Source organism: Rhododendron vialii, chromosome 6a, assembly GCF_030253575.1.
Source record: "Rhododendron vialii isolate Sample 1 chromosome 6a, ASM3025357v1".
NCBI classification, from domain to species: Eukaryota; Viridiplantae; Streptophyta; class Magnoliopsida; order Ericales; family Ericaceae; genus Rhododendron; species Rhododendron vialii.
This window is the reverse complement of record NC_080562.1, coordinates 1,048,899-1,320,507: the sequence shown is the minus strand read 5'-3', so window position 1 is coordinate 1,320,507 and position 271,609 is coordinate 1,048,899. Positions and strand designations below refer to the sequence as shown.

General features: G+C 38.2%; 30 protein-coding genes, 3 long non-coding RNA genes and 2 pseudogenes across 52 annotated transcripts in view; 12 read left to right on the top strand and 23 right to left on the bottom strand.

Moving 5' to 3' along the window:
* Positions 1–4,604: 4,604 nt before the first annotated feature.
* Positions 4,605–6,218, bottom strand: LOC131330312 (uncharacterized). The gene is made up of 4 exons (XM_058363851.1): positions 6,108–6,218; positions 5,773–5,850; positions 5,579–5,704; positions 4,605–5,498 (listed from the first exon to the last, which is right to left on the bottom strand). The coding sequence occupies exons 1-4, from the start codon at positions 6,216–6,218 to the stop codon at positions 4,605–4,607; spliced, it is 1,209 nt and encodes a 402-aa protein (XP_058219834.1).
* A 9,587-nt stretch (positions 6,219–15,805) lies between these two features.
* LOC131330883 (uncharacterized) lies at positions 15,806–17,670 on the top strand. The gene is made up of 3 exons (XM_058364624.1): positions 15,806–16,102; positions 16,190–16,454; positions 16,930–17,670. The coding sequence occupies exons 1-3, from the start codon at positions 15,958–15,960 to the stop codon at positions 17,153–17,155; spliced, it is 636 nt and encodes a 211-aa protein (XP_058220607.1). The 5' UTR covers positions 15,806–15,957; the 3' UTR covers positions 17,156–17,670.
* Positions 17,671–17,700: 30 nt separating this feature from the next.
* Positions 17,701–19,050, bottom strand: LOC131330308 (uncharacterized). Its single transcript, XM_058363847.1, has 2 exons — positions 18,355–19,050; positions 17,701–17,838 (listed from the first exon to the last, which is right to left on the bottom strand). The coding sequence occupies exons 1-2, from the start codon at positions 19,048–19,050 to the stop codon at positions 17,701–17,703; spliced, it is 834 nt and encodes a 277-aa protein (XP_058219830.1).
* Positions 19,051–25,595: 6,545 nt separating this feature from the next.
* Positions 25,596–28,175, bottom strand: LOC131330882 (putative F-box protein At5g55150). Its single transcript, XM_058364623.1, has 3 exons — positions 27,817–28,175; positions 26,587–27,582; positions 25,596–26,011 (listed from the first exon to the last, which is right to left on the bottom strand). Exons 1-2 carry the CDS (start codon positions 28,100–28,102, stop codon positions 26,591–26,593), a joined length of 1,278 nt encoding a protein of 425 aa, XP_058220606.1. The 5' UTR covers positions 28,103–28,175; the 3' UTR covers positions 25,596–26,011; positions 26,587–26,590.
* A 1,197-nt stretch (positions 28,176–29,372) lies between these two features.
* LOC131330881 (probable alpha-amylase 2) lies at positions 29,373–35,775 on the top strand. Its single transcript, XM_058364622.1, has 13 exons — positions 29,373–29,717; positions 30,958–31,035; positions 31,193–31,226; positions 31,370–31,407; positions 31,690–31,816; positions 31,905–32,131; positions 32,425–32,570; positions 32,912–33,024; positions 33,374–33,462; positions 33,578–33,700; positions 34,099–34,134; positions 35,293–35,391; positions 35,470–35,775. The coding sequence occupies exons 2-13, from the start codon at positions 31,018–31,020 to the stop codon at positions 35,659–35,661; spliced, it is 1,242 nt and encodes a 413-aa protein (XP_058220605.1). The 5' UTR covers positions 29,373–29,717; positions 30,958–31,017; the 3' UTR covers positions 35,662–35,775.
* An 11,407-nt stretch (positions 35,776–47,182) lies between these two features.
* Positions 47,183–49,411, top strand: LOC131330880 (uncharacterized). Its single transcript, XR_009201277.1, has 3 exons — positions 47,183–48,812; positions 49,036–49,117; positions 49,310–49,411. It is a non-coding gene; the product is annotated as an uncharacterized LOC131330880 (long non-coding RNA).
* A 4,399-nt stretch (positions 49,412–53,810) lies between these two features.
* LOC131330879 (enoyl-CoA hydratase 2, peroxisomal) lies at positions 53,811–60,081 on the bottom strand. Of its 2 annotated transcripts, XR_009201276.1 has the most exons (13): positions 59,905–60,081; positions 59,667–59,746; positions 58,588–58,610; positions 58,303–58,408; positions 57,637–57,707; positions 57,210–57,282; positions 56,618–56,657; positions 56,044–56,116; positions 55,813–55,963; positions 54,895–54,965; positions 54,174–54,347; positions 53,914–54,068; positions 53,811–53,877 (listed from the first exon to the last, which is right to left on the bottom strand). XR_009201276.1 is itself a non-coding variant. In XM_058364621.1 (12 exons), the coding sequence occupies exons 2-12, from the start codon at positions 59,727–59,729 to the stop codon at positions 53,981–53,983; spliced, it is 933 nt and encodes a 310-aa protein (XP_058220604.1). In that variant the 5' UTR covers positions 59,730–59,746; positions 59,905–60,081; the 3' UTR covers positions 53,893–53,980. The 2 variants fall into 2 exon arrangements, 1 of the variants encoding a protein (XP_058220604.1); XM_058364621.1 differs by lacking the exon at positions 53,811–53,877 and having other exon boundaries at positions 53,893–54,068.
* Positions 60,082–61,877: 1,796 nt separating this feature from the next.
* LOC131330877 (L-ascorbate oxidase homolog) lies at positions 61,878–71,880 on the bottom strand. The gene is made up of 8 exons (XM_058364619.1): positions 71,580–71,880; positions 71,363–71,472; positions 68,611–68,881; positions 64,162–64,264; positions 63,704–64,049; positions 62,783–63,148; positions 62,613–62,691; positions 61,878–62,399 (listed from the first exon to the last, which is right to left on the bottom strand). Exons 1-8 carry the CDS (start codon positions 71,718–71,720, stop codon positions 62,187–62,189), a joined length of 1,629 nt encoding a protein of 542 aa, XP_058220602.1. The 5' UTR covers positions 71,721–71,880; the 3' UTR covers positions 61,878–62,186.
* A 3,219-nt stretch (positions 71,881–75,099) lies between these two features.
* Positions 75,100–80,655, bottom strand: LOC131330878 (cytoplasmic tRNA 2-thiolation protein 1). Its single transcript, XM_058364620.1, has 10 exons — positions 80,339–80,655; positions 80,129–80,243; positions 79,162–79,304; positions 78,014–78,133; positions 77,405–77,517; positions 77,238–77,330; positions 77,081–77,121; positions 76,291–76,357; positions 76,066–76,177; positions 75,100–75,431 (listed from the first exon to the last, which is right to left on the bottom strand). Exons 1-10 carry the CDS (start codon positions 80,447–80,449, stop codon positions 75,267–75,269), a joined length of 1,080 nt encoding a protein of 359 aa, XP_058220603.1. The 5' UTR covers positions 80,450–80,655; the 3' UTR covers positions 75,100–75,266.
* Positions 80,656–82,232: 1,577 nt separating this feature from the next.
* Positions 82,233–96,626, bottom strand: LOC131330876 (ubiquitin-like domain-containing protein CIP73). 4 transcript variants are annotated; one of them, XM_058364615.1, is made up of 18 exons: positions 96,241–96,626; positions 94,814–94,959; positions 94,441–94,558; positions 93,684–93,791; positions 93,468–93,586; positions 93,278–93,361; positions 92,892–93,071; positions 92,734–92,803; positions 92,493–92,647; positions 88,333–88,497; positions 88,181–88,252; positions 87,221–87,344; positions 86,841–87,125; positions 86,634–86,758; positions 86,332–86,547; positions 84,452–85,090; positions 82,696–82,848; positions 82,233–82,562 (listed from the first exon to the last, which is right to left on the bottom strand). In XM_058364615.1, the coding sequence occupies exons 2-18, from the start codon at positions 94,922–94,924 to the stop codon at positions 82,488–82,490; spliced, it is 2,799 nt and encodes a 932-aa protein (XP_058220598.1). In that variant the 5' UTR covers positions 94,925–94,959; positions 96,241–96,626; the 3' UTR covers positions 82,233–82,487. The 4 variants fall into 4 exon arrangements, with proteins under 4 accessions (XP_058220598.1, XP_058220599.1, XP_058220600.1 ...); XM_058364616.1 differs by having other exon boundaries at positions 94,814–94,952; positions 96,311–96,589; XM_058364617.1 differs by having other exon boundaries at positions 94,814–94,945; positions 96,311–96,589.
* A 3,316-nt stretch (positions 96,627–99,942) lies between these two features.
* On the top strand, positions 99,943–105,355 carry LOC131330873 (alcohol dehydrogenase-like 7; annotated as a pseudogene).
* A 7,031-nt stretch (positions 105,356–112,386) lies between these two features.
* LOC131330875 (uncharacterized) lies at positions 112,387–114,739 on the bottom strand. 2 transcript variants are annotated; one of them, XR_009201275.1, is made up of 3 exons: positions 114,645–114,739; positions 113,310–114,012; positions 112,387–112,635 (listed from the first exon to the last, which is right to left on the bottom strand). It is a non-coding gene; the product is annotated as an uncharacterized LOC131330875 (long non-coding RNA). The 2 variants fall into 2 exon arrangements; XR_009201274.1 differs by having other exon boundaries at positions 113,310–114,710.
* A 2,888-nt stretch (positions 114,740–117,627) lies between these two features.
* On the top strand, positions 117,628–125,284 carry LOC131330874 (alcohol dehydrogenase-like 7). The gene is made up of 11 exons (XM_058364614.1): positions 117,628–117,790; positions 117,978–118,114; positions 118,361–118,407; positions 119,614–119,939; positions 120,706–120,788; positions 120,966–121,041; positions 121,217–121,281; positions 121,829–121,924; positions 122,335–122,499; positions 122,722–122,838; positions 124,949–125,284. The coding sequence occupies exons 1-10, from the start codon at positions 117,739–117,741 to the stop codon at positions 122,836–122,838; spliced, it is 1,164 nt and encodes a 387-aa protein (XP_058220597.1). The 5' UTR covers positions 117,628–117,738; the 3' UTR covers positions 124,949–125,284.
* LOC131330303 (uncharacterized) lies at positions 122,845–125,227 on the bottom strand (annotated as a pseudogene).
* A 1,566-nt stretch (positions 125,285–126,850) lies between the features above and the next one.
* Positions 126,851–130,852, top strand: LOC131330872 (uncharacterized). Of its 5 annotated transcripts, none has more exons than XM_058364610.1 (4): positions 126,851–127,110; positions 128,519–128,806; positions 129,473–129,517; positions 130,669–130,852. In XM_058364610.1, the coding sequence occupies exons 2-3, from the start codon at positions 128,551–128,553 to the stop codon at positions 129,505–129,507; spliced, it is 291 nt and encodes a 96-aa protein (XP_058220593.1). In that variant the 5' UTR covers positions 126,851–127,110; positions 128,519–128,550; the 3' UTR covers positions 129,508–129,517; positions 130,669–130,852. The 5 variants fall into 5 exon arrangements, with proteins under 5 accessions (XP_058220593.1, XP_058220594.1, XP_058220595.1 ...); XM_058364611.1 differs by having other exon boundaries at positions 130,364–130,749; XM_058364612.1 differs by having other exon boundaries at positions 130,315–130,749.
* A 2,288-nt stretch (positions 130,853–133,140) lies between these two features.
* On the bottom strand, positions 133,141–134,591 carry LOC131330871 (phosphoprotein ECPP44). The gene is made up of 2 exons (XM_058364607.1): positions 134,088–134,591; positions 133,141–133,809 (listed from the first exon to the last, which is right to left on the bottom strand). Exons 1-2 carry the CDS (start codon positions 134,391–134,393, stop codon positions 133,396–133,398), a joined length of 720 nt encoding a protein of 239 aa, XP_058220590.1. The 5' UTR covers positions 134,394–134,591; the 3' UTR covers positions 133,141–133,395.
* Positions 134,592–140,533: 5,942 nt separating this feature from the next.
* On the bottom strand, positions 140,534–142,377 carry LOC131330870 (2-methylpropanoate--CoA ligase CCL4-like). Its single transcript, XM_058364606.1, has one exon. It carries the CDS (start codon positions 142,261–142,263, stop codon positions 140,590–140,592), a length of 1,674 nt encoding a protein of 557 aa, XP_058220589.1. The 5' UTR covers positions 142,264–142,377; the 3' UTR covers positions 140,534–140,589.
* Positions 142,378–143,081: 704 nt separating this feature from the next.
* LOC131330868 (uncharacterized) lies at positions 143,082–146,738 on the bottom strand. 2 transcript variants are annotated; one of them, XM_058364605.1, is made up of 4 exons: positions 145,736–146,738; positions 145,009–145,216; positions 143,660–143,716; positions 143,082–143,527 (listed from the first exon to the last, which is right to left on the bottom strand). In XM_058364605.1, exons 2-4 carry the CDS (start codon positions 145,014–145,016, stop codon positions 143,284–143,286), a joined length of 309 nt encoding a protein of 102 aa, XP_058220588.1. In that variant the 5' UTR covers positions 145,017–145,216; positions 145,736–146,738; the 3' UTR covers positions 143,082–143,283. The 2 variants fall into 2 exon arrangements, 1 of the variants encoding a protein (XP_058220588.1); XR_009201273.1 differs by lacking the exon at positions 143,660–143,716 and having other exon boundaries at positions 146,411–146,738.
* A 1,403-nt stretch (positions 146,739–148,141) lies between these two features.
* LOC131330867 (uncharacterized) lies at positions 148,142–150,320 on the top strand. The gene is made up of 2 exons (XM_058364604.1): positions 148,142–148,468; positions 149,937–150,320. Exons 1-2 carry the CDS (start codon positions 148,356–148,358, stop codon positions 150,142–150,144), a joined length of 321 nt encoding a protein of 106 aa, XP_058220587.1. The 5' UTR covers positions 148,142–148,355; the 3' UTR covers positions 150,145–150,320.
* An 823-nt stretch (positions 150,321–151,143) lies between these two features.
* LOC131330866 (lysine histidine transporter-like 8) lies at positions 151,144–155,624 on the bottom strand. The gene is made up of 5 exons (XM_058364603.1): positions 155,143–155,624; positions 153,703–153,839; positions 152,514–152,947; positions 151,988–152,119; positions 151,144–151,881 (listed from the first exon to the last, which is right to left on the bottom strand). The coding sequence occupies exons 1-5, from the start codon at positions 155,502–155,504 to the stop codon at positions 151,393–151,395; spliced, it is 1,554 nt and encodes a 517-aa protein (XP_058220586.1). The 5' UTR covers positions 155,505–155,624; the 3' UTR covers positions 151,144–151,392.
* A 5,069-nt stretch (positions 155,625–160,693) lies between these two features.
* LOC131330865 (probable CoA ligase CCL5) lies at positions 160,694–167,035 on the bottom strand. The gene is made up of 6 exons (XM_058364602.1): positions 166,258–167,035; positions 165,180–165,890; positions 162,071–162,216; positions 161,332–161,399; positions 161,010–161,112; positions 160,694–160,945 (listed from the first exon to the last, which is right to left on the bottom strand). Exons 1-6 carry the CDS (start codon positions 166,751–166,753, stop codon positions 160,832–160,834), a joined length of 1,638 nt encoding a protein of 545 aa, XP_058220585.1. The 5' UTR covers positions 166,754–167,035; the 3' UTR covers positions 160,694–160,831.
* A 1,763-nt stretch (positions 167,036–168,798) lies between these two features.
* Positions 168,799–173,422, bottom strand: LOC131330864 (probable CoA ligase CCL5). Its single transcript, XM_058364601.1, has 6 exons — positions 172,775–173,422; positions 170,720–171,436; positions 169,640–169,785; positions 169,439–169,506; positions 169,150–169,252; positions 168,799–169,052 (listed from the first exon to the last, which is right to left on the bottom strand). Exons 1-6 carry the CDS (start codon positions 173,271–173,273, stop codon positions 168,939–168,941), a joined length of 1,647 nt encoding a protein of 548 aa, XP_058220584.1. The 5' UTR covers positions 173,274–173,422; the 3' UTR covers positions 168,799–168,938.
* A 3,080-nt stretch (positions 173,423–176,502) lies between these two features.
* On the top strand, positions 176,503–180,565 carry LOC131330862 (ATP-dependent zinc metalloprotease FTSH, chloroplastic). The gene is made up of 5 exons (XM_058364599.1): positions 176,503–177,937; positions 178,988–179,234; positions 179,340–179,523; positions 179,946–180,117; positions 180,226–180,565. Exons 1-5 carry the CDS (start codon positions 176,642–176,644, stop codon positions 180,445–180,447), a joined length of 2,121 nt encoding a protein of 706 aa, XP_058220582.1. The 5' UTR covers positions 176,503–176,641; the 3' UTR covers positions 180,448–180,565.
* Positions 180,566–181,180: 615 nt separating this feature from the next.
* Positions 181,181–188,133, bottom strand: LOC131330863 (serine/threonine-protein kinase BSK1-like). The gene is made up of 9 exons (XM_058364600.1): positions 187,813–188,133; positions 186,998–187,133; positions 186,277–186,410; positions 186,009–186,114; positions 185,753–185,838; positions 183,526–183,714; positions 182,743–182,907; positions 182,545–182,658; positions 181,181–181,653 (listed from the first exon to the last, which is right to left on the bottom strand). The coding sequence occupies exons 1-9, from the start codon at positions 188,131–188,133 to the stop codon at positions 181,405–181,407; spliced, it is 1,500 nt and encodes a 499-aa protein (XP_058220583.1). The 3' UTR covers positions 181,181–181,404.
* A 7,695-nt stretch (positions 188,134–195,828) lies between these two features.
* Positions 195,829–197,277, top strand: LOC131330290 (uncharacterized). The gene is made up of 2 exons (XM_058363830.1): positions 195,829–195,864; positions 196,990–197,277. Exons 1-2 carry the CDS (start codon positions 195,829–195,831, stop codon positions 197,275–197,277), a joined length of 324 nt encoding a protein of 107 aa, XP_058219813.1.
* Positions 197,278–198,843: 1,566 nt separating this feature from the next.
* LOC131330859 (uncharacterized) lies at positions 198,844–204,426 on the bottom strand. The gene is made up of 2 exons (XM_058364596.1): positions 203,570–204,426; positions 198,844–199,776 (listed from the first exon to the last, which is right to left on the bottom strand). The coding sequence occupies exons 1-2, from the start codon at positions 204,122–204,124 to the stop codon at positions 199,006–199,008; spliced, it is 1,326 nt and encodes a 441-aa protein (XP_058220579.1). The 5' UTR covers positions 204,125–204,426; the 3' UTR covers positions 198,844–199,005.
* Positions 204,427–213,490: 9,064 nt separating this feature from the next.
* LOC131330861 (uncharacterized) lies at positions 213,491–213,966 on the top strand. Its single transcript, XM_058364598.1, has one exon. The coding sequence runs from the start codon at positions 213,550–213,552 to the stop codon at positions 213,844–213,846; it is 297 nt and encodes a 98-aa protein (XP_058220581.1). The 5' UTR covers positions 213,491–213,549; the 3' UTR covers positions 213,847–213,966.
* A 1,002-nt stretch (positions 213,967–214,968) lies between these two features.
* On the bottom strand, positions 214,969–221,915 carry LOC131330860 (uncharacterized). The gene is made up of 2 exons (XM_058364597.1): positions 221,106–221,915; positions 214,969–215,882 (listed from the first exon to the last, which is right to left on the bottom strand). The coding sequence occupies exons 1-2, from the start codon at positions 221,658–221,660 to the stop codon at positions 215,136–215,138; spliced, it is 1,302 nt and encodes a 433-aa protein (XP_058220580.1). The 5' UTR covers positions 221,661–221,915; the 3' UTR covers positions 214,969–215,135.
* A 2,781-nt stretch (positions 221,916–224,696) lies between these two features.
* On the bottom strand, positions 224,697–230,699 carry LOC131330857 (uncharacterized). The gene is made up of 2 exons (XM_058364595.1): positions 229,797–230,699; positions 224,697–225,703 (listed from the first exon to the last, which is right to left on the bottom strand). The coding sequence occupies exons 1-2, from the start codon at positions 230,310–230,312 to the stop codon at positions 224,957–224,959; spliced, it is 1,263 nt and encodes a 420-aa protein (XP_058220578.1). The 5' UTR covers positions 230,313–230,699; the 3' UTR covers positions 224,697–224,956.
* A 1,414-nt stretch (positions 230,700–232,113) lies between these two features.
* LOC131330287 (uncharacterized) lies at positions 232,114–233,648 on the top strand. Its single transcript, XM_058363822.1, has 3 exons — positions 232,114–232,207; positions 232,322–232,985; positions 233,523–233,648. The coding sequence occupies exons 2-3, from the start codon at positions 232,413–232,415 to the stop codon at positions 233,646–233,648; spliced, it is 699 nt and encodes a 232-aa protein (XP_058219805.1). The 5' UTR covers positions 232,114–232,207; positions 232,322–232,412.
* Positions 233,649–241,582: 7,934 nt separating this feature from the next.
* LOC131330856 (uncharacterized) lies at positions 241,583–242,850 on the bottom strand. The gene is made up of 2 exons (XR_009201272.1): positions 242,533–242,850; positions 241,583–241,866 (listed from the first exon to the last, which is right to left on the bottom strand). It is a non-coding gene; the product is annotated as an uncharacterized LOC131330856 (long non-coding RNA).
* Positions 242,851–247,263: 4,413 nt separating this feature from the next.
* LOC131330855 (protein EARLY STARVATION 1, chloroplastic-like) lies at positions 247,264–255,606 on the bottom strand. 2 transcript variants are annotated; one of them, XM_058364594.1, is made up of 12 exons: positions 254,995–255,606; positions 253,701–253,792; positions 253,304–253,497; positions 251,906–251,945; positions 251,564–251,645; positions 251,332–251,406; positions 251,090–251,215; positions 250,756–250,877; positions 248,539–248,578; positions 248,334–248,408; positions 247,479–247,636; positions 247,264–247,421 (listed from the first exon to the last, which is right to left on the bottom strand). In XM_058364594.1, exons 1-11 carry the CDS (start codon positions 255,252–255,254, stop codon positions 247,486–247,488), a joined length of 1,257 nt encoding a protein of 418 aa, XP_058220577.1. In that variant the 5' UTR covers positions 255,255–255,606; the 3' UTR covers positions 247,264–247,421; positions 247,479–247,485. The 2 variants fall into 2 exon arrangements, with proteins under 2 accessions (XP_058220577.1, XP_058220576.1); XM_058364593.1 differs by having other exon boundaries at positions 247,264–247,636.
* A 1,525-nt stretch (positions 255,607–257,131) lies between these two features.
* On the bottom strand, positions 257,132–264,471 carry LOC131330854 (WD repeat-containing protein DWA2-like). 6 transcript variants are annotated; one of them, XR_009201269.1, is made up of 15 exons: positions 264,188–264,471; positions 264,026–264,109; positions 263,804–263,936; positions 263,247–263,358; positions 262,345–262,444; positions 261,147–261,274; positions 260,423–260,492; positions 259,549–259,670; positions 259,289–259,334; positions 258,859–258,932; positions 258,680–258,753; positions 258,502–258,560; positions 257,750–257,811; positions 257,532–257,570; positions 257,132–257,420 (listed from the first exon to the last, which is right to left on the bottom strand). XR_009201269.1 is itself a non-coding variant. In XM_058364591.1 (14 exons), the coding sequence occupies exons 1-13, from the start codon at positions 264,230–264,232 to the stop codon at positions 257,770–257,772; spliced, it is 1,089 nt and encodes a 362-aa protein (XP_058220574.1). In that variant the 5' UTR covers positions 264,233–264,471; the 3' UTR covers positions 257,132–257,671; positions 257,750–257,769. The 6 variants fall into 6 exon arrangements, 3 of the variants coding, with proteins under 3 accessions (XP_058220574.1, XP_058220573.1, XP_058220575.1); XR_009201271.1 differs by having other exon boundaries at positions 257,532–257,671; positions 259,549–259,637; XR_009201270.1 differs by having other exon boundaries at positions 259,549–259,637.
* Positions 264,472–265,878: 1,407 nt separating this feature from the next.
* On the top strand, positions 265,879–270,954 carry LOC131330853 (uncharacterized). Of its 4 annotated transcripts, XM_058364588.1 has the most exons (8): positions 265,879–266,005; positions 266,114–266,252; positions 267,326–267,412; positions 267,532–267,612; positions 267,773–267,904; positions 269,447–269,665; positions 269,932–270,024; positions 270,508–270,954. In XM_058364588.1, exons 3-8 carry the CDS (start codon positions 267,380–267,382, stop codon positions 270,667–270,669), a joined length of 720 nt encoding a protein of 239 aa, XP_058220571.1. In that variant the 5' UTR covers positions 265,879–266,005; positions 266,114–266,252; positions 267,326–267,379; the 3' UTR covers positions 270,670–270,954. The 4 variants fall into 4 exon arrangements, 3 of the variants coding, with proteins under 3 accessions (XP_058220571.1, XP_058220570.1, XP_058220569.1); XM_058364587.1 differs by having other exon boundaries at positions 265,885–266,252; XM_058364586.1 differs by having other exon boundaries at positions 265,894–266,252; positions 267,323–267,412.
* A 451-nt stretch (positions 270,955–271,405) lies between these two features.
* Positions 271,406–271,609, bottom strand: part of LOC131330851 (pentatricopeptide repeat-containing protein At1g76280) — an 8,016-nt gene continuing 7,812 nt past the window's right edge. The window contains exon 14 of the mRNA XM_058364585.1: positions 271,406–271,609. This exon is cut by the window's right edge and continues 749 nt beyond it. The gene's annotated coding sequence lies outside the window, so the exon portion shown is untranslated.

The following is a 271,609-nucleotide window of genomic DNA, read 5'->3' as shown; positions in this document are numbered from 1 at the left end:
AGGACAATACTCCAACAGCCATGGAGGGAGATGTTGTAGAGATGGGGCAGACAGCGGAGATCTTAAATGAGTCCTTCTCTGTAGGACTGAATGGGCCTTCAGTGATCGTGCTGAAGGATGAGGCCGAAGAGAAGAATGAAGATCGTGCGGCTAGCGTGATCTTTGAGAGGCCGAGTCCTACAATGAACAAACACATCAAGCCCTTGTACATTGCTGGTTGCCTTGATGGGATGCCAGTGAACCGTATCCTGGTAGACAATGGTTCAGCAGCCAATCTCATTCCTAAGACCATGATGCAGAGGCTCGGGAAGACTGATCAAGACCTGGTTTCATGCAACGCCACCTTGACTGACTTCACTGGGAAGGAGACAGCATGCCAAGGTATTTTTATCATGAACTTAACGATAGGGTCCAAGACCTTAACAACACCTTTCTTTGTTGTCAATTCACACTCTTCCTTCAATGTTCTACTCGGGAGAGATTGGATTCATTCTTGTCTAGCGGTCCCCTCAACCCTTCACCAATGTCTTATTTTTTGAAATCAAGACGATGTGGAGGTAATATGGGCTGACCGTAGACCATTCCAGGCCTCTACTAACCATGCCGAGGCCCACCTATATGATGAAGGGGTTGGTCCAATGAAGGTGGCTGGCCTTGACAAGTATGGCCGCCACAAAATAGCCCCCATTCATAACAAGAAGTCAGCTGAAGAAGTGAAGGCACTTTTTCAAGAATTAATCGGTCCAATGATTACGGAGTCAAGTAGGCCGATTATAGCTTCATCCAGACACCCTTTCCAATGTCAGTAAGCCCTTTAGAAGAGGAGAAACATGTGGCCCTTCAGACCACATTGTCAAAATTTGAAGCCTATCTACTAGAGAAGAGGTTGATGGGAAGTCAAGAGTCTAAGGAAGATTTTTCGGCCTGTGCGGCCGAAGTAATCAACGAAGACGAAAACTTGGTTGAAGATCTTGATGAAATCCGCCTGGAAGACCTTGAAGCAGCCCCAGCCAAGTTGGATGATTTAAAGGCTGATGTGCAAGATCCTTTAGAAGAAGTTAATTTGGGAGATTCAGAGAATCCCAAACCTGTATATATTAGTCAACTTCTGCCAGAGGACGTGAAGGAAAAGTTCATCCAGCTCTTAAGGGAATTCAAGTCCTGTTTTGCTTGGACTTACGAAGAGCTGCCAGGTCTGTCCAGAGACCTAGTGGAGCATAAGTTGCCTATACAACCAGAATTCAGACCTTTCAAACAACCGCCAAGGAGGATGTCCAATGAGGTTTACTTATAGGTCAAAGATGAGATTGAACGCCTTTTTAAAGCTGGATTCATTCGCACAGCCAGGTATGTTACTTGGCTCTCTAATATTGTGCCAGTCCTTAAGAAGAACGGCAAGGTCAGAGTGTGTGTAGACTTTAGAAACTTGAACTTGGCTTCCCCAAAGGACGAGTATCCGATGCCAGTTGTAGATCAGTTGGTAGATGGAGCTTCTGGTCACAAGGTCTTGTCCTTCATGGATGGGCATTCTGGTTACAATCAGATCTTTATCGACGAGGCCGATACGGCTAAGACCGCTTTTAGGTGTCCTGGAGCCCTGGGAACCTTTGAGTGGGTCGTAATGCCCTTCGGCCTAAAGAATGCTGGTGCTTCATTCCAGCGAGCAATGAACGCCATATTTCATGATTTCATTGGCCATTTTATGGAGATCTACATTGATGATATCGTGGTCAAGTCTCAGTCCTATGATGAACATTTGGAACACTTGAGGAAGTCTTTCTTGAGAATGCAACAGTTTGATTTGAAAGTAAACCCCTTGAAATGTGCCTTCGGCGTCTCCGCAGGCAAGTTCCTTGGATTTTTGGTCCACAACAGAGGGATCGAGGTTGACAAGAACAAGGCCAAAGCAATCATGGAAGCAAAGCCTCCTACCACAAAGAAGGAGTTGCAGAAGCTCTTGGGTTCGTTCAACTTCTTGAGAAGGTTTATCTCAAACCTAGCTGGAAGGGTTCAGGTCTTTTCTCCACTCTTGAAGCTGAAGGACCATGACGTTTTTGTTTGGGAGGCAAATCATCAAAAGGCCTTTAATGAGATCAAAGGCTATTTAGCAACGGCTCCAGTCCTTATGCCTCCCATCAAGAACAGGCCGTTGAAGCTCTACATCTCAGCAGCTGAGGGCTCTATTGGAGGTCTCTTGGCTCAAGATAACGCTCAAGGAAAGGAACAGGCGGTTTATTACTTGAGTAGGTTGCTGACTCCTTGTGAAAGGAGATACACTCCTATTGAAAAGATTTGTCTTGCCTTGTACTTTTCAGCAATAAAATTGAGGCACTACATGCTTCCTGTTTTGGTTTACATTATGAGTAAAACAGACCTAGTTAAATACTTGCTTTCTCGGCCAATCATGAGAGGCCGAATCGGCAAATGGTCTTTAGCTCTAATGGAGTTTAGTTTTCAATAAGTTCCTCAAAATGCTGTAAAGGGTCAGGCCTTAGCGGATTTCCTTGCTGATCATCCGTGCGTGGATATCGGCGATGAGTCCGAGTTAAGTCTTAACGCCCTTGAGATATCACTCACTCCTTGGACACTGCTCTTTGACGGATCAAGGACTCAGCAGGCCTCAAGCTGCGGAGTAATTGTTATTTCTCCTCAAGGCCTGAGGACTGAATTGTCTTTTCAATTTGATTTTCCATTTACAAATAACCAAGCCGAATACGAAGCAGTTCTTATAGGCCTTAAGATCCTAAGAGATTTAGAGGCCAGAGAAGTAAAGATTATTGGGGATTCAAACCTTGTAATCAATCACTTGGCGGGAACGTTCAAATGTTATAGTGAGGACTTGGCTCCTTATTATATGGCAGCAGTGCAATTAATCCAAGATTTTTATAATGTCACGGTCAAACACGTCTCAAGGAGTATGAATACTGAAGCCAACAGCTTGGCTCAGGCCTCTACAGGTCTAAAGCTAGCTCTAGAAACAATCCACAAGATCATCACAGTCCAAAAAAGGTTGTTACCTTCTGTTAGAAGGAGAGGTCTAGGACTGGAGGTATTTACTTCTGACTTCACAGGTGAAAAATCAGATGATGAACCAGAGAACGATTGGCGTACACCTATTATTTCCTTCCTAAAGAGGCCTCATCACAGAACTTCTAGGAAAGTAAGGAGAAGGGCTATGAGCTATATCTTCGTGGACGATGAATTATACAAGAAAAGCTTTGAGGACGATTTACTTTTAAGGTGTTTAGGGCACCCCAAGGCCATGAGGGTCATGAGTGAAGTCCATGAAGGGATCTAGGGCGCCCATCAATCTGGAATAAAGATGAGATGGCTAATCAGAAGGTATGGATACTATTGGCCAACCATCTTAGAGGATTGTATTCGTTTTTCTAGAGGATGTCAACCTTGCCAAGCACATGGCCCAATTCAGCGTGTTCCTGCAGCTGATTATCATGTTGTGGTCAAACCTTGGCCATTTAGAGGTTGGGTCCTTGACATAATTGGGAAAATTTATCCGCCCTCTTCAGGAAATCATACTTACATCTTGGTAGCCACGGATTACTTCACCAAATGGGCGGAAGCGGTGCCATTTAAGTCTGTGGATCAACAAGAGGTAATCAAGATGATCAAGGAAAGAATCATCCATAGGTTTGGATTGCCTGAACACTTGGTTGCAGATAGAGGTACGATATTTATGGGAGAACAGGTGGTTAACTTTGCAGCACAGCAAAATATTATTATCTCCAATTCTACTGCTTATTACGCACAAGGAAATGGCCAAGCTGAATCCACCAACAGGACTCTTGTCAACATTATCGAAAAAATGGTGGAAGATAATCCAAGGGCCTGGCACGAATTGCTTTCTGAGGCCTTATGGGCCTACAGAACCTCAAAGAAGGAAGCCACCAATATAACTCCTTATATGTTGGTATATGGACATGATCTAGTCCTACCAATGAAAGTAGCAGTAAAATCAGCAAGAATAGCATATCAAAATGGTCTCACTCCTGCAGATTATACTCAGGCCATGCTGATGGAGCTGGAGGACTTGGACGAGCTTAGGCTGGCAGCCCTTGATCATATGTTGGTTCAGAAAAGAAGAGTCGGTAGGTCTTATGACAAACGTGTAAGGAGAAAGAGCTTTACTGAGGGTGATTTGGTTTGGAAGGCAGTCTTCCCCTTAGGGGAAAAGAACCCAAGATATGGCAAGTGGTCTCCAACCTGGGAAGGACCTTACCAGATTGCTCAAGTCCTTAGAGGTAATGTCTATCTTCTTATGGACCTAAATAGCGATTTGTTTAAGCATTTAACAAATGGAAAGTACCTAAAGCATCACTATCCTACTATGTGGGAGATGAGAGACTTTGGGGAAATTTAATCTAACAAACCATAGTGAGATTTTATGGCAAGCCCTGAACAGAGGCCGTAATACCTATTATGCAAAATTCATAAAGACCTCAAGTTCAGGCCGCCTATCATCAAACCAAACTGGTGCCTTCGGCCATTTAAAGGAAAGTTCCAGGCCAGGCACAAAAAAGAGAACAAATTTAAAGTTATTACAGGCCCAAGTCAAAAGAAGGAAGTTAGTTCTTAGAAATCAAGACCTACAGAAGGCCTCCAAGACTGTTTTTGAGACTCTCCCAAGAAGTGTCAAGGCTAGCCAGTTGAGTTTCAAGTGTGTCCCGTTGTCCACGGAGGCTTGGCATTTCTTCAACCAACAGGTTCAATTTCATCTTCTGGCTTTTGGATCCAGCTTTCAAATCATTATGGTGTTGGGCCAGAGTTTTGGATTCCGTCCGAAGGCAGTCCAGATGACCTTCAGCTTGTGCCAATTTGCCTTTGAGGTCTTGGATTTCCGTGGAGGTAGTAGTGATGTTTGCTTCGTTGGTCTTAATATCCTCCTTCAGCTGGATCCATTTAGTGCTGAACCTGGTAAGCTCCGCGTCAACAGCTTCTAGCTCTAACAGCTTGGAATTTATCTTGCTAAGCTCATGGGTAGAGGAATCGTAGGACTTGACCATGCTAGGAAACTCTTTTTGAAAGTGTGGGAGTGAAACCTCTTCTATCCCTAAGGCTTGGGACTTTACCAGCACGTCTATGGCCTTCTTAACATTGGAGGCTCGGGCGGGATGAGCTACTGCTTTAAAATTCTGAAGTAAGGCCATTCTGAGGGCTGTTTTGGCCTCAGAAACTTCCTCCGAGGAGAATTGGGATTGAGAGGTCGAACCAAGCCCACTGCCTGAGGTGCCAGAGGTAGCTGCTTTCAACAGATCTTGGGCAGATTTGAACAGAGAATCCTGGTCTTCATCCTTATCTTCCTCTACCACATTGACAAGCTCAGGCTCAACAGGAGGGATGATTGATGGAACGGACTGGATGATTGGAGATCTAGGCTTCTCTGAAGTCCTCGAGGATGTTTCATGCTCAGGTTCTTGGTCGGACAGGTCGAGTTTCTTCTCTTCTGCCTCTACTTCTTCTTCAAAGTAGTCATTAAGTTCCTGGGGATCGAAAACAAGGGAAGTTGATGATAATACGGAGCCATAAACATTGGGGATTTCATGTCACAGTACATCCTTACGATTGGGTTATGTTCAGTGGCAGATTCAGTGTTCTCAGAATCGATTGGTGTCGAAACTTTCTTTCTCAACCTTTTCTTCTTGAAGGGAGCTGATTCTGCTTGCCCTTCTTCACCAATGGAGGTGGCCTGTAAGAGAGAAGGTTAGAAGAACATTTAAACAGAGGATAAAAGGAAGAGCCAAAGAAAGCTCAGACCTTGCCCGAAGGATTGGTTTCGGGAGAACTGGTCTTAGCACTACTTCTTGTCCTGCCAGCAACTACTGTTTCAGAGGCCTACAAAAGAGATGAAGGCATGATTGCCTTATTCTGAAGGACCAGTCGAGGGGCTAAAGAGTTTATACCTTTGGCCATTGTCTCTTGGCTGTGGTCTTCACCCTTTTTGACCTTTGAGCAGGAGGTTCACAGAGGCTTCTTTTGGTTCATCTTCTGAGCCTGTCAGCAAGGGAGGAAATTAATTCAGATCTTGGGAGGCTTAGAGAAATTAACGTGTAAGTAGACTTAATGTTACCTTTTCTATTGACGCTTGAGACCAGAGCAGGACGAAATTGTTGCAAAGGGACAGTTATGCCAGGTTCAGGGATTCCAGTTGGGTGCGGCAAAATATTCATGAGAACATCTAGATATGGAGTGGAAAAGTGCATCTTGGTATAACCTCCCCACCAACTATCAAATTTTGCTCCCTTATCGGTACGCTCAACATAGCGATGGAAGGCAAAGGTCTTTCTGAGCTCAGGAAGGGCGTTTCTAACTTTTTCCAGGTCCCTGGGCTGGATCACGGGCCTATCAGTGAAGTCCTCATTTCAGGACTGGTAAGGAGGCACAGGGGTGAGTTGACATAGTCCAAACTGTCTGGCGAATTGGGCTGCATTGTAATACTCGACTCCACATTTATAATTTGTTGGGGCAAAAGCCATTCCATACATAAGGTCTCTGGAGATCAAAAAGCTGGTCCAGATCTCCATGTGGTCATCAAAGTCGTCCCCCGGGTCTGACGCACCTCTTTTTAACCACCAAGGCACGGTGTCTCTCACAAAAGGCATCCAATTTTTTCCCATACTCACAAGTTCGTGATAGAAAAACTTAAAGTAGACACTGAAGGCATGTCTAGGGCCACGAGCATCAACATAGTGAAGTCCGTAGCAGGTGTTTTTTGAGTTCTTGTTCATGGGCGGGGCGAGTTTGGGAAAATAGGACCATAACCACAGGGTGATGATCCACAATGGACCGGGGGCAAAAATAAACTTGTTATTTATTAACTCTTTCATTCCATGATAAAGATGTGCCAAGACTAGAGGGCCTAGTGCCAGTTTCTGCCCTAAAGCTAGGGCACAGGCCAGATCAATGAAGTCCTTGGTAATCCTATTGGCCGAGACACAAAACAAAAATTTGTTCAACCAGTAAAGAAGGAAAGCGACATGTTCACTATCTTCAACAGAACCCTTTTGGGCATAATGATTGATGAAGGGGGAGAACGACAGGGGCTCCTTGTACTCAAAGTAGGGGGTTTTTGGGACAGAAAGTAGTTGGCCTCAACTCCGTGAGGATGGAGGCCTGTTAGAAAAGCAATGTCCTGAAGCGTAGGACTCATAAGCCCTACCTTGAAGTGAAAGGAATTGGTGGTTACTGACCAAAATTGAGAAGCAGCAAGAAACAGGTTCTTGTCCATGTCGATCAAGGATTTACTGAGAAGAATAGCGTCTCTGATTCCTTTTGGCCTCCATAGATCTCCCTTAGCTTCCATCACTCGATCAAGCCACTCCACGTATTTGGTATCAGGTATGTGCCAGAGTCGGTTGGGAATATCGGTAGAAAAGAGAGTCCAATCGAGACATGGAGACTCGAATGGTAGGGTTTCCTCTGCCAGAGGATACATTGGGGCAAGTTGAGAAGGAAATCCTAGTTGGATGGCTGGGCCAAGACAGACTCGATCAGCATTAGCAATTACCAAAGTGTCGTTAGTGATCGCTATGTGTTTGTCGGCCAAGATCTTGCGGATATGTACGGCAAGGCTGTTAGGGTTTGGAGGCGGTGTGTGAGCTTTATGGGTAGCCATTCCTGTAAAGAGTCAGAGGCGAAATCAGAGGCTATGGAAAACTAGGGTTTTTCTGGATTTCTCTCGAGCGAACAGGAAGAAGACAGAGAAGATGTAGAGAGGGAATGAAAAGAAAGAATGGAGCTTTGGGGATGGCGGCACAATTGATGCCGTTGTTTTTCCTTTCTATCTCTATCTCTTTGATCGAGATTGAAGAAGCAACTCAAGGGTTGGACTCTTGATTGACGCAAAGAGTCCTGACGGTTTGAAAAGCTGCATGGTAGCCAATGCACGGCCTGGGGTGATGACATGTGTCCCTCAGGCCTAAAATGGTGATAGTTGTTGCTGTCAACAGGACTCCTTAGGGGGTTGTTTATCTCGGAAACTGTTGAGATTCAAATTGGAGAATTCAAACCCAATTAAGAAACGTGCTTTAGAACTTAAAAAGTTGTTAGGCCTAAATATGACTTGATTATCTGTTTTAGTGTAAACATTTGAACTTTTGAAAAATTCTTAGGCTAAATAAGCCTGATTATTTTTCAAATCTAGCGATAAGGACTCGTTTGGTTATGCCAAAAACCGTACTTTGTCCTAGTTTACAAGCCTAGATCTTGAACAAGATCAAGGCCTGGGGCGGCATTGTTTACACCCGTTTTTGGCACTCAGTCCTGGGCAAGCGTTGGAAGGCTATTTAATGATCTTTTAATTAAATTGGGCCAAAGAATCAAGATGAATTGGGTTAAAATTAATGGGTCAAACCCATGTTGACTGGGCCCAATTAATTTTAATTTGGTTCGGGCTCGAGTTTGGAGGTTTTGGGCCAATTTGTAAAAGAATTCGACTGGCCCAAATGTTGGTATGGGCTAAATATGTTAGTAGGCCATTTAATTTAATTAAATTGCCCATTGCCCAAATGGCCCATGACAAGTGGAAAGAAATAAGGAAGTTGTTGCCTGGTGAGAGCCATTTGACCGAGTCAAATGGCTGGGAGTTTTACTACCCACGGAAGAAGGGATGATGTGGCCCATTATTTATCAACTGCCCATGGAAATAGGAAGTGGAGGAGAAGATCATGGCCCATTTCTCTCTTAACCGCCCATGATCAAGAGTTTGCACATGGGTAAATTGGTATTCACTCCTCTCAACCGCCCATGATCCCATGATGAGAAGAATCATGAGACACTTGTCATTACGAGAAGAAAGGGCGGGAAATCTATTTTCATGCCAAATCCGTGGAGCACATTGCCTATAAATACTAGAAGACAAGAAGAAAAAAGGGTTCACACACCAATCAAGCTCAACGCTTAAAATCAAAGCTTTCCCAGTGAAGCAACTATCTCTATTTCCTCACCTTCACTCAATTACTTCACCAAGTAATTCGGGTTTCTATCTCTCTTGTATCCCAACTTTATTATTACGAAACATAATAAAGTTATTCATATCTCTCTTTATCCCATACTTTATTATTACGATATAGTAAAGTAATTCTACGCTGTTACTTTCTTTCCTATACGGTTAGGAAATTATTAAGTCCTCGCACGAAGAGGCAAAACCACGGACCTTCACTGCAATCCAGCCCTTAGGTTGTAGCACTATCGCCCTCTCAGATCTAGAAGTCAGAAAAGGGACGCTCAGCCCTTTACGTTAGACACGACAAGTCTTGGCACGCCCGCTCAGTCCTTGAGCCACATTTCGGAGCCGAACACGTACCAATGTGTTCGACACAACTTATGCTTCGGCTTTCTGGTTAAAGATAAATTTGCAACACTGCTTAAGAGTTGTTTATGAGAAGCATCAACTTTGATGCGTTTGGATCCAGCTTTTCAGAATCAAGTTATTCAAAACTAGAAGTTTTAACGATCGAGCACCAATGACAGTTGTGGTGTACGTTGCTCTCTCCCTCTCACACACACGCGTGCATGCAAGCACACAAAGCAAAGCAAAGAGAGCAAAAAGCAGTTGTTAAGATTGCTTCGTTCACTCCGATATATGGAATAACGCCCCAAGCGTAGGGTTTAATACGTCAGTTGAAGCATGATAATCCGGAAGACCGGGATCGTACCCACGGAAATAATTAATACGGCTTTGCTGGACTTGTAAATGTAAGCTCGGGTTTTCGGCTTTTAGACAGCCAACTTGGTTTTACGTGTGTAATGGAAAGTAAAAGGGGCTAAATTGAAAAGTGAATAAACTAAGATAAAAAGCAGGTTAGGTCCAGGAATTATCAACACTCACGACTCAAATTAAACTGCATTTCTCACCCAATTACGCGGTTCAGGATACACAATTAAGGTTCCCAAATCGGAAAATAGAATGGTTCGAATACGAAGCTAGCTCTAGAATTTATTTAGCAAATGCCTCGTACGTCAGAGTTCCAAGCATCATGTGTGGTAAGTAGGCGATGCTCTTACCTACATATGATCAAGGAGATTAACACTTTAGCGATTTGACAAATAAACCCGAACCCCACATCGATTCTCGAATCAAAGGTTTAAACTTTATGGTGAAAAACGCAATTCTACTTAAGCCATGAGGTGCTAATCACTCCATGACCTAACCTTGGAAAACTACTCACACATATCTATTAAGATAAGAGTAAGCAAAAATCTACTTAGCATAATTGAATTAACAACACTAGAAGAAAATTAGATTAAACGATAGATCAAGTAAATTGCTACAACTTTAATGAAGACAACAATATCAAAAACTAACTAATTAAGATAGAAAATTGAAAATTCAAAGCTGGAAAATGAAGAACAGCCAAGAACAATTCAAAATCTAGATCTAGATCTAAAAATGATGCAATCAAATCTATCTACTTGTTTGTACAAAATGACATCATGGCTTTTATACTCCAAGGTACGCACACGGAATATTCTTAAGAGATGCTCTGAAAATCCCCTAATAAGTCTTCGGTATCGATGGCAAAGGACTTAGGTTGCTTTGATGGAGGCCTCGGTACCGATTGAATGTAGGGTCTTCCATCGATAACGAAATGGATAAGCTTCTGTGCCTCGAATTACCTCGTACCGATGGAGAAAATGGGTTCCCATCGATGCCGAGATGGATAAGTCCAATCCCCAGTAATCCCTCGCTACCGATGCATAATTTCATTTTCTATCGATGCCGATTCATATATTTATCACCACCACTTGGTCTCGTTTTCTGCCTTGGCCATGCCTTGCCTTGGCGAGCCGTCGGGTTGCCATCGGGTCTTAAAACTTTGTTATTAGGTGATTTCCTACAAAACAAAATCAATACACCTCGCGAGCAGAAAGCAATCAAAACAACTAAATTTAAGCGATAAAATAAACTAAAACTAAATAACTAGCGCACCCTCTCTTGCATAATCAGGTGCTTATCAAGGATCTTACCACAATAAGGCTTGCAGAGCCTGCAATCTACCTCACACAATCTAGGACAAGCAGCTGGGCAGTTGTACGGAATTCCATACAACTCCCAAACATTGGGTCATGACAAGCAGCTTTCCCAGTCCACACGTTTGACGGGATAAAACAAAAGCATATGATCACAAGAGTAATCCATGCACTTCCCATTTCTGTTCCTTCTCCTCCTTCAGTTTGCAACTTAAGAGAACTTATGGTTTGGGGTTTGAATTCTTGTATTCTTTTTTCACTTGGTTTCTGAAGCTACTCCTACTATGAAGTTAAACAAAAATAGTTAGGTGATTGCTTGCGCGAGAAGGGTAATAATTATGAACAAGGTCAACACTTCGTCTTGAGCAGAGTTTGGAGAAACCTTTGAAATCGGGTTAGGAAAATGATAGATAGATACATACTTACCAATCACGCCCCTCTCACAAAAGTATGGGCCCACAAATAAAATTGTGGAACTCCCACAAGATGGGGCCCCACACATAGAATTGCGGGACCGACACAGGATGGGCCCACACAACCCTCTCACAAACGACCTCGTTTTGGTGCCAAATGGGGATGCCACTCTTGTGGGGGGTGAGATCCTTTGAGCCAAAATTTTGTACCCATCCTCCGCTGCGAACCCCCTCATCTCGACACGTATCCACACCAAATCTCATTCGTTGAATCAAATCCACGCTCTCTCCTCTTCCCTTCTCCAGCGAAAGACTCCCTTCACCCCTTCTTCGCCGGCAACTAATCCATGGCCGGCGCCACCATCCTCACACTCTCTCTTTCCCACCTCATGAAAAGCATGAGTATAGCGCCCCTAGGTCCGAGAACCATAGATTATTTGCATATTTCAACCCTTTCTAAACTTTTGAATCATGTATACCTGCAAATCAAAACATATTTCCAGTTTTTTTCAAGATTCATGTAACTATACCAAGAGTCACAATCCAACATGGCAAACTGCATCTCAAGTGTGTATTAACAAGTTTCAGATTTCTGTGAAAGGAAAGAAAGAGTTTAAAAAACATGGAATGTAAAGGGTCCACATGATACAGCAAAAGACTCCATTTGCATCAACGGCTCATTTCACCAAAGAATTAGTGCATTCGGTCACTCCCTTCGCTGTAATTGTGATCTTCCATATTCCAAATTATGGAGCAATCGGCACTGCAATAAGACGTTCAAAAATCAGGTATTAAGTTAATTGATTCCTATAACAAAAGCATAAACAACAAAGATTGCCAGCATCGATACGAAAAAAAATTGATGATGACTACTTTTTCATTCTATATGAAATCCTCAACGAGAAATTTGATCAGAGATCCAAATTTTTCAATGAAATCTTCATGGATGAAACTCTTGAAATCCGTTCATATGGGCTTCTTGTGCCTCTCTTATGCTTGAACAATCCTTATCTAATGTTTTAAAGGATTGTCTTTGGTAGTGTCCAGCCAATTAGGACCCAAAAAAAGAAAGAACTCAGCCAATTAGGCGCATCTGAATTGCGCCCCGGGCGCAGCTGTAATGCGCCTTGGGCGCATTTAAGTTGCCCTCCGGGCGCACCAAGATTTTCTCTTCTTAATTGTAATGCAATTTAGGCGCATCTGAATTGCGCCCTGGGCGCACCTGTAATGCGCCTCAGGCGCATTTAAGATGCTCCCCGGGCGCACCCTGATTCTCTCTTTTTATTTGTAATGCGCCTCAGGCGCATCCATTGGACTCTGTTTTTGAAGTTACAACATCCGTTCTACTGATTTCCTTGACCCTTGTTTGTGTTTTGCTCAGGGGATTTATCTAAAAACAGTTACGATCGATGCACTTACTCTTGATTGTTTCTTGTGATGTTTCAGGGGATTGTTCTGCTTGTAATTTTAAAATACTCTGGTCTTTGCTGTATGGCGGGTATTGACACTCCGACTAGGCTTGAAACTCCCCAGGATTCTTGATCTTTTGTTTGCGGAAGATATACTTGAATTGTGTGTTTCTGGGGATACAAGAAGTCACATGTGATGTAGTAATTTGATTAGCCAGATGAAACCTTCTGATGTCATGGAAGGTTTGCTTGATGGATTGTGCTGTTCAATGGTACAGTGGTCTCATAAATAAATTGTTTCGAATCTGTTTTCATAAATACTATATTATTTTTAAGTTTGAAAATTACAAATAAATACTTATTTTTTAAGAACCCTTAGCGGAACAGGACGTCAGTTATGTGATTGTCCTCGTCGCAACCTGCTCATCTTCATTTATGTGACTGGATGATATGTTCTTTACTTTCTAGAATAATCATGATATCGAAAAACTTGGAGGCAAAAATGACAACGTTTTGCCTTATAGTGCGGACTGCAATACATGATCCCCAATCCGTGTATGTAGCATTGCTCCTCTGGTTATTACCAAGACAGAAAAATAAGGGGGTCTGTCTCTTACTCCAATCTTCCCTTTAAAATGTTTGTCTTCCCCTCTGGGTGCAAAAGTCTCCCATTTTCCTGTCCTAATTTTGAGGTTAAGATGTTCTAGAGTCGAATCCCACAGTACTGCCAGGAAAAAGAGAGTCAAAACTTGAATCTTTTTTAGGAGTTTTCACAGACAAAGAGGCATATATATTATATTGGACAGATCATACCTAATGAAAGCTGTCACAATTATTAATAAGTAGATTACAGAGGACCGAGCATGACTAGCCAAAGCCAGCCCAAACCACAAGAATGAGGGGATCTCCAATGGAAGAATTATATTTCTATTCCTTCTCAAATTCTTAACACCTACACCATTGGCCATTGGGAACTATAACTTCAGCTGTCTGGCTAGATAATACAACAGTATAGGTAGATCTCCACCGACAGAATTACGTTACAAGGCCCATAGGGCAAGCGTAAATCTGGGAGTACAATTTTAGAACACTACTCTGTATACATTGGCGTCGAAAACTTATCGATCTGTAATTCATCCTTACAAAATGAAGAGAAGACCCATTGAAAGATAGTATTGGTTTAAACTTGAATTCAATGAAGGGGGGAGTATTAAGCTTTGGGATGGATAAAAGGGCTATTAACAACAGAAAAATAGCGCTATACAAAGTTCCTTCAATTTCTTACTCAATTCAACTTTTGATAAATCATTGACAAAAAAAAAATAGATAGGATTCCTTCCTTTGGAGTAGGCACCGCCATTCGATTCAACCACCTCGTGCATTGATATTCGAAGACTATATGCACCGTCACATTCAAAAAGCACACGCACCGGCCTGCGAGTACTTTGTATAATGCTTTACTGGCACGTACTTTGCATTGAGCATTCACAAGCACAACATTAAAGCACCTCATGATTTGCATTTGAACTTCTATTTGCAACAACGCGCTCCGGTGCCCCTTCTTCTTAGTAGACGTGTATTGTTTGCTACATTCCACTAATATGAGTACCACTCCCTCCTCAATATGCCACCTTAGCTACTGCGCCTTCACATGGTTCATATGCATCGAGCGGTTGTGTCCGATAAATTTATTTAAAATTATTTTCCAAGCATTGCTCTGCAAGTAATGATAAGAAACATGACATTATCTTGGAAAACAAAAAGTCTAGGTAGTTGTTTGGCTTCAGCTCATGGTTATCTGTGATAGCCTTTTGGTTTGCAGAATTGCGTAATTTATTGCCTCTTCGAATATATGAATTATGGTCATGGAACACATCCACTTCCTAGGGCCCATTGTTGGAACCGGGTCCAAGCCTTCTCTCTCAACAATGTACCTTTCAAATCTGTAAAGCCAAGATGAAATCTAAATCATTAATTATTAAGACGGACAATTCGGATCACACCCCGAAGTACCCCATAGGTGACCAAATATTTTTTAGATTTAATATACTACATTTTTTTTTGTAACTATGCAGTATGCAAATAGATGTTTGAAAAAAGTGATCCAATTGACAGATTAAGCAGAGTAAGGTTATCCGAAATAAACACATATATAATGGGTCCCTGGGACCAGAGATCGATGGACGGTCTAAAACACCAGAAAGTCTACGTCCACTGCTCCCCCACTGCTCTTAATCTCACCGTCCAAAAGTGTTTTAGACGTTCTGAATTTTAAAAAACCCATATGTGGAAGAGTTAAACTTTTTCACGAAAGAGTTTTTTAAGAACCGGACCATAGTGAGATGTTGAGTGGTGGGTGTAGGACGCTAATGAGAGGCAGATAGGGCCAAATGTGGCTCAGACGTGGCTGCAGTCACAGTAGTTTGTTTGAGTCAGGGACTCATCAAACTCGGCTCATCTCTCAGTCCAAAAAATATGGAAGATGCTTCAGAATATTCCCTTTTGAGTTTCTGTCGAATACCCATCCCTTCAATTATCAAACCCAATCTCAAAATGGATTTCAGTAACTAGCAGCAAGGTCCCACTCCCCAACCCATGCCAACCGTTTCCCCATAACTCCTCTTAATTATGAAAAAAAATTCAGTGCCGAGCGGATACCACGTGATGCCCGCTCGTGCATTCGAGTCGTTCATTTCATTTTTGAACTAATAAGCACCAAAAAATACTAGAGTACACAAATATGTTTGGAATCATTCGAGGTATATGAACTCCACATGAATAGCGTGGGGCTTGCATATTGCATCGGATATGTTTTTTAGCAAGCGGCCCATGTCATATATAATTTCAAACACATCTATATTGGAATCTGCACACTCCTATGTATGGATGTCGCATTGCTGAAGGGGAGTGACTGGGAGTGCGAAATCAATATATTGTTGATTTCGCACTCCCCAAAATCCAAATTGTTAACTTTTTGGGAGTGAAAATCAGAATGAGTTGATAGGAAGTGCAGTTAACAAATTGAAATTTGAGGAGTGTGAAAACCACTCCCTGCCTATGTATACACTAACTCTCCCTACTTATGCCCCTATGCACATTGGTTGTGTCCTTATAACACAAACTTGAGCAGAAGAACTTAAGCCAAAAAAATGATCATGAATGCTACTACTGATACTGCGAAACTCTCTCAATCCGAGCAAGAAAAACTCCTCGACAAACTTGGAGTATTCAAGATTCAAGGCAGAGACAAACGTGGCCGGAAACTTCTCCTGATAATTGGAAAACTCCTTCCCGGTAAACCTCTCTCTCGAGTTTTCTATCATCCGGTGCTTTATCTCTCTTCCTAACTCTTGTTCTGACCATTTTCCGTTTGATGATCAGCAAAACGTGTGACCGTTGAGGCATTGAAAAAGTACTTGGAGGAGAAGATTATGCCTGGTTTGGATGAGCAGCCGTTCTCCGTGGTGTACGTCCACACCGGTGTTCGGAGGAGCGAGAACTTTCCTGGCATCTCGGCCCTCCGATTGATCTCCGATGCTATTCCGATTGACGTCAAAGATCGTCTCGAGGCTGTTTATTTCTTGCACCCGCGCCTGCAGTCCCGCCTTTTCCTCGCCACCTTTGGTCGTCTCATATTCAGCGGAGGGTAATGATTTCATCTCTGGCCCGGACTGAGCAAAATTGTTAAGTCACTTAGAAAAGTTTATTCACCTTCAATATTAATTTGAACGGATATCGATAGTTATATAAACAAATCATACCGAAGAGGGTAAAACTATATTTTCTACACAAATGAAAGATGTCCCATTGTAGAGATATTTTTGGCCAAGTCGGCTACAAGATGAATGATCCCAGGCGAGCAATTATGGTCGGAAAGATTCGAACTCCTGACCCTCTAGCGAGGTGCAAGAGCCCTGACAAATGTTCGAATAACTAATTTTTGGCATCTATGTAAGTTAGAGATAGATAAACAAAATAATATCTTCAATCCATGGGGTACGTATGAAGAACTGGAGAGAGACCAATGAATTGTTGTCAATCTCGACTCATATATGCTTATGAGTTTGGACATAACTATACGGTGGTAATGACTTTTGTCAATTATTGTTAATGTGGCCCAGGTTATACCGGAAGGTGAAGTATGTGAGCAGGTTGGAGTTTCTGTGGGAGCACTTGAGGAGGAAAGAGATGGAGTTACCGGAGTTTGTTTATGATCATAATGAGGAGTTGGAGTACCATCCGATGATGGACTATGGGTTGGAAAGTGATCACCCTAGATCGGTCTGTTCTGCGCTGGCCATGGTGGACTCTCCATTTTCCGTTTACTCCATGAGATGCATTGCCTAGCTAGAAAAAAGAGCAGATTTGTTTTGCTTTTTGTTTGAGTTATTTTTGGTTTTGAGTTCTCAAGATAAGTCTTCATACTATACTGACAGAAATGCTTGGGAAACATATGCTGATATGCCTCGGCACTGTGTTCAAAGTCATCTGGTATTTGTAGGTATTACATGCATGGAACTCGTGTACGTCTGTCTGTGTTCGAATCTGTATCCAAAAATTTGTATCCTTAGCACTAGTCAGCGTATGCAAGAGCTTGTGTGCTTGGTAGCAACAGCCTGTGTCTCAAAATTATGGTATAATGTACCGAGAAGATACTCTGTTAAATTCTGTATACGAAACAATGTTGTTTTCGTTAATCTTACTTACTACAATCTAAGTCTAATCCCTGCTCGATAACCAAAATGCTTACAATCAAGAAGAGTTGGGTGTTTGGATAGCAACTTGTTCTACCAAAAATAGCACTTCTTCTTCCTCATCTTTTGCATACTTCTTTTTATCTTTTTGTTGTACTTGCACGGGTGGATCGTTTGCCACGTCTACCTCTCCGTCACTCAAAAACCTGTAACTGTGCTCGATACACCAACCGCTAAAGCATGCTTATCTAATCCATTAGGGATTACTGGATGGATAGTTTCACAAGGAACCTTCAATTCACAAACAGACTGTTTAGTAATCTCCTTTGACAAGTTCTGCAACATTACTTTGACAAGTCAAAACATCATTCACGCGTCCCTCCAATCAATACATTTTTCACGGAATCACGGTCAATATTTACTTACTACTCTAGTAAGTGTTCGCAAAAAGTAGAAGGTAGTCATATCACAATACCAAGTTTTAGCATTCTCAAGCAGACAAGCATGATTTGTGAACAAACCAGACACGCATTTCCTTAAGCGACATAATGTTCTTGATTAGTTGATCAAGTGATTTACAAGTCGAATTATCCTTACAAGGAAGCCATGCCATCATAAACTCATGATCGATTCAATTCTTTACAGATAAGTTTGTCATCGGAACAATGAAACAGTGAATCAACACAATTTTTCATCCCAAGATAATAAAACACACACTTAACCCACATCGCTAAAATTTGTCATACGTATCAGAAGACTGCAGAGACGAGAGCACGGGTACAAGAACATAGAAAATCATACATATAAACGGGTTCAAGGCCCGGAAACCACCCAAACCCACAAGAAGAAAACCATATTTATCGCCCCAATCACCAATAGATGAGCAAAAACCAGCCACGCGGCCGTTGGGTTCCAAGCCTTCAACAAGTCCATCGCAGCGAACCCGTAAACGGGTTCAAGCCCTGAAACCACGCCAGCCAAGTGGCACAAGGACGCATCATCAGCACGATTCAGAGATAAAGTCACAAACCCGGCGGAAACCAGCAGAGGCGTGTTATGGGTACCGATTCCGACCAAGACGAGGGCGAAAGACCCGATGAATACGACGCTGTAAACGGCCAGAACGAGAGAAACCCAGAGGTAGGTGATGAAGAGGCGCTTGCAGACGCTGCTGCGAATCGCAAAGGAGACGACGGCGGGCTTGGAGGCGGTGCAGAGAGAGGCGGCGGCGAAGACGGAGGCGGCGGAGAGGAGAGGGAACAAGGCGAAGTGGAAGATGAGGCAGCAGAATTGGAAGAAGAGGAGTTTGGTCCATTGGGAAGAGATGTTGTGAGAAGAAGCAGATGGGGAGGTGTCGATTTGGGGGAGAGCGTAGACGGACATTGACATTGCGAAGGTGAGAGATGGGAACGGTGTGAGGTTTCTGCAGTACCAGGTTCGGGAGGAAGGGTTTGGGATTGAGGTTGATTCGTTTAGGATGGCTGTTATGGTTGGGAAATATTGGAGCTCTTCTGCTGGTAGATCCATGGCTGTTTGGTACAGAGTCATCGGTTGTAGTTATATGGAAGCAGAAATTAGGGAGAGAGAGAGAGAGAGATTGCAAAATATGTGAGTTTGAGAAAACCTAATGGAGTAGAAGTCCAACAAAATATCCTGGAGATTATCAGAAAAAAAACAAAATATCCTGGAAAAAATTAAAAACTGATACAGAGGCCTATAGCAAAATAAGGGGTTTGGATGTGAGATAAGAATTTGGAGTATTATTTACGAAGAGAGATAAAATAATATGGAGTATTGATTAATAAGGAATGATCTTAAATAAGAGTTCGACTCCTCTTCAATCCTCCTAAAATTGAAAGATCCTCCAATCTAGATTTAACGACCGGATTTAATACTACACCTAAAAAACCATAGAAGTGAGCACACGAAATAACAATCCTCTCACTGTCCCTCAAAATCGGCCTGTCAAAACAGGAATTTCGTTACTGGATTGTTTAGTCGCGGCCGAACTCCATTACTTAGTTGGTTCTTTAATCACGTTTGATAAAACAACTTCAAATCCCAGCAATTAAAGTTGGATTAGGGATTGGTTAGGTTTTGGAGAGGAAAAGAGAAATAGAAGAAGTTGAAGGAGATGGAGAAGGCAACAAACCTCTCCTCCAGTATTTCAAAAATTCAAGAGACGTTCATAGCAAATTTGATGGGTTTGACTTATCGGAATTCTTCTTCTTTTTTACGGGTCTAATGGTGGGTTTGGGTTTTTTCATATTAGTCTGGGTCTGTAGAAGGAGACAAATTAGATGAGCTACAAGAATGGGTAAGAGGGTTTAAGTTGTAAGAATGGTTGGCTGACGGACGTGCTACTGAAAAGGAATTTATGAATTTCTAGCAGATTACCATTTGGAATTCCTAATCCTAATGAAAAAAGAGTAGATGTTTGATCACTATGATAGTCCTAATTGCAGGTGATGGATAAGCATTTGAGCATATTAGCAAAGCAGCATAGAGAGACGTGATTTTGTAAAGAGATTTGGGGCAGGAGAGATTTGGTGGGTTTAGACTTTAGAGGGCAGCTGACATTTTACGTTTTTACAGATTGGGGGGAAACGAATTGGGGATTTAGGTTTTTAGGATTTTTAGTTGTACAGGTGGGGGATGACGTGTAAAAGAGGGTCCCACAAGCACCAAACCGTTAGCCTCGTAGGCATTTTCCATTCAAGTTTAACGGAAAGGGTAACATTGAAATCGGGTTACGAACTGTAAGGATAAAATTGAAACCAAAAATTTTGTGAGGACAAAATTGAAACCGAGTCTATTTTTTAACGATAAAAAAAAGTAGATAAGCCTTTTCTTTTCTTTGGTTTTGCTGGTGTCCAAACACGACAAACAAAACTACAATCTAAAACGAACACACAAAATAATTAAGCTGGAACTGACCATTTTTAACAAGAGAAACTTTTTCACGGAGGCTTCGTGAACAACTGAGCTACGCAATCACAGCCATCCGTTTCGGCACTGAACAGTCCAAATTTTAAAAAAAACTATTCGCGGGAAGAGTTTAACTCTTCGCGCTAATCTTCATGGTTCTCGCGCAAACGAACTTACGCACAGAGGAATTTACGTGTTCATTGTTCAACATTGCTGAATTCAAAACATATAGCCAAGACTAATTTCTCGGGCCCCACAAGAAAATGAGCTAAAGCTAGTAGTATTAGAACTGCATTTTCCCGATTCTAGATTAGAGAATTTGCCGTTGTAATCTTTGTTTCCTTGGGTCTCAGCTCATGGTTATTGGGTTAGCGATTTTAGGTGTTCCCTTAGGAGGGGTGGCTCGAACTCTGCCCTCATGCATGAGAGTATAAAGGAGGTGCCAATTGTCCTCCACTCCACTTGCATTGCCGTGTTGATACTTCAAACTGACAAATAGGGTTTATTTTCTTTTCTTTGGTTTTGCTGGTGTCTAAACACGATGAAACTACAATCTAAAAGGAACACACAAAATAATTAAGTTGGAACTGAACATTTTAACAAGAGATAAACTTTTTCATAGAGCCTCCGTGAACAAGTTGTTCACGGAGCTGCGCAAACACAGTCGTCCATTTCGGCATGGGACGGTCCAGATTTTAAAGAAACTATTCGCTGGAAGAGTTTAACTCGTCGCGCGAATAATTTTTTTAAAATCCATACCGTCCAATTCACTTTGGACGCACGTGATTTGGCTCCGTAAACGCGAATACACGGAGAGGTCAGTAAATAAGTTTTTCTGTTTGAACAATCTAAAAGAACAAAACGGTTGAATAAACTAAGAACTGCTACATATGCTTATGAACCAACAACAAACTTCTAAATTTAAGACAATTAACAGATACCCTCTGTACCAAATGAATCACTCAGAGGTGAGCACTGGCAACTACAAGAACATAGAAAATCATCAAAAGGTTCTAAACTCAAGACATTATTTCCATTTGTGAGCATAACACAAACCACGCCGCCTAAAATCTAATGGCGGAAGTCGGAAGAGAAAAGCATGCATCGCACCATCAAACCCACTAAAATCACAACCACCAAGTACCCACCAACCATATACCTCAGAGTCACTCCACAATCCAATCCCCCATGAACCACTAAAGACCCAAAAACGCTACCAATCGACCCACAAACCAACAGATAAGTGAAAACAAGCCACGAATCCTTCAACAACACGTAGCACTTCTTCATCGCAGCGAATCCTTAAACGGGTTCAAGCCCTGAAACTAAGGGTGTCAAATGGGCGGGTTTGGATCAAAATGGGTAATTTGCAAGTGGGTTGGGTCTAAGAGCATCTCCAGCCTTGACCTATTTTAAGACTCAAATTTAAAAATGGGGCAAAAACCACAAAAATCTCTCTCCAATCTTTGACCCAAGCTCTTCCCCATTTTGGGTTTTATCCATTTTTTTGCCCAAATCTGAGACAACTTTTGCCTTGACCCATTTCTCCAACGGCTAGTTAGAGAGAGAGAAAAAAAAAGGGAGATGTGTAAAATTTGGGTTTGATGGTTGGAGATGTGTCTACCCAAAATGAGTTTTTACCCAAAATTTGACTCAAATTTGAAGAAAAATACTGGTGAAGGCTGGAGATGCTCTTAATGGGTCATTGACCCATTTAGACCCATTAATTATAAATCTAATTACCCATATCCAACACAACTCATTTATTTAAAAGCAAACCCGACCCTTCCATTAACCCAATTACATACTATATACTAAAATGACTAAAATATATATGTACACTAAAATTACCATACTATCTCTCTACTACAAAAATAACCAAATTACCCTTGTATACTTAATTGCCATATTGGTCACTCTTAATTGCCGAATCGCAACGTATCCAAGTGGCTTATTTTTTTGTCTTTATTCAAATATTTTTCGCATTTGTTAGGCTTTTGTCAAATTCTTGAGGATTATTGCTTTGTCATGACGAGAAAAATCTAAAAAGTAAAAAATTAAGATCGAAATTCATATTTTTTTGAATAAAGATGAAAAAATTGGCTTATTTTTGTCTTCATTCAAAAAATTTAGGTTTCGATCATAATTTTTTACTTTTTAGATTCCTCCTGTCATGTCGAAACAATAATCCACAAAACATTAACAAAAACAAACAAATGTGAAAAAAATTGAATAAGAACAAAAAAAATAAGCCACGAACAAGCCAGTTTTCCATTCATAAGTCGAATTTTCCATTCGATCATAATCAAAACTAGCCCGTTGCGAAATGTATATATCTTTTTTTTGGTCTTTATTTAATTTTTTTTCATATTTGATAGTTTTGCGTCAAACTTTTGTGAATTAGTGATTCGTCTCGTCGAGAAAAATCGGAAAAGTAAAAAATTATAATCGAAACTCATAAATTTTTTCAAAAAGACAAGAATAAGTAAATTTTTTGTCTTATTGACTTATTTTTGTCTTTATTCAAAAAATTATAAGTTTCGATCAAATTTTTTTACTTTTTCGATTCCTCTCATCGAAACGAATCAATAAGTCACAAAAGTTTAATGCAAAACAAAAAAATGCAAAAAAAATTAAATAAGAAAAAAAAAAAAGTCACTTAGCTTTTCAATCCAAACCCTATGCGAGACTACCATGAGAGAAACTTATTCACGACGGAGAGCAATTTCACTAGTCCATTCGCGCAATCGATGGATGAGATGTGTTTTCAATTTTGACTGGTCAAAATAATTATTATTGGTTACACTTGATTTTTAATCCGGACCATTCAAAATATTTTTGGACGTGTGTAATTTAGCACGTAAGAATTGAATGAAAGAGAGAATTGAATAAAAGAGAGAGAGAAAGAGAGGAGAGCAGTCATAGGGGAGGTTGATTTACCGGTAGAAATGGGTCCTTACACGTTCGAGAAGAAATTGATCCCAACCCAGCGCCCATCAATGATCCCAACCCCTTTTCCTTTTGAAATCTGGTAAAGTGACGGGAATTTTGGTAGGTTACTTTCATGACCCATTGGGTCATTTAAGTTGACCCAATAGATGCCCAATTAAGACCCAACTAATAATGGGTTAGCTGGGTTTGAACCTATTCTTATCTAACTAATAAATGGGTTGGGTTGGGTTTATTTTTTAGTTGATGGGTCTGGGTTTGTTAATGGGTCTGAGTTCAATTTGCCACCCCTACCTGAAACCACGCTAGCCAACTGGCACAACGACACAGCATCGGCACGAATCAGGCAGATTGGAACAAACAAGGCTACCAGCAGAGCCTCCGCGCTGTGGGTAACCTCTACAACCCTGTAGAGGACAAAAGACGCGAGAAATACGTAGTTGTAAATGACCATAATGAGAGATACCCAGAGGTAGGTGATGAAGAGACGCTTGAAAACGCTCCAGGGAATGGAGGAGACGGGCTTGGAGGTGTAGTAAGAGGCGACGGTGAATATGAGGGCGGCGTAGAGGAGAGGGAAAGCGAAGAGGAAGATGAGGTAGTGGAATCGGATGGTGGACGAGCATTGGGAACATGATAAGGAACATGAGGAGGTTTCTGCAGTGGGAGGTTTGGGGGGATCATTCTGGGACTGAGGTTGATTCATTTAGGATGGCTGTTATGGTTCGGACCATGGCTGTCTGTGTACAGAGTTATGGGTTGTAGTAATCTGTATCACTACCTCAGGTGAGCCGGGAATCTGTATGTATATGGAAGCAGAAATTGGAGAGAGGGAGAGAGAGAGAGTGCAAAATGCATGTGACTTTGAGAAAACCTGATGTAGATGTCCAATACCCTAATGCAAAAGCCAACAAAATATCCTAAAAATAACAAATAAAACTGATGCAGAGGCCCTATAGCAAAATATAAACCAGAGAGCTTAATGTGAGGTCTCTGACATAGAAACACTTTGTGCCCATAATTATGTGAGTCACCGAATTACCACGGCTGCCAATTATCTCTGGTACAAAAATGAAATGCTCAGTGGCATATTAAGGTTCAACCTTCAGCTCATATTTCGGCAAGGAATCCCTCCTATTTCACATCTATGTTGGAAGAATTTGTTTTGTAACACATTACCACACCACACCAGTGTCCCAACAGGCAACCAGAACGACATATGCAAGCTCCCTTGCATGTGGTTCTTTTGCAGGCTCAGCCTGTGAGCATGGGAGAATGGGGTGATCCAGAGACTTCCAATATACCTTTTTTTGTGCAATGGGATACGGAAAGAGAAATCGATTCATGTTGTACACGTGTTTGTTCATTGGATTTAGTTTGTGCAAGATGCTTTTGACCAAATCGCACAACTCTTGGGGTTGTGAAGCGATTAATACTGGATTCTATGAGTACCTGGGTATAACGTCAATTCTTTGTTTGTGTACCCTAACATATATACTGGCTACCTAGCTATGGTTATTCAAGAATATCGTGAAATTTTGCATGTACTGAGGATGTCGGCATTCTTGCCAAACCACGACTTCATTTGTGCACTATGCGTTCTTACTTCTTACCGTATCTGCATGCTTATTCTCCATGATAGTGGGATGTGAGTTTGGTTCATGCCGTACAAAATCCAAATGCCAGACAACGGATTGCCTAGTCATAAACTGGAAACAACTAAACTAAGTATGATTTAGTTAGTTCATTTCGGTTTACCAAGTTTTGAATTTCATCCCTTCCATGGGATGGTTTGTCGCAGCTTTGTGTATGTCCAACTATCATTGCAGCATGAGATGGAATAAGCAAAAGATGTAAATGCCTACGATTCTTGATCTTGAAGAAGATACTAATCAACAAGGAAAATCAACTCCCAACCCTGTATTGATTCATCCAGGCTTCAAGAAAATCTAAAAAAGAGATCAAGAACTATGTTTCCAAACTAGAGCATGGATGATAGATTTTTGATGCAATCCTGTAGACTATGAGATAGAACTAGACCACCTTAAGCTCAAACTCCTAGTATTACCCAACACAATCAGATATAGCCAACAAACACTCCATTAACGTCCCCCAAGATCATCATTTAGATAGTACAAGCATAAAAGTTATCATCTTTATATACATACAGAGATGATGTTTTTTCATCTACAGAAAAGGGAGAAAAAAAAAAGACGTGACGCCCTCAGAAAGTTGTTTAAGAATCCTTGGGAATTACGATCTGAAGTCCAAGAAGCAAATGAAACATTTGAAACAAATAAAGGGACACAACAAGAAGATTGTGATGGTATCCAACAAAGCTCACACAATACATTCAAATCGTTCACTGACCAATTTTTAACCAGCAATAAGGTATCAAGACGGATATAATCCACATCATTATTACATACATTCATATACAGGGAAGAATTCATAGTTCAAAGTAAGAGCAAATTGAAAAGGGCACTTGCATGCTTAACATGGATTAGGAGTGACCCAAATCGGTGGCCATCGCATCCAGGGAAGCGAATAACAACAATGTAGAGGATAGTTTTTTATGATCATCCCTGAGAAGGGATGGTTCAGTATTTTGCAGCTGTGTGTTCAACCGTTACTGCAGCAAGAGATAAAATCAGCTAAAGATCCTTTTTGATAACTAAAATCAGCTAAAGATCTTATGTCCATTATTCTTGAATCTTGAAAGAAACAATAAGCATTAAGGAAAATCAAGTCAGAAGCCTGTATTCATTAATACAGACTTCAAGACGAAATTCAAAAAAAAAAAGAACTCGGCTTTCAAATAAGAGCATGGATGAAATAATTTCAGTAATCTATTTTAGAATCTAGACTACGAGATAAAATGTTTGAAGGCAGTGTGGAGCTTAAAGTGTGATCAATTCTAAACAACTTCAGAATCATTGTGGTGAATTTGAGTGATTTCTTGGAAATACTGATTTGAATCTGACCAAGCAAATGAAAATTTTGACACATCAACAATTGGTTACAAGATTGTGGTGGCATCCGGCAAAGATCACACAATACAGAAAAATTGCTCATAGACCAATTATTAAACAGCTTTGAGATGTCTAGACAGCTATAATCATTATCATCACTTAACCACTACAAATATTCAGCTACAGGGAAGCATGCATAATTCAAAGTAAGCAGCAAACTGAAAAGGGCACTTACATGCTTAACAAGGATTGGGAGTGACCCAAATCGGTGGCCATCGCATCTGGGGAACCGAATAACAACAAGGTAAAGGATCAATGCTACCATCTTCCAAATTATAAACACCCAAATCATGATTCCCAGCCATTCCATCGTAATTCAACTCAGAATAATCATCCGTATAGTATATGCAGTTACCTTTACACCCCGGGAAATCAAACGCTGATAACGCCACCGAAGAATTTTCCCCCAAGAACAACATCTGATCCCCTAAACTTGTCACCCTCTCCCACTTTGGCCCACTCAAATCCAGCCTATACACTCTGAATTCCCTAGTCCCATAATCCAAGATTTCTAAATCCAAGTACCGCGTAACCAACAACAGCTCTTCTGATGATAAACTAACCAAGTACAGTAAATCACCACCAATCTGTGGCGGCGTACGAATAAATGAAACCCTAGGAAACTCCTCGGTAACATCACAAACCGCGATTTGACCCAATTTATTCACGGCGTAGAATAATCCATTACAATATATAGCATCCTCACAATAAGATTGGGCATCCTCTATAAATAGCCACGACCGATATCCATTTTTACAGAAAGCGAGATCACCAGTTTGATTTAATATCGCAAACACAATAAAATTAAAATCAACAGAAGGACTCGAGGAGAGAACCACCTTCTTGATGAACAAGTCGCGCATTTCGGACAAGCTACGGGTGGAGACGTCCCCGTTGGGAGCTCGCAGGGTGTACTCGCGGCCGACATCGGAGAAATCGAAGGCGACGACGTTGGGGAAGGAGGAGAGTGGGGGAAGGTGGAATTTGGCGCGGGTGAGGGGATTGAGGAGGAAGAAATCGGGCGACTCGTCGAGGAAGGCGAGGTAGCCGTGGGAGGAGCCGCGGTGGCGGCGGCGGTGGGGGGAGGATTCCGGGAGGTGGAGGGAGTGGGATTTGTTGGCGGAGAGGCTGAAGAAGGGGCGGCTTGTGCTGGTGATTTTCTTGCGTTGACCTGCCCATATTTTTAACCAGAAGAAAGAATTTTATTAATCTTTGAAAACATATCACAAAGATTAAAAAGAACCTAAACATGTGGCAACAAGTCGGAGCAAGAGCATACCCACAAAAGGCACATCTTACACCGACAATCATATGCCGCCAATCATACGCCGCCAAGATCGAAAGGGAAAGAATAACGATTCGAGGAGGTCAAGAAACCAACTAGGAACAAAACCCATGACATTACCTAGCCCGTCGACGAGAACGTGCCGCGTCGCGCCTTGGGTAGAACGGCGGGTCTGGTTGAAGGGAAGCATTAGCCAGGGGAGTTGGGTGGGGAGGTGGAGAGGGGCGGTGGGGGTGGAGAGTCTCCAGGTGGTGGACACGGCTCGGAAGCGGAGGTAGTCGGTGTGGGTGATGAGTTTCTCGGCGATGGTTTGGAGCAATTCCGGTGGGAGTTCAGACCAGCCAACCGCCTCGGGATTTGGCTCGGCCTTGGTGGTCAGCGCTTTCTCCGTCGCAGAAAGAACCATCTAATCTAGGAGACGACAAACTGGAAAACGGTTGATGTGGCGCTAAACCGGTTCTTTTCCCGGGGTTTTGCACGAGCCTTGTATAATGAAGAATTACTATCATTTAATGGATTTTTTTTTTAAGTTAATGACCGAACAAACTTTGAGATTATGTTCGTTTTGGATCTTTAAATCTAAATTTTTTTCTCTATGCATGATTTTTAATAAAAAAATTAATTATTATTCTCATTTCTCTGTCTATTTATCTTCATTCATTACTCTAAAAAACTTTCCTTGAGTCTCAAAACAACATGACCTGAGTGACTCTAAGATTTAAAATATTTTATCTTCATAAGATTCAATTTTGCGATCTCATAGAGAGCAAGCACTTGAACAACCCATTAAGGTTGCCACCGACTGTTTTTTTTAAAGACACAATGTGGGAGACTCTAGAAAAAATATTTGAATCAATCACTATATATGGTGGAAAGGGGTTGCGGACACTGCATCTCACGGATCACTGAATATTCTCTGATATATGATAGGTAAAAATTCGTTGGAACATGATTCTCGCACCTTTTTTTTTCTCCAATCGTACACTTTAATTTTTTTAATTAGGTGAAGTAATAAACCCTTCTACGCTATTTTAAGTGATTTGAACAAGTTGAAGAAGAAAGAATGACTAGAAGGGAATTCTACAAACTCAGCTGATAAAGACAGAAAAAGGATATTTCAACGAGTATTAGGGGTCCAAGATTTATAACATAAGATGACCAAGTGGATATGAGGATTTAATTATATGAAAGTTTCTTTGATTTTAAACTTTAATACTTCTTTCGTCCCAAAATAAATATTTGGTCAGTAAAATGACAACTTAAAAATAATACAAGAAAAATTCAAACAATTTTTTTTTCAACAATTTATTAGATATCTATGAGTTTTTTTTCATTTATGAAAAAAGTTGAAAATTTTTCTTGTGGAAAATGCCTTATTTTTAAGTCATCGTTTTATGAACAGAACATTTATTTTGAACGGAGGTAGTAATATGATCACATGGGTAAGCTTTAATAAATTATCTAGATATGTTTGTTATCTTGATCGGTAATGGTTAATTTTACAAGTCATAATAATTAACATATCTGAGTCATTAATTATCAAGATAAACGGTCCGAATACCACGAAAATTCTCGTACGATTCTCAGAGTCACAGGAACGGTCGAGACGAGTCGATTTGACTTAATTTTTCGCACACTCTGAGGACAGACACGTGGCCTTCGCTCGCACCCTTCGATACGAACGCTTTTATGCATTCCCTCCGAAAAACCAGAAAGGGGGAATCCGAAAAAAGCGATTTTTCACTCTCCGTTTGCGCAACAACTCGAATCTCTTCTCCATTTTGTGAACGAACCATTTGCAAAATTTCATAGCCGTGTGTGTGGTTTTCGTGGCCATCGAATACAATTCCGTCTCTCTGATCAGTCGCTTTTTTCCTTCCCTTTTCTTTATGGACCGAATTCGTGGTTCCACTTCAGTGGAATCAATAATCGGATTCACGCCTTCTCCTTCTCTATATAAGCGCTCTGGGCACGACAGGGATTATCACTCTGAGATCGCCTGCGCAAGAACCGGATTATTGGTTAGTATCTTTCATCACAAACTGAAATATTTAGATGGTTTGTTTCTATCATTTGTTTTGGTTTCATTTTCTCGTTTTCTGTTTCCACTTTGCTTGATTCAAACGGGAAACCTCCCATTTGCTGCGATACGGAAGGATTTGGGCTTACTAAATCTGAGTGAACATTTAGCCCGAGACAGAACATGTAGCCGACGCTCAATTGATTGGGACACATGGCTCGGTTTGGTTTGGTTTATGTACTTGTGTTGTGAAATTAGTTTTTAAAAAAAATGTCGCTTTTGAAATAAGAGCTGATAAACAAATCAAGTTACTCGAGTTTGAGCTGATGTTCATTTGTTAAAAGCTCGTTCGAGATCGGCTTGTAACATAAGCAAAAAAGCTTGAAACTTTTTTTGCAGCTCATTAAGCTTTTAAACGATGCTCGAACAAGCTACAGATAGGCTCGCTATGATGTATAACAAGTTCAAGGTGCTCGAGAATCGAGATCTCCATTAAAGCCCGTTCGAGAGTGGCTCGTCTCATAAACGAGCTAGGCTTGAACATGTTTGGAAGTTTGTTAAGTTTTCAAACAAAGCTTGAACAACTAAGTACTAGGCTCGTTCGGCTCATTTTTCACCCCTGCATATTTCCCCAGTTATTCAGATGTGTTGAGAATAGCAATGCAAGATTGAGATGAAACGGAAGTAATTAATAGGGGGTTAATGACTTAATGTGTCACAGGGAAATTCGTCTACTGTCTGTAGTAGAACAGCATGAAGGGAAAAAATTGTTTGCTTTGTAGTTTTTGGTTCTTTGTTTTTCTGAGGAGAGTATCTGGGCTTCGCTTCGAGTCTTTAACTAATTCTTGTAGTTCTTCCTTCCCAGATATATTACTACTTACAACTTACAAGCCTAAGTCGTGGAGTATAGTAATTTTAAGAGACCGTGAGGAATGAATTGTGGATTGGTCCATCCGTTACAGGTTTTTGTATGGAATTATAGATGCAAATAACATTTGTTACTTTCTTTGCTATGAAAATTTGAACTTGTTAAGATGGTCAGGATGCCTTAGTTCTGATGTCGAACAGACGGTATTTAAGCTTGTTTTAAGTCTTAATTTCTAACCTACTAAACTGAGAGACAACTGATCTGCAATATGGTATTATTCCTATTATAGTCAGATAACTTGGAGTTGTTCAGTGCACTGTAGTTTGACAGTATATGGAAAACATCAATATGAGTTGATTATATGTGGATGCAGGACTTTTGCTTATCTTTTTCGATTCAGTGTCGAAGTTTCTACAACCACCTTTGATCCAAGATGGGTTACCTGAGCAAGGTATGATCCTACTTCAGTTCTTCTTTTCCAGTTTAGTGTTTTCAGATCAGTGATCTTTCTGAGGACTATTTTTTATTCATTTCTATTGTAAGTAGAATATGTTGTGAGCTAAACTACTTGTTTAGTTACTTGACCTGATCACATCTTGCAAATGCAGAACCAAGTTGAAAGTATTCAGGAGACTGATGTTGGTATGCTTTTCTCCCCCGAATCCTTTAACACATAATCATCTATATCAGCTGTCAGATTAACATTTCAAGTTTTCCTTTTCTGTGAGAGGAAAGACATCGGTTTTAGGATTGCTGGATAACGTTCAGAGTTTATTCATTTGCAGGAGCAGTAGTACGCAGTGGTAGAGAAATTCTATTGCAGGTAAATTCCAATGATGGCCTACTTATTTTTACTAGAAATAGGTATAAATTCAGCTAGTTCGACATTTCAATCCTGTCTCCAACTCATATCGAGTGGGACTCGATGGTACTATGTAATATAGTTTAATAAGTTTAGTAGTAAAACTGGAAAAAGAAGATGAAGTTATGGATTCTGCGAGCTCTCTGAGGGTCGTGGTTAGATTATGTTACCTCTAGTGTATTTTACTTCTCAATTCTTAAAGCCTCTTAAGTTTGGACAACTGACTAACAATTTACTTGACAGGCTTTCAACTGGGAGTCTCATAAACATGATTGGTGGAGAAATTTAGAGAGCAAGGTTCCTGATATTGCAAAATCCGGGTTTACATCAGCATGGTTACCTCCAGCAACTAATTCCTTCGCACTTGAAGGTTGGAAAAAATCACCTTAGAACTCCAACTAATTTTTCTTTTGTGTATACACTTTAACCAATGGGTCTTCCTTTTCTACTGTTTGCAGGATACCTTCCTCAAAATTTATATTCTCTCAATTCATCATATGGCTCTGAACATCTCTTGAAAGCTTTACTTTACAAGATGAAGCAATACAAAGTTAGACCAATGGCTGACATAGTCATCAATCACCGTGTTGGGACTACCACAGGACATGGAGGAAGGTATAATCGTTACGATGGAATTCCATTATCATGGGATGAACGTGCTGTTACGAGCTGTACTGGTGGTTTGGTAAGGGTAGTTATTGTAGTTAATTTAATTTCAGTCCTGCCAAACGGAAACTGGGATGTTACTGTCTTGGTTTGCATGGTTGCTTTGTAGCTTCAAAAAATGCTAGTATGTGAAATCAATTATGATGAAGACTTCTTGTATAAATAGCTTTAAATTAGACTAGAAATGATTGCTCCATATGATCCAGTCTGCAATTATTACCGTATTGACAAATCTCCTAGGGATGCATGACTTTGCCATAAAATCTCGTTTCCATCGTCATTGCTTTTATACATGTTAATCTCTGCTTCCAGGGTAATCAAAGCACTGGGGACAATTTTCATGGTGTTCCGAATATTGATCATACCCAGCTGTTTGTTCGGAAAGACATTATTGGGTGGCTAAAATGGCTTCGAGATACAGTTGGCTTCCAAGATTTCCGATTTGATTTTGCAAGAGGGTAATGTTATTATGCATTGCATTTCCCCTTCTGTTCCTTCCTCTTTTTGAGTTCTGGAGGGTAGTTTGGAATGAAGGGAAAAGTGGGGGGTGGAGCCCTTTGGCCCCTGGTGCTTTGGATAATCCAGGTGATTCTAGGTGGAAAGGCTAAATATTGAGTATAGCCATAAGTTTTGGCAATATTCTTATGAAGCAGCCGTCTTAGATGTTAATCGTGTTATCATAGCTGGCATTCTCTGCTTCTACCATAGCACTAAGACACTGCCCCTTTTCTGTGTATTTACTACTACTCTCCTCTTAAGGTTTTCATTTGCAACTTTTTCTTGTCAAATCTTCTTTTAGTTATTCAGCACAATATGTGAAGGAATACATTGAGGGTGCAAAGCCTCTTTTTTCTGTTGGAGAATGGTGGGATTCTTGCAATTACAATGGTCACCACTTGGAGTACAACCAAGGTATTTTATTCTATTATGGTCAATCCAATGGATAGCAAAAGTGTCACTAAATATTAAGCTGAACTTGAGACATTTGTTTCGCTTTGCCTCTAGTAATTAATTCCCAATATCTCCCTTACCCCTGTTGATTAGGAGCATCCTCAGTGTCTTTTAATCGGAAAGAATTGATATACTTTTCGCTAAGTTCATTTTTGTTTGTGTTTTCCTGTAGTGAATTTGTTGAGTTGAGTAGTCCTATTTTATTTCCAAGGCAGAATATTAATTGTTTCATGAAACATTTCACCTGGAAGAAACTTTCGTTCGTAAAAAAAATAATCTCTTCTTTCGTTGTCTTTTAATCTACATGCAGATAGTCATAGGCAACGGATTATCAATTGGATTAATGGCACAGGGCAGCTTTCTACTGCATTTGACTTCACAACTAAGGGAATTCTTCAGGTATATTCCTGAGGCAGTTTGTACACACAGGGACTTTTTTCTTTTCAGGAGGAATTGATTTTCTTGAACTGAAATCCATCCTATTTCTGTCATTTATGACTATGTAACTACTCAGGAAGCTGTAAAGGGAGAGCTCTGGCGTCTTCGTGACGCTCAAGGGAATCCACCGGGAGTGATGGGTTGGTGGCCTTCAAGGGCTGTCACTTTCTTAGATAACCATGATACAGGCTCAACACAGGTAATAATTCTTCCATATTATTCATAAAAAAAATATGGCATAAATGCTTCCAAGGCTGTTCTTCTTTGTTCTGATATCCATACACTGCATTAACACATGTACGAATTTTCGTCCCTCTTGTTTACTGGTGCGACCTTATTTATCTCCTCAGGAGCATTATTTAACTGTTACTAGCTTGTCTGTTATTGACTTCAGATGGAAAGAGGTCTCCCCGTTAAATTTATTGACTTTTTTTTGTATTATGTTTGATGTATTCGTATCAATGACATCTGTCTAGAAAACTTTTCATGATAACTTGGAGTTGCGTCATATGTTTTCTCATATGTTAATGTTCTAGAAGCAAACTTATGATCCTTAAAGCGAGTTGGTGCTTACTCATGGTTGTTCCACTCTTGCAGGCTCATTGGCCTTTTCCTTCATACCATGTTATGGAGGTATTCTAATTTTTGTATTTGCCAGATTCCTTGCCACCTGTAATACTTGAGTTTTTTTTATGGAGCTAGACTTATAAGCTGGTTCAAAAAGAAAAAAAAAGAAGAAGCTAGAGTTAGGGGAGAAAAAGTGGAAGATCTGCATTGGAAAGTTCTTGAAATGATATGCCTTAGAGCTTTTTGACCGTCTCTTGATCCTCTCAATATGTCGTCCATGTCCAACTTTACAACCTTGGGCTCGTTTGGATGCCACATTATGAAGGGGTATTGTCCAATCCCCCCTTCTAATCCGTGGGGCCGGTTCTATGGCGTGGTTTAAGAAGACAAAAACCGGGGGATTTGATAATACCCCCTCCTCCATAACCCCCCCTAATGCCCCCTGAGGGGGGCTAACATATGGCTAGGGTTTGAACCGGCATTGTGGAATCCCCCCTCCTAATACCCCTCTCTCTTCCATTTCAACTACAAAACAACCTTATCCTTTCATTTTATCCCTCATCCAAACCAAGTATTATTTAATCCCCCCGTCACATCAATGTGGGCCCACCCTTCTTACATAATACCCCCTACTATTCAATCCCCCCTTCTTACATAATACCTCCAAATCTAATCCCACATCCAATTGAGCCCTTTAGATTATATTCTTCATGTTGAACTTAATATCACTAACATAGTACCATTAGAAGGAACAAAAAATTTAAATTATCTTAGGTTGATTACATACCAAATCAATATGATTTTCTGGTTAATGATCTTAAATTGTGGCCTACCATTCAACTGGCACTAGCTAATAGTGAACAAGGAGGTATTGTGAGCTTATGTGCTAGTTTAGTAGTAACTTGATTATGAAAAAATTGCCACTTTTGGAACAAATATCTTCATTGACTTAATCTAGGGTACTGAAAGATCTGGCTATTTCCTTTTTTCTGGATGCATGAGCTAAGGCTTCTTTTGCTGTATAGTTTTCCGGTTTCGAGAAGGGAACTTGAATTTGTATGGCCACATCTCCCAGCGATTGAACAATCATCATGCCAATCCAGTTGGACACCACTTCTTTCACTACTACTAAATGCACAGCTACACCATATCTATTTCCTTTTCCTCTTTACTGGTTCTTCATTTACTCAAATTTGGATTGCTGGCATTGCCTTCACCATCCAGGGCTATGCATATATACTCACACATCCAGGGATACCAACAGTTTTTTACGATCATTTCTACGATTGGGGTAACTCCATTCACGACCAAATAGTGAAGCTGGTACGCTTACTGACTTTATTCTACCATTTGGATTGGTCTTTCTTGAGCTGCTCTAAGATTCTCCGAGTAAATGTGCAGATGAACATTCGAAAAGGTCAAGACATTCACAGCCGATCGTCTATCAGGATTTTTGAAGCCCAGCCGAATCTCTACTCTGCTGTCATTGGGGATAAAGTTTGCATGAAGATCGGTGATGGTTCCTGGTGCCCCGCCGGCAGGGAGTGGACTCTAGCGTCTTGCGGCCACAGATACGCAGTTTGGCACAAATAGTTTTGCTGAGAAATCACTTAGTTGTAGTATAAGAGCACATGTTATTTCCTCCTTGTTCGGGTGGTTTGGTTGAGTGCTTACTTTGATATAAGAATAAACATTTGTTTCGAATGAGGCTTCCGATCTTAAATTTTACTGAGGATGTCTTTTTGCGGCCTCTGGTTGAGTGCTTACCTGGAGGTAACGGATTCGAGTCGCGAAAACAGTCTCTTTTTTTGTAAGGATATGGCTGCGTACATCAACCCTTTAATGGTAGCTGTGTGGATCTCTAGCTTTGTATGGTGAATTCATCATGGGTGCATGCATTCGTCATTGGAAAGAGGCCAACACCCACAGGCCACATCACATCACATCATGAACCGTGTGGTCTTCAACCTAATGATTCATGTCTTGAAGAGTATAAAGTACTGCAACAAAATCCACACCACGTTCCTCTCTCTTTCTTCTTCCCTTTCCCTTCAATCAAACAACGAAATCCATTTGCTACCATTATTCTCTCTCTCTCTCTCGTGACTCTACTGTTCCAGGATTCACTATCCATCATTGAGAAGCACTTCACTCCATATCCTATTTTCCACCTCAGCTAATCAACCTGTGTAATTATTCTCTATCTTCACTTGTTAATTAGTTTCCACTCAGCTAATCAACCAGTTTTTCCTTTTGTAAGGCTCCGTTTTGTTATGGTTCTTTTTTTTTTTTAAAGGTAACGTATTGTGAGAAAATGACATATCTCATAAAGCAAAAAATAAGTACTATTTTAGTATTGAAACACACCCTAAGTCCTACATTCATTCCAAGAGCGTGCACTCTCTCTCTCTGGGCTTAAAAAGTCAACAAGAAAGGTCATTTCCTGGTTTCATTTTGTCTATCGAAACATATCTTCCCGGCCCCTTTTTAGAGAACCCATTGGTGGGTGAAATTATTACTTGCTTTTGGAGCATGTGGTGCTTTAGAAACCTTTGTCATCACATTTGTGTGGGCTTCACCATTAAGTGTGTAGTTCTCACACAAATGTATGATGAAAGATTCGTATGGAGCACCATGTGGCGATGATCCAAGAGCATTGAATAATCGCTCAATTTTTTTGGATCTTTTCTATCATCGAAACTACTGTATATATTTTTCAAATTTGATGACGAGATCATTAAAAATGTCAAAAATCCATATTTACCCAATGTCCTTCAATACATGATTGTCAGAAATTTATCATAAAAGAAATTAAATATCACAAGAAATCAAACGCTGATAAATGTATTGCGATCATCTGTTGAATGATGTAAGATCAACGCCAATTCCAGCACAATTGTAATTTTCAAGAGCTGTTAAGAAATAAATCCGATCATCTTGCGGGGCCCACAATTGGAGCAGCAAAATCTTTCATCATCAACATGAGTAAACATTATATTTTTCTACGGAATCAATTAAAATCATGAAATTCTCTGCTCTAAGTGAGATTTATTACCCACCTGTTCTGACTAATTAATCACATTTGAAGAAGGGTAGGGTAATCTCTTTGACTCTTTTGTGGACTCTGGGCGTTGAAGCTTAGTCCCTCATGAGTGGGTTTCTAAAATGCAAATGATTAAAGATGGTAAAATGGCGCTATTTGTGTCAACCATTTTACTCTGCCTGCCATGCATACCACTCCTCTCCATTATTATTATTTTTGACTATTAATGATGTCCGGGCCAACTTACTTGTAGCTCGACTAATCCCTTTTCTGTCAAGTCAAAGCCAGATCATTCACTCCTCTCCATTCTCGTGTAGTTTTCCTACTATATGCTAATAATCTTTTCTACTACTAGTATATGATAATCTTGATTGGATTAACTGATTGATCAGTTTGTTTGATATTAAACTTACTCATTTATTCCTACAGTAAAAACATGTTTTTTCCCCCCTCTGGGTATTGCAGCTTGCAAGGTTACATAGAACTACTAGTGGTACTAGAATACGCACTCCGGTCATATTGAATACGTACAGTTTATCAGTTATCTACGTTAAATCTATTTTTAATTCAAAATATTCGTACATAAATTCATTACAATGTTGGCCCAAAAATTGGTCAAACAAACGTGATATCCGATATTAGATATGAATTTTTACGTGCAAATATTATGAATTTTTATACAACTAGTATAAATTCAAAATGAATTCAAGGTGTGCATATCGTAATTGCGCAAGGGTGGGTAGATGTAATAGTATTAGCCCAAATGATACCGTGCAATTGACGATCACTTTAGGGAGGCAAATATAGCAATTTAGTCCTAATTAAAACTACAGTAGTATTTTGATATGGGAATCTAAAGTGAGTTTATATTTCTAAACTATACTTACTATGATTAACTCTAATCAAAAGGGACATAGTACTATGATTATGTATTGAACCCATGCTTAATTATAGTAAAGTTATTAATTAATTAGTAGCATGGCTCTTATTTTGAAAGACCAACTGATGCAATTAGCAAGCTCGCAATCATGAAAAGGTGGGATTAATTACATGCATGACATGATGATACCAGATGTATGCATTATGCATGCATTGAGAAGTGTGAGATGCATGCTAAAATTTTCAAATAATCTAGTTGGTGGGAAGTTTTTGGGTGCCGAGCGAATACCACACACGTGGTATTCCGTTGGCGATCCGAGTTGTCCAAACTTATTTTGGACGGTCCAAATTTTATAAAGAGAAAAAAAGGAGTGAGAGTGGTGGGGTGAGGGAATAAAATATGGGCCGTCCAAAAACACGTTTGGACGGTTGGGATCATCGACGGGTACTGCTCGGCACCCAAAAATTTCTCCTCATTGGTCAACCAGTTAAAGTCACTTGAATTTGATTACGTCTTAAGCCTGTCATTATTACCAACCTTGGCGGATACTTAAAGGGAAATGATTTTGCCACTCTTTTTTTGTTAACGACACTCCCCTGCAAGTGTGTTTTTGCACCAAAAATATATTTGTAAGGGAGTGACGTTAACAAAAAGGAAAATGTCAAAATCAGCAGCCTACTTAAAAACATTATTGTAGTTTATTTCAAAAGGAAAACCTAGATTGTATTCATACTAGATTAGCATGTGATGGAAATAGAAAAATAGAAGGATAAAAAGGTCGTGTGATCGATGTCAATGGTTAAATTAACTTAAAATTCCAACTACATTGAAGGTAATTAAAAATTGAGTTCATCTTTAATGAGAATTAAGTACACTGTTTTTATCCTTAGAGATAATTTTCTCTTTAAAAAAAGGTGAAAAGAAATTACTCTAAACTCGTGCCAATCTTAAGTTAGAATTTCCAGATCCCATCTCTTCAATGGAAGCTAGGGCTTGTAGTGCCACTAAATAGGCCTCGTCCGGACGTGTGTCAACAAAAGCCAATTGGATAGATATCAATCGAACCAGATTATCTTGAAAGTGTATTTCTAAAATAATGTAATTCTTTTCGTTTATTTATTCAAGGCATATGTGATGTGACTCATTGATGAGTTACCCTCGTCTACCCAACTTGAATTTTTTCCATAATTATTATGCGTTGAGTCTATAAGATGAAAAATTCAAATTACGTGCTGAAGATGAGTTTGAAGCCCAATATTCAGAGGTCCCAACAGCCTGCTGTGGCTGGGTGCCGGCTCCCCACCTGCATCATTGCATGCACCACAACCCAAGAAGCCCTCTCTTTTCTTCATAAAGGAAGATTATGCAGAAGAATGAAGAAGAAGAAGAACAAAAGGTGAGATTAGTTCAAGAAGTTATAAAGTGATGCATATGAACTTTTGCAAAGCGTAGACCCAATGTATATAATGCTAAATAATGGGACCAAAACCTAAAGTTACATCCTAAAGTAAAAATGGTTCTAACCCTGAGGGGTAGGGATGGTGGTCAAGTGGTTTGCTCCCTACTATAGACAATTCTTACAAAAAAAAATTCTTTGACTTTGAATGTAACCCCCGTTGGCGGACGGTGTGATTAGTATCGTGAGATTAGTAAAAATGTGCATTGACCCGGACACCTAATTATCAAAAAAGAGTTACATCGTTCCGAAAGAGATTTCATGCCTTTGAGCCTTTAAACGTGGGGACTCTGTAGTGATAATCCGGATCATCCGTTTCCCCAATCGATGGTTTAGATTCCTTGTTAATTTTTACCGGCCATAGTTTATCTTTTATTTGTAAAAGATAATAAATACTCATATATTTGAACCATTGATTGTCAAGATAAACGATTTAGATTGCGGATTACAAAGAATGCTACAGACTTGCTCATTATAGGATCCCTGCTCCGCCTTTAAAACCCCAAAAGAGAAGAAGAAGAAGAATTTCACCACTTTGTTAATTAATCCTCTTTGGGAACAGAATAAAGCTCGTAAAACAGAATGGTTTTTTTCAGTCAAATGAATGATGAAACAGAAGACCCGCTTAAAGAGGCCGGCGGACTCAATAAAAGGACAAGGAGCTAGCCAGGAGGAGTACGTAGCTGCGCTCCCCAATTCTGACTAGTAATTAGACTTCTATATACGTAGACTATGTTTCTATTTGGCAAAAAATAATGTCTTCGAAGAACTGTTCGCGATTCGGTTTTAAGCGGATTGGTTCGGTTCTTAGGCAGATTTGCATTAACCAAATTGTTGTTTTCTCCATCCGCAACCGTCCGTGAGTGTTTCATGGTTCGGTCGGTTTAGTTTGCAGTTTAGGCGGTTGGGATTAGTCGGTTTGGGCGGATTTGAAACAGCCTAAACACTTCGGAAAAAATTAAAAAGCTTCCAAAACTTTGCATCCGTAAAAATGTTATATTACTTAAGTAACATTTTTTAAAATAAAACACGTTCATATCTACTCTAAAAAACTCTTTGAAACCCAAAAATCAGATAGCAAAACACACACATTCATATTTACCTCATCCACCACCCGACCGTGAGCGTTGATCGGTCGGATCGGTTTGGATATGGTTTGAGCAGATTTAAGCTTGTAATCTATTTTTTATATAAATACCAGAAATTTAAAAAGTATAGTAGCACAATAAAACATTAAAGAACTTCGTGTTGCCTCAAGACTAGCCAATAATTTTTCGTATTGAAATAACGTTGAAATTTCTATGTCAATAACAAGTAGCATGGTAATGGCGTACTGTCGAATTTATGAGTACTATTTTGGTGGGGTAATAGTTTATTGTGAAGGGTTTAACTCTTTCTTATATTTTTTTATTTTTTACTTTGGGCGGATTGGGCAAATCCAATCCGCATCTCATCCACTCGTGGCGAATTGTTATTTTTTTCATCCACATTCATCCATCACATACCTCAATTTGGTTCACGAACGGATCAATTTGGACGAATTAGTCTATTTTGGCTGTTCGATTGATCCGCTGGATAGCCCTACTTCGAATTATAAATTTACCCATTCAAAATCTTTATAACCCCTTGGTTCATGGTAAACAAGTCATACGGCATTTACAGATTAACACCGAGTATAGATCAGTAGGCCATATGATAATTACAGATTCTCATCCGAATACAGATATATAGACCAAGCCCTAAAACTAATGATAAGAGACGAAACTGATATCCAGTGCCTGAGCAAGAACTATCGCTCATTCTATACCGTAATCAACAAAGATCGGCTTAAGTGGAACTAGTACCCAGACACCAGACGTCTCAGGACGGTGGAGCTTCATATCAAAGACAACATAAACCTGATGAAAATTAGGTATCGGATCTAGAGAAACCAGACCGGAACAAAACCCTGGGGGAAACCTGCTTGGACATAAACCGGACCCAATATCCGAATAGAAACTGGCTTAAACATCCGAACGAAACAAAACTAAAGAAAAAACAGAAAAGAGACCTTCGGTCTTGGAGATGTTGCCAGACAAGCGCCGCCATGTAAACTAAAGACTTATTTGTTGGAGGGAGTTGAGTCACCCTAACTACATCTCATCGTCAGATCTAGCCCAAGACAAACGGGGGGGGGGGGGGGAGGGGGTGGGGGAATGGTAGTGGAGCGGTGGAGAGGGAGGAGGAGGCGGTAGAGGAGCGACGAAGGAAAAGCGGTGGAGGTGATGAGAAGGAGGCGGTGGAGAGTGGATCTGATTGGAGATGGATAACGAAGGATGGAGAGTTGAAAGAGTGTGGCCGGCGAGGAGGAGGGGGTGGAGCAAGGGGGCGGCAGCCCCACCCCCAGGAAAACCTAGATCTAGAGTCGCCTCTTTTTTCTAGAGACTTTGTAGTACTCCCTCCGTCCCATAATATTTGTCCAGTCCGTAAAACGGAAACGTAAAAATAATACAATTTTTGTAAGAAAAGATGGAAAAAAATTCAACAATTTACTAGATCTTGATGAGTTCTTTTAACTTATGAAAAAAATTTGAATTTTTTCTTGAAAGAAATATACTCCCTCCGTCCCTTTTTAAGTGTTTTGCTTCGTAACTCCAACTTATTAAAAAGTCATCATCATTACACCTTTCACATCAACTTTTTCCTCCACTTTCCTTACTTACCCATCATCATTACACTTTTACTCACTAACTTTTCAAAATAAAATCTACTTTTAGGGACAAAATAGACAATACATTAACTTTTACCCCCCTAACTTTACAAAATGAACACTTATTAAGGGACAACCCAAAATGGAATACTGGACACAAAAAAGAGACGGAGGGAGTATTATTTTATAGTCCTCGTTTTACGGACCGGATAAATATTATGGGACAGAAGGAGTATTGTTTTGCTGGTTAATTAATTGCCATGGGCAGCAGTTATTGCCAAGTAAATTTCCCAATGAATGAATGAACCTTACCCTTGTGAATTAAAAAAAAAAATTGCATTGTCCCAATGATTCAATCATGGCTCTGTCTGACATAACTCCAGTAGAGACAACTGGCCTAGGAGGTGTAAAGATGGCAGTGTGTCTTATTTCCGGTTGTGCTGTAAACAGTATATTTACAATATTAATCAATCAAAGCCGTTTATTTGCGCAATCGATGGCTGAAATTCATTTTTAATTATAATCGGTCGCAATTAATTCTTATCCGAAAAAATTTCATTAACATCTTAACCGACCAAATCACTTTTGAACGGTCATAATTAAGTATTGTAAACAAGTGTTTACTGCACAGCTGAAAATAAGATTCGTAAAGATGTTTAGATAAAGAGAACAAACCAACGTACGTCCATCTTCAGTCCCAAAAGATATGCCTATGATTCTTCTTCCGATTTTGTTTCTTTTCATGGTTGATACTTGATACTACTCCCTCCGTCCCGATTTATTTGTTTTCTTTTTGACTTTTTGAAAGTGTTTGATCTCTCAAAAAATTGGCTATAATTTTCAATTCGTAATATTTTTAATATGCAATATGAATCTTGTTTGATAAATCTCAATTAATTTTATTATACAAAATCTTTAAAATCATAAAAAATATTATAAAATATAAAATATAAATATATTTTTGAAGGACACGTATTTCGACAATTGGATAAACAAATTGGGACGGATGGAGTAGTAATTGTAGTAGTAGTAGTGATTACTCTATAGTAGTAAATGGATATGGTTGGGGGTAGATTTGAATCTTCAATAGGATCAAAAAAAAAAAAAAGAAGATTTGAATCTTCAATTACTCTATAAAATTGACCACCATGTGGGTTTACTGCGGTACATGCAAAAGGTCAAAAACTGTTCGACGCTCATGTGAATTCTTCTTTTGAGAGGGGTTGTTTGGGTAATGTATTGAGGGAGAATTTTTTGAAGTAATAAGTGAAGAGATAGATTCAAATATTACACTAGTGATTAACTTATGCATAATAATTTTTTGGTTCAAACTTGTTTAATTTTTTTTGGCATTTGTTAGTTTTACACTAAACTTTTATGTGATATGGGTGAGTAAAGTCGAGAGGAATCGAAAAAGTAAAAAATTATGACTTTTACATAAGTGTTTTGGGAAATATCCAAAGAAAAACTCAAAAAGTGACCTTACTCACCCATATTTCTCAAAAATTTAGAGTAAAACTGACAAATGAAAAAATAAAAATAAAATAATTGAATACAGACAAAAGCATAAAAATGTGTTGCATAAATTAATCACTAGCATGAACGCTCCCGGCTCGAAAACTTATTAAAGTCGTACTCATGGTGCATTCTTCTTGACTTTTTTGTCTAAAAATTTTCCTAGCGTTTTTTACTTTTCACCACTTTTTGTTGAGCTTTTTTCATAATTTTTAGAGTTAATCATTCATCTCAATGAGAGAAATTAGAAAAATATAGAACTGTGGACTGATATTGAAAAAAAAATTATATAAGATTACACTTTAGAAAAAAAAAAAAAAACCACAGTTTTGTTTGATATATTTTCCTCCAATGCGAATTTAACAACAATTCAGAAAAGACGAACAAAACACACAAAAGATAAAAATAAAAATAAAAAGAAGTTAAAAAGAATAGAGCCGAGAGATTAAAGGTTCTGAGAACCCAAGTGAACAAATCCCATTCGGACTACTTGCGTGTATTTTGATTACCTTTTAAAGAAGTAAATCTATCGTTAACTAGGAGACCCAATTAAACTCAAGATAAAGTCTCGTTTGAACCGATTCTACAAGAGTTGATAGTCCATGGAACTATGGAAGTTACTCTTCTTTTTAAAAAAATAGACTTTTAAACGATTTTGTAGTTAATACTTTAATATGGTATCAAAGCATGAAGACAATAGATCGTGCATTCTAATTTCATCGCCTACTTGATATGTTAGGTGAAGTAATCTTTAGAATATATTAATCAAGTTTGGATGGCTTAATTAATGAGCAATGTGGGACAAGTCTAACACTCTCCCTCATGTGCAACCCGGATGCACGTGGAGGTGACAGACCAGGAGACCAGGAGCTAAGCGATTGACTCGAGCGACAGAAGTGACAGAAACTTTCCCACGAGAGTTGAGGCTACCCAAGACCTAACTATGATACCATGTTAGATCTCTTGGAGGGTTTCAACCTAAAACCAATTGGCAATAGGTGAAGTAACCTCTCGAATATATTAGTGGCTTAAATGAGCGATGTGGAACAAGTTAAACATTAAATCAAAATTTGTACCAAATCATTCATCCTAACATGTGTTAGCCCTTGTATATATGTAGAAGAGAGCTTGACCACACATGATGGGATGCATATAATAAATTACCCTCTTTCTTAATTACAACTTGAGGTTAAAATGTAACAAACACATTTTAATTTTACTACACATGACACAGCAACAATTTCAGTGGGAGAATAGTTTGCAGACTTTGAATTCCATTTTCAAGCGCTTATAATATGCTTTGAGACACCTATTCCGTTGGAGTTTTTATTTTCCGTTTTATGGTACATGTCATTTTCTCACAATACATCACATTTAATTCAAAAAATAAGTATTTATTTAAAAAATAAATACTTACTTTTCTTAGCGGAACGGGACTGATTATATATGTGAAACATGAGATTATAGGTATAAGAAATTAATCGAATAGTCAAAATAGAAGATCTTTTATCCTTTCAAACAAAACATATACTCCTATGTTATAATTTTTTAAAAGTCTTTTATACCAATGAAAAGAGGTCAATAACAATTTTAAACGAATTAAAAAATTCAATAACATCTCAACAAACTTTTATATTGCTTATTTGAGAAATGCACGTTTTCTCCTAAAAGGCAACTAAAAAGAGATGGATGGAGTGGTATTATTTTTAGAACCCCTTCCGCTTTTGGTCCTTAAAAAATAAATATTTATTTACAATTTTCAAACTTAAAAATAATAGGTTTGCTGAAATAAAAATAAAAAATATGCAATATATATATTATTTGATAGATTTCAATGAGATCTATTAAACCCTACAAAAAAAAATTAAAAAAATTATTTCCGTAAACCCATTATTTTTAAGTTTGAAAATAGGTGCTTATTTTTTAAGTATTTACTATATATTTGAGAAAGCGGATTATGGAAGTTTGGCATTGCTAGTTCATGGAGTAATTATTCAGCATGTTCGGAGTACCATGCGGTGTTGTCTACGTAATGCTCCTAATCATTTGTGTAGCGACAAATCATTTTTTATCGGCAAAAAGATTTTTAGTAAAACTCAAAAAGCTACAAATCATACGACAAGGACATTATCACATGTTGTTCCAAATTATTATTAATTTTTTTTATGGGTGAGCTGCTGACTGCTGGTAATGTGAACTGTACGTATTTATGAGAGAGGGAGAGGGAGAGAGAGAGAGAGGGGAGGAGGAGGAAGGAGCGTGGGCTCTAGGAATGATGAGTGCGACGTATCACTCGACAAAAAGGAAGGATTTTTTTTTCAGCCCTTTTTCCTCTTATCTTTCTTCTCTCTTGGAAAAGATGAGAAGAGAGAAGCTGGTTATATAATTGGTTTAATGCTTTAATACTAGTAAGATTGAGAGTAGTAGCTAGCTATATAGGGTCAAAACTAGTATTGGGATTTTGGACTTCGCCGCTTCAGCCTCTTGGGTGGGATTAATTTCGGCTCAATGGTGTTCTTATTTTGGCCTCTTGCCACGTATAGGTTTCGGTTTCGGATTGGGCAAATTGTTTTTTTGAGCATGATGTCATCTCTTTATTTCTATTAGGCTCTGTTCCAAAAATTTTCTTAAAAAATAAGCAGCTTATTTCACATTTTCAAACTCAAAAATAATGTAAATGAAAAATATATTTTCAATTTTTTTTGCATCGTATAAAAGATCTCGATGAGTTCTTTCAAACAAGATCCAAATTTCATATTTTTAGATTTCAATAAGTCCATCATATTTGAGCTTGAAATTGTCTTCTTAAAAAATAAGGATTTTTTTTCGCGTTCTGGAACGGGCTCTTAATCTTGTACCAATTTCAAGATTAATGAAACTATTTTGATATTAAAAAAAAGGTCAAAACTATGTTCTTTGATCAAGTTGTTCTACCGAAGGAGCGTCCCTTGGATGCCACATTTTAGAAGGTGGACCCACATTAGCACACACAAAAAATCGGGACCCACGTTTTACAGCATCTTCACTGTAGGGGTGTTATTCTGTGTTTTAGCAGTGTGGGTTAAGAATTCAATAGAGGAGTGTTATTAATGAGTGCATTAACGTCTAGACCAACTTATACACATCAACTAATAATATGAGAATTTACTAAGTAACTTCTTGTAATAAAAATACAAAAAAGGGTTTGGAGATGGTTGAGGCTCGTGTCAGTAATTACACCCACTTGAATAAGTTTATTGGTGATGTGGTGGGCCTCACCTGATCGCCCGACAGTGGCGTAGCCAGAAGTTTGAACATGTGGAGCATCAATTTAACACATACGACAATAAAAATGTCTATCTCCTTTTTAAGAATCTAACACATCTTTAAGTTTCTTTTGAACTATTTCTTCTAGATCCTTACTAGAAAATGTATTTCCAAACAATAATATTTTCTTCAAGTAGCTATGAAGAGAAAATACAAAAAAAAAATAATAATAATAATTTTTACTTTTAGACGAATCATCTTCAATACGAGGTGAGAGGAGTTATTGATAGAATTAACAAATAGAGAGAGGAACAAGGGAGGTGAAAAAGATTCTGACTTGACATGCATTTTGTGACGAGATAGAGATTTTTATCTAGTGTTTATGTGGAAGCTTGGATGCAAAAGTTTAGTCAATGGAGGCGTATTTAATTAATAATTTAGTGGTTACCAGGCATTGTCACATGGTGTCCCGTACCCTTCTCTATTACATATGTAGGGAAGACTCGTATATTACGTCTTGAGATCCAAACTAATATGTTCAGGAAAAGAGTATTGGAACAACGTATAACGCGTCTTGAGATCCAAACTAATATGTTCAGGAAAAGAGTATTGGAACAACGTATAACAGTGCCCTAATAACATTTAATAATCTTTTCTTATTTGAAGATATAATACTAACATTTCTAGCACATACTTCCTCCGTCCTAATTTAATTATTTTTTTAGAAGTTCGGTCATTTTTTAATTAATTATACCTTATAATTTATAATGTTTTAAGTGATTTCAAAAACATTGTATTATAGACCAAATTGAAGTCTATCAAACAAAATCCATATGAGATATAAAATTCATTATCAATTTAAAAATATAACTATTTTTTTGAACAAGATCCATATTTGATATAAAATTCATTACCAATTTAAAGATATAACTAATTTTTTTGTCAAATTAAAATAGAACTGAGACAAGTAAATTAGGACGAAATGAGTAATTTACAAGTATGAAAATCCAATTTGTCCTGTGCCCCCCATAAATCCGCCATTGGCGGCCGGATAAACAATCCGGGTGCAAAAGGAGGAATCAAACACCAGATAAAAACGGGAATGGGCATGGCAACACCCTCAAAGCGGTGCGGAGAGGTCAATCCGACCACTCATCTCAGCAACGGACGCTTTAGATTTGAATGTGCAGATTCGATCCGAGTCATCCATGCTAATATGAACGGTTGGATTAGTAGCTCTGCACCCACTCGACAACGTAAAAATGAGTTGGGATTAGTTTATACCCAACGCCCTTATTCACCTGCCAAACGGGACGTTAGGGTGCCTATACATATATATGGACTATGATCATGAGAAAGAGGGAGGGAGAGGAGGAGAATAATCTGATGAGTCTTTTGATCTTCTTTCCTTCCTTTTGTATGCCTCTATAGAATGATCCATCCCATCCCGTCTGATTATTAGTACTCATTATCTCTCTTGTCTTGAAACCAAACCACCCTCCCCCTTTATTACTCTCTCTCTCATCATTTACTGTTGTAGCTAACCTCATCCCACCATAAATAGAACCCACCAGCCTCTCTCCCATCTCTCATCCCTTCTCTCTCTCTCTCTTCCTTGATCTCACTTTATATATACAAGGAAGAAGAACTGATGATGTTGTTGGGGCTTTAGCTTCATTTCATGGTTGGTTTAACAAAGGGTTTCTTATATAGAGTTCATTGGCATTCTGTCCACCTCCCTCCTCTCTCTCTCTCTCTGTCTCCTCTTTTTCTCTCCTGACGAATATGTGGAGGAGGTGGAGGTGGGCATACTGCCAACTGAGCTTTGTAGGTACCGCTTTGTTAAAACCCTCTCATGATTATCTCCAACCCACACTTTTCATATTTCTCTCCTCTCTTGTAAAGGACAATTATGGTGAAGATACCACTCTCTCTATTAAATATTTCTTTTTTCCTTCTAGTTGTTATTTTCCCTTTGTTATGATGATTATGATCCCTGACCCTTTTGGGACTTTTATTTTCTGGCATCTACTTGAGTTCACCACCAAAACTTCTTTTTTTTTTTTTTTTGGTTATTCGTTTTCTTGAAATAAATAACATCTCTATAAGCTAAAATCATTAATTTTTTCTACTTTCAGCTATGTTATCAGGGTCTGTTGTGCGTTGATGTATCAAATCCATATTTGGAGCCTATGGGAAGTTGATTTCAGGAACGCAAAGGTGGAACTTTTTTGGGAACCCTAGTTTCTCTTTTTCTTTTTCGGAAACCCTAGTTTTAAAGGGGGAAAAAAAAACTAACTTTTTCACCCTCAGAAAAACTTTCTATCCATGTCTTTTTTTCTGGTTTCAGTGTCCTAATATCTCTCTCTCTCTCCCTCTCTCTCCCCAAGGTTTTTGTTTTTTGGGTAGAAGTCTCTCTCACAGGTTGTATTATTACATCTAAAGATGAGGCAAAGCCCAAGATCTGATGGACTTTCTCCATGGGAAAAGGCTGGGAAATCACTGGAGTTGTTGAAATTTTTGCATCTTACTGGGAGTATTTTCTTATGCCTTGGATGATATTTTGAAAAATTTTGAGTTTAATTTTTAGGTAATAAGTGGATAAGAAAAATAGAGTAATAATTGAAAGAAATGTGCTACTGATACAGCAAGAGCTGTACAGACAGTGTGTATAGTGGGTTTTTGGACCCGTCTCAGGTCCAACAAAAATAATCGAAGTTGCTCATTTTGTTCAAAATATTTTTTTTAAGATTTTTGTAAAAAATCAGCTCCATCTGATATCGTGTAGGGCGTTTATGAAATGTCCATATTTGATAAATTGCTAGCCTAAATTTTGAACCAAAAAAAATGCGGTTTCAATTATCTTTATTGGACTTGAGACGGGTCCAAAAGTGTACTATATGCATTGTCTGTACAACACTTGCTGTATTGGTGCTATTTTTGTGATTGAAAATAAAGGTAATAAATGAAAAGAGTGGAGAGAAGAACGAAAATAATAATTGAAAAAAAAAAGGTGGTTGAAAATAGGGATAACAAAATGTTTTTTGAGTTTGAATTGTTTTTTTTTTAAATGTCATCTAAACAAGACATTTATGCTTTGTTTGAATTGGAGTTTGAATTTTTTTTTGAAAAATAGTAAGGGTAATAAGTGAAGAAAGATAAAAAAAAATGTTAAACATAAAAAAAATTTAGAAAGAATTTTTAATTTTTTTTTTTTAAATTGTGAAGAGAACAAAGCAAAATAATCCAAAGCTTGAATCCATGTAGCAGTAGAGTAGTACTTGTCTGGCCATCTGATTTGTGTAGTACTCCCTAATTATGCTTACGTTGATGAATACATTATTTGTGGAGGAGGAAAGGCTTGAAGGAAATAATGCAGTAGTACGTACTGTTCATAATGTCCCATCTCAGAGAGTACTGCAGCGAGCTTTTCTGTTCTCTCTAATCTAATGCCTACCAAATGACATATGCCACTCTCTTTTTTTTTAACGTTACTTTTTTTGCTATTGTACTTTTGTTGTAAAAATATATTTATAAAGAAGTGACGTCAAAAAAAAAAAGTGACAAAATTATTTTTCATGATATATATATATATATATATATAGACGCACACACTCTTTATTTTTTTTCTCCAGCTAGGGAAGAGCAAGAAAGCCATATGTACCAAAGTTGTCAAATCCGTTCCGTACCGGTGTATAAACGGAACCCAAAAAGTCATGTTCCGTTCCGGTTAAAATACCGGCCTATTCCGGCCAATACCGGGTGTACCGGACAATACTAGCCTGTTCCGGATATTTTCCGGCGTTCTGACCGGTACAAAATTACCCTCTCTCTTTTTTTCTTTTTTTTTTACATTTTATTTATGTTTATACTTAAAATATGGTAGATATTTACTAAATATATATATAAAATATTAATTGCGGTAAATTCAGAACGGTACCGGGATACAGCCCGGTATCGATACGTAACATTCCAGTAGTGAAAATGGTACGCTGGCCGGTACGGTATTGACAACTTTGATACGTACGTAACAATAAAGGATACAAAGAGTGTACAAGAGATTAGCGAGAGGCCGTTGAGAGATTAGTCAAACCATAGAACACACGAGTGGGGAAAAAAAACATTTAAGTAAAAAACGCTAACAGAAAGCACGAGTAAATTTTCTTGTGGTTTTTCAACCATATAGTTGAGTACGTTATTGCCCACATCGGTTTTCACTTTATATCGAATGAGTTTCGTTTGAAAGAGAAAATGAGAGTGATAATGGATGGTTTTCGTATAACAAATTTCATTATTATAATGTAAAAGAGGCTTAATTTTGCTTTAACTAAATTATGAGCTGGCTTAACTTAATAATCTTAATGGATATTTTTTCCTATCATTCAAATTCTTCTCGTCTTTTTTTAATTTTACTTCAATTTTTTTTTGGATTTTAATATGTCTTGATGAGAATTGAATCTAAATTGTAAAAATTATAATCAAAGCCTTAAAAAAGTTCTCTCTGAGGACAAAAATAATCCGACAGATAGAAAATTTGAATTATTTGTCTTTATTAAATAGTAGTAATAGTTTATAGGCTAATGGTAATGCCAAAACTGTTCATGTTAATACCAAAAAATTTAGTACTTCCTCTGTTCCTAAATAAGTGTTCGACGCGCAAACCTAGGCCTTTAAAAAAATACATTCATTTTGTTAAAAAATTAATTTTTTTCACAAATCATTAGATGTCAATGGGTTCTATTAGATTGTGGAAAGAAATTAGATATTTTAACGAAAAACATGTATCTTTTGGAAAGATATAGGTTTGCGCGCCGAACACTTATTTAGGGACGGAGGGAGTACATAAAAAACTTGTACCATGCATAGAGTACAACACTCTTGCACATTAAAATTTTGAAATTAACAAAAATAATTTCAGCATAATTATCTGTCAAGATTGTTGGTGTGTTTGGGAGCCTACTTTTTGGCTTTTCATTTTCAACTTTTTGGCTTTTTGGATTATGGTCAGAATGAGTTTTTGAATTTGGTAGAGTGTTTGAATGATATGTGCAGAATGCATTTTGCAACAGGAGTAGTGTTTGGAAGATATGTGATGAAAATGATTTATAACCTGATTTTTTTACCATGTTGCCCTTGTTTATTTATTATGGGATATACAATGTATAAATAATGGTTTAATCAATTTTTTAAATTTTTTTTGTTTTTAATTGTATCACAGCACACACAACTTTTTAACCTTTCTCCTAAAAAAAAAAACTTGTTACACCCTTTATATATTAGTAAAAAATTTGATTAAAAAATTAATTGCTCTAATTTTCAATTCGTTTTAACCGATGTGAAGATTTTATTTTTTTGATCATTTTAATCTAAATGGTCATAATAAATTGACTCTAAAGCCTTTCAATAAGCACCTTAAGAGAGTCCTAAAACCAAATATAGAGGATAATTTGGTCTTTTCTCCTCTTTGCTCATCAAAAGTGGAAAATTAGAAGTGGAAAAGGACCTCCAACCTTGTTTTTGACTTCTGCTCTGCATCTTCAAAAATGGAAAACTCATTTTCTCAAAACTCATTTTTTTACCCACCAGCCAAACGCCCAAAATTGAAAAAGTAGAAGTTAAAAATGTGAAAATGCAGCGCCCAATCAGGCACTTAGTCAAGAGTCACAAGCCTTGCCTACAAATTGATGCCATCTCCTTCCAACATGAGGTTGGCTCGGTCTTAATCAAGTGAGCATCATATGACAAAAATGTGATAGCTAAAGAGTAATTTTCAATAAATTGGGACCCATTTTTTGGGTTATAAATGTATTAAATGAAATAAAAATATTCAAAAACACATCATGTGAGAAGTTCCTATCTTTTTCTCTCTCCCCCTCCATCTCTCTTCTCTCTCTCTCTCTACAAGTGAATGGCCAAACTTACAGTCACATAGTGATAGGTTTATAGACCGCTTTATCTAGTCCATTGGAGAGGATTTTGGACATATATACTTGCTAGGAATTCCTGTGTTGGATCAGACCGCTTTATCCAGTCCATTAGAACATCTCCATCAGCCACACTATTTTTCTAGCCATTTTGGTGAGGAAAAGCTCGTTAGCTAGCTACTAAATCTGTGGGCTCTCGAACAGTCTCCTCCACACCCTAGCCATTTAAAAAAACAGAAATGCTAGAGACACATCAGTGTGCCACATCTAAGGCACACCCCTCTCACATACAAGAGGGCCCATTAGAACGGGTCCTACCTGTATGTGAGAGATGTGTCTGAGGTGTGACACAATTGATGTGCCCCTAGCACCTCTCTTAAAAAAATACAGTAATAATAAATCACCAATAAATCCAATAAATCACCTTGGCGGGTCCCTCCACTAACCTCAAACAAAAATAACTCACTTTCCTCTCTCACCACCCCTGCATCCACCGCCATTTTCTCTCTCTCCCTCACACACACAAACCCACCGAGGCCTCTCCCTCTCTCACACACACGCATCTCTTCTCTCCAATTTCCAGATTTCACCCCTCTATACACCGGCAATCGGAAAACCCACAACTGCAAAACCCACCAATCCAGCTTCCGGCGACGAGGATAAAGCGGGGGCAGAGAGAGAGAGAGAGAGAGAGAGAGAGAGAGAGAACTGACGCAAGCGAGCCTCCAAAATCTCGCCAGAACCAGCGAGGAACAAAAGCTCAGGTTAAACTGGCAACGCCCAAAGAGAGGCTGCTGGGTGTGACTTTCCCACCTTTTTCTCGCCATCTAGCCGGAAATTGTGTTTTGGCGTGTCTCCTGGAGATGCTCTAGAGAGGATTTTGTACATATCTGCTTGCTAGGAATTCCTGTGTTGGATCAGTCCTCGCGGGATTTGCCACAACTTTTAATTGGCTGTCCCGCTAGAAGATGAGGGGATTACTCCCCAGATTGTTCAAAATGATACTGTGGGATATCGCATACACAACATATAAACCACAATCAAAATGAGCAAATTGAGACGTATTGGAAATGAAATCAAAATGAGCAAATTCTCTCAACCGTGCAAAGGAGAAAACCATATCCTGTTTAACCTTATTCATTTGCTAGGTAGTAGCATTTTACAGGGATGAAGTTAAATGACTGATTTCTACGAACCCAGAAAGCACTGCCTTGTTTCGCTCCTTCACCTTTACTTGGTATACAACCCTGCACAATTTTAACGTTTCTAAGTTTCCTAAACATGTAAACAGGAACAAAAGCTTCCTAAGTTCTATTCTATGTAGCACAAACACGAAGAAAAGAGAGAAAAACCTCAAGCCTTCAAGCCACATCTCTGTGATCAGGGTTTCACCAGGGTAGAAATGTAAAAGAAATCTTCCAGAGATGGTTTTGATCATGTTGGGGTCTCCCTTGCACACGCATCTGATAATAGCCCTTACCGCAAAGCCGAGAGTGCATAAGCCATGCAGTATCGGACGAGAAAACCTATTACAGCAAAGTAAAACAAGATAGAGCAGAATGAGGGAAGACACATGACCAATAAAAGATAACATGAAAGCAACTTGTTAGTTATATAGAATACGAATGATATAGCTAAAAAAAAAATTCACAATCAACTCTATTATACAATCCTTGACGTGTTACATAAACTCCTCTTGAAAGTGAGTGAAAACAAAAACCTATGTATGAGACGAAAACAGAGAGTAAAGTTTCACTGTCCCAGGAATTTAAGATTGAACAGAAAACATATACAGGAAATACCTACTCAGTACTCACTGAGAAGCTGTAAAGATATATATGAGTATTTTTATTTTTTCGCAAAGAATGTACTTTGTTCTCGAATGTTTTAGTCTTTTAGATACTGAAAGTGCTTTTATCCCTCTACTTTCGGTAATGAAATGGATTTGCGGTTCTTAGTTGTCATAAGGTCCTGGAGTTTATTCAGAGCATCTGTGATAGCTGATAAATGGTTTATTCCATTCAATCACGCGACTAACAAAATGTAAGTGCTTCAATTAGTTAACTCACTTACCCGGCAATTTCTGCAACCATAGGATCTGAGTGCAATGGGTTATAGTCACCGGATAGCCTATATAGTAATGCCTACATAACATCAAGGAAAGATTTAGAATCTTGTCTCACAAACACCTGTGAAGAGAGAGAGAGAGAGAGAGAGAGAGAGAGAGAGAGAGAGAGAGAGAGAGGATCATTCAAAGACTGGTATATCAAACAGAAATCATCGAACACTCCTCTCCGTCTCAAAATGGGTCTTTCCAAAAAGCTCACGTTTATCGACAGAAGCGCGATTAGCCTCCTAAGATCCATTTTCCCATGTTAACCTTTCATTGTTTGCAAAGAAAAGAAAATTTTCATTGTTTCATGGTTAGGCAAGAAACATTTCCTTGTTTGATTGTTAAATTTGCTGGAATTTTACAAGACTTTAGTTCTTTGATATGTATGAAGCTCTTAAACTTGAGTGGTGAAGGAAATACCGGCAAAACAGACAACAACATTTCAACATGCATCAGGATAAATTTCACGGACTTTAAGGTTTAAGAAGGAGCCTGGTTGAACGTAACCTATATGTAAATAAAGCCACAGGTTTTCACTTTTTGCAGTTATCTGAAAAGCGGCGCTGAGAAACTTAAGTCTACTAAGATAAGTTGCTGGAAACCTTCTATTAATTTCTTTTTACAACTAAAGCTGGAAATAATGAATGTGAATGAACCAATGAACTCTAGACTTAGTAATATCAAAAGTGTTCTCTTCAGAAATGCAGACATTGTTAAAAAAGTGAGAACGATTTCTTACTCCTTGGTTAACCCAAGGGATGTGCACCACGCACATCGACATATGGATCATGGCAGCATGTGTAAAGCAACGATAAAGCACATCCCGGAGAAAACAAAGATCATTATAGCATTTTCAGCACAGTAAATAGGCTACATGCCTGCGATGGTTGGGTGCATTCCTCAAAAACTGCAAATGGTTGACTTTTTGGAATTTTAGCAGCTACATTCTGGCTGGCTGGATTCTTACTGTAGGAGTATGGGTGAGATGATTTGGAGAAGCCACCAATACCCCTGAGATAAATAGTCATCCTGCATTGCATAATACCTGACACTTAATTACTAACTGACTACTAAAAGATAGAACATCTTCCTTGACAAATATAACTTACCGGTTCATGCAGAGCGGTTCACCAGACTGTTTATCGTAACTTTTGACTTCTACCTCCAAGATAGTTGCTTTACCTGCACAAGAAAGGGGGCGAAAACAAACAAAAGTAATGCCAATGCCAAAACTACAATACAAATAATATGCATCTCCAAAGAGATCAAGGAATACCTAACATACATAGTTTACTCTAGTACTATAATCTTTAGCATCAAATATGTTAAAATTGAAGTGGATACAGTATGGTAGCCCTTTTTGAAAAACTGTGCCATCCCAGTCCATTTGAAATAGATCTTCAGCACAAATTGTACAAGTTATCTGGCTTGAAAGCAAGTATCTTACGTCAAGATAAAGTAATTTACCATCACTTTCACAACAAGAGTATACATTCTCAAATTCTCAAACATAGTTACTTTATTCTATATTTTCCTTTTGTTTCTATTCTTTTCTTTTCCCCTCTTATCTTTTAGTACTTCTTTTTCTGTTAAATTCCCTTTTCCGCTGGAAAACTTCACGTACATGGATATGAAATACGGTAATAGTTAAAAAGCTCTCATATTTCACTTTTGTAAACACACCTTTGTCATGCAAGCCAGAGATACTTGCTTTATTTTGGATCTGCATCGACAATATTGAGACAAAGAAAATTAGGAGACAAGTTTATGTTCATAGAAGACAAAAGAAATCATAGCTATTACTTCGACACTTATACTGCCGGTTGAGAAAAATAAAACAAAATGACTCGGACATTATTCCATTTGTGTCTTATATGGAGAGAGTTGTGTAATATTCCTTTAGTCTCTTATTTCTACTTCTACTTCTACTTCATCTGGCCTCTACTCTTCCATTCTATACATTCATAAGGTCAGATGCAGTTGCTGAAGCATTTTGCTACATAGAAGTAGCCATGGCTGACAAGGGCTCTAACAGGAAGGTACCCCATCTTTCGTCTCAATGCAGAAATAGAAACAGGTACAAGTCATATGACCCCATAGAATGTACGCTAACATTAACATTTCACCTGAACTAGTCAATAAATCAGGTTAAAGCTTTACAGAATTTCTAAGGTTCATAGAAAAAAATTACAATGCTTTCTGATAACCACGGCATATGTACACATTTCTGGCATCTATCAGATTACCAGCAGGAGCTTCTGGTCAGGATGCTTACACAGCCACTAGATGGAAATGGCTTGTAGATTTCTATGTATTGTTGTCCATGCAAAAGAAGGCGTGGGTCATATCTGGAGAGAGAAACAATCCGAATTTCTGTTAGTTTAATAAAAATAGGCAACACACATAAAGGTAAGGACAAGTTCCAAATTTAGGATCAGTATTTGCCAAAGGGCCTGTTGCCTGGACATGAAGGAGGGATTACACATCTTTTATGGACATGTGGAATATACAATACCTTCAGAGATGTGGTATCCTAATCTCCAAACTATTAATCCAGTGGGAGTACTTGTCCTGAGGTTATACATACCTCAAAACTAGTCCAACCAATCAACAACGCCATAGAGTATTAAAAAGGGTCCAGAAAACAAGGCGATTAAGATAAAAGATGAAAGAAAACCAGTGTCAGATTCATAAGCACTTACTGCAACCCAGGTAGGTTAGTAAGTTCTGACAAAGATCCAAAAGACAACAGAGCAGCAAAAGTTGGCAGGACCTAGAAAGCGCAAAAATTGAGAGAGAGAGAGAGAGAGAGAGAGAGAGAGAGAGAGAGAGAGAGAGAGAGAGAGAGAGAGAGAGAGAGTTTAATTCTGCAGTCAATGCCATCACCAAAATATCTACAAGATCACACTTCATGATGCAACAATCATTGTACGCCATAACCAATGTTCTAAAAATCGCTAGGCGCTAGTCGGGCAACATAGGGTCTCCTAGCGCCTAGTCAGGGACTAGGCGCCCGACTAGTCGACTGTCTAATCTAGGCGTCGGACCACCGCCTAGCGCCTAGGCAGGGACTAATAGGCCTAGGCGGCCACCTTTTAGAACACTAACCATAACAATATATGGGCTGTCAGAAGGAAAATAACGTTGAAGGTTGCTTAAAATCCATAAAGCAAAAGGAAAGGGAAATCATCTACGGTTTTAGATAAATTACATTACTGTTAACAAATGAGAACCTGAATAGATGCTATTTAGAGTTTGAGAGCACTGAATGAGCATTAAAATAGAAATGAATATATTTCATACATGTCATCTTTACTTCCTATAAATAACAATTCCATGTAAACAAAACTTTAACCATTTTGCAATACCTGGATGGACTGCCGTCCATGTTGGTGGTAAACATTTTTGAGCTCCTTTCCATCCAAGGCATCCCTTGCACATGCTCCAACGCCAAGAGCATAGAGTGCTGCATCTCTATTCATACGACGCAAACGTCAGCCTGAAGCAAATAGCATACTCATAGGCATAATGAAAATTTTAGATACATAGAAGCTACTAACAACTAAATTGAACAGGAGAGATACAAATTTTCACTATCAGCAGTTCTATCTAGCAAGATAGGTTATGGAAACTAGAAATATAATTGGATGTACCTTTCAGTATATGTGTACGTCGTCTGCATTCCGTCCCATATCCAACACCAAGAAGAAAACAAATTATAACCGCCATCAGAAAACGGGAAATAAAAGTTCAACCTTATAAGCAGGGTCACCTCTTGATAATCCACATTCCACAACAGGTCCATTAGCAATGGGAAAAGAGGTTTTTAAGTTCACGTTATGCACAAAATCCATTTGATTCCATAAAGATATCAAGGAATTGTTGCCAATAGCTTGGAGGTGATTTTATATTCTAGAACCTCAAAAGCAGGTTCAGTATCTTTGCCACAACTTTTGCTTATGCTTTTAGGGCAAAAATAGCTTTAAGCTGCTTAAAAGTTGATTTTATTACCATAATGTTTTGTGCTTTTGAATCCTGATTTCCAAATATCAGCTTGTGTAAAATCTGATGGTTTGACAAACACCCCCATAACCCGTAGTACTTTGCTTAGCACCCAATGTGCCAAGGGGATTGCAATCGACTTAATGGGAAGAGACGAGACGAAATTCCAAGAAGAAAGAAAGGTCGAGCCTTTTTCTCTCTACTTCTTTCGAGTCTGAAGCAAATCCCTCTTTCAAGGCACTGTAACACTAAATATCCGCTGATGTATATTATCGATAGATATGAGAGCCTGATCCATGCTTTACATTATATCACACATGTTGCATCATGTGTTGGGAGTGCTCCATAAGCAGCACGGGTTATGAGGATCAATTCATTTGAACAATTAGGGGGTTTTTTGAGTAGCAGCACAAGGAGAGTCGCATGCCACTCTCCCAAGCTTTCTCAATGCATTTCTTTTCCTATATTATTGTAATGATTTCATCTTTTGATCTTTATGATTAATGAATTTTTTCTTTGCCGATTGGGGGAAAATAAAAAAGAGCAATTAGAGAGTTTTTCACCTTACAAAAGGGTAACCGTCTCGCATGTGAAAATGAGATTGCAAATCACAATTACTTAGTAAAATCGTAGCTAGTGAAACAAATTGGCATGGTTAACACCATTTCCAATCCCGACAACAGTAGATAACTGAAATTTCGAATTTTCAAGTGATCGCGTTAAGGAGTACCTCGGGGAAGTTGTGAGAGAGGATAAGCTGAGGGTCGATGACTGAACTAGCGTCGTCGGCCATGAAATCTGTTTCAAGATCTGCGAGAAAAACAGGCAACTGATAGTCTGATACTCTACTGGAGTACAAAAATTGCGAAGAAATGGAAGAGAGATTGTTATCGTTATGTGAAAGAGAAAATGGAAGAGAGAGAGATTATTCCAAGAGAAGAAGATGATGAGGATGCTAGTAAATTCACCTTTGGGGATAGGATTGAAGATTGTTGAACGCCACGCTATCTTCCTTCTGACTTTGGGGGGGAGTTAGGTTCTTCAATTCAATAAATACGCAGGTCGTCGTCGTCGATGTGCGTGCAAGAAGAGTCAGCAACTCTTATCAAGGAGTGATTTTTCCAGAAATGATTCGTGCACAGCAAGCTGTGCACAGCAGACTTTTTCTCCCGCTTTGGGTCGCAAAAAGATGATCGGAGCCGCTCATTTTGTTCAAAATATATCATTTAAGATCTCTGTAAAAAATGAGCTTCGTTCGATATCGTTTGAGGCGTTAACAAAACATCCAAAATCACTTCAAAATTTAGCTGATCGGAGAAAAAGGCTGCTGTGCACAGCAGTCTGTGCACGTAGCAAAGCTCTGATTTTTTAGTGACGAGGGGTATATCCGGTACCGAAATGCTATTAGTACATACAATCTGTGCACAGATTTTGTGGTGGGGCCCACCATGGATTCTACTTAAATGATCCGAGCCGTTCATTAAATGTAAAATATTTTTTCAAGGGTTCCTGTAAAAAATTAGCTCCATTCAATACCTATAAGTACTTGATCTAATCATCTAACTTTTTATTACCCGGAAATCTGAATGAAAATTTAGATGATTGGATCGAACACTTATAAATGTTACATTGAGCTGATTTTTTGCGGAGACTCTTGAAAAAATATTTTACATTTAATGAACGGTTCGGATCATTTGTATGGGTCCCGTGGTGGGCCCCACTACAAAATCTGTGCACAATCTTTGCACATATTGTATGTACTAGTAGTATGATTCTATCCGGTACCCCCTCGACGCATTTGAGACGTCGGATACATTTTTAAACGGCATGAGAGAGATTCAGGAAAAAAAATTCCCCGGGGACAAAAAAAATTAAAAAATTTCCTTCTATTGTTTGATTAAAAAAGAAAGAGAGAAAATAAAATTTTCAAATTTAGTGAGTAGTTAATTCTTCCTCCTATTTTCCGTCCATTTTCTTTTCTTTAGGTTCCAAACAGAGGCTAAAGGTTTCGTTTGGGCACCATCACGTTTATTTTCAAACAATTTTTTTTTGTTTTACTACGATCATCAATTGGCATAGACATTGAGGCTCCGTTTATTTCAATGTAAAATATTTTCGGACGTAAAAAAAATTTCATGTAAAATGATTTTGCAAAAATAAAAATTTTGTCTTTATTTTCCGGTGTTTGATTGATAGTTTGTTCCACGCAAAAATTTATCTAGAATAAATCCTATAAGTCAAAGTTCTGGTTCAAATTAATTCAAAAAGAAATATATTTTAAATTAGCTCGATTCTATCTCTCTCAACACATATATACATGCATGTATGTATGTATATATCACATACAAAATTTTATCATCTTTGATGAGAAAGCACAAGGTTAGGTCATAGGTGAATGTCCCATTTTACTAAAATTCTTATTTTTTAAGTATTTATTTTCTGCTTTATGAGACATGTCATTCTCTCACACTACATTAATTCAAAAATATTTTAAATAAGTACTTATATCTCTTAGTGGAGACTTGAGATTGAGGCTATGGGAGAGCTCACTAAAGTAACATATGGAGTAATTATTAATCGAGTAGCGAAGCCAAAACTCAGAAAATAACTTACAATTTTTTCAACCTAAAAACATTTTCAACCATACGAAGTTAAATGTTTTACTCCTATATGGTAAAATATTTTCCTGTCTTTTGCACAACCAAACACCAAAAAAAAATAAGTAAAACATTTTCCAAGAAAATATTTTATGTCCAAACAAACACCAAAAAATAAGTAAAATAATTTTGAAAAAAATATCCTATGCCCAAACAAACGGAACCTAAAATTTTAATCAAATTCCTAGTACGTGGTCACTGCATAGTCCAAGCCAATGTTTACATCCCATCAAACAATCACGCCTAAAAAAACAAACGAGGACAGTGTTGAAAACCATTTCCGATTCAGCAGGTTCAACATTTCTTCTTTAGCAGGGAACTTATATAACAAGAGTACGTAATACAATAGTAAGTAATCAATCAGAACTGAAAGAATATGACCTCGAGTTAAGGTCATTTACAATATTGATCTACTGATACATGTTCCTCATATTGCACCAGTGCTTCATACAGCACCTAAGAATAACAGTTCAAACTTCTTAACAGTTCAAACAAACAAGCAAACAAACAAAAACCGTGGTCTCAAATGCCCCACATTAGGCAGGCAGACAAGCTCTCCGTAGCCTAGCTAATGGATCACCACATAGGGGGTTTCATAGGGGCCGCGTATGGCGGCCGCTGGCCCTGCCGCAGAGAAGTGCATTTTTCGGAATGGGGTATTCGTCTCTTAGAGACGTTGATGCCGTAAATACACGGAGATAGAGCTGCTGCCCAAGATACTGTCGCGCCCAAAACTCCGATCTCAAATTCCACATACCCACATTGTCGAGTGGAACATAGATAGCAGTCCATGAACTTGGGTACACCTGCATTTATTTCTCACGTAAATCGCTATGCAACGTGATAGTACAAAATTTTACATAAGTAGTCCTAGAACAAAATGATGCGACGGAGTTGTGAACTTTTGATAGCTACAATCAATATTGATTGATTTAAATTAAGATACATCACTACTTGGATGGCATTACTCCTTCAGTTAAGCATCTAAATTAAGAGGATTGGACTTTTTCGTATCTCACCTGAACGGTGCATCGTGCGACTCCATCACGGAGATTATATTGATTCCTACTAGCGGACGACCACAACCCTCCATCCATTCTGCATTTCGAGATTCCAAGATAAACTATTTTCAGTTTTTTTGCAGCCACAATAAATGCAAATAAACTGCATGTGCAGATTCTGTGCTTACCCCACTACAAAGAAAGAGTACCCATTGAGATGCCAACTTTGAATGATGTTCTCTGTATTTTCAAACACAATTTCGACAAATGCTCTGTAGTCAGCACCCAAAACAGAAGTATCAAGGTACATTCCTCCACCGGTAGGGTTATCGGAGATACTCCCAACACGAAAAACTCCTCCAATTTGGAAGTAATCGGCAAGCTTCAGAGGGGTATCTGCTGGCACAAAGGACACGCTGTTTACAGCGTATCTTTGCTTGCCATTTATAAGACCCGCAGAGTTTGAAAGCCTTATTGTTTTGGTGGTGTTTATCATACCATAGTGATATGAACCTTGTGGATTTGGCCTCGGTCCACTTGCTGTCAGATTAGTCCTAAAGAACAGAGTGTGACTTAGAGTAAAATACAATGTCATTGTAAAACCAACACAGCAAGGGAACCAGAAATCGGTGCAAATGCATTCTCATAGATCTAAATGAAAGGCTCATTTTCTGAGACCATGCAGTTACGGCTGTAAAACTTCCCACCAGTTCCTAAAAGAACACGATGCATCCATTCTAGTCTTGTGGGCCCACCACGGGGTCCATTTCAATGATATTCGTTCATGTTCTAAGTCTCTCTGTGTTAGTTTGTACATTAATCATTCACAAAAAGGTTTAGATTGACATGGTATCATGTTTGTTGTAATGAATTGAACATGTATTAGTCCAAATCTGAGAGTACGTTGGACACTTCTTGAAAACAAGAACAACAATTTTTTTCTCCAATAACCATGCCAAAATGAACACAATGAACATAATTGATCATCGAGGTGGACTCGTGATGGGTTCACTTGACCAAACTGCATGGCCTAATCTATTTTGAAGAGTTGGAGACAGTTCAAACCCAAACAAAAGTGAGTCATTTCTGATGAGTGAATCAAGAAGTACCTGATAGAACGTGCCTGGTTTAATGACCAATCAACTTGAATAGTGGGGCCGCCAGGAGGTGGGCCAGAGACCGGCCCAGCAGAGTTGCTGTACCGAAGCACGCCGGTGGTGGTGAGGACCGGATTAGTAAAACGGGTGGACACAACAACGTAGTAGTCCTGAGCGGGCTGATCAGCCGTCACAAGGACGGAATATGATTGGCCGAGATGAACGTCTAACGATGAGTAGGTTGTTTGGAGAGTGTGTGTTCCCTCCACCTCCACCAATTTCATCTTGTGACCCTGAATGCGGAAGTTGAGTGAATTTTGCAGTCCAACGTTAGATATTCTAAGCCTGTATGTTTTTCCTGTTATAGCACAAAGCAAACCTCTATCAAACCCCTCTTCGAATTGAAAGAGAAATAAGAAAAAATCTAAGTGCCATTTTCAGAAAGATAAATTAAGATGGTGCTCATTCACCTTGTTCAACATTGAAAGAGACCCCATTAGGCCCGCGACCATTAATAAGTATTCCGTCAGCAAAATGCAACTTCTTGCCTCGATCTAGAATTGCCTTCAAATCCTACGCAAAAGCAAAGGTATTTACCATTAGTGTATGATTTACATGGTCATGGAGCGCTGGATGTAGTCAATGAGATTGGTATTTAGTACAACTACCATTTAATTTGTATATATTTGGTCCAAAATGCAACCTTTAATAAAACAGGAACAAGTGCATGGGCCATGTATCGAGTTGGGTGGATCACGTAAGTATTTAGTGTTTTAATGTCGTAGCCTATGTTACCAAAAAACACTAATATGTTGGCAAATACACTAATACGTTTTGAAACACACTTTCCGAATTGTGATATATCTACGTCCAAATGCAGTGAATTTAGTGATTAAAAGTGATTCCCAATTTTTTCTTTTCGCAACTAGAGAGGTTGGAGGTGCACACCAACTAACCAGTATACCCACAGATATAAGAAAGACACTAAGAAAGGTTTGGAGCTTTAGCATGACAAATCATTAGGAAATTTGATCATAATGCTTCCAAGAATTGTGTGTTACTTGAATGGTAAGACAAACAATACTGCAAAGTATATATTATTTACGGAAGATTACCTCATAGAATAAGTACCATCTTAAATTTTAATCTATAGAAACCTACCTCTATCAAACCACAGTCAAGGGCATTTGGTGTCTCACATTCCCATACCCATTTCTCGTAATGAAGCGATCTGCATCTAAGGTAACATTGATCCTAGCATTAGTGAAATTCTACTCTGCTACAAACTTTCTTATACCAACTTTTCTTTCAAAAGGTATTTGAAAGTTCCACAGAGCCACCAAATCTATCGAACAATGGCCCAAGAGGGTGCCAATTATCAAGTCGTTCGTCTGGGAAAATCACTTCATTATATTGTATTTATTATTTTAACTGGACTGGTGAAATAGTTTCATGCTCTACAATTTACGACCTCGTTCAGCAATTTTGTAGTAATCACTTTTGTCGTCGTTATTTAGTACTTGAAACTGGATGTCATAGTAGTTAGCACTTAGTGACATAATCCTTCAAATAGCCTTCGCTCCCACACTCAATCTTTGTTCTGCGCTCGCGCTTTCAATCCTAGCATTCACGAATTCTAGTTGTTTGAGAGGCTTTTAAATAATATTTTTACGCTTGCGCTTCCGCACCTACACGCGCATTATGTGACTTAGTTAGCCCTAAATGCTGCATGACGTGCAAATTGCAAGACAAAGGTTAAAATTGTGTCAAAATATGGCCTATGGCGCCCTTCTTTATTGCTGGAATCCACTCACCAACAAAAGTAGTCATTGCGAATTTATTCCTCTTTTGGATCGATTAGTAAAGTGGGGTCAAGTATCCAGCTGTGAATTTCCCAAGGCTTTGACTGCCAATCGTCTACCATCAAGTCCTACAACTATTAGTTGCCGACACAAACAAAGTTTTTTCCAGTACTATATCAAATAATAAAAAAGAATAATCAGAAAGTTGGTTTTTTATTCTGATTTTTAATTTTTTGGGTACTGACCAAGGGCGCATCAATGGTGAACTCCACTTTCAGGTCTCATATAAATGATCTGAGCTATTTATTAGTCTTTTTTTTTTTTTTTGAGGGGCCTCAAAAAATATTAGCCCAATCAGACAACTGTAAGTATTTAATTCAATGTACTAATATTTTATTTAGAATGTAGGATTCATAATTCTGAATGAAAAATTGACCCATTAGAAGGCATAATTTCTTAAAGGGGAGTGATTTTGCCACTCCCTTTTTTGTTAATGTCACTTTCCTTTATGTCTTTATTAGATGATTTATTTTATGAAAGAAGAGGAGTGACACAACAAAAAGAGAAGTAACAAAATCAATTCCCTTCTCAAAAGTGCAAAAAACTAAAAAGTACTAAATAAGTCTTTTTTTCTTCACAAAATACAAAGGAAAAAAGGCCCTTTCGTCCTTTTAACACTTTTGATAAATTAAGCCTTACAATTATCCCATTGCACTGATTTTTCACGAGGCTAATCAAAAAATTATTTTAAAATTAATGAACAGCTCGAATCATTATTTTTTTTGGCAGGGATGAAGCCCGGGTTTTACCGTAGTGGTGGCGAACTTTTGTACTCAAAATGAAAAGATTAATGATGATATGAATATTACTAATAGACTTTAGATAAAACTAAAAATAATATTAAAACAAAACTTAGAGAACGAATGACTTTCTCGTAAAATAAGTAATGGAAAAAATATACTGGGGGCGAGCATATACTTTAAAGATAATTTTTTTAATTTTATGTATAATTACAGCATTTTTAAAAATTCTTGCGATGGCAACCGTGACAACTTGTCCCTTGCCAGTTGCCTCCATCCTTTTCGTGAGACCCAAAGGTGGGCTCTCTGCACCCTCGTCGGGTAGCTATACTGGGTTGAGAATGAAATCCTTTTTTTTTTTTTTTTATATCCGAAATCATAAAGTTGATTTTTTATTTATTTTTAGGAACACAAACATATCACGTTCTTCTTAAAGTTGTTAAACCCCGCCAAATGCTACTTTTAACGTCCAGTGATTGATATCAAGGACACTTGCGAGTAGCGACAGGTGCCATCCTTCCACCAACTTTCAAGCGGACCTTTTCTTTTGGCAGTACTGGAGTAGGATTTAACAAAATAAAATGAATCAGGTTAATAATTGTGTGCAAGCAATGTATCCGTTCGATGTACAAAACAAAAAAATAATTTGTATAGGCTCATTATTTTATAGTGAGAACAATATAAATATGTGATGGAGAGATGAGTTAGACCACCACCTGAAAATGTCACTGGGATATTAGAAATTTTTTTCTTAATTCCCCTAAAATCTCTCTTCCCCTTCACTCACCCCTCTCCCCACGTGTTCTCTCTCTCCCCCTCCCACTCACGTCTTCCCTCTCCTTCTCTTTCTTTCTCCCATTTTTGTAAATTAAGAGAAAATCAAAACTCTAGAAAATTAGGGATAAAGATTTAGAGGATTGATAAGCCTAAACACATTCGCATGAGATATTAAATAAATAGAATAGATAGATAGATAGATTGGGCTTTAGATAAGCGTAGTGATTTTTACACTCATTTTTTTATAACTACACTCTCATTTTTGTTTTCTTGTGATGGGAATTTGTATTGTTGTCCTTTCATTGTGGAAGAATATACAAATGAAAGGTTAATTTAGTAAATTCACATCACAAAATGACAAAAAAAAAAAAAAGAGTGATTGTAAAAGAGAAGAGTGAGAATCAGCTTTGTCATAGATAAAATCAGTTTATAGTAAAAAAATCAGGATATAAAGAAATTTAAATGCACATCACCTAAACAAGCGTCAATTATTGCAAGAAATGTAAACATGTAGGAGCTGTGAACGAGTAAAATTTTGTTCACCTTCCTTAGAGCAAGTTTATCAGTGTAAAGGTAAACTACCATGTGAACAGTTTTCAATTTTATTTTAACTATCAACTTTTTCTTTCACAACTATACCAACACAATCTATTTTATCTATCATCTATCATCTATTAAAATATTATTATTTTTCTTTTTCCAATATTAAAAATAAAGAGAGAAGAAAGGAGGAAGAAGAGAGAGAAGGAACAATAAAAAGAAAAAAGAGTATGAACAGTTCTTAGGTAAAAATGACTAAGAACTATTCACAAATGGGTTTTACCTCTTCTTTTACCTAATTTGGTGCAAACATGTTTATGTGATTTTTCTCTCCAAAATAGAGAAAAAGGCATTTTACATTATTTGATGTCCTTGCTCTTAAAAGAGAGTAGAAAAAAGTATTTTACATTATTTGATGTCCTTGCTTTTAAAAGAGAGTACTTTATCCTCCCTATTATTTGTTGAAATGATGTAAGTCTCACCCGTGCAATACACTTTTTGGTAAGCATGACATCACTTCATGGTGAGATTCACACACTTTGTGGTAGAATCCACACCATTTCAACCAATAGAAAGAAAGGATAATGTTCACCTCTTAAATGAATGAAGAGTGAACAAAACTCAACTCGCTGTGAACGGGATTGATAGTGTCTTGTCGAAGCTTAATTTAAAAAAGATTAACCCTCCAAAACTTTCACATTTAGTTGTTTTATCGGTCTAGCTAATCTCCGTCAAGTTTTAATCGTGCAATCACTACCAAATCTAGCCGATCGCAGCAAAGTTTTACTTGAGCTATCATTACCCATTATAATTTGATCTCAAAAACTAATCTAAATTAACTACTCGAAATAAGGGTTCAAGCTTATTTAATGTGTTTATGAAACACGTAGATGTTAAAGATATTTCAATGAGTCAAAACGAGTTGAATTGAAATAGCTTGAATAATCATCTAAAGCATGTGGATGAAAATTGAAGAGACTATATAGAAGAGAAGTAATACCGTGTGATTAGATTTGTACCAATCCCCAATCAAGACGGTGTAGTCGCCGGCGGGATCTGGGAACGGGACTGGAATTCTAGGTCGACTGAGGATCCTGATACCTCCGAAACCACCGGCAGCTTTGTGGAATGCAAGCGAAGGGAAATAGTAAAAGCTTCCAATCTGATCCTTCACTTGGAGTATGTATGTGAAGTTCTTCCCAGGAGGAATGGGGCATGTTGTTCCATAAACTCCATCTTCAAATGAGTTCCTCCTCTGTTGAATCCCGTTCCTGTATGCCCAAATAAAGGAGATTAAATGTAAAGGGTAGTCTACAGTCTACTAACTATCCCAATAGTCACTTACCAAAAAAAATAAAATTACTATCTCAAGAGTCACTAACTTTACATTGTTGATTATTGCTGAAATCATCCTACTAACAAAAACAAGAGTAAAAAAACAAAAAACAAAAAATGTCTGGTGGGGTTGTCTTTGTTTTCATTTTTTTTTATCAACAGGCAATGGATATCATTCCAAAGCTCGAAAGCGAGGATTACATCATAATAAACAGTAATGAACCAAAACTACCAAAATCTAAGACACGGTCTTCTGCACAAAGCTTTACAAGCTAACAGGGCTCTATGATGCGTACTACTCAGAGGAAAATAATATTTGAAGATCATATAGTAGTCTTTGTTGTATACATAATTACCATGTCTAAACCTTGAAATAGTCTATCATTGGTCTAAAGAATTGAAATACTTGGACACTGTAAGCCCCAGATATACATTTAAACCTGTTTGTATGTTTGTGGATATGTATCAAGTATCATTTAAATTGCTGCAATATACTTTATAGATTAGCAAAAAACTGAAAAGGTGCTATTGAACTTTTTCGCTACTATGGAGGACCAATTTCTAACACAAAATAAAGACAAAAAAGAACAAAGACCAAGAAGACAAAAAAGATTCCAAACAGAATACATCCCACAGTTTCCCGTGAATTGAAAACCTGCAAAAACCTGGATATATCAGTAGATCCTGCTATCAATATTCTGCAGAAAAAAGCCAATTAATCGAAGGGGATTAATGGTGTTTTTCAATTAGAGAGATCATTTAACGCCGAAATCCACCATTAAAGTTTGGTACTATTATGAAGGAATAGTTTTCCAGCCTTTTTCGTGCCATTTGTCCAGATTCAAAGGCAAAACTCAAAACCACGGGGAGGAGGAGGGAGGCACTAGAATCTAGATTGCCCGCCAACTGTTAAAAAATCACGTGTAGTTATTACGACCCACCGCCCAACTAAATAAGTAGTATTAAATGGAATGTCTTTGGGAAAATAATCTGCTAACTTAGAAAGGAATGTTTTGGAGCACATTGGAAACTATTGGGATCAATTAAAGTGTACATGAACGGTTCAGATTTACTATGCAGTGCATCTGAGCCGTTCATATACATTTTAGTATTTTCTTTGCACCTAGCATTTTTCATTTTCGAACATGAGTGTTTTCTCCAATTTTTAGTTAGCAAAGTTCAACTAATTTTTGGATTTTTTTAATAATCGGATGTCTGAGTCAGCTTATTCGCACCTCAATTAATTCCAAAGCCCTAAAATTAACAACCGGACAAACCTTCTAATGACCCAAGGTCTGAAATATTTGACCTCTGTGTGATATATTACAAAATAGCTTCAAACAACTTAAACTTACTCATGAACTGACCTGAACATTGACTTATTAAAGAACATTTTAAGTCAATCTTACTCGTAAGTAGCTGACCCGAACTATCCAAATCATTTTAATTTGTTTTACTTAGTCTACGCCATCAAATCATGAAGTTGAAAAACAGACAACCTGCCATTCATCAAGCCATCAAGGACACAAGTGAGATTCTGAATTTATAAGCTGCTACAAACATTAACTACTCACTGGAAAGAATACCTTTGGGAGCTTAAGAAGTACTGTACTTACTTTATCGGGGTATAGATGACATTTAAATAAGGACTAGCACATTGCATATTGAATGGCTTCCGAGTAATTAGATTATGTTCTGGCTTGTTCTCAATTAACTAAACATTCGAATAAATTATTGGAGACCAATGATCCCTATACAGAATGCCACCTGAATTAATTAACGATTAGTCCCATTAAAGCAACACTAATATCATCTCCTACTAATCATAGGGTTCATACTTTCCTTTGCTTACACGTTAGTAGATGCATGTCTAGTCCCCATCATGGTCCAAGTCTAGCCTCAGTATGGGACAGCCATGCACATGCTCCTTGCTTTACTCATTAACACTCTTAAACACCTGAATTTGGATTATGAGCTAATTAACTTGAACCTAATAGGCATTGCTAGATCTAAATTATGTACCACAAATTCACCGATGATCTCATCAATTCCACCCCCTTTCTTCAGACCCTGGGGCAAGTAATCGAGATTAAACCGTCTTTTTTGTTTGTTCAACGGTAAGAATGTCCGGGCTTGCTTACGCATGCCTCCACTAATCTCTTTATGGTCCGGTTAAAGGCAGATCAACACTCTGTTACTCGGTGTACTGTTAATAATTCGAATCTCTGTTTTTTTCCTTAATTTCCATTCTCCTGATTGCAAAAATAATGTACTTAAACCACCATTTTCAGGATCAATATCGTGATCGCTTTCGTGCGTAAGTGGATATTACAGAACCAGCGCAGTCCTAAATTATACTAGTGCGAGAGCCGTTTTCGAGAGAGACAAGGAAAGGATCGGGTGTTGTAAGTTCATACCAGGAGAGTAGAAAAGGCTCATCCAAGCTGTTAAACACATTGATAATGAGGTTATCGTTTGTGACCGAGTGTATATCAGGGCCTGGGAATTGGCCGTTAATCAGAATCCCCTGCAACAACAAAAATGGAAACAGATCAAATCCTTCATCAGATCAAATGAAATTATATATACATCCAATTAAATATAGCAAAATGCATGAAGATAATTGGTACTAACACGTTGGCGAACGCCGAGGGGATAAATGTCGCCGTAAGTGACATTCCAATCGAAGAAGCGGTAGGGGTCGTCGGCGCCAACAATGGCAGAGAGAGTGATGACCGAAATGCAGCACCAGGCGGCCGCCAAATTTAGCGGCATTTCTCAGCCGCACACAAGAATTAGTTAGTGGAAGTGACTATTAATTTGGAGAAGTGGAGGGGAAGGGAGGAGGATTTAAAAGAGGAGAGAGAGAGAGAGAGAGAGAGGTGGTGTGGAGTGTGAATGGGGGTAGGAGGAAAGTGAATGATGAGGGATGGCATATTTAAAGTGCGGTACAGACCATTACACTTCTATAGAGAGACAGAGAGAGAGAGAGAGAGTGAGTCAATCAAGGCAGTGATAGATACACGCAAACCGGGGGCGTGTTGTGCAACTCCTAGTGCACAGTACGGTGCTATGCGATTTCAACCGTTCAAAAGTGTTATGGATAGTCCAGATTTTAACTCTTCCTCGAAAAAGTTTCATTTTAATCCAGATCATTGATTACAGAGACGAATGGTCCAAATGGTGCACAGCACACGCTGCACAGCACAGTCTCCGCTTCCCGCGTGTAGCCTCTCTTCTTCTTTTTTTAAACGAAATAGACATATGGTTATTATATATATAAATACAAAGAGGGGAGAAAAAAACGAGAGAGAAAAGTTAAACCGGAGATAATAAGAAAAAAAGAGAGGGAAACTGGACAGCGGGAAAAAAAAGGAGTAATTGAAGTGTCGGTGGAGGCAATTATCATTTGAATAAGGACTTTCCTCCTTCACCGAATCACCGGCCAGCACGAGTAATTATTTAGTGTTCCCGGACTACTCTATGTTGTTGCCTGTACAACAAATCATCGGGTGAAAGACGTACGAGTAGTTGAGAGATACAGAGCGACTCATATTGTCTGGTAACGATTTTTTATTTACGAGAAGTATCACATGTCAATGTCACGTGGGACTTTGGAGAGTGCCTAATAATTGGGCCACGTAGCACCCACATGGTTGTGTTTTGCTAGTAGTAGTTGTTGGGGCTTGTGGTGTGTACTGTGTAGTGGGTTTTGGCGCCATGTACCCATGGAGAAGAGAGTGCATGTGTCCTCGGTTAAACAGGAATTCGGTCCCACGTACTCTCCTTCCTCCCAGCCGGTTACGTGATTACGGTTAATTCAGTCACACTTCCTCACTTTTTCCATATAGAAGGAAAATGAGGATTCAAATCTTTTTCAAAATACGAGTGTTTAGTGTGGTGGTTAATGCTCATTAATTTGTCCCACCATTATGCCGCTTAGCAATACCCGAGAAATTATTCGGACATGCCATATATATTGGAACCAAGTTTTCTACTAGTACTAGATTGGAAGGTCGATGAGGACAGCAGATTTATTAAAGACGGATTAGGACCACAGATAGGGATTGGGAGGGATAGCTGTCCAGATTAGCTATTTCAGTGGATACGATGGCTGCGCAATTGACACCATATGAACTCATTCAGTCTCTAATTTATCTAACACCTTGTATTTTTAAATAAACGGATGTTCGGATCAGGTTGCGCGCACCTCATTTAATTTTGAAACCGTGAAATTAAAGACCGAATAAACCCTCCCAAAGATTTAAAATGTTTGAATTCTATGAGATTCAAACATGCTGCTTCATAAACCTCATGGAGAATAAGCGCTTATTTACTTTTTGCAAATTTGTTCGATAACCACACGACAACAAAAAGTACTAAAATATGCTGTTGGAAGCGGCGGCAAAATTAAGAAAATAGAATAAAATTTGTTAGCATGTTGAGTTTTGTGGGGGGAAAATAGACAGTAGTAGTAATTCCTTTCACGTGCGTGGGGCCTAGTCGTATTGAAAACTACCGACGGTGATAGGCACATGCTAGGAATTTGCATGACGTCGGCAGGCATTCTCGTCTCGTCTCGTCTTACTATTAAAAAGAGTACACAATTGACTGATGCGCAAGAGGGTTCGCAGCACGGACAACTAGTAGAAAGAAAGGGGAAAAATGGTGACAAAGCTTGGCTAGTTATTCGAGATTTTCGATTATTTCATTTTCTGATGTTACCAATGTACAGTGATCAAATATGATCATTTTCTTCTTGCGACTTTTTACTCTTTTTCATCATGTAAGAGTTAGAATTAATTTCCGTTTATTTACTTCTATCCATGAGGGATGGCATTTAGAAAATTTGGAAAATTTGGATTTCATTGAGATCTATGGAATCGTACACTATTTTTTTCATTGTTAAAGACAGACAATCTTCGGGCGAATATGAAGCGCCTAAATACAGGTTATATCTTTGGAATGAAAGAGAATTTCAAATCCGCTAGATTGAAGTCGCTTCCCCAAGGGTCTACACACTTCGAACCTCTCTCTTTTTCCCCAAATCATACGTGGTTCGAACGTGATTGTTTCAAATTGGAAGATACCAGCAATGCATATATGACGCTGTGGGACGCTGTACTGGTGGGGAGCAAAAAACAAAGGGCAAATTTTCGTAGTCGTCCTTCTAGCTTTATGGTTGTCTCAATTTCGTCAATCTAATTTCAATTGTCTTAATTTCGTCCCTGTAGTTTGTTTTATGTTTCAAATTGGTAAAATCATTAACACCGTTTATAAAACTAACGGAAAAAATATAATTAAAAAATTAAATGCTCCAATTTTCAATCCGGTTGAACCGGTGCGAAGATCTTATTTTTTTGATCATTTTATCCTAGATAATCGTAATGAATTTTTGCCTCTAAAACCTTTCAACGAGCACCCAAAGACTCATTATTTAGTTTCGGGGCTCTCTTAGGGTGCTTATTGAAAGGCCTTAGAGTCAAAAATCTATTATGACCATTTAAGATAAAATGATCAGAAAAATAAGATATTCACACTGGTTCAACCAGATTGAAAATTGGAGCACTAAATTTTTTAATCATATTTTTTCCGTTAGTTTCATTAATGGTGTTAACGATTTTACCAATTTGGAACGTAAAACAAACTACAGAGACGAAATTGAGACAATTGAAACTAGATGGACGAAATTAAGACAACCTTAAAACTAGAGGGACGACTACAAAAATTTGCCCAAAAACAAATGAAGCACAGGCCACAACCATTTGCTATGATGTTGCCTGTTGGCCCCATTGACTGCAATCGGTGGATACATTTAATCCCTAAATTGATTACCAATCCACAGATCGTCCCCAAAACGTGAACCATATAAAGGGGGGAAAACTCCAGTAAATCACAACAAAGAAAAGAAGGGAATTGAGAAAGGGCTACGGTGACCGTCATGGACCATGAATGTTCGGCGAGTGAGGACAATAAAAATTTGAAGAGTTGGGTGTGAATGATTCAATAAAACTGAGTGGGGAACATGCCCCCACTAGGCATAAGTTACGTCCGTCACTGATGTTCAGAGTTCGAGTCTTACCACTGAGCTGCACCATCTACCTCCGTACGTCCCTCCTACCGTTTGTTGGAAACAAGTACTGCATACTATGGATAACATAACCTCAAATCAGTTCTCATAAGCATGATCGAGCAACAAATTATTCTACTAATCCCAAGAATTCTGAAGTCCCTGACAATCGTAATCTCCCGTCTCTTGAGAGTCAAAAAATGAAAGCCCAATTTTAAGAGGAACCAAGTTGAAGTTGCCACACGACATCCTCAGAAGTCTAATGTTCCACATTGTTTGCTCTGAATATTTCTGGTTCCATTACTCTGTTTCATTTCCCTTTGATGATCACCATTGGGACCTCTACTTCGGCCAATACCCAGCTTAGGCAAACCACGGTTCAATCCGTCCAGCAAGACACAGGCTTTACACCATTTCTGCACATATATGAACACATAGGGTAAGTATTCCCATTGACATATATGCAAGTGCGTCATCAACAAAGAATCTTTCCCCTGGAATCATTGAGAATAAATGCTATATGTCAACCATTGTGATTGCTCAATAATCTGTTTCAAGGAGTTTCTCGATTATCTTGAAGTTTGTCAATAGAAAAGCATGATAGAAAAACGTTATACATGACTAAACAGACATTGAAGGGTACATTGAGTAGCCAGTCCTTAAATCTCATTCACTGGAGAATAAAAGGGTACTGGACTGGGAACATAGGTGGAATGGTCACAAAATTCAATAACAAAAAGTAGAAACTTTGTCCAAAAACAAGGGAAAAACAAGCAATCTTCAAGCCAATAGCTCATGTCATGTCATGGATATATAGCAATTATGCTATGACACATGGTCCAAAAACAAGTTAGAAACTTCTAACCTCTTATTCGCTACAGAAAGACAACAATAACATATTTATGTAAACTGGACAAGGTCCCATAAAGGTTGGCAAACCACCAAGTCTACAATTGAAATGCTAAACCCAAGAGATAAGCGACTCCAGAATCAACATCTTGCATTAACCAAAATTCGTGATGTTTTGGATTGAAGTAAAAAATACTTAACCTGGCTAGAAATATAACCACAGCGTTCACAGGTTCCCTGCTCCGGCATTTTTGTAGAAGTGGAGATCCTGAAATCCTCACCCGATTTAATGATGTCAAGTATGGCTCTTGGTCTGCAGTTATGAACCATCAAGTCGTTAAACCAAAATACTCCATGTACAACAACTTCTTTCCAAAAAGACATGCCACTTGCTCCTGGGAAAAAAACAATTAACAACATAACAACCTGAGTCTCTCTAAATCTTTAATGAACTCACGTGCAAAACCACGATAAGCATTCGGGGAATAAATGCCTGTAATTTCAGAAGCAGACAAAATATCATTCAATAAAGCATTACAGGGAAAGGTGGATAGATAACATACATCATAGCATCCAACTGAAAAAATATTCAAGCAAAAAGAAAAATGATCCAAGAAATAAGCCCCCAAAAGTACGACCACACTTGACAATAGATATATTGCATGTAGAGTTAAATCTCATAAATTCCATTCAACGGGGAGAGCATGGCAATGAAACTAAGTAAATGCACCATTCTAGAAAACCTACATTCAACCAAACTAAATTTCCGAAATATGGCCAGATTCCAGAAAACACCATTTAATTAAAAAGTGAAATGACATGAATAATGGTATAGATAAATAAGCTCAATTAAGAATACCATTAAAGTTTATATTCTTCTATACACAAACCCCTAAGATGTATAGGTTGTTGAGAAACTCAGTTCAGGTATTTCATCTAAGAAAGGCGGCAAAAGTTCTTGTCAAATGAATATGGAGAGAAGCAGAAATGAAAAGGTTCCAAGTTGGGAGCAACAATAGTGTCCAAAGTTAAAAGGCATTCATCAACCTCCAGATTCATTAGTGTAGGTGTCTTCCTCCGCCCGCAAAAATAGGGACGAGAACAAATTACCAAAACTCATGTCGTAAGAGAAAGAAAACCCCACCTAGCATACACCTAATCTATAGACCTGATCATAGAACCAATAACTTAAAAGGAAACAGGTTTGAAGAATTACATTCAGTTGAGAAGTAGTCCAGCCTCTTGAAATAAGCATACGTGAACAGCTGGTCAAGGTTTGACAACTAATTGGATTCATAAAAGTTGAAAATTAGTAATAATTAATGTGCAAATGCCACCTTTGGCAAAAATGAGCAACCACATGGAAAGGATATATAACAATCTCCTTTTCATAGGTGTACTTGAATGGCTTGCATCTTGGTATTGGTCCTTCTTCTCCAGTGGTTATCGAGGTGCATCGACTCAACCTACAACATAGCATCACTTCGATTCACCAAATAAAAAGGTGAAAGAAAACAGAACAAACTTGGATGATAATTACCTAGCAATATCACCTCGTAATATGTTTAAAAGAACTGTTTCAGCAATATCATCTGCATTATGCCCAGTAACTAGCTTGTCTACTTTTAGTAATGCAGCACCACGATCAAGGGCCTAGTGGGTAAAGCATTCCATAATCACAGTCAAAATCAATACAAACTTTAAAAAATGTAAGTTTCCAATGATGGGGGGAGTGGGCAGTTGGGGAACCAGGTCCCAAACTAGATCGCATATGAACACAAGCACATAATCTGAAGACATTTCATAAAAACCGTGGCATCTAATTATGTAATTCTACAGGTTTGCATTAATAAAAATTATGTTACCAATCATAGTATGAATGTGTTGACATTAAAAAAACATCAAATCTACTATTAGGATTGTACATGAAAATTAGCAAAAAATTTGATTTCAGAATTTATCAAACTAAAAACTGTTGGACCTTGTCACGCATAATTTAAAGGCCCCACATCTTTTTCAATCTCTTCGTAACAGGAATAAGAAACTGGGCCTGCTCGGTAATGTTCATTTACAAGCCCTGAACGTACTAGTCATACATAAAGTGAATAAAAGATTGAGCTTGTCAATTTGAAAGAGCATACTAGTTTACCTGGCGACGAAACACACCACAAAATGTGCAGTTGTTTTTCAAACCAATAATCTTCACTATCTCATCCATTGTCCATCCATACAGGTCCTTGTAAGACACCACTTTTAGCGGCAGTCCATACTAAAAAACATGCAAGTACAGGAGTCGTTAATTAGGAACACAGCAGACTAAGAGAAATATTATTAGCCAGAAAAACAAAGAACTTCAAACAGAAAGAAAGCATTTTAAAAAAGATAGAATAGATCCTATATATTATAATGAATTCAATTTATGATTTGTATCCCGCCTACAATATACTACGAAAGACTAGAGGAGCAAAAAGTACAAGTATTTTCCTGCAAGGGAAGAACTTAACGCACCAATTACAAATAAGCAAAAATGTCGCCATTAGAGCTTCTCTGACATGGATCCGACATGGTTGTGATATGGGAAAATATTAGGATTCATGTAATAAAGATCTAATAGGGCTTTTACGTGCTGGCTGTCAGCTACCTAATACACACACCTCCTCCATTATCCGGGCTTGGGACCGGTTGTAAAAAAAATAAGACTCTAAACATGGCACATGCGGAGTTGCACTAGAGCTGCTCTGATAAATCAAAACACATAAAGGACTTCATATAAATTGTGAACTTAAGTCCCACTTGTGCATTGAGACTATTATTCCAGCAAAATCACACTTAAGCCAAGTGGGTGGTAATGTGAGTGAGTGTCCTAAATAAGATCAGCTCATATTGCAAGACTGCTAGAAATCGTACAAGCTTATTATCACTTTTCCAAGAATTAAAGGCACATCACGTCATAAACTACCTGAACTACTCTACCACTTGACCTTACATTTGCCAACTCTTCAAATTAGCTCACTTTTTTTATCATGTTCGAATTAGATCACTGACTAATTAAATTTTATACAAACACAAATTTAAAAAACAAAAAATGGAGAATAGTAGCGGTTGACTTTCAATGCAACGGAGTTCGGTAGCGTGGCTTCCCTCTTAAAGATTGATAAGATGCTCTGTATCCAAAATATAAGGGCCAAGGCAAGGGTGCCAACTCAATAAAATTATCAAAATGGAAAACTGCACTAGATTCACGAAAATATGAATTCAAATGTCAAAACTCATTGCCATTTGGCCAAGTTCACTTACCTGGATTTCATTTCTCTTGACAGTTTCTAAAGAATCATCCCTATACCCCATGATGCCTTCATCGACTGACAAGAGAAAAAGATCAAGGCCGTAATTGTGACGACGATTCAGCTCCGACATCACATAAGCAAGAACTGTGGAATCTGCACAGCACAAAGGAAGAAGAATATGAGGACGAAAAAAAATCATGTTCATGAATCAAAAAACATGTTCTCAGGCGGACAGAGCTGACTAAAAATGCATCCATCAAAGAAAAGGGGGACAAAAAGCAAATTGAGATGGAGAAAGAAGACATGTAATCAAATTTGAACGGGAATAAGGTACAAATGTCGGCCACTTTTTTTATTCTAGACTCTAGAGTGCAATATCTCTGCTGCCCTGCAGTGAGACCCTAACGACCATATACATGCATCTCTGCAGCACTTAAAATTTGAAGCTCAAATGAATTGAAAATTATAAACAAAGAAAACAAACGAAAATTAGAAAGTGTAATTTTCATTTATCTTCAATATTCAATAAAAACTAACTTCCCACTCCCCACTTTCCATGAATCTCTCCCTCAAAATTCCCCTCCCTTCCCACGTTCTCTCTCTAAATCCACACCCCCTCCACCACGTTTCTCTTTTTTCAATTTCAAAAAGAAGAAGAAGAAGAAGAAAATTCTAAAAATTTAGGATTACACAATTGAAGGGTTCTGGAGGCTCAACAAATTTGTATAGAGTGCTGATAGATAGATGCTAATGAACTACTTCAGTATCTAAACTGCAGTGCCTCATCTACAAGATTCAAGTACACCAGCAATTCGTTAGAAATTCTACTGTAACTAAACCAAAGCAACAAGTATATAGCAAGAAACCATAAGCCGACCAATAAGCTGCAACCCTCAGCAGTCTCCGCCAATCAAAATCCAACAAAATCGCACATGACTACATCCACAAAACAGAAGCAAAATCAAAATCAAAATTACCTTTCCCACCAGAAGCGCCAATAGCAATACGTTCCCCAGGCTTGAACAGCTGTTTATCAACGATCACCCTGTGGATCTCCTCCTCGAACACAGTGTAGAAACACTCCTTGCAAATCTTGGCACGCCAAAATTGCATAAATTCGCATGCATTGTGTAAAATAAAATAAGAGTAGAATTTGAGGAAAGGAAGACGAAAAAGTATTGAGGTACCTGTTCTAGGGTTTTGGGTCTCTTGAGGGCGGGCCTTCGCTGGTTGCATAGGGAGCAGAGTCGGCCGCCGCCGTTCTTCTTCGGCTTAACCACCCCCGCTTCTTCTTCCATTTTACTATCAAACGCTCTGAATCACCACAAAGCGCGCCTATCGAGAGGCCCTTTTCGCGGGAGCTTATGAAACGAAATTCGTTTTCAGTAAACAGGGCCGGCCGGAGTTTTTGGGCTTCGGTGAATTATCATCATAATGATCCTTAATGTCATGACCTTCCGGTCTCAATCCTTGCCCTTGCCCTCGCCCTCGTTCACTCAATTTTCGCTTTTACAAATTTTAATTGTTTTGAGATGTGATTCTAAGAGCTGATCCAAAAAAAAAAAAAAGATGCGATTCCAAGACACTTGTACTCTCACGCACACACGTATTATATGTTAGGATACGTCGAATGAAGAGTTGATTTGAATGGTGGAAGCTACGACTTAATTGGGCAAGGCCCTGTTTTCAAAAAAAAATGAAAAAATTGGGCAAGGCCCAGGTTTAGTTTAAATATATACTCCTAAACAGTTCCCTTAGCTCTGGTCTGATATAAAGTGCGATGGGAACCTTTACAATTATAAATAATGATGTGGTGTGATGGGGCTGTGGTACAATGTTCTAAAAAAAAAAAAAAATGGGGCAGGTGAAATCCATAATCTTGAAGTATTGAAATTCAACAAGAGACTTGTTAACTTCAAAGAAATTAAAATAATTTGACAGGTAAAATAGCAAAAATAACTTTTCACTACGAAGTCTGAAAATATAAAATCGCAAAACTTATGTGCCATAGATCCCAATTATCATTGATCCATTATCAGTTCTTTTTCACTAAAGAGTTTTTAAGGTTTCGCGCCCATACTATTTCACACAAATACTTGTAGTTGCGAGCGTTAAGTAGTTACTAGTTCTACATTAAGAAATCAAAGTTCATGACGATTTCTCTGGTATGCAAAAAATAAAACTAACCCATCATCGTTATTCATATGAACAAATCGCAGCAAAAAATAAAACTAACCCATCATCGTTATTCATATGAACAAATCACACTTCTGTTAACCCTTCATTTCTTTGAAGAAAAAAAGTGTTCGATGAAGTCTTTATGGTATTCAATTGATATGAACTTTTTTTTCATGGATGATCTATGCTTCAAGGCTACAAAATAAATGGGTTAAATGATAGTTGTGAGTTTATTATGAAATTTCACTCATTGAGATTGGATGCAAAAACCTCTCATACAGTTTTGGTCTAGTTCAGCCAAAGAAATGGGGAAGTTCAGCCAAATCAGTTGTAACTTTAATGGGCATGTCACGTGTAGAAAGCACTCGCAAGAGTAAGTGAAAGTGCTAGAAAATGTTCAACTGGAATGCCTGAACTAGTCATTTCACAATTAGCTTTTGGGAACAGTAGTAGTTGGAAAAAGAACGAAACTCACCAGCAAACATCACGTGAGTTCAGGGGAATTACATCTATCTCGATCCCCTATGCAAGACCACTGCAATTATTAGCAAGGGAGCTCAAATCGTCTGCTGTTCTATCCTGTCCCAGTATTCTAATGCATTTCCAATCACTGAATCGCATAAAAATCTTTTTCCTCTCAAGATTTTCGCGAGTTCCAACGGAAAAAAATGATCCAGATTACCGGTATAGGAAATACTGGGTACAGATGTGCTGATGAGGGTATGAAAGGTTAGCGAAGAGACCTAAACCCACGCAATCATTCTCAATCCCTGATTAAAGTTAGCCGCGTTCGACAGCCAATCCAGCACGAAAAGCGGGCCTTGCATTCCCAGGCTACACAATAGTGACGAAAGCAAAAGATTACAAACTAAAAATAAGAAACAAGGCACAACTCAAGGGATCTGTAATAAAGGTTTGGAAGCAAACCTATGCACTAACAAGCATTACAGAATGGTAATATCCCAATACATTTCAATAAATAGGAACGACTTAACCGAAACAAGTTTGATAAACTATACTTGAAAGCACAACATCTGTGCAGGCAATAATATAGGGAAAAACAAACTCAAAAGTGACAACGGTGCCAATAATTACCAAGGACGTCACCATCCATAACAATTACAATAATCAGAAACTTTCCTTGACAATACAATATAATCATGACTTCTCCCCAGAGCCTTTTTCATTGTTAAGTCGTTGACGAAGATCATGACCAAGAACCTCCATAAATTCCTGCAGGTGCCCCAAAACCGGCTGAGTTAATTTTGCAATGCAACAGACGACAGATACTCATTTAGGACTCATAAACACTTGTTTTCACTTTAAAAGTAGCACAAATGAAAGCATCGCAAGATAAGTTACTTACGCTGGCAAGACCTTCATCGCAGCACAGTTCATTCACAAGATCGTCTCCACTACCGTTGTCAAACAAGTTGGCAGCACTTTCAGCCATAGAACGGAAAATTTCACCAGGAGGATTCTGGTGTTCAATTCTCTGAACCACTTCTTCGAGGTCAATCTAGACAGATGCAGCAGTCCCAACAACAATTTGTAAGGAATTCTTTTCTCATTATTCAACCATCAATTCACTAATATGACGTATGTGCACATGGATGCATACTTTTACAAAACAGCTCAATCAGTTTCCCATGAATAGCAGTTTTACATCAGAACAAAAAAGCAGCATCAACAAGAAAGGGAATGAAAAGTGAAAAACAAAATGCATTACTTGACTATAAATTATATATGAAAACTAACGGGAGCATTTTGTCAGAAAAAGAAATAGTCCAAAACTGCCAGCAAGATCTTCCTACATCCTCCTTTGTCTGGCACTGTATCTCTATTAGTCTGGATGGCAAGTGGATTAATGCACTGGGTAGAACCTCAGCAAGCCAGCATAGACATACTACAAATCCAAGAGAAACAACTACCCCATTAGAGCCCATTTGTTAACTAGTTCTGGGAGATCCATTAAGAAGGGGCATAACAAGAGGATATGGTACAAAGGCGATTATTTTATAGTTTGGTTGCTAGTTTGTATGGCGAATAAAATTGGGTGTATCTCTTGTTCTATTCCGATCGATCAAAAAAAATATAAAATTGGGTGGATGATGAAAAAGGGAGACAACTTACTTGCTTGCCCTTCAAAGTTCCTTTTAATCCCCAAGTTTGGGGGGGGGGGGGGGGTGGGGGGGGGGGGGGGGGGTGGTGTGGAATTGGGCAACTAAGAGAGGGCGACCAATTAGGGACAGGTTATACCCCGTCCATTAGTAGTCTGGCTGCAAAGGGACTAAACACGGGTGTGTGCCTATTAAACACCAGATTAGCTAGTCTGGGCATTTAGTACAAAAAATCGACTCGGAGAAGGCAAGGATCCTAGGCTCTTATTAGTTCCTGAGACAATGCCTTCACTCACATGGGCCCCATCCAACTCTTATCACTATAGAAAGCACCATAATTTCTTTTGACAGGGTGCAGAGGAAGGAACAAATTAACTGTTAAATTGCAATGTCTTGTGATCACAGACTATACAGGTCTTCCATGCATATTAATCACAAAATCTGAAGCATTTGACACATCCAACACTGCATGTCCTGCCAGAAAGATAAGTTTAAGACAAACCAGGGAGGACCTTTGTCCCTCAGTGACTAATTCCAGAGCATCAATCCATTCACTGCATCAAAATTCAGCCAAACTGACTCACTGTTCTAAAACTCAGTAGTCGCTCGGCCAAGCACCTTGGAGCGAGTACTCGGCGTTAGTCGGCAAGTAATGCCCACCGAGTAGGGATCAGTCCCCTCGGCCAGGCATCTTGGAGCGAGTACTCGACAAGGAATACCTTGTTTTAGAACACTGCTGACAGTCCCAGAAGGAGAACTGATTTTACTCTAGTTAGTAGTTAGATTGGATTTTACCTAAGGACAACAAGATTGCTCCAGGAAACAAACGAACTGAACTGGATGCATAACATATAGGCATATAGTTAAAGTAAAGGTCAGCATGTAGTGCCACATAAAGGGAAGACAGTTGGAAGTTTATTCTGTCATCAGATATGCATGAACACTATATATATCTCCGGAATTCATGCATGGGCTCATGATTTTAATATCTAATATACAAACCTGAGATTCTTGATCAGTTGCTTTCTCATCTCTATCTAAACTTCTCTCGACATACTGAGACTGGGGATCAGGTCTGAAGACAGATGTCGGTCGAGAGGTTGTGGGCCCGCCGCCAAGAGCTTGAGAGACAATGGGCAGCATCTGTTGAACCATACTGGCCAAGTCAATGCCTCCTCCTTGGCCTCTTCCGAGACCTGAAAACATGCTCCCAAGATCTTGGCTGTCAAATTGTTGAGCAAGTTGATTTACTGTATTCCTCATCGCAGGGTTCTGAGTAAACTGTTGTAACATATTCTTCAAAGCATCAGGAGAACCTATACCAGTCTGTTCTGAAACCCCTGCCAGTAGACCATTTAAAGCAGGAGTATGAAGAACCTGAGACATAACACTTGCTGCATCAAAATTGCCATCAGCTGATTCAGCTCCTTGCCCTCCCATTTGGAGACTTTCCATAATTTGCCCTAGGGCAGGAGGTAGCTGTCCTGGAGATGGGGAATTTATATTCCCCTGGTTTGCAAGAGAGGCAAGAGATTGCAAAGCCTGATGTCCATCTACAGTTGGTTGTTGGTTTTGACTAGGAGCACTAGAGGTCGTACTACCACTACCCCTGCCAACTGATCTTGGTTGCCTACTTCGACTCTGCGATGCAAGTATTGGACAATTTTAGTCCAGTACAATGGGCAATAATTGAGGGAATGAAGATATAAATCAAATCACAGAGTGCATGACAAATGGCAGATGGAATGAAGAATGGCAGCAAGTAGCAAAGATTTATATTTAGGAGCCACATTACTGAACAATGTGGGCATACTCCACATGCTCATTATGGACAAGAAAATCATGCTCATGGAATATCACCTAAGAACCGATCAGATGATTGATGTGATGATGGCAGAGAGTTAAATGGAAATGGGAATGCTTCCTTCCCTTGGCAAGCGATTTGAAAGACAGTGGAATCGTTGAGGGTGAGTTTCTAGGCTTGGTGCGCGGCTCAAGGCATGATCCTTACTATCGATAATTTGACCTGTAAGCGGAGAATCATTGTTAATAGGTGTTGCATGTGTAAAAGGTTTACCTAACACGGTAGCATGGGAGCCATGGTCCGTGGTGTTTTCTTGGTATGGGTTAAAATGGGCTATGTCGAGGAATGTTATGGAACTTCTAATTGCTTGGAACGGGGCTAGAGTGGGCAAGAAAAGGGAGCGTGTTTGGGCTATCATCCCTCTTTGTTTGACGTGGACTATATGGCGTGAAAGAAATTCGAAATGCTTTGAAGGGGTCGAGAAGCCTTTATTTATCAAAAGTTTTGAGATTTGTAGTTTGTATAGTTGGGACAAGGGGGAATGTAATCCCTCTATTGATCGATTTTTACATTGGTTTGAGCTTTTCTTGTCAAATAGTGGTGGTGTATAGGGTCTTTTTGTGTACGGTCAGCATTCCCTTAATGCCTTATTTCTCATATAATTATTTACTTATCAGAAAAAAGTGATGTGGGCAGAGAGTGAGCCCTCCAAGGAAAAAGAAGGCAAGCATTTCATTAAGACTTAATGCACCATTGAATTAAGTAAAAATTCTTGAAATTTTCTCTGGCATACTATTATTTTCTTTTTTCTTGAACCATAAACAAGTAGCAGGAAAGTTCAAGGCGGGAAAAAAAATCAACGAAAAGCATACTAGCATGGTAGCATAGGGCCATCGAAACTGGAGAGTGAGAGATTTGAGGTAGCTCTAGAGAAAAGAGAGTGGCTGTTAAGGAGAAGGCTCTGATCTTATAAGCATGGCCACTTCCCTCCATAAGGCCTAAGGCAAAATCTCAACTGGATACTTTTTGTACTTAAATAAGAATTTATAATAGGCGACAGCAGCAACAATCAGCAAACCTTAGGTTGCAAAGCTCCAAGCCCTAATCCAAGTGGAACAGCTGTGGTACCATCTAGATTAGTGTTCCCCTGAGCAGATCTTGGAGCACATTCAGAGCCAACCACCGACTTCAATGTAGTTTCTGTATCAGAACAGCTACCAGAAGGCAAATCTTTTTGTTTCACACCATTCTCTGTGACCTGTTCATTGCTCGTATGGCTGCTTTCTAGATGTGCCTGGTAATCAATTCCAGATTTCCAGTTTCTAGTTAACAACTGGTATAAGTTAGCCAAAAGAAAACAGCGTCGATAAAGAAATGTACCTTCTGACCTTCCCTCGCCTCGCCAGCTCCTTTGTCAACAGCATTTATAAGCTGATGGTTCCCTTCATCATTCCCACCGCCAGATACAACTGGTGGATTCTGATCGCTTGAACTCTCTGCTTGACCTACATGATGTCAAAAGGCAGTTCTGTAAACCACAAGACTGTTATACTAGTGCGACCTCAGGCATTTTATTTTTTCCCCCACCTGATGGAGCCTGGTTTTCACTCCGCATGTCATCAACAAAGTTCCTAATTCGTGAATTGACTTCGGCTACAAGTGTAGATAGCGGAACCAAATCATTCGACGGCTGTGGAACAGAAGCAGCAGTTTGAGGAGTACTGGAACCTGTCACAGTGGGTCGAGTTGGGACAGCAGTTGCAGTAACATTTCTCATGGACGGAGCTCGTGTTTGGCCGGAATCACCAGAACCAGTTCGATTTACACGTTCTCCCTGCACTCCTTCTGTATTAGGTGCCCTAGGACCAACAGCTGAAAAAATAGTTGCAAGCGAGGATGTAATCACGTCTAGTCATATAAGAATGCACATGGCAGGTGTTAAACGAGTAAAATTACAACATCCTTACCAGTGTGTATGTGGATGTTTACATGTCTTGGAACGGCTCCAATACCAACAGGTCCAAAAGCCCCAGGATTTGATAAACCAACCGGAGAACCACCAAACAGAGAGTTGGTTTGAAGAGGAAATGGCTGCAAAGATACAAATGCATCACACTGAGGCATAACTAAAACATAAGTAGACATAACCATTACCACTTCCTAAAATACACCACACAAAGTCATGACGCCAGCACTTTGAGACACGTCCAAGACTGCTCAATAACAGTTCAACACCGCATTAAGGCATAACTAACGTCAGGTGCCTAACAGCCACCACTTCAGATGATACCCAAGATACCACATTGAGTCACAACTACCAGGACCACCATTTCACTAGCAACTAAGACAAACTTGGGTAAAACAACAGCATCATGGGTCATAACCAGAACCACGCTTCCAAAACACTAAGTCCACTTCGCGTCATAACCAAAAAACCGCACTGACGCACAACATTTTTACTTACTTTTTAGTTCAGATCAAAACTTTAATATAAACACAACCACTTTTTGTTCCATAACCACGTCCACCTTGTGTCAAACCAAAAACTTTCCCAAACCCTCTTAGACATAAACAACGCCACTTTGTTTCACAACCGCGAGTTCTCGACCAGCAACAAAAAAACTCAAAACAACTACATAACAACCAAAACTCTTTTGAATAATCTAATAGACAACTCTTAAGAAAAAACATCACCACAATGTTTCCTGACCTCACTTCCTCTCACATCAAAATAAAACAAAGTTTTTTGGTTCGTCACTAGGACATTCTTGGTACTTCAGACTCGAACTTCAGTCTAACTAATCCAATTTAGTCTTCAATGAAATGTACTCTGGACCATGATTTTGATACCACGAAATGCTTTCAGCTCAATAGAACCCAGTGCTCAATGCTACCAATACGAAAAACGGAAGCATAAAATTACTAACCTGAACCATTATAGGATTTGGCCCAGATGGAGAAATATAAACTGCAGGACCGGCATTAACATAAGACTCAGCCTGCAATACAGATACAAACAGTCGCAAGTGAAATTGATTCAAAACCTGAAAGTAAGTAAAAAGAAGGAACAAGAGCTTACAGGAGATTGACCAATGCGCAGAGTCAAAATTGTCCGCCCAAGCTCTAGCAGAAGAGAACCTAAATGCTGCATTGCTGACCCTACTTGCATTGATTCTGTCTGAATTTGACCCCGAACTGTAGGATCCATAGAGCTACCCTCCTGCTCCAGACGTCCTGCAATGTGCTACAGAGTTGCAGCAGAATACAACGTCAGATTAAAAGATGGACATCAAATACAAGGTTTACTCAACTATGGCGTGGTCATATTCGTGCATTACTATACTTGACGCCACTAAGTATGTGAGAGATTGTGGATTCATGTTTGCACTTCCAAATTTTCAAACTTGGTTTCATTTCAATTAGTATTGAGACTCAATACTATCTTAATCGACCACTATTTAGTACAAATAAATGAAACCCAAAGTCAATTGCACTTAGATAGGAATTATATCTGAGAAACCCACATATAAAGTCTCTGGTTTACCTTTGTTAAGATATGTTGGAGTTTGTCCCACATTGGTTAATTATCTCCTCCAAAATTAGTATATGAGCCTAGGCGGCCTCTCCACTTATTGCCAATTGGTTTTGAGTTGGATGCTTTAACATGGTATCAGAGCCAGAGTTTGGGAGAATTTTGGGCAAGGCTCAGTATTTCGTTATTGATTGTTAGTTTGTTCCCCCTGTTTGTGCCATAAGTGCACTGTTAGTTATTGTAATCCATGTGGATCGTTTGTTTACCTCTTCACGTGCGAGTCGGGAGTCGCATGTGCAGGGGAGTGTTGGAGTTTGTCCCACATTGGTTAATTATCTCTTACAAAACTAGCACATGAGCCTAGGCGGTCTCTCCACTCATTGTCAATTGGTTGAGTTGGATGCTTTAACAAGATACATGCCACATCATGCTTGAACAAGGAGACACAATTATACAAACCGCCTAACGTGTAATTTCACAATATATATGTCTGGTGAAACTAGTCATATGTATGCACTGACAAATCAAAAATCACCAGAGAGGTGGAGAAGAGGCTGAGGCACTCTTGGAGAGAGGGTGGCAATGGAGCTGAGGCACTCAGTTAAGACAGGTGACCTCAACCCTTTCGTCCACCAACCTGGAGGAATCTGGTCTGACCTCTGAACCAAAAATATCAAGTGAAGTCAGAGGATCCCCCACTGCATGCCACGCTCTAGGTTAATGCCCGTCTGATAGCAGCTATACAATGTCAGTCAAGCCTTCCAGGTGTCACATGCCTCGTCAAAACCTCTCTTCATAAGATTGGTCAAGTTGGGTCATCCAGGAAGGGATGGAGCGACATTGACCTCACTCAGAGGTTAGCTATATGCTGATATCAACGAGATGGGTTCATAGGCAAGATCCCAACATGTAGATGATGGAAATGTGACCTAGAACATAGGATTGTAGAATGTGATCCTTAGAGGCAGGTTCATAGAATGTCGATCCTGAGGGCTGGGGCTATCCAGGTCATAGCGGATCGCGCCAGACAGAACGCAGGAGAAGACCCTTGCCGGTGAAAAAAACAGCAGATTGGCAAGCCTTCCATAGCCTCAGTATATTATACTTGGTCTTGGAGAAGGGTGAAACGGAGATGACTAGAGGTCTATGTTGTTCTGATGGACAAATGGACACACGTAGCTACATCTATATAACGGAGAGCGGTTTTGCAAAATGTCCCTCTCATAACTGTCCGCCATGGCAGGTTGAAGGGCTCAGATCGAATTGTGTTAGAATCTTTCGTTCAATCCTAGGCTGTGTTAGAATCTTTCGTTCAATCCTAGGCCCAGATTCTCCCAAATGAATTTTGGTAGTTGGGAGTCCTATGTGGCAAACTTTTTGGACTACATTGAGAGTTGCTAATTTCCAATGGTGAAGATTGATTCTCTCCGATGGAATTAATGATAAATTGAAGGGTATCAGTTCTGAATTCCCAAAGATAGCTACAGATCTATGCGTTTCTCTCCAATTTGAGACGATCCATATTCCGTGTAACAGACCCATTCCATGTTTTGTGTAATTCTATACTATATATCGAAACAATATGGTAAGCGATAGGGGTCATTTAGTGAGAAGGCCTCACGTGAAAAAATCTTAACGAATTTGCTATTAATGGAAATAATAACCTGAGGTTCAAAGGAATCAAATTGCTACATGATTATTTTAAATTTAAACAATGTAACGTTTCCTATATGGAAAGAATCCATTGTTATTTATGATATCTGTTCTGATTCAAACACGTTCCTTTTTAGTTTCAAATTTCAAGTAATTACTTCATCCCAATAAATTAATCCCATCCTTTGAATTCAATTACCTACTTGTAATTATAAATCCTATAGTACCTTAAAGTTCTCCACGAAAACTCACTTCAAGCAAATTGGAGGCAGTGCACAACTATAATCGAGGAGAACTTCACAAATATGTATTTTTGCTGTTTTGTAATTAATCCATCCGTCAAATGTCAGCCGTGAACATATCGACTACACTGTCAAGATGATATTGAAGTGGTAAATCCATATCTCTCACCCAATACATATTTTCACTGCTTTCCATTCACTTGACTTGGGTCTAACATGCTTTTTTAGTCTTCTCAGGCATAGAGAACTCCCGTAAATATATGATCTCATAATCCAATCCACATATGTTGATTCGGTGGTTCAGGGAAAAAATTTTATGTTGGTTTCAGCCTCGACGAAAAGAACATATTTTGTTTTCAGTTTCTTTTCTTTTATCATTTTATATTACCTATTGTTCTGCAGTACTTTTCGTACTTTAATCTAATTATTGGTCTTGAGAAGAGTTAATTAGATTAAGATACTAAAAGTGTTCATTACTGGTTTTTTTTCCTCTGTGTAGGTTCCTCAAAAAACATATATAATATTATTTGTCATGCCAACCTACATTGGTAAGGGCTTTGACAAGGCTTTATTTTTGTAGATTTGCACTCGAGTTTCAACAGAATACGGATTTAAACTTTTCACACCTTTTGTTCCTTATTTTATATTTGGTTCATGCATTTGCACTCGAGTTTCAATAGAATACGGATTTAAACTTTTCACACCTTTTGTTCCTTATTTTATATTTGGTTCATGCATTCCACATGTGTTCGCTTTTTGAGTAAGAATCAGGAAGAACATGAATGGATATTGAACTTCAAATTGCACACGCAATGAATATAGGTATGTATTTCAAGCCAAGAAATATAATGAAGACTGCATCATCAAATGACCAAGATTTTTTTTTTTAAACTTATGGGTTGTTTGGATTGGTGTTTGAAATTTTTTTTGAAAAATAGTAGGGGTAATAAGTGGAGAGAGATAGAGAGAGAAATGTTGGAAGTAGGGGGAATTTTTTGAAAATTCTTTTTGAAAAGGGAAGAGAACAAGGCATTAATGGTTCATTGTATCACTTTTATTAGTTACGGTAAGGTAAAGTAGGTGAGTTATCTTTTGTTCAATACAATTCATTCTTAAATGAGGGTAATGAGTACTGTTTGTTATGATGAAGATGAACCATTTTGTTTGTCTAATTACAATTAATAGTTTGTTCTTGCTAGACCATGGCTAGATATAGTCGTATAGCATCTTGAAAATGAAGGATGTAGTGGTTAGTGACGGTGGTAGCACAGAGATGAATGCGTGAGGAAGGCAACTCAGAGAGTGTTCATGATGATAATAGTAAACAAGAGTCATGACTGTTGAAGATTCACGCTCTATATTGAAGCATGGTATCCCAAATACAAAATCATGACTATTGCACGCAAGTACAGCATTTATTTGCGTGTGCTAATCGTTCGAGCCCGCACGGGCATGCACTAGTACCTAAAAAATCTACAGCAGAATCAAGTCTAAGGTGTCTTTCAAACATCTATCCAGCAAGATAAACTACATATTATTTTCCTTACACAACATATATAGATGCACTTATACGCATTTTCTAATTCTAACTGTAACATAAAAGCTGTTTCAATTAGTAAGAAATCAAAGAGCACGACAATACTGAATTAAAGACTTAAGTCCATACATGGCATGCACGAGAACATGCATGTCAACTACATGCTATGACAGTAGACGTTCTTTGGGGTGAGAAACCAAAAAGGACCTCATAAAGGGTAATATTAACAGCACATAACAGAAAGCCACAACACAGCTATCTGACCCAGTGCGTACCGATAGTGCAGCAACAGTGTGACTGCTTAGCAGACGCTGCGCATGCCGTAGAACAACAACCAATGCTTCAGGTGTTGACAGTCCGCGTGCAGTGGTAGGCAATTCCGTTGTTGGTCGATCTCCACTGTTGGAAGGTGATTGATTTGGTAGATACCCTTTACGTAACAATCAACACACATACATTATTCAGCAAGTAACTTCCAAAAACATAACAAAAACACTAGGACTATGAAATTATCACCATTTTGTGACAGTACCACCTCCATGCGGTTCATGAACTCAGAAAGCGTGTGCAAAGAATCTGGAATTGGCTGAAGAAAAGACAAAACATACATAAAGAAGAAACAACTAAATGCAAGTCCAGTAAGAATAAAACAGAAAAGGCAGAATTTAACCAACCGCATTAAGAGAAGGAACGGCTATTGCTGCCCCCAATGGCATTTGCAAAACCTGGGGTAAGAATTGGCTGGGTAATGCCTGTCCAGGCTGTGCTTGAGTTCCAGCTTGGCCTTGAGCACCAGAGTTATTTCGTGTTCCTTCTGTTGCCTGCCCTTGCGGAGCCGGAACTGGAATGTTGAACTACACAGGAAACAACAACTAGTTTAATCAGGTAACTAGCGCATAGAACAGATTCACAATCTTCCTCAAACCATTACAAAGGCCACATGCTCAATCAACAACGCACTTAAAAGTGAATTCCTTAGGGTCACACATGACTTAGATATCAAATCAATCAGACAGTCACAGCCAACAGTAAAGTGAAGGATAAACAAGTAAAATTCAACCTGCATAGTGGGTTGCACACCCCCGACAACATTACTTGCATTCTGGCTCCCAAGTCCAATCGAATTCAGAACCGCCCCAATAACCTGAAAGTCGAGCACCGAGGAATATCACACCCCTGCCTAAACAAATACACTCGATTCATGATTAAATCAATGTGTCACATAAAGGCCAAAAGGTCCCCGCACACACCCGAGTCAGATCTGGTACAATGCCTTCCCCCTGGTCCCCAACATTAAGGGTCCCAAGTACTACACTATGAGATATTTGTCCAATGCGATTACGTGGGGCAGCAGTATTAGCATCCGGTCCTGCCAAATAGCATAGAAAATTGCTCTTAGTTGAGATCTTAAGACTAAAAATACAACTGACAATGGGATAAAAGCAAATGAGCCAATGAATCAATACCTCTATTACCAGTATTTGCACTTGTCTCTCCAGAATTTGTCCCAGAAGCAGGCTGTGATTCAGAAGGCTGCCTGACAACTAAGTGCAATGTATGCCCATTTTCAACATCTATCCCTAGTTAAGGCTTTATAGGATTAATTGACGATACATGGATAGTGAAAAATATGATGCATCGAAACTGCAACACGCTATCTCGGACAGGAAAGAATCTCCCTTGACCAATAATATAGAAGAAAATAACCCAGCAAATTAACACATGCAATAGCGACGATCCACCAAACCAGCACCCATGAATTCCATAGACAAAAGTCTCTTTCCTTCATAGTTGAACCACCACTCCACAAACTACATTACCCCATCCAAAAAGAACACAGAATCCAAATACAAAGTAGTGTAACCAGAAATCAAAATACCCTTCGGTAAAAATTGGAAGAGAGAAGGGAAATAAAAGCTAGGAAGTTTGTATCTTATAACCACAATCCGAATGGCTGCAGAGTTAACCATGAAACCAGCCAGCACATATGTATATTCCTTGAAATTCAGAAATTGCACTGCCAAAGTACAGCAGCAACACCACATATTGCTTCTGAAGCCAACAAAGCAGCAAAAAAGTATGTCACCCAAGAACAAAAAACTGGAGTGTACTATTAAACAGGTCTAGTGCTATAACCTAAAAATCCTTCTTTTTATGAAGAGAACAATCCAAGATCCTCTAATATGGCTGAAGAAATACATTATCATAGACATGGTAGGATACGATATGCAGAAAGCAGGTGATCATCCTTCAAGACTTTTCCCCTAAAAATGAGACGTTGTTGCCCAACTGGCAACCCAATTTCACTAGCTATTTTCTCCTTGAACAGTGATACTGGCATCTGAAATTGTTCGATATCAACAGTAAATCATAAGTACAAAATTATTGACAGCAACGCCAAAATGTATATTACCATTGCGTATTACAGGTACTCTTAATAAAATCAGATATCCACGAACAAAAAGACAATTTGAATGTGGCAATCATCAATAAATACTTTCATCACTATTACAGTCTTAGAAAAATGAACTGCAGATTTCTGTAAATGATTTGGAAAAAACAAACAGGAAAAAATGAAGATGACTGACTAAATTACATTTTTATCCACATGAAAGCTATAGATCTGTGAATCCAGAGTCTTTATATTCAGCTCCACCATTGATTCTGAACTTGCACCACCACTATCACTTGAACTGGAACCTTCCATTGTATGATGATCTGCCGAACTCTGCTTGCTAAGAACTACACACGCAATGTGTTAGTTCCAATGAAAATAAGCGTCTAATAATTTTTAAACAGAAAGATGCAAGGCCACACCATCAAATTTAGCTACCCAACCTTTCTGACTACAACTAGCCAAAAACTACGAAACCACAAGCAATATATCGAAAATGAGACAAACAATCTACATTGCTAGTGGTGGGGTACAGTGCAAAGACAGAAATTAGTCCAGGTTTTTAATCCCTTTATTTTCCTTACTGGCTGGCATCTCAGTACCAAATACCTTACTCCTCTTTAAGCATCCACATAAAAAAATCTTCCAGGCTTTAATTATAACCAAAACTAAAAGCATCCCTTTGGCCTTTGCTATCCCTCATTTCAGGCAATTTATGTTCAATTACTAATGCGAAATAAACACTATCACCGTGAAACATCCGAATCATCTTGACTAGAATTTCCCAGCTCCACCATTCTACATATTGCAATGCAACCAGGATAGTCGTCAAACCTAGCCAGCTAGCCGCAGTAGTTGGACACGTAAAAAAATCATTTCAGGCGAAGCAATATATGTTTAATTATTTGGAATGCAACCAGGATAGCAGTCAAACAAACCTAGCCGGCTAGCCACAGGAGTTGGACACGTACAAAAATCATTGCAGGCATCGTCACGTGATCAATGCCGTAACAAGTTTGAAGCAAAATCATAACCTAGGGTTTGTAAAACACCAGCACAATAATAATAATGATAGTCCTCCAAATTTCCTTTCAATAATACTCAAGAAAGCCATCAAACCTAGCCAGCTAGCCCCCAGTAGTTGGGCATGTACAAAAATCACAGCAGGCATAGCAATTTATGTTCAAACCTAGCCGGCTAGCCGCAGTAGCTGGACACGTACAAAAAAAACACTGCAGGCGTCCTCACACGATCAATGCTGTAACAAGCTTGAAGCAAAACCCTAACCTAGGGTTCGTAAAACTCCCACGCAACAATAATAACGATAGCCCTCCAAATTTCCTTTCATCAATACTCAAGATAGCCCAAGGTTTGTCAACACTCTAGCCCCTACACTATCTTTTCAATAATCCTCAACCAAGATAGTTCCAATTTTATGAACTATGCGTTCATGCACACGCGCATAAAGAAATGAAAAGGAAAGGTGTTCATCCAATGATGGATTCAGATTAATAGCAGGAATTGAAAATTCTAGCTTAAACCAATCTATGACAGAAGGAATCCATTTTACATATTGAAAAAGCCAAGATAATTCCAACAATTTCGATGGAGTATGAAATTCAACTTACCTAGGGTTTGTGGTATACAAAGCTTGACTTTGTACGAAGACCGAGATGATATAGAGGGAGAAAATCGAACCCCTTAGATGGCGAAGACTTTGAGAGAGAGAATCGGATTGACGAGAGCGGAGAAGACGACGGATTGCTTTGCTTAGGGAGGAAGAAACGAAACCCTCGTTGTTTGGGTGGGGGCCAAGCGGTGCAGGAGATGGTTCTTTCGTGAATGGGGATTTTGTGAGGGAAGAAGATCTGCTAGCACATGCACCTTGTCATGGACTCTGGATCATAGGAGCGTCTCTCTCTCTCTCTCTGTGCCGATCGACCACACAATTCCAGAAGCATCTAGAATTCTGCGACCATCAGCCCGGAAAGTTTTTGCACGGTAAATTAATACTACTGTACTCGGGCCGTTTCAGAACGTGAATAAGGATTTATTTTTTTTCAATAATAAGACTTGTTCTATAAAAATAAAAAGAATGTACTTATTTTTTCAGAATTTATATAGGTACCAATGGGTGTCGGGTCGTTTTCGGCCACCGGACGGCCGATCCGAGTCAAGCCGTCCAAAAATTCTAAAAAAAAATGTGAGGGGCTATCGCGGGAATCAACGGCATCCGAGGTGTGTAGGATGCTTGACCCGAGCACCCTTTTTTCGTGTATATGATTTCACACGAAAAAGAGGTGCTCTAATCAAGCACCCTACACACCTCGGATGCTGTTGATTCCCGCTATAGCCCTCTCAATTTTTTTTTTAGAATTTTTGGACGACTCAGATCGGCCGTCCGGTGGCCGGAAACGGCCCGGCGTGGCCGTCGGTACAATTTCCCTCATCGGCGCCCATTACTCATAGCACAACTCCTTATTTTTTAATAAGGCAATTTCAAGCTCAAAAATCATGTGCTTACACAAATAATTTTTTTATCAATATGAATATTGTTTGATAGATCTCATTGAGATCTTTAATACAGTGCAAAAAAAATTGAATTTTTTTTTCATTTACATTATTTTTGAGTTTGAAAATGTGAAATAAACTTTTTATCTGAGTTTTGTGGAATAACCCTTTTTATTTTTCTTTGAGAAGTTCCAAAATAAATACTTATTTTTTAAGAAGATTTTTCGGAACGGGACTTTTTAGGCCCCATTCGGAAAGGAAAATAAGTCCTTATTTTTTAAGAAGGCAATTTCAAGCTCAAAAATTAAATTTTTTTCCTATAAATATAGATCTTATTTGATAGATTTTATTGAGATCTTTAATACGGTGCAAAAAATTGAAAAATTATTTTTCATTTACATTATTCTTGAGTTTGAAAATGTGAAACAAGTACTTATTTTTTAAGAAAGTGTTCTGGAACGGAACCTTAATTGATTGATGCAACAACGGCGTATTTTTCACGATGAATAAAACTATGGGTACACTACACCACCATTTGGTGTGGTAACACCAAATGTTCACCCCTTGTGTGGGACCCATGTCAGGATTTCATACAAAAATGACCGTAGCTGTTTAATTTATTTAAAATAATTTTCTAACAAAATTAGCTATTTTACCTATGTAAAGTGAAAAAATCCTCATGCAACAGATTAGGTAAACCAAATGGGAGAATATCTCTGGCTACAGTGTATAGGCATATTTAACTATCAACTGTTCATGAGCAAAACCATTTAATACTATTATCTTGCAAACTTTCCCCATCTCTCCTTTATTTTTTTCTTGGAAAAGAAAAAGAAATAGTATTTTATTAAAAAATAGAAAAAATAGATAATATTTGTGTAGTGTTCAAAGAAATGTGAGTATATAAAATAAAAAAAGTATACTATTCACAAGCATTTTTGACTATGTATTGGTGTATATGCTCTAAGGATTATTGGAAAAAAAATATGCTCAGTCAGATATCAATAAGAGTTTTTATCGATTCTGCAATTAAGTTTTTGACAGAAAATTGAGCATAAAATCAATCAAGCCCAAATTAAGCACATAATCGATTAAGCTCTTACCGGTATTCAACTCAGTTATTTTTTCCATGAATCTTTTTTTTTTAAAATTTGAATAGCTCTGATTATTTGTATAAGATCCCAAAATATATGGGTCTCGTGCAACGCGGTGTACAAAATGGTGTATAATAGTAAAAAGACTCGCTTCGCGATAGGACACGGTCATGCTTTTCTTTTTCCATTTTGGAGATATTTTCCTCCATCTCAAATTGCTCGGATTTTTTAATAAACGCAAAAAATAACTGGTCAAAACACAACTTAAGGGTAATTGGTACGAACATTTATGATTGACATTTATGTTCTTTTGAAATCGTGGTCCGATTTCATTTAAGAACTTTATTTTTTTTAATTTTTTTTTGACAGTCACTTAAGAACATCATTGGCTTTGCCTAGTGTGCAAATTACCTCACTTTTCCCCCCCTTTTTTTAGAAGAGGTAAGAAACTTATGCAATGTATACATAGTTAGCAAGTTAGTTTATAATCTATGTAAAAGGAGGGGAGAGGATGTTAGGCTAGAAAAAAGCTAAATAAGTTACAACAATGATTTAGGTAAACTATGAACCAGTTAGAATGTGTTTGTTTTGAGTCTCTAAAATCAACCTCTGTATCTAGGAATGTGTTCGTTTTGAGTTTTTAAAACCAACCTCTGTTTGCACACGGTTCCTAATATTACTTTGTTTGGCTTGAGTTTCTTTGTTTGTAGCTTGAACTCGCTCGCTCGATTGCAATATTAACGAAAAAGTCACCGCACGATACGATGTGACTTAACTAGGCACAAATATGCTGCTTGTCGCACCACCTGGAAATTCTCATTAACTTATGTAGGTGACACATGACTTGCCTATTAGATAGGAGTATTATTGAAAGGAAATTAGCGTTTGTGAGCGACCTTACTCTATAAATTTGTAATTATGAATCGTAAATTGTTTTACTTTTAGATTATAATAACAATAACATAAAAAAAAACTATTAGATAACATATTGTTTTGCTATTTCTTCTCTTGAAAAAAACTTAGGGAAGTTATTTTGTCACTCAACTTCCCTACTTTCCTCTAACGACACTCTCATTTATGTCTCTATTAGATGATTTGTTTTGTGAGAGAATGATAGTACCGCTAGCAAAAATGGAAGTGACAAAATCACTTCCCAAACCTATTTAAAACTTTTATTTGCTCCATCATTCATGTTTTTTCTTCTTTTAAGTGTTTTTTTTTAATACAACCAAACTCAATCTACTTGTTTGCAGTCCTTATGACTCTTTTCATAATAATAATATTTACTTTTTCTCGGGATCGGTCTTATTCGTTTTGGAGTCTCAATTCTTAGACACAGTCTCCAATAAAATTTCACTACCTATCTCTCTTCATTCATTAGTTTCAAAAATCTCCATCAAAATTCAAACCGAACACGGCAGATCTAGGAAACTTTCGCTTCTAAACGACTCTTCCAAATTTTAGTAGACAAAATTGACATATACTATCGCTTTTCTTTTACATGTATAGAGAGATAGACACCAACGACTAATTTTTAGAGACTGTTTTTGCAAGTAACCACAAATCCATACTAGAGCCCAAAATAGTTTACAAATAGAGCTATCTCGTAACGCTATGGTTTAGCTTGCTTAATGACAAAAGTCTCCAAATGCGTCATTTTGGAGTTTTCCACGGGTTAGCGATACCAACTGCAATGCAAAACATACCACCAGTAATTGCCATTTGGAAGAGGAGGAGTAGAGGACAATGCTAGAGGGCAAAGGCAAATTGGACTGAAGCTCCCCACCAAATCCTTGAGAAATATATATAACTGATATAGATGAGACGATCATCGGATGCTCACACGCATCGGCCAGAGAGAGAGAGAGAGGCGCCAACTGGTTCTGCAATGGCGGCAAACGAGTCACCGAAGACAACAGGGAAGCCCATCCGATGCAGAGGTACTATGGCGTCCTAAATTCTTAAGCATTTTGAATGACGGTTTTGAACCGCAGCTCAATAGGCAGTAGATAATCCACGTTTAATGCCAACAAAGTTAGAGTTTCAATGTAATTTCCACAATATCAATCCACTTTCCTGATATTAGTGCTGTTAAGTTGTCAGTTGTTCCAAAAGCTTAAGTGGCTTGGAAATGGACCCAATAATATATATCAAACTATATAACATCCTCCATCACGTGCAGCTCTGTCTTGCACGTGGAGATGCGAATTTTCATAGATAGAACGAAACATAATAAGAAGGGAAGAAACAAAAGATAAACGGGGAACAAATGCAGACAAAGAGACTTGAACCCAAGATCTCTGATAGCTCTGATATCATGTTAATTTGCTGGTTATCTCCAAAGCTTAAGTTGTTAAAAAATGGACCCACCGATGTATATGAAGCTATCTAATAAGTACACATTTTGCATATATCTATCGGTACACCTTTAACATATATCAATTTTGGCACATTAATCATGTTGTCCACACGGCTGAGGTTGGCATTTTCTTTCGAAAAAATGCAGCTGCAGTTGCTCGAAAACCAGGGGAGCCACTGGTGATAGAGGAGGTGATTGTGGCCGCGCCGAAGGCTCATGAGGTTCGCATTCGAATCATATGCACCTCTCTCTGTCACAGCGACATCACTTTCTGGAAACTCAAGGTAATGACCTTCGACTCTCAGATTTCACAGAATCGTCATGAGTGGATTTCACTGAAGTTTTGTTTGTCTAGTTGATAAACTTTTAGCTGTGGTTTCGTGATTTTTGAAGGATCCTCCTGGTTATTTCCCAAAAATTCTTGGCCACGAATCGATCGGGTAACTTTGAACTACACTGTATTTTCACATCATCTGATGTACGACTGATAGCTAGAGAGGTACTGAAGTGTGAAGGATCAAGGATTCAACATAAGCTGTTAGAGAGAGGGACAACTTTATTATTTATTTGCTTATTTACTCCTCATTTTTCTCCTTTTTTTTAGCGATCTTACGGTTTGCAATGGTCTCGTTAATTTTTATCCCTATTTTCTTACATATTGCATTGATCTTACTTCCATCACAAAACCATGAACACTCAAATGGCTGTGGACCAAATAGGTTATAGCTGTAACTTCATGAAATACTTCCAATCATCATTGTCAATGTCGTTGTTATGATTTTGTAATTGTGTCTTTGATGATCCATTAGAATTTTCATAATAAAAGCTCGACAATTAATTGTATTGTTCACAAGTCACCCGATCTGTGCACGATTTCAGTTCTCATTCCAAACCAAAGGAAATTTAATTTTGTTGATCAAATGAAATGAATCCTTTTTTGTGTTGTCAAACTGCGGTAACTAGCCATATTGGGCTCATGTTCTTGCATGACATAAACTGCCGCGAAATATTGATAAAGATGGCTATGTCGCGAGAGATAGCAAACAATGTAATTTTACAACATTACTTGCCCTTTTAACTTCAAAAGGATATTCATACCAATGCACTAACTGAGGTTTGTGTTTTATTTTACAACATTCTTGTTATCAGATAAATAGGCAGCAATGAGAAACAATATTGAATTGTGTCCATGAGTTTGTTTATTTTGCATGTGATTGTATCTCAAAATATTGCATTGTTGGTGGTACTATTTAGCTTTCATCCACTCCGCATCTTCTTGTTTCATGATCCAAAACATAGTTTAGCTGTAGTTTGATCTCAATGGCCATGCATGAATTTTTTTTAATTTCCAAGCATTATAAACCGTTCATGGTTATGTCCTTGAAGGGTTGTGGAGAGCATTGGGGAGGATGTAGATGAGGTGACTGAAGGAGATATTGTCATCCCAAGCTTCATGGCAGATTGCGGAGCATGTGCTGATTGCAAATCCAAAAAGAGCAAGCAGTGTTCAAACTTCCCATTCAAGGTCTCTCCTTGGATGCATAGAGATGAAACTAGCAGATTCACGGATCTTAAAGGAGAGAGACACTATACCATTTCCTATACGTGTCAAGTTTCAATGAATACACAGTGGTAGACATTGCTCATCTAGTAAAAGTTGACCCTGCAGTCCCGCCAAATAGGGCATGCCTCCTCAGTTGTGGAGTTTCAACAGGTAATACACTTGGATTTCTCTCTTTTGTTTGTAACATGACTTACACTTCTATACTGATTGGAGATAATTGGGAGCAGTCTCCATTTGTGCCAGGCAAGATTTTAGTGTTTCCGACATATATTGCTTAATTTAGGTTGCTGCAGTCCATCTCTACCCCATTCCCATAAATAAAAGTATGATTTCACCAATAATATTACCTTGTCCTGCTGTGGATTTTTTAGTCAAGTTGGTTGTTTATCAATTCCACTAGGCAAAATGTAGAAGGTACTTCACCATGATTGTGGATACTTTTTATCCTAGCATATGGAAGTAATTTGTTTATGAATGCTTGGACAATATTGAAAGGATCATTAGAGGAGTTTAAAGATGAAAAAAGAAAGCAATGGGAATACCAACACAAAGTGGAATATCGAAGAAAAAAAGGAACTAAAAAAACTGTCTGCTTCAGACCAGCCTCATGGCCTCGCATCTAGCTTCCAACCCCCAATCTTTCTCCGAAGGAAACGAACCCCTCTCATTTGCCACTACAGGTTTATAAGAATAATTATCGTATATATACTCCTAGGTTTTTGAGATATTCATACTTATGTTGATGGTTTTCTTCATAATAGGTCTACTGAAAAATAATAGATTGGCTTGCATAGTCTGAGATGACTATGTTCAACCAATTTTCCACTACGGCCCAAGTTTGTAGCCAAGTTATTTCCTAAAAGCATTTGCATTTGATTAAATCATTGCTCTAGCTCCTGCATGAAGTTAATACCAAACAAGCACAGTGTTGGGTTTCAGGGGTAGGTGTTGCTTGGAGAACTGCAAATGTGGAAGCAGGGTCCACTGTTGCTATATTTGGCCTTGGAGCAATTGGATTAGTAGTATGATTTTACAGCAGCTAAAATCTTCTATTTCTTCTTCCTTATATTTTTTCTTTTTTCCCTTTCTGTTGCAAAGTCGATAACACGTGTAGCTGATTACCTTACGAAGGAATAAAAATAGTATTTCTAAGCGACCATCATGCTTATAATGATTTGGCATTGTAGGTTGCTGAGGGGGCAAGAATATGTGGGGCATCTAGAATAATCGGCGTGGATGTGAACCCTAACAAGTTTGGAATAGGTAGATTCTTGTTTTCTGTATTTGGTCTCTTTCACTTATGATAATCAGAAACCCTTGGAATCACCCTAACGAGAAAAAGAAATTATGCCTTTTCTGAGGAATACATGCATCTTGTTCTGTACATTTTGGTTTTCTTGGCATGGATTTCAAGGATATTGTCCTTTCTCTTTCTCACCCAGGGAAAAAAATTGGAGTAACAGATTTTGTGGACTCTGCAAGTTGCGGGGACAAATCTTTGAGTGAGGTACTCTTGTTACCCAAACCTTTTTGGCACGATTATAGATTACGCATTTCTCTGTCTGTCTCTACCGTTGAGATGCTAATTGGTGAAGAGAAGACATGCTTTTCATGGTTTGAAATGGCTGAAATTGGTTCCTCTGATAGGAGCAAATAAATAATCTACCTGTAATGCAGACCAGTTAATAGGAAAGCTTCACGTGATTATATGACAATGCAAAGACATCTATTATTCAGTTGTAGCAATGTGCAGAGCTGGTTAGCCCTTTCAAAAGTTACAGAACTATACGACTACTATGGTTCAGCAAGTTACAATTGGAGTGCTTTGAATCTCAATAGTTGCTTGTGAGTGAATTTCGTCTTTCAAAAAGTGCCAGGATCTGTGGAGTTGGGGGCTATGGAGGCAGGAAACTTGAATAATAATAATATGGTTCTATAGATCGTTACATTTCTCATTAATTTTGTACTTCTTTTTCTTTGACATTAAGCAGTGAATGAAGGATTGACGACTAGGTTTTAATGTCTTTCTTCTTCTTTCACATTAAACAAGTGATAAAGGAGATGACTGGTGGAGGTGTAGACTATTGCTTTGAATGTGTTGGTCTGGCATCCTTGGTGCACGAAGCATTTGCTTGCTGCCGACTGGTCTCTCTCTCTCTCTCTCTCCACACGCTCAACCGTACCATCATTTTGAGTGAAACTGCTAACCTACATCTTTATTGGTTTGTCATTTTTAGTGTCATGTATCTCTTGCCTTTGTGGAGGTAAGACCATGTAAGATATAAATGTTGATTGTTTAGAAAAACTAGTAGGACGAGTTCAAGGTATACATGTCAAAATTTTATATGTAAGCTTAAGCAACATTTTATTGCGAAAAGGATTTAAGTGATCAAATCTTCGAACTTTCTCGGTGCATCAGATAGAAATTAATCTGGAAATTTCACCCCTTTGTAACTTCAGGGCTGGGGCAAGACAGTTGTGTTGGGACTGGACAAGCCAGGCACCCAGTTGAGCTTTAGTTCTTTCGAGGTACTTCTCAGTGGGAAGACAATCACAGGATCCCTTTTTGGCGGTCTCAAACCAAAACATGATATTCCCATCATTGTAAAACGTTATATGGACAAGGTAATCTTATACTTTAGCAACTTTTTCTTTCAATGCTTAACAATTAAGACAAAGCTGGTTTGACGGAGGAGTTTCTATTGAAGCTTACGTAGAAATGCTAGACGCTTTAAATGAGCTGGTTTCCTTCCTTGCTATTCAAAGGCATAATGTTGTAATTCATGCCTATCCTAAACAGTTCTCACTTCTCAAATAGGAGTTGTAAACATAAAAGGGTTCAATCACGCTGTTGGTTTTAAGTTTTCACGTCATTAATCATCCCTTACTCTTTTTTCGTGCTTTCAGGAACTACAGCTGGATGAATTCGTTACACACGAGGTGAGCTTTGAAGACATCAACAAAGCTGTTGATTTACTAATTGAAGGGAAGTCTCTCCGATGCGTTATATGGATGAACCAATGAGTAAGTTCCTGTTGTGTTGTATTGCGTGCACTATGGACTGTCCCTAGTGACATCTCATCTTGTTGTCGTGCACTCGTGCTTCTTTGTACCTCCAAAAAGACATGACTTTAGCTGCTTGATTATATAAAATCTATGCAAATGCATAAATCTCTTGAAAAGGATGGAGCTGTTATTTTTTGTTTGGACTATAAGGAAATTTGTGGCACAAGTATTTTGTAGGTTACTCAAAAGTTGTTCAAATATGTTGATTATCTTAAGACATTATAAATGCACTAGATGCCCCGGTAAAGTACTTAGTGGGGATTTAGTTGTTTCTTTTGATGATCCAATGTGTCTTAAGAGAGAAATCCTAGAGCTAGCCTCCTGTGTCACTTGCCATTCAACGGTTGCTAAGCCATAGAAGCTAGCATTATTGAGTTTCCACTTGAAGTATAAGGAGAAATCATCATCATTGTAAGATGATGTGGGACTTGGTTGATCTCCCTTTTCAAATGAGCCTCTTTGGGTCGATCACGTTGTTTTCATATCACCGGATATTATGCCAGGGGGAGGTCAGTGATGGGTCGGGTAAGAGCTTGAGCTCGGCAGAGGTGAGATCTAAGGGGGTTTTGGGCCTTGCCTTTCTTAATAAACTTATTTCCTTTTGCCATAGTTGCTGCTATATACGCTGATAAAGTGTGTGGACCATATAGAGTTGAAGCAACCTATCGAGTTTACTATGTTGGAAGTTCAGTTCCTGGTTTACTTAGATGATAGAACTACCAAGCAACAAGCTGACAATTTGACAACTTTCAACATTTCTTAAAGCAAATCAATAACCGACCCCGGTTAATTTTTAGCTTTAATGAACTCCAGTTAGACTTTCAAAAAAAAAGAACTCCAGTTACACTTGTGTCCTTTTGTAGGTCATCTTAGGAAATGGATGGTCTGATGCACATAATACACGAGGGATTTGGTTTGTACCTCGTATCGTTGTTGCTTGTATGCCTTGGTTGTTGCTTGTATTCCTTGGAAGTTAGCTACGTGTTGCAAGTAGGTGTTTGTGAGCCCTGCTATTACAATATCGGTTTCATTGTCAACTTGACTTCCCATTTTCCTTTACGTATCAGTGTACCTTTAACTGCCTCCATAAGTCGCCGGCAGGCCATTGTTGCGAACTCTGTAAAAGTCGCACAAAAATTTTCTGTTATTCCATTCTGCGAAAACAAAACAAAATATTTCAATTGGGTGAAACAGAGTATTCGTCTTTGGTTTCTAGTTTATGATTTCTTTAGCAGGAATGAAACTTCTAGTGAAACAGATTACTGGTCTTAGGTTTCTGGTTTACTAATTCTTTAGCAGGAATGGAACTTCTTATCTTTTATAGCACCACTGTTCCAAATATTTGGTTGACATTCTTTTTTAAATGTTTGAGAAATGGGAAAATGAACCGGACATGGTGGCCAAGTTTAATGTGAAGGAAAACAAACCTCCTGGATCAGATAGAACTATACAATAAACACCAAAATTAAAATTGCAGTGGACAAATTAATCAGGTTGAGGCATGGAAATCTCACTCTCTTTAAAGAGCTTCATGCCCTCTATGGTGACAAACGGGGGTAGGAAAAATTTCTGACTTGAACCCTCCAAGATACAACAGCTCGATAATTTATCGTGTGGTTGAATTCTCCTATGTGTGAAAATGGTATTGGAGCTTCTATATGTCAATATTTTGTGCTCAACAAAACGAAAACTGGAAGTTCAGGCCAAGACGTATATCCAAGGAATCATTCTAATGTGAAAGCAATCTTTTGCAATCTCTAGCAAAAACCAGTGCTCACAATCAAAGTCACATACTGCGAGTGCGTCAGCAGAAACATGAACATGAAAGGGTCTTCAAATTTATTCCAAACTATAACAATACATGCGAGCACGAGCATAAAGCGGGTTCGATCCGTCCTACCGAAGGATCCTACCGAAGGATCACGTTGCTAAGATCGTAACAACTCGTACAGTGGTAAACAAATACTACTTGACAAGGCTTAATTAACTCAATTGAAACAGACAATGTAGCATAAATTTCATGATCCGTGGTTGATAGAAACATCGTTTCTTAGCCTCCCTTCTTCAAAAATGATTGATGTTGTAGATTAATAGGTGCAAAAACACCATCGAGGGATCAAGATAAATTCCAGTGACCATGAATCCAGTATAAACATAATTGTTTTTCATGTGCGATATTGGCAAAGAAGAATGAAAGCTATACAAAATCAACATCAGCCGACTGGTTGTGAGATTTTAGGGCTCAAAGAATGGAAGATTAGAAGAGACCTGGTTATGATGGCAGTGAGACCAGCTCCATCACTTCCTCTGCTCTGCTGAACAATCTCTCTCGAGCGAGCGAGCGAGTGAAGTGAATTTATTCGATGATCAGATGGGTTTAATCCAATGTGGGCAAACCTATTTTCATAAAAAAAAAACTCACTCCAATCATTCTTGATTATGTACTAATTTGTGTTCGATTATCGTGATCATTAACACGGTTCATCTTCTTGACAAGATCTACAACTTGAAGAGTTTCGATCAAGAAATAAGCCAGGAATGAGTTCACAATTTATCAATTACCCTCTGGAATCGTCATTGTGAGCAACCTCGCATGTATGGGTTGAATCCAATGTGAGCAAGTCCTTTTCATAAAAAAAAAAACTCACACCGATCATCCCCGATTATGTATTAATTGGTGTTTGATTGCCATTATCACTGCCATGATTTATCTTCTTGACAATATCTACAAATTGAAGAGTTCCGATCAAGGGGTAGTCCTATGGTACACACCCCTTATTAAGGGGTGTACTGTACGTATCATGATTTTAAACCCTTGGATTTCAAAGTAAATAATCCAGACCACCCATTTATTAAACCAATTAATAAAATAAAAAAATGGCTTAGCAGGTAACAGGTTGTTCTCTCTTCATTGACTTTCTCTCCCTCTCCCTCATGTGTAAAATACTACAAATTATATAACATAACCATAATTGTTATGACAACACAAAAAATTGACACTTTCTTACCACAATGTGTCGTACCAAAAGAAATCGATCAAAAGATACTAGATACAAGACCAAAATATATCGTTGCACAATCAATAATTATTATTCCCAAACAAAATACATGTCTAAAATATCACAAATTAAATATTGTATAACTTAACATCCTAACAGTCCTGATCGATCATTTTAAAAATACACTCACTAACGACATTTAAATTGTACAGTCAATTTATATTTGGTATGAAACCTAGTCCTCTATTGTAGTTGAATGTAATGTAACCATGCGACTGTGACACAATAATGACGATCAAATCCGTTGAATTTTTTATGTTTGTTGATTAAGTCACCTACATAATTTTTTGTCTCAATCAAGTTTAGGAAGCTCCATCATCGGCACGCAAATTGAATAATAGAATGATATTTTCCATCCAATTAAGTGTCTAGCTATAAGCCATCAACTTCATTCTTGATACGAATGACTTAATTAATATTATGTAAAAGATAGACGATTTTGATAAAATAAAATAAAAAATAAAATAAACACTTTACGTGGGGCTCAGATGGTGCATTATTATATTTTAATGTTGTATTGAAATTGAACGATGAGATTTGTTGAAGTATGAAATTTCAAGGACTAACTATGTGATTTATTCTAAAAAATAATAACATTCTTTTAAAAAAAAATAGGAACGAAGGGTTTAAGACTTGAACCCCAAATCTTTTAGATAAATGTCCAAACTCCAACACCTTATCACTATGGTACACAATTGAGAATTTGTAATTCTAAAGGCTATTAATTATATAATATTTTCTTGTATGTAAGGGCGTTATTTTTAGGCTAAAAATTTGAGAAGACAGAGGCCTCAAATGCCTCCGTCCTAGTGATGGGTTTGCACTTGTAGATCATATTATAGCTATGTCATTGGTGTAAATCAAAATGTCGACTATAATAATTTTTTTTGAAAGAAAGTACAATGACAATAAATTTACAAAATTATTTAGATTTTACTTCCACGACCTAGTTCCAAGGACCACCATTAAATTTGGATTGATACGCATAGGGTGAAGGTTTGACACCGATCCATGTGTTAAATATATAGTGCCAATTGTTAAGTGCACCGCCCTAAATATTGATAAGATAGGGTATTAATATAATTAATTTCACCAATTACAAAAAGGAGAATAATTTTCACCCTCTATTTTTTGATATTCACACTTATTTTTTTGTACTCCATTTTAGTGTTGAAAGTGTATGCATTTGAGACAGTTGAATAATTATTTTTTTCGTGACCTCTTATTTTTCCACAAAGGAATTTTGATTTTTTGAATTAAATTTTGTAGAAAAAGAATTTGATTTAGACTAATATTTTGAGAGGAAATTGTAGTTGTATTCGAAAATTTGGGTATAGTACTTACTTTTTGGTGAATTTCTTAGATGAAAATTTTGTGCGAAAACTTCATTTTTAGTTTAAATTATTGAGGTATTGTGTAGGGACAAATAAGAATTTGAAAAATTAGTGTAGAGGGAATCGAAAATTAAGACAATATGGTGGAAATTTTAAAATTTGAAAAAATAATGTGGCGGGAATTGAAAATAATTAGTAGTATTGTATTTTGTCAATTATAACTATCGTTTACTGAACATTCCGATTGAATTTTTTTTATACGACACGTTGTGGGTATGAAAACGCCAATTTATGGTGTTGTCATAACAAATTTGGTTATATTACTGAATTTGCGGTATGGTATTTTGCTAATAATAACTATCGTTAACTGAGCATTTCATTTGAATTTTTTTATACGATACGTTGTGAGTATGAAAACGTTAATTTCTGGTGTTGTTATAACAAATTTGGTTATATTACTGAATTTGAGGTATGATATTTTGTTGATTATAACTACCATTAATTGAACATTCTGATTGAATTTTTTTATACGACACGTTATGGATATGAAAACGTCAATTTATAGTGTTGTCATAACAAATTTGGTTATATTACTAAATTTGTGGTATTTTAGACATGTGTTATTATGGAATATTTTAATTAATTTCCTTTGGTACGACACATTGTGGTAAGAAAACATCAATTTATGATATTGTCATAACAATTATGGTTTGTTATAAAATTTGTGGTATTTAAATATGTTTTCTTTTGATATGACACGTTGTGTTAAGAAAATGACAATTTTAGATATTGTCATAATAATTGTGGTTATTTTCTAAAATTTGTGGCATTTTACAAATATTTTTGACTTGGGTATAACAATTGTTGATTCTGGTACGACATATTTTGATTTTGTTGCGAAATATCATACGAGTCAAAAAAATTTGGTACGATTCATTATGGTAAGATAATGCCAATTTATGGTGTTGTTATAACATTTGTGGTAACATTATTTAATTTTTGATATTGTACGCATATATTTGGTTAGGGTACAAGTATTATGGATTTCGGTACGAATAATTATGGTTACATAATAACAATATTTTTTAATTATGGGTAACCTGCTAATGACCTGTTCAACAGGTAAATTTTAATGTACAAGTCGTAACTAGAATCATAAATATGCATTAGAAAACCAAAAATTGGCATAATGAAAATCACAAATTGTCATAATTTAGGCATACGGTATACCCTGTGTACCATAGCTTCCTCCCCGATGAAGAAATAAGTCAGGAACAAATTCAAAATTTATCAATTACCTGTCGTTTGAGGTTTTTAAAAACTTCTAAGGTTCAACCTGCGAAGTCCCATTGAATTCCGACTGGCGCCATTTTGATAAACTTCCGTGTTGGAGGCGCGAGGTCTCAATAACATTGGGTTTGATCCAATGTGGCCATATCTATTTTTATAAAAATAAACTTACTTTGATCGCCTCCGATTATGTATGTAAATTGCGATTAGATTGTTATGATCTTTTAACAGGGTTTGTTTTCTCAACAAATTCTGTGTTTTTAACAGTTGAGATCTAGAAATAAACTTGGTTTGAGTTCACAATTAACGAATTACACGTTGCTTCCCCAATAACGGGAGCTTTTCATAAGTGTGACGTCGTTTTGACTAACCTCGCACGTTCAAAATGCGAAGTGTGAATGAAATTGACCGACATCGTTTTGCTGAGACGCCGCCGACCCGCCCAAGGTGGGGAAGGTCATCTCCAACCAATTCAACCGTTGCCACGTGCTGGAAAAGCCTTTTCGGCTTCGAAGGTAGTTGGGTTCTTCGGCATCCGCATTTTCCAGCGTGGGTTTTGAGCTTGTTTTCTGGACTGAAAGGTGGGTTTTGGAACTTAACAGATGAAGCTGCTTTTGGAAGAAATTTCGAGAACTTGTTTTTTTGACTTTGCTTTCTCTCCCTCTCCATGATACAGTTATTACCGTCACTAAAATATCATTCACAGACGGGCGTCAATTTTCCGTGGAATGATTCTTCGAGGGTGCTTGGATTTCTTTTTCTTTCTTGCAATTTTTTTGTATTATCGCCTCTCTTTATCACCAAGATCCTTTCTTTATATTAGGAGTATATCGAGTGTTTCCATAAGTTTTTGTGCATGCAAATTTTCAAGTGTCAAAATTCCCCCATTGATTATGTGGTGAATCTTTGCATGTGTTCAATTCTCTCTGTTCCAGGAGGTTGGTTTTCCTTCACATCAAACTTGCCAGCCGCCATGTTAACAACTATGTTTAGTTCGGCTCAAGAAAACTTGTTGATCGTGGATTAGCTTGTTCTGCGCTGTTGGCAGCTCAAGTGTTATGATCGATGAGAAGTTTCGTTCCAGCTAAGAAATAAACAGTGAACGCTTAACTTTCTGTAGTATATAGATAGAATAAGAGACACAACGGTGCAATGTCGAAACACTTGAGACTTTTGTGATAATTTTATAGAGTTCACAACAATGGCTGGCTGGCGACTTAGGGAGACAGTCAAAGAGAAAGACACTTACACCTGAAGCAAATAGGGGCTATTCAACAATGAAACCTTGGCCGAGTGAAACCATTTAGAGCATTTCCAAGCCAATTCTTCAACTTAAGGAATCAAAATACTAATGTTTTGTATTCAAAAATTGAGTTTGAAGAATTGCACTATTCGCTCTTACTCCAACCCAACTAATAATTTTGAGAAGTCCTTTTATGCAGTAATAGCACTGTGAAACTTAGAATGAGTCATACTTGGATGTGTCAAGGGCAGATGTGTTAAAACAAGATCCAAACATATATTAACATTTTCCCTTGAAAACATGAAAGAATTCAAGCATGTAGAACAATTCAAAGTACTCCAAATTGAGTTTCCCCCATTGCAGCAAACAATCCGAAGCTAATCAGAGAAGAAAACTTTGGAATTGAGTCCAGTATTAGGTTGTCCTCTAAATTGTAAGCCAGGGATTAGGAAACATACCATCGAACCTTTACTTGTCAAACTCCCAGATGACACCACCATCCTCTGCATTGAAAAACTATTTTTAGAAAAAATGCCTATCGACAACTCAGAAGTCCGCAACCACAGAATATGGCAGTGTGAAGATTCATCGAACAAAAAATAATCTTGACTAGCTTGCACAAAAACATGAGGTCCCTACTTTCCCAGTTTCCCTTCCCCCTTTTGTGATCACCAATAGCATAAGAAATCGTTGATAGACAATATGCCCCTATTGATGCCATATAACTATCATTTATAGATTTCAATCATAATAATCAACATTCCTCATTCACGAAAACAGCCTTCCATCTGCTGTAGTAAGCAGCAAATTGTAACTCTTACTCGATGCTAGTAACATTTATGGATGATTATTTTCTATAAAAACTTCTTGTTGACATCACTTATAAATCTTAAATCAATGTTCCACATGAGCAATACGTCCTGTGTTCTAGGACTACTAGAGAAGGGCTATACATTTATGTGTCCTTCCACAGATACATTACTACCATCAGACACCAGACCACCAAGCGTTGTAATGGCCAACCAACATTTACTCAGCTTTCAAGAGTTAAATTTAACTCAGCTGTTTAATTCAGATGGGTATCTTGTGATTATTAGGACGACAACAGATATCTTGGGGTCGAATCAAAAACTTAAACCACAAATAATGTATGGGAACAGAGGGTAATAGGGAATACCTTTGACCTTCTTTATCTAGACCTCCAACAGCATCCCAGCACCAATTCCACCAGCAATCCATGCCCCGTAAATGGCAATGGCAGAGGGTATCGATCTCCGAGGAAGAAAATAGCACTTTGGAATTTGCCTAATCTTTTGTGGCAATCGTTTCTTTATCACTAGGCCAGTGCTGGGCTCATTCTGCACATCAGAACTACCCATATTTTTCCGGTCCATTGCTTTAAATGGATCTTTAGGCTCTTCAGTAGCCATCAGAGAAAACTAGATCCTTCAAAGACTTAATTTTGCGACGGTGTAAAACATTGTGTTTAAGATGGAAGAATCATCATATGTGACAGTGTTTAAGATGGAAGAATCATCATATGTGACAGTGATGATCAAACCTAAAACTTGAGACACAGAAATGCACGTCCGCGTGCTAAAACAAGGATGGACAAACATAAATACAAGAGATTTAAGCGAAACACTTAGCTTTTGAGGTGAGATAGAAATCATTCATGGGCAACAAATGCATTCTGACCCAAATAAAATAGGTCCACAACATAGGCTCCCTTTATACTCTCTCTATTTTGATTTATGTTAGACCGTCATTTAAAAAAATTCCATCAATTGGACCTTCAAACTTTGACGAAAATTTAAATTCCGGGTCAACTTTGCACTTTTTATTCCATCGGCTGAGACATGTAAAATTATCATCTTTTCCTGCAAATTCGACAACTTAAAGGGAATGATCAAAAAGATAATAATATGACCCAATTAAACACAATTAAGAACTAGCGATATATGGTATTGGAGCTTCTATATGTCAATATTTTGTGCTCAAATGGTATTGGAGCTTCTATATGTCAATATTTTGTGCTCAACGAAAGGAAAACTGGAAGTACAGGTTGAAAAGCAATCTTTTGCAATCTACAGCAAAACCCAGTGCTCACAACCCAAATCACATACTGCGCGTGTGTGAGCAGAAGCACGAGAATGAAAGAGTCTTTCAAAATCATTCCAATCTATAACAACACGCGCGAGCATAGAGCAGGTTCGATCGGTCCTACCGAAGGATCACGTCGCCAAGCTCGCAACCACTCGTACAGAGGTAAACAAATACTACTTGACAAAGCTTAATTAACTCAATTGAAACAGGAAATGTAGCAAAAATTTCATGATCGGTGGGTGATAAAAACATCGTTTCTTAGCCTCCCTTCTTCAAAAATGATTGTTGTTGCAGATTAATAGGTAAATTCCAGTGATCATGAAAGATAAATTACTGTGACCACTCGTACACCATCAAGGGATCAAAGATAAATTCAAGAGACCATGAATGGAAGATTAGAAGAGACCTGTTTACGAAGGCAGTGAGACCAGCCCCATCACTTCCTCTGCTCTGCTAAACAATCTCTCTCTCTCTCTCTCTCTCTCTCTCGCGAAGTGAATTTGTTCGATAATAAGACGGGTTTAATCCAATGTGGGCAAACCTATTTTCATAAAAACAAACTCAGCTTGATCATCCCCGATTATGTACTTATTTGTGTTCGATTGCCGTGATCATTACCGTGGTTTATCGTCTTGACAAGATCTACAACTTGAAGTGTTCCGATTAAGAAATAAGCAAGGAATGAGTTCACAATTTATCAATTATCCGCTAGAATCGTCATTTTGAGCAACCTCGCATGTATGGGTTTAATCCAATGTGGGCAAATCCATTTTCATAAAAAAAAACTCACTAAGATCATCCCTGATTATGTAACAATCGGTGTTTGATTACCTTTATCATTACCATGATTTATTTTCTTGACAATATCTACAAATTGAAGAGTTTCGATCAAGAAATAAGTCAGGAACGAGTTCACAATTTATCAATTACCCGTCGTTTGAGGTTTTGAAACACTTCAGAGGTTCAACTTGCGAAGTCTCTATGAAGTCCGACCAGCGTCGTTTTTATAAACTCCCGTGTTGGAGTTGCGAGGTATCAATTAGGTTAGATCCAGTGTGGCCATATCTATTTTGATAAATATAAATTCACTCTGATCATCTCCGATTACGTATAAATTGGTATTCGATTGTTATGATCTTTAACATGGTTTGTCTCTTCGACATGTTCTACGTTTTCAACAGTTGCAATCAAGAAATAAACTTGGATTGAGTTCACAATTGACGAATTACACATTGCTTCCTCAATAACGGGAGCTTTTCATGATTGCGACGTCGTTTTTAACAACAAACTAATCTCGTTCCGCTTAAGTTCTTCTTTTTTAAGTAATTATTTTTTGTTCTACCATATAGATCATTTTTTTACAATACATTATTTTTAGTTCAAATTTTCTTTAGTAGAACGGGACCTAAAAATAGGAAAATACTAAATGTATTCACTATTCATATCTGGACCTGATATCCCAAGCTTATAATGAAGCAAATAATTTGCTCCAGTCTCATATATACACTAGCCTTCTTATAAGGGCGTTCGCACTGTGTTAAAGTGCAGACATCCTCTTTTTTGATCGAATTTTAATAATTTAAGTCGCTCAATATGTTCTGAACATGATTTTAAGGGTACCAATCATTTTTTTTCCTTATTTCCTGCGTGAATCCTTAAAATAAAATTCTGATCACATTAAATGACTCAAATTATCGAAATTGAATCGAAAAATGGAACGTTCACACTTTGCTAAGTACGGACATCCTTATAGAAAGCTTACTGCTCATATATATATGTTTGCCAACTGACGCGCATCCACACAATGGAGAAATGTGTTATATTTAAGTCACGGCCACAAAAAAGAAAAAGATGGACGATAACTTGGAAAGCTATATTAATATTATTTATTCTATTGGTATTAAATAATTAGGTGAATTTTTCAATATAGAATACTTTTTGCTAATTCTAACACGTGATTGGTCCAATTATTGTTGGTTGCCGGGGCAATCCCAAGGGGTGCAAAGGGGGCCCGGGCCCCTGCAAACCTTTGAATACTTTTGCGTATTATACTGATTTTTAGATTCATTAGAAAAAATTCTATGGAATTAGCACATGCAAGTGTTTTCAGTGAAAAAAAAATTCTTAAAATTATTTCTACATTTGTGAGGGAAAAATTTCCAAAATTTTAAGTTATCAATCATTTTTTAGGTTGCACGTATAATATTCAACTGTGGCGTTACACGCAAACACAATATCGTCTCTTCTTCGGACCTCGTGAATAACAATATGAAGTTGTAAACTATGTTATCTCATAATCAACATAAAAATACACGTGATTCAGACCTCTGCTAAATACAAATTTTCCGTCTGCATCCAGCATTGGTTGGTTGGGTATTGTTGAAAAGAACGTCGAAACCAGAAGGAAATTTATAGTCATTTTCATGGGGTAGTTGTCATTATGTCAATGAAATTTACCCTGAAACGTGGGGTGTTTCGGATGCGCAGTAAAATACAAATTTTCCGTCTGCATCCAGCATTGGTTGGTTGGGTATTGTTGAAAAGAAAGTCGAAACCAGAAGGAAATTTATAGTCATTTTCATGGGGTAGTTGTCATTATGTCAATGAAATTTACCCTGAAACGTGGGGTGTTTCGGATGCGCAGTAAAAAGAACTTTTAGAAAATGAAGATTTTTCAAGTTCAAATATAATAAAAATGAAAAATAATTTTTAAATTTTTTTTACACCGTTTAAAAGATCTCGATGAGATCTATCAAATAAGATCCATATTGATAGAAAAATTATTTGCGTAAACACATAATTTTTGAGCTTGAAAAACCTTCTTTTCAAAAAAAACTTTAAAAAAAAAGGTGGAACACCCAAGTCCGTTGGCCAATTTCTCCCACTCCACCCACTCCCACTCTCACTTTTTCTTTTCTTTTGTTATACTCCATCTGTTCTAATTTGTTTGTTCAATCTCAAAAGTCTAACATTTTAAGAAAACACAATGATTACATCTAAAAAGTTACAATTTTTTACATTTACCCTCAATTTTTTTTTAAAAATTACTTTATTTCACTAAAAAGGAGTAAAAAAAAAAATTGACTTGTTTTTTTTTTTTTTATCCGCCAAAAATTGACTTGTTTATGAAAGACTTTTGTAGTAGTAGTAACAGCGGCCGATAGTGCTACAGCCTTCAAGGGGTATTTGGATCAAAGCTCCCCACCTACTCTGAAATTTTAAGCTCTGTTTGGAATTCAGGAAAAATAAAAGAAAAGAAAGAAAAATTAAAGAATTTCCCTTCTATTGTTTGGTTAGAAAAAAAAATGGAAAGAAAATAAAGATTTCAAGTGTAATGAATAATAAATTTCTCCGCCTATTTTCCTCTCATTTTTCTTCCTCTTTCTTTTCTTCACATTTATTTTCCTTTCCACAGGTTACAAACAGAGCCTTAGTTTGACAATATATACCCGAGAGAGAGAGAGAGAGAGAGAGAGAGAGAGAGAGCTACTAGTTCTGCAATGGAGGAAAGAGAGGCAGCAAAGACAGCAGGGAAGCCCATCCGATGCAGAGGTACTTGGGGTATCCGAATACCGTTTCACGTAGTAATTATTTAAGAGCGGATTTTGCATATTTCTTTCTACTGAATGAAAATCAATCATTCTACAACCACAAATAATTTACACACCCATGCGAGTATGCTCTGTATTTGTTTGTGTAAATGTTTTTGGTTTTAGAATTTTCCGAACGAAAATTGCAGCTGCGGTTGCTCGGAAAGCAGGGGAGCCGCTGGTGATAGAGGAGGTGATCGTGGCCCCACCCGAGGCTCACGAGGTTCGCATTCGAGTTATCTGCACTTCTCTCTGTCACAGCGACATCACTTTCTGGAAACTCAAGGTAATAAAATAAATAATTACCAACGACTTTCACATTTCACTGAATTGGCAATTTGGCGTGAGTGGATTTTACTGAAGATTTATGAGCAATGTCATTTATGCTTTGGTAAATTGTGCTCCACCGCATGACAAAATGGGGAACATTCTTATCTATTACATGGCACCCGAAATGCGGTCACGAAAGTATTATTGAAGATTTATTTGTCTAGTTGGTAAACTTTTTGCTGTGGTTTCATGTTTTTTGAAGGATCCTCCTGGTTATTTCCCAAGAATTCTTGGCCACGAAGCCATCGGGTAACTGTAATACTCTCTGTAATTCCTTATCATCGGATGCTTGTGTAGGCTGTGTTTCTTACTTCATTTTATTCTTGTTGATTTCGGAAATTCTTTTTCGTTTAGTAGAGTCAAGAGGTGCAGAAAGTTGAGTTCTAATCAGAGATTGATAATGAATCGTGACAAACGAACTGTTTGATAATCCGAACCATCTGAAGCTTTGATGTTTAGCACATGGTAACGTTTAGCATCACCATAAACCACAACACAAAGCATCAAATATCATTTTTGAACTATCTTAATAATCTACAGCTTATCTCTTCTTCTTCTTTTCTAATTTTTGTAATCACGAGATCATGAAACTCAACTGGGCGTGGACAATTTGATTTATAGCAATAATTTTTGGCGAAGCAATTTCTTTCATCACTGTATATACTATTATTTTCTTATTTTTGTTGGTTGTAGTTTGTTTTTAATTGTTGTAGAAGAATTTTCACATTAAATGTTTGACAATTGACTATTTTTGTTCTCAATTCATTTGGTGTGTCCATGATTACGATATTCATTCCTAACTCAAGAGATTCTTGTCGGTTGAATGATCTGCATCGTCTTTGCGTTGTCAAGCTGCAGATCACTAGCCATATTGAGCTCATGTCTTTACATGACATCAATTGCCAATTTGCCATCATGCCACCCTGCTGAAACTTACCATTTCATGAGAGGTGGCAGCAATGTAACTTTACTTCATTACCTGCCCCTATAATTACCTAATGATCCTTGATTCATAATAATACCCTGACCAAGGACTTGTGAAAATGTGGATTAAGGCATCTCCGTCTTAAGCATGTTGAAAGATGATGGAAATCTTACGTTGTGAGGTTAATGTTTTATTTCACAACTCTTGCACCAGTCCTGTTATCAAAATAGGACAAGAAAGAGAAGTAACTTATCATAAATACCAAAGAAACTATTCAATGAAAATAGGGGCTGGGGTCTCTTCTCTGATGGAAAATAAAGGGTTGGAAACTTGGAATTGTGGCCCTGAATTTGTTTAATTGCCCTGGACTATTTGGCAATTATATCTCGATTGTTCATTGGTGCTATCATCTAGATCCATCCTCTCCACTTCTTTCTTTTTGTCATTTCATGATCTAAAGCATTTTGGCCTACTTTGATCCTGTCTCATTGGCCAGTGTTTTTAACTATTTGGTTTTTATGTGCTTCAAGGGTTGTGGAGAGCATTGGGGAGGATGTAGACGGGGTGACGGAGGGAGATACTGTCATCCCAATCTTTTTGCCAGATTGTGGAGAATGTGTTGATTGCAAATCCACTAAGAGCAACCTATGTTCTAACCTTCCTTTTGAGGTCTCTCCTTGGACACACAGAGATAAGACAAGCAGGTTCACTGATCTTAAAGGGGAGACATTATACCATTTCATTTATGTGTCCAGTTTTAGTGAGTACACGGTGGTAGACATTGCTCATGTAGTAAAGATTGACCCTGCAGTCCCGCCCAACAGGGCATGCCTCCTCAGTTGTGGAGTTTCAACAGGTAAATATGTTTGCATTTTTCATGTTTAGAAAGTGGCAGCACTCGTTACAGTTCAAAATATGGCCAATACATGTTCACTGGTTAAGCCCTTTTTTTTGCTTTAGCTTGTTACGAGATCACTTTGTCTGATGTACTGACTGGAAATAATAGGGGGAGTCCACTTTTGTTAGGCAGGATTTTCGTGTGTCTTACATATGTTTTCCAATTTGAGGTTGCGGCAACATAGTTTTCCCAAGATGTAGAAACTACTTTACCAAGTTAGTGAATCTTTGTAGCCAGCATGAGTAACTGGGTTAATTACCGCTTGACCATTATTAAAAGGAGACTTAAAGCAGTTTAAAGAAAAGAACAAAATCGAGATGCAACTCCCATCGCAAAGAGGGACATGAAGTATCGAAAAGGAAAAAAAAAAGGGATCTGCTTCAGACCAGCCTCATGGCCTGGCATCTAGCTTCCAGGCCCACAACTTTTTTCTGGAGGAAATGAACCCCTCTACATTCCACCCCAGCTTTTAAGAACAACACATACATATGCCTCAGTTTTTGAGATATACGTTCTTATCTTATTCGGCTTTACCCATCATAGTTCTGCTGAAAAGTAATTCACTGACTTTGCATAAACTGAGATGTCTATGTTCAGACAAATTTTCACTGTGAGCCAAGTTTGCAGCAAAGCTGTTTCCTAAAAGCATTTGCACTTGAAAAAATTATTGCCCTGGATCCCGAGCGAAGTAAAATACATAATTAAGCCCAATATGGGTTTTCAGGGGTAGGTGCTGCTTGGAGAACAGCAAATGTGGAAGCAGGGTCCAGTGTTGCTATATTTGGCCTGGGAGCAATTGGATTAGCGGTATGATTAACACCAAATAGCATAAGTGTATTCTTCTGTTTCTTCTTCCTTCTATCATTCCCCTATTTTCTTTCTTTCACATAGAAGATAACATTTGCAGTTGTTGACCTTACGAGAAAATGAGAAAGAAAAACATGGTTTCTAAGTAAAAATCATGCTTGTTATGATGTGTTGAAGGTCGCAGAAGGAGCAAGACTTTGTGGGGCATCTAGAATAATCGGTGTGGATGTTAACTCTGATAAGTTTGAAATAGGTAATTTCATAGTTTCTGTTTTTGGTTGCTTCACTCGTGATATTAGGGAACCATCGGAATCATCCTAATGGAAAACAAAGAATGCCTTTCCTGAGGAACACATACTTCTTGTTATGTCGTGTTTAGTTTTCTTGGCATGGATTTCAAGAACGTTGTTCTTTTCTTTGTCAACCAGGGAAAAAATTTGGAGTAACTGATTTTGTGAACCCTGCAAGTTGCAAGGACAAGTCTGTGAGCGAGGTACACTTGTTCACCCAAGTCCTTGTTGTGGGAGTATAGATTTTCCGTATTCTCAATTTCTACTTTTGTGTGCATCGACAGACATGCTTGTCATGGTTTGAAATTGTTGCCTCAACTGGATCTTGATATTTCACCGCGCGTAATAGCTAGAAGTTGAAGAGTAAAAAACTAATTTACCTTCACAGGTTTCATGTATGAGATTATAAGACAGTAACATTTCCTGCTATTCAGATATAGCAAGGTGAGGAGCAGGATTTACCTCTTTAAAAGTTACAAAACATACTAGTGTTGTGGTTCAGCAAGTTACAAAATGGGCAGCATTGGAGCCCAAAAGTTGCTTCAAGAGTATTTATTATGTCAGAATTTACAACAGCCCACAATGGCGCTTTTGAAAGGAGGTGGTTCGGGTTGATACTATACATGGCATATTGTTTCTCCGAGTCACTAATGTCACTCTTCTTTCCCCCCACTATGAACTAAGCATGGGATGAAGGATAAAAGACTAGGTGTTAATAGTACAGATTTTGTCTTCTTTTACATTAAGCAGGTCATAATGGATATTACTGGCGGAGGTGCAGACTATTGCTTTGAATGTGTCGGTGTGGCATCCTTGGTGCACGAAGCATTTGCTTGCTGCCGAAAGGTCTCTCTCTCTTCCTTCACCAACAACGCCCCCCCCCCCCCCCCCCCCCCCCCCCCCCCCCCCCAACACACACACACACACACACATGTACACACAAGTTGATTGGGTTGAAAATAGCGGAAATTGTGGTGGAAGCAAGACCGATATTCAACAGCTTCTCTATCCACCAGCTAAGGTTTTTGTAACTTGAGAGAATTCCTTTATGTTTCATCAGAAATTTCTTTACAATCACTTGTGAAACATTTGGTCTATCACCTAGTTTTTGCCCTTAATTGACTTCTTTCCTGAATAAATCTTTTGGTTTCTGAAAAACCTATAAAATATTTCTGCTAGCAACATTCCAAACCTTAGAACTTTTTGGGGCATCAGATGACATTTCCAGATTAATTTCTTTCCCAATGCAATTTCAGGGTTGGGGAAAGACAATTGTATTGGGAGTGGACAAGCCAGGCGCACAGTTGAGCTTTAGTTCTTTCGAGGTACTTCACACTGGGAAGACACTCACTGGATCCCTCTTTGGAGGTCTCAAACCAAAATCTGATATTCCCATCCTTATTAAACGTTACATGGACAAGGTAATTTAATTTGGCAACTTTTTATGTATCAAAGCTTATTTAGAAATGGTTGATGCTTTAAATGAGCTGATTTTTGTTACTTTCCATTAGAAGGCATGTTATTGTCAATTCATATGCTAAGCAGTTCTCAGGTAGGAGTTGGAAACATAAAGGGTTCAGTCATCCTGTATGTTTCAACTTTTCACCTCATTATTCATCCCTTACTCTTTTTTGTGCTTTCAGGAACTGCAGCTGGATGAATTTGTTACACACGAGGTGAGCTTTGAAGACATCAACAAAGCTTTTGATTTACTAATTGAAGGGAAGTCTCTTCGATGCATTATTTGGATGAACCAATGAGTAAGTGCCTCTAGTGGTGTATTGCATGCAGTTTACACCTTCCCTAGTGCCATCTCATCTTTTTGTCGTGCACTTGTGCTTCTTTGTACCTCCAAAAGACATGATTTCCACTGCTTGATTGCATTAAAGTCTACAAATGCATATACCTCCTGAAAACATGTGTAATGATAAAGCTGCTCTTATTTTTTTTTCGACTAGAAGGAAATTCGTGGCACAACTGGTTTGTTATCTTAAGACACTGTGAATACACTAGATGCCCAGTAAAGTACTTTGTGGGGGATTTAGTTGTTTCCTCTGATGATCCAGAGTGCCTTAAGCTATAAATCCCAGAGCTAGCCTCCTGTGGAACTTCCCATTCAAGGGTTGCGAATAAAAGCTAGCGTTGGAGAAATCTTCATCATCTAGAGCTGGAACCCATCTTTCCCCCGGTAGCATCTCTACCACGGCAAATGTGCCTACTGTCAAAAGGTCATATGTGGGGTTGGGACTCCTAAGTGTGCCACTTGGTCTATCTCCCCTTTTGAATGAGGTGAGTCACCTGGGGGGTCAGATAAGAGCTTGAGCTGAGCAGAGGTGAGATCTGGGGGTGATGGGCCTTTCTTAATAAATTTTTCTCCTTTTGCCATAGCAGTTCCTAATTTGTTGATTTCGTTGATATATGCTGATAATCTGTGCGGACCATATAGTGTTGAAGCAGTCTGTAGAGTTTATTGTGTTGGAAGGTTAGTTCTTAGGTTTTTTTTTTTTCCTGGTATGCTATTCATTTTATACCAAGCAAAACCACCACATACAACGTCTGTCTGTGCACAAAACCTATCCAAAACCCAGGATAAACACCTACACAGCAAGCAAAAGCGGCTAAAACGTAACTCTACAAATCAGACTTGTAGAATCTTAGTAGGGATATTGCAAGCTAAAGATAAAGACCAGTTCCTATAGCTATTGCCCATCTTCTTCCATGTACAAATTCCATTCCTCATCTCACCACTGATGCAGTTGAAAACAGTACTGAAATCCTGGGCTTTTCCTTTAATAACAGCAGCAAGCCCCAGTCTGAGAATAGTGGAATCCAAGGATTTTCTATCAAGATTTCCAGTTCCTCTGGCCAGAGAAGAGGTCTCCTCTGAACATTGCCTCTGTCCATATCAAACTCCAAATTTTCTTTGAATAAGCACACTAAAAAAATAGGTGATCATGAGACTCCCTAGCTTGCTCACACAACACACAGCCATCTTCAATTGGCATGCCCCATGTAATGAGTCTATCCCTAGTGGCTAATTTCTGATAGCAACATAGCCAAATAATGAACGACCATTTAGTTCCATTACCTTTGTTCCACACAATATGGAACCAAGGTCCTGTGTCTTGAGGAGTCCTTGTAGCATTCCAAGCACTTTTAACAGAGTGAACCCCACTTGCACTTGGCAGCCAAATAACTGAGTCAGGAACTTGCACTTGAGGAAGAAAGTCTGAAGGGTTACGATCCACAATTTACTGAATATGCCTATTCCTCAGCCTAGGTTAGTTCCAGGAGTCATCTGCATATATAGATGCAACTTTTGCTGATAGACCCTGCCCAAATTCCTAACCATGTTTACCCCAAAATTCTGGCATAGAGGGCCCAAAACATCCCTATTATCCTCCCATAACAAAGTATCTTTGCCGTTGCCTATGACGCTTGATCAGGGGTTGAGCCCAACATCCAAGTTTGAAGAGTTTTCTCATTGTCCAAGAATAATCCTGAGGTAGAGATATGAACCACGAACTCTTGACTTAATAATATACATGTGTATCCACTTGACCCATAGAGCATCAATCTTTCTACTCAAAGCCCATAGATGATTTATTCCATTTAAGTGCAAAAACGGAAAATTAACAACCCGCAGCATTTGGTAGTATAAGAAAAATATCCCCAACCCCATGAACGCAAAATATAGAGTCCTTTACTCCTTTTTGTCAATGTTAGAAGGATGTCTTACTATTTATCTTCTAATGAATGGGAAACATTCATTCTCAGTGCAAGTCTCACATATTTCATTTATCGTCTGAGGACATGGTTGATTCTAAGAATTATTGAACTCCTGGTTAACACTTATGTCTCCTTTTGTAGGTCTTCTCGGGAAATGGATGTTGTGATGCAAACAATAAACAAGGGAATTTGTTGTGTTTGATTTGGTTCAAGGGAATTTGTTGTGTTTGATTTGGTTCAAGGGAATTTGTTTGTACCTCGTATGTTTGTTGCTTGTATTCCTCGAAAGTTGCTACGTTCTGTAAGTATTTGTAATCCCAGCTATTACAATGCGGCTTTCATTGTCGAATAACCCCCCTATTTCCTTCAGGTGTAAGCGTCTCTCTCTTTGACTGCCTCCCTAAGTCGCCGGCCAGCCATTGTTGTGAACTCTGTAAAATTCTCACAAAAGTCAAGTGTTTTTACCTTGCACTGTCATGTCTCTTATTCCATCCATACTACAGAAAGTTAAGCGTTCATGGTTTATTTCTTAGCTGGAACGAAACTTCTCATCGATCATAACACTTAAGCTGCCAGCGGCGCAAAACAAGCTAATCTGTAAGTTTTCCTGAGCCGAACTAAATGGAGTTGTTAACATGGTGGCTGGCAAGTTTGATGTGAAGGAAAACCAACCTCCTGGAACAGAGAGAATCGAACACATGCAAAGAGATTCACCTGATAATTAACACTCGAGATACTCCTAATATAAAGAAAGTAAAAACTATAGTTCTTGGTGATAAAGAGAGGCGATATAATACCCAAAAAAAATTTGCAACAAAGAAAAAGAAATCCAAGCACGCATGAAGAATCATTCAACGGAAAATTGGCGCCTGTCTTTTTTTTTTTTTTTACAATAGAGAAGAGCTTCATAAATAAATAAAGAGTTATTACATCTCATAGCTCAACAAAAGATACAAAAGATTACATTTAGAGATCAACAAAAGATACAAAAATAACTGTGTTATGGAGAGAGAGAGCAAAGTCAACAAACAAGTTCTTGAAATTCCTTCCAAAAACTGTGTTATGGAGAGAGAGAGAGAGAGCAAAGTCAACAAACAAGTTCTTGAAATTCCTTCCAAAAACAGCTTCGTCTGTTAAGTTCCCAAACCCACCTTTCAGTCAAGAAAACAAGCTCAAAACCCACGCTGGGAAAGGCTTTACCAGCAGAAGCTGAAGAACCCAACTAGTCAACTACCTTCGAAGCCGAAATGGCTTTTCCAGCACGTGGGACGGTTGAATTGGTCGGAACGAATAGAACAACGGCGGCCGGGTTTTATTGAGACCTTGCATCTTCAACATGGGATCTCATCGAAACGACGTCGGTCAATTTCATAAAAACTTCGCATCTCGAATATGCGAGGTTGTTCAAAATGACGTCACAATCTTGAAAATCTCCCGTCATTGGGGAAGCAACGTGAATTAAGCAACGTGTAATTCGTCAATTGTGAACTCAATCCAGGTTTATTTCTAGATCGCAACTGTTAAAAATGCCTAACTTGTCGAGGAGACAAACCATTTCAAAGATCATAACAATTCAATTCCAATTTATACGTAATCGGTGGTGACCGAAGTGAGTTTATTTTTATGAAAATAGATATGGCCACACTGGATCAAACCCAATGTTATTATGACATCGCATTTCCAACACGGGAGTTTTAAAAAACGACGCCGGTTAGAGTTCACAGAGACTTCGTAAGTTGAACCTCTGAAGTGTTTCAAAACCTCAAACGACGGGTAATTGATAAATTGTGAACTCGTTCTGGGTTTGTTTCTTGATCGGAACTCTTCAATTTGTAGATCTTGCTTAGAAGATAAACCATGATAATGATCATGGTGATCAAACACCTATTAATACGTAATCGGGGATGATCGGAGTGAGTTTTGTTTTATGAAAATGGATTTGACCACATTGGATTAAACCCATACATGCAAGGTTACTCACAATGGCGATTCCAGCGAGTAATTGATAAATTGTGAACTCGTTCCTGATTTATTTCTTGATCGGAACTCTTCAAGTTGTAGATCTTATCAAGGAGATAAACTATGGTAATGATCACGGCAATCAGACACAAATTAGTACATAATCAGGGATGATCAAGCTGAGTTTGTTTTTATAAAAATAGACTTGACCACTTTGGATTAAACCCATCTTATTATCGAACAAATTCACTTCGCTCGCGAGAGAGAGAGAGAGAGAGAGAGAGAGATTGTTCAGCAGAGCAGATGAAGTGATTGGGCTGGTCTAACTGCAATTGTATAAACAGGTCTAAGTTCTAATCTTCCATTCTTTCAGCCCTAATATCTCACAACCAGTCAGCTGATGTTGATTTTGTAATTTGTATTGCTTTCATTCTTCTTTGCCAATATCGCCCATGAAAAAACAATTGTGTTCATACGGGATTTCATGGTCACTGGAATTTGTCTTGATCCCTTGATGGCGTTTTTGCACCTATTCATCTGCAACAACAATCATTTTTGAAGAAGGGAGGCTAAGAACGATGTTTCTATCACCCACGGATCATGAAATTTTCTGCTTCATTGCCTGTTTAAATTGAGTTAATTAGGCTTTGTCAAGTAAGTAATTGTGTACCTACTACTGTACGAGTTGTTGCGAGCTGAGTGACACGATTGTTCAGTAGGACCGATCGAACCCGCACCAATACCATAGTATATTGCTAGTTCTAAATTGTGTTTGGAATTATTTTGAAAGACTCTTTCATGCCCGTGCTTCTTCTCACGAATGCACAGTATGTGACTTGGGTAGTGAGCACTGGGTTTTGCTGGAGATTGCTTTTCGGCCAGAACTTCCAGCTTTCCTTTTGTTGAGCACAAAATATTGATATATAGAAGCTCCAATTCCATATATTGCTAGTTCTAAGTTGGGTTTAATTGGGTATTATTATTATCTTTTTGATCATTCCCTTAAGTTGTCGAATTTGCAGTAAAAGATGATAGTTTTACATGTCTCAGCCGTTGGAATAAAAAGTGCGAAGTTCACCCGGAATTTAAATTTTCGTCGAACTTTGAATGTCCAATTGATGGAATTTTAATAAATGGCGGTCTTACATAAATCAAAATAGAGAGAGTATAAAGGGAGCCTGTGTTGTGGACCTATTTTATTTGGGTCAGAATGCATTAGTGGGCCATGAATGATTGGCTGGGAATAACTGAAATTTGGCTGTGGCATGAAGAAGTTAGGTTTTCCAGCTTCCATTATTCATCATTGGTAGACGTTATGCAATGGTCTTCTGCTCACTCCTAGTACCTAAACCTGTTTTTAAAGACATTGGGTATCGAGATTTTGTTTACAATGACACGAGACGCTGTCTTGAGATTTCTTATGTGCTAGCTGCTGTCATTATCATGTCTAGAGTTCTTTCCTTTGGATTTTATTCGGGACCTAGTAGTATGAACTGAATGCTCACATGTCACAAGTCAGCAGCCTAAGTGCATTTCGTGTATGGTTTCTTATGCCAATCAATCTCACCTCAAAAGCTAAATGTTTTGCTTAAATCTCTTGTATTTATGTTTGCCCATCCGTGTTTTAGCACGCGGACGTGCATTTCTGTGTCTCAAGTTTTAGGTTTGGTCATCACTGTCATTTTTTTGGCTCTTCTTCCCATACATATGATGATTATTCCATCTCAAACACGATGTTTTACTCTGTTGCAGAATTAAGTCTTTGAAGGATCTAGTTTTCTCTTATGGCTACTGAAGAGCCTAAAGATCCATTTAAAGCAATGGACTGGAAAAATATGGGTAGTTCTGATGTGCAAAATGAGCCCAGCACTGGCCCAGTGATAAAGAAACGGTTGCCACGAAAGATTAGGCAAATTCCAGAGTGCTATTTTCTTCCTCGGAGATCGATACCCTCTGCCATTGCCTTTTACGGGGCATGGATTGCTGGTGGGATTGGTGCTGGGATGCTGTTGGAGGTCTGGATAAAGAAGAAGGTCAAAGGTACTCCTTATTACCCTCCATTCCCACAAATTATTAGTTGTTTAAGTTTTTGATTCGACCCCAGGACATCTGTTGTCGTCCTATAATCACAAGATACCCATCTGAATCAAATATCTGAGTTAAATTTGACTCTAGAGAGCTGAGTAAATGTTGGTTGGCCATTACCACGCTTGGCGGTTTGGTGTCCCATGGTAGTAACGCATCTGTGGAAGGACACATAAATGTATAGCCCTTCTCTAGTAGTCCGGGAACACGGGGCGTATTGCTCATGTGGAACATAGATATAAGGTTTGTAAGTGATGTCAACAAGAAGTGTTTATAGAAAATGATCATCCATAAATGTTCCTAGCATCGAGTACAAGTTACAATTTTCTGCTCACTATAACAGCAGACGAAAGGCTGTTTTAATGAATGAGGAATGTTGATTATTATGATTGAAAGCTATAAATAATAGTTATATAGCATCAATAGGGGCATATTATCGATCAACGATTTCTTATGCTATTGGTGATCACAAAAGGGGGAAGGGAAAGTAGGGACCTTATGTTCTTGTGCAAGCTAGTCAAGATTTTTTTGTTTGATGAATCTTCATACTGCCATGTTCTGTGGTTGCAGACTTCTGAGTTGTTGACAGGCATTTTTTCTAACTATAGTTTTTCAATGCAGAGGATGGTGGTGTCATCTGGGAGTTTGACAAGTAAAAGTTGGATGGTATGTTTCCTAATCCGTGGCTTACAATTTAGATGACAACCTAATATTGGACTCAATTCCAAAGTTTTGCTGTTGCCAGCGAAAAGGGTTGTGATATGCATCTTTCTTCTCTGATTAGCTTCAGATTGCTTGCTGTAATGGGGGAAACTCAATTTGGGGTTCTTTGAATTGTTCTACATGCTCAAATTCTTTCCTGTTTGCAAGGGAAAATGTTAATATATGTTTGGATCTTGTTTTAACACATCTGCCCTTTTTTTTTTGTAACGGCAAAAAGTTTATTAGGAAACTGATCGGGTACATCAAGTGGGGGTGTGGTGAGGGGGATCCAACCAAAGGTCCCTTTGGACAAACACCTGAAGAGGGCAACGCCCTACAATCCAAGGGCAAAATGCCAGAACACCTAAAGGCCTAAATGTGCCTAGATCAATTCACATACAGCTCAAAAAACCCGCCAAACAATGCCCTTGACACATCCAAGTATGACTTATTCTAAGTTTCACAGTACTATAGTGCTACTACTGCATAACACCTTGGTGAGAAAAAAGAACTTGTCAAAATTATTAGTTGGGTTGGAGTAAGAGTGAATAGTGCAATTCTTCAAACTCAATTTTTGAATAGAAAACATTAGTATTTGATTCTTTAAGTTGAAGAATTGGATTGGAGATGCTCTAAATGGTTTCACTCGGCCAGATTTTTCTTAAGGGTGTATGTCCTAATACATTGAAGCAATGTAATTCACCAAAAGAGTTGAGGTTTGGTTACTGACAGTGTTAGTGTGCTCTGTGGACCTGGTACAGAGAGCCATGGTCATCTGTTTTTTCGATTTTCGTTTCTTCTCACATTCAGGGGACCTGGTGAGAAGGTGTGGAATTCTTAGAAGTCCAACAAGGTTGGATCATGAGGTCATCTGGGATAGTCAACATATGAACGGAATGGTTTTCAGCATTCAGTCTATAAACTTGTTATTGCTGCTGCTTCTCTTTTGATAAGCACTATTGGCTATTGCTGCTTCTTTGTACCATGTATGGCTATGGCTTGAAAGAAATGCCAGAATTTTCCGGAATCTTTGGACTTCAGAGGGATGCTTGCTCTGTCCTTACTCCTTACTATGTTGATTTCTGATATTTAAGAGCTTGTTTGAATTCATGTAGGAGGGCCAAGCTGTGTCAAGAATCAGCCTTTGTGTGCTCCGTGGAATCTGCCCCTTTCATTTTTATTTATTTTTTGTTTTTGGTTACACCCCTTTCATTTTTACTTCATAGTTGTTTTGGTGCTCTTTCGGTTAGTGGTGCAGTGGTGTTAAAAGCACTGGTCTGCTTCTGTTGTTTTGTTTTCTGCCGTTTGCCTTTCGCTTTGTAGATGGGTGTGGGGTTTTGTTGTTTGTTGTTGTTGTCAGTAGTTAGGTGTTGTATGGGCTTTGGCTTTGTATCTCTTGTAGGGTAGGGATGATGGCTCCCAGTCGACTTAGTTCTCTCTCTTTTTTGCTCGATAAAAGAGTGGAGAAGGGGACGACCACGCATAGCAATCCTTTTTTATGCGTGATTATAGGGACTCTAGACTCGCGACAAGACCTCAAAGGAGATCCGGAACCCATATATAGGTGCGCAGTGTCCCACCCAAGACGAAATAAGGCAATAGGCGAATCATGGGATTCAAACAAGAGCGAGGGGGCGTCGGCACGCTTCGAACCCCTAACCAGATGAGAGCCAAATTCAATGGGAATAACCCATTGCCATCTCGGCTACACCCCAGGTGCTAGTGGACTTGGTTCTCTTTGTTTCTATGCTACTGATACAATAAAGTTTAACTTGCCCAAGGAAAAATGTAATCCGCGGAAACGAGTAGCAAATAACATCGACACACTTGTTCGCCTCCACAAACGTAAAGATACATTATCCACACCTTTTAACATAAATTTTATGATTTTTTTTTTCAAAGTCAGATGTCAATGTTTGTTGTCCGACGGAATGGGAAATCCTGTAGTGGAGGTTGCAATGTAGGGCATGTACGGCGGTGGATCTAGCTGTTCATTTTGGCATCGATGTCTTGGATTTAATTCGAGTTGTTATTGATCTGAGTTGTCCATTGCCGAGATGGACGGCCCGAAACTACACTACAAGGCCTGTAGGGCAGTCCGACCTTATTTTTTTTGAAAGTCAGATGTCAAAGTCACTAAAAGATTGAAATGAGCAATTTCAACTGTCCAAAAGTATTTTCAACAGTTCGATTAAAAAGAACTCTTTCATGGAAAAAAAATACTCTTTCCTAGAACAGTTTGTTTTAAATCCGAACCGTTGATTGTTGAGATAGACAACTGAGATGCTCACTGTATTCTGGTAGAGACTTTGCTCACTACAAATCCTGGGTCCCGGTTGTTTGGTAGTGCTTTATGACACTGACATTTAACCAACTGTTCCATGGCCCTACTGTGAGAGGACTTGCAGCTGGTATGAGTGGACTAGTCGATAAATGATTCCCCACTAATAGGTATGGAAAGCGATTAGAGCGTAATCCAGAACTGATATTCAACATTTATATTCTTGGCCCATAGATATTTTGCATTTAGAATTGATAGACAGAAAAAATCTCTGTTTGATTGGACTTATCTTCATGATACATAGGAAGGTGGAAGTTTTCTATGTAACGGATATATATCTCCTCTTCTCGACTGTATTGTAAGAGAAGGAAAATATACACCGTTACATGAAATGCTCCCTCCATTGAAAGATCCAAGGGACTGGACGAGTCTTCCAATAAGTTGATTGTTTCACTCCCGTCTCTCCCAAATTAAAGTGAAAAAACTCGAAAAGATTAAGGTCCCGTTCCAGAAACCTTCTTAAAAAATAAGCAGCTTATTTCATATTTTCAAATTAAAAAATAATGTAAATGAAAAATAATTTTTTAATTTTTTTTTCCATCGTATAAAAGATTTCATCGAGATCTTTCAAATAAGATCTATATTGCATATTTTTAGATTTCAATAAAATTATAATTTTTGAGCTTGAAATTACCTTCTTAAAAAATAATGATTTTTTTTCGTTTGCGGAACGGGCTGTAACTGAGCTTGTTGGTAGTTAAGGCGTAAACTGCAGCGGTGCATTGGTTTGTTTTCGGCCACTTGCCGGACTGAGCTCAACCGTTCTTGGGGTCGTCCAGTCCTTTAAAGTAAGACTGGTGGTTTAAAGTAATTCTAATTAGATATCAATAAATATGTGATCGAAACAAAAATATAAATCGAACTTGAGATGTGCACACTGTGGATTGGAACCAAAGAAAATTCAGGTTCGTGTTATTTTGTGTTTCGATCACATATACATCGGTTTTCAATTAATATGATATTTAAACCACACAACAGTTACGTGTTTCGACAAGATCATTTAGAATGCGAAAGAATCGAACACAAATTTAACATAGAACCGTACACAACTTTATCCACGTGCATCCGATGGGTCTAGACATGATAACTATGTCTTGAATTGGGTGGGTAGCTTTGCTCAACAGCATTAGCACATCATTTTCCTCCATCTAAGCCTTTTTCTTTCTAAAAACACAAAAGAAGCTTGTGCAACCATAAAGCAAGTTTAATTCGGTTGAAAGCAACAAGCTAGGAATTACGTACGTAATTACAAAAGGGAAAGTCACCAATTTTGTATTAAAACTGTGCAAATGCCAAACCAAATCAAAAGACAAAAGATGACCACCCCCTCCAGCAACTCAAAATCAACCCCAATAAAATCAAAACATAGAAGCACCCATACATAGCTACTTCATCAGATCAAACCAAATAAAAACAAGAAAAACAAAAAACTATTTTGAATCACCAAGCAACAAGATGTAAACGCAATTCATATGTAGTAATTGTCTCTTTTTTCTTCTTCTTAATCTTTTTCCTTCTCTTTTTCTTCCTCAGAAGGACTGCTAGTCGGACTCTTGGGGTGGTACCCAGGAATCTTCTCTTTGATCTTCTCCAAGAACCCCTTCTTCTCCTTGGGCTGATCTGCCTCATGACCAGCCTGACTGCTCTCTTCAGCGGCGTAGCACTCAACCATGACCGGAGGCGGTGGAGCAACCACGGCCTCTTCGGTCTTCTTGTGCTGCCCTGGTAATTTCTCCTTGATCTTGTCAAGGAATCCCTTCTTCTCCTCTGGCTGAGCCACTGCCTCCTCTTCGCACTTCTCGATCGGGACACTCGTGTCCTCCTCGTGCTTCTCTTCCTTCTCCTTCTTCTCCTTCAATCCCTTCTTTTTCTTCTTCTTCTCCTTCTTCTCTCCTCCCTCCTCCTCATCGCTCGACTGCAAAATTTCAAACAATCACACACTCGTTAGCTTCATCAAAATCTCTACATATCGACCAAGTTTTATACTGTATATGTTAGTGGATCGGTGATCAAAGTAATCAAGTAGAGATCGCAAGATTCACAACGAATGGGTACTTGTTACCCTTCTTCTTACTCTTTTTAGTCTTTGTAATCACTCAAAATTTTATAAAAATATTTTCGCTGTTCAAAAAAATAGATTCAAAAGGATACGTATGTGCAAATAATTGTACTTGGAACATATTTAATACTTACGGAGCTTGAGCTGGCGCTATCGGAACGGTGGAACTTTTCCAACAGACTCCCTTTCTTCTCTTCCTGATCTTTGTGCTCCTCCACCTTGGGCTCCGCCTCCGACACGTGTAACTTCTCGAACTCCGCCCCGATCACCTCGTCCTTCTCCTCCACGTGATGAGTCGTCTTGATCTCTTCACAACACTCCTCTTTCTGCTTCACCGCCATGAAATCAAACAACCCCCGATCCGTGGTCTCAACCGGCACCTCTCCGCTCTTCTCCTCGACGTGGTGGTGGTGGTGTTGTTGGTCGTGTTGCTCGGCCATTTCCGATCAAACAGAAGAAAATTAAGGAACTTGAATTCAATCAATGAAAGCAGAGCAAAGTGAAGTCTCAAAATGAAAAGTTGGATCGAATGCGAAAGGCTCTTGATATGATTTCTGAGTGTTGTGAGGGGAGCGGGGTGCTTCTTATAGGACAAGAGCACGCGTAGTGGACACGATTAAGCAAAAGAGATGCTATGTACACTGCATCATTTATTACCTTTTTTTACAGCCTACTTTGCATTTCATAAAAATATAAAAAAATATTCATAATTTTTAAAATAATATTTTATAAGATTCTGTAAAAAATTAGTTCTGATAAATATTATTTTTCATAAAATTACTGATCCATAAAATACTAATTTTCAAATTTATTGATATTTTTTTTTTGTATTTTTGTGAGATTCGGAATGGACCCTTCAAAAAAATGTGGTGGATGGTGTAGTGTATGAATTGGGAGATGGTGTTGTGCACATCACCGTGATGCGTACCTCCGAGCCGTCGGATCTCATCTCAGCAATAAACAGCTCTCAATCGTTAGTTATCGAGATGGGATCCGAATCGTCGGATGCACGATCCGACGACTCGAAAGTGCGTAACGCAGCACAATACCAACCCCGAAGTCCATAGTGTACAAGACTTATTGATTAAGTAAATGGAAAAGGTTTCATTAGGTAATTGACGGATGCAATACCATTTTCAAGAAGCGAGTGGTAATCCTTTTCCTATTCTCGGTCGAATAATATCTCGCACACAGAGATATTTTACAAGAAATACTAGCCACGCTCCCAAACCCTGACACAGATATTTATGGAATCATCTTTTTTATGCAATAATGCAACCGACATAAATATTTTATAATCGTCTTATATACTGTATGTGGGAAACGTATCGATACAAATACGGATACAAATACATATGAAATCTTCTGATTTAATGACACAGTTATATATTTGTAGAATCTCTTGATATATATGTGAATTTAATGTGGTAGATTTTTTGAACGATTTTTAGTATGTAAATGAAAAGTGAATAGTTTCGGAGTCAGAATGGGCGTTTGCGAAAAATTATTGCTAGATTTTCACAATCTAACTTTTTAAAAAAATCAGTTTAAAATGTTTGTCAAAAATTCTACAAATTTGATTTTTAGAATCCATAGATTTTGAGAACCTGAAAAATTCTAAATTTGGGTAGCTTTTGAAATTCTGTAACACAAATTCTTTAGAAAATGAATGAAATTCTTATAATCTTGTAGCTGAAACAATCATATTTATCAACTTCTACTAAAATCCGAAACCTAAAATTTACTGTTGAGTCTGAAGGTAAAATTTCAAAATCTGCATCCACAGCTATCGCAATCACGCCTTTAGATTCTCAAAATATGTTTATATGAACTATTTTCGAAATCAGTAATTTTAACACCACACTTATTCACACACCCACCCTCACAACAATGGTGGGGTCCACACACACTGGGTATGTGATTGAGTGTGTAAATGAGTGTGGTGGTAAAAAAATTGTTTCGAAATTTACAACTTTTTCAAAATCATTTTCATGATTTTCCGTAACCACAAAATTGGAAACTTCTTGTTGTGGGTGTGAATTATTATTCAATTTTACTAGAGTTTTGATATTTGCATTTTATTTTTTACTGATGACACTTCACTTTTAACGTTAAGTTAACGCTATCTATCAATAAAAAGTAAAACGCAAAAATCAGTTTTCGAAAAGGAAAGCGTCGAGGGATGGGAGGGAGGCGGGTGCTGTCCCGGGTTTCCGGGCCCACTCCAATCTCGCTCCGATGATCGAAAACGTTCACTTTGTAGAGCTCGTCGAGTAGAAATTGTGCAAAAAATCAGCTTAATTGGATATCATTAAGTGCCTGATCGTAGCCTATATAACTCTCGGTCCATGGGTTACAGTGGATTTGATCCAGTGTTTCGGATCCATTCTTTTTAAGATAAAAAGATTCCGATCAGGAACTTAATGATATCTAATTAAGCTGATTTTTTGTATAATTATTCTACTCGACGAGCTCTACAAAGTGAACGTTTCCGATCATCAGAGCAAGGCCGGAGTGGATCCGAAAATCCGGGGCAGCAGCCCCCCCGCCTCCGGGTTGGGAGCGAGTGTGTGGTTGCCGGGAAGTAAAGCGTCGAGGGGTTTCACGAGTCAAAGAAGGTAAAGTGGAAAAGTGGAGAGCCCCACCGCTGTCGTAACTTGCGCATAACGGCGAATGGAATCCTGACACGTGGATTAATTTCGCTGGGAGGTGTCTATGTGGGACCCAAGGTGTCGGCCTTGCTTTCGACAATGGGAAAAGTCGGTGCAGAATGCGTTGGATGACCGAAAGTGTGGCGGGGAATGCGAGCGGGGAGTGGTTGTCGGGATCTACAACTTAAGAAAATCTTTCAATAGTCCTGGAGTAACATGTAACATGTTCTACGTGGTGCTCTCGGTCAATAATTGATTGCGCACCTATAGTAAGTGTGTCAATTCTTATTTCTCAATCATCCAACAAAAGAGGATGATTATGTGCTATCTGTAAAAATTTTCATTATGTAATTTGTTGGAAGCACAACGTGGACATTCCACTTGGTTCTCTTGGCCTATTGAACGTCTTGTTCGGCTTACGTTTTGAGAGAGATTTTTGAGAAAAATGAGTGGAGAGTGATATAAAAATTTATTAGAGATCGTTTAAAATTTTGGAGTTTGGCTCCTCTCCAATCCTTGGAGAATTAGAGAATCCTCAAATCCTATTAATAAGACGACATATGGCAACTATAAAATCTAACTGTCAAGATTATTAATGGCCACATAATCCTTATAAACACTGAATATTTCACTTTCCCTTCATTATTCTAGACACCATTGATCACCGCCCCTCCCCTCCATTTCCGTCCAACCCTCCACTAGCCATCATCACTACCCCTTCACTGCGATAGTCCAACCCTAGCCTTAATAATTTGGGGTCGCAAATCTTTATGTTTTGTTTGGAACATTTTTTGAAAAAAAAATTGAAAAAGTAGTATGGGTAATAAATGGATAGAGATAAATGATTGGAAGTAGGAGGAATCTTTTGAAAAATGCTTTTCAAAAAGAGAAGCAAACACAGCATTAATCATCACGGTCAACAAAAACTAGTTAGCGGCCATGTTTTTCGGAGACAAAATTGTGAACTACTCCCCTCATCCCAAAAATATTTGTCCGGTCCGTAAAATGAGATCTTAAAAACAATACACTTTTTTCAAGAAAAATTCCAATTTTTTTTTCAACAATTTAGTGGAGTACATAAAATGAAATCTTTTGATTTGTTTAAAAAGTTTGAATTTTCTTTGAAAAAATGTATTATTTTTAAGTTTTTTTTTGGACTGAACAAACATTTTTAGAATGGATGGAGTACCGATGAAGCAGTAGTTGAAATGACTGATGCATACGGCGGTGATTGGGGGGGGGGGGGGGGGGGGGAATGACTGATGCATAAAAAAAATTGCCTACGGCGGTGATTGGGGGTTGGGGGGAGGAGGGAGAGAAAAAGCGTGAGGGGTAAATAATTATGTGCACTCATCCTCAAATCCTTTAGATAGGTTTTGTTCAATGTTATATTCTTAGCCGTTAGATTAGAATTGGAGGATCCTCAAATTCCCCAAGGATTGAAAAGGAGCCAAATCCAAAATTTTGAGACCCTAAAACAAACAAGGCCAATTTTTCAAAATTTTGTACTCTTCCGTTCTAAATTCTTGCATTTTGCTTGCACTTGGAATCATAATTCTCACGAATCTTAATAGGTTTGGACGTGTTTCGAAGACGTTTTAATGCGCACTTCCACTTTTTACTCATGCACATGAATTATGTGACTTAAGGTGAGTCTCGTGTGAGGCTTTTTCCACGTTCGTACTGGTTGTCCATCTCCCATAGATGTTCATGACCTGGCCCACTTGCGTACATTTGTAACGACTCGAATCCATAAGCCCCACAAAGTATCAGAATCAATAATTAAAAATCCAAATCACTTCCTTAATACCTACACAAGAAACCATCACACATACTTCATCCTTCTCATTACGACAGTATCGTTACATGCCAAAATTATCAAAACTCACAAACAATTGGTGAAGTCTATAGAAACCCATCCCCAATTCATATGCCCGCGGCCCTTTCCATTTAATCCCATCAACTAAAAAAAAAAACAGCCGTGAACCCCCTTTCCTTTTCTTCCTCCTCCCCCTTTTTTTTTTCCTCCCCTCTCTCTTTATTAATCTTGTGTATTAATCACACAAATTCTCTCCTCACATGCACTCATGCATATGTAATACTTTTAGGCGGTAAACTTCTCCCTTCGTGCACGTATACTAGGTTACCAGCCAAGCCTTATATGGAGTATATCTAATACTCCCTAAACCAAGTTAACAAAAGACATATGTAACTTCTAAAATCCACGACAAGTTTTGTTTGATAATCGCAGTCACGTGAAATTCACCTGCATACACACTTACCAAATACTCCCTTCACATGCACATACTCTCACTTAGTTGACACTTAAACTATGCATGCAAAATATCTCATTTTAGTTTTCCTAATAAATACTCAATATACCAATTAAACCTTCCTGCACATTTATCTCCAGCCACATATTTTTTCTCCAATTATCTATCTTCCCATTATCCCATGTAAAAAGACAAATCAATAGACACGGATAATTATACATTCCCGAATACTCGATGGGGTATTACAACATTAGTGGGTTTATATTACTATTTTATTTATTTACAATAAGTCTAAGGTACACAACAATTCAATCAAAATGTACCCATCACATACATGTGAGGCACACACAATTATGGGTGTGGGTCATGGGCCCATGGGCCAATACCGATCCTTCACCGAAGACACACTCAAAATGAGAAGCCCAGCCCAGCTCGATAGATTGGGTGCCCCATGCCTGCTCACCCCTTAATTCATTGCAATGATTTTGAACCTTTCAATATGAGCCCGTGACTATACACCTGTTATGGTATACCCGCTCAGCACTGAAATTTTTTTCGGTCAACTGTGTTACTATTTGTTTGTCAAGAAACTAGAACCTGGTGGTGAGATATGTGTAATGTCTTTTCTCCCAAAGAGGGGAATAAGTTGAATAAGTAGATTATTCAAACTTTGTCTGTAAATTTAACAAATTTTGAATATATTTATAAAATTTGATTCATTTATAAGGTGTGTGAGGGGTGTTCCAGTTTCTCCAAAAAGTATTTTTTTAAAAAGAAGGTAATTTTAAGCTCAAAAATCATATGTTTACGCAAATAATTTTTCTATTAACATGAATCTTATTTGATAGATCTCATTGAAATCTTTTATACTGTGCAAAAAAAAATCAATTTTTTTTTTCATTTTCATTATATTTGAGTTTGAACGTTGAAAAAAAAAAGAACTTTTAAAATAAGAAGATAAACTGGAACACTAATATCCTCTTTCGCCGCCCTTCTCCATCGTCTCCAATACGTGGTCGCCGGTAGGTCGTCATTCGCAGCTGTAGTTCTGGGGTTCTGGTTAGTGTCTCGAAGCCGTCGAAGATCCTTTGTATATATATAGTCGTGGTCGCGGTAATTTTGCAAATGATTGATTAAGATGGTTTGTGATATTTAGGGGTTTTTCCAATTTTTTCTTTTTCCTAGGCTCGACTTCCTAGGTGGTAGCATGTCAGGCTCAGCTAAAGCCGCTTGACACACAACGACTCCATCAATAGTCACCAAAGCAAAAGGGTAAAATTTTCAATTGAATTTCCACCGAAACTTATGCCGAAGTGTGTTCGATCAGTGTAGTTTTCTTTTGTGCGTTGGAGTGTGAACGGGATGAGTTGTTCTTTAGTTAGGGGAGGTAACAGGGGTTTGAGTGTTTGTACTTGGGAAGGCTACTCTCTTTTATAACTTTTTAATCTTTTAATTAAAAACGTTGCTACTTCTTGGTGATTATATTGTATTTTTTCTTTCTTATCAACAAAGTTATTTATCATTTTCAGAAAAAGAAAAAAAACTTATAATGATTTTTTATTGAACTGATTACGAGTCGATGTCTAATATAAATTGTTCAAAATTTATAAACATTACATTTTTCTTGATCAATCGACAATGCTGACTTTGGCGGGAATTTTTTATTTTTTTTCCTTTCTTCAAACTCGTTGCACTACGTACGATTTGCACATTTACGTTCCCCTGGATGGTGGTAACGAGCCCGAACTCTTGGCAATCTCTCTGAGCGCAAACTTCTGAATTTTCCCGGTGGACGTCTTCGGCAGCTCATCCATAAACACCACCGTCTTCGGCACCATATAATGCGGCAACCTCTCCCTACAAAACCCCACCACATCCCCCTCCTCCACCCCCACCCCCACCCCACCCTTCAAACTGATAAACGCACAAACCGTCTCACCCCAAAACTCATCCGGCCGTGCCACCACCGCCGCCTCCTCCACCGCCTCGTTCCCATACAAAACCCTCTCCACCTCCATGCTACACACATTCTCCCCACCGCTCACTATAACATCCTTCAACCTGTCTCTTATTTCCAAATACCCGTCCGGATAAACAACTCCCACGTCTCCCGTGTACAGCCACCCGTTAGATTTGACACACTCCGACGTCCCCGCCGGATCTTTCAAATAACCCAGCATTACCGACCCTCCCCTTAGAACCACCTCCCCCACGGTCGCTCCGTCTCGGCTCACGCTTTTTCCCGACTCTGTATCAACCACGTCCAGTTCAGTGACTCCGATTGTCCTCACCCCTTGTCTACTCTTCAACCTCGCCCTTTCTTCCGCGTTTAATCTGTCCCAGCTCGGTTTCCACGCGCATGAAACCACCACCCCGGCCGCTTCAGTGAACCCGTACCCGTGGCTCACCACGAAGCCCAAGGATTCGACACGGAGGAGCACGGCGGCGGGCGGTGGCGCTCCGCCAGTCAGGAAGTGGACTGGGGTTTTTAACCGGTGCGTGGGGGAGTTTGACTTTGACAGCATGTTGAGGAGCACAGGTGCGCCGCACATGTGGGTCACGTTGTGCGCGCAAATGGAGTGATAGACAAGTGGTACGTTGAATTTGCGGAGGCAGATGTTGGTCCCACCTACGGCCGCCATGCCCCACGAGAAGCTCCACCCGTTGGAGTGGAACATCGGTAGGGTCCACAGGTATACAGGACGTTTCGGTACGGACCAGTCGATTAGGGAGTTGATTGTGATGATGAAAATCGAACGGTGGGAGTGGACCACGCCTTTCGGAGACGATGTTGTTCCCGATGTGTAGTTTAATGTCATTGGGTCCTGCTCGCTTTCGGGACGGACCCACTTGAACTCCGGATCTCCTTTCTCAACAAGGTCCTCGTAATTTTGAGTAAAGCCTACTGTAATCGATGATGATGGGTTGGATGAGATCGAGACCTCATTATCGGTGATGAGGACGAGGGTAGGGGATTGGGATTCGAGAGGGAACCGTTTGATGGCTTGGATGACGTTGGATTGAAATTGTTTATCAACGAATACGAGCTTTGATTCGCTGTGTTGGAGGAACACAGAGATCATATGGGCGTCGAGACGGGTATTGATGGTGTTAAGGATCGCACCGGTCATTGGGACGGCAAAATGAAGCTCGTACATGGCGGGGGTGTTGGGAGCCACCACAGATACCACATGGCCCCTCCCGATTCCGAGTGATTGGATGGAGGAGGCCAATTGCTGGCATCGACGGTGGGTCTGAGACCACGTGTATGTGGTGTCGTTATAGATGATTGAAGTGGTCTCGCCGTACGCGATTGCAGCTCTTTCCAGAAATGTTAGAGGTGTGAGTGGGCATGAATTTGCTGGGCTTGGCTTTAGTTGGTCCATTATTTTTGGTCTCTCTCTCTCTCTCTCTCTCTCTCTCTCTCTCTCTTTCTCTCATATATATATATGTTGTATTGGTTTCTGATTAGTCAGTGGAGTTACGAGTGGAATTAATGGCCTTTGATTAATGAGATCCTTAACAGTTCAATTAAACTGGCATGCGATTGAATGAAAGGAAAAGAATAGAAACAGAAATGACAGGTCACATGGCATGGTGGTACGTAGAGTCATGCATCTTATTTATATTTAGTTTGAGAATTTTGAATAATAGTAGTACCAACGAATTAATTTACAAAGGGTCGTCATGCATGAATATCGGGTTCTACGATCCTTCCAATTCAACCGAACACTTACTGGCGTTCAAGTAGGCGCGTGTAACATTGTCATTTGTAGAGAGAACAGAATCGCTCGGTACGATACAAAAACGCTAGCATGGATTGTGAGAATATAACAATATAACCATTCAAATAAAGAAAATAAACTATGTAGAAATTACCCGCGGTAACGAAAAGCAGCTACCAAAAGCAATTGTATTCGGACCCAGATTTGGCTTTTGGCACTACTTTTTTGGAAGCAGGTCAAAGTTCAATTCGCTTAGGGCAACCCAACACAATTAACTCTCAAACATGATGCTTTTCAATGGTCCGGATCTGCGGACGGTTTTTGATCGGTAAGAGTTATCTGTTAGATTGTGTTTTCAATGGTCCGGATCCGCGGATGATTTTTGACAAGTAAGAGTTATTCTTGCCGGTGAACAATCGTCCGCAGATCCGGACCATTGAAAACACAATCCAACGGTTGAGATCATGGTCCACACCAAAGCCAAAATCCAGGATCCCTGACTAGATCCAGACTATATATATAACTGTTCGAACTTAGAGAGAGAGAGAGTATAACTGTTCGAACTTAGAAACATGCATCTACTAAAATAGGTAGAAGTTAGTTCGGTTCAGAAACATAACTGCTAAACCCAGTACCCAGCAAATTAGCCTCACGTCTGTATGTTCACAACAACTGGAGCTTCTATGTTCGGAGGAGGGAATTGTGACTGAGGGTATTGCGGTGGTGGGATTTGTGGGTGTCCCATTTGAATGCTAACCAAATCGGGATAAGCACAGAATGAAGGGAGAAGACAGCAGCATTTGAAAAGACTCCGCGCTCCACAAAGTAGCAAGAGTGGGTGCCAAAGTACATGATCTTGCTCCTGTGGTGTCCGTGGAGTCCAGCACCAGATAGAAACAGAAGGATTGCTATGATAAATAACATCCTGCACTAGATGCAAAATAGATTTAGCACTTGTCGAACCTAAAATTTCTGGAGTAGGAGAAATGGGAAGATCGAAGAAAATAATGAAAAGAGAAGAAATCAACAACATAAAATAAGTTTGAAACAAAGCTACATGTATAGATAATGCTCTGTCATGGTCACACCTCTGTTAACATGATTCGCCACACCCCTGCAAAATACGTATTCGAACACATATTACAAAACATGGCATACCAATGCTCCAAAACATGGAATTAAGCGACCTAAAGCGAATCCAAGGCTTTCCTTACCGTTTTCCTTAGGAGAACGAATTAAAATGTACCCAACCAAAAAATAGAGTATTCATTGGACAAATGTAAAACAAATCAGTGAAAATGCTTCTAGAAATGCATGTAGTACATCAAGAATTCCGAAACTAGCATTCTATGTATTGGATCTTTATCTCTTACAAATAAGTACATTGTATTTCGTGATCTCCATAACTCAATTCACGGCATGTGGCATATCAAGTTCTCAACAGATAGGTGCTTAAATGTACCTCCTAATTTACACTTAGTTAGCCCCTATGTAGCACGGATACAAACGGACATAGGACATGGGATTGTAAGAAAAGACGGACACATACACGGCAGGGGACACAGGAAAAAAAAAATATATATATTTATATATGTATATATTCCTAAGTTATACGTAGAAGAATGAAGCATAATATGTACAAACAAACATCATATTTCCGCCATATAAAACTTTTAACCAAAAATATTTTAAGTAATACATATTGCATATTTAAGTCTGCCGTGTATCCATGCGTGTCCCTCCTGTCCCCACTGTGTCCTCCTCAAAAAATTAATCAAATTTAATGGACGTACCACACATTTTTCGCCGTGTTCCCGTGTCGCCGAATTTTGGTGCTTCAAAAGTTCGTTATCTTGTTGGAGAATATTGATGCGTTTCTGTGTTTGCAGGTTTTGTGGAGCTCTAGACGGGCTTACAGATGCTTCTGAAGGATTGCCATGGTTATAGGAGTATTTGGAGGTTTTTGACAAGCAAGGTGGCCGTACCGTTCCTCGTACCAAATCAATCCGCAGTCCAAATAACTAGGGTCAAACTTAACCAAGTCTTCTTGCAATGAGAGGAGAACGAATCCTACTTGCCAATTTTAACCAATTTCACAATTAACGTGTCATGATAAGAAGGCAATACAGATTGTCCAAACCAAACCTTTTTGCCTCACACAACATATTTAAGAACACAGTATTATCAACTTAATGTTTTTACCAATCAAGATTCTTGAAAATGAAAACAGCGAACTTTAGAAACAGAGAATTCTATCATAAGCAACAAAACAAAGTCAAACACCTGCAAAAATATCAGGTAACTATAAACGTGCCTAAAAAGTAGTTAGAGTGTGCTTGCTGTAGAAAATGTCTGTACTAATTAGAAATTTGTTTTGAAACCTTCCAGTCGAAAGCTCAGAATTACCATGACATGATGAAGGCTATCAAATCCCATGCCCATATAATGTTTAATTGATAAGAACCTCGTCTGCAACAAAAGCCAGAACTGATACTGATGATAATCTTAGCAACCGTAAGAGACACTGCTCCAGCTAATCCAAGACTCGAAGCTGGACTGCTGGGGTATATACATTAATACATGCAGAAGAAGAGGTGAACTGAACCTGAGAAGCCTGCAAAGAAGAAAAGGAAGGGGAGGGGAGGGGAGGGGGGGGGATGGTTAAGGGTGAGAATTCATATTACTCCAAAGACTATGAAGGAGCGAGTAACATTTTAGCCTTATAATGAATAGCCATGTCCAGAATGTTGAAGTCTCAGTCATTCTAGATTTGACGTGAATGAAATATGTACAAACTTCAAAGCTATTGAAGTATCAGGCAGTCCATACAAAACTTAAACAACAGACAATACGAACTTCATTAAATGTAATCGTCTCATTTAACCAGCGTTTTACCACTCAAATAACCGCTGCTACATTCTATGCACATGGAGACAGACTCAACTGGACTTTGTGCTTCAAAGAACTAATACTCCAAGTCGCAAGAAGTACGACAGTAACAAATTCAACTGCATTTAATAAGCCCCAATGGAAGGTGAGCATTAGACATCAAAATTCATCTACATAACACACACTAGGTGAAGGTTATCACTTATCAGTAACACAAGGGAAACAACAAGGACAAGGTTTTTACCAATTTTACCCGCTTAAGTGTCTTTTCGCTCTTTTCTCCCCATGTCTTGGGCTGATGCTGGTTTGTCTTTTGTCTGTCTTTTTCTTTTCTTTCTCCGGTTTGCTTTTGGTCTTCTCTCAGAATAGATAACTACCAACTGCAATCTTTATTTTTGATAACTCGGAATGGATACTACCAACCGCAATCTTAGGTCACTTGACTGCATCCTAAACCCAAGTCACCAATCAGATTGGGTGTATGCAATGTTGAAGCTAACGTGTTACTTATCACACCTTCCGTTATCAACTGCAAAACTTGTTCCAATTCCAAGAGCTTGGATTGAATTGCTATATCAATACCGATTCGTACGGGTCGTACATGGACGGTATTTGGAGTCAACAACTCTCCTAGGGTTTCCTCATTTGGGGCCAAAGATCTTACCAATTCCGAAGGAACTAGAGATCCTTTCTACATCAATCTTTATGATTTGCTTATTTGCCTAAGGAATTTTGTACAGATCATGGAAGTCGTTTTCACAATTTTCTAAATCCAGACCAGTATGCTCGCCAATTACTGTTACTTCCGGCAGAAATTCGTGGCAAAAATTTTCTAGAGAACTCAGTTCGATATTTTGAACAACTCTTTGAGTCCAGTATGTTTTACAATATTCCCTCAGGGAAATGGATAATTAATTACCTTTATCCTTGTTGCCCCACAGAGAAACCTTAAAGTAGCAGGTAAAAGCCCTAGAACCCAACACAGAGCAAATCACTTTAGCCTTCTTCTCCATTCTTCTTCTTCGTCCTCTCTCTCTCACTCTCTCTCTCCTTCATAAAGTGGCAAAGAGATGGAAGAGATGGAGCGCGGAGTACATTGAATTCTATTGCCATTTTTGTTTGGGGTCCCCTATGCCCCTACAGTAATCTTCTGGCTGGTTTTTTTGTTCAGGAATGGCACTATCTATATATAAATATGGGGGTGAAAGAATGAGTTTTGGGTGGGGATGGTCACTGGGTTTTGCATCTGTGGCTCGCACTGTTTAGGAAAACCGTGTTCCGGAGCTCGACAGTAATGACCCTTGGCTTTGACCCAATTGCAAATGGACGGGAGATTCAAAACATAACAATCCGAAAATATAAAATTATGATTGAAACTCGAATTCGACCCTGACATCCTTGTTCGGTCGTGGGTTTGGAAAATTTTTTGGGTTTGATTTTTGGGTAATGAATGACGAGAGAAAATATGATAATAATTGAAGATAAAGGTAATAAATAGAGAGAGGTAATGAATAGAGAGAGAAATAAGATTAATGATTGGATATAGGGGTAATGAGGGGGTGTTCCAACTTCAAAAAAAGAAGGTTTTGGAAAAAGGAAGGTATTTTCAAGCCCAAAAATTATATGTTTATGCAAATAATTTTCCTACCAATATGGATCTTGTTTGATAGATTTCATTGAAATCTTTTATACGGTGCAAGAAAAATCAAAAAATTATTTTTCATTTTCATTATATTTGAATTTGAAAATTGAAAAAAAAGAACTTTTTAAAAAGGAAGGTGAGTTGGAACACCACCTGAGTGGAGAGAGAAATGAAAGTAATGATTGAAAATATAGGTAATGAGTAGATTTGGGTTTGGAAATTTTTTTTCAAACCCACAACCGAACAAAAGCAGGGTTTTGGATTTTAGATTTTGGATTCTAATTATTATTTTATTTCTCTTCAATCATTACTCTCATTTTCTTTCTATCTCTTTCCAATTATTACCTCTATTTTCAATTATTACTCTATTTCTCTTTACATTTGCTACCTATAAATTCAAATCCAAAATTCCAAAATGAATGAGCTCAAAAGGTTGTGAACAAATTTTATTTGACCCAAAACTAACAAACGGAAAGAAAAATTGAATAAAGGAGAGATGTGGGTCATTCGGATAACATATGAGATTTTACGTGGTACAAAATTAGTCGATGCGTGCATAAATTAACCCACGTCCTAGTTATCCAAAAAAATGTGATACATGATTAATTGTAATGTGTTTGATTTAGTTGAGGTAAAGAATGAGATAAGTAGTTGCGGATCATTTTTTACTATTGCACGGAGAGTGAAATAAATCCAATGCCTAAAGGGTTGACCAGATCTGTTGAGGCTTGAAATCTTCTAAATTATAATTAACTTCTTTCGGGTTAGTTCAAACGGAATTTTTCTTTGATTTTAAGTGGAATCTCCGCTAATGGACTATAGAATTGAGTTCAATAATAAGTTGAAATATGCGAAAGCTAACCTTGTGGCCCGGAGAGGTTAGCCCGGACATCTCAATTATATATGGAAGAATAAAAGAAATAATCACAATGGTTTGGATTAGTTTATACTACCACCCAATTAGAACTCCGGAGTCAAACAAACCAACCTTCTCGCGATTCCTCGGCTCGTGATATTTTGAGAGGGGCGAAGTGAAATTTCCCGGAGAAAAAACAAAAAACAACAAAGAGAACGTTGATGCTTAATTGTTCCTTCTCGTCTCCTCCCTTTTTCTCCGTCAGATTTCAAATTTCGGCTTCTTCTTCATCGAAGCATTGAATCGTACATGTCTTCTGAGCTCCGGAGATACACGTAAGATTCAAGGGGAGAGAGAGAGAGAGAGATGATAACTCGATCCAATCTGGCGGAACAGCTGAGAGAGTACCAGATTCGATCGAAGTACGACTGGACATCTTTCTCGGTTTTTTCATCCACTTCTAATCTCCACTTTTCACGGTACCCACTCTTTAATCGCCCTTTAATTGTTTCGTAAATTGGGTTTTTTTTTTAATTCCCCAATTTTCGTTTAACTTGTTTATTTAGGGTTTCGTGTTAATATTTGTTGCATTGATTATTTTGTGATCTTTGAGGCAATGATTTGATCCGATTGAATCAGTTAGGTTGTGGGTTTGTTGATGGAGTTTACTGCTGTGCTTTCTCATAGGTCTTAGACATGCCAAAGACAAAACAAGAAATTGTAAAGAACTAAAGAATAGGTCTTTAACATGCCAAAGCATAAATCAGGAAACGGTAAAGAACTGAGCTACCAAACTGTGCTAATTGGGTTGGAATAATGCTATCCGTCGAAGAAATATTGTCTTGGGTTACCATCCCTTTGGATTGAGGAATTTCATAAGAAAAGAAAAGAAAAGAAAGGGTTATGGTTTCTAGCCTAATCACTCATTTGGATTGAGCATTTGGGTGAGAAATGGAGAGAGAAAAGAACAAAAATGAATGTTTTTTATTGGCTTCTTCCCCTTTCTTTAATGTTAGGGAAATTTTGTCTTTTGAGTTTTTGACTCAACTGCCTAATTTCATGTCCTTCTCTCACGAGTGGATTAAAACTCTCATTTCTTTCTTTTTTTGGTTTCTAGATTTTAATTTTTACTGATAGACTTAAGCGGTACTGGGGTTCGTTAGGGATTAGCACTCAACTTTCAATCATTGTTGGAAATTAAAGGATTTAGTTTTCTCGCTTGTGAAATTCCTTGCCGAAGTGGGATTGCACTGGACAAGCCATCAATAAAAACGGCAGAGAAAAGGCCCAAAGTACAAAAACAAAGTAAAGGAGGAAATCAATGGCACAACTGAAAGCTAGAATCGATTTGGTTTGGTTTGCAAGATGCTAATGTGGCTCAAGATGGATAATACAGCCCATTAGGACACTTTAAGACACGACTCAAGAACATCAAACCCTACCCTTCGGTTCCTACTTTTGCCCAATCCCACATCCATGTAAATAATGGAAATCCTGTTGTGCTACTGAAGGTGTAATAGTGCTCTTAGATGGGAATGTATTCCATTTCCATGTATGGTATGTTTCATGAGATGCGTGAGGTGTTTGTGATCGAAGTGAGGAAAATAGACCATGCCATGACTAAATGGGTTGAGTTGTTGATGTTGGTTGTGCCCTAACCAAACTGAGCCTTAAGTCCCAACGAATGTTTGTCATCCCCTCTTGTTTAATCTTTGCTTATTCAGTTTGAAAGCTTTCTTGGTTACTACTTAGACCTTACGATTACTGATAGCTGAGGGTGATTACTTTTCGCTTTTCCTGCTACTGCCACTGCTGCCTTTTCCCCCCTAGAGTGCAATTTGTTTTCAGTATGGTGTCCGTGCAGAATCACTTGTTTGGGAATTGCTGAAGAATAGCACCCACCTCTGACATTTTTCTGTCTTGCTTTTTCCTTTTCCATGAGTGCAGGGTGGACGTTGTCATCTTTGTGTTATGGGAACTCATCATTTTAGCTTTCCTGGTGTTCTCAGCTGTTTCGTTATATTTCGGGCATGTGAAGATTGCGTTTATCTTAGTTTGCATCACATTGCTGCTGCTTTTATGCATGAAAATTACAAAGCAAGTAAGACTGGACAGGAAAAAGAAACGAAGGATGCTTCTTCCATTGTCGATGTAGAGCTATATCAAGCTATGAACTTTTTTCCCAAGCGATCTCAGATTTCTTTTGTAGATTGTTAAATTTTGACCATTGCTTTTGGTCCATCCTCTCTTTTTGTTTATTGACATATGTATTGAGCTAAAGTAAGCTCACTCATTAAATAGTATAATTGATGCGGTTACTTCAACACAAAACGACCCAAGCGTTGTTGCTTAGCATTTTTTTTTGGCTTTGCTTTGTGGTTCTGATAGTTACAGATGATCATGCTGGGATGTTTTGGGTCAAAAGAGGATAGATTGTTGTATGCTTGGCTTCCTTTCTATTTGTTCTGTTTCTATTACGTTTGGGATGCGGAATGTTTCATTGCTGAACTCCTGCAGTTCAATCTTCCTAAATATTGCAGGACAATATTTCCGGGGAACAAGGGTTTCGATGGCTGGGCGTTTGCTAGAGCTTATAAAACTAAAACGTTTAGCCTCCTTTTACTTATCAGGAATTGTGTCCATCTAGTTTGTTGCGGCTTCTGCTAATAACTCTTGCTGGGAGAAAACCACCTCAGGAAGCTGGAAAAAACTACTAATTCCAAAGCTCTATTTTGATGCTTTTTGCTTTCATCTTTGGCAACAGAACTGGCTTTTACTATAATCTAAGCTACTACAAACACTCCCAATTATCAAACATGTAGTCTACCCATACGGATTTTGTGCATAGCGATTGTGCACAAATCACGGTGTGGGGCCCACCCTGGGTCTCACACAAATATTCCGAGTCATTCATTAAATGTAAACTTTTTTTTTTGAAGCCCTCTTGAGAAAATCAGCTCATTCTAATACCTATATGTGCTCAATCTAATCATTTAATTTTTCAGGACCCTAGAATCTAAATGAAAAGTTGGATGATTGGATCGAGCACCTATAATTATCAGATTAAGCTGATTTTTTGCGGGACTCTTGAAGAAACGATTTAAATTTAATTAGATGTTTGTGTGGGATTCTAAGTGGGCCCTACACCATGATCTGTGCCGCACAATCACTGTGCACAAAATGTGGCATTGTTTTTCTATGGTTAACAGATACAGAAGAACGTCCAAGTACATAGAGTGGAGTATATTGGTGAGAGCATTATTTGATGGTTGCAAGCAACTATAAACACAAAAGCTTTGAAGGAAATCTAACAATACTTCCTTCAGCTCATCAGACCCATTCAAATCAGAGCCAATGTCTATAAAATACACTTCCTTACCATATCCCCCGCAGGCTCTATCCTTTACTGAGGCTTGAAAAAGCTCACTTTAATGCCAGTGTCAATCACAACATAAACCCCAGCAGCAATCACCAAAACGCTCAAAACCATGCCCAAAATTCCCAGTCCCCAGTTGAGCCACCACGCGAAACTATGCTTCTTGGGTTTCTTAATCTTAAGCCACATGAAACACGGATATGAAAATGTCACGGGCAATGCAACCCCACCGATCAACCCAGCGAAGCTACCCAAGAAGGGAATCGCAACAGCCACGAAGAAGCACCCATACCCAAACATGGCCCGGGAGATTGCCCGGAGCCACCACGGGCAGGGCCTGTTCATCCTGCTGGTGAACTTGGACTCCATGTCGTCAAACATTTGCATGGCGTAGATCTGGAAGGAGCTCACTGCGTTTACTATGATGAACAGGCTCACTAATCCTAAAACAGCTTGCGATGTGTCGCGTCCGTGGTACGTGTAAATTGCTGCTAACATTCCACCATTTTCTGGTATCTGAAAGAAAAGAAGATGATACCATTTTTTTTAGATTGGTTTAGGTCTTTATTTGTGGGTTATAGTTATGAGGAAAAATGGAACTTAGTTGAAGAAATATATATACCTTGTGGCCATAAGCCCAATATCCTCCTATCGCAAGAGGAAATAAGCACATTGCAACAATCACATAAGCAATTTGAACCCCTCTCCACATTGGCACATGGGATGGATGCTTCTCACTTGAAGGCATTGTTGCCTGCAAACCAAAAGCTACCATCAACAAATTCTCCTCTTTCGCCGAGAAAAATAATAATAATAATTCTCCTCTTTCTTCCTTTTTTTCTTACTATGATTACTTTGTTTTTCTTCTAATTTTCTTTTGTTACTTTCTCTTTGCATAGTCTTACATTCCAATAATTTGGATAGAAAGAAGTAATGAAATGGGCTAATTTTAACAGCGCAACTTGTTTGTGTTTGTGATAGCTTATTCCAGGTCCTCCCTGGATGCTATCAAGCAGGGATGCTGCCAAAGTACCCCGCTTGGCAGCATCCCCGAATCCTCACAATGTGTAGCTGAAAGTGCATTAGAGAAGTAATAATGGTTTTGGAATAAAAGAACTTCGCAATTTCCAATGAAGGGTGGATGGTACCTGAATTTCGAGGGTAAGATTATGGCCTCTGAAAGCAAAAGCAATAATTCCATACGAATTCAAAATGCCAAATATCCAAACAACATTGGAGACCGGTCTCACTCGATCGTACGACACACCATCAAGCCTGCCCTCTGTGACCGAAACAATCCACATTATCGTGCAGTAGCCGATGGCGGTGATAGCACCGACGAGAGATACACCGGCGATGGAGTTCAAGTTGGGCAGCTGAGACAGAAGCACGGCAGCGCAAGTGAAAACCAAGTACCACTCCACCGTGGTTAACGGCATTGGCTTGCCGGCGCAACTTGCCCCGCACGCTATTTGGTAGAAGGTTTTCATTGTTCCACCGCCAATTATGATTAGGGCAACGCAAGTTCCGCCGGACAGATACATTATTGGGAAGGCGGCAAAAATATTTGCCATTTTGTCACCTGTCAGTACAAGATTAGCATTAGATGAGCAACTTTTTCCCAATTTTTTCTCCATAGTTTGATTTTCGTGACTTAAACTCGCACTCTGACATGACACTAAAGAAGTTAAACTCCTTCTGTAGGCTTGTTTGTGTACGATTCATTAACAGGGGAACAGCTTGAATATCTATCTAACATGTCAGCATAAAAAGGGTTCCTCTACAAGGTTCGTCCACGGATGGTGAATTAGGGGGCCAAAGATCAGGTCAAAAGGCATAGTCGATGGGCACAAAGTTTCCTCCTGAGAAATGGGTTAACCAATTATCATGTCAGCATAAGACGGGTTTCTTCCACAAGGTTCGTCCACAGATGGTGAGTCAGGGTGAAAGATCAGGTCAAAAGGCATAGTCGATGGGCACAAAGTTTCCTCCTGTGAGATGGGTTAACAATTATCATGTCTGCATAAGAAAGGTTCCTACACAAGGTTCGTCCACGGATGGTGAGTCAGGGTGAAAGATCAAGTCAAAAGGCGTAGTCGATGGGCGCAAAGTTTCCTCCTATGAAATGGGTTACTATTCCCTAGTCACTTACTCGGCCCCAAACCTCTTATCGGCAAATTCCTCCACAAATCCATTGTTCCGACTTAACATAAAGTTTCGGTTGGTTCAATTTAGGAAACTGATATAAAATTTGTCTAAATCAGAGGAAAGGAATTGCAAGGTTCAAGTTTTGTAGAAGATAAAAATGCAATCAATCTGAGATTGATAGGGACATACCGAAAGTTGCACTGAAGAGTTGGAGGTATCTGCTATAACGCATCCCAGTTTCGGTGGATTCATGAAGCTTAACCAACAGCCCCAGTGTGTACAACTGCCAAACGAATGCCACTGTCAAACTTATTGTTCCCCATGCCCTGCAACGCAAAATCGGTACGTAATTGGTCAAGCCAAGATTTTACTGCAACGGTCGACACACGAAGTTTTTTTTTTTTATCGGCAAAAGAAATTTTATATCTCACGAAGCAGTTGACACAAAGTCGTAGAAGTAACCAAATGAATTTTCCTGTTTTGTGGCTAAAATCAGTTACTGCAGGATTGGCGCACCGTGTCCTAGATTAATAATCTTGTCAACTATCGGGAGGTCACGGGGTGGAGGCCAGATTTTATTATTTATTTCTGCTATGGAGATTGTATTTTAATAACCATACTATGTTGTAGGGTGTTGCGAATATTTCATTTTTTGAGCAACTCGGTATCCGACGTAATAAACACAATATTCATCTCAGAGTCAATCTCATCGTCACCAACGAAAGCACAACTAAAGATGGGACAAAGTTTCATATGAACTGATCAATAGTACACGGATCATGTTGGACGATATTATTTTTTGTACTTGATGGCTCAGGGGTTTTGATAATGACGGTTATCTGTATACTTCTGAGGAAATCAACTAGGAGTAAATGAAATTGATTTGCATGATACTTTTCGTGCATAATCATGGGCGTCCCGTTTTGCTACAGGCTACAAAGTCAGAACTGTAGATGCATGTCAAAAGTTACTATTGATAAGCCACTTTCTCTCTTTTGTTTTCGATAACCGGATGTCCAGGCTAGCTTGCGCACCTCGACGAATTCCGACCCCCTGAAGTGAACGATCAGACAAACCTTCCAGTAGCCCAAGATTTAGTAGGATTCGAACATGACTTTCTCCCTTTCCTCTACCTTCTAACCCGTATAAACTAATTGAAACATATGTATTTAGAGCTATAGCATTGTTGTCAAAAAAGAGCTTGCCAAACTAACAGAATCATCGATGTGACTTTGTCAATGAATGTAAGAATTATAAAGAGATGATCCAAAAACAGAACTTTCACACAAGTAGTTCATCCAGAATGACATAACAACGGAAAATACGACCGATCCTGTTAGGATTTTAGTTAGAATTGAAAAGACCGAATCCGAAAGACTTCTTATTGAGAATTTTGCACAAAACGCGCGTGTATATGTTGGTAAGTGTCAGGAGTGTGAAGCTTGTTTATTATAGGACTCAAAGGCCCACGAATCCTCCGATACCGTTGTTATCCATGTATTGACTGATGTTGTACGTCTAATATCGGCCAACTATATGGCCATATTATCGGTTAACGTTATGTTTTTCGATACCGTGATTTAAAAGCCGATTGCTACGCAACCAAAATGATAGTAAGTAGAAGCTTACCAGCCAAGAACAGTGAAGGCAACAGGGACAACAAGAGCCTGAATCCCAATGCCAGAACAGAGTGTATGAAAAGCAGCGTAATAAGCATTTCCATTTCTGGACTCGGTGATGGGTAGCCAAGCATCTTGGGGGTCAAGCTTCGTGAGCTTAATGGCCCTCCTCACTGGACTCCCCAAGGGTGTTATGAAGCTCGGAGTCCGAGAATGAGAGGTCTTCGGACTCTTGGTTTTTGCTGCATTTGGGTGTTCTATTTGGAGTAATGGCTTTCTTGACAGAGAGGGTGAGTTGTACTGAGTTTGCATCGGTGGGGCTGATACCACCGGCGGTGGCGCGGTGGCGCTGTCTTCAACTACCTCACCCATACCTCTGGAACACTTCTCTGTTTTTTCCCTCACTCCGCCCTTCACGCAAGTTACCAACTGCCTACGAGTCAATATTTATAGTTTATTTTGAGAAAGTAGAGTTTGGAAGGAAAGTGCCGAGAGAGAGAGAGAGAGAGAGAGAGAGGGAGAGTAATATTTGGTGGACAACTGGGGCTGACCGGCGCTTACATGTGTATGCAGCAGCTTGCTGCAAGAGTTAACTCACATAATACGTGTGTGCGCACGAAAAAACGAGTAACGTTCAAATTAAAACCGTAAAAGTGTTGCCTATTTCTCTCTAAAAAAAAAGAGAAGAGAGTTTTTCATAATAGCTCAAAGTACGAAATTTGTGAGAACGAGAATTAAGAATGAAAGTATATATAGAGCGACCGTCTTGAGTTTGGAGCAAAAAATACTGCCGAAAGATAAAGTGATCTTATTTCCTTTAGTTTTTTTCTTGCCAAATGTTTGATGGAGTTGTTGGGACAGTTATTCTTGGTGCTAAATGATGATATCTTCTATTATTGACAACCCATCAAAAAGAAATTAAACATGAAAATTCTTATCGTTTCTGACTAGGACTAAAGTCTTCTAGACGCTAAGTACTTGCATGTATCTACTTGTACAGGAATACAGAGATATATATAGAGAGAGAGAGAGAGAGAAATTTTCAAGTGAGGGATCCCTTATTTTGTTAAAATGAGAGACTTTCATTTGCCGATCAAATTTTGAAAATCCGAACCGTTCAATGTGTGCAGAACGTAATTTTAAGGGCCCTCGCAAGAAATCAGCAAAAAAAATGACCGGGAAGGGCGTCATCTGAGCAGTTTTTTTTGAATCGTTCAATGAAAACTGCTCGGATGAAGCCCTTCCAGGTCATTTTTTTTGCTGATTTCTCATTAGGGACCCTTAAAATCACGTTCTGATAACTTTGAGCGGCTCGGATCATCGAAATTCAATCGGGAAGGGGAGTCTCGCATTTTAATAAAATGAGGGATCCCTCATCGGAACCTAACTCTATATATATATATATATATATATCCATGGGACCTAGAGAGCCTAAAGGTCAAGACCCGTGTTTTCTTAATTGCAAAATTTTCAAACCAATTAACATTCTTTCTTATAACAATGTGAGTTGGATACGTTTATCACAGAATCAACCGATGCGGTAGTTAAGAGGAGTGATATCATTACAATCGAAGGTAATACTAAGGGGAGAGATATATTGAAATTAACATTTGAGGCGGTAGTTTGATAGAAAGAATCTTGATCTTTTGAACAACGAAACACGATTTACTTAAATCTGTATAGTCGATCTGAATTGATCGGGATTTAAAGCTCTGTTTAGTTTGGTTAACGTAAGTGACGGATGTTTCAACATAACAAAAACAACATATATACACATGTTCGTATAGTCAGCATTATGTAGTTAACTTAAGAGATTGGGGTGATGTGGCTGACATCTAATTTACACCAAATGGTTCGAATGAAGTCGTGGAAAAATTTTACTTTCAGATCTGACCCAATAATTGCTTCTTCTAATGACGTGATTTGGACATGTTTATTAGAGAATCGATTGATCATTGATGTGGAGTTTGGAGGAGTGATGTGATTCAATTGAGGGTAATACTAAGGGGAGAGATAGATCAAAATTAACACTTTTAGGCAGCAGTTCGATCGAAAGAATCTTGATTTTTTTGAATAACGAAACATGACGTACTTGAATCCATATAGTCGATTTGAAAATTTTTACTTCTGTTGAACAATCGTATTTAGTTTTGGTGGTTAGTTTGTTTCTGATGTAGAGCTCTGCCAATTTTTTTAGCTATTTGCGTTTTCTGGTGATATAAATTTTAGTTACCAAAAAAAACTTCTATTCTAAATTTGTGAGTTGCGTCACAAAAATAATATCTACCTTTGCGTAAAAGGAACTAACTTCTATCCTTATTTGGATTTTTTTTTACATTTGTTAGTTTTGCACTAAACTTTTGAGGGTTATTGATTTGTCTCAACGAGAGGGATCGGAAAAGTTTTTTTTTTTTTTTTTTACTTTTACCCAAGTATTTTGAGAAATAACTAAAAGTGGTTATTTATCAAAATACTTGGGTAAAATTAAAAAATATAATATTTCCGATTCCTCTCGTCGAGACGAATCAATAACTCACACAAGTTTGGCGCAAAACTTATAAATGCAAAAAAAATTCAAATAAGAACAAAACTCTCAAATTTAAGTGAAGTTCATAAAAACACAATCTTTGGATAAAAGCAGTATTCAATTAAAAATTACGTTGTCACAGCTCTTACCCATTATTCATAATAATTCGGTCAAAAATGCGCACAAATCTCGAATGGGAGGGGCTGTAGTGCACCCGCTGCATTACGTGCGGCCGATTCGACCGTCCATCTCACCACGGACGGTTTGGATTTAATCTAAACTCCTACAAATCCTAGCCATTAATTATTCGGATGAAAATCTGAACCGTTCATTACTGAGATGGACAACCAAATTGGTCGCACTATACGTGTAGTGCGGGTAGTGCACTACTGCACCCCGGGTCCCACAAAGCTAGTGTGTGGTACTCAAAATAAGAGCAATGATAGAAAATTAGAAACAAACTTTAAAACATTAATCCAGACACAATTGTATCCAGAATTGTTTGACGAACGAGAGCCCCCATAAATTGGACGCTTCCAAATGCAGTTGTGTCCAGAAGTTGTGATCCTAGACTACTTGTAAGAGCAATGTTAGAAACACATCTTTAAAAAACAATGACACAAATGTATCTAGAACTGCAAAATGAACGCGAGCCCAAAGAATTGGATGGCTCCAAACTTAGTTGGAAGAGTCAGAGTCTTCTCCTTATGTCAGATGCGAGAAATTTCCGGGTACCGAGCGGGTAACACGTGGCTGTATTTGTCGGCGATTTCAGCCGTCCAAACGTATTTTGAGCGGCCCAAATTTATTTTCTCTCTCTCTCCCCTCACCTGACCACTCTCTCTCCTTTTTTTCTCTTTCTACAATCTGGACCGTCCAAAAGAGATCGTCGACGGGATACCACGCCCGCCCGGCACCCAAAAACTTCTTCAGATGCTGAGATGCGTTACACTTTACACTGTGAGATTGAGTTTTTTTTTTTTAGAATAAATTCTTTACACCGCCGGTGTAAATATTTGTTTCCTCCAAATCAATTGCATTGTGACACATATCAAAATAGTGGTCCCAATTAATAAAACATGACGACGTGGCGCAATGCAATTGATTTGAAGAAAACAAATGTTTTCACCGGCAGTGTAAAGAATTTATTCTCTCTTTTTTTTTTCCGTGCACCAAAAAAATCAAAAAAATTACGTACATAAGTACTACAGTACATTTCTGGTGAGACATGTGAACGGCCCCGATCTAACAACATCCGTGACCTTTCTTTCTTTCTTTCTTTCTAGTAGTATAAGAAAGAAAGTGGGTCCACACAGTTATTACTTTCTGAGTCACAACTCACAACTGGTTCTAGAAAAGTTTGAAAATAGAGAGACACACCTACCCGAAGAAAAAGGGAAAGTCGTAGCTCCACCCATATCGGACGGACGGACTCTCATCCGAAAGAAAATGGCAATACGGGAAAGAAAATGGCAACACTTTCAGTGAATCAATTTCCTCTGTGGCGGGCCATTAAAGCAGCAGCAGCAACGACTTCCATTGTTTTCAGAAAAAAAAAACACGCTCTCTTTAATTCAAGTCAATACTCTGGAGCGGATCCATGCGCCGTTCAAACTACGCGTTAGCCATTTCAAACTGTATCCCAATTATTGCTTTGACAAGTTTTTTTTTTTCTTTTGGTGGTGATGTATGGTGCCATGCACGTCTTGGGTTAGCTGTCATGCGCACACCTCGAACAAATCCTTATAATCATTCTTACAGTCATTTCGTAAGCGTGGCCCTAAGAATTGCTAATAAAGAAAAATTTGATTCGAGACTTCACTTTGATCTTTTTTCGTTGGGATTGAAATCCTCTTTCAAGGGTTGCATGCTAAGAATTAACCTAATTTCATAGAACACAAATTTATGAAATGGGGGACTATTGGGAATGATTGTTGTACCTTGTGCCATGCCCATGGGGGTAAAGAATCCCACAACCATCTGTTTCTTTGAGTGTCAGTTTTCTTCTTTGATCTGGAGCTAGATTTTGAGGAATTGGGGAGGGTTCAGTCCCCTTCAGAGTTTTAGGGATGAAGTTCTCAGGTATTTGGCTTAGAGCATCAATATCAGGCTCATCAAAACCCCCTTTAAACTAAATTGCTAAGCCAAAACAGAAAAAACACCCCAAAATCAGGCTCACCTCCTCGGCTCCTCCCTCACTATTCTTATTTTTTTTACATTTGCCACAGTGACTAGTCTAATTTGACTAGCCACTATTCACTCACTTCTAATTTTACTCTCTCTCTCTCTCTCTCTCTCTCTCTCTCTGGGTGGATTTTAATATTTAATTGGGGTGGGTTTGAATATTTAATTGAGTAGAGAATGAAAGTAAAGAACCTAATTTTGTGTAATTATGCAAAAGTGACTAGCTAAAATAGAAAAATAAGTTTTGAGAATTAATTTGGTCCAAAATCCGCTGAGCCTGGTAAGAATGCTCTTATGGTGCTAAAAGTTCCATTTCTAGTTCTGTGATGAAATTGGGATTAGCTGCTAGGGATGGGAAGGTTGCATTGCGGGCTACACTGCAAGATCCCCTGATCATTCAGAGAATTTCAAAGGACATTAGGGCCTGTTTGTTTGCTTGGAAGGCTGTTAAGGCCTCAGCTGAGCCCCCGAGGAATGCTTGGTGTTTGCCCTCAAGTTTTATCCTGAATACGGCTTCTTAGCTGCTCCTGCTAGTGTATAGCAGTTATTTTTTTCCTGTTTCTTGTTTTGTTTCAGCTGGCTTGAGTTTTTGTATTTTGTTTTGGGGATTTTTCAAGGGTATGATCCCATTGGTCTCATTCTTCTTTGGGTGGTTATAACTTATAATATTCAACTTTCCAAAAAAATACCTAATTCCATGTAAACCCTTACTTATTTGTGGGAAAGAATTGGGCCAAATGGAGGGCATCTATTGGGCCCAAAATGTTTATGCCAAGGGGCCCTTTTGCAGTTAAGGGCCTTTTTGCCTCTAGATCTAGAGCCCAATACGAAAGCCTTAACCCTAGGAAAATTAAAAGAAGCTTGCACAACTTATATTGCAAAACACAGTTCTGACTTCTGAGATACAGTGCAATGTGATTGAGCCAAACGCAACTCCCACTGATTTCACAAATCTCACCAAACCAACATATAATTTACGAAACAATTTCTATAGCTTTGAAGTTGCGAGTTTTATTAGGTCCTTCCGAAGTATCTTGCCAGAGGGATTCTTGGGGATGGAAGCTATAAACGCCACGCGTCTAATTCTCTTATAGGGAGCAACCTGCAGCCAGATTTATTTACGTTAGATTCACACTTTCGACAATTGACAGCATTTAATTACTCACCTGTTTAGCTACAAAGTCCATGACAGCGCTCTCAGACAAATTGCTTCCATTTTTTCGTACCACATATGCCATGGGATACTGCCCGACCTCCTTATGAGGAAACCTGAGATGCAACAAATTAGACGTTACACTTTCGCTCATATCCTGAGTTACTAAAAATCATGTAAAATCCATTGCTTTATATGGGAAAACTTACTTACTTTCGCAATTCGATTCATTAGTTTCAGCATGTAAGAATCTTATGAAGGGGAACAATGTTCCCCATTATTTTTTATCAGGTTTACAAGTTCGTCGCTTCACCAATATGAAGGAGAAAACTTACGGTATCACAGCAGCATCAACAATTTCTGGGTGAGTAAGCAACAAAGCTTCTAGCTCTGCTGGCGGGACCTGCAAAATGAAGCAGCTAATAGCTATTATTATTCAATAGAAACATTAACAAAATTTTGTTTAAATAAAAATATTTGAAAAGTTAAACCACAATTTTAAGCACTTGTATGAATTAGCGGTTTTTGATCCCGCTGACCCTATTCTTGATCCAATGTGGAGACAAGGCATGTTCGTTATACCTTTCATGGCTCGTTAGGAATAATCAATTCATAGGGCGGTTGGAGTATCAAAGGGAGAGCTGTCATGAATTCGAGGAGGATTTGGAGTTACGAAGGTGTGGCCAGGGCACATATTGTCTTTTCTGGTTTGTGCTTCTATCTGGCATTACGTGTATTGTGATCTATAAATATTTTATGATGAACGTAAAGGAAAGCCTTCTTGGATTTACCCAAGATCTTTGAAATATTCTATTTTGGTAGTTCTACCGCAGAATTTCTTAGTTTCTTTATTTCCGGAATATGATTGTGTGATTTGTTATATTGATCCTATTGATAGTATAGAATGGGTCTGTCATCTTGATAAAGATGGTTTTAATACGTCAAATATTTATTCTAGCATTTGCAACACAGAATATATGAAATAGATTAAGAAATATTTAAATATAGCTGGATGGAATTCCGCGAAGAAGGCCAAGTTAGAAAGGGAAGGGTACATATAGAAGTTCCAATCACCTGATATCCTTTGTATTTGATGAGTTCTTTCAACCTATCAACTACAAAAACGAAACCATCATCATCGATGTAACACAAATCTCCGGTTCTCAACCATCCATCTGCATCTAGTATCGATGCAGTTGCTTCAGCATTATTGAAATAACCTGCAACAACAACGACACTACTAACATGATATTTCAGCTTCAAGGCACATTGTATGACTTGCAATGAAATGTCTAAACTATAAAGATCAATCTTCCCGACTGATCAAATTCTCTTTTAGCTTTCTTTCTTTTTGTCTCACTTTCTTTTCTCGCTTCTTCCCAGTGTTATTTCTCTAGCTACAAACCTAATGCCATATATATTACAGCAAAAATATCAAGGGTGCATTTTAAGCCTACTATTACAATTATGTAGTAAATCATCACCTAATTAATTCAGTTGTCTCGTTGTCTCCAATTTAACATTAAGTAAGTTTATCCACATTGGTTCATATTAGTGACATCATTTTTTCCCAATTTAATTATGCTATGTCATATATGGACACAAAATTAGGCGAGTAAGAGCATCCACAGTGGAATAATCAAAAGTTGTCACATCATCTTTTGGTTATTCATTTAAGAGGTTGTTAAGGTTAATAATATATATAGATATCCACAATGGCATAATCAAAATTAAATAATCAAAACTTGCCACGTTACATTTTCAACCCATAAAAATCTAAAAATTGTCACCATATAAAATAATTTTTTTAAATAGTTTTCAAACTAATAAAAACAGATTATTAGAAATAGAAATATCTTTTTGAAAACTTTTATTTTGAAAAAAAAAAGACATTTTTTTTAAAATAACAGTTTTTGAAAAAGAGTCTTACTGTTTTTGCAAAAAAAAAAAAACTTCTTTTAAAAATATGAGAGAGAGAGAGAGAGAGAGAGAGAGAGAGAGAAATGGAAGAAAGAGAAGATTTTTTTGTGTAATAATGGGTATACTTAACTGAAAAAATGTGGGAACCACTAAATTTGGTAATTGGCAAAAGGTTGTTAATTTTGATTATCCAATGGCCAAAATTTGATGAGTTGCTTAGAGATTGTTAAGTTTGATTATGTTACTGTGAACACTTTTTTAAAAAAATATTGCTAACTTTAACAATTCTATAATTTTAATTATTCCACTACGGATGCTCTAATATATACTCCAGTTATCTGCTGTTGGTTTGTTTGTTTGTTTGTTTTGGTACATAAATATTGGAGTATATATGCAACTACCACATAGTTAGGGCGACCCACTATACTCATGTTAGAACCAAAGTCAAGGTCTAACCGAATTTGCTGAAAAATACAGATTTAAACTCAAACAATAACAGAGGAATTTCTAAGTACTGAGTTGCGGGTTTGTTTGACCCTATACAGAAGGGCGGTCCAAAGGGGTGCAAGGGACTCGGGTTCATGCACAATTTCAAATTCTCTTGCGTGTTATCTTAATTTGTAGGTTAATTAGGAAAAATTCTACGGGAGTATATGTGTGGGGTAAAAATTTCTAAATTTCAAGTTATCAATCATTTTTTAGGTTGTATGTATAAAATTTAATGGTGGCATAATATCACGAGTAGCAATATAAACCTATAAATATATTTTTTTTATTATTAATATGAAAATACACATGATTTGAGCCCCGCAAGACACAAATCTTGCGTCTACCACTGCTTATACAAGAGTTGACCAGCTCCCCTCATAACCCGAATCATCAATACTCCTCCGAACCTCATCTTTATGAATCCGTTTTTTGAATCCCATCAACGATCTAAACTGTTGATCTTGAACATTTTGCAATGAAGAACAAATCTTTAGGAAATCATCTTTATCGGATAACAAATATATACTGTTTTTTCACATATACGTACCTCACTGCAAAATGTACGAGATCAACGGATCATTAAGAATTTTAAAAGACACACAGATGAGTCCTGACATGATTAGCAATACCAATCACGATAGATACCAGCTGCTGATTAATCCATATTCTATAAGCTTGTGAACCACAGCATGGAAAGTAGCTAGCATTAAAAAAAAAAGTGAGAAAAACAAAGAAGAAAACGAAGTGCAACCCCACATGTTTGAAAAAACAGATAAAAAGGAAACCCCACCGACTAAAATAAAATAATAGACCAATCCTATGGTGGGTGGGTGATAATATCCGGTGACCATGTGTAGAATAACGTGTGAGTTATATATTGTTTCTGCATGCATGATAACATGACCAATGGGGTCCGCTTCATCAATGCACTAAACTTAACTAACATATTTTTGGGCAAATTATAGTTACCCCTTCTAATTAACCCTCGCATACACTTACCCCCCTCTAACTTTTTTTTTGGCACTTAACCCCTTCAAACTAACTGAACTTCAAACGGTCATAACTTCTTTGTCCAAAATCGAAAATATGCAAATTATATATCGATTTCGAAGTCTTGAAGTCAGCTTTCTAATGACACCAAAATCACATCAGGATTCAAAGCACACAGAAAGTTATGATCAAAAGACACAAAAATGAGTCCTGACATGATTAGCAATACCAATCACGATAGATATATACCAGCTGATTAATCCATATTCTATAAGCTCGTGAACCACAGCATGGTAAGTAGCATTAAAAAAAAGTGAGAAAAACAAAGAAGAAAACGAAGTGCAACCCCACATGTTTGAAAAAACAAATAAAAATTAAAGGAAACCAAACTGACTAAATAAAATAATAGAGCAATCCTATGGTGGGTGATAATATCTGATGACCATGTGTAGAATAACGTGTGACTTATATATTGTTTCTGCATGCATGATAACATGACCAATGGGGTCCGCTTCATCAATGCATTAAACTTGACTCACGTATTTTTTTCATCCTAATTTGTTTGTTAAATTTCGAATTTTTTAACGTATTAAAGAAATCAAATTTAATCTATTGATAAGAAAATTTACGTAATCTGATTTATTGATTTTGAAATTAGACAGTTAATTTAAAGCATGTATAAATCAAAAAATGAAACAAATAAATCGAAATGGGGAAGTATTAATTAACATGGTCATCACAAATATGGTTACCATAATATTAATCCGTATTATCTAGCTCTTACCTTTCATGATGGCGGGACCTCTAAGCCAAAGCTCACCCCTCCGACTAACCGACAACGCCTCTCCACTCTCCGGATCAACAATCCTCGCCTCCATATTCTGCGACAACAACCCCGCCGTCCCGTACCTCCTACTCTCCTCCAACGAATCCGTCGACGCCCCAACTCCCGTCGATTCCGTCAACGCATACCCTTGAAGAATCTCCACCGTCGGATACTTCTCCAAAAAACCCTCAATCACCTCCCTACTCAACGGGGCTCCACCGCACAAAACCGAATGCAAAGTCCCCAGATCGTACTTCCGCTTTATTTGATCGGCACCGTTCACCATTGCCACAAGAATTGGCGGCACCACTGGTAAATCCGTGACACGATATTTTTCCATCGAAAAAAACATCTCGTCCATATGGAATCTCGAGAGAATTACAACCGTTGTTCCGGATGCTAGTAGGCCTATCGCAAACACTGCTAAGCCATAGATGTGGAACATAGGGACGGTGCAGATGTAAACTCGTTGTCTTCCTCCCGAGTCTAACCTTGTCAAAAGGTTTTGAACCATCGCGATTACGTTTCTATGCGAAGAAATCACGCCTTTACTCGCCCCTGTTGTTCCCGACGAGTAAAGCAGAGTCGCTGTGTCGTTCTGAGTCACTCGCTCCTTGACTCGGCTCTCACTCGGTTTTTCCTTCATCATATCCTCCAATGTAGTCACAACTGGGTTAATTTGGACAAATCTAATTATTCTTAAAAACAAGTGGTACAAAGTGAATTCTTTATTTAGTTTTTATTAAAACTTTGTGTTACAGTATTAGTTATTCTTCTAGACCATGTGAATCAGAATCAATTTTGAAGAAAAAAAAAATCAAATAAAACGGTACGAAACTATGAAAGACATTTACTTCAAACTTTTTTGTCTTTAATAAAAATTGCTTTTTGTCATAATACGTACTTTCTAAATTTATTGCGTAAAAATACACATTTGAATAATTAATTCAAAAAATTTAACGCAAATTCAAATAAAAAAGCAGAAGAGTCGAAAAAAAATAACGAAACGAAAAATTCAGGCAAAAGGAAGTCTTACCGTTCGCGGTAGATTTCTCGCCGATGAGTACGGTTGGAAGGTTTGAGTCGGCTATTTTGGAGAGCAGTGGGGGAGTGGTGAAGGCGAGGACGGGTTTGGAATCAGCGATTTGCTTGGCAATCTCTTGAGTGGTGTTGAGGGGATTAGTGGTGGTGATGACGGCGCCGATGGAGATGACGGAGAGGCATACGATGGGGAAGAAGATGGAGTTTGGGGAGAGGAGGAGGACGACGTGACCTTTCCGGACGCCCATGGCGGATAGGGAGGAGGAGACGGAGTCGACAGCGGACCAGACGTCGGAGAAGGTGAGGTGGCGGCCGGAGGAGGCGTCGACGAAGGCGATGTTACCGTGGTGGGCACGTGACGAGATGAAGGTGGTGACGTCGAGGGAGTCGTTGGAAGGGAGAGGGACGGGTTTGCGTTTGCTGTAGAAGGTGGAGTTTGATTTGGAGAAGCCGCTTCTTGGGTCGGTCGGAGGGATGCTATCTTGCGCCATGTGAGTAGCTGTAGAAACTCGATTTGATATGCGCGAAAGTTAATCCGGACACGAGAGTTATCGAAAGAAAAACTCGGTTCGATATGCGTTGGCTGCAGCTGTTTGTTCGATATGCGTTGAGTTTGTAAGGATACGTCATGCGTGGAACGAGATTCGCAGTGATACTACTATACTCCTACGACACTCACTAAAAGCAATAAAGAAAGGGATTGGGAGATGCTGCCAAGACATGTAGAGAGAGAAAGGGTTTAGTTGGTTGAGAGAAAGGGTGATTAGTTGGTTGAGAGAAATGATTGGCTTTTGTTGGTTCCTTATTTTTATAGGAAAATGATTTTGTCATTTTTTTTGAGAAATGATTGGCTTTTGTTGGTTTCTTATTTTTATAGAGAAATGATTTTGTCACTTTTTTTTTATTAACGTTACTCTCTTATAAGTGTATTTTTGCATAAAAAATATACTTGTAGGGGAGTAGCGTTAACAAAAAAGAGAGTGACAAAATTAGCAGCTTTTTTATATGAGATTAAAATCTTTTCATCCGCGGTAGAAAACTCTACTTTTCCACCACCACATTTTTTCGGTTCTACCGAGTATTTATTGTTAATCTGAACCATTCATTTTGTAGATCCCACATAATAGTGTATTCATTCAAAAAATAAACTTGATCGAATATCGATAGGAATATCAAAAAATGAATTTTGCTTTATAAAATGGATAGTATATCTTTATTATTATTCACAGAAATTAGATCGTCCATTTTATAAATCAAAATTCAAATTTTGATATATATATATATATATATATATATATATATATATATATATATATCAACTTCCGATCAAACTGATTTTTATTATTCTTCAAATTTTGATAAATTTTGGATAGAATTTATTCTCATTTTATATTCCGTTTGACAAAAAAAGAAAAGAAATTATTCACGGCTTGTGCCATCTCATGAGTCCGTTTCAGCAATTGATAGTCCGGATTTTAAAAAAACTCTTCCAGCGAATAGTTTTTTAAAAATCCGAACCGTTCAAAATACTTGTGAAGTCGTGCGATTGAGCGCTGTAAAATTTATTCACGACTACGCCGTAACAAAGTTTTTCTCTCGGTTACATATGTTGAATTTATCATGGTACCAGAAATTATTGAGTAACAAGGGACAATCTGGCCCAAGATTAGGAGAAGTTTTTGGGTACCAGTAGAGTAACACACATGATAAAATATATGAAAAGTAATGTAATTGAGAGAGTTTCGATTAGTAAACATAGATTCTCGGGGTTTTTAAGAAGAGAAAACTAGCAAAATAGTTCATAAGGTGGCAGTTGTACTTAAGTTTGCAACCTTAGGTTTGTCTTTTATCTTTGACTCGCTCTACTACTGAACTTATTTTTGGTCTGTTTTTGCAGTATGTGCTAGAGAGCTTGAGGCTCGTGTCTTGAAGAAAGACTTAAGTTTTCTATTTTGATGTAATTAGATCTTTTGTGTATTGGGTGTGTATTAGGTTCTAATCATTGTATTTCGCATGGAATTCCTTGTCAGTGTCGTTGATCTTTTTGAATGAAAATCATTGCCGTTTTGCGAACGCAGAGTGAGAATTGAGAGCGGGAGCGAAGGTCATGGTAAATGATTATGTTACCAAGCATAAACCACCCCATTTTCAGAGTTCTACTGGATATGGCAGAGGAGGAGTTTGATTCGACCTTGTCAAAAAGAACTTGTGTGAAGTACATTCTGTGTTTTTCTAGGAAGAAGCAGCATCTTTCACAGCCACGGGGATTAGAGAATGCAATTCCTTCTTTCTTCTCTTTCAAAAGATGAGCTCGAAACTGCAGTTTTGGTGATTGCAATTGCTAGGGCATTGGTATAATAGAAAAGCAATTCTCTTCTCTACATTTGGTGACTGGTGTGCAGAAATCAAGAACTAGTTCATTTTGATCTTCAAAATGAAATGCTTCTGCCTGAATTTCAGATGCAAAATAGAGAAAACTAAAATGTGCAAAACAACTAGTAGCATAAACAAAAGTTCTAGCTGATGCCAAGGAAAATTAAGAAGCTAGAACAACTTATTATATCAAACATGGATATCGGTTTTGAGATAAGGTGCTAGTATATGAATTATCCAAACACTACGACAGTAAATTTCACAAATCCTCACCAAACAACCTCGTTAATTACAAGACATTTATTATAGCTTTGAGGTTGCGAGTTTTATCAAGTCCTTCCGAAGTATCTTGCCTGAGGCATTCTTGGGGACGGAAGCTATAAACGATACACGCCTGATTCTCTTATAGGGAGCAACCTGTTGCCAGATTATTACGTTAAAGTCGCACTTGCGACAATTGACAACAAATACTGGAATTGGAGAGAATTTCAATTGAGTTTAAGCATTCAATCACCTGTTTAGCAACAAAGTCCATGACAGCGCTCTCTGACAAATTGCTTCCATTTTTTCGTACCACATATGCCATGGGATACTGACCGACTTCCCTGTCAGGAAACCTGAGAAAACAAATATATGGGACTTAGGCTCTCATTTTGTAATGGTACCAATGATCAACCAAACCAATATACATCCACAATTGGCTTAATTGCTTTCAGCGTGTAAGAATCGTTGGAGAGGAAAAAGAAGTGCATTCTTTGAGCTGTGAGTCCAAGTTCTTCACGGGTACAGAGAAGAAAACTCACGGTATAACAGCAGCATCAGCTATTTCCGGGTGAGTAAGTAACAAAGCCTCTAGTTCTGCAGGGGGAACCTACAAATATCATGCAGCTAGCTCGATTAGTTTTAATTTGAAGTGCAAGTAAATATCACAAATTTAGTCCAACTTATATTGCCACCACAAAGAACGCCAATTGTGAAAAGTACGCAGAAATTTTGATGATCACCTGATATCCTTTGTATTTTATCAGTTCTTTCAACCTATCAACTACAAATATGAATCCATCCTCATCGATGTAGCACAGATCTCCAGTTCTCAACCATCCAGCTGAATCTAAAGTTGATGCCGTTGCTTCAGCATTACTGAAATAACCTGCAACAACCGCATTATAAATCCATGATTACCATACACAATTCAGCTTGCAGATCCATTGAACAATCTACCACAGAACATATGAACGCAAATGTCCAGACAGAGAAGATTTACCACAGGAAATGGTGGCATTGGGTGTAATTGATGCCTTGATGGATAGACATTTTTGTTACAGGGCATCAATCTAGGAAGGGCCAGAAATCGTATCAAGAATGATTGTGGACGAACTTTGAGTATGCTTGCATTGCTGGACTTTCTTACATGGATCACTATTTTATTTAACCTATTCAATTGAATAAAACACAAAGGAACTGAATTTGCCAATGACACAATTAAACACCAAGACATCGGAACAAAAATTATGAAGAGAAGGAATCAAAATTAGGCAATCAATAGCTGTGGTGGGTTTGTTTGACCCTGTACTAAGAGAGGTTTTATAGCGCATAAATGATGCAACGGTTAAGAATGTCAAAAGCAAATAAAGAAGAGTCCTTTCTCCAATATTCAGTATCACATTTAGAATAAAGAAGTACAGCAGGGTAAATTAACCATTATCCCTTTTAGGCAATTGAATCATAGAGTAGCAAAATCCATAACATGTTTTAAGTTAGAAACAGCAGGAAAAAAAAAAAAGCGCCAAAAGGTTTACAAAGGGGGATTTCTAGGTTCAGTTCCTTTTCATACTTCATCCCTTCATATCCCTCCTATTTCATAATTCATTTTATAGGTCCATTCTCAATTACGATTAAAGTTCGAATCATTCGTATCATACAAAAGAAACATCCGAAAATATCAATTCGATTGGATTTTTTGAGATTAACCATAAACTATCAAGTTTACTTTTTCCCGATACAATAGACAAGGAAACAGTACTCCATTTTAATCCATAAAACAGCATGAAACCTCTACTACAACTACATTAGAATTAGCATACCTTTCATAATGGTGGGACCTCTGAGCCAAAGCTCCCCCGTCCGATTAACCGGCAATGCCTCTCCACTATCCGGATCAACTATCTTCGCCTCAAAGTTTGGCGACAACAAACCTGCCGTCCCATACCTCCTACTCTCCTCCAACGAATCTGTCGAAGCCCCAATTCCCGTCGATTCCGTCAACCCATACCCTTGTAGAATGTCCACCGTCGGATACTTCTCCACAAACCCCTCAATCACCTCCCTACTCAACGGGGCCCCACCGCACAAAACAGATTTCAAACTCCCAAAATTGTACTTCCGCCTTATCTGATCCGCCCCGTTCACCATCGCCACAATGATCGGTGGCACCAGGGGTAAATCCGTAACCCGGTATTTCCCGATCGATAAAAACATCTCATCCATCTCGAATCTCGAGAGGACCACAACCGTTGATCCGGATGCCAGTAGGCCCGTCGCGAACGCTACCAAGCCATAGATGTGAAACATAGGGACGGTGCAGATGAAAACCTGCGTGCCTCCTTCCGAATCGAAACGGCTCAAAACGGTTTGGACCATCGCGATTAGGTTTTTGTGCGATGATATCACGCCTTTACTCGCCCCAGTTGTTCCGGACGAGTAAAGCAGAGTTGCTGTGTCGTTCTGAGTCACTCGCTCCTTCACTCGGCTCTCACTCGGTTTCTCCTTCATCATTTCCTCCAATGTAGTCACAATTTTCGCTGAATCAGAATTATAGAGAGCAGGTATTAAGTGATTTTTGTTTAGTTTTCCGTCAATTTTTCTGTGATTAATCAATCATTCGTAAAACAATAGTATGAAGTTATGTACTCAAGTTGAAAAAAGTTCACTATTCCAAAACATTTTATTGAAAATAAATGATTTTCACACACTCTTTTTATTCATATGCGCTTTCTTTTTTTGTCTTTTACTCACGTAAAATACTAAACTACTTTTTGCCTCTTAAGTCATTTTTTTCATATGAAAGGTCCGTAATTTGGTATTTTTCATGTGAATAAAGAAGAAAAAAAGAGTGTTAATAAATAAGGGAGTTGATTTTACTCCTCCTTTTTTTGTTAATGTTAATCCTCTTTTCTCACAAAACAAATTATCTTATATAAACACACACAAAAAGTGGCATTAACAAATAGGAAGTGGCAAAATCACTCTCCATAAATAAATAAAAGAGGAGCGTTGAAATCATTTCCCTTTTAGTGAATTGTTTTTTCTGAATTTGGTCATAACTTTTACATTTTGCATTTTGCCGACAAGGAGGGGGGGAAAAATAAAACTTTTACTTTTTGGAGCATCTCTCGCCCAGCTCAAATTTGTACTTAAATTTGAGTAAAATTAAGGAACGGTCTTGCTATTGCTATTGTCAACCCACTGGACTGACGATAAGCACGGAAAACACATATTTTTGTGTACTTTTTATATCCTTTAATACACATTCACACACTCCGGCTCCGTTCCAGAATACCTTCTTAAAAAATAAGTATTTATTTCATATTTTCAAACTACAAAATAATTTAAATAAAAAATGTTTTTTTTATTTTTTTTGCACCGTATAAAAGATCTCGATAATATCTATTAAACAAAATCCATATTGCTAGAAAAATTATTTGCGTAAACACATTATTTTTAGCTTAAAATTGCCTTCTTAAAAAATAAATACTTATTTTTAGTTCAGTTTCGGAACGGAGCCTCGTTACTGTCAATGGGCTATTTTAGAATTTTCCATTAAGGAAAATGAATTTAACACTCCATTTACCAATTACCAATTACCAATGGCACTCTCTTATTTGTCTTTTATTTGTCTTTTAGTTTGGTGAATTTGCTAAACTACCCCTTAATGAAAAAAAAATTCATAAAATGTATGGACTGTTTTGTAAATTCACACATTAAAAGACAAAAAAGAAGTGTTGTCAGTAAAAAAAAAAGTAAAAATGGAGTGTTAAAATCAGTTTCCAAAATTATAACGGCAGTTCAACAAAAAATAAGACAAGACAAGAAAAGTATCGAAAAATAATAATTTAGGCAAAAGGGGACCTTAGAATTACCGGTTCCGATTAATTTCTCCTCGCCGATAAGTACAATTGGGAGGTTTGAGGGGGCGATTTTGGGGACGAGTTGGGGAGTGGTGAATGCGAGGAAGGGTTTCGAATCGGCGATTTGCTTGGCGATCTCTTGAGTGGTGTTGAGGGGATTAGTGGTGGTGATGACGGCGCCGAGGGAGATGACGGAGAGGCAGACGATTGGGAAGAAGATGGAGTTAGGGGAGAGGAGGAGGACGACGTGGCCTTTCCGGACGCCCATGGCGGAGAGGGAGGAGGAGACGGAGTCGACGGCGGACCAGACGTCGGAGAAGGTGAGGTGGCGGCCGGAGGAGGCGTCGATGAAGGCGATCCTGCCGTGGTGGGCCCGGGACGAGATGAAGGTGGTGACGTCGAGGGATTCGTTGGAAGGTAAAGCGATGGGCTTGCGTTTGCTGTAGAAGGTGGAGTTTGATTTGGAGAAGCCGCTTCTTGGGTCGATCGGAGGGATGCTCATTTGCGCCATGGGAGTCCCTGGAACTGGAAGTTTTTCCTTGTTCTCCTTCTTGGTGGTGGTGGGTTTTGCTTTTTATTCTGTGTACGAGAATCGAAAGGAGTTCGCTGTTCACTTTTTTTCCAGTCGCCTTTTGGACCAGATTAGACTACACGTGACGTGAGGTTTCCATCCCGGTCCCAGTTTTTAATTTTTTTTCCCAGAAAATTTATTTTGGCATATCATATTTAGCTATTACTACTTTATTTTTTTGTCTTTTTTTATACTATAAAATTACAAAATATCATTTGAAGTAGATGAATATTAATAAAATAAAAAATAATTTAATAATTTCACGTAAGATAAAGATAAATGGTAGAGTTTCAATAGTAATAGTTAAATGTGAAGTGTCAAAATCACTTCTTCTTTTTTAAGTTTATTTCGGAATGAAAAATAATCGGAATTGTTAATTTTGTAAGACTTGTCGAGAAAAACGTGCAAGTAGGTTGAGCGGACTTCTTTCGATACATGAACTTATCGTGCTTGTGCATGGAAAAAAAAAAAAGGGACATTTGAAGTTTCAAACCATATTTTCCTTTCCTTTTTTTCTCGAACAAACGCGATTCGTTAATACTTAATATATCAAATAAAATTCAATCACACTTATTTCATATTCTTCTTGACGAGTTTTGCAAAATAAACGTTTCCGGTCCATATTTTGATCCGCAATTGACCACAAAAAATTAAAACTGAAAAAGACCGAAGGAAAGTAAAACTGGATGGGATTTTAGTTGAACATGTATTTATTTATTATGGGATTGGGAGATGCTGCCAAGCAGAGGTGCTTGGCAGCGGTGCCGAGCGCATCTCGGCCGTCCAAAAGTGTTTTGGATGGCCCGGATGTAAAGGTACCGAACGGATTTAAAAAAAAAGAAAAAAAAAAGGAAAAAGATGTTTCGATTCGGGCCGTTGATTCCGAGATGAACGGCCGGATTGGCCGCTCGGCACCCGCTCGGCAGGGGTGCCGCTCGGCAGGGTCCCCGGGTCCTATTTTTTATGTACTATTAATAAAAAATGATTATTGATGACATCTGGTCCATGAAAACGTCTATAAAAAGAAATGAACCGGATGTCATTGAATTGTACCATTTCTCATTATAGCCAACATATTTAACACGTGGTCGGCGGCTGGGCTGGGGATCTAAATGGGTCACGCTCAAGCTTTGCTATTTGAATGGGAAAATTCTAACACCACGTCTGTTCACACATTCATATTTATAACAAGAGTGTATGTGTGCGGGCTTCACTTTTATTGTGAGTGTGGATGTGTAATTGGGTATGTAAATAGGTATGGTGGTAAAATTATTGGTTTGAATGCCACGTCTACGTAAAGCCTTATAAAAGAGATATTATCCAGTGTTCACGTGGCCCGTGGTGCTCCAAAATCACTTTCTACCATACAATCAAGTGAAGTCTACACTTTGTTTTCGGCCTCACAATATGTATAGAAAAAAAATAAAAGGAGGCTTGGGACATTACGTAACGGTGTCTAAAAGCTTAATTGAATAATTTTTTCAGATTGGTTGTGATATGATCCCATTCTTTCTTTCTTTTTTTTGTCAAAAATACTTATTTTGTAATTGGATTTTCTTTCGTGCTGGCAAGGATTTGAGTCATTGTGTAAGCCTAAAATATTTGGGAAAATAACAGCTCAGAACGTGTTTTGATAATTAATACTCGCCAATGACATACTAAGAACATTTGTTAATGTTGAAAACGTCTTTAACGGATGTAAAATGTTTTTAACGGATATTAATTATCAAAACACGTCTTTGATCATCATTTTCTCAAAATATTTTACACGTTGGCGGCTTAGGTTCTTGTTGGGCCTAGATAACATAATAAGCCTGTTAAATGGCCCACCTTATTTCGAGTCATCGAATTTGTGGAGTTGGCCCAAGCAAGCATTTTGGAAACCTTGTCGGGTCATGCTATGGACCAATTTTTTGGTACCGAAAAGTTAAGGTTGTCAATCTCGTACCAACCCAAATATCGTTTTCTAATTCGGTACGTATAGAACTAAAAAACTTGAAATAGAGAAATGAAACAAATTATAATAGTTTGATATATTTATAATATTAGTTTTAAAAAAAAATTAACATATTATGGACTTCAAGTTTTGCAAAGTTAATTTAAAATTCAAGTCTTTGTTTAGCAAGAGACAAGAGATAAGAATACATTAATATTCTTGAATAGGCCGAGATAAGAATACTAATTCAAACACCAGAATACAATTACTTTAGGAATTAAATTCCTATAATTTAGATTCTTATTCCTGTTAGGGGCGCAAACAACCTTCAGCAATGGTTTTAACCCGGACACAGAACTGCAACGAAAACTATATTTTTAAGGATTTAGAATATAATTTCAGCAACAGGACCCCGACCTAATTATATTGCAGTTTATATGTAATTAGGGTAATCGGTTTTTTAAAAAAAACAGAAAGATGCGAGAGAAAACGCAGGTCTTAGCGAGATTGCAAGAAGACTTATACTCTTGATTCGATTTTATAGTAGACTGGCGTGGCTCCCATGGTTTTTTCAACGCGTTAAGATTTTTCACGTATATCTTGTGTTCTTTTTCTTATTGTTCGTTATGCACTTTTTTTTTTATTTGCTTACGATTTCTGTGATCTTAATTTTCAAGATTCGTAAAGGCATTGTGAATTGCGAGAAGACTTATATTCTTGATTCGATTTTATAGTAGACTGGTGCTCCCGTGGTTTTTTCAACGCATTAAGATTTTTCACGTATATCTTGTGTTCTTTTTCTTATTGTTCGTTACGCACTATTTTTTTTTATTTGCTTACGATTTCTGTGATCCTAATTTTCAAGATTCGTAAAGACATTGCGAATTGAATAAGTAGTTCGATTCCTAACAATTCCTACTTAGGAATTTGATTTCTAAAAACGGTGCTCTTATTCTTAGCGAAGATGACGATCTCTCATCCAAATAACATAAGATTTTACTTGTTTTTTGATGACCCGAACCGAATTGCCACAAACAAATGGTGAAAACGTTGGACTTGCATACTCAATTTCAATCTGTTTCGTTGAGTTTGTGACATGATCATCTAGAGGCCTCCAAATCAAACGAATTGAGTGGACATCATTCCAACCACGTATTTTCAACTCAATCAAACACTCACAATCCATGGCTTCTATTGAAGCACGAAACCAAACTTACACACTCCACTCCCAAAATTGCTATATCCACTCCCAAATTCCTTACACCCCGCACTCTCCAATACACATCCCAGGATTGCATTCCCCTCGTCTCACTAGTATAAAGATAAGAAACCAGAGACAAATAGACTGAGAAAAACTGAAAAGAATCCATCCATGGCTTCCACCACCACAAACCCTCTATTCTCCTCAGCCTTCCTTGGCAACCAAATCCTTCTCTCTCCTCCCACCCCCAAAACCACCAGCCTCCCTTCTCTCTCTAAAAGAAAGTTCCTCATCCCAAAATCACTCCTCACAAAGAAACCCACTACTAACCTCCCAGCACAAGCCACTTTAGCTGCTGCCCTACTCTTCTCCTCAATCACCCCACAACAAGCCCTAGCTCTAGACACCCCAAAACCTCCACCGCTTATCCAAGCCGAAGCCCAAAAACCCAGCCCATCAAATTCCTCTCCTTTTTCCCAAAATCTCCTCCTAACTGCTCCAAAACCACAAACCCAATCCACATCTGACCTCCCGGACGGCAGCCAATGGCGTTACAGCGAGTTCTTGAACGCAGTAAAAAAGGGTAAGGTCGAAAGGGTCAGGTTCAGCAAAGACGGAAGTGCCCTCCAGCTCACCGCCGTTGATGGCCGTCGCGCCACCGTTATCGTCCCCAATGACCCCGACCTCATCGACATTTTAGCAATGAACGGCGTCGATATTTCCGTTTCTGAAGGAGATTCTGGTAATGGGTTGTTCAGTTTTATTGGTAATTTGCTTTTCCCTGCCCTCGCTTTTGCTGGGCTTTTCTTGCTTTTCCGTCGGGCCCAAGGTGGACCCGGTGGGCCTGGAGGGTTGGGTGGGCCGATGGATTTCGGCCGGTCCAAGTCCAAGTTCCAGGAGGTGCCGGAGACCGGCGTTACGTTTGCTGACGTGGCCGGTGCCGACCAGGCTAAACTAGAGTTACAAGAAGTAGTTGATTTCTTGAAAAACCCAGATAAGTATACAGCATTAGGGGCTAAGATTCCAAAAGGGTGTCTTTTGGTGGGGCCACCGGGTACCGGGAAAACCCTGTTGGCGCGTGCGGTGGCGGGGGAGGCCGGTGTGCCGTTCTTCTCTTGCGCGGCATCGGAATTTGTGGAGTTGTTTGTGGGTGTGGGGGCGTCTAGGGTTAGAGATTTGTTCGAGAAGGCGAAGTCAAAGGCGCCTTGCATTGTGTTTATTGATGAGATTGATGCGGTGGGGAGGCAGCGAGGGGCGGGGCTTGGAGGTGGGAATGATGAGAGGGAACAGACTATTAATCAGCTGTTGACAGAAATGGATGGGTTTTCGGGCAATTCGGGGGTTATTGTTTTGGCTGCCACGAATAGGCCTGATGTGCTTGATTCGGCGTTGTTGAGGCCTGGGAGGTTTGATCGGCAAGTTACCGTGGATAGGCCTGATGTTGCTGGTAGAGTTAAGATCCTTCAGGTGAGCTCTCATACACATTTTCATGACTTATTCTTTGGTTTTGCTTCCAAACTTATATTTTGGTAAAGGACTTTGATTAGTGCTATTGCTTATTGGTCTACTAGTGGAGTTTGATTGGTCTCTGTAAGTCATTAATAGAAAGGGTGAATGAATGTTGACAATATAGAAAGGGTGAATGAATGTTGACAATAAAGAGGAATGAAGAATTTAGAATCTGAAGTAAGCTTGAAGAATTTAGAATCTGAAGCAAGCTTGATCTATATTCTAAACTATGTGTGTATTGAAAAGATGGTCATATCATACTATAATTGTATGTTTATCCTGTTGGTGTTTGTTTGATTTAGACTCTGCTCCTTTTCTTAAATTTCTGTTTTGGCTTCCCATGTTTTTTCCTTAGTTGTGTTTTTTAAGAACTGATTGACTTGTCAGATGCATTAACAGAAGGGAGTAAGAATGTGGACAGTAGAGGTGAATGGGGAATTAGAATTAGAATTAGAATCTGAATTTAGCTTGATCTAGATTCTGCAATATGCACCATATTAAAACTTGGTGGTGTGTGTGATTTGTTTGGCAATATGAGTATTGGACGGGGTCGATGGCTTTGTGTTGGTTCCATTAATGAGTAGGATTAACTTACAACTGCAATAATGGTATTCAAGTTTCAATAGGGAAGCCTATGCTTGCATTGATGGGAACTTAAGCTTAATTCAGAACAGTTGGTTTGGCAAAATTTGTGTTCCTCATAACTTTTCAGCTGCTGGTTGAACTGAGTACTGCTGTACGAACTCGAAAATCTTAGAAACTTATCTTTCTCACTGATGCAGCACTCACTGATCATGTTCGTTGAAGTAGGTCCTGTTTCAGTCTACAGAATTCCATGATTGCATGACTACGCAATTAAGAAAAGTTTGGTATATTGCTTGAATTGGCTTTTCCAGTAATCCCTCTTCAAAGCTATTGGGAATTTGCTATTGCTTTTTGACTACTAAGTGGATAATTGTGCCATTGTTATTAAGGGGTCTAAGCAATTGACACCCCTCTACGCAACAGGTGCACTCCAGGGGAAAAGCTCTAGCAAAGGACGTGGACTTCGAAAAGGTTGCAAGAAGAACTCCAGGTTTCACCGGAGCTGATTTGCAGAACCTGATGAACGAAGCAGCCATTCTTGCTGCCAGACGTGACCTCAAGGAAATAAGCAAAGATGAGATCTCAGATGCTCTGGAGAGAATAATTGCTGGACCAGAGAAGAAAAATGCTGTTGTCTCAGAAGAGAAGAAGAAACTAGTTGCTTATCACGGTATTTAAAAATCTAGAAGATCTCTTCTCAAATATCTTGTATTTGTTTATGGTAATCTTAATGATAGGTGTATTGTGTATTTAACCTTTCACTTTTCCATTACAGAGGCTGGGCATGCTTTAGTTGGTGCACTTATGCCGGAATATGACCCAGTAGCCAAGATATCAATCATACCTCGTGGCCAAGCTGGAGGTCTTACTTTCTTTGCTCCTAGTGAAGAGAGGCTGGAGTCTGGACTTTACAGTAGAAGCTATCTGGAGAACCAGATGGCTGTTGCACTTGGTGGAAGGTGAGTTGTACAATTCATCTTCATAAACTTGAAGTGAAATGTATGAGGACTTGCATGAATCTCTTGCTCTTTGAACCTTCGGTGGTAAATAAATCAGTTATTCTGTTTTGGACTAGTTCAGCTCCTAATCCGAATGCCCCAAGATCTTTATCAGTGGATTTTGATTCTTGATAATGGTTGAGTGATATATCTTGCTATTTTGAGTCTTGAATGGCAAATAGCTCAATCGTGTTTCACGGGATTTCATGTCTTTAATTGGAATGCCTCCGGACTGATATTTGGTCAAAAATGTGGTATTGGAATCGATTGACCTGTTAAAGCATAGCCACATGAGTTGGATTGCGTTAAGTTTGACAATGATCGTGTGATACTATTTCTTGCTCCGTCTGACAAAATGTGTATTGATCTCCTTACTAATGCAGAGTTGCGGAAGAGGTTATTTTCGGTGATGATAACGTAACAACAGGAGCATCGAACGATTTCATGCAAGTTTCAAGGGTTGCAAGGCAGATGGTGGAAAGATTTGGCTTCAGCAAGAAGATTGGTCAGGTTGCCATTGGTGGCCCCGGTGGAAATCCTTTCTTAGGTCAACAGGTAGGTGGAAATGCAGTATGGTACTTTCATAATTTTACCTGGATTTTGTTTGTTAATCAGCAGTGTAATCGTTATTACACTTCGTGTTTTTTTTTTTCCCAAATGTAGATGTCTTCCCAGAAAGATTATTCCATGGCAACCGCCGATATAGTAGATGCAGAGGTGAGGGAACTTGTAGAGAAGGCATACGCAAGAGCAAAGCATATCATCACAACCCACATTGACATCCTCCACAAGCTTGCTAGCCTCCTCATAGAGAAGGAATCTGTTGATGGAGAAGAGTTCATGAGCCTCTTCATTGATGGCAAGGCTGAATTATTCATCGCCTAATCGCGTCCCTGACTCCAGATCTTCTTGTATTTCAAGTTTTGCATACATTTATATACATGTAAAATGATTATACTACTCCAAACAAACTCACGTAAAATATCACTGTTTTAGTGGCAAACACAGAGCGCATATCTCCCACAAAATGTCATCATTTGAGGGATTACTCAGTTGCAGCATTTGCCTCACTACAACGGACTCAGCTCTCATGTCTCTCCATCTAGTCTGGTCTAGTTTGAACCGTTTGTGGGCCCTTTTTGGGCTCACAACACTTTTTTAGAGCTCGCCGAGAACATAGACCACATCATAAATCAAGTTGATCGAATACAGTTTGATATGATTTTGAAAAGCATTAATCATGTTTAAAAAAAAGTGTGCAACATAGGATTGCAATCCATTTGAAACTTAATGTATTTCGGAATCATATCAAATGACATCTGTTCAACTTGAGTCTTCATAGTATTCATGTTCTCCGCAAACTCTAAAAGTGAACAATTTCGATCGTTGTTATAGGTCTAAAAAGAGCCCACAAAAGGCCCAAACTAGGTGGAGAGGAAACTGGATGGGAGTCCACTACGGCATCCCCGAATCCCCTAAATCTAACTATGGTAGATTGTAAGCCTTTCGGGAATTTAGTCTTTCATCGTGACTTGTCAACTCAGTTATGGACATCCAACCCATTGAATGATAAACCACGCGCTCAATGATATATTTACAAGCATAAGTTCATACATAATTTTGTACACATGTAATGCAAATTTATTACTTAAAACAATTTCAGGTAAAAAACAAACATTGTTACGAGCCAAAAACAAGTGTATCTTCTCCCTCTATGGTACATCTTCAGACAACCACTACATACCCTCATTCAAGTTGTACATAAACCCAGCATATTTGCTTAGCAACAACAACAACAACAATTGATTTATAGCAAGAATAATACAGGGATATTTATCAAGATCATCTACCACCTCGTTGCTTTTTGTCTTCAAGAGAAGCAGCTTCACTCAACATATCAGCTGCATCCTTGTGCATGTCCAGCTTTGCTAGGGCAACCGCCTGCATATAGAATGCTGTGGACCAGTCTGGATACACACATTGTGCTTGCATTGCATCTCGGAGGGCTGCATCTGGTTGGTCATTAAGGAGATAGCAAAGGCTTCGCCGAGCTAATACGGTTGGGGAAACCATGGTACCCACGTCTATGAACTGCAAGAACACAACAGGAACAGATTAAGAATGCTTGGCGTACTTCATTCTCGTTCATCATTCACCAACCATTTCCCTCTTCTTGGTTGTCTTAGATGCATAGACCCGATCAGTTGCCAGGAAGTGAGAGAAAAGCACTATGGGAATAGGTTTCTAACTTCCCTGCACTTTATATTTGTTTAGGTGGCAAGAAACTTTTAGGACCCACGTTTATAACTTATACATTAGGATTAGTTCTCACTCAAAACTTATCCAACAAAAAGTTAGTACAATATTTTGCATGAATCGTATTCTTTAACTAGTTTCCTACATAATTATGCTAGCATATCTTAATTTTCTTACAAAATCCTTCTTTCAAACAAAGATACGAAAAATATGTTCACATTGCCAACTTCACTTAACTAAACTTTTCGTCTGTATTATTTTTCTGGCACCAAATTCTTGACAATTGAATGGAGCCTTAGGATTGTTAGAGGGAAGCACAACAATGCATGAAGGCGCGCAAATTATATGATTGGACTTTGGAGGATGAGTAAAAAGAAACTGCTTTAAATACATTTGCCACTGGATAAGTGGAGGCACGGACAGAAAATAATTTGAACTATACATCCCCAGCACCTTATTAGTTATTAGCAAATTGTGGCTCAGCCTCATACCAAACTTACTAGTCAAGAAAGATTCGCAAGCCAATTTTGAAACAAAAGCAGCCAAAGCATGAAAGGATAAGCTGCACAATCAAGGATCTAAGAATTCCAATATTGAGAACATTATCAGCAGCACGTTGGATGCACTATCAGTTGTCTTAAAGATGTTCATTAACAACAAAGAAAGTTACTCATCCTGTGGCATGACATAACCAGTGTGCAAAAACAGAAGAAATGAAGCTAATACCTGAGAATACCAATCTATGGCAGCCTTAAAATCCTTGTCACGAAATGCCAAGTCTCCACGCTTCCTTGCCTCAAGCATATCTCTCATCTGTTGAGTCCACTCTTGGAAAGATAGCTACAACAATCCATGTCCGGAAAAGTGAGTTCTAGCAAAGAAAGGAAAAGAGGATTCAGTAACCTATTCAATACAAATCATTACCTCATTGGTTCCTTCATCATCTTTGTAATGTGTCATCACCAAAATCTGATGAATAGCTGTCAGATCCATCCGTGTACACGCATCACCCATTGGAGAAAGAGAGTTTTGTGGAGTAGGTGGTGCTTCCTCACCCTTCGGAATTCCCAGCATCAAATAAGATGGAACCTGCACAGACAGAATTCTGCCCTTCAGTACTAATCATAAGCATAGCTGGTCCATTTATGATAGCACCAGTCAAACTAAGTACTGCTTTAATAGGTGTATGCCAGCTATCAATCTATTCTACCAAAGTTGCGCAGAAGAAACCCACACACAAAAAAAAAAAAGTATCAAATGATAGAAATCTGCAATGTTGCTCGGAATAAGCATGTCTGTAAGCCCAATTTCTGCAACCAAGTTCTCACCCCAACAGTGGGAATAAGCAATAAGACATATAACTTGAGGTAAAACTTTGTACATCGGCATTCATTTTTTTATACTTGTGATGAATGAAATATCTTTGGCCTAAAAAAAAAAAAAAACAGAGTGCTTCGGCGACCAAAATGGAAGTACAATAAATATAGAGAAGCAAGAATGTCATATTGCTAGAGTAGTGGCCTTCTGGTTGAAAATTTTTCGTAACCAAAATATTAGCCGCATATCACCTCACATGGTACTCCCGTTAGACAACTGTAACGCGATACCCTAGGAACCACATGAAATACTAACAAGACAAAACTACAACATGGAGCTCAGACAAGGGATTTTCAGCATTAGAACCATGGAAAGGAAATAATGACTCACGCCAGGTTTGTTCTGCAGTGGGGCAAGTGTTGCAACTAGATCCTTAGTATTTGGCCGCTCCCTAGGTTCATACTGCAGGCATTGCGAAGCCAGGCCAAAAACTGCAGTAGCTTCTTCTGTGGAAAAGTTACCCTCCAAATGTGAATCCATCAGTAGAAGAATGTTCTTTCCGCGTATCATATCCAGAGCCTGCATATACAACAAAGTAAATGAATCCGAGGTTCATAGACTTACAGCTCAAATTTACTATGCAATGGTTTCTGACAGTGACACGACTTTTTGGCTGTCGTAATACCGTTCGTAGACTTGTCGCATTATTCCCAATAGGAAATGGTTTCTAACAGTGATACTGATACCCAATCCATAAGATATGAAGGATCCCCGACAAGGATGGAAATGAGGCATCTGATGAGGCCCCGCTAGGTTCCACCATAACAAGGGTTGATTGCATCTTATAAAACCCTACTGTAAGAAAACATCTAAGAACCAACTTTACAACATAAGGCTTATCATTCCGCTTTAACCTTTTTAATCTAAAAACATGAAAAAGTAGACTAACTTAAGCATATATTAGTCACACCTATAAGGCTCAACTTCCCAACTAAATCTACCAGAGAAAAGGAAGTTAACTAAAGGGAAATGCCAAATCACAGGCATTTGTGTGGCCTTGCATTAAGGGAGATTGAGAGCAGTGGATACAGCTATAGTTGCTTGAATTTACCAAATAAAAAGGCCCAACATTGGACACTTGAAACATGAAAACATACTTCTCCTTTAGCGGCATTGATACCAATTAATTTCTATTTACAACATATCTTCCGCTATGAGATCCAGATCACGAAATATCTAAGAGGGTAAGAAATCCTATACAAATAAAACAGATGTGAATGCATCTCCAAATACATTCGATGCATTAAAATGCATTCGAAAAATATGGTGAGTTACCCACAAAATATTAGAACAAACAAAACAAACAAGTAACATGAGAAAGAAGAACGCAATCCATAGATTGACTTGCCCCGTCAAAATCAACACCAACAGGTAGTGGCTGGTAACCAAACTAACCTGCTTCTCACTCTTTATCCAGAGTAATTTCTAATGTAACTAATCTATAAGAATATGAAAGCCAAGGGTATTCTTTGGAAAGCACAACCAGATAAAACTACTGGAACCCTTGGTTGAGCGGAAGCGGGGGCGGGATCGGGGAATACAGAAGTTCCCAAGTTTGGGAGCATGAGAGGACCATGTCACCGTGTACATATATTATGAAAATAATATAGCATAGAATATTCACTTTAAAAGTACAATCATTTTAGGAAGTAAAAATATGGGCCAAGTCCTCCATAAGTGTAAGAAATGAACTACTGTTACAATATAGTATGATTTTCTTTTCAAGATATCATGACTTGGGCTAGATATAATAGTTAATCAATGACCAATTAATAAAGTCAAGTGATAAATCCCTGTTTTTCTATACAAAGACGATACAAAAGCTCCCATCTTTGTAAGGAGTGAGCTCCCATCTCAATGGGAGCGGGCTCCCGTCCAGCTCCTTAGTTGGGAACACAAAAGCGGGCTCCCAAGGTGGGAGCGGCACCACTATAGGAGCTCCCTGCAACTAAGTTGGAACCTCGTCTTGCATACTTGACAATTCTCACCAAGTTGTCTCGACAGAAATAAACAATCTCTGTTACAGGTTTGACACGAACTATCCAAAACTACAAAACTGAAGGTAGAAAGTGAAAAACATTATTTGTCAAATTATCTTTGTTAATGCATCGTCTTCGTAGTTTTGTTTATGTCATAAAAAGGACCAGACACTTATAATAAGTGAGCTTGTTTCCTACAAGATCTAGTTATCCTTGTACAGAATAAAATTAAAATCCTTGCGGCAAGGATATTATTCAGCACAAGGATAACTAGACCTTGTAGGAACAAGAAGAAAAATAAAATGGTAACAAAGTACAGTTAAAGGACTTGACGATAGTCACAATATCTGTGCAAGATAGCAAAATAGATGTAGGAAGACTTTTGAATGAGGAGACTTTTACTTGCAGCATTATCTAAGCAAGGAGTAATTCTAACTGGACTAATATATCTCCTCCTAAAGAATTCTCTTTAGAACTTCAATGGCCTACAGTTCTAAGTAGGTGCACTACAAGTCTACAACCATTAGATAATGCTTTACCTACAAAACTAATCAGAGATTGAAGATATCTATACTTACATGAGTTGGTGGGATGTGCTTTCCGCTGAGAAGATCCAAAAGCACAGTCCCAAAGCTGAACATAACACTCTCTGGAGTGACTCTTCCTACAAGTGGGTGTAAAATAACACTATCAAATGGTGTACCAGATAGCAAAAAATCTTTTCATGCAACTAACAATGACATTGATGCAACATAACAAAGTGAGATACACCAAAATACGATCCAGTAACATCCTATCAAAACAAGTACACATCATCTCCATGGAAATGGTTACCATTTCGGAGATACTCTGGAGGCGTATATGCAAGATTGGTGCTATAACTTTTCCCATCTCTGCTGTTTTTCATCAAGCCAAAACATGAAAGCCGCGGATCACCATTCTGCCAAAACCAACAAAAAGTCACCGCTTAGATCCAATTAGGAAACAACAGATCCTCTTGGGAAAGGAAAGATTCTCCATACTTGCAATAAGACCGTTGCTTAATAATAAAATACAGAATATCAAGTGACGATAAAAAAAAAATATTAAGCTACATCAACACCTCATCAAAGAGAACCCTGTATGCATTCAAGTCATGGTACAGTGGGCGGCCTTCAGTACTGCAATAATCCAACGCTTCAGCAATATATAGAGCAACTCTTAGACGCATGGCCCACTCAATGGTTTGGTTCTCCCCTGTGAAGCAAGTAATAAACTAAATTTAGCTAATTACAAACACAAAAAAACAACCCTTGTGTCAAAGAAAGTATAGTAATGAAGTGAAAATATCCTTCGGCTGGATCAAGGTCGGACAGATCATATAAAAAATACTTCGACCAAAAAGAACTTTGACAAGGTGGAACTTCTGGGAGGAGAATCATTACCTAAGCAAAGTTACAGGTAGTCCACATCGCTGCGTGCACAAACACATTGCTCGCGCATGTGCGCACACACACACCAAACACATCGCTAGAGAGAAGTTTTGCAAAAATACAGGAGATATGCAGATGTTTCTGCACCTATTGTTCCACAAGCGCAAATGACAAAACTACTCACCAATCATGATTTATCCACAATATGCACCCAAAAATTTACCAAACCAAACAGCAGTGAAATTAACAAGCAATACTATTGGAAACTGGAAAGTCAAATTACCAAATTACAAACAAGTGCCAAGGGTGAATGCGTTAAAAAGCAATTCGAGAAATTTATTTAGGAATTGGCGAAAGTAAAATGAAATGCAATACAGAATCGGAAACTAGAACCAATATATGTACACCTACAGTGGAATAGATGTTTTGCCAAGGTATCATTTGGCATGTACTCAGCCACAAGCAACCTCTCATCGCCATCGCAGCAGTAACCGATCAAATTGGCAAGCCTCTTATATCTCAACTTCCCAACACCCCATGCTTCATCCTTCACAAACAATCAAAAAACAACAAACCCATTAAACCCTAATTTCACCAAACCCTAAAACAAAAAATAACAGACGCAACATGCAAAACTCAGAGAAATCCAAAGAAATTTAAAACCCTACTCTATCTTTTTTGGATTGTACATCAAAGCATTAATTCTGGTTACTCGAGCCGTTATCAAACCCTTACCGAGCCCTTATCAAAAACCTTTATCTAGCAGAACCTTTATCGATCTTTTATCGAGTTCTTACTCGAGCTCATCTTTTATCAAGTTCTTACGCGAGCTCATTCATTAACTTCACAAACTGAGCTGAATCGAGCACGGAAATAACTTGGTTCGTTTGCAGCCCTAATTTCACCAAACCCCACAAACGCAACACACACACACACGCACTCACAAAAAAAACAGAGAAATGAAAACTTGACGGACCAAGCTGACTCGACTTTGCAAACAGCTTGCAAATCGTTTGCAGCCCTAATTTCACCAAACCCCATAATCGCAACACCAACAAACGCCAACACACAAAAAAACAGAACAGAGAAATGAAAGCTCGACGAACCGAGCTGAGTCGAGCTTTGCAAACAGCTTGCAAATCGTTTGCCGCCCTAATTTCACCAAACCCTAAAATTGCAACACCAACGAACGCAACAAGCCAAAAATAAGAGAAATTAAAACATACGGCGAATTGCTTGGGGTCAGGCCAGGCCATTTTGGTAAATTTCTTGACGGCAATCCATCGCCGATTCTGGAGGCGACCCTTGTACACGAGATTCGGGGCTTTCTCGCCGCTTTCCGACACGATATTTTCGGAGCTGAAGCTGTTGGTCGCCGCTTTCAGGTCGGCGAGCGAGAACTCGCCGAAGGCCGGTACGCCGCCGGACGCCTCAGCACCGGCGGCGGTGCCGTTGGGCTGATGGTGGTTAGGGTATTTTTGTCCCCTGCGTTGATCCTTCTCAGATGTATTAGGTTGTTTCAAAAACGCCGATTCGCAGCAGCCCATTTAGGTTGACTCAGAAGTAGTCCCCCACACGGAGCGATAACATGGACGACAGATTCTAGAGAGAGGATGATATTCAGATAGGTGTGTGTGTGTGTGTGTGTGTATATATATATATATATATATAGAGAGAGAGAGAGAGAGAGAGAGAGAGAGATTATGTACAATGACTTATGCGCTCGTGTGGGAGAGAGAGGAAGATGCAATCGATGCTGCTGGTTCTGGTGATGGCTCTCTTTTTCTTTCTCAGGGGGTTCTCTCTCTCTCTACGTATATCTCTATCCGTATTTATCTTTCCATGCCTTTCTGCACTGGCAAAAAAGAAACCCTTTCTCTCTCCAGATAAATCTTTTCTGTTGTTTTCCCACCACTGCGCGTATTCATTGCGTGGGGACGGATGGTACCTGATGGAAAAACAAAGAAGGGTATTTTTGTCTTTAGTGATTTGGCTTAGAGCCCGTTTCAGAGCACTATTTAAAAAATAAGTACTTATTTCACATTTTTAAACTAAAAAATGATGTTAATGAAAAATATTTTTTTGATTTTTTTGCACCGTATTAAAGATCTTTCAAACAAAATTCATATTGCATATTTTTAAATTTCAATAAACCCATCATTTTTTAGCTCGAAATTGCTTTCTTAAAAAATAAATACTTATTTCACGTTCCGAAACGGGGCCTTAATACTATTACTATTAGGATTACTGTATTTTTTTTTTACTCAACAAAGAAATTCATATTTATTTGTTTTGTAGTATCATATTTTTTAGATTATTGGTTCGTCTCACCGAGAATAATCGAGAAAGTAAAAAATATTATGATCGAAATTATAATTTTTGTGAATAAAGACAAAAATGAATTTTAAAAAATCTGTCTTTTGGCTTATTATTGTCTTTATAAACAAAACTTGAATTTGATTTATTAATTTTTACTTTTTCGATTTCTCTCGTTGAGAGAAACCAATAATTCGCTAAAATATGAAAAAAAATGTTGTGACAACAAAAAATTTCAAGTGGCGCTTTGAAATTCTTCTACGAGGTGGAAATATTGCAAGAGTCCCTGCGTAGGGTAAGCCAAACCACCCCTATCGTTAAGCATTACTCCTTCCGTCCCTATTTAATTGTCCATTATGGTTTTGCGTGCATTTTCAATGGCTTATATCTCTCGATGTATACTATATTTTATGTTTTTTAAATCATTGTCTTGCAAAAAAAATTGAGATCTATCAAACAAGATCTATATTACATATTTTTAGAAATATATGTTGATAGATATAAATAGTTAAAAATGTACATAAAACTGTAGTGAACAATTAAATAAAGACGGAGGGAGTAGTATGTAGTAGCAATATTTAAGGTTTGTTTGGACAAATAAACATTTCTCAATTGGTAATATCGATATTTAGCATGTATTTGTTTAAGTTTGTGTCAACATTTATTGAATTAATCATTTCTGACGTCGAGATAAATTTAAAAAGGAAAAACACAGAACAAGGGTTGAAAAAATATGGACAATATGACTTAAAGACTCCAATAAAAAAAATGGCTTAAAGAGAATAAATACAGTGAAGAATTGTATTCTTTTTTAGTTTTTCATGAATCTTTAGAATTTATGGTCATAACATTTTACTTAGCGATAAATCTCAAAAAAAAATTGGCGCTTATTTGAAAAAACCCCCACACTCAATAGGAAAAAAAAGCGGTAAAATAAAATGGAAATTTTTGTTCAAACACATCTTTAATATCTCATCCCAAAAGAGGACGGGGGTAGCGTTGTCAAGTAGGCGTTACACGATTAAAGATTGGCGTGGCATGACACTTCATATGAGCTGAGTTGGACTATAGTTGCAATGCACGGGCACCGAACTATACGACACATGTATAAGAAAATCACGAGCATATAGTAATTTTTTCATGTATGAATGAGATTGAACTCATTGAATTTAGGCTTTGTTCGTTTAAGGGTTTTGGATTCTAATTATTATCTTATTTATCTTCGATCATTACTCTCATTTTTCTCTCTCTATATATCTTCAATTATTACCCATATTTTTAATTATTACTTTATTTCTCTCTACAGTCATTATCTACAAATTCAAATCTAAAATCACAAAACGAATGAAATCTTAAACTTTAATAGTAACGTGTCTTTTATGAGACGACTCGAAGCTACTGACGTATAATTTTTTATTTTTTATGTTTTGATCAATAATACACGTATATGATTAATGATGATGACTTCTAATAAAGTGATAGATTGACGCATGGCTTCAATTTTGGATAATCAATACATTGACTTTTGTTTCAATTGTCAAATTAAGAATTCTTGGTTTTTTCCTTTGATTCCACCAAACGGATACTAACCTAGAAATAGAAGTGAGGCTTACGTCTTTTGACCACTACCATTCTCACTTTCTCCTTTCTAAACGCATCTCTCTCTCTCTCAATTCTAGCCACTACAATTTCTTGATCTTCTCTCTCCCCCTTTTCCGTGTGCGGCGGCGGGAGGGGAGGCCATGGTACTACTAACTCCCTTTTTTAATTTTTTCTTTTTTTCCTTCCGTCTCTCCATATCAAAGATTTGTCGTCTGATCTGTGAGAATTTTGTCTCTCGTTTAACGAGAGTTATTAGTTTCGTCATTGGACGAATTTTGTCTAAAGATCGGGTTCTCTCAATCGAGATTACTTCGCAACCATACCTGTGCTTCAGCGTTCTATCTCTACACAATGGCAACCCTTGGCGGCTTGACAGATCTGTAGTTCTTGGAAGTTCATTAGTGCGTTCATACTTAGGTGGAGTGCATCTGATCATCTGGGTATTTGGTGTCTAGTTTGGAGTGCATCTGATCGTCTGGGTATTTGGTGTCTAGTTTAAAAGTGTCACTATTGCATCAGGCCATGTCTAAGTTAGGATAAAAGACATCAATTTCCTTGTGATTTACTTGTTTTGTATGTCAAACGATTAGTTTTGCTTTATCCAAGTTGTTTGTAATGATCTCCATTTTGTAAGTGTCGCTGGGCATTTATCAATACAATTTTCTCAATTTTCACCAAAAAAGAAAGACTACTACCATTATCATTTAAGGGAAAAAAAAAACTTTTGTAACAAGAAAAAGAAGCAAAAACAGTTTAAACTGTCGGCCATTTATGGAAAAAACATCATAAAACAAACAATTTGCCTTCACGATTTACATTATTTTTCGGGTTAAAAAAGATTACATACTTGAAAACAGAGTGCAATTTTGTTTACCTTCCTGAAAAGATGGTGAACGTTAACTTCCCTCTTAGTAATTGAAATGGTGTAGGTTACACCCATGCAATACATTTTTTGATAAGCATGACATCACTTTGTGGGATTCACATCATTTCAACCAACAGAGAGGAGGGTAATGTTCACCAATTTAAGGAGGGTGAACAAAATTAAATAGAAAATTAGTCTTAGTCTATTTTGTGAACTTCATGAGCTCACAAGTCCACCTGCTAATTTTGTAAGGTCTCAGGTCCATTTTAGGGTACCCTAGGGTTTAGACATTTTCATAAGATTTTAGGGTGCACTTTTTATTATAGGATAGGGTACCCTAGGGTTTAGACATTTTTTAAGGATTTTATGGTGCACTTTCATATTATAGGGTTTTAGTGGTTTAAGCATTTTCGTAAGATTTAGGAGTTTAGGTACTGTCATAGGGTACCCTAGGGTTTATTGTGTGAACTTGTGACTTTACAAAACTATTAGGTGGACTTGTGAGCTTATAAATTGTCTATATTGGACCTATCACTAAATCTCTCAAAATTAAATTTGCCCACTAGACTGTCAATATGCAAAGAACAAGACAAATAAATACACATTTGAAATGCACTTTTCACAATTTTTAATACACTTGCATACATTTTTATACACTTTTCACTAACGCCAGCCTGCAACTGTCTTTAGCATTTTCATAAACAAAAAAAAAAGAATAATTAAAAAAAATGTTCTCAATCACGAATTCCCTGGTCCATTACTTTGATCCTTTCTCACGCGCAAAACCGTATTAGCCGTCGAGGGTATCCGCGGGGGTTGCAGGACTGCTCTCCCACGTGAGCTCGTCCTCTCCAAGGAACTCTCACCGTCACGGCACACTTTTACCGCACATTTATACTGCGTATGGGATCCACGGTAAGTCTCAAAAAAAATACATAAAATATATCAATAAATTTTAAAATAATATTTTATAAACTCTTATAAAAAACCAACTCTAACGAATAGCCGTAAATATTTTCCGAATTCGTAAGGTAAAATCGATTAACTACTCAATTTTGCCCATATAAATTCTGAAATAGTATTTATCGATATACGTTAGAACTAACTTTTACAGGATCTCATAAAAAATTATTTTAAAATTTATGAATATTTTTCTGTATTTTTATGAAATTCAAAACCTTACATGCGTGCCGTATATAAATGTACTATAAAATTTGTACGATAAGAGTAGCACTGTTGGCAAGGAAAGTGTCGTAGCAAGGACTGCTCTCCCACATGAGCTCGATCGTCCTCTCCGTGCTCGTGGAGTTCGTAGGACTGCTCTTCTTTTTGTTTGTAGGGATCTGTATAAAAAAGTAGTACTCCAGTAGTACTAGTATAATCCTTTTTCAGATCCACTGCTAAAGGCATAGGCTTCACGATTCTCGCCGTAAATCCGCACGCTTATGGGCGGTGGATGGAATCTCGCATGATTTGCGGGATCCGGATCCTCTGTAAGGATTTTTCTGTGTGTGATGATCTTGTGAGTTAACAACGCATCAATAAAGTGATCCAATGGTCCACAACAAACTTTTCTCTTTTTTATTTTTATTTATTTTTAATGGAGATAAAAGCGTAACAGACAGAAAACTTCAGCAAACGGCACTTCTTCCTCGTTTCTTCTCTGTTACCCCAAACTCGATTTTGTCTAAAAATAAAAAAAACAAAAACAAATACGGGTCATCATCTTCTTCTCCATTCCTCGTTCCCAGCCATTTCACTGAGGAAAAATTGTTCACTGCGAACGAAACACAATACCCTATTTTGTCCACAAATCCATTAGAAATTGAGTGTGAATTCATCAGAAAGAATCAAAGAAGCCTCGTTGTCCCATTCCCTCTCCAAATTCAATGCTTCACTTAATCCACTTTTGTTTTGGTATGGCGATTTGAAATTACATTGATTTTGGAGGCACTCTAAAAAAATAAAGGAGGATGGCTTTAGAATTACATTGATTTTGGAGTGCCTTCATCAATATTTAGAGTGTCAATATTTCCTTATTTAAAATAACATTACAAGCTACTACTAAGATAGTTGGTGCGATAATTAAGAGAGAGAGTATGTATATATTTTGAAGGATTATGTGACTGATGTTCTTACCATGAACCCACGTGCTTATTGGGGTGGAAGAAATGATGATTAACGAGCGATTTGTCTTAATAATCATTATTCAATATTAATAATGATTTATAGCATGATCATATCTATAGTATCTAGTTTTAAAATAATCTTGACAAGGTCCCTTCGTGAACATCCCATGAAATTGAAAAGTTATTGACATCAAATTTAATAATTTATTATCTTTTTTTTTATCAGAATAATTTATTATCCTCAGAACCGGTATTTAGCATGTGAGAAATGGAATATATTTGTTGGTACGCTGATACATGCGTTTTTATTCGGTCTAATGAGGTGTTCTAGGCATCTACATTGGGCCTGTATAGCCCAGATGAGCCCATGCTATTTTCTGAAAGCTTGACTAGTATACCCGTTATCGTGGTCGCCCGGTAGGAGCATTGGGCTTCTAGTGAGGAATTGGGTTTTAAAGCGGGCCTCTAGGACTTAATGGACTGGATTGAGCTTGACCAGCTGACCAACCTCATTTTAAGCTGAAACCCATTGAAATAGATCAAAAATAATAATTTAAAAATGAAAAAATGACGGCCCATGACGTGTTTTGATAATTAATACCCGCTAAAGGCATTTTCAGCATTAACATATATTTTTAGCTTGTCCTTGACGGGTATTAATTATCAAAATACGTCTTTGGCCGTCATTTTCCCTTTAAAACTATTTCAATTGGCCCAAAATATTTTCCTGGCTCTCCTTCAGGAATTTATACTTTTACAATATGAATGTTTACCTAAATATTTTTTTGTCTTTATTCAATTTCCTTTCTCGTTAGCTAGTTTTGTGCCAAAGTTTTTTTTTAATGGATTATTGGATCGTTTCGACGAGAGAAATTGAAGAACTATAAAATTATGACCCAAACTCAAATATTATTTTAAAAAAAGCCAAGAAAAAATCCAGAAAGTTTGAATTTTTGGCCTTTTTAAAATTTTTCCAAAAATAATTGAGTTTGGGTCATAATTTTTCATTTTTTTGACTCATCTCGTCTAGACAAATCAATAATTTATAAAAAAATTGACACAAACTAACAAATGCGAAATTTTTTGATTAAAGACAAAAAAAATCCGTTTGGTAAGAAAATAAAAATGTCTGCGCAGTTTCATTTAATATTTTAATAGAGTGACCTGTTGTAAGTAACAAATGTAGGTACATTGCACCATCTTCGTAATGAACCATGTTACTATGGCCTTCCCTATGACCCACTGTTATCTTACTCATTTTATCTCCATTTTTATTCTAGAATTCAAGTTCATTTTACAAATCCAAACAATTTTTCCAAAGGAAAATCCCAATTCTTTCAGAAGGAAGAACTTGTTTGCTTTATGTTTGGAGTTTGGAAAAATGCTCAGTTAAATCATTCTATTCTATAATAAAAATGAAGGAAAGAGGCACAACGGAATGATCAAAAGAGTGAAGCATAAATGAAAGCAAGAACGAGAGTGAACCAGTTCGTGTTTGATTGCAGATTTCTAAGAATTTACCAATGGAATTGCAACAAAAGCCAATAACAGTGAAAGCCCACCAAGGAATAATGTTTCATCAAAGTGAACTCTCATGTTTCTAACTCAGTTTACGAGAATAAGAACACCAACCTACTGGCTCAAACCAAGAACCACAGGTTACTTGCATATTTCAACCATTTCTAAACTTTTGAATCATGTATATTGGAAAATCAGAACATATGTCAATGAAATCTTCAGTGGCATAGCGCGTAGCCAGGAATTTAGCTCTATGGGGGCATCTTTAATTAACATTGTCTTAGAATTTTCTATCCTTCATGGTAAATAACTGTAATATAGAAAAAATGAACCTAGAACGTAAAATTTTGCTACAATATACATGTAGATAACGAGTTTTTATGAAAAACAAATGTGTAAAAGAAACTTTTTTTGAAACTTGACAAATATATTAGTGGATGTAAGTATTATAAGGGGGAAAATGTGTATAATTTTGGATACAAATTTATCATGGCCTTTGTAATTCGAGGGTAAAACTGGTATTATTAGAACCCCCCCCCCCCCCCTACTTATACATTGCCTCTGCCACAAAGAAAATATATATTTTTTACTTTTACCCAAATATTTAAGAAAATAACCACTTTATAGCAATTTTGTTGTAAAGTTATTATTTCCCAAAATATTTAGATAAAAAAAATATTTATTTTTCCAATTCGAATCAATAATCTTTAAAAAAATTTGCGCAGAACTAAGAAAGGGAAAAAAAATTAAATAAAGACAAAAAGTGTTAAAAAGGACAAAAGTTAAGCGAAACATGTCTAAGAGCATCTCCAATGGAAGATGTCAAACATGACGTGGACAGTGCAACGGTAACTTTTGGCATCAATTCACCTTCCAATCCAGATGTCTTCTATTAGGCCAAATCCTACGTGGCATTTGACATTGATGAAAAGGGAGGAAGTATGCCAACTTTGACTACCTACCTCTTGCCTGTCAAATTTCAAAAATGACTGTTTGGATTTTGACATTAAGGGTTGGAGAGGGATAGTTTGATGTCAAATAAATATAATTTGGCATAAGGGTTGGAAAGGAAGGCTTTGATGTCAAATTGAAGAAGCCAAAATGCCACATTAGCCTTCAAAAAAAAATTGACATTCCCAATTTAAAGTCAAGGATCGGAGATGCTCTAGCTACCGAACCAAACAATTGCTTCGAAAGTAGAATATTAATGCCACCTACCTACGCACAACAAATACCATTGGCGTGTGTTTTTAAAGTCGTTAAAAGCTTAGATAGAAGGCTAAGAGCCTCCGCAATGAGAATAATCAAAATCGATAATCAAAATGTGTTACGTCAGCATTTGATTATCCATTTAGTTCATAATCAAATCTAACAAACTTGATCTCCACATTGGTTATTTTTGTATCCCTATAAACCCCCCCCCCCCCCACAATACGCAATGCACCTATGTCCAATTACAAACGAGTTCCAATCACGCACCCGACCACACCAAATTATTCGTCTCGATGAGACGATTCTAATGTGAGGTATTTTTTAATTTTTTAGTTTTGAATTCGGTTATTGGGTTTGGGTATTGAGTTTTGATTATTGGTAAAAGTTGTTAAATTTGGTTATTCAAAGGTCAAAATTTGATGATTTGCTAAGAGGTTGCTAAGTTTGGTTATTACAATATGAGCACTTTTTTGAGCAAACATTACTAACTATAATAACCTTTTAATTTTGATTATTACATTATGTATGCTCTAAGCTGCTGACTGCAAGGCTTGTAGCGCCCTGCCACACTATCGGAACCCCGAATTCACAGGATCCTCCTCTAAAATAAGGAAGGAAATGCATGCAACTAAAGTACGACGTGGCTCAAGTTTTCATTACCCACGTTGTCAATCTGCCACGTGTAAACACTCTCCCAACTGGAAAAATGCGAGGAGTATATAAATGCATTACAGTAAGGCGAAATCCAATCAACAATGTAGAAAAGGGAGGAGAGGCAAAGAAAGGAGGAGGAGGAGGAGGATCCGGTCCAGCCGAGGGAGCACCAACCGCCCAATATCTCGCCTATGGAGCCCGTCACCAGGGAAGCCTACGGCGGGGGAATGTACGGCACGGAGGCGGGACAGCCGCAGAAGCCCAGAAACCCACCGGCCAGCGACACGCAGAGCGCCGATGGGCCGGCTGAACCGGCGGTCAAGCCAAAGCATAAGCCGCCGCCGTCAACCGGAGACCGTGACGTTGATATCACCGGCCAATCTTATATTCAGTGAAAAATTTCTCGATATATTTTCTGTGTTTTTGGAATTTGGAATGTGTGTTGTTTTGTAGATTTCATCTTGTTTTTTGGTTCTTGCGTTTATGCGATTTATGAAAAGTTATGTTTTTTTGTTTTTTTTTATAATTGAGTAACAACCCTACAGTCGAGCAATAATTAGACCCGACTGCACAACCCAAACCTTGGAAGAACTAGCGCGGCCACACCAGTCACAGTTCCTCACTTACTATAAAGGTACTCACCCTATGGGAAATTGGACCTCTGACCAATGAGAGTACTCCCAAAATCAGTCATTCGTCCTTACCACCGGGACAACGTTTGGATGTATGAAAAGTTATGGTTGATTCAACGTGTTAGGCATTTCGAGTTTCTCACCCAATCCTTGAGTTCTCGTGACGTGAATAATGTAATCTTAGCTCCGATCACGATATAAGTGCAGTGCGGTGAGATAGAGGTGTTGAGCTAATTTAATGCTACTTTCTTGCGGAAATGTTATGTGGATAGTATCTATGCATATTCCTTTTTTTTGTCATTTTTCGTATTAAAAGATGGCTTCCATTAATGAGTGGCGGGTCTAGGAATCCCTTACGAAAGGGACACAAGGAAAACATTAGATGTATATAAGATTTTCCATGTATAAATTTACAGCAGGTTCCTAACGTTTACATTCATACATTATTCAATATTTGTTGGTGAATTTTCCCTTAAAACTATTACTAGTTGGAGAAATTAAAAGCATAGCATCAGGAGTCCTAATCATGAAATTATATATATATATATATATGGAGTATAAGAGTGGAGCAATAAAGAGGTTTAAAAATCTAAAGAAAAAGACAGTTGAATTATTCTGTAAAAGTCAAAGTTATGTATGCCCGTCATATTGATCATGGATATTTAAAATTATTGTGCGGGATTCATCGCTCATGTGAGTATAGGCGTGCGTTGAATTGAGATATGTAAAGTGGATGTGGCGCAAGCAAAATTAAGCCCCCAAAATCCGAAGAATATCCGAAGTCACATAAAATGTACACTCCATCAAAGTTTTTTGATCAGACAATGAATCCATCAAAGTGATTACATCTGGTCGATCTTGTTGATTTTGGTCAGGACTATTCAGCTGGGAAATTTTTCCCAACCCTATTCCATCAAACCTCATTTGGCATCTTCTTTTGTCATGATAACTCATATGGAGAACACTTTTTGCCAAAAAAAAAAAAAAAAATTCGAATTACAAAAAAGTCAAGACAGCAAAGAACCCTTTAATGGAAAACACACAAACAGGTACACAGGCATCCATTCCGGGTCCTGCGCGAATAGTACAAGCCGATTATAATTTTAAAATAATTCTCCAAATGGCTCGGTGAGACATCAACGCAATCCGATACGAGCTAGGATGTATTCCCTTGATGTAACCCTTTCGAGTTCTATAAAAAGTTTCGTTTGCTGAGCAAAAAAAAAAAAAATCCAATCTTTCAATTTTACATTCAAATTACAAAATTAGCATTTTCGGACAACAAATTGTAAATGGATTACTGCATGCGTCGTTTACAAACAATTCGAGTAGTTTAATAATTCTAAAATACTGTAATTTTTAAAAACGTTTACAAATAATTAATCGAGCCGTTTAATAATTTTAAAATAATTTGAAAGAACCTAAAAGTACCGTGTGTAACTATGGAGTATGAGCTAACTTCTATTCAATCTCTTTACACATATTCCCCTGTTATGATCCCAATCCGAGTCTACAAATATCTACCGCCGGCGGCGCGTCCCAATTACCCGTCCTCCCCTTCATATTCTCAAAATCATCCACACACTGCTTCAACTTCAACCCCCTAACCCGCTTCCTCGCCGCCGCGAGCTTCTTCCCAGAAGCTTTATCGAACACCCTCTCCCACCCCTTTTCCCATTCCCCGTGGGCATCGCACAACTGAAGGGCCCCGTTGGCCCATTCCGTCCAGCTCCACCCCCGGTTTAATCGATCCATCGCGCTCCCCACGCACGGGCCATAACACGCTGCCGTGCACGGCCTGCACTTGGCCCCGTTCAATGGACCTGGGCTCGACAATGCCGCCACCGGAACGCCATACCTAGCAGGTGGGAATTCGTATTGCCGGTCAGACACTACGCAAAAAGGAACGCGTTTGGTGATGTAGGAGACGTTATTGGTGGTGAGTTGGGCTCGGAAGGCGGTTTCCGAGTTGAGTCGACGGAACCCAGCTGAGTCGAGTAGAGGGATGAGGGAGAGGCGGGAGAGGGCCACGGTGGAGGTTATGAAGTCACCGATTCCCAACCGGTCGTTGAGTCCACCGTATGATGAGCCTGGTGGGACCACATATTGGCCAGGGACGAAGTTTTCGGGCCCGAGTGGAGCTGACCAGTATCCGTCAACTCGGGTTCGGACTATCCAGTCGTATGTGAAGTTGTTTTGGGCCTGGTACGCTTTGATCATCGTCAGGCATTCTTCTACGAGGTGGAAATATTGCAAGAGTCCCTGTGTAGGGAAAATACAGAGATAAGTTGAATTACACAAAACAGAAAAAGCTCACTACATTAGGGTTTCTTTTGGGTACAAAAAAAGTGAAGTTCTGTGTTTCTAAGAGGTGAGTTCTTTTCCAAGTTTAAGATAATTCGACGAGGAGTTTTTTTTTGGTGGGAGCGTAAGAAATTCCATTAATGGAGAAAAGTACAACTGTGATATGAGAGCGCTGACGACAAGCGAAGGCCAACAACAGGCCTAAGGAACAGAGCACAGTGAGCATGAATCTAGATTAAGTAGTAGCATTCAATATGACCTCATTAGATGCTCCCTTCAAGTTCCCCAAAACCTAACAGTCCATGCTCATTAGTCATTAAACCCATATTTCATCAAAACTATAGAGCAAGAACAAGAAACAGTGACATGGATTTCTTTCTTTTTTTGTCCCTTAAGTTACCAAAAAAACCTGAATTTCCAAAGCAACCAAGAAATTGGGACCCAACTCGAACATGCAACCTCCAAATAAAGAGGTCACAACAATGTCATTTAAGCTACAAATGTAATGTCTCAACTGATGTACATTTTTTGTGGAACTTTTCATTAAGGAGAATAAGAACACAATTCAATGTAGTAGAATTTAGGCAATATGATGGAGCTTGGCCTAATGTATTAAAGGTGGGGACCATGGAATTATGCCACGAGGCCCACGAATAAGTTAAGGATTGCAAAATCAATGGTAAGTGTCTTTTACTTAGACTTTCTACTTGGGCACTATAGGAAAGCCCTCCAATTTAAGTTTAAAAAATCCAGCAACTCACGCGGACAGATCTACATTATTAGGCAAAATCTAAATAGTACTCCGTACAATTTAGACGGCAAAGCTACAATATAAGTTATATAACTAGTCCAGTTCCTTTCAGGCCAGTGGTTGTTAGATGGGATGAGCATTCCCAACATCTAGGTCAGCAATTGCTTTCAGGAATGTAAAACGCACGACACCTTGATTATACTAATAAAAGAGTACATTTAGACGCTAAACACAAAGACTTTAGGAAAAACGTATACGCGACAAGTACATGAACCAACTGCTTTAGAAAAAGAGTCGATGACGCTGCGCCTACATACATATAAAATCCAAATAGCCACCCAATTTCATGTAAGCAATTTTTTTGAAAGAAGTGTCGGTGTTTTGTTCAAAATCCGACTGCGTCATTGATAAAATATAGAACCAATAATCTATCACATATATTTTAACAAATTAGACTTGCACACGAGTCTCCTGTGCCTAGGCTTCTGGTCTTTAGAAAGAGTTTAGAAGAATCTAAAATTTTATTGTATGATTAAGGAGATACCTCAAACACTATTTTGAAAGAGTTAAGCTTCTCAAACACTATTTGATGCATGAGGAGCACCCATTAAACGTCAAACTAATGTTACTTAACTGCTTCACATTTCACATGTCTTGTTCTATATCATCTATGAAGCATGAATACTCTATTTTGGCCTAAATATCACGTACTGTACGCGCATCGGATACGGATACACTCTGGATATGTATCCGATACGTTTTTTTTGAGTATCCTGTTTTTGAAATTAATTTTTGGTATCCCGATATATTTCGGATACACTCGGATACGTTGTGGATATGTTTTGGATACGCGCGGGAGTAAAAAAGTTATTACTTAAAATATATGGGTCAAAACTGCAATTAGGTCTACATGTTTATTTTCCCCTTCCTGGACAAGTCAAAAACAGGGAACGAAAGGCAGAAAAAGAAGACGATCCATATCTCATCCCTCTCGACAACGACGAAGAATGTAAGTCTCTCTCGTCTCTCTCTCTCTTCTTCTTCTTCTCTCTCTCTCTCTCTCATCTATCTCTCATTGTGTATCAGTGTATATATATTCATTCATTCAGACATATATATATATATATATATATTGTCTCTCTCATCTCTCTCTTTCTCTCGTCTGATTTAGGGTTTTTTTTAACAGTATATAATATGATTTTAGGAGATTTTAATTTGCCAGGTCAACTTGGACTTTTATGTTTATTTACAACGTATCCCCAACGCATTGTATCCTACTTTTTGAAAAAATCACGTATCCGTGCTTCTTAGTATATCACTATATATCTTCTCCAATTATTGTTTTTTTTTTTCTATTAAAAGATAGTAGTATTTGAATGGTCTATTATATTATACAATGACATTCATCCTTCAAATCCACCAAATTTATGCTTTACTTTATATAAAGTTTCAAAGTACACTTCTAGAGATCATATTTGAGGAATCTGCTAAAAAATGTTCTTAGAAGCTTGGTGGCTCAAATTGGAGGGAGCTGGGGGGCTGCTGTCCTCCTAGGGGCAGCAGCGCGCTGCTGTTACCGAATTTGGGGCCCACTCCGGTCTCGCTTCGATGATCGGAAGCGTTCACTTCGTAGAGCTCGTCGAGTACAACAACTGTGCAAAAAATCAGCTTAATTGGATATCATTAAGTGCCTGATCGGAACCTTTTTATCCTGAAAAGAATGGATCCGAAACACTGGATCAAATCCATTGTAACCCATGAACCGAGAGTTATATGGGTTCCGATCAGGCACTTAATGATATTCAATTAAGCAGATTTTTTGCATAGGTTGTTGTACTCGACGAGCTCTACGAAGTGAACGCTTCCGATCATCGGAGCGAGACCGGAGTGGGCCCATAAATGGGCACAGCAGCCCCCCCCGTCCCAAATTGGATATGAAGAGGCACTATGGTCAATTGAAGATATTAATTACAATAAGAAGAAAAGAAAAACAAAAGAACAAAAGGAAAGAAAGGAAAAGTCTGGCTAATGTGCGCCAATCGAGTTGTTGGAAATTTTGCCGACGGATACAACCAATTAAAACCAACCAACAAAGTGATTCCCAACCTTCACTTTACATGTTTTCCGTGTTCAAAATAACCAATTTTAAATTGCTAACTTTGTTCACAATACTGCAAGGTGTTCAGCACCCCAACTAGTCTTGAGACCCTGGTAGAATTCTTGAGACCTGGTAGAATACTAACGGGTGTCCGACTAAAATCGGGACAATTAGATTTATTGGACGGTTCCAACTTAATACCAATAGATGAAGTAACTCTAGAATATATTAACCAAACTTGAGTGACTTAGATGATCAATGGGGATAAAGTCTAACATCAAAGCCAAAGTCACCATTTTCAATTTGTCGATTCTTTCAAAAGGAAAAAAAAAAAAAATACTCCAAAAGGATTCAGCTTCTCTGCAATGGACTGCAGTCTCACCTTGTGGTCCAAATTTTAAAAAAGAATCATTCTTCCGCGACTGAGTCTTCAAAAAAATATAGCCATTAAATACTCTCGATATTTCACAGACTGCGCTATGCAATCCAAACACAGAGCACACAGATAAGTCATTTCCTAACGAAAACAACCAAAAGCTAACATGCGCCGGTTGAGTTGTTTGTCGGGTACAACTAAACCAACCAACGAAAGTGATTACCAGACTTTCTGCGTTTCGCGGCGAGGCTCTTAGCCTGCGTCAGATGGGCTGGCTCCCACATCGGGTGTTTGGGTTTGTGTGTGTTTAAAGGGTTCACTCTACCTCTCCCTAGTCAGCAATTGCCTAGGTGAATTTGGTAGGTGAAATTCTCTTGCCTCCCTAAAAAAAAAAAAACTTCTAAAGATCGCTTGACTAAAAACAAAACCATCAATTAAATAAATATTTAAAATATCCCCCTAGAAAGTAACAGGACTTCGTACCCTTTTCATAGAGAATTAATTATTGATGGCGGAGTAAAATTACCTGAATGCCATTGGGTGAGCCGCTGGCGGTGAGAACTCGGGCCTGCGACTCGGTCTCGGGGATGGGCTTGGGCTCGAATATCCGCACGGCGGCGATCCTCGGCGCAGTCCTCAGGAGGGAGAATTTAAACGCACTCGTGTCCAAGGGGCTGTGCAAGAAGAGATCTGAATTCGGATAAACTTTCAGAATCCTCTCGACGATAGAGGGCCCGGTGAGTTCAAACCTCCTGGCCCCACCCACCAAACACACCGCCATCCTGGACCGGCCCAACTCGGTTTTCCCCGACCGGTCGGCCGCCGTCTGGCCACCCCTCGTCGTGCTGTTACGAGACCTGTAAATTGGTTGAGGAGGGGCCGGGGCAGGGGTGTAAAAGAAGGATTGGAGAGGGGCAAAAGAGGGAAGGGAGGAGCGGAAGGCGGTTATGGGAGGGGAGGAGGAGAGAGAGAGGAAGACGAGGAGAGAGAGAGGGGGGAGGAGGAGGAGGAGGATGACCCGCCAGTGGAGATCCGAGGACCATCTCGAAAGCTGTATCGATATTGATTTCTGAGGGCTCATGTTTGTTAGCTGCCGCCGCCGTCCCTCCTCACGGACTGATCACAGTCGGATCTTGGGTGGCGCACCCTAAACCCATTAAACAAACAAATCCGGAGATACGGACGAGGGGAAGTGGAGTGGAGAGAGAGAGAGGGGGAAGCGACGCAACAACGCTATACACGTGTGGAGAGAGAGAGAGAGACGAACTTTTCAGAAGCTGTTGGCTTTTGATCTTTCTTTTAGGTTGTGAGAAATTGGTGTAGGTTTGGAACGTTCATGGTGTGATTTTGTGACGTGTTTGGTGTGGTTGCCGAGTAATCAATGCGGAAGGCGGAAGAGGAGAGGATTATTTATAAAAAAAAAAAAAACACACACACGCCTTAAAAGATGTTACTACATTTTACTACTACTTTATTAACTAGGAGTAAAATCCAATTCATCAATCCAAAATGCTAGGGGTATCAAAAGTGAGTTTGGATTGAAAAGTAGGGTGGCTTAGGCCCCGTTCGGCTAAATAAGTTAATTAGTTTATTTTTTTGTTTTTATTTAATTTTTTTTTCGTATTAGTTAGTTTTTCGACATTTTTTTTTGAAGATTATTGTATTGTCATGACAAGAGAGATCTAAAAAGTAAAAAATTACGATCGAAATCTAATTTTTTTGAATAAAGATAAAAATAAGCCAATAAACCAATTTTTTCGTATTTATTAAAAAAATAAATTTCGATCATAATTTTTTACTTTTTAGATTCCTCTCGTCATCATGATGCAATAATCTTCAAAAATTTGACGAAAAACTAACAAGTACGAAAAAAATTGAATAAGGGCAAGCTTATTTAGCCGATCGGGGCCTTATTTTTTTGTCTTTATTTTAATTATTTTTGCATTTATTTTTTTTATGTCAAATTTTTATGACTTATTAATTCGTTTCAATGAAAGGAATCGGAAAAGTAAAATTTTGATCGAACCTCACAATTTTTTGAATAAAGATAAAAATAAGTCAATAAGACAATTTTTTTTTACTAATAAAATTGGATATAAATTTTTTTTTACAAAAATTTGATGCAAAACTAATAAAATTTGAGTAGAGACAAAAAAAAGTTACTGTTTGACTTTTGAAGCCAAATGAGAGTCTAGTACTTTTAGGTATCGGATTGAACTGATTTTTCGCGGTGGCTCTTGAGAAAGTGTTTTAAATTTAATAGACGACTTGAATCCTTTGTGTGAGACCCGTGCGGGCTCCACATCGCGATCAGTGCACAATCTGTACACCATTTCTCTGTGTCAATAGCACCATCCCTTTTGAATGACTCTGCAAATAAAGGATAAAGGGGTATTTACAGTAGTAAATAAATTTTGAAAAAAATTTGTTGCAATTAAGTTGTTATGTATTTTCGATAGTAAATAAGTTGTAGATGGGCACGCGTGTTAAAAAATTGTTAAAAAAAAGTTAATTAATATGAACAAGAAGCTAAAATGTCAAAATTTGTTAATTAGTATGAATGAGATGGTAAAAACACCAACATTTTTTCCTCAAATTCTTCAGTGGAAACATGCTTAGTGAAATTGGATATAAATTTTGAGTGGTGCTATTTGCACCGATGAAAAGGGGAGGGAAATGGTACCGACCGCCGCGCGCGGCGGTCTCCGGCCACCGGACGGCCGATCCGAGCCGTCCAAAAATTTAAAAAAAAAAAACCGAGGGTATATTTACATATATACACGAAAAATAGGGTGTCTAGATCAAGCACCCTACACACATCGGATGCCGTTGATTCCCGCGTTGGGCCCCTCGGTTTTTTTTTTAAAAATTTTTGGACGGCTCGGATCGGCCGTCCGGTGGCCGGAGACCGCCGCGCGCGGCGGTCGGTACCGTTTCCCTCCCCTTTTCATCGGTGCAAATAGGATTTCTGATAAATTTTTTACATTTTTTTTTCAGGATCTGAAATTCTAAGTGAGAACTTGTCAATGGAGAGAGTATTCAACGAAGAAACGTTCAGGTGTCGGGGGTGGTGGTGGTGGTCCTGAAACGCTAACTAATAAGTTCAGGTGTCGGGGGTGGTGGTGGTGGTCCTGAAACGCTAACTAATAAATTTTGGACCCACTTGGGGGAGGCACATATTATGACTTCTGTAATTAACTTGCGCTGTAATTAACTTGCGGAGTAGTATATTATATTATACTACTACTGAAAACCGAGAAGAATTTATTTGGGGATTAGAGGAGTAACATATAAAATATAAAATATAAAACCACGTGAGGTATGCAAGGAAAAGAATAGGAACTACTAGTAATATTCTTCACTTCCTATTCCTATGTCAGTATTTGTTAGTTTATTTTCGACATTTTTGTCATGTATTGAATGATCTATATTTTTTAATTGGTAATGTATTCCCGGATTTTGAAAATTCTGTAGAGTAGAATTAAGTGAAATCTATCATATAAGATCTACTGGACGGTTTCGGAGATATCTAAAAAATATTCCAAATCTCAATCTCGTAGTTTCCGATTAAATTTTGATGATCCGAGCAGCTCAATGTATTCAGAACGTGATTTTAAGTGTACCGTCTGATTACATTGAGTAGCTCCGATTATCGAAATTCGATTGGAAACTTTGGGGTATTTTTTTAGATGTCCCCGAAATCGCCCCGTATATTGCATATTTTTAAAAATTCTTATTGAAAGGCATGTACAATTTTTTAAGGAGTTAAATAGTAAAATGAACAAACAAACGCGGACAAAGTATTATTCTATTTGATAGTAATACTTTTTCATCCGCACTCAAGGGAATGAATCAGGAGTCAAAGTCGGCGCCTTGTCTGTTGTCAGCTAATTCTTAATTAATTAAACTATCCTTAATTAAAGTAATCCTAATTAAGGACCATAAGCCACATGGATCTATCAATCCAATACGGATCGGGGGCTTGCTGTGGCATGAGGCACAGTAGCGCCTACCCACACCCAAAACTGTGCCGTTTTGAATAAAAAAAAAAATTTAAGTTATCTATTTGCAATCCTATGGAACAGAAACGTGATTATAAGAGCTTTAGAGATAAAATTTAATTATGTCTCTTTAGAATAATATGATCAGATTCAAAACATTTTTACACTGGTTCAACCTGATTGAAAATTGGATCAGTTAATTTTTTAACCTTTTTAATATATAAACGTTCTTAAAAAAAATTAAGTGCACAAATTTTTAATCCGTTTGAACAAGTACGGAGATCTTATTATTCTGAACATATTATTCTAAAAAGGTATAATTAACCTTTTGTCTTTAAGGTTTTAATAATCGTGTTTCTATTCCACAGGATCCTAAATAAAGAACATATACTTAATTATGAAAATTCTAGAGATAAAAGATTTCAATGAGATCTATCAAACAAGATCCATATTGATAGAAAAATTATTTGTATAAATGCATGATTTTCGAGCTTGAAATTATCTTCTTTTTCTAAAACTTTCTTTTCCGAGAAATCGGAACACCACCTTAATTTTTTTTAGAACGTTTATATATTAAAAAATATGATTAAAAAATTAACTGATCTAATTTTCAATCAGGTTGAACCAGTGTAAAGATGTTTTTATTCTGATTATATTATTCTAAAGAGACATAATTAAATTTTATCTCTAAAACTCTCATAATCATATTTCTGCTCCATAGTATTGCAAATAGATAATTAAAATTTTTTTTTTATTCAAAACGGCACAGTTTTGAGTGTGGATAGACGCTACTGTGTCTCATGGCACAGCAGAGCCCCCGGATCCCTTTCAATACAGCTTCCTTTTGGTTAGGCAATCTTTCTCTAAGAGTCAAGACTCGATAAACAAAGAGAAGGAAGTACGGAGTATTTATCAGTTGTACCTTTACAACGGGGTTCGCACCATTAATTAATAATGTCCTATGACGTTAATTGAATATATAGCTAAAACGAGTACTTATTATAGTACTCCTTCCTTTCTGATCTATGCATAGTGATTGTAGAGCTGCCGCGGAAACCGACCGGGGAACCAACGGGCTTGCAGGATCTACTCGATTTTTTTAAAAAATTAATAGGGTACCCTAGGGTTTAGACATTTTTTAAAAATTTCATGGTGCACTTTCATATTATAGGGTTTTAGTAGTTTAGGCATTTTCGTAAGATTTAGGGTTTTAGGTATTGTCATAGGGTACCCTAGTGTTTATTGTGTGGACTTGTAACTTTACAAAACTACTAGGTGGACTTGTGACCTTATAAATTGTCTATATTGGACCTATCACTAAATCTCTCAAAATTAAATTCGCCCACTAGACTGTCAATATGTAAAGAACAAGACAAAAAAATACACAAATGAGGGTGAACAAAATAAAATTTGCCCATTAGGCTATTAATATGCAAAGAACAAGACAAATAAATACACATTTGAAATGCACTTTTCACATTTTTTAATACACTTGCATACATTTTTATACACTTTTCACTATCGCCAGCCTGCAACTGTCTTTAGCATTTTCATAAAAAAAAAAAATTACTCCGTATAATTAAAAAAAAGGTTCTCAATCACGAATTCCCTAGTTCATTACTTTAATCCTTTCTCACACGCAAAACCGTATTAGCCGTCGAGGGTATCCGTGGGGTTGCAGGACTGCTCGCCCACGTGAGCTCGTCCTCTCCAAGGAACTCTCACCGTCACGGCGCACTTTTACCGCACATTTATACTGCGTATGGGATCCACGGTAAGTCTCAAAAAAATACATAAAATATATCAATAAATTTAAAAATAATATTTTATAAATTCTTATAAAAAACCAACTCTAACGAATAGCCGTAAAATATTTTCTGAATTCGTACGATAAGAGGAGTAGCACTGTTGGCAAGGAAAGTGTTGTAGCAAGGACTGCTCTCCCACGTGAGCTCGATCGTCCTCTCCGTGCTCGTGGAGTTCGTAGGACTGCTCTTCTTTTTGTTTGTTGGGATCTGTATAAAAAAGTAGTACTCCAGTAGTACTAGTATAATCCTTTTTCAGATCCCTTGCTAAAGGCATAGGCTTCACGGTTCTCGCCGTAAATCCGCACGCATATGGGCGGTGGATGGAATCTCGCATGATTTGCGGGATCCGGATCCTCTGTAAGAATTTTTCTGTGTGTGATGATCTTGTGAGGGTTTAGTTAACAACGCATCAATAAAGTGATCCAATGGTCCACAACAAACTTTTCTCTTTTTTTTATTTTTTTTATTTTTTTAATGGAGATAAAAGCGTAACAGACAGAAAACTTCAGCAAACGGCACTTCTTCCTCGTTTCTTCTCTGTTACCCCAAACTCGATTTTGACCAAAAATAAAAAAAACAAAAACAAATACGGGTCGTCATCTTCTTCTCCATTCCTCGTTCCCAGCCATTTCACTGAGGAAAAATTGTTCACTGTGAACGAAACACAATACCCCTATTTTGTCCACAAATCCATTAGAAATTGAGTGTGAATTCATCAGAAAGAATCAAAGAAGCCTCGTTGTCCCATTCCCTCTCCAAATTCAGTGCTTCACTTAATCCACTTTTGTTTTGGTACGGCGATTTGAAATTTTTTTATTTCAGAGATTGAAAAAAGGAATAGGAAAAGAAAAACAACAAAAGCCCTAATCGTAGTAATAGATATATATATCGTAGTAATAGAAGATATCGATTGAGGGTAATGAGTCCCCGTTCTCGAACACCTTCTTACAAAATAAGTACTTATTTCATATTTTTCAAATCAAAAATAATATAAATATAAAATATATTTTTTACACCGTATAAAAGATCTCGATAAAATCTATCAAACAAGATCCATATTGCTAGAAAAATTATTTGCGTAAACACGTTATTTTTTAGCTTGAAATTGTCTTCTTAAAAAATAAGTACTTATTTTTAGTTTCGGAACAGGACCTGAGAAGAATATATAATGACGGACGGTTTTCTATCTATTAGACAATTATTGCCTAAAAGAGCGTCGTTTGCTTAAAGTAAAAAGATGATTTGTTTTGGGCCCTTGGATTTCCTCATTGATGTGTTGGCACTTCCACAACAAAACCCTCACAAGATCATCATAGGGAAATCCTTATAAAGGATATGGATCCGGTACGTACTCTACAGAGAAAATGGGAATGTGAAAGTGTGTTTTTATTTAAAGGAAACTGATATTGGCATTCCAAAAATTGATGGAGGTACTCTAAAAAAATAAAGGAAAGTGGCTTTAGAATTACATTGATTTTGGAGTGCCTCCATCAATATTTAGAGTGTCAATATCGTTTTCCTTATTTAAAATAACATTACAAGCTACTAAGATAGTTGGTGCGATAATTAAGAGAGAGAGTATGCATATATTTTGAAGAATTATGTGACTGATGTTCTTACCCTGAACCCACGTGCTTATTGGGGGTGGAAGAAATGATGATTAACGAGCGATTGGGCTTAATAATCATGTGGGATTGTTTTCATTTTATTCAATTTTTTTCTATTGTATTATTTTGTGCCAAATTTTGTTAAATTATTAGTTTGTATGAAAAAGAAGGATATTTTGAAATATACAAGTTATAATAAAAATATTGACAAAAAATAAAAAGTACTAAAAATATTTAAATTAATCAAAAAATAAAAAGAATGCCCAAACCACCTCTAAATACTTTTTTTTATTTTCCGGAAGATAGGAAGAATTATCTAAATCGCTTGTTATTTACTATTACTTGGGTACTGAAAATCTAATCTACTCATTTGGTATACTCAGAATCAATAAGAATGAAACGAGATGATCCACGTAATTGACATTGACCCGATAATCATCGTACATGAACGGCAGCGCATTTGACATTGACTTGACGACAAATGTACTTTAGTAATGTTTTATTTTTCAATTGTCAACATTGGCTAGTCGCAAAAATTAAGTACACACAATATTAATAATGATTTATAGCATGATCATATCTATAGTATCTAGTTTTAAAATAATCTTGACAAGGTCCCTTCGTGAACATCCCATGAAATTGAAAAGTTATTGACATCAAATTTAATAATTTATTATCTTTTTTTTTATCAGAATAATTTATTATCCTCAGAACCGGTATTTAGCATGTGAGAAATGGAATATATTTGTTGGTACGCTGATACATGCGTTTTTATTCGGTCAAATGAGGTGTTCTAGGCATCCACATTGGGCCTGTATAGCCCAGATGAGCCCATGCTATTTTCTGAAAGCTTGACTAGTATACCCGTTATCGTGGTCGCCCGGTAGGAGCATTGGGCTTCTAGTGAGGAATTGGATTTTAAAGTGGGCCTCTAGGACTTAATGGACTGGATTGAGCTTGACCAGCTGGCCCACCTCATTTTAAGCTGAAACGGTGAAACCCATTGAAATAGATCAAAAAAAATAATTTAAAAATGGAAAAATGACGGCCCATGACGTGTTTTGATAATTAATACCCGCTAAAGACATTTTCAGCATTAACATATATTTTTAGCTTGTCCATGACGGGTATTAATTATCAAAATACGTCTTTGGCCGTCATTTTCCCTTTAAAACTATTTCAGTTGGCCCAAAATATTTTCCTGGCTCTCCTTTGGGAATTTATACTTTTACAATATGAATGTTTACCTAAATATTTTTTTGTTTTCATTCAATTTCCTTTCTCGTTAGTTAGTTTTGCGCCAAAGTTTTTTTTTTTTAATGGATTATTGGATCGTTTCGATGAGAGAAATTGAAGAACTATAAAATTATGACCCAAACTCAAATATTATTTTAAAAAAAAGCAAAGAAAAAGTCCGGAAAGTTTGAATTTTTGGCCTTTTAAAATTTTTCCAAAAATAATTGAGTTTGGGTCATATTTTTGACTCATCTCGTCTAGACAAATCAATAATTTATAAAAAATTGATGCAAACTAACAAATGCGGAAAAATTTGATTAAAGACAAAAAAAATCCGTTTGGTAAGAAAATAAAAATGACTACGCAGTTCATTTACTATTTTAATAGAGTGACCTGTCGTAAGTAACATATGTAGGTACATTGCACCGTCTTCGTAATGAAGCATGTTACTATGGCCTTCCCTATGACCCACTGTTATCTAACTCATTTTATCTCCATTTTTATTCTAGAATTCAAGTTCATTTACAAATCCAAACAATTTTCAAAAGGAAAATCCCAATTCTTTCAGAAGGAAGAACTTGTTTGCTTTACGTTTGGAGTTTGGAAAAATGCTCAGTTAAATCATTCTATTCTATAATAAAAATGAAGGAAAGAGGCACAAACGGAATGATCAAAAGAGTGAAGCATAAATGAAAGCAAGAACGAGAGCGAACCTGTTTCTGTTTGATTGCAGATTTCTAAGAATTTACCAATGGAATTGCAACAAAAGCCAATAACAGGGAAAGCCCACCAAGGAATTATGTTTCATCAAAGTGAACTCTCGTGTTTCTAATTCAGTTTACGAGAATAAGAACACCAACCTACCGGCTCAAACCAAGAACCACAGGTTACTTGCATATTTCAACCATTTCTAAACTTTTGAATCATGTATATCGGAAAATTAGAACATATGTCAATGAAATCTTCAGTGGCATAGCGCGTAGCCAGGAATTTAGCTCTATGGGGGCATCTTTAATTAAAATTGTATTAGAATTTTCTATCCTTCATAATAAAGAACTGTAATATAGAAAAAATGAACCTACAACGTAAAATTTGCTACAATATACATGTAGATAACGAGTCTTTGTGAAAAACAAATAACTTTTTTTGAAACTTGACAAAGATATTAGGGGATGTAAGTATTATAAGGGGGGAAATGTGTATAATTTTGGATACAAATTTATCATGGCCTTTGTAATTCGAGGGTAAAACTGGTATTATTAGAACCCGCCCCCACTACTTATACATTGCCTCTGCCACAAAGAAAATATATATTTTTTACTTTTACCCAAATATTTAAGAAAATAACCACTTTATAGCAAAATTTTTGCTGTGAAGTTATTATTTCCCAAAATATTTAGGTAAAAAAAATATTTCTTTTTCCAAATCGAATCAATAATTCTTAAAAAATTTTGCGCAGAACTATAGAATAGAAAAAAAAAAATTAAATAAGGACAAAAGTTAAGCGAAACATGTCTAACTACCGAACCAAACAATTGCTTCGAAAGTAGAATATTAATGCCACCTACCTACGCACAACAAATACCATTGGCGTGTGTTTTTAAAATCGTTAAAAACTTAAATAGAAGGCTAAGCTGCTGACTGCAAGGCTTGTAGCGCCCTGCCTCACTATCGGAACCCCGAATTCATAGGATCCTCCTCTAAAATAAGGAAGGAAATGCATGCAACTAAAGTACGACGTGGCTCAAGTTTTCATTACCCACGTTGTCAATCTGCCACGTGTAAACACTCTCCCAACGGGAAAAATGCGAGGAGTATACAAATGCATTACAGTAAGGCGAAATCCAAACAACAATGGAGAAAAGGGAGGAGAGGCAAAGAAAGGAGGAGGAGGAGGAGGAGGATCCGGTCCAGCCGAGGGAGCACCAACCGCCCAATATCTCGCCTATGGAGCCCGTCACCAGGGAAGCCTACGGCGGGGGAATGTACGGCACGGAGGCGGGACAGCCGCAGAAGCCCAGAAACCCACCGGCCAGCGACACGCAGAGCGCCGATGGGCCGGCTGAACCGGCGGTCAAGCCAAAGCATAAGCCGCCGCCGTCAACCGGAGACCGTGACGTTGATATCACCGGCCAATCTTATATCCAGTGAAAAATGTCTCGATATATTTTCTGTGTTTTTGGAATTTGGAATGTGTGTTGTTTTGTAGATTTCATCTTGTTTTTTGGTTCTTGCGTTTATGCGATTTATGAAAAGTCATGTTTTTTTTTTTTATAACCGAGGAACAGCCTTATGGTCGAGCAACAATTAGACCCGACTGCACAACCCAAATCTTGGGAGAACTAGCGCGGCCACACCAGTCACAGTTTCCCACTTACTATAAGGGTACTCACCCGGTGGAAAATTGGACCTCTGACCAATGAGAGTATTCCCAAAATCAATCATTTGTTTTTACCACGGGGGAAACGTCTGGGTGTATGAAAAGTTATGGTTGACTCAACATGTTAGGTATTTCGAGTTTCTCACCCAATCCTTGAGTTCTCGTGACGTGAATAATGTAATTTTAGCTCCGGTCACAATATAAGTGCAGTGCGGTGAGATAGTGGTGTTGAGCTAATTTATTGCTACTTTCTTGCGGAAATGTTATGTGGATAGTATCTATGCATATTCCTTTTTTTTGTCATTTTTCGTATTAAAAGATGGCTTCCATTAATGAGTGGCGGGTCTAGGAATCCCTTACGAAAGGGACACAAGGAAAACATTAGATGTATATAAGATTTTCCATGTACAAATTTACAGCAGGTTCCTAATGTTTACATTCATACATTATTCAATATTTGTTGGTGAATTTTCCCTTAAAACTATTACTAGTTGGAGAAATTAAAAGCATAGCATCAGGAGTCCATCAAAGTGATTACATCTGGTCGATCTTGCTGATTTTGGTCAGGACTATTCAGTTGGGAAATTTTTCCCAACCCTATTCCATCAAACCTCATTTGGCATCTTCTTTTGTCATGATAACTCACATGGCGAATACCTTTTGCCAAAAAAAAAAAATCGAATTACAAAAAAGTCAAGACAGCAAAGAACCCTTTAATGGAAAACACACAAACAGGTACACAGGTATCCATTCCGGGTCCTGCGCGAATAGTACAAGCCTGTTATAATTTTAAAATAATTCTCCAAATGGCTCAGTGAGAAATCAACGCAATTCGATATGTGTAGGTATTTAATTCAATCTTTCAATTTTATATTCAGATTACAAAATTAGCATTTTCGGACAACAAATTGTAAATGGATTACTGCATTCGTCGTTTACAAACAATTCGAGTAGTTAATAATTCTAAAATAAATTTTAAAAACGTTTACAAATAATTAATCGAGCCGTTTAATAATTTTAAAATAATTTGAAAGAACCTAAAAGTACACATATTCCCCTGTTATGATCCCAATCCGAGTCTACAAATATCTACCGCCGCCGGCGCGTCCCAATTACCCGCCCTCCCCTTCATATTCTCAAAATCATCCACACACTGCTTCAACTTCAACCCCCTAACCCGCTTCCTCGCCGCCGCGAGCTTCTTCCCAGAAGCTTTATCGAACACACTCTCCCACCCCTTTTCCCATTCCCCGCGGGCATCGCACAACTGAAGGGCCCCGTTGGCCCATAACGGATCCTTCGCGCTCCCCACGCACCGGCCATAACACGCTGCCGTGCACGGCCTACACTTGGCCCCGTTCAACGGACCTGGGCTCGACAATGCCACCACCGGAACGCCACGCCTACCAGGTCGGAATTTGTATCGCCGGTCAGACACTACGCAAAAAGGAACGGGTTTGGTGATGTAGGAGACGTTATTGGTGGTGAGTTGGGCTCGGAAGGCTTTTTCCGAGTTGATTTGACGGAACCCTGCCGAGTCGAGTAAGGGGATGAGGGAGAGGCGGGAGAGGGCCACAGTGGAGGTTATGAAGTCGCCGATTCCCAACCGGTCGTTGAGTCCACCGTATGATGAGCCTGGTGGGACCACATATTGGCCAGGGACGAAGTTTTTGGGCCCGAGTGGAGCTGACCAGTATCCGTCAACTCGGGTTCGGACTATCCAGTCGTATGTGAAGTTGTTTTGGGCCTGGTACGCTTTGATCATCGTCAGGCATTCTTCTACGAGGTGGAAATATTGCAAGAGTCCCTGTGTAGGGAAAATACAGAGATAAGTTGAATTACACAAAACAGAAAAAGCTTTCACGACATTAGGGTTTCTTTTGGGTACAAAAAAAGTGAGGTTCTGTGTTTCTAAGAGGTGAGTTCTTTTCCAAGTTTAAGATAATTCGACGAGGAGTTTTTTTTTTGGTGGGAGCGTAAGAAATTCCATTAATGGAGAAAAGTACAACTGTGATATGAGAGCGCTGACGACAAGCGAAGGCCAACAACAGGCCTAAGGAACAGAGCACAGTGAGCATGAATCTAGATTAAGTAGTAGCATTCAATATGACCTCATTAGATGCTCCCTTCAAGTTCCCCAAAACCTAACAGTCCATGCTCATTTAGTCATTAAACCCATATTTCATCAAAACTATAGAGCAAGAACAAGAAACAGTGACATGGATTTCTTTCTTTTTTTGTCCCTTAAGTTACCAAAAAAACCTGAATTTCCAAAGCAACCAAGAAATTGGGACCCAACGCGAACATGCAACCTCCAAATAAAGAGGTCACAACAATGTCATTTAAGCTACAAATGTAATGTCTCAACTGATGTACATTTTTTGTGGAACTTTTCATTAAGGAGAATAAGAACACAATTCAATGTAGTAGAATTTAGGCAATATGATGGAGCTTGGCCTAATATATTAAAGGTGGGGACCATGGAATTATGCCACGAGGCCCACGAATAAGTTAAGGATTGCAAAATCAATGGTAAGTGTCTTTTACATAGACTTTCTACTTTGGCTCTATAGGAAAGCCCTCCAATTTAAGTTTAAAAAATCCAGCAACTCACGCGGACAGATCTACATTATTAGGCAAAATCTAAATAGTACTCCGTACAATTTAGACGGCAAAGCTACAATATAAGTTATATAACTAGTCTAGTTCCTTTCAGGCCAGTGGTTGTTAGATGGGATGAGCATTCCCAACATCTAGGTCAGCAATTGCTTTCAGGAATGTAAAACGCACGACACCTTGATTATACTAATAGAAGAGTACATTTAGACTCTAAACACAAATACTTTAGGAAAAACGTATACGCGACAAGTACATGAACCAACTGCTTTAGAAAAAGAGTCGATGACGCTGCGCCTACATACATATAAAATCCAAATAGCCACCCAATTTCATGTAAGCAATTTTTTTGAAAGAAGTGTCGGTGTTTTGTTCAAAATCCGACTGCGTCATTGATAAAATATAGAATCAATAATCTATCACATATATTTTAACAAATTAGACTTGCACACGAGTCTCCTGTGCCTAGGCTTCTGGTCTTTAGAAAGAGTTTAGAAGAATCTAAAATTTTATTGTATGATTAAGGAGATACCTCAAACACTATTTTGAAAGAGTTAAGCTTCTCAAACACTATTTGATGCATGAGGAGCACCCATTAAACGTCAAACTAATGTTACTTAACTGCTTCACATTTCACATGTCTTGTTCTATATCATCTATGAAGCATGGATACTCTATTTTGGCCTACATATCACGTACCGTACGCGCATCGGATACGGACACACTCTGGATATGTATCCGATACGTTTTTTTTGAGTATCCTATTTTTAAAATTAATTTTTGGTATCCCGATATATGTCGGATACACTTGGATAAGTTGTGGATACGTTATGGATATGTTTTGGATACGCGCGAGGGTAAAAAAGTTATTACTTAAAATATATGGGTCAAAACTGCAATTAGGTCTACATATTTATTTTCCACTTCCTGGACAAGTCAAAAACAGGGAACGAAAGGCAGAAAAAGAAGACGATCCATATCTCATCCCTCTCGACAACGACGACGAATGTAAGTCCCTCTCGTCTCTCTGTTCTCTCTCGTCTCTCGTCTCGTCTCGTCTCTCTCTCTCTCTCTCTCTCGTCTTCTTCTTCTTCTCTCTCTCTCTCGTCTATCTATCATTGTGTATCAGTGTATATATATATTCATTCAGACACACACACACACACACACACATATATATATATATATTGTCTCTCTCATCTCTCTCTTTCTCTCGTCTGATTTAGGGTTTTTTTTAACAGTATAATATGATTTTAGGGGATTTTAATTTGCTAAGTTAACTTGGAATTTTATTTTTATTTATAACGTATCTGTGGGGGTGGATTTCTTCGTGATCTTTCTTGTGTTGTTCTCCCTACCTGCTGGACCGTGGGAGACGACGTTGAACTTGGGGTACCTGCAGAACCGGAAGGGAATGTTCCTCCGGGAAGAAGCTCCGACGAACTAGTCAGTAAGTGGAGAAAGAAGAAGAAGTTTAGTAAGAAATATGCTAGTGAAGAAGGAGTGTTGTGGTTGAGGAGTTCAGATCTTTTTCTTAGTGACAGTACCCTGCTATTTATAGGCAAAGGGGTAAAGTGCTGAGCAAGTTGGCTCTGCTTTACACGCGTCGAATAATGCTCGGATGACGTCATGCAGCAGGGCCATTTAATGAGCACCACTTTCCAGATCTTATAGAATCACATGGGTCGATGTCAGAAAGGTCACATCGCTCAGAGATGTCATTTCGAATGTCAGAAAGAATAACTTTCTTATCAAAAGATATTTCTGGAAGGATCCACAAACATCTACACTCGGTGGAGCTCACTTCTAATGGTCGAAGAATCTCCGAGCATTTGGTGTTCTATCCGAAGAATATTTGGGCCGAACGAGAGGACGTCCCCGAGCGTAAGATAATATCACCGAGCGAACTCAAATATATGTGCGTTCGGATAGGCATAGTACGTTCGGCGAAGCACCCGGGGATCCATCTATCCTTCGGAAGATTTATGACACATCACGTCTGAGCTCACCTTTATTTACAGATGAACTGAAACAACAGGACAACGGGTCAAATAGCGTGTAAACTTGCTCCACCCCATTGGACCGTATGAACCTTAGGATATTTCGGCCCCCTACAGTATCCCCAACGTATTATATCCTACTTTTTAAAAAAATCACGTATTTATATCCGTATCCGTATCTGTGCTTCTTAGTATATCATTATATATCTTCTCCAATTATTGTTTTTTTTTTTTCTATTAAAAAATAGTAGTATTTGAATGGTCTATTATATTATACAATGACATTCATCCTTCAAATCCACCAAATTTATGCTTTACTTTATAAAGTTTCAAAGTACACTTCTAGAGATGATATTTGAGGAATCTGCTAAAAAATGTTCTTAGAAGCTTAGTGGCTTAAATTGGATATGAAGAGGCACTATGGTAAATTGAAGATATTAATTACAATAAGAAGAAAAGAAAAACAAAAAAACAAAAAAACAAAAGGAAAGAAAGGAAAAGTCTGGCTAATGTGCGCCAATCGAGTTGTTGGAAATTTTGCCGACGGATACAACCAATTAAAACTAAGGGTGACAAATTAAACCCAAACCCATTAAGAAACCCAAACCCATCTATTTTTAAATAGACCCAACCCAACCTATTTATTATTGGATCTTAATTGGTTCTCAATTGGATCAACTTAAATGCCCAACAAATCATAAAGATTACCCAACAAAAAATGCACGGAGGCTACTGTTTGTGAGGAGTCTTCGATTTTTTCTAGAAAGGAGCCCACTGTGCTGGGTCTCGTTTGCTGGGTCCGATTACAGGTACGTAAATTGATTATTTGTTTCTAAATCAATTTCATCGTTATTCATAGGGAAAATTTTCCAGTGCCGGGTGGGTGCCACGTGATGTCCGTTCGGCATATTTGAGCAATCAATTGCGTTTTCGGACGGCTAGTGTTTAGAGAGAGAAAGTATTGGAATGAGAGGAGAAGGAGGATTTTAATTCGAGCAGTCTAAAAGTATATTGGACGACTTGGATGTGTCGAGCGAATACCACGTGGGATATTTCCACCCAGCACCGAAAAATTTCTCTACTAACGGAGTTACTTAACGTTTCCTCGAATATAGTCATTTGAATGAGACCCTATAGATGTTTATTGTACAGTTTTCGCTTCCGTTTCATTTTTTTCCAATTAACAGCTAGGTTTTGTCTTTCAATTCATCGATTTGGAGAAGGAATATTAAAAGTTGTCTTATTTTATCTTTATTCAAAAAATTATCAGTTTTGATCAAAAAATTTTACTTTTTCGATTCATCTCGTTGAAACAAATCAATAAGTCACAAAAGTTTAACGCAAAACAAAAAAATGCAAAAAAAATGAATAAGGACAAAAAAAAAAAGTCACTCAATTTTTTTGTGTGCTTTATAAAATTATTATTGGTATATCTGAATTTTACATTTTTATCTAAGATAAAAAATAAAAAAAAAGAAGTAAAATTCTAATTGGGTTAATGGGCGGGTAGAGTTTGCTTTTAAATAAATGGGTCAAGTTGGGTATGAGTAGTTGACCTCATAATTAATGGGTCTAAATGGGTCAATGACCCATTAAAGACCCAACCCATTTACAACTTACCCAATTTGATCCAAACCCGTCCATTTGACACCCCTAATTAAAACCAACCAACAAAGTGATTCCCCCAACCTTCACTTTACATGTTTTCCGTGTTCAAAATAACTAATTTTAAATTGCTAACTTTGTTCACAATACTGCAAGGTGTTCAGCACCCCAACTAGTCTTGAGACCCTGGTAGAATTCTTGAGACCTGGTAGAATACTAACGGGGTGTCCGATTAAAATCGGGACTATTAGATTTCTTGGACGGTTCCAACCTAATACCAATAGATGAAATAACTCTAGAATATATTAACTAAACTTGAATGACTTAGATGATCAATGGGGGATAAAGTCTTAACATCAAAGCCAAAGCCACCATTTTCGATTTGTCGATTCTTTCAAAAGGAAAAAAAAAAAATACTCCGAAAGGATTCAGCTTCTCTGCAATGGACTGCAGTCTCATCTTGTGGTCCAAATTTTTAAAAAGAATCATTCTTTCCGCGACCGAGTCTTCAAAAAAATATGGCCATTAAATACTCTCGATATTTCACAGACTGAGCTATGCAATCCAAACACAGACGACACAGATAAGTCATTTCCTAACGAAAACAACCAAAAGCTAACATGCGTCGGTTGAGTTGTTTGTCGGGTACAACTAAGCCAACAAACGAAAGGGATTACCAGACTTCTAGAGATCGCTTGACTAAAAACAAAACCCTCAATTAAATAAAATATCCCCCCAGAAAGTACTCCGTAACAGGACTTCGTACCCTTTTCATAAAGAATTAATTAGTGATGGCGGAGTAAAATTACCTGAATGCGATTGGGTGAGCCGCCGGGTGTGAGAACTCGGGCCTGCGACTCGGTCTCGGGGATGGGCTTGGGCTCGAATATCCGCACGGCGGCGATCCTCGGCGCAGTCCTCAGGAGGGAGAATTTAAACGCACTCGTGTCCAAGGGGCTGTGCAAGAAGAGATCTGAATTCGGATAAACTTTCAGAATCCTCTCGACGATAGAGGGCCCGGTGAGTTCAAACCTCCTGGCCCCACCCACCAAACACACCGCCATCCTGGACCGGCCCAACTCGGTTTTCCCCGACCGGTCGGCCGCCGGCTGGCCACCACTCGTCGTGCTGTTACGAGCCCTGTAAATTGGTTGAGGAGGGGCCGGGGCAGGGGTGTAAGAGAAGGATTGGAGAGGGGCAAAAGAGGGAAGGGAGGAGCGGAAGGCGGTTATGGGAGGGGAGGAGGAGAGAGAGAGGAAGACGAGGAGAGAGAGAGGGGGGAGGAGGAGGAGGAGGATGACCCGCCAGTGGAGATCCGAGGACCATCTCGAAAGCTGTATCGATATTGATTTCTGAGAGCTCATGTTTGTTACTCACTCCGTCCCAATTTATTTGTTCAATTGTCAAAATACATATTTTTCAAAAATATACTTATATTTTACAATTTATAATGTTTTTTATGATTTGAAAATTTTGTATAATAAAAGATCTATCAAATAAAATTCATATTGCGTATTAAAAATATTACGAATTGAAAATTATAATCAATTCTTTGAGAGGTCAAACGCTCTCAAAAAATTAAAAAGGTAACAAATAAACCGGGACGGAGGGAATAGCTGCCGCCGCCGTCCCTCCTCACGGACTGATCACAGTCGGATCTTGGGTGGCGCACCCTAAACCCATTAAACAAACAAATCCGGAGATACAGACGAGGGGAAGTGGAGTGGAGAGAGAGGGGGAAGCGACGCAACAACGCTATACACGTGTGGAGAGAGAGAGAGAGAGAGAGAGAGAGAGACGAACTTTTCAGAAGCTGTTAGGCTTTTGATCTTTCTTTTTAGGTTGTTAGAAATTGGTGTAGGTTTGGAACGTTCCTGGCGTGATTTTATGTGACGTTTTTGGTGGGGTTGCCGAGTAATCAATGCGGAAGAGGAGAGGATTATTTATAAAAAAAAAACACACACACACGCCTTAAAAGATGTTACTCCCTCCGTCCCTTTTTAAATGTCCTACTTTGTAACTCTAACTTATTAAAAACATCATCATTATACTTTTCACATCAACTTTTTCCTCCACTTTTCCTACTTACCCATCATCATTACACTTTTTACTCACTAACTTTTCAAAATGGAATCTACTTTTAGGGACAAAATAGACAATATACCAACTTTTACTCACTAACTTTACCAAATGGACACTTATTAAGGGACAGCCCAAAATAAAATACTGGACTATTATAAAGGGACGGAGGGAGTACTACATTTTACTACTACTTTATTAACTAGGAGTAACATCCAGTTCATCAATCCAAAATGCTAGGGGTATCAAAAGTGGGTTTGGATTGAAAAGTAGGGTGGCTTAGGCCCCATTCGGCTAAATAAGTTAATTATTTTATTTTATTTTTTTGTATTAGTTAGTTTTTCGTTATTTTTTTTTGAAGATTATTGTATTGTCATGACAAGAGGGATCTAAAAAGTAAAAAATTAAGATCGAAATCTAATTTTTTTGAATAAAGAAATAAATAAGCCAATAAACCAATTTTTTCGTATTTATTAAAAAAATAGATTTCGATCATAATTTTTTACTTTTTAAATTCCTCTCGTCATGATGATGCAATAATCTTCAAAAAATTGACGAAAAACTAACAAGTACGAAAAAAATTTGAATAAGGACAAGTTTATTTAGCCGATCGGGGCCTTATTTTTTTGTCTTTATTTTAATTATTTTTGCATTTATTTGTTTTGCGTCAAATTTTTGTGACTTATTGATTCGTCCCAATGAAAGGAATCGGAAAAGTAAAATTTTGATCGAACCTCACAATTTTTTGAATAAAGATAAAAATAAGTCAATAAGACAATTTTTTTTTACTTATTTCTTTTTTTTTTTTAAATTATGAGTTTCGATCAAATTTTTTTACTTTTCTGATTCCTCCTGCTTAGACGAATCAATAAATTACAAAAATTTGATGCAAAACTAACAAATGCGAACAAAATTTGAGTAGAGACAAAAAAAAGTTACTCTTTGACTTTTGAAGCCAAATGAGAGTCAAGTACTTTTAGGTATCGGATTGAACTGATTTTTCGCGGTGGCTCTTGAGAAAGTATTTTAAATTTAATGGACGACTTGAATTCTTTGTGTGAGACCGTGCAGGCTTCACATCGCGATCAGTGCACAATCTATACACCATTTCAATGTGTCAATAGCACCATCCCTTTTGAATGACTCTCCAAATAAAGGGGTATTTACGGTAGTAAATAAATTTTGAAAAAAATTTATTGCAATTAAGTTGTTAGGTATTTTCGATAGTAAATAAGTTGTAGATGGGTACGCGTGTTAAAAAATTGTTAAAAAAAAGTTAATTAATATGAACAATAAGCTAAAATGGAGAGAGTATTCAATGAAGAAACGTTCAGGCGTCGCTAACTAATAAATTTTGGACCTAGTTGGGGGAGGCAATTCTAAGCGAGAACTTGTCAATGGAGAGAGTATTCAATGAAGAAACGTTCAGGTGTCGCTAACTAATAAATTTTGGACCCACTTGGGGGAGGCAATTCTAAGCGAGAACTTGTCAATGGAGAGAGTATTCAATGAAGAAACGTTCAGGTGTCGCTAACTAATAAATTTTGGACCCAGTTGGGGGAGGCAATTCTAAGCGAGAACTTGTCAATGGAGAGAGTATTCAATGAAGAAACGTTCAGGTGTGGCTAACTAATAAATTTTGGACCCACTTGGGGGTGGCAATTTTAAGCGAGAACTTGTCAATGGAGAGAGTATTTAATGAAGAAACGTTCAGGTGTCGCTAACTAATAAATTTTGGACCCAGTTGGGGGAGGCAATTCTAAGCGAGAACTTGTCAATGGAGAGAGTATTCAATGAAGAAACGTTCAGGTGTCGCTAACTAATAAATTTTGGACCCACTTGGGGGAGGCAATTCTAAGCGAGAACTTGTCAATGGAGAGAGTATTCAATGAAGAAACGTTCAGGTGTCGCTAACTAATAAATTTTGGACCCACTTGGGGGAGGCAATTCTAAGCGAGAACTTGTCAATGGAGAGAGTATTCAATGAAGAAACGTTCAGGTGTCGGGGGGGGGGGTGGTGGTGGTGGTCTTGAAACGCCAACTAATAAATTTTGGACCCACTTGGGGGAGGCAATTCTAAGTGAGAACTTGTCAATGGAGAGAGTATTCAACGAAGAAACGTTCAGGGGGGGGGGGGAGGGGGGGTTTGTGGTCCTGAAATGCTAACTAATAAATTTTGGACCCACTTGGGAGAGGCACATATTATGGACCACCCTTGAAACGCTAACTAATAAATTTTGGACCCTCTTGGGGGAGGCACATATTATGACTTCTGTAATTAACTTGCGGAGTAGTATATTACTAGAGAAAACCGAGAAGAATTTATTTGGGGATTAGGGGAGTAACATATAAAATATAAAACCACGTGAGGTATGCAAGGAAAAGAATAGGAACTACTAATATTCTTCACTTCCTATTCCTATGTCAGTATTTGTTAGTTTATTTTCGACATTCTTCACTTTCTTTTTTATATTGCAGGGTATTATAGCAAGTCTGGTGCAGAGTACATTTTGGAGGTTTTTTGAATTTCTCTCGCCACTTTAGTTTACAAGGGCTTGTAGCAAGCCTGATACAGATGCCCTTATGATCCCAATCCGAGTCTACAAATATCTACCGCCGCCGGCGCGTCCCAATTACCCGCCCTCCCCTTCATATTCTCAAAATCATCCACACACTGCTTCAACTTCAACCCCCTAACCCGCTTCCTCGCCGCCGCGAGCTTCTTCCCAGAAGCTTTATCGAACACCCTCTCCCACCCCTTTTCCCATTCCCCGTGGGCATCGCACAACTGAAGGGCCCCGTTGGCCCATAATGGATCCATCGCGCTCCCCACGCACCGGCCATAACACGCTGCCGTGCACGGCCTACACTTGGCCCCGTTCAACGGACCTGGGCTCGACAATGCCACCACCGGAACGCCACGCATACCAGGTCGGAATTTGTATCGCCGGTCAGACACTACGCAAAAAGGAACGCTTTTGGTGATGTAGGAGACGTTATTGGTGGTGAGTTGGGCTCGGAAGGCGGTTTCCGAGTTGATTTGACGGAACCCTGCCGAGTCGAGTAAGGGGATGAGGGAGAGGCGGGAGAGGGCCACAGTGGAGGTTATGAAGTTGCCGATTCCCAACCGGTCGTTGAGTCCACCGTATGATGAGCCTGGTGGGACCGCATAGTGGCCAGGGACGAAGTTTTCGGGCCCGAGTGGAGCTGACCAGTATCCGTCAACTCGGGTTCGGACTATCCAATCGTATGTGAAGTTGTTTTGGGCCTGGTACGCTTTGATCATCGTCAGGCATTCTTCTACGAGGTGGAAATATTGCAAGAGTCCCTGTGTAGGGAAAATACAGAGATAAGTTGAATTACACAAAACAGAAAAAGCTTTCACTACATTAGGGTTTCTTTTGGGTACAAAAAAAGTGAGGTTCTGTGTTTCTAAGAGGTGAGTTCTTTTCCAAGTTTAAGATAATTCGACGGGGAGTTTTTTTTTTGGTGGGAGCGTAAGAAATTCCATTAATGGAGAAAAGTACAACTGTGATATGAGAGCGCTGACGACAAGCGAAGACCAACAACAGGCCTAAGGAACAGAGCACAGTGAGCATGAATCTAGATTAAGTAGTAGCATTCAATATGACCTCATTAGATGCTCCCTTCAAGTTCCCCAAAACCTAACAGTCCATGCTCATTAGTCATTAAACCCATATTTCATCAAAACTATAGAGCAAGAACAAGAAACAGTGACATGGATTTCTTTCTTTTTTTGTCCCTTAAGTTACCAAAAAAACCTGAATTTCCAAAGCAACCAAGAAATTGGGACCCAACTCGAACATGCAACCTCCAAATAAAGAGGTCACAACAATGTCATTTAAGCTACAAATGTAATGTCTCAATTGATGTACATTTTTTGTGGAACTTTTCATTAAGGAGAATAAGAACACAATTCAATGTAGTAGAATTTAGGCAATATGATGGAGCTTGGCCTAATATATTAAAGGTGGGGACCATGGAATTATGCCACGATGCCCACGAATAAGTTAAGGATTGCAAAATCAATGGTAAGTGTCTTTTACATAGACTTTCTACTTTGGCTCTATAGGAAAGCCCTCCAATTTAAGTTTAAAAAATCCAGCAACTCACGCGGACAGATCTACATTATTAGGCAAAATCTAAATAGTACTCCGTACAATTTAGACGGCAAAGCTACAATATAAGTTATATAACTAGTCCAGTTCCTTTCAGGCCAGTGGTTGTTAGATGGGATGAGCATTCCCAACATCTAGGTCAGCAATTGCTTTCAGGAATGTAAAACGCACGACACTTTGATTATACTAATAGAAGAGTACATTTAGACTCTAAACACAAATACTTTAGGAAAAACGTATACGCGACAAGTACATGAACCAACTGCTTTAGAAAAAGAGTCGATGACGCTGCGCCTACATACATATAAAATCCAAATAGCCACCCAATTTCATGTAAGCAATTTTTTTGAAAGAAGTGTCGGTGTTTTGTTCAAAATCCGACTGCGTCATTGATAAAATATAGAACCAATAATCTATCACATATATTTTAACAAATTAGACTTGCACACGAGTCTCCTGTGCCTAGGCTTCTGGTCTTTAGAAAGAGTTTAGAAGAATCTAAAATTTTATTGTATGATTAAGGAGATACCTCAAACACTATTTTGAAAGAGTTAAGCTTCTCAAACACTATTTGATGCATGAGGAGCACCCATTAAACGTCAAACTAATGTTACTTAACTGCTTCACATTTCACATGTCTTGTTCTATATCACCTATGAAGCATGGATACTCTATTTTGGCCTACATATCACATACGGTACGCGCATCGGATACGGATACACTCCGGATATGTATCCAATACGTTTTTTTTGAGTATCCTGTTTTTTGAAATTAATTTTTGGTATCCCGATATATTTCGGATACACTTGGATAAGTTGTGGATACGTTATGGATATGTTTTGGATACGTGCGGGGGTAAAAAAGTTATTACTTAAAATATATGGGTCAAAACTGCAATTAGGTCTACATATTTATTTTCCCCTTCCTGGACAAGTCAAAAATAGGGAACGAAAGGCAGAAAAAGAAGACGATCCATCTCTCATCCCTCTCGACAACGACGACGAATGTAAGTCTCTCTCATCTCTCTGTTCTCTCTCGTCTCTCGTCTCGTCTCTCTCTCTCTCTCTCTCTCTCTCTCTCTCTCTCGTCTATCTCTCATTGTGTATCAGTGTATATATATATTCATTCAGACACACACACACACACACATATATATATTGTCTCTCTCATCTCTCTCTTTCTCTCGTCTGATTTAGGGTTTTTTTTAACAGTATAATATGATTTTAGGGGATTTTAATTTGCTAGGTTAACTTGGAATTTTATTTTTATTTGCAACGTATCTATGGGGGTGGATTTCTTCGTGATCTTTCTTGTGTTGTTCTCCCTACTTGCTGGACCGTGGGAGACGACGTTGAACTTGGGGTACCTGCAGAACCGGAAGGGAATGTTCCTCCGGGAAGAAGCTCCGACGAACTAGTCAGTAAGTGGAGAAAGAAGAAGAAGTTTAGTAAGAAATATGCTAGTGAAGAAGGAGTGCTGCGGTTGAGGAGTTCAGATCTTTTTCTTAGTGACAGTACCCTGCTATTTATAGGCGAAGGGGTAAAGTGCTGTGCAAGTTGGCTCTGCTTTACACGCGTCGAATAATGCTCGGATGACGTCATGCAGCAGGGCCATTTAATGAGCACCACTTCCCAGATCTTATAGAATCACATGGGTCGATGTCAGAAAGGTCACATCGCTCAGAGATGTCATTTCGAATGTCAGAAAGGATAGCTTTCTTATCAAAAGATATTTCTGGAAGGTTCCACAAACATCTACACTCGGTGGAGCTCACTTCTGATGGTCGAAGAATCTCTGAGCATTTGGTGTTCTATCTGAAGAACATTTGGGTCGAACGAGAGGACGTCCCCGAGCGTAAGATAATATCACCGAGCGAACTCAAATACATGTGCGTTCGGATAGGCGTACTACGTTCGGCGAAGCACCCGGGGATCCATCTATCCTTCGGAAGATTTATGACACATCACGTCTGAACTCACCTTTATTTACAGATGAACTAAAACAACAGGACAACGGGTCAAATAGCGTGTAAACTTGCTCCACCCCATTGGACCGTATGAACCTTAGGATATTTCGGCCACCTACAGTATCCCCAACGTATTATATACTACTTTTAAAAAAAATCACGTATTTATATCCGTATCCGTATCCGTATCCGTATCTGTGCTTCTTAGTATATCATTATATATCTTCTCCAATTATTGTTTTTTTTTTCTATTAAAAAATAGTAGTATTTGAATGGTCGATTATATTATACAATGACATTCATCTTTCAAATCCACCAAATTTATGCTTTACTTTATAAAGTTTCAAAGTACACTTCTAGAGATGATATTTGAGGAATCTGCTAAAAAATGTTCTTAGAAGCTTAGTGGCTTAAATTGGATATGAAGAGGCACTATGATCAATTGAAGATATTAATTACAATAAGAAGAAAAGAAAAACAAAAAACAAAAGGAAAGAAAGGAAAAGTCTGGCTAATGTGCGCCAATCGAGTTGTTGGAAATTTTGCCGACGGATACAACCAATTAAAACCAACCAACAAAGTGATTCCCAACCTTCACTTTACATGTTTTCCGTGTTCAAAATAACCAATTTTAAATTGCTAACTTTGTTCACAATACTGCAAGGTGTTCAGCACCCCAACTAGTCTTGAGACCCTGGTAGAATTCTTGAGACTTGGTAGAATACTAACAGGGTGTCTGATTAAAATCGGGACTATTAGATTTTTTGGACGGTTCCAACCTAATACCAATAGATGAAACTCTAGAATATATTAACCAAACTTGAATGACTTAGATGATCAACGGGGGATATAAAGTCTAACATCAAAGCCAAAGCCACCATTTTCAATTTGTCGATTCTTTCAAAAGGAAAAAAAAAAAAATACTCCGAAAGGATTCAGCTTCTCTGCAATGTGCTGCAGTCTCATCTTGTGGTCCAAATTTTTAAAAAGAATCATTCTTTCCGCGACCGAGTCTTCAAAAAAATATGGCCATTAAATACTCTCGATATTTCACAGACGGCGCTATGCACTCCAAACACAGACCACACAGATAAGTCATTTCCTAACGAAAACAACCAAAAGCTAACATGCGCCGGTTGAGTTGTTTGTCGGGTACAACTAAGCCAACAAACGAAAGGGATTACCAGACTTCTAGAGATCGCTTGACTAAAAACAAAACCCTCAATTAAATAAAATATCCCCCCAGAAAGTACTCCGTAACAGGACTTCGTACCCTTTTCATAAAGAATTAATTAGTGATGGCGGAGTAAAATTACCTGAATGCGATTGGGTGAGCCGCCGGGTGTGAGAACTCGGGCCTGCGACTCGGTCTCGGGGATGGGCTTGGGCTCGAATATCCGCACGGCGGCGATCCTCGGCGCAGTCCTCAGGAGGGAGAATTTAAACGCACTCGTGTCCAAGGGGCTGTGCAAGAAGAGATCTGAATTCGGATAAACTTTCAGAATCCTCTCGACGATAGAGGGCCCGGTGAGTTCAAACCTCCTGGCCCCACCCACCAAACACACCGCCATCCTGGACCGGCCCAACTCGGTTTTCCCAGACCGGTCGGCCGCCGGCTGGCCACCACTCGTCGTGCTGTTACGAGCCCTGTAAATTGGTTGAGGAGGGGCCGGGGCAGGGATATAAAAGAAGGATTGGAGAGGGGCAAAAGAGGGAAGGGAGGAGAGAGAGAGGAAGACGAGGAGAGAGAGAGGGGGGAGGAGGATGACCCGCCAGTGGAGATCCGAGGACCATCTCGAAAGCTGTATCGATATTGATTTCTGAGGGCTCATGTTTGTTAGCTGCCGCCGTCGTCCCTCCTCACGGACTGATCACAGTCGGATCTTGGGTGGCGCACCCTAAATCCATTAAACAAACAAATCCGGAGATACAGACGAGGGGAAGTGGAGTGGAGAGAGAGGGGGAAGCGACGCAACAACGCTATACACGTGTGGAGAGAGAGAGAGAGAGAGAGACGAACTTTTCAGAAGCTGTTGGCTTTTGATCTTTCTTTTAGGTTGTGAGAAATTGGTGTAGGTTTGGAACGTTCATGGTGTGATTTTATGTGACGTTTTTGGTGTGGTTGCCGAGTAATCAATGCGGAAGAGGAGAGGACCACCACCCCCGACACCTGAACGTTTCTTTATTGAATACTCTATCCATTTGACAAGTTCTCGCTTAGAATTGCCTCTCCCAAGTGGGTTCAAAATTTATTAGTTAGACCACCCCCCCCCCCCCCCCCCCCGACACCTAAACGTTTCTTCATTGAATACTTTCTCCATTGACAAGTTCTCGCTTAGAATTGCCTCCCCCAAATGGGTCCAAAATTTATAGTATGTCCTTGTTGATAAGGACATACTATAGGATTTAACAAGCAATTAGTCCATCTAAAGTATTTATAGCGACTCCAGTCCTTATAATCACACGCGTTTTCAAAAACATTTCAGAGACAAAGAAACCTAATCGCCGTCGTCGTCGTCGAACCTTTCACAGTCGTCATCGTCAATCCTTTCACGGTCGTCATCGTCGATCCTTTCATCGGCGACGATGAAAGGATCGACGATGACGACCGTGAAAGGATTGACGATGACGACTGTGAAAGGTTCGACGACGACGACGGCGATTAGGTTTCTTTGTCTCTGAAATGTTTTTGAAAACGCGTGTGATTATAAGGACTGGAGTCGCTATAAATACTTTAGATGGACTAATTGCTTGTTAAATCCTATAGTATGTCCTTATCAACAAGGAGCCCCTTATACATTGTGATATTACTATCTCTTGCTTTATCCACGTTTGAATGTGTATATATTGTAGGGTTTTAGCGTGCACTTAGTCTTTTATTAAGTTTTCGATGAAATAACTTTATCTCTTTATTAAGTTTGTGAGATACCAACACTATTTATCTGAGATACTGTTATCTCTTGCTTCATTTTTGCCAATACACTATATTTCTGGCAGATAAGGTTAGCTCTTAGTTTTTTTTTTTTGATCAGTTAGCTCTTAGTTTATTCAGCTTATTTGAGAATTGAATTAGCTGAGATAGAGTTATCTCTTAGTTTATTTTGTTAGGGTTTTAGTGTGCACTTAGCTTTTACATTGTGATATTACTATCTCTTGCTTTATCCACATTCGCATGTGTATACATTGTACTACCAGTAAATGTTTTCGATGAGATAACATTATCTTTTTATTAAATTTGTGAGATACCAATACTATTTATCTGAGATACTGTTATCTCTTGCTTCATTTTTTCCAATACTCTATATTTTTGGCAGATAAAGTTATTTCTTAGTTAATTTGAGAATTGAATAGGCTAAGATACTGTTTTCTCATCTGTTTTAATAGGAAGAAGATTTAAAATGATACAAAATCCTGAAAACCCTCCCGAAAGTCCTAAAAGACCCAAAAGATACAAAAGATTCAAAATGTTAGTCCACAATAAGACTACAAAGAAACTACAATAACAACAACAACAAAAATAAGTCATAAAAATAAGGAGTGAAACAACAAAGAAAAGGAAAGACAAAGAGCAATAACTGGAAGAGGAAGAGGAAGAGACAGAAGTTAAACCAAAGAGGAGAACAAAAGAATAGAAAAAGCAAGAAGAAGAAAAAAAAAAAAAGGAGGATGAAGAGGACATAAAAGAGGTGAAGGAAGAGGAGGTTAAACCAAAACGTTTGCAATACAGGTAATTACTTGGTGTGCCATTATACAATAACCTGAAGGTGTTATTTTTCTGAGATACTGTTATCTCTTTCATTTTTGCTGATGTACTGCTATTATCTTGTATCTTTTATTGTAGGTCGAATCTTTATAGCATTGTAAGCCTTCTACATGATGTAAAGTTCAATGAAATACCATCCGAACAGATTCAAAAATCACCTTTTGCAAACATGTTTACAATTACTGAAGGCAGTATTGATGAGCAAATGGTGAAGAAATCTGATCCCATTCTTATCAAGTTGATAGAGACATATAAGAGAGGACAAGCAAAGTTTTTGCTTGCAGAGAAAGATATTGCTCTAACTGATTTTGAGCTTGGTGTCATTTTTGGAATCACATTTGGACCGGTGAAGATCCACATCACAACCCATGGAAAAAGGCCAGACACAGAATTTGCCAATCGAGTCTTTGTTGGGACAAGCACCATGCACCTTCCAACAATGAGGGTGACAATTGAAAATATTTTGAAACCTCCTGTCAAGAAGAAGCAGAAGAAGAAGCAAAAACAAATATCAGAGACAGAAGCTGCAAAAGATTTGGCACGTCTTCTAACATTATACACCATTGGAACACTGTTTTTTCCAACAACAGAAACAAACCTGAATTGGTCCTACCTGAAGCTTGTTGAAGATTTGGAAAATAGTACAAATTACAATTGGTCAATGTTCATAGCCAATTATCTTGTTAACGAACTCAACTCCAAGAATTTGACGATTGTTGGTGGTTGCACCACTACACTCCTGGTAAAAATCTTCTACTCTTTCTTGTAGTAAAATATCAACAACATCTGACACCTATTTTCATTGAAAACAGTACTGGCTTTGTAGAGACCCGTGTTTAATTTCAATAATTTTAATGTTAGAATAAAATTAGAATATTGAGGTAAAGAGAAAGGGTGATTTGAATATGTGATTTGGGTTGAATGTGATAGAATTTGAAAGTTTGGGGTGAAATTGTAATTGATATGTGTGGGGGTATAAATAGGTGAGAGTGAGTGGTAGAGAATCATTCTCCCACTCACGTCTCTCTGTCTCTCTCTCTCGAAATCAAGCCTATAAACTCGAGACCCATGAAGATTAACCTTCATTCCACCTTCCACGCGCGATCTTGAGCTCGTATTTCGTTAGGTTTAGCTCGGAGAGGAGTATTCGATTGATTCAAGATTTTTGGAGCTAGGGCTTGCTTGATTGAGCTTGGGCTTCGTTCTTCGACTTTGAGGTAGGGATTTCTCACTTCTATTGTATGTTTATGTGTTGATTGGTGTTTGAATCGTGCCTTAGATCGTTGGTTTGGTTGTTGAAATTATTCTGGTGAAATCTGAAAGTCGTGCACTGAAAATCCAAGTCCTACCGGTAGGAGTTTTGGCCCTACCGGTAGAAACGCTGTCCAGTGGTGTCACTTTGTGAAATTCTGGTCTCCTGCTGGTAGGAGATTATGTCCTACCGGTAGGAAATCAAAAATCTGCATTTTTGGCAAAATTTCGAACGAGCATAACTTTTTCATCCGAACTCCGTTTTGGGCAAATTTTATATCGAAATTCATGTACCGGAAATTTACTTTCCAATGGTGGTGGCCTCATCTCCTAATTCTTCACCGATAAGGTTTGGTAGCCAAAATAAGATGGATATGTTCGTATACGTTGGATATTCCTTTTTCCTTAGAAACGTTGAGCGAGCCACAGACGTTCTTAAGTATGCCTGAGTACATAATTGAATGATTAGATGAGGTTGGTGGTATGCTTAAGGCTTCATAGTAGTCGTTGGGTTCTGTATGAGCCTATTGATACCGAAACGAGGGTTTAGAGAATATATGGAACATAGGTGAGCGAAGGTTGTGTGTGTTGACATGCTATGTGAAAAGCGAACACGCGGAACACCCCTTTGAGTTAAACAACGCTAGGCATGGATATATGAGACATTTTCTTATATTTGATATGTGGTACATCTCTTGTGTAACTGGTACGGTTTTATGAATTGCAAGGTGAAGATCTATGAATCGTTGTTAGGGAATATCCCTTGATATGTAAGTGCTTGTATGGTTATGAGAAACTAATTACGTAATGATAGCTAGTTGACTGAGATGAAATTATCCTTACTACTTCTTTGTGAATAAGTTTTTGTTGTGAATTTATTATATGTGATTGAGATGAATGGCTGAGTTGTGAGGTGTATTGGAGGAATTGTGGTATGGTGATCTATACTATATGATGTGATTCAAATCCTTTAGTGAGGAAGGTATTTGTAGGGAGTAGCGAGACTCCATAAACAGCCCGGAAAGAGTACTTGCTTATGACGTGTGATGTGGGATTTCGACGGTGATGTATATGAGTAAACGAAAGGGTTTGTTTGATGAATATACGAAAGAAATGATTGGTTGTCGAAACAACACCATAGAGTCATGTATCGACAGGTTCTTTTCTTTAAACGTGGGACGTTATGACTAAAGTGAAGTCAATGAGCGAATAGAGTATACGGAATAGGGTGTGGTGGTTAGCCTAAAGTCTTGGTGTGTAGTCATGGTACATCATTTATGTCGTCAACGTTGGAAAAATTACTAGTCGTGTTTTGTTTCTCCTTTGAGATACCGTATGTTGCCTCTGTTATTCATTCTACCTGTCATCCCATTTGCATAAAATGGTTGTGTAGGTTTCTCTACTGGGCTAGTGTAGCTCAACCTATCATTTTCAGGTGTGAACCTGAAGCAGTAGCATGGAGCGAAGTGCATGCATTCAAGTGCATATTTTCGAAAGAAGTGGCAAAAGAAACTCAAGGACTTTTTTTGATAAAATATGTTTTGGGAATGTAATTGAATCTTAACTCTATTCCTTTTTATGATGTAATCTATTCAAACTCTTGGAGTTGAATCTGTAATTTAATGATTAGGACATGGTGGACTCTTTTGGGGTAATATGTAAGAAAATGTGAGTTTTATTTATGAAAAACTATCTTTATGTATATTGAAAATCGAGGGCGTGATAGGCTCTATAAACATACCCACATTATGGAACCAACTCAACAAACTTTTCCAAGGTTTATGAAATGGAAAATGAATGAACTTGTTGCTAAACTCTTAGAGGCTCCACTGAGCAGCCTTCCAGAGGGAATGGTAAACATCATTACCTATTGAATTTTATTATGTATTATGGTCAAAACTAGATAATGGTATCTCATCAAAAATAGTGTATCTACCAGAATAAATCAAGAGATAATGCTATCTCAAACAATAAACTCTATATAAACACACAAAAAAAGAGATACCAGTATCTCAGTCAAATACAGTTTGCAAATAATATGAGATATAACTCTATCTTAGTTGAAACATTATATCTCATGAATCTATAATCTGAATTTACCTCTTCTAATTCATTGTGGACCCATCGTCGTTGACAAAGAGAGTGAATAAGAGGGAAGATAGGAAAGAGAAGAACATGGAGGATTTTCAAGTCTATGGGAGGAAGAAAAGCAAAGAGAAACAAGCAGAGAAAATAGCTCCAGAACTATAATATATAGGTGTTGAAACAACAAAGCTGGCATATCTCGTCTCAGAAAATGACAAGATCTTCTTAAATCACATATTTGAGTGTGAGAAAGATATCGAGTTAGTAAAATGCACCAATTTGCTTACTCAAATAGATGTTATTTGTCTGAAATATTGTTATCTCTTGATTCCTATTCATTGCTGACGTACTGTTGTTGTCTTGTAACTTTGCAGAATCCCTATCTGGGATAACAACCTCTTTGATGGTACGGTAAGCTTGCAAGAAGTCATAGAAATCTTGAATGAAGAAGATGTATAAAACATGGTAAGAAAGGAAAAAACACTCTCTTCAGGACTATTACCAAACTTTTGTGCACTTAAGTCTCACATGAAATTATGTGTGCAACTCATCGATTCTTTTACATTCATGTTGGAAAGAGAGCAATGAGATGAAAGTAAAATATTGTTTTTCAAATTCATATTGTGGATAAGTAAAGCACTAGTCCCGCATAATTACTTGATCTCTGTATCTATTACTTAAATACATGTTATTTTTCTATGATACAGTTATTTCTTGTTCACATACACTGTTTTTTCCCACAAAAAAGAAGAGATAAGAATATCAAAAACATATTGTGTCTGAGATACTGTTATCTCTTGCTTCGCATATACTGTTTTTGCACACAAAGAACAAGAGATAAGAATATCTCACGAATTCTATATTCTGAATTATCTATTAGAAACCAAGAGATATGGTTATCTCAACTAGTATATGGTATGTATTTTGTCGCATGTAATTTGTGAAACACTTCCTTCTAATAGAGTCTACTGAAGGACAAGAAAAATGAGGTCAGAAAGATGTTCCTTGATGACAAGCTGGTAGAACTCATTCAAAAAGAGCATGTCTATCGCGACTTGGTTTTCCCCATGAATTCCTTAGGAGGTAATAAAGAGAACGACAACGATCCATTCCATTGGACTGTAATGGTTTATGATATTGAGGATGGGTAATGGAGGCATTACAACTTCATCAGACCAATTGGAAAAAATGCAAATGCATACCTTAAAGATGCTCGTTTAATGGTAAAAATAATGATACTTCTTGTAATCCATACTCAAATAACACGAAAATAATAATAAACAAATATTTAACTTTGTAAATGCAGAAAATGTATGTTAAAGGATTTGTGAAGAAAAATCATACCCCAACATTCATCCTCACATCACAAAACAAAACAATCTTTGAAAAGCAAAAGTTTGATGCTCCAATAATCTCACCAACATATCCGCAACAAAGACCTAGAATGTAAGCCAATTAATCTTGTTCAGCATCTTGTTTCGATACTCCTATGCACTATATTATTTCTTGTGCACTCTATTTCTATCCTTCTAAACTCTGATTATGACAAACTTTTGCAGCGTTGACTGTGGAATTATAGTCTGCTACATCATTGACAAGCTTGCATAGGGAGATCGCATCCCTAAGTCATTGACAACTGATGAAATCAGACAATACATAGTGTTATTATTGCAGAGGTTTCTGTATGATAAACCAAGAACATGGACAGAAGCTCTTTGGAAAGACCGAAACTTGAAGACTGACTAGGTGTTGGAAAGTTGAATAGGTGTTCTTTTGCTGAATAAGTGTTGAAAAGTTGAATAGGTGTTCTTTTGTTAAAACTTACACATATGAATAGTCGACTCAGAACAATTGGAATTCGCCGTACCAGAGTTGTATATGAAATGTCTTGGCTGCTCTGTTAGAAGTACAATAGGTGTTCTCTTTTGTTAAAACTGACACATATGAATGGTCGGCTCAGAATAATTGGAATTCGTCGTACTAGGGCTTGTATATGAAATGTCTTGCCTGCTCTGTTTTGAATTATAATAGTTGTTCTTTTGTTTGAAACGATACATATGCATGGTCGGCTCCGAACAATGAAAAATAGCAGGTCATTATTTTGTTATGATAACAATTCTATATCTTTTCATTTGATATATAACTGATACTGCGAAATAGTCTATCTACCAGAATAAAACTAGAGATAATGCTATCTTAGCCAATAACATCTGTATCAACACAAAAATTAAAAGAGATAAAACTATCTCAGCCAATACATTTCGCAAAATAGAATGACAGATAAAGCTATCTCATACAAAACATTCTTTGTGAACCTTTCATTCAATAGTTATTTTTTTATTAAAACTGACACATATGAATGGTCGGCTCCGAACAATTGAAATTTACCGTACTAGGGCTTGTGTATGAAATGTCTTGCCTGCTCTGTTTTGAATTACAATAGTTGTTCTTTTGTTTAAAACGACACATATGCATGGTCGGCTCCGAATAATGGGAAATAGCAGATCATCGTTTTATTATGATAACAACTCTATATCTTTTCATTTGATATACAACTGATGCTGCGAAATAGTCTATCTACCAGAAAAAAACTAGAGATAATGCTATCTCAGCCAATAAAATCTATATCAATACAAAAATTAAAAAAGATAACAGTATCTCAGCCAATACATTTCGCAAAATAAAATGACAGATAAAGCTATCTCATACAAAATATTCTTTGTGAACCCTAAACCGAAAAACTGTAAAACCTAAACATGCTCTATAAAATATATATATATATATATATCTATATCTCAGCCAACGTTCAACCTTTCATTCAATGTCCAATAAATATGAATCAACAATAGAACACAATGAATCAATCGCAAGCTTCCTTACATCTCTTCCTATTATGATTTCCTAACTTCTTGCACCTGCCACACCTTATTTGCTCCACCTTCTCACCCTTTGACTGGATTCTTGCAACCTTAGGTCTCCCACATGGCCTCCTAATCTTAGGAGGAAGAATAACAACAGAATTTTTAGACACTTGTGTAACTCCAAGAGTAGAAATAAAAATAGGATGTATAGGATAATCGTAGAAGAATCGGAAAGCATCAGCAGCGTATAATAGATCAATATAATTGGATACATCTATGCCATTCTTCTGAAGAGCTGTGAATGCATGCACATAAGGGAAACTATAGAGCTGCCAACGACAACATGTGCATGTCTTATTTCTTATGTCAACCACAACAGCTGGTAATGAAGACACTTCAAAAACCTCATCACTTGATCCAAACACAGTCCATGTCCGTCCTTTATTAAAGAACTCTCTCAATTTCGCATCATATTCAGGACACAAAACACTGTTCAACTTTCTTGATAACTGTTTCCTTTCACACATTTGAGTCATGATTTGAACCTTGATCGTATCAACACATTTAAGGATTGGCACCTTACGAGCTTCAACATTCCAGTTGTTGAAAGACTCCACAGCATTTGAGGTCATTTCCCTATATCGTTTACCTGGGAAATATGCATTCGCCCAATTATATAACGGAATGGAAGCAACAAACTCTTTAGCTCTGTCTCCACTGACCTCAAACAATTTGTTTACACAGTTTTCAAAATCTAATACTGTAGGTGCAAGAGCACAATCATTGAAGAGACTCACTACTTGTTCCCGGAAACCATTAGGTGTTCTTCCTTACATCCTATCCCTCAAGTTATTCTTCAAATGCAGCAGACAAGAAGAATGATATCCGTCTGAGAAAACCTTTGGCACATGCTTCACAAGACCAGTATGGTGATCTATTATAAAAGTAAGTTCACGAGTTGACTGAATAGATCTCAACTTCAACAAAAACCAAAGCATTGTCATCGGTCTCGGAATCAACAACACCATAAGCAACCGAAAACAATCCTACACCACAAAAAATAACAGATAACAGTGTCTCAGCAATAACAGTCTCTGTATCTACTAGAATAAAACAAGAGATAATGATATCTCAATAAAAACAGTCTCTACCTATTAGAATAAAGCAAGAGATAACGGTATATCAGAAAAAATAGTTTATGTATCTACCATAATAAAGTAATAGATAATGCTATCTCAGTCAATAATCACAAAACTAGAAAAAGATAACAGTATCTCAGCCAATACAGCTCACAAATAAGCATTCTCCAAATTTGAAAAAAAAGAAAAAAACTGACCGTTATCAGCATCCTTTCCAACGGCTGCGAGCAAAGTTTCCTTATATCTCCCCGTCAAAAAAGTACCATCAAGACACAAAAAAGGCCGATAGTAGTTGAATCCTTTGATGCATGCATCGAATGCCACAAATAACCTTCGAAACCGATTATCTTCACAGCATTCAACGTCCACAACACTACCGGGATTTTTCTCCTTCGCTACCTCCGCATACAATCGAAGTTTGTTAAATGACAATGCATAATCACCCTGAGTATCATTGTTCGTCATCTCAACACCTAACCACGCATGGTGATAACCGATTGTAATACCGTATTGTTGCCTGAAGAATCTAACAGCATCTATAGGCTTATACGACGCCTTTGAACGAACTTCATCAAGAACTTCTTCTGCAACAAGCTTTGAAGACATCCAAGAATTTTTTGAATTACAAATTGTAGTACCACATCTGTGTTCTTTTTCAAGCTCCTTAATGCAAAAAAAAAAAATGATTTAATTTGTCTAAAATTGCATGAACAAACCATTTACACCCATCTGCCTTAAAAGCACTGTCAGCTGTCACTATTGATTGGTCATTCTTCAAATACTTGAACCTAAATTCAACTTCAATTGCATACTTACACAAAGATAACCTAAAATCCTTAACACCACTTCTAAATTCTTGACTAACGTGACTAATCAAATACGCCCAATCAGCAGAAAGCCTTTTTGTCTCATGATGAGGACAAAACTTTTTAAGATGATCCTCAACAATTTCAGAATGTGAACTACTAGTTACTCCACCATTTCCATTGCTATGACTGTTTTCTCCGATTTCAAAATGGCTACTAACTCTACAATTACTGCCTTCAACAGATACTTCAACACAACGGGCACCATATGCAGCAGCTAAATCCATCATATTACGAAAATCATCATCATTCTCAAGGAGTATATTAAGATGATCACAAACAGAATACAATAACCTCATTGATACCAAACCATTCCACTTGTTAGAAATACTTCCAATAAGATCCTCAAATTGATAATCTTCTGTCACCTTAACAACAAGACTATAGGATCCATATTTGCACAGTAGAAGAATAGAAGAATCCATTTCAACTTTAAAAAACAGTTCAGTCTGCAAATAGATAACATCATATCAGAATAAACAAATCAGATACACATATTTCAAAAAAGTAGTCTATCTATGAGAACAAAGCAATAGATAATGTTATCTCAACAAAACCAGTCTTAGTATCTACCAGAACAAAGAAATAGATATAATGCCATCTCAGCAAATAAACAAAAATAGAAAGAGATAACAGTATCTCAGCAAATACAGTTCACTGTGATACACATACCTCAGCAACAATAATTTTTGTATCTACCAGAATAAAGCAATAGATAATGTTATCTCAACAAAAAACAATCTCAGTATCTACCATAATAAAGCAATAGATAACGCTATATCAGCAAATAAACTCTATAAATACAAAAATAGAAGAACATAGCAAAAATCAAAACAAATATTGAGACAGAGAAGAACACAGTGACAGAGAAACATCACCACAGAGATCGCGAACAGAAAAAACTCCGAAGACAAAGATCGTGATCCTGATCGGGAGAGATCGTCACAAAAGGAAACGAGATCGTGATCGCAATACAGAATCAAGATCGTGAAAGTGATCGTGACCCAGAACTGAGCTGTGATTGCGGGAAGAGAGAGAGTGTCACGCCCCGCCTCGCAAACGGCACCCAATGTGGGCCCGAGTCGACGCGATCACGTGACATTCTACACCAAAAACCAAACCACACCTCACAACCTGTCAGAATAAACACCCAGCGGAAGACTTATCACCTTAACATAAAAATGAGTCGACGTATCGACCAACCAACCATGACATCGCACAACTAAATCACAATATAGTTTTACAATACTTTAAAAATTCTACACTTCAACACATCCACCAACAACATATTTATAACTTATATAAATCTACTTTTTAGTTCACTACCTACAACCAACTCGATTATCCACTTCATTCGACGCTAGCCCAAACACTTCTCAACACGATGACCGGTAGTGGACCCACTCTACGCAACCTGCTGCCTGGCAGACCAAAAAGGAAAGCCAGAGTGTGTGAGATATAGAAATGCTCAACAAAATATAGCAACAACCGAATAAATAACAACCAAAATATAAATTCTCAACATATCTGAGATACTCAAATGTACGTAACAGATATAATCACCACATCCTCCAAATACAACACAACAGTAATATCCAACAGCTAAAAGATAATCTCAACTTGTCAACAGTTTATCGAGAAATTAAGAGCAACACCGGGCACATAGCCAATAATTTAAGACATAAGCCTTTTGGCATTAAGCCAATCACCGGGCACATAGCCAATAATTTAAGGCATAAAGCCTTATGGCATTAAGCCAATCACCGGGCACACAGCCAATAGTTTAAGGCCATAAGGCTCACCGGGCACACAGCCAATAGTTTAAGGCATAAAGCCTTATGGCATAAAGCCAATTACCGGGCACACAGCCAATAGTTTAAGGCATAAAGCCTTTTGGCATTAAGCCAATCACCGGGCACTAAGCCAACATTCAAGTTCAATTCAATATAGAACAACATCTATGAATCAAACACTCACATATCATAAGCTAAACAACAATAGCAGGATATACACTCACCATTACAGCAATATCTCATTAAAGATAACCATATCGAAAGCTTACTATGATTAGCAAGATATACATTCACCACCACAGCAACATTTTATTAGGAAGAACCATATCAGACACACTCACCTTTGCATCGACCGAGATATACACCAAACTTACGGTTTCGGCACCTCCTATTTGACCGGCTTGTTACCTAGCCACAAGCTACCATATCAACATATGAATCCCTTAGAATGTTTAAGTAAATATATGATACACCCCATAATACATTCACCATGCTAACAAGTGTCAAATGAGCTTAACAATGCCACCAACACCCCTAAACCATTTAACAATCATTTGATACTAAATTATAAAACTAATAAGGTATTAGACAATACCCAACGAATACAAATATGTCCATCTTAAGGCTTAAAAGTGCCCCAAATCAAACGTAAGAGTATAAATATGAACTCTTAAAATCGATTTGAAACCATGACCATCCTGTTGTATTTCGACCATAACTTCTTATTGATTTAGAACCAGGTCGTCAGACTACCACCATTAGAAAGTACACCTCCGGTACATAAATTTTGATATAAAATTTGTTAAAAACGGAGTCCAGACGACAAAGTTATGCTCGTCCAAAGTTACACAAAAATTTATTCAAAATCACAGATTCAGCACGTCTATCAACTTCAAATCAAAAACTGATTTAACCTGGTACAAACTAAGCCACAACCTTTACATATTCCAAAATACGTACGAGTCTAGTTTCAGAATCAACAACCCGTGCGCTAACCCGATACCCGAGCTAAAAGATATGATCATTTTCTCAAAATGTGTCAGTGCAGCAAATACAAAACTCAGCAGGGATACATCAACTTGTAAAATCCGCCAAACTTAGAATATGCATCTAATAAATCCCAAATTTGGTACACACCATTACCACACACCACCGTTCATCCCTGATTTTTTCCAGATTTTTCACAATAAAGAAACCTAGTCAAAATCACTTTCAAACTCAGAAATTCTGTGCAGCGAAGCACAATATCCAGCAGAACAGTCCGTGTTCGAAAATTCATTAAAAATCGAATACTCCATACTTTTTAGTAATTTCAACGCCAAAACGTCACCGACTTATCAATATTTCAGACTCACAAGGACCCATAACTAGGAGAGTCGTTTAACTAAAAAAAAAATGATAAAAGACGCAGCTCTGTAAGCTGCCCAGATTTCCAGATTGCAGAGCAGTATTCTAAAAATCACTATAAATTGAATTCTTAACGATTTCTTGTGATTCTAGGGGCAAAAGAACAAGCCTCAAGTCTACTTTATTTCATAAAAAGGAACCAAGACTCAATTCTGAGTTTAAGAAGGCGGAAATTCCCAAAAACCGAGACCCTGTTCTGCAGATTTTCTAGGTTTGGACAGCAGTCACAACCCCCACGAAATTCTCCCAAAAACCCATCTCAATAACTCAAAACACACCCAAATCAGCATGCATACACGAAGCTAAGACATGAATTGAAGCAAGAGAAGTGTGGAATCAAGAACTAGGAAGCAAGAATTAACAAGATCAAACCTTAATTCAAGATAAACGGCTTCAAATCCTAACTCCTCTTCCTTTCTTCTTCTCCGTCCGGTTCTCTCTCTCTCTCTCCTAACGCAGAAGACAGAAGCCCCTTTGGGTTTTTCTCTCTGTTATTTTTTTTAGATACACCTCACACACACACCTCACCAGCACACGGCACACATGCACAGCTCTTATAAAAAATGCACTTTAGCCCTTTAAGTTACTAAAGTATGACATGAAAACACCTCATTAATAAAGGGTGTTACAGAGAGGGAGAATTGAGTTGTGATCGCGCGAAGAAAGACAAACAGAGAGAGAGAGAGAGAGAGAGGTGCACCAGAAACGAGCTCGAGCTCGTGATCGTGCTGGTCGAGATCCAGAAACGGTGCCCTATCCAGTAATGGTGCGTTGGGTTGAAAAGCAGCAGGGAACAAAATTTAAAAATAACACATTATATATACACGCCAGTCAGGGCATTTTGGTCTAGAAACGGACTGTAGACCTAATAAATGTTACAGTAATGGACCTTCATCACTATTACACATTGGACTGGACTAAACACCCAAAACCACATTCAAAACGGACCCTAGCCCAATTTACCGTAGTATGAATGAGATGGTAAAAACACCAACGTTTTTTCCTCAAATTCTTCGGTGGAACATGCTTAGTGAAATTGGATACAATTTTTTTACATATTTTTTTAGGATCTGAAATTCTAAGCGAGAACTTGTCAATGGAGAGAGTATTCAACGAAGAAACGTTCAAGTGTCAAGGGGGACCTGAAACGCTAACTAATAAATTTTGAACCCACTCGGGGAAGGCACATATTATGACTTCTGTAATTAACTTGCGGAGTAGTATATTATACTACTACTGAAAACCGAAAAGAATTTATTTGGGGATTAGAGGAGTAACATATAAAATATAAAACCACGTGAGGTATGCAAGGAAAAGAATAGGAACTACTAATATTCTTCACTTCCTATTCCTATGTCAGTATTTGTTAGTTTATTTTCGACATTCTTCACTTCCTTTTTTATATTGCAGGGTATTATAGCAAGTCTGGTGCCTTATTTAGCCGATCGGGGCCTTATTTTTTTGTTTTTATTTTAATTATTTTTGCATTTATTTATTTTGCGTCAAATTTTTGTAACTTATTGATTCGTCTCAATGAAAGGAATCGGAAAAATAAAATTTTGATCGAAACTCACAATTTTTTGAATAAAGATAAAAATAAGTCAATAAGACAATTTTTTTTTTACTTATTCTTGTTTTTTTTTTAAATTATGAGTTTCGATCAAAATTTTTTACTTTTCCGATTCCTCCCGCCGAGACAAATCAATAAGTTACAAAAGTTTGATGCAAAACTAACAAATGCGAAAAAAATTTGAGTAGAGACAAAAAAAAAGTTACTGTTTGACTTTTGAAGCCAAATGAGAGTCAAGTACTTTTAGGTATTAGATTGAACTGATTTTTCGCAGTGGCTCTTGAGAAAGTGTTTTAAATTTAATAGACAACTTGAATCCTTTGTGTGAGACCCGTGCGGGCTCCACATCGCGATCAGTGCACAATCTGTACACCATTTCTCTGTGTCAATAGCACCATCCCTTTTGAATGACTCTGCAAATAAAGGGGTATTTACAGCAGTAAATAAATTTTGAAATTTTTTTTTGTTGCAATCAATTTGTTAGATATTTTCGGTAATAAATAAGTTGTAGATGCGTACGCGTGTCAAAAAATTGTTAATTAATATGAACAACAAGCAAAAATGTCAAAATTTGTTAATTAGTATGAATGCGATGGTAAAAACACCAACCTTTTTTCCTCAAATTCTTCGGTGGAAACATGCTTAGTGAAATTGGATACAATTTTTTTACATTTTTTTTTCAAGATCTGAAATTCTAAGCGAGAACTTGTCAATGGAGAGAGAGTTTTCAACGAAGAAACGTTCAGGTGTCAAAGGAGTCCAGAAACGGTAACTAATAAATTTTGGACCCTCTTGGGGGAGGCACATATTATGACTTCTGTAATTAACTTGCGCCGTAATTAACTTGCGGAGTAGCATATTACTAGAGAAAACCGAGAAGAATTTATTTGGGGATTAGGGGAGTAACATATAAAATATAAAACCACGTGAGGTATGCAAGGAAAAGAATAGGAACTACTAATATTCTTCACTTCCTATTCCTATGTCAGTATTTGTTAGTTTATTTTCAAACATTCTTGTCATGTATTGAATGATCTATATCTTTTAATTTGTAATGTATTTCCTGATTTTGAAAATTCTGTAGAGTAGAATTAAGTGAAATCTTCTATCATATAAGATCTACTGGGCGGTTTTGGAGACACCTAAAAAATATCTAAAATCTTAATCTCGTAGTTCCCGATCAAATTTTGATAATCTAAAATTTTAATCTCGTAATTCCCGATCAAATTTTGATAATCCGAACAGCTCAATGTAAGTGTACCGTCTGATTACATTGAGCAGATCCGATTATCGAAATTCGATCGAAAACTTTGGGATGTTTTTTTAGATGTTCCCGAAATCGCCCCGTATATTGCATATTTTTAAAAATTCTTATTGAAAGGCATGTACAATTTTTTAAGGAGTGAAATAGTAAAACGAACAAACAAACGCAGACAAAGTATTATTCTATTTGATAGTAATACTTTTTCATCCGCGCTCAAGGGAATGAATCAGGAGTCAAAGTCGGCGCCTTGTCTGTTGTCAGCTAATTCTTAATTAATTAAACTATCCTTAATTAAAGTAATCCTAATTAAGGACCATAAGCCACATGGATCTATCAATACAGCTTCCTTTTGGTTAAGCAATCTTTCTCTAAGAGTCAAGACTCGATAAACAAAGAGAAGGAAGTACGGAGTATTTATCAGTTGTACCTTTACAACGGGGGTTCGCATCATTAATTAATAATGTCCTATGACGTTAATTGAATATAGCTAAAACGAGTACTTATTATAGTACTCCTTCCTTTCTGATCTATACATAGTGATTGTAGAGCTGCTGCGGAAACCGACCGGGGAACCAACGGGCATGCAGGACCCACTCGGTTTTTAAAAAAAATTATTGTACGGCTCGGATCATCTGTACAGACCCCGGAGTGGGCCCGGCCCCTGTGGCCATCGGTCCCCCTTGTCGGTTTCCTTAGCTTTTTCATTGGTAATTGTATTTTGTTTTATCAACTCAAGTATCAGTTCTATCGGCCCTGCGAAAAGAAGGTGGAAGCAACTTTACCAAAAATGAAAAGAGCAGAAACTACATATTCATACAACGTAAAACCAATACTGAATTTACAACCTTCAGCCCTTAGATGCACTGATGAGCGGGGGGGTTGGATACGAATGGAATTGAAGATCGATAGTTTGGCACAAATGTTCCAACAAGAGTTCATGAGCTGCAAAATTTGATCACAATGATTACAAGAACTTCCTAAAAACGATTTGTAAAATACCAGCTTGTCACTGTGATGGTGGGACATTGTCTGGAGGTGGTGGAGATGACCCAAAATCAATATTTGGGAAGACGTTAGGTGGCCTCTCCTGAGGTTCAATGGATAGCAACTGACTTGAATCACCCACCACGTCTGCCCATCCGTAATGAGGTTCAGCCCTTCCATCAATAGTGAAAACTCAGTCAATTTGATTAGAAACTTAAGATCACAGTGAATTACAAATCTTCATCATCATTTTAGAACAAACTTCTTGGTTTTACGCAAATTCAAGTTTCTAGAGAGGCTTTCCACTAGAGACCGATTACACAGACATAACACTGGGTTAGAGTCTCATGATCACCTATCTTTTTAGTGTCCATACTCCTCCAAGTTCGGGATAATTTGCTTAGGAAAAATGGCATTCGGAGGCCCCATTCTCCTCACATGAGGAGATTGAATGGTCTAGGTTGTGATCAATAATAATCTACGCAAATTACTTAGGGGGGAAAATGCAAGAATCTTTCAACATAGAAGTAATGGAATTGATGATGCTATTGCCAGGATTGAAACTGCCATCAGTTCTTGGACAAATTTGTAGAGAACAGATACAACCAGAATGGTGTGCATACAAAGGGGTGTCTTCACTATCTTGATTATCCTTTGCTTGTTTTGGTACTTAAAGGGTGTTTACTGCGTCTTTAAAGAGTCTAGGCATTCTGTTTGTAAGGTTTGTGTTGGTACTTGGTAGTAGCTGCACGTCTAATGGCTTGTGATTCAGGTGTTTTTGGTTGTTTTGTTCCGGGGAATGCCCCTGTGAGCATTTGTTTTCAGTGAATTAGTCTACCAAAAAATATTAGAGAGGAAGAGATATCTTACTCGTAGTAAGTTTCTTCATCCGCAACAATATCCCAGCTTTCACCCGTTGTGCTCTTACCATATTTGTGCACCTTACTGGTACAGAGAGAGAAGGCATACAAGTTCACACAAGTTTTCAAAATAGCACGAAAACAACTATAGTTTGCTTTAAATCGTGACAAAAGCTTGCTCAAGAGTGCATGCAATCGTAAGATTAGTTGCATACCCATTTCCCAAGTGATCCTCTCCCCAGTTCCTAGACCAACCTAGAAGCAGAGGGATAGAATATTAACGCCTCACAAAATGCATAAGTATCAATCCAATTGTTCTTATAACCAAGACAAAGAAGGGGGAAGTTTTGATATAGTGCAAATACTACATTTGTTCACATCCACACACATGGTTGACAACACAAAAGAGTGCCCATTCATCATGAGCAATATACGCAACTGTTGGTTGAGATTCTAATTTCCATAGTACCAAAAAACTGTTTGTTGACCTTCACAACTACAAGGACCTGTCAGTCATGTTCTTCCAGTACACAAGTAAAAGAGCCATTCCCTACGGACACAAATCATAACGTTCGGTTTTGGTTTATTCTCTCTCAGCACTAGTAGCTTAAACCTCCATGGTATCTTTATCTATTGAGTTGACTCTATAATAATGTACATAAAATTAAGGTGCTTACAATCCATTTACTCTAGTATTTAAATGCAAATATGCTACAGCAGATAAACATATATGTCACCCAAAAAGAAATTTCTCAAATATATCCTTGTGCACCTAATATAAAAGTAGTTTATAAAAGTAGTTTATCCTAATACTCAAACGGAAACATCGACTGCTGCAAGTTTACCACCCATAGTATGAGCACTTAAGTTTCATAAGTAGTGCGCATGAAGAAAGAGTGATGATCCAAGACCAGGAGATACCAAAGAGTGATCATTTTAGGTATTTAGGCTCAATTATTAGTAGAGGTGGAGAGATTGCTAATGATGTGACCCATAGGATCCAAGTGGGGTGGCTCAAGTGAAGAAGCGCTACTGGTGTACTATATGACAAGAGGGTATCCACAAAATTGAAGGAAAAATTCTATCGAACTGCCATAAGACCAGCAATGCTTTATGGGACAGAATGTTGGCCTATTAAGAAACAACATGTGAGCAAGATGAGTGTAGCGGAAATGAGAATATTGAGGTGGATGTGTGGTAAGACTAGACGATACAAGATTAGAAATGAAACATTTCGTGAGATGGTAGGTGTAGCAGCTATAGAGGAGAAGTTGAGGGAAAATAAGCTAAGGTGGTTTGGGCATATCTACCAATGTTATGAATACCGTTCCGTACCGGCCGGTACGTATCGGTTTGAGAGAAAAACGGTACTATAACCCTTTAATACCGTTCTGGCTCTAATACCAGGCCTTACCGGACCTTACCGGAAATACCGGCCGAGAAGACGTTACCGGAAAATTCGACCGGTATTTTGCTCAGCCCAAAAAAAACAAAAAAACAGATCTGAAAATGAAAATGTTCAGCTATCTCTAAAAATGACGACGCCGGCAGTGACGATCGCTGGCGACTGACGGAAGGTGTTCCAGTACCGATGATTGTGCTCGCCGTTGATATCTTCTCTGCGTTTTTGTTTATTTACTTTTTGTGTGGTCTTCTGAGTTCTGACTCCTCTCGATCGAGGAAGGTAGAAGACGATAAGTTCAATAAGGGTTTTTTTATCCTCTGTGTGTGCAACTTTTGTTATTTAATGGTTGTCCAATTGTCCAACAAATAAAGTGCCAGGAATTGCTAGTATATTGTCCATTACCCATAAAACTTGTCCTTTTCTTGGTGGAACTGCCACACCTGATTTTATACTGGGAACAGCTGGAATCACGTTTACAAATACAAATGTTCTTTATTTTTTGCAATCTAAATAATAGAATAATATTTTACTTTTTGACATTTATTCTATACATATATGTAAGAATTTTAGCAAATACTTGTATTTGACGGGAAATCCGAAACGGTACCCGGTATCTCACCGGTACCGGTACGTACCGTACCAGTAGCAAAACCGGTACCATGTCCGAAACGGTATTCAGAACTTTGATATCTACAGTAGACCAGAAGATGCAGTAGTTAAGAGAGCGGATATGATAGCTCTAGGTAGCAATGTTACGGGGAGGGGTAGACCTAAATTGACATTTGATGCTGTAGTGCGTAAAGATATGAGTATAATGGGTCTGTGTGAACACGTAGCCCTTAACAGAGCTCAATGGAGGAAACAGATTCATGTAGCCGACCCCAAGTGATTGGGACGTAAGGCTCGGTTTGGTTTGGTTTGGTTTGGTTTAATAGTTGTTGACGGCCATGTTAAATATGTGCAACAAACGAATGCAGTTGATAGAGTTAAGTATTTCTATTTAAAAGAAAAGTAGAACAACACGTACGATCACCACTGGGCATTACATGCCATGTCTCCCCTTGACGTGAACCTATTCCAGCAAAAAACTTATCTTCCCACTTGTCTCCCCATTTGGTTCCAAGTTCAGTCTCAGCCCACTTGTCTGTCCTGAGGAAATGAAATGGGGAAAACTTCAATGCAAACTACAGGAAGAAAGAATTTTCCCCTAGCTTTTCTTTCTAACCACGTCATTCAACATGTGGAAACGGTTGCAGACAAATTTCTTAATCTTCTAGAACGTGAACATTTTCCCATCTACCGGATAAATATTCGAGGTAAGCTTAAGCATGCCGAACTGAAGAGGGTAGACTACAAAATACCATTTTAGAACAGATCCTCGTCCATCATAATGCTCTCCCCACTTCTCCCACCAGGATTGTTCATCCAGTCTGCCATACTTATGTGCCCCTTTCTCAGTCCATCCTTTAGCATCATATTTCTCCCACCTGCCCGAAAATGAAGGCATCTGTCATATATGACGTGCCCTAAGTGACATGAATGTGGCTCAATTGATTCTCAAGGTCAATAAATTACAACTGCGGTGCAGTGAAAATTAGCTTACCATTTTTCATACCATCCAGCATTTTCCCCTGATTTTGCTTGTTTCTGGGCACTCCTTTCTATCCTAGCAAGGTCACTGCAATTTCAGAAAGCAGTACAATTATCATCAAAACAAATCGAAAGATATGCCATTGGTGAAGTTTAGTCTGCCTATACAGTTGGGAAGCAATTGATTAATATTTTTTTTTCTCAAAAGGCTACAACTTTGAAACGAAAATAATGGAAGACAAAACCTCCATTCATCTTGGTGAAGAACTTCTTGCCATGTTTCCCACCATGAATCCCCTTCGGCATTCCTTCCTGATTTTTCCACACCTATAATTTTCAAACACAAGATTAACTATTATCGCAAAGGTTAAAAACGCAAAAACAACATAAACAGTCATTGTCAGGCACCAAACCACTACAAGTAGTTTGCAATTAACAACTAAATTAAGCTGCAGAAATAGTTATTTCGAAATTCTTAAGATAGCTATATGGTATGCACAGTACAACTATCAAACACTTTCTTTAACTGGAGCAGGCTACAAACCAACATATCTACAGAGAAAGAAAAAAAACACAAAGAAACATACCAAGCTCTTTGTATCCTGTCCAGTCACTTTTCTCCCACCACTGTCAAGATGATCAACAAATCCAATTAAATGCATATACCTGGGACGATACTTGATGAGGTTATGGACACAATTTTAATGTAGCACTGTCATGAGAATATCATAACTTTTGAACGCAGCAATTCCCATGGCGCATTTTGAAAAATAAGAGTGCATTCTCTGTTTTACTGCTGCTTTCAGGTTTTAGACTTGATCTAGGGAACGTTTCCTGTTAAAAAACTTCTTAAAGATACTTAATATACAAGCAATCTTGAAGAACAAGCATCCAACAAGATATAGTGAACAGAGTCCAACCACACCAGGATAAAACAGTGCATTTACATGTCAAAAGGTGGATGCAAAGCACACCTACCTACCACCAACCGAAAGAACACACATGTATCAGTTAAACAAATGGAGAAGCTATTCCCGTAGGAGTCTGGGCCGTGTCTCAGTCCCTTCAACCTAATTAAACTGCCTTAAAAGTTAACACAAGTGTTTCGACAATATACACCAGACTAGCACATGTATTTCAGATAGTGTTGTATGTCATCGAAATTCCTATGCTAGTATGCAAGCTAAAGTGCTGCAGATAACAATGAAATTGACGACAGAAAGATGAAAAGTTGCATATTGTCAGGTGATTTTCAGATTAAGAGAGACGCAAGATCATATGTGAGTCGCAGTTTAACCTCCAACCGAGTCTTCATAATCAAAATGGTAAAAGACTTCATCTTTGGAATTCAAAACCTTTTTCCCAGTACTAAATCCTTGAAATATAGCAAAAGAATAAGGATAGGTATTTGATGATTCAAATCTCAGGCTTGGCCTTTATTGAGCTGCAAAGATTCCCCAGTTTGCAATTTATAGTGTAGTTCTATTTATGTGCTATGCACATGCCATGAAGGTTCTTCGGTGGTAGCTTTCCAGCTGATTGGAAGGTGTAATATAATTGGTTGAGGCCGGTTTGTCTCACTGGATATTGTCTTTTTAATCTTTCTTCCATTATGAAATAACAGTGCAAGGAACGGAGTCATGGTTACATGTGATTTTCTTGAAACTTGGTCAAAGATTGGTTTTAGTGAAGTTGCTTACAGGCTAAAGCTTTAAGCGGCTAGGGCAGCTCTAGCCCATACAAGAAAAACAAACCAATACTAATTAGAACTTCACCATTCTGTTGGGAAGCCATCGAGACGATCTGGGACATAGTTCTCAGTGGTATGCTCGATAACCTTTAGTCATCATCGTTATTGATTAGGATATCATTACGGAGAGTAGTTGTACTACAAAAGTCATTAAATGGTTTATTTTCTGTGAATTGCTTCAAAATTGTATCCACACACACATCAGAGACCAGTATGTCAGGAAACCAATATGTACCATTTCTTTCCATTCTGAGGAGCCATCATGGCTTTGACCACCCATCCTTGTCCATCTACATCTGTACCCATTTTCGCCAAGATCCTCTCCACTTTTTCGATACCATTTGCTGCCATCTTCATTAGTACCAGAGTCGGTGATATTTTCATTTATCGGATGGATTCCCCAATCCTTTTCATTTGCAATACCGGTATCTACCATGAAGGAAAGCAGTGAAAATCATTCGTCAGCACCATAAGACGCCAAGATAAATATTTAACAATATGCTATCTAACAGTACTATATCATGTGCATGTGTGCTTAATGTCAATATTTACCAAGACATATTGATGCCTTTTGGGATTAATCCTCTGAAATCTTCCATTTGTAAAAAAAAAAAAACATCAAAACAGGTTACCTCTTTTAGGTGGAATATCACGGGACTGCGGACCAGAGCTTCTTGGGGTACATCGGGGATAGAATTTTTCTTGTTTGGAAACAAACCGAGATCTGCAGATTGAAATGCAAGTTAAATTACAAATTTCAACCAACCATCATTTTCCTTACAATTACCATACCTCTGGGGATGCCAACTATAAGGGGTTGATGATGAATTGTTACCCAACCTGAACAGCAACCTTGGAGTTGACAACCCAAAAGCCTTATCATACTTCCAGTTGGTTTTCACGGAGAGGGGGAGAAAGACAACATAATGCACATTAGATCAATATTGTGGATGAATACGCGGGGTGTACTCATACACACTCATTGACACTAACCAAATGAAAAAAACTCAATGGAAAAGGTAACTTCCATAATGATGACTTCTATCCATTCAATCAGATATTTAATCTCGACATAATCATCAGTCATCACACTCCTCTCAGTCCTCCATCAAGGAAACCGAGTGACAAGGTTCCAAGAACAACTTTCAATCACTGCAACGGAGTTTCACAGAGGGAATAAGGAGATTTCAGAAGCCGGTTGGAAAGAAAGAAACTGCCAGAATCCCAGAAGGAATTCATTGGCTGTTTAGTTTGCCTGAAAAGTGAAAACAAGCACGGAAGCAGGGTAAAAATATTTTCCTTCAACATCCTCTCTTTTCTTCATAATCAAACAGAACACAGTTAGAGATACTAACAAGTATTCTCCAACTAACATGCATTCCGGAAAGTTTCTTTGGATGGAAGGAGGGGTATTGGTGGATTAGTGTAGCCTCTTCAAGCTATCCAATAGCGAAAATCTTCAGGAAAGTAGAGACCATACAAGTACATGTATCTGAACAGACAGTGCCGGCCTTGAGCAAAGGCAAGCAAAGCGTTCGCCTTGAGCCCCAAAAATAAAATGAGGGCCCAAAAAACTGTGCTATCCGCTAAATATAGGTCTATCAAATTATATTTATTCAAAATGAGCATGCCAATAAATGAAAATTGGATATACGAGTACAATTATCTCTGCCGCCAAAAATGCAAGGAGAGTGATCTTTAATTGATTAAGATACGCATAATTTTAAAATTTTATCTTGGTGGATACCAGTAATTTTGCTTTTTGAAGTTGTCTGGTCTCTTTTATCATTTTGCTTTGTAAAATGCATAAAAATCCTCAATTTTCTTCCGGTCAAATGTCAGGGACGACCCTGCGAACAAACACACACACACACACACACACACAAACACATAAATATATGTATAATTCGGAAGATTGGCACGTACTGAGGGGATGCAAATGGCAATGCGGTCGTAGCTTGGACTCGAGCCCTGCGAGTGCTCTTTTTCGAATCGAAGCGCCGTTCCTCGGCATTCTCCACACTCTTCTTCGCAGTGGTTCTCCGAATCGGGCCCACCGAACAACCGCATTCTGTCCTCCTCCTCTTCTTCGACTCGAGTCCAGACCAAGGAAGAGGAGACAAGTGGAGTCTACTCACCAGTTTCAGACCGATTGGAGTTGGTAAGCCTCCAGAATACGCCGCCATTGCTCACGAAAATGCCATGAGGATCGGCGGCGGGTGCGGGACGAACCCTAGCTTGTGTATATGCGAGCTCTGCTGCGAATTTTAGCTGAAGAGTCCGGAAGTGGAAGACCCGAAGCTTATAATTGGGGGTTTAAGAGCCAATGGCATTGGCTGGAAGAGACATGGAGAGTTCAGAAGAAGACGACCATTTGCGTTGAGACATTTTCCCGGCGACTAGATAGATTTTGAGAGAGAGAGAGAGAGAGAGAGAGAGAGATATTTACAGTACACGATCAGTGTACTGTGTAGTGTGCTGGCAAAACGGCTGCGAAGGGATTTAACAATACATGGAGATGGAGTAATAATTCGGCGCTCTCGGAGTACCACGGCAAAGTGATGCTCTCAGTCATTTTCAAGTAGCGACAAATTTTGCGATAAGAATATTATCATTAATTATTATTGGATGGCTGAGAAATAAGAAATGAGCCATATTATGCGATGGGATCTTTTAGTTTAGGGAGTACCAAATAATTGGTTATTGTTTCGGCTCAAAAAATGATTTTGTGCTTAAAAAAAAAAAAAAAAAATCCTCCTTCTCAACAAACAAAAGCGTGTGGCTCCACTTCTAATAAGTGTGCTTTTGCGAGAGGGAGAAGCTCCAAGCATTGAAGAATCTCTCGCATGGCTCTGTAATTATACTGGACCTTCACAAATATAATTGTAAGATTTACACACTTATAATCATGTGCAACACTGATAATCATGTGCATGTATGGTGCAATTTGTGATTCTTTTTTGAGTGGATTGATGGGTCCGCTACCTGAGCTAACTTTATGCGGATTTTCTTGTTTTGTTTGTTGTTTTGATATATATTGTTCTTTTAATTGTAATTTGCTTTGTTGTTTTTAGGCCTATAGACCACACAATTTGTATCTGAATTTATCAACATAAGTTGCATATGCATTTCTCTGGAAAAAAAGAAGCTGTTACTTGACTTTTAATAATACGATAAATTCAGTTTCACTATTTATATTTTAATTTTGATATCTTGTAAAGTGCAAGAAAAAGAGAAAAAAGTTTAATAGAAGAATCCCAAATACGCTCATCTACAATTAATGCAATCACTTAGTACAACACAAGCCTAAATACCCCATGCCATGCACGAGCGCAAGAGAAAAATTTAATGGTATTTATCCTCATCAGTTTACGATTTATTATTAAATATAAAAATTTACGTAACAGCCAAAATTCAAACATGAGAGGAAGTTAAAATATATTTTTCTAACCTTTTGTATTTAACGATTGGTGCTCAATAAAGTGTAGGAAAAAAAATAACTTGAGAGAGTACACTTGCTTAGCAAATAATATACATGTATACATATAGTTGTTTTCATGTGATTTTGTGAAATTGGAAACATCCTGGTCTTTTGCAATTGAAAAAAACAAGTAAACATCAGGGGAAATTGGACGAAAAAACAAGTAAACATCATGGGAAATTGGACAAAAAGATAAGGCGCCATATGAGTGGGGTCAACTCTCTTGCATAGCCTAATCCTCTATATCCTTCCAAAATCCACATCCTTGTTTTTTTTTTACTATTCCGGACTCATAACAATGATTCAAATGGTACACTACATCCCTAAATATTCCTTTAAAAAAAATCAACTCAACAAGACTTGAATAGATGCATGAACAACTTACATAAAGTGCATGAATTTAGTTGAAAATATGTTTGCCGTCCATTACTTGTTGATGCACTTATTTAAACAAAATAAGATTTGTCAATGTAACTATTTGATGTCCGATTAAATTAATTCTCACAAGAATATTGTTCTCTCTGAGATCTATAAATATGAGCTATTGGATCATTGTCGTCAGCCTTGAATAGAAACAAAAAATAAGAATTGAAGTGGTATGGAGAATTAATAAACAATTCTGGTCCCAGGTCCCTGTTAATACAATGATAAGCTAAATAATGTCACTTCGTTCTCCAATAATAACAAAATTTCCATGATGCTCAAGATTGGCACTACTACGATTACGACAGAAACATCAATTCAATAAGAATTCTGTCCTTTAGCAACTGTGCGGCTCAAGAAATTAGAAGATTTGAGTGAAAATTCCATACAACAGTACAAGCACTACATGTAACCTCACCTCTTCCTGAATGGCACACCACAACTGCATCTGGAAACATCACAAAAATCGTCATTGAGGACGAGAATCTTCCATATCGGCGTGAAAAATGTCATACCAGAAAGTGGAAAATGCCATGTCGACAAAGCAGAGATACAGTACCCGCAAGGTGTTGAGGTATTCCACGGTAAGCTAAACATTCTGCGGTTGAAGCAAATAAGTGAGTGCGTGTGAAAGTATTGCACGAAACAGGTGCATTTATCCCCTTGAAAGAGGAATTGTGAGAAGAAGGGTATATACACCTGTTTCATGCAGTATCCGTCATGAGTATGCACACAAGACAAAGGAATCGCAGGGACTACAAGTGAATAACAACTCACATCAAATTCATGGTGTAAGCTCATTTTTTGGGAAGATGAGGCTTTATTGATTCTACGACCACCTGTTTTACAAAGGAAGCAGTCAACCAACTAGTACCTCAAATATATACAAATGTGTGGAAGAATCAGACTTCAAATTTCTAGTTCTCAAAATAGTTCTTAGATGTTCCCTACTTTTGATTGGGTTTGGACGAGGTCGAACTTTAATGACATGTTTTAAAAATAAAATTGACCGAAGTCACACCAAAATCACCGTAATATCTTTTTCAAGTTTCCTGCTATCTATACGATGGCCAAACCACAATAGTGATCAGAAAACTCATCCCTTAGTTTGTATGATCATCCAATTTAAAAATGACTGACTATAGACCGTACTCTAAAATTGCGATAGACTAACTTAGATAAGAATGAGCGTGTCTTATGGATTTTTGTCTGGAATCTAATTTCCACGAAACAGAGCTAGATGACAAACCACATTATATATGATGAACCAACGGGTTTCCTTGTTTCTTTAGAAAACAAAAAAGCATAAACTCAACAAAATGAGAAACTCTGAAATAATCAGGTTGCGTAGCCATCATTCAGGCAATCACAATTTTATAAGTGGTCATTTATGTTGAGGCTTTACGCATGTTACGTCAGAGCAACTCACTCTATATCCTCTTGGGACGACAAAGTATAATAGCTGAAAGCTAGAATTTAGGATCCTGTACCCAATTTTTCTCCATACAACAAAAAAATGCTGCTCTTACCCTCCCGTCATAGGATAATGATGCAAAAATCCATGGCTCCCGGGAACTCCAAGCAAGGCCTGCCATTTTGGTACAACTAGTTAGACTAACTTCTGGTATTGAGCTTTTTTACTTTTAATCTACATGGATATATACGTATTTAAAGAAAAAGGAGAAGAATGAAGGTTGCCACAATCACCATAGACACTATCTTCATAGTCATTGAATGAATTGAGCAATGGATCTATCCGCCTTGTAGGTGACTCCACCAAGCTGGCAAAATGATAACAAACATCAGAAATTAGATTATTAGACGGAATCAAAAAAGGTTAACTACATCACAAATTTTAACTTAGGAGCAGGCAAACAGGAAATGACCTTTCAGATGAAAAATCATCACTAGTAGGAAGAGAAGCCAACCACAAATTGACAGCTGAGTCTGTCCCGGCACTCTACAAAAGAGTAGCTTCAGTCACTGAATTACCATAATATAGATAGAGGCTAAGAGAGTCATCTCAATTGCAAAAATCACATGTTCTGCCATGAATCCAAATATACAAGACTGATCTGAATGTGAGGAGCCTCAACTCATATCTACGTCGTTATTTGGGAAAAATAGCACATATACAAAGATTGGAATGTGAGGAGCCTGCACTCATATCTACCTTGTTATTTGGGCAAAATAGAGACACTGTTTATCTATTACAACTTAAGCCTAGGTGTACATCTCTTCTTTGACCATATTATTACGTCTCTCCCTGTATTTTTTAGAGAGAGAGAGAGAGAGAGAGAGAGAGAGAGAGAGAACCAGAATTATGCCATCATACTCAGGATTGCACCTAACAGCCCATGTCCTGCAAAAGATATTGCAAATTTCTCAGTAGGATACTTTCCCGCACGTGGTTAGATAAAATAGTGTCCAAACAAGAAACATAACCAATTTAAATTCATCAAACTCCAATAAACCTAATAACAAAAAAATCCCTAAACACATTATTAGAGCTTAAAAGTGTGATTCATGATCACATATAATGAGAGCTGGTCCATGGCATTCGTGTGCAATCATACCAGTGTGAATGTCCTGGAAGCTCTAGGATAGGAAACTTCAGCATTCTGAGATCCCATATATGTATCCCAGACTCATCCTCTGCAGTAACCTGGAGTATTTTCCCCAATATTGTAATGCAGTGCTAGAATAACAAAATGACCTAAATAAAGAGTAATAATCCAAGGCAGGAAAACAAAACAAAAAATGTGTACAGCGGTGAAGAATGGGCATTAATGAACATGCCAGTCGGATTACATATTAGGATTTAGGAGTGGAAAAGGAAGGGAACCATGGAAATCCAGATGAAACATAAAGTGGCTGTTTATGGTATGCCTTTCAAAATTCTAACTTAAATGGAGTAAACATGCCATATCACCTAAGACCTTCAGAATGAAAATGAGGAGATCAGCCACTAGTCCACATAACTATGGAATATTGTGGACTCGAAGAGTCATAGTGCTGGTCCTGAAGAAAATATTTTCCAGTATCCATGCCTCATCTCACCCTAATTACAAAAACTTAGTCCACGTTTAAGACATAATTTTACCTCAGCTTAATTAAAGCTCAAGGCTGCCTGTATGTTGGGTGAATGAGGGCATTGATGCCAATCTTCTTTAAAAACTTTATTCTTTTATTCTTCATATGGATACATAGATGCTTTTACAAGGTAACAGTTCAAATAATTGAACTGAGAGTTCAAGTGACCCATGGACTTAGTCCAGTTCTTTCAGAAGATAGTGGAGATCAGTAGTCATGACCACGGTCTTGAGTGAAGACAAGCTCATCAATGTGGTGAAAAGTTACAAATGTCTGCAATTTGATGTCATATTCATTATTGGATGACCTCAGTTTTTTTTTTTTTTTTTCACGGGACGACCTCAGTTACATACTTACAAGAATATACTTCCTTTTGGTGTCATAATCAACATTACGTATATGGGCTTGCTCAATTGAATTTGTTTTCCTGCAAGCACATGAAAACTTTATCAGCCATAAGTAGAATTCAATATCCCATCAAGGCAGAGGCTCGAGTAGGAGTTCCAGTTCCACAGAAAAAGTGACATCAAAGAGTCAATGCATGGTACCCAAACACAATATGTGCAAACAAGCACGACATGTTCGAATAAAATGTTAAAATTTCTAAGTTGAAATTACTTTAAAGAGTCAAAAGCTCACCCAATAAAACGACTCTCCATTTATTTATACAAAAAAATGCCAAGGAAGGGGGAGTGCAGGGAAGTCTGCAGGTAGGAATTCCTAGGGGCGTATTACGGTTTTTCACTGAGGGGGTGCGCATGGGGGACAGGAAAAGGGGAAAAGAATGTATAGTACATTTCATATTTAAATTATCAATGGTAAGCAGATGATTGAAAATCACATGTAAGACACGGAATGCAAGGCGTGCATAGGATGTTACCTATGAAATAGCACCAAGTAATTTTCTGACTTCCTATAATTAGGCATGGCAAGATCAACGGTCACCAGGGTTAACGTTATTTTATTTGACAGAAAGAGTAAGATGTGCCAGGATGCTTGCCTAATGAGGAGGGATTGGCAAAACATTCTTTAAGATTATGTAAAGCAATGGGATCTATATTAAAAGCGTAAAACCACATACTTCATTGTCCGTAGATCCCAAAATTGTACCAATGAGTCACAGGTTGAGGCAACAGAATTTACATCGTGCGGGTCCCATGCTCCACCAGATAAATAATGAAGCAATCCAGCTGACTCCTGGGATTGTACCTGGATTTCACCTCAAAACCAAAGTACAAATCAACTCAAGAATAGAAAAGTAACGTCCTATAACTATGATGAGAGGACCTGTGGCAACTAGTCCCAATGACATGGCGCCTTAAACATGGTGAGACGAACACACAAGAAAACAGCAATGATTTCTGGATCTAAATCAGGGAATTATCAAGAAATTATAAGACATTAAAAGAGTTTAGCAGATAGCTTAAAAGCATTTTGGTAAGGAAGTATTTCAAAATGCAGCTGTAACCCTGATGGCAGCATCTCTAAATTGCATGAAAGCCATAAATACCAGAAAGCTTGAAAATAATCAACAGCATGAGATGTAAGCTGGAAAGAACTAAATCCACTATCTTCGCTATGACCATAGTTAGCAGTTCTTTTCAAGAGGGAACGGCAAATCCCTTTCCACGAATCTCTCATCTGACAGTTTTGAATTTTGAAAATTGACAAGGAAACTCTGTTTTCTCATCCTATGACAAACAATTCCTTTCTGCTGAAATATCATTACTCTTACTCTTCCCGTAGCACAAGCCTACTATATTTGCAAATAGATAATAATTTTCTGATATACTATTTAGGTTGAAGCAATATACTCCCAGGGGCACTCATGCAATTTTCAGGTCTTCAAGTTTGTCCAGTTATGAACAAGAATTTCTGAAGTAGGTTTTTCAAATTTTCGGTAGATTCTTGATTTTTTGTTAATCAGATTTCTGAAAAAGTCCTCACATGACATCACATGGTTAAGTACTCCCAAAATGAGTGTTAAGCATGCAGATAGTGAAGTTTATAAGGAGGACAAATCATGTAGCTTCTAGCAAATAAAATAGACAAGGTAAAATGAAGTTCTCAGGTAGCCACCCAATGAGAGCAAATTATGTACACCACGAAGAAAGGGAAAGCCAATAAATGGCACTTTATTACTAGAAATAATGTGACATGGCGAAGCTAAAGTCAAACGGAAACTTAACAACACAAAGCTGCAACCCATTCCTCTGTATCCTTTAGCATGATCATATCTAACTGCACAAGGTTAGTCCGATCATTCCGTCATAACGTACCTGTGCTGTCTTTTTGGACGAATCTAAGCTCCACAAATAGAGACTCTGCTCATCAATGCTGATCAATTTGTCATGCCTTCCAGATGGCCACCATAGCGTGCTGGCGAGCATACAGTGAAAAACCAAAAGACTTTACATCATAAAAGATAGAGTTTCATCTTTCAGTTAATTTAAAAGCAAACACATTTCAACCCAAGTCCCAACATAATAACGGGCTCATTAGTATATTTTATACAGCGGACTTGAACTGTAGACGTGTTTCTTCGGCATGTCCAACCTACGTCTACCCCATAACCAAGCATAGAAACCTCAAGCATTAACATACTCCATTTATTCACACGTTCTCACTAAAAGTTCTCCATAGTAGTGACTCATAAAAGAACATTAAAAGAAGAATCCATCCAACAATCTAGCAAAATTGTCATCCTTCCGAAAACTTAAAGAAATAAAAACTTAAAGAAATATGATTGATTGTCCTAACCACAATAGCAACTAGTTTGCATCAATAATATTCTGAGTTTGTAACAGACTCTTGTGGAAACTTATACACCAACCAAGAAGCCTTAGTCCGAAAACTACGGTATAGCAATTGTTCTTAGAGCAATCAACCTAGAAGTGTAACTTCTGATAAACTCTCAAAAAATCCGTACAGAATGGATTATCGTAGTGGCTGATATAAATTGGTTTCGTAGCTTGCCTCCTCACGGAAGCAGATTTTGTAGCTCCTCTGGAGCCTTATGCATAAAATTAAAAACAATGCACGTGAAATTCAAGTGAAAGAAATAAAAGAGAAGGCCATATGCAGGTCTCCATGAAGCAGAAAAAAGTTACATTATGCAGATGTCCATGAGGTGCACCCAAGTTAAATTGATAAAAAATGCACCCAGGGAAGTAGAACTCACCATTTGATCTTAGACTTGTGGGCATCAAGGGAACCAATACGTTCCAACTGTGGTGAATTCAACTGGCCATATAGCTCAGGGATCTGCCATATTGCTGCTCCATATGATTCACCTTCAATAACGAGGAACACAGTCACACCACTATCTATATTTACGATAGTGGCTTTGCCATTTATTTAAAATAGTTGCAAAGAAGATCATATGGGCTCCATAATTTTCTTTTTCAGTTGTCTTCAGAAGGCTACGAAGGTCATTCAAAGCAATCAAAAACAGAGTTCACATAACATTATTATTCACCACGGTTGTATGTTCCTAAATAGTAGCCAACAATTTTTTCTACTGTCCAATACCAAAACATAGCTCATGATTGATCACTAGCCTTTTTCATTCAAATGCGTACAAAGCCAAATAACATAAGAGAACCAGAAAAAAAATGCATTCTAGTGAACCTAAAGCAATGCACAATGAAGTTTGGACTAATCATTCATATGTCACCTTCACACAAAAACGAAACCAGAAACCGCAAACAAATTTTCTTAATATAAACGACTAATTACCAGAAGAGAATACGGTGGAGAAAATGCGTTGATCAAAGGGGCAAGAAGAGAGGTCCCAGATCTCATTCGGATGCGAAAACAGACCCTCGCACACGAGCTCAGTTCCTCCAGACGAAAGCCTAATCAAATGCACCTGAGATACATCACATACGTCCTGTTTTAGATTCACTTTAAATTAAACAGTCGAAGTTACGAAGCATAAATTCAAATCAAAGACAAAACCTCATTTTCTTCTCTGAGACTGAGAGTGCCAGCGATGAAACTGGTGTGATCCGTGTCTGCTTTGACGTCTGCGATGCATCTAGCCTGTGAAGAATAATTAGAAACCAAAAATTAGGGTTTTTCTGCGACAGATCGTGAAGGATTCGGAGAGAGGTTATTGACCTGGTATTTGAGACCATATCCGATGCCCGTTGATCCTCCTTGCATTGTTGTGCAAACCGTATGCCGATTTGAGACGCAGGAATCTATTCAATGCTCGTCGACATGCTCGAGCTCTTGGAGCTTTTTTGTCTTTGCTAAATTGCGCCTCAATCGGTGGTTTCGTCTCTCATCGCTCCGTCGTCGTCGCTCGGCTGACTCTGAAGAGAGTTTCCGAGTGAACTTGACGAGTACTGTCGTCGAAGCAATCAATTGCATTTTGCCCCAAAGCTTTTATCAAGTTTTACTTTGCCACAGATAAATGTTTGACGTCCGTTTTCTAATCCAGTGATAAATCAATTGTACTTGCTTGAGTTTCTTTTTGTATTTATATATTACAAATTTACAACTATACGATACCATAAATTGTCCGTGCCTTAGACATGACGCAACACATTTTGAATAAAACTAAAATGAACTATTTTGTGTTACTATTAACCGCCCTACCAACAAATCCGACTTCTTTGAGGAATACAGTAATTTTTTTCATGTAAGTTTGTGATATATCAATCTCGTCAATTTTCATTAAGTGAATTTACAAAAGAAAAATACAATAGCTTACGGCAAATAATGAAATCAAAACAAAAATTGTTAAATTTCTATAATGAGATTGAAACATTTTTATAACCAAATGATATCAGAACGTTAATCACTAGCCAAAAAACAAAATGCGATTGTTGATCAAATTTTATTTTCTCATGGTGTTGGCCTACCACTCATATGAGAGAGAGATGGTTTGACAGTCATAGAATATAAGTGTGTGAATGTGAGTGACTGTTATGATAGTCAAATGAATTTAAATTTTAAATTGCAAGTACAGGGGGGAGAGAGAGAGAGAGAGAGAGAGAGAGAGAGAGAGAGAGGTGATTGTGTGATTGGTGGCATTATGATTGACCTTCCTTACTATTACATGAATCCCTTTTTAGCCATTAAATGAGGTCCATCGGATCAATTAACCCAAATATGAGTAGCTGAAATTTGTGTTCATTTAAAACATAAACAAACATGTAGAAATAAAAGGTAGAGATTCATATACGAGGAATATTCTCTCAAGATATTGAGCTTGGTTATTATTATATAGACTACAAATGAATGATTCCATTTATATGATAAATAAAATTTCCCAATCAATGAGGTGGTGGATAATAGACCAATAATGAAGGAAGAAAATAGACTATCAATGCACTTACATCGTCAGTCAATACTCCTTATCAACAACTCTACACTTTTATGAAATATTGTATCTTGTCTGGTCAATTTTTATACTACAAAGATAGTCATTGTTTATCAACGTTTAAACTAAGATACATATTTTTCAAATTAATTACTGTCCATCACGCGTATATTAGCATCTTTTTCATGATAAATAAAAATAACCGAAGCATGGCAAACCTATTTATTGCTTTTCCTCATTTTGTAATTCATCTACATGGGAAGATAAGTTTTCTTTCTTTATTCTTTTGGATTTTGGGTATGATTTTTACGATGTACTTCTTAAATGGTGGAACTGAAGGATCTAAAACGAGACCTATTGTAAAGTAAAGGATTCAAAGTGTATTTTTCTCTAATAAGCAAAGATAAAGTCCCGGACGATCAATCACAGCCGTTCATCTCTCTACTCTCTTTCTTCAGCGGGCCACTCTTCTCACCTTACATATATAAGCTCACACCCTCTCCGAAGCTCCCCTCTCTCTCTCTCTCTAGCTGAGGTATCGCCGGGAGAGAAGATGATAGGGTTTTAGGGACGAATTCTCTCTTTCCATTCAGAGTGGGTTTCAAAATGTCGTCTCTGACAGTGAGACTGTCATTATTTTCACAGTCTCTTTCTTCTTCTTCTTCGCCCGTTCTCGTTTCATGTCGAAGTAATCGGTTGTGTTCTTCTTCAACCAGATTTCCGAGGAAGATAAACAGTAGAGGAAGATTCACTTTGAGAGCTACTTCTTCCGATTCTCCTCAGTACAACAGCGCAAACAGCAATGGAAACAGCACTCCTAACGGCGGCGATTCTAAACCCCCAAACGGCAGTCTGGTACTTTCCCCTCTCTATACGTGTGTACTACTAGACGTCCGGGCACATACGAGGAAAAGTGAAAATCTTTAATTGAGATTAATCCGTAATGGAATATACAGTAACTTTTTCTTTCTTGGCACTTGGCAGGTTCTTTAGGCAGTTAAAGGGGTATTTAGGAAATTAACACTGTGTTTGGACCTTAAAGAAAGAGAAGAGAAGAGAAGGGGAGAAGAGAAAATAATTAAGAAGGAAAGTGGAAGAATAGGATAAGAAAAACGAACCGAACAATGGAGGTGATATTTTTTTTGATTTTCCCAAGTTTTTCTTTTCTTTTGCCTGAGTTCCAAACAAACCCTAAAGTGCGAGTCAGTTGACTGACGTTCACACCAAAAGGCATGCCCTTGTAATAGTAGTTGACTCCCTTGCTTGGGAATCATGAAGGCTCATTTGTGTTAACGTGTTAATCTAGCGAGCTTTCTTTCTAGTTTCTAGGAGCTATTGTGGACAGTGGCTGCAGTAAAATTCACTCAATTCAGCTGTGCAGTAAATTTGCTCATTGCTTTTCTCTTGAACTCATATAAAAATATTTTAAGAATAAGGAGCGGTTTGAATCAAGATGATCTGAAGTGGTCCCCACTAAAATTCAATGAATCATTAATACGGAGTTGGGTGTTTTGTCCTACAAATTCTGAACAAACTCTTACTTATATCGGATGGAGCTAATCTCTGAAGCTTCAATCACTTTTTTGTCCGTTGCTTCTGGCATAAATACCACCAAACAATACACTAAAGAAGTGTAGGTTTTAAGTTAGCTCAATCTGATACCGGCAAGGGTTTCTTCAGAATTCAAGGATGAAACACTCAATTTCATATTAATGATTTATTGAATTTTAGTGGGGCCCATTTAAGATCCCATAAAGATGAATCAAAACCTCTCCTTATTCTTAAAATATTCTTTTATGGGTTCCTAATTCTGTGGGCTCACTCAATTCTAGTAGAAGAAATTTCCTCATGTAATTCTGTGGGTTAATTGCTAGAGTTGTACTTGGTTGGAAGTTTGACATTCGTTTTACAAATTGTGAAAATAGCAGAAGAGCAGGAAGGATATTCTGTTGGAGTATGTGAAAAATGTGCAGCCAGAGTTCATGGAGTTGTTTGTGAAAAGGGCACCCCAGCAGGTTTCAAAACTATACCTTTCTTGTGGCTGTCTCATACCTTACAGTGCTGCACTGGACTAATTTAGCAACCTTATGGAAGGACCTAGTGGTGACAGTTTTTCTTTTTAAATTATTTTTAGGTAGTTGATGCTATGCGGCAAACAGTAACGAATATGATTGGAACACTGCCTCCTCAATTCTTCGCGGTGACAGTGACCACTGTAAGTATATACAATCTCCCAACACTGGCATTCCCCCCCCCCCCCCCGCAAAGTTAGGCACTGGCATTCTAGCTGATTGAATTTTGGTTGGCATGAATTGTTTTTCTAGGAACCTTAGTATTTTGGTTTGCTATAAGTGGGATTTTTGGCATTCATTCAGGTTGCAGAAAATCTTGCGCAGCTCATGTACAGTGTTTTGATGACTGGATATATGTTCAGTAATGCACAATATCGGTTAGAATTGCAACAGAGTTTGGATCAAGTTGCTCTTCCCGAGGTTGAAGAGAAGAAGGTGTGCCATTCATTTACGCATTTCTTTTTGTTTATCATTTTGGAGTTTAATTTTCAGGAAGGTTAGTCGTTCATTGTCCTCTACTTAGTTTTAAAATTGTACTTGTTTCTATCTTAAGAACTAGAAGAACTCTGGTTGAGGTACTATAGTAAATCTATTCAATTGCTAGCTTCACTTCCCTCCCTCAGCTAGCCAAACCATTCAGCCCCTTGAGGATAGTAATTTCCCTTGTTACTATAGGCCATAGTTGTTAAAAACCTACGATACACGATATGTATCTTACGATTTGTATAGTCTCATTTGGAGAACGATACGTATCCCATCATGTATCCTTTTTGTATAAAAATCCTACGATACGACCGCGTATCTTATGATTTATACGCGTATCCTATTTCTATACGTATCCTACGATTACTTATTCGAAAAAATTCGGACATTATTTCAAGAAGCGGAACCCCAAATGCATTAATCTAAGCTGTTTAATCTAATTATGGCATCTTTCAAACCCTTTGATAGAAATTCAACCTCAATGTAGGTCTTGTATAAAAGAAAAAACAATATTCGATTGTATTTTGTCTTACTTTTCTTTTCCTAACAAAGAGAACATAAAGCCTTAATGTAATAGGTCCCAGCTGAGAGACTTGAAATTTTGCATATTAATTTTTTTTTTAAATGTAAGCATAGTTTGTTGGTGTTATTTGGTGTATCTACTTCTTAATTATATTTTAATTATGATTAACGTTGTTGAAACATAAACTAAATGACAAACCCCAAATATGATAGATATTATCGAAAAAGATATAAATATTGAGTTTTTAGAAACTCTAAAATATCTAGCTCTAGAAGCTCTAGAATATCCTTGTGAAATATCTAGAGTTTTTTTGTGAGAATTATTCTTGTATGTAATTCTAGAATTACCTCAAAGTTTATCTTGTATGAAAATATCTTTGTACTAGAGTCTTCATAAAGTAGTACAAATAGGTATGAGTTCTAACCATTTTGTACCAAGCCAAAAAAAAGTTTGAGTTCAAGTGGAACACAAATACTCTCCTTTTCCATCCTTGTCTTTAGTATTCTCTGTCTCCCAAAAATATTCTCCGACTACACAATAGAAACTCCTACTCTTCTAGCAAGCAAACGTATCTCAAGATACGTATCTCGATACGAACGATACAAGTGATGAAAAAATGATACACGATACGTATCCCGATTTGAAAACATTGCTATAGGCCTATAATATTGACGTTTAAACACTATGTTCCTTTGCTTGATCAGTTGATCTTATAGATTGATATTCCACCACTTGGAGGAACATTTCATTTTTATTGGAGTACTTTTGTGAAGGATCTAATAAAAAATTGGAGTGGTTTTAATTTCGTATCTAACCATTGTCTTGTTGAATTATCTAGCATAAAATGAAAGACGGTTATATATCCTTTAACTTTTCCCCTATGTGTCGTGGTGCTATCTACATTCTCACCCATCCAATATCTTGTCCAAATCTTATCTGATGAGGTTTTTAACGGGCTCTCATGACTATAGGATGTGCCAGATTATGCACCGGGTACGCAAAAAAAGGTCTCAGGTGAAGTTATAAGGTGGAATAACGTTTCCGGAGCTGAGAGAATAGATGCAGTGAAATATATTGAGTTACTTGAAGCAGAAATTGAGGAACTCAATCGTCAAGTAGGAAGAAAATCTGCAAATGGGCCAAATGAATTACTGGACTATCTCAAGTCGCTTGAGCCCCAAAATCTGAAGGTGAGACCTTGTTACCTTCTCTGGAGTGTGAGTTCTAGCATTAAGCCTCTGGCATTGTTTATTGATATGCCTGTATAATGTTCTAATCAATTTCTATGCTGCCATAAGTACGTCCCAGTTCCCCATGTTAGGTCACCACTTCTAATTAATTTCTATGCTGCCATAAGTACGTCCCAGTTCCCCATGTTAGGCCACCACATACCTGAACTATTTGTCAGCCATTATTGTCTAATATGCATTTTAATTTCTTGACCGATGTTATGCAGGAATTAACGAATACTGCCGGTGATGATGTTGTTCTGGCAATGAACACATTTATTAAACGTCTTTTGGCTGTTAAAGATCCTGGACAAATGAAGGTTTAATTTATGTTGTCTTCTTGCTCTTCTCTGCCTTTATCTGATGCCTTCTTATACCGAGTTTTGACTTCCATTTTCCATCCATGCTTCATGTGCTCCCAACCAAAGGCTTCCAAGTAGTAGAGTGAATGTCAGACCAACCTATAGAAAGCGCTAATCGAATTATGTTTATTTTCTTGTCAATCAACTCAAACCATACATGTCACATACTTAACATGCAGATTTTTTTTGGAGCATAACATGCAGGTTGCAACTAAAGATGTCTGAAAACTAATGAATGTCACTTGTTCTCTATTTTTGAACTGCTTGATTTTCTTAACAAAGACAATCAGATCCATCATTTGAGTGCCCTTTCCATTGAACTTTTTGGTTTGTTAGATGATTGTGATAGTTTTTTCGCCCTCATTGGGTTGGACTTTTGTTCTCGAAAATTGGATTTCTTGAATTTGTGACATTTTTTTCCCTGGTATTTGTTATTTACAGACAAGCGTGACGGAAACTAGTGCGCCAGAACTCGCAAAACTCCTTTATTGGCTGATGGTGGTCGGATACAGCATTCGCAACATTGAGGTTCGTTTTGATATGGAACGAGTACTTGGCACTTCACCAAAGCTTGCGGAGTTGCCTCCAGCCGAGAATATTTAGGCATCTTTTTAAACTGAAAATGAGCAGATTAACAAATTGGAGCACTGACAACGGTTATCAGGGGAGCCTATCTTGGTTGAAAAAATTACTGAAAGGAAATACATTTTTTTTGCTATTTCTCTTCCTTCTGTGTTCCATCGAACAAAATAGAAAATAGGAAAGACCAGTGGATTGGTGGTTAGTGGATTTAACCATCTATACTTATTGAGGACATTCATATTGAAAATCCAAATCTGTAACATACTAGTATTGCAATATGTTTTTTTTCCCCATTTCTGGGGATTATTTGATGTTGGTAATGCATTGTGAATCTCATAGACTCCCCGTATGCTTATCAAGAGTTGGAGGCTGAAAACTTCAATTAACCATATCATCATGGGTAATTTTGTTACTCTTTGTGAGTGCAGAAAGACCCCTCGAAGGTCTGCCAACTTTGAATGCACAACTGTAAGATCACAGATACCAGCAACTGCTGATAAGTCATATTCAGTGGGTTAGTAAGGACTGCCACAAGAGTTGTACAAGAAGCCTTTGACTTGGAGTGAACAAAATCGAAACTCCAAAAAGGACGATGGTATAATGTTATGTATGAACAAGAGACTGCTAAAGAGAAGGAATGTGTTGAATAAAACAATATGTCCTCAGGAGATTTCATTGCTCGCTTAAGAGGGCCTCCCACAAAATACGTTATTCATGGCTGGTCTTCCTCCCAAAGGGCTCCAGAAAGAGTTGAGAGTAAATTAAAAACCAAATCATGTTATTGCTCAATTGACAAAGTTATTGCATCCCTCTCATTACCATACGCGAGAAAGCAAAGAAACCAAAACTGAACTAACATGGCCTCACATTCTAACTACAACATTTTACAACGAAGCTGTTCTCTCTTCAGATGTAATCTGAAAAATTACAACATAGACCACAAGAACCACTCCACAGCCTA

Coding starts and splice junctions, on each gene's coding strand:
- LOC131330312 (XM_058363851.1), bottom strand. CDS start 6,218: ATGCACTTTTCCACTCCATATCTAGATGTTCTCATGAATATTTTGCCG. Junction 5,705..5,772: donor AAACCAATCCTTCGGGCAAG/GTCTGAGCTTTC, acceptor TCTCTCTTACAG/GCCACCTCCATTGGTGAAGA. Junction 5,499..5,578: donor CCACTGAACATAACCCAATC/GTAAGGATGTAC, acceptor TTCGATCCCCAG/GAACTTAATGACTACTTTGA.
- LOC131330883 (XM_058364624.1), top strand. CDS start 15,958: ATGATCATGAATGCTACTACTGATACTGCGAAACTCTCTCAATCCGAG. Junction 16,103..16,189: donor AATTGGAAAACTCCTTCCCG/GTAAACCTCTCT, acceptor TTTGATGATCAG/CAAAACGTGTGACCGTTGAG. Junction 16,455..16,929: donor CGTCTCATATTCAGCGGAGG/GTAATGATTTCA, acceptor AATGTGGCCCAG/GTTATACCGGAAGGTGAAGT.
- LOC131330308 (XM_058363847.1), bottom strand. CDS start 19,050: ATGACTCTGTACCAAACAGCCATGGATCTACCAGCAGAAGAGCTCCAA. Junction 17,839..18,354: donor TGATTGGGGCGATAAATATG/GTTTTCTTCTTG, acceptor GTAATGTTGCAG/AACTTGTCAAAGGAGATTAC.
- LOC131330882 (XM_058364623.1), bottom strand. CDS start 28,102: ATGGTTCTTTCTGCGACGGAGAAAGCGCTGACCACCAAGGCCGAGCCA. Junction 27,583..27,816: donor CGTTCTCGTCGACGGGCTAG/GTAATGTCATGG, acceptor AAATATGGGCAG/GTCAACGCAAGAAAATCACC.
- LOC131330881 (XM_058364622.1), top strand. Junction 31,408..31,689: donor GTAGAGAAATTCTATTGCAG/GTAAATTCCAAT, acceptor TTTACTTGACAG/GCTTTCAACTGGGAGTCTCA. Junction 32,132..32,424: donor CGAGCTGTACTGGTGGTTTG/GTAAGGGTAGTT, acceptor CTCTGCTTCCAG/GGTAATCAAAGCACTGGGGA.
- LOC131330879 (XM_058364621.1), bottom strand. CDS start 59,729: ATGGCCGACGACGCTAGTTCAGTCATCGACCCTCAGCTTATCCTCTCT. Junction 57,283..57,636: donor ACTAACCTACCTGGGTTGCA/GTAAGTGCTTAT, acceptor TTCTCTCTCCAG/ATATGACCCACGCCTTCTTT. Junction 54,966..55,812: donor AATGCACCCAACCATCGCAG/GCATGTAGCCTA, acceptor GATGTTATGTAG/GCATTACTATATAGGCTATC.
- LOC131330877 (XM_058364619.1), bottom strand. CDS start 71,720: ATGCCGCTAAATTTGGCGGCCGCCTGGTGCTGCATTTCGGTCATCACT. Junction 71,473..71,579: donor CCCTCGGCGTTCGCCAACGT/GTTAGTACCAAT, acceptor TTGTTGTTGCAG/GGGATTCTGATTAACGGCCA. Junction 62,692..62,782: donor TACTCTTTCTTTGTAGTGGG/GTAAGCACAGAA, acceptor CTCGAAATGCAG/AATGGATGGAGGGTTGTGGT.
- LOC131330878 (XM_058364620.1), bottom strand. CDS start 80,449: ATGGAAGAAGAAGCGGGGGTGGTTAAGCCGAAGAAGAACGGCGGCGGC. Junction 80,244..80,338: donor GACCCAAAACCCTAGAACAG/GTACCTCAATAC, acceptor TGGCGTGCCAAG/ATTTGCAAGGAGTGTTTCTA. Junction 79,305..80,128: donor TGGCGCTTCTGGTGGGAAAG/GTAATTTTGATT, acceptor TGTGCTGTGCAG/ATTCCACAGTTCTTGCTTAT.
- LOC131330876 (XM_058364615.1), bottom strand. CDS start 94,924: ATGGAAGGTTCCAGTTCAAGTGATAGTGGTGGTGCAAGTTCAGAATCA. Junction 86,759..86,840: donor TGAAAACCAGGCTCCATCAG/GTGGGGGAAAAA, acceptor GACATCATGTAG/GTCAAGCAGAGAGTTCAAGC. Junction 86,548..86,633: donor AGGCGAGGGAAGGTCAGAAG/GTACATTTCTTT, acceptor ATTGATTACCAG/GCACATCTAGAAAGCAGCCA.
- LOC131330874 (XM_058364614.1), top strand. CDS start 117,739: ATGGAGGAAAGAGAGGCAGCAAAGACAGCAGGGAAGCCCATCCGATGC. Junction 119,940..120,705: donor CAGTTGTGGAGTTTCAACAG/GTAAATATGTTT, acceptor ATGGGTTTTCAG/GGGTAGGTGCTGCTTGGAGA. Junction 121,925..122,334: donor CATTTGCTTGCTGCCGAAAG/GTCTCTCTCTCT, acceptor ATGCAATTTCAG/GGTTGGGGAAAGACAATTGT.
- LOC131330872 (XM_058364610.1), top strand. CDS start 128,551: ATGGCTACTGAAGAGCCTAAAGATCCATTTAAAGCAATGGACTGGAAA. Junction 128,807..129,472: donor GATAAAGAAGAAGGTCAAAG/GTACTCCTTATT, acceptor TTTTCAATGCAG/AGGATGGTGGTGTCATCTGG.
- LOC131330871 (XM_058364607.1), bottom strand. CDS start 134,393: ATGGCCGAGCAACACGACCAACAACACCACCACCACCACGTCGAGGAG. Junction 133,810..134,087: donor ATAGCGCCAGCTCAAGCTCC/GTAAGTATTAAA, acceptor GAAATTTTGCAG/TCGAGCGATGAGGAGGAGGG.
- LOC131330870 (XM_058364606.1), bottom strand. CDS start 142,263: ATGGACCAACTAAAGCCAAGCCCAGCAAATTCATGCCCACTCACACCT.
- LOC131330868 (XM_058364605.1), bottom strand. Junction 143,528..143,659: donor ACAGAGCATTATCTATACAT/GTAGCTTTGTTT, acceptor CATCTAGTGCAG/GATGTTATTTATCATAGCAA.
- LOC131330867 (XM_058364604.1), top strand. CDS start 148,356: ATGATAACTCGATCCAATCTGGCGGAACAGCTGAGAGAGTACCAGATT. Junction 148,469..149,936: donor TCTAATCTCCACTTTTCACG/GTACCCACTCTT, acceptor CCATGAGTGCAG/GGTGGACGTTGTCATCTTTG.
- LOC131330866 (XM_058364603.1), bottom strand. CDS start 155,504: ATGGGTGAGGTAGTTGAAGACAGCGCCACCGCGCCACCGCCGGTGGTA. Junction 152,948..153,702: donor ACTCTTCAGTGCAACTTTCG/GTATGTCCCTAT, acceptor TTGTACTGACAG/GTGACAAAATGGCAAATATT. Junction 151,882..151,987: donor ATTGGGCTTATGGCCACAAG/GTATATATATTT, acceptor CTTTTCTTTCAG/ATACCAGAAAATGGTGGAAT.
- LOC131330865 (XM_058364602.1), bottom strand. CDS start 166,753: ATGGCGCAAGATAGCATCCCTCCGACCGACCCAAGAAGCGGCTTCTCC. Junction 161,400..162,070: donor TCAAATACAAAGGATATCAG/GTGATTGGAACT, acceptor TTCATTTTGCAG/GTCCCGCCAGCAGAGCTAGA. Junction 161,113..161,331: donor GTTGATGCTGCTGTGATACC/GTAAGTTTTCTC, acceptor GTTGCATCTCAG/GTTTCCTCATAAGGAGGTCG.
- LOC131330864 (XM_058364601.1), bottom strand. CDS start 173,273: ATGGCGCAAATGAGCATCCCTCCGATCGACCCAAGAAGCGGCTTCTCC. Junction 169,786..170,719: donor AGGTCCCACCATTATGAAAG/GTATGCTAATTC, acceptor CGGTTGTTGCAG/GTTATTTCAGTAATGCTGAA. Junction 169,507..169,639: donor TAAAATACAAAGGATATCAG/GTGATCATCAAA, acceptor TGATATTTGTAG/GTTCCCCCTGCAGAACTAGA.
- LOC131330862 (XM_058364599.1), top strand. CDS start 176,642: ATGGCTTCCACCACCACAAACCCTCTATTCTCCTCAGCCTTCCTTGGC. Junction 179,524..179,945: donor GCTGTTGCACTTGGTGGAAG/GTGAGTTGTACA, acceptor TTACTAATGCAG/AGTTGCGGAAGAGGTTATTT. Junction 180,118..180,225: donor ATCCTTTCTTAGGTCAACAG/GTAGGTGGAAAT, acceptor TCCCAAATGTAG/ATGTCTTCCCAGAAAGATTA.
- LOC131330863 (XM_058364600.1), bottom strand. CDS start 188,133: ATGGGCTGCTGCGAATCGGCGTTTTTGAAACAACCTAATACATCTGAG. Junction 186,115..186,276: donor ACAGGGTTCTCTTTGATGAG/GTGTTGATGTAG, acceptor TGGTTTTGGCAG/AATGGTGATCCGCGGCTTTC. Junction 181,654..182,544: donor CCATAGATTGGTATTCTCAG/GTATTAGCTTCA, acceptor GTGTTCTTGCAG/TTCATAGACGTGGGTACCAT.
- LOC131330290 (XM_058363830.1), top strand. CDS start 195,829: ATGGAAGATGTCAAACATGACGTGGACAGTGCAACG. Junction 195,865..196,989: donor ATGACGTGGACAGTGCAACG/GTAACTTTTGGC, acceptor TCAACAATGTAG/AAAAGGGAGGAGAGGCAAAG.
- LOC131330859 (XM_058364596.1), bottom strand. CDS start 204,124: ATGAGCCCTCAGAAATCAATATCGATACAGCTTTCGAGATGGTCCTCG. Junction 199,777..203,569: donor GCTCACCCAATGGCATTCAG/GTAATTTTACTC, acceptor TTCCCTACACAG/GGACTCTTGCAATATTTCCA.
- LOC131330861 (XM_058364598.1), top strand. CDS start 213,550: ATGGAGAAAAGGGAGGAGAGGCAAAGAAAGGAGGAGGAGGAGGAGGAG.
- LOC131330860 (XM_058364597.1), bottom strand. CDS start 221,660: ATGAGCTCTCAGAAATCAATATCGATACAGCTTTCGAGATGGTCCTCG. Junction 215,883..221,105: donor GCTCACCCAATCGCATTCAG/GTAATTTTACTC, acceptor TTCCCTACACAG/GGACTCTTGCAATATTTCCA.
- LOC131330857 (XM_058364595.1), bottom strand. CDS start 230,312: ATGAGCCCTCAGAAATCAATATCGATACAGCTTTCGAGATGGTCCTCG. Junction 225,704..229,796: donor GCTCACCCAATCGCATTCAG/GTAATTTTACTC, acceptor TTCCCTACACAG/GGACTCTTGCAATATTTCCA.
- LOC131330287 (XM_058363822.1), top strand. CDS start 232,413: ATGTTTACAATTACTGAAGGCAGTATTGATGAGCAAATGGTGAAGAAA. Junction 232,986..233,522: donor GTTGCACCACTACACTCCTG/GTAAAAATCTTC, acceptor ATCGTGCCTTAG/ATCGTTGGTTTGGTTGTTGA.
- LOC131330855 (XM_058364593.1), bottom strand. CDS start 255,254: ATGGCGGCGTATTCTGGAGGCTTACCAACTCCAATCGGTCTGAAACTG. Junction 253,793..254,994: donor TTGCCATTTGCATCCCCTCA/GTACGTGCCAAT, acceptor TTCAATCTGCAG/ATCTCGGTTTGTTTCCAAAC. Junction 251,646..251,905: donor GACAGGATACAAAGAGCTTG/GTATGTTTCTTT, acceptor TGAAAATTATAG/GTGTGGAAAAATCAGGAAGG.
- LOC131330854 (XM_058364591.1), bottom strand. CDS start 264,232: ATGCAAGGAGGATCAACGGGCATCGGATATGGTCTCAAATACCAG. Junction 263,359..263,803: donor CTCCACCGTATTCTCTTCTG/GTAATTAGTCGT, acceptor TCGTTATTGAAG/GTGAATCATATGGAGCAGCA. Junction 260,493..261,146: donor TGGGATCTACGGACAATGAA/GTATGTGGTTTT, acceptor ATGTGCTTGCAG/GAAAACAAATTCAATTGAGC.
- LOC131330853 (XM_058364586.1), top strand. CDS start 266,004: ATGTCGTCTCTGACAGTGAGACTGTCATTATTTTCACAGTCTCTTTCT. Junction 267,413..267,531: donor TGAAAAGGGCACCCCAGCAG/GTTTCAAAACTA, acceptor AATTATTTTTAG/GTAGTTGATGCTATGCGGCA. Junction 267,905..269,446: donor CCGAGGTTGAAGAGAAGAAG/GTGTGCCATTCA, acceptor TCATGACTATAG/GATGTGCCAGATTATGCACC.